Source organism: Ruditapes philippinarum, unplaced genomic scaffold, assembly GCF_026571515.1.
Source record: "Ruditapes philippinarum isolate M1 unplaced genomic scaffold, ASM2657151v2 ctg2259_1_1_1_1, whole genome shotgun sequence".
In the NCBI taxonomy this organism is placed as follows: domain Eukaryota; kingdom Metazoa; phylum Mollusca; class Bivalvia; order Venerida; family Veneridae; genus Ruditapes; species Ruditapes philippinarum.
This window is the reverse complement of record NW_026866331.1, coordinates 1-276,438: the sequence shown is the minus strand read 5'-3', so window position 1 is coordinate 276,438 and position 276,438 is coordinate 1. Positions and strand designations below refer to the sequence as shown.

General features: G+C 32.8%; 9 protein-coding genes across 18 annotated transcripts; 5 read left to right on the top strand and 4 right to left on the bottom strand.

Moving 5' to 3' along the window:
* The first annotated feature begins 1,943 nt into the window (after positions 1-1,943).
* LOC132732176 (cartilage oligomeric matrix protein-like) lies at positions 1,944-15,539 on the top strand. The gene is made up of 17 exons (XM_060718548.1): positions 1,944-1,983; positions 2,187-2,301; positions 3,456-3,537; positions 4,390-4,494; positions 4,763-4,870; positions 5,543-5,702; positions 6,050-6,236; positions 7,134-7,219; positions 7,528-7,851; positions 8,287-8,477; positions 8,789-8,961; positions 9,547-9,771; positions 10,209-10,411; positions 10,550-10,620; positions 10,989-11,069; positions 12,363-12,557; positions 13,486-15,539. Exons 1-17 carry the CDS (start codon positions 1,944-1,946, stop codon positions 13,537-13,539), a joined length of 2,400 nt encoding a protein of 799 aa, XP_060574531.1. The 3' UTR covers positions 13,540-15,539.
* Positions 15,540-55,980: 40,441 nt separating this feature from the next.
* LOC132732179 (uncharacterized) lies at positions 55,981-93,470 on the bottom strand. The gene is made up of 4 exons (XM_060718551.1): positions 92,713-93,470; positions 85,219-85,302; positions 56,425-56,510; positions 55,981-56,172 (listed from the first exon to the last, which is right to left on the bottom strand). The coding sequence occupies exons 1-4, from the start codon at positions 92,808-92,810 to the stop codon at positions 56,051-56,053; spliced, it is 390 nt and encodes a 129-aa protein (XP_060574534.1). The 5' UTR covers positions 92,811-93,470; the 3' UTR covers positions 55,981-56,050.
* Positions 93,471-100,845: 7,375 nt separating this feature from the next.
* Positions 100,846-122,029, bottom strand: LOC132732174 (lysophospholipid acyltransferase 2-like). Of its 2 annotated transcripts, none has more exons than XM_060718546.1 (12): positions 121,885-122,029; positions 121,392-121,537; positions 119,649-119,819; positions 118,784-118,894; positions 118,278-118,422; positions 117,472-117,489; positions 114,383-114,473; positions 113,067-113,168; positions 112,501-112,604; positions 111,840-112,040; positions 108,568-108,719; positions 100,846-104,867 (listed from the first exon to the last, which is right to left on the bottom strand). In XM_060718546.1, exons 1-12 carry the CDS (start codon positions 121,972-121,974, stop codon positions 104,756-104,758), a joined length of 1,443 nt encoding a protein of 480 aa, XP_060574529.1. In that variant the 5' UTR covers positions 121,975-122,029; the 3' UTR covers positions 100,846-104,755. The 2 variants fall into 2 exon arrangements, with proteins under 2 accessions (XP_060574529.1, XP_060574528.1); XM_060718545.1 differs by lacking the exon at positions 108,568-108,719 and adding an exon at positions 106,786-106,937.
* Positions 122,030-127,800: 5,771 nt separating this feature from the next.
* On the top strand, positions 127,801-132,559 carry LOC132732177 (2'-5'-oligoadenylate synthase 1A-like). Its single transcript, XM_060718549.1, has 5 exons — positions 127,801-128,383; positions 129,305-129,566; positions 129,794-129,963; positions 130,259-130,497; positions 130,810-132,559. Exons 1-5 carry the CDS (start codon positions 127,979-127,981, stop codon positions 130,967-130,969), a joined length of 1,236 nt encoding a protein of 411 aa, XP_060574532.1. The 5' UTR covers positions 127,801-127,978; the 3' UTR covers positions 130,970-132,559.
* A 9,200-nt stretch (positions 132,560-141,759) lies between these two features.
* On the bottom strand, positions 141,760-208,162 carry LOC132732182 (uncharacterized). Of its 8 annotated transcripts, none has more exons than XM_060718554.1 (14): positions 208,025-208,162; positions 180,997-181,060; positions 180,355-180,765; positions 175,869-176,051; positions 173,520-173,635; positions 168,506-168,533; positions 164,200-164,430; positions 163,560-163,691; positions 154,686-154,817; positions 154,099-154,271; positions 152,029-152,128; positions 151,315-151,383; positions 148,401-148,457; positions 141,760-146,723 (listed from the first exon to the last, which is right to left on the bottom strand). In XM_060718554.1, the coding sequence occupies exons 2-14, from the start codon at positions 181,052-181,054 to the stop codon at positions 146,521-146,523; spliced, it is 1,893 nt and encodes a 630-aa protein (XP_060574537.1). In that variant the 5' UTR covers positions 181,055-181,060; positions 208,025-208,162; the 3' UTR covers positions 141,760-146,520. The 8 variants fall into 8 exon arrangements, with proteins under 8 accessions (XP_060574537.1, XP_060574540.1, XP_060574542.1 ...); XM_060718557.1 differs by having other exon boundaries at positions 154,686-154,814; XM_060718559.1 differs by having other exon boundaries at positions 163,560-163,664.
* Positions 183,881-186,594, top strand: LOC132732178 (tigger transposable element-derived protein 4-like). The gene is made up of 3 exons (XM_060718550.1): positions 183,881-184,534; positions 184,792-185,070; positions 185,363-186,594. Exons 1-3 carry the CDS (start codon positions 184,162-184,164, stop codon positions 186,223-186,225), a joined length of 1,515 nt encoding a protein of 504 aa, XP_060574533.1. The 5' UTR covers positions 183,881-184,161; the 3' UTR covers positions 186,226-186,594.
* Positions 208,163-218,390: 10,228 nt separating the features above from the next.
* LOC132732181 (uncharacterized) lies at positions 218,391-244,161 on the bottom strand. Of its 2 annotated transcripts, none has more exons than XM_060718552.1 (9): positions 244,026-244,161; positions 238,362-238,566; positions 237,898-238,148; positions 234,485-234,576; positions 227,444-227,557; positions 226,219-226,287; positions 225,661-225,795; positions 224,551-224,607; positions 218,391-218,634 (listed from the first exon to the last, which is right to left on the bottom strand). In XM_060718552.1, the coding sequence occupies exons 2-9, from the start codon at positions 238,433-238,435 to the stop codon at positions 218,578-218,580; spliced, it is 849 nt and encodes a 282-aa protein (XP_060574535.1). In that variant the 5' UTR covers positions 238,436-238,566; positions 244,026-244,161; the 3' UTR covers positions 218,391-218,577. The 2 variants fall into 2 exon arrangements, with proteins under 2 accessions (XP_060574535.1, XP_060574536.1); XM_060718553.1 differs by having other exon boundaries at positions 218,392-218,634; positions 237,922-238,148.
* A 3,586-nt stretch (positions 244,162-247,747) lies between these two features.
* LOC132732175 (NEDD8-conjugating enzyme Ubc12) lies at positions 247,748-258,711 on the top strand. The gene is made up of 5 exons (XM_060718547.1): positions 247,748-247,952; positions 249,502-249,596; positions 251,745-251,887; positions 254,260-254,323; positions 256,978-258,711. Exons 1-5 carry the CDS (start codon positions 247,844-247,846, stop codon positions 257,116-257,118), a joined length of 552 nt encoding a protein of 183 aa, XP_060574530.1. The 5' UTR covers positions 247,748-247,843; the 3' UTR covers positions 257,119-258,711.
* Positions 258,712-261,110: 2,399 nt separating this feature from the next.
* LOC132732173 (protein wntless-like) lies at positions 261,111-274,570 on the top strand (the record flags this gene model as incomplete). The annotated part of the gene is made up of 5 exons (XM_060718543.1): positions 261,111-261,295; positions 266,761-266,930; positions 269,008-269,131; positions 273,943-274,070; positions 274,415-274,570. Coding segments are annotated over exons 1-5 (684 nt in total), but the record flags the coding sequence as incomplete, so codon positions are not given.
* Positions 274,571-276,438: the final 1,868 nt, after the last annotated feature.

Genomic DNA, 276,438 nt, shown 5'->3' with positions numbered 1-276,438 from the left:
CGTTACATTCAATCAAATTTGAGTTCTACAAAACCGTTCAAAAGGCTTTTTTCTCCCCGAAACCCAAGTGCCTATGGTTTTTTTAACTGCAAATTCATATAAGGAACTAAGGCCGTAAGGGAAGTAACTCATCTATCTGAACCCCATCTGCCGAATTATTGTGAAACGTTTGATTTATACGGGGAAGTTCAAAGACCGGGCCCCGCGAAGCGGGTCCCGGGCTTTTTGGCTTAGCCCGGCTCTAGGGACTTACACTGTATATTTAAAAAGAAAATTCAAAAATAAAAAATAATTAAAAAATATAAGAATTTTCTATACCTATCAATGAAATTTTCAGTGTCAGTTTTAGTTAGGCCCGGCCGCCATTTACAATGTAACTCAATGATAAAAGGCGGTGATTTCCCGATAAACGGAACAAATTTCTCAACTTTTTGGAGAATAATAATCGTCGAGTGGTTCCGAAAGTGAAAACGGAATGGGTTACATTATAATACCAATATAACCTTTAAAACGGAAAAAAATGAAAGGATTTTTTACCGACTTCCCCCGTTTAGGTTTAAACAATTTTTATTCCTTTCAATTTTTTTAACAATATGTACAAAAAAATTATCAAATTATAGAAAGAAAAATAATATAAATACATTTTGAAAGAAAAAGGGTTTGGACCACAAAGTTCAAATAACATTAGTAAATCGGTCACGTCCCTTTTCCCCGTTTCATAGGCTTTCTGCCTAATTTCATATTAATTATGAAAGTAAGAGATTCAACAATATTATTTTTACACAAAAGACTGTCTATCATCTAGCGCAAAATTGGGTACCCAAAGATATAAAACTGATAAAGATGTTAGCCTTTAATCCTTGTAAAAATAAACCTTTTAACATAAACAAAAAAACCATGACAACCAAGACTTCTGAAACCCCTTTGGGTCACATATCCCTCGATGATATCTAACACTGTATTCCCCTTTCATACTCTTCTATTTAAAACATCGGCTGGCGGCGCCATTTTCCTGATGTTTTGCTGAAAATCGGTTCTCTGTCAGACGGGTTTACGGCCCGATAAATTTGTAATAGATCAAGGGGCCATGAAAATCTGTATAGACTTTCGCTTTAACGAAAAGAAAAATAACAAACCGAAAGTTAGGAAGCGTGTAAAAAAACGGTGTTAGTATTAAAAAAAAATACACGGTGCGGGGTAAGACAAATGCCCTTGAAATAAAACGAATGCAAAGCGCTTCGGTTAAAGCTATGGGATTAACTATGGGCAGAGACGAAAATAATTATTGATTTGATTTAAAAATCCAAAAAAAAGAGTGCCGTTTGGCATTCTTTTCAATTAAAAGGGAAAAGAGAGACACATGAAATTATCGAAAATACCGCGGTTTTGTACGATGCCGGTGTCTTGTAGCATTCAAATGTGGTGGGGGTACTACAAATTACGAACGCACTTGGGAAAGCATCACCAAAATGATAAAATTATTGCCTGCCTCAAAAGTTCTGTTAACATGTCATCTGCTGTTACAACATCAGCTGGGGAGTCAAACAAACCAAAACTGTTCTGGAACTTTTAATAAAAGGCAACAATACAAAACAAACTGAGAGATCGAGGGTTGATTTCGTTCAAAAATAGCAAATTTTTTATCATAAAAGATCTGAGCCCCTTTTAGCGTTGTAAGCAATTGAAAAGGGTTTTTCGTGACCTTCATAAAATATATTAGAATCCTAATTAGTTATCCCTTTCACAAACTTTGATACCAGAATTATATCAGAGTGTGAAATCCAAAGGTCGTCGATGAGTTTGTCAAAATCACACACAGTAGCTTTGACAAACTGACGGGCTGGACAAAGTCGGGCTACAGAGTCCTACATTACAAATCACATCATTGCCATATAACTAATGACTGGGAACTAATAAGTCAATGTTCTTTCAGACCAGAGCAAATGCCATGCAGATCCATACAGCAAGAAAATGTTGCCACAGGTAATCAGAGAAGCTATAACAGAGTGGAAATTACCACAGAATCCACCACTTGTAAACCGACAAATGCGCAAATATGCTTGGCTGCAGCACGATTACCTTGGCAGTCAACCACACCTGGGTTGTTATGCCCACACACCTTTTAAATTTTTGCAGTACAGAAGGGTCTTGCTTTAAATAGTGGTGTTCTCGTTTACTTTTGGCAGAATCAGGAGGGTTGTCTCTTTACTTCCATAGAAGTACAACAGCAGCTGCCAATATTGGGCGTGACAAGGGATTAAGACTTTTGGGCTTGCGACAAGTTAAAGCTAATACAAGACGGTATGTACCCGAATGGAATTCAGCTGTTTGACATGTGTTGAAAGTTTTCTTGAACTTCAACCAGCCATTTACACACAGGGCCCTTATGAGTAAAATATTCGTGCAAAGGAAAGTTGACATAGCCTACTTTAAGTGAGGTTTTAATATCGGTTCTTGCGGAAAACATAATGTCAGTGCTGATTCCGAATTACGCAACAGCTGTAAACAGCCCTTTTGCTCTGAATCTATGCCAAACAGCTTCTCTGATAACTGCCTCTTCCAGAAAAGCTTATCAAAGGGGCTTTCAGTCAAAGATGATGATATGCAAGCCATCTCACAACTGAAAACTGCAATATCACAGAACCTTTCAACCCCAAGGTATTGTATTAATTTTATTTCATGTTGTTCATATACATGAATGACTTTAAATTAGAGGTTGATGATTTAATAAGTGAGTTTGAAAATTAAGGTTTTTTAACGTTGCAATATTTATTTATCATAAAAGAAATGGAAACAATTATTTGAGATCTTATTACAGTTAACAACATTTTTCCCTGCATTTCTCATTTGTAAAATTTTAACATTGTTTGTAAGTTTGTTTTGTGAAAATGTATTTGATTTTTTCTCTAAATATTCTACAGGTACTCTGATCTTCTACCATACCTTGAATGCACAACACTACTTGAACTCAAGGTTTAAGACATTTCCTGGCTTCTCAGAAGGAAGATGCTTTCCAATAACAAACAGAAGTAATCTCTGAGGCCTGCTTCCACACAGAAGGTTCTAGTTAAACAGGGGAATCTGACACCAGTCCTATATCTGATATGGAGGGAAACAGAGGCCACGGGGTCTGAACCAGGCATTACCCAGTTGAGCTGGTAATTTATAATTGTTTTAAATCATAGACCATTGAAATCATTTTCAAATCCAAATCAAATCATTGGGTTGGAAATATAGCATTTGCCGATTATGGGCCCAAATGCCAAAAAATAACTTACTAATGTCATGTGTTTTCAGTTTTCTTTTCATGTACATAACTCACTAATCTGTTAAATCATGAAACAGTAGTGCGGTATTTTCGTTCGGTAAAGGTTGCTAAGTTCTAGGGACTATATTTCATAATAATCTCTCTATTTTCAGATTTCTTTACCTGTTTTGTTTAATATATTTTTCAGAAGGAGGCTGTTTTATACCAGCAGTCCAGAAAGTAGAAAACCTTCAGCAGGTTCAAAAGGATTAGCATTACTTCTTGAAGATGTAAATCATTGTAAAAATGTTACAGGGAACCAAAACTAAAATGGAATCAAGCAAGGAGCAAAATGGGATGCCTACCTACAAATTGAAACCCTGAGTTTTAGGTGCTAAACCCATTAGTCTGGTGGAAGGACAATGAATGGAAATTGCCTCTTCTCGCTAGTTTAGCAAGAAAGTACTTATGTGTTCCTGCAACAAGTGTCCCTTCAGAAAGGGTGTTTAGTACTGCAGGTGATATCTTGTCTGCACAAAGTGCTTCACTGGATGCTGACAAAGTAGACATGTTAATTTTTTCTTAAGAAAAAACATGAAATTAATTTGCAACTGTCAACACTTAATCCCTTTGATGAAACTGTGTTAAGGAAATCATTACGATATAGTTTTGATTGTCAGTGACTTAATGAAAAGTTTCAAGTTTTATTTTGCTGTTATTTTTTCTCATAGTTGATGCTTAAATAGTTAAAAACAGTTTAAAGTTTTGTTAAAGGAAGTATCACTAATTATGTTTTGCGAGAGATATAGATATATATATAATATTTGTTGAAATAATATAACTCTCTTTTTCTGAATTATTTCCCAGTACCTAACATTAATAACAATACGTATCGCAATATATTGCAATACGGATGTGGCGTATTGCAATATATTGCAATACGCTTTTTACCGTATTGTTACAGCCCTAATAGCTATTATATAATTCTTGTTGCAAAGGGTAGTAACTTTTGGCCCAAATTAGAGAAAATATTATAATATTGACTCTATATTAAGACTTCATATAGCTATCATATAATTCTTGTTGCAAAGGGTAGTAACTTTGTTATTTTTTGTTTAGCATGATATGTTGCTATATTTTAGTGTAAACCCGGATATGCTGGTAACGGAGAAAGATGTGGTTTAGACTCGGATAATGATGGTCATCCAGACAGAGGAGTTTCATGTGTAGACTGGGGATGTTTCAGGGTATGGTTTTAACTTATGATTCTAATTTGATTGGGATTAAAGAGCTTTTTTTCTTTGATGATTAAATATTTAAATCGTACCAACAGAAATGTATATAGTTAGGGTTACTTTATAATAGAGAACTGTTGGCAAATGTATGTCATATAATTTCAAAATCTATTGTTAAACTCGTAGTGTTTGGATGTATCTACATATGGAAAACGGAAAAAAAAATATCAAAGAGCAGTGTGTAGTTTATATAATTAAATTTTAAATGTTTATTTTTCAGGACAATTGTATGTATGTATCTAATAGTAATCAAGAAGACAGTGATGGTGATAACAAAGGTAATAATTGTGATGATGACGACGATAACGATGGCAGATGGGATTATCTGGTTTGTGAATCAATTGAAATTATGAATATTTCTGTTAAATAGAGTTTTTAGAAGTGATATGAAATCCAGAATTGTAATATTAGGCTTAATTTTAAATCTAATGATTTGATACTTTACGATAGATTTATAAATTTTTGAAGATTTAATATTGCATAAATGCTATTTTATATTGAAATCCGCCCTTAGGAATATGACTTTACATCAGTTGACGTTTAGGATATCTTCGTAACAGATAAAGATAATGTATCATTTTCGAAAATTGCAACTTTACACAAATCCCACTTTGTCAGTGATATGAAGAATAAATCTATTGCTTAAAGTGATATTATGCTCATTTTTTTCGTTCACAAGTTGAGCTGAATTTAAATGACTATTTAAATAGCTAATATTTGAATATGACAATGGTAAGAAAAAAATTAAACAATTCAAAATCTGCATATTATACGAAAGATATTTATACTAACTTCCGTTGGTCACGTGACTTATTGATTATTAAAGTGTAACATAATAATGAATTGGAAACAATGTTGACCAATCTTAACAATAATAAGATATTTCGTTCACTCACCATTTACACATGGATTGACATAATGTCACTTTAAATTAATATTCTACATGCATGCAGTCATTAATATTAAACTTAAAATCATATATTTCTTATTAATTAACCAGGATAACTGCCAGTTTGTTTTCAACTGGGATCAGTTGGACACTGACGGCGACGGTGTTGGCGACGTTTGTGATAATTGTCCAAATGATGTTAATGCCGACCAGATCGATACAGATGCCGACGGTGCCGGTGACGTATGTGACTCTGATGATGATGGCGACGGTAAATTTCTTATTTAGCAAAATATCATTATAACTTGCTACAATTTATTTAATGAAATACATTGTATATTTTGTCAGTTTAATTTCTGCACCTATGCTTTTTGCATTCACCCACCTTTGACTTTTTTAAGCAGCTTATAAAGTCAAACACCTGTACATTTATTGATGTTGATAGATTTAAACAATCAAATTATAACACAGAATAACTTTTCACATTATGAGTATGTTTGTTTTAATGTCTTCTTTTTGAATATATCTTAATGGTAAAAGTTGTGGCATTACATGTGACAGTGCTATCATGTTATTGAAGTCTGACATTCACCTGAAACTTTTGTTCTATGAATTCAGGTGTGGTTGATGGTAGTGACAATTGTCCGCTAGTAGCAAACGCCGGACAGGAGAATTCAGGTGACAGTGATACTGTAGGAGACGCATGTGATAATTGTGTCAATGTAAATAATGACAACCAATTAGACACAGATCAGAATGGTGTTGGTGATGCATGTGATACCGTCGGTGGTATCAATAAAGATGAGTAAGTTGAAACCTTATTCCGTAACCTAGAGATTTCATAATTGATATTATGAGTAATAAAGAGTGTCAAATATTAATGATATTTCACTATTTAAAGGGTATCCGTTTAATTAGTGTGATTTCCAACGTCGTACTACAAGATATTACTTTACATAATGCTCGGTTACCATCTTCGTTTTCATGATTTTGTTAAAAAAAAATACACTTTTTACAAACTTTACCTTTTCATGAATTTTAATCATTTTAGCAAGAAGCAAATGAAACATTTTCTTGCAACTTTTATAAATCAATCGAGTATGATTCCACAAACTAGTCAGTATTGGTTTCATGGGAAGAATATTTTTCTGACCTGAGTTAATATCAACTTAAAGTATTCTATTAACGATATCTGAATTTTTTTCTTATTTTTCTTTTTTGTACTTCATTTATGTGGGTAAAATAGTTTTTGCTTTCCTAGATAAATTTTCTGTTTTGTATACTGATTCAAATATTGTGTACAGTTTTAGCGAAAATGTTCTGAGATTAATTCTTATCTGTATGTCATAATTTCTTAAAATTCCAGAATAAATGGAAAACACTTACGCTAATTAAATTTATAAGACTCGCAAGTGTTTAATTAAATACACAAGGAATTAAAACCGATTTCATCTTAGCTAATGTAGGTAATTACCTCTAAGAAATAAAGATGTTATGTATTAAATTAAGACAGACGTATTTATTGATCTTTATAAGTAAGGGTCTCCTTGTAAGTATGTTTGTTCTTGACAATAAGATATATGATATGTTCGTTAGCAAGACGGTTATTTTGTAACTACTAAGATCCATTTTGTCCTATACAAAAATTGAAATGTTGGCAGTTTTTAAAGTGTAATGATAAAAAATGATTTAATTATTTCAGAGATGGAGATAGTATTTTGGACATTGTTGATAACTGTCCGGCCTATCCGAATGCTGACCAGTCGGACATTGACTCAGATGGCACAGGTCAGTCCACAACTTACTAATGTTGCACTTTTTTCTTCTAAAAATAAGTGCACTATTCATATTTGCTGGGCACGATTTTTATGCACTTATAATAAAAAGAAATTTTAAATACTTTATCCCATGCTCAGAAATATGAATAATTATCTGTTTTAGGTTTATCAAGAAACGTACAATTAAAATAATTAAGCTGGAGATACCATTCCAGAATAACAAGTCAGTTAAAAAGTATTAAAACTTGACTCAAAAATTATACGTACATGAGCAATAACTATGTTTGTACTATTTTGACCTTGTATATATTTTTCCAGGGGACCTTTGTGACTCGGATATAGATGGTGATACAGTTATCAATGGTCTAGACAACTGTCCGTATTACAGTAATGTAGGTCAAGATGATATTGATGGTAACGGCGTTGGTGACGATTGTGAGACAGACGCCGACGGAGACACCGTTATAGACAAGAATGACACCTGTCCTCACAATCCGGCAATTAGTGCTACAAGTTTTAGCAATTATTTCACGGTCGACCTTGACCCATCAGTTTCGGCAGGCGAACCATATTGGGAAGTGAAAGATAATGGTGCTGAAGTTCAGCAGACTGTTCATACATGGAAACCTGTGATGCTTATAGGTAAATTACTGTTGGCAAATTGGGAAACAATATTTATTTTATAAAATCAATCTTAACCTGTGAAAAGATGTGTTAATTTCCAAAGCATTCGGTAGGTGCTCTTCTGTTAACATATTATTTTTTATTTTGGATATAGTTTTGTTGTCAATGTAAGCATTATAACATATAGTTGTCGGCTCTTGTAATGATATTTCTCATATCATTCATACTAATCATTCTAACTTTTGATACACTGTTTCTCTACCACTTAATAATATCGCGGTTTATGTTTAAAATATAAATTATAATGAAGCAGTTTTTAACTCGTAAATTCAGTTAAAACCAAGCTTTTGTTTATATTGTATTAGCATTTCTATGGAAATATTCTTTCTTTCTTTCATAAATCTTCATTATGTACATCTTGTATTTATTCCCTGATAAACATTTCTTCATCAGGTGAACAAGCTTATGGAGCGGTTGAATACGCCGGTACATGGTTTACTAAATATTCATCCGCAACGGACTACTTTGCCTGTGTTTTTGGATATACAAGCAACAGAAAATTTTATGTTGTAACATGGAAAGGCGTTCATTACAATTATGGAAATTCAACATATAAAGCAGGCATTAAAGGAATCCAGCTAAAGGTATAATTTTTTATAAGAAAAAAAGCGTTGTTATCGAAATACATATATTTGTACATGATGATAAATACGAGTTTCCATTTTGCTTAACATACCTTTTGATAAATGGGATTATTTATTGTCAAAAGATAGAAGGCGACGATCCAAATTGAATAATTACGTTATCTCAATTCAAAACATATTAGAGATTGCATGATATAATTAGTATTTTATTCGTCTTTGTCAAAATGATAAAAGGAAAATATACAAATAGAGCTATAATCATAGGTTTCATATTAATATATTACAAAGAACCATATCTAATAACTTTAAAGGTGGTTGATTCGAGCACCGGTCCTGGGACTACAATGGCAGAAGCGATATGGCACAGTTACGACACGGTTGGAGAAACAAAACTAATATGGCAGGATCCCGATCTGCAAGGTTGGCTGCCGGAAACGTCATACAGATGGTTTATTACTCATCAACCGTCTGTAGGATATATTAAGTAAGTCATCCAACTTTTATCTATCCCTTCAATATTTTGCCCAACTATTTAGTAATTTTATGCTATCGCAACTTTAGAAAACAAATCTTTACTTAGACTTAAATGAAAATGTACATTCTGGTAGTGATACGGTTGATAATATTAAGTTATTTTAGAATGCATGACGTTGATTCACCTTATGCTTGTAAGAAATTCATTCTCCAAATTTAACCCTTTCTTGTATAAATGTTGAATTCTGCTTAGGCCGGTGCTAGGGGGCGTGGACGGTAACCTATTTCCAGTACCCAATAAACAGGCTCAATCAAACCGACCCTGCAACATTTTTAATGTTGTCGTTTTGGTCGTTATTTAGGGAGTCTGTATTTCTCCATTTAAGAAGAATATTGACCTCAAGATCATTTTGTACAAAAATTATTACATTTAAGAACACTGATATACAAAGTTGATATATCTTTTTTGTGAGGGTTGGGTTCTTGATGTACCATGTAATAATTAAAAGAGAAATGGTTTAGAAAATTTGTATATTAAAAGTTGTAAATAGAATATATATTAATCCATTCTTTGTACTTATCTTTCAAATTCTAGTATCAAAGTATACCGTGGTTACACATTAATGGTTGACTCGGGCTCCATTTATGACTCATCAATATCTGGTGGAAGACTTGGAGTGTTGCAGTTTGGTGACATGTCCGTTATCTGGTCCAACCTCCGAGCTGAATGTTTGGACCATATTAATCAAGCTTTACACTTTGATGGTATCGACGATTTTGTAACACTAGATGATGTGTTCACTCTACAAATCAATCAAAGGTAAAACCAAAGGGTTACTGATTTTATATAATAGTTAATAATCGATGAACTGTATTCATAAACTTAAGATTGTTTTTATTAAATTTTATTGATCAATTTTACATACGGTGTTCACAACTCAGGTGCTATTGTCATTGCGTTACTGTGACTTTATTTACTTAAACATATCACCATTCTGTTATTAATAAGAATAATGGACCAGTGCAAATTCAATGATTAAAGAATTTCGTCGAAAGACATGAAGCATTCCGTTTCTTTATAAGTAACCCTCCTATTACATCAATACTAGGAATGCAATATCCGATGATGTCTTATGTATTTAATAGGAAATATCATTTCCGTTAGACATTTTAAAGAACGAAATGCAAAATGTTATTCACCCTTCAAGCTAACTTGGTTTACGCTACTATTTTAAAGTTTTCTTTCTTTGTCGACAGTTTCACGGTTGAGGCATGGCTTAAGTTGGACAGCGGCTATACGGCAGGACCATATCCCATTTTCTGTACGTCTAACGGAAGCTTATGTTTATGGGTGGAGAATTCATTGATTCATGGACAATATGGCTCAGAATCAGTAGTGTCGACGACCCCACTATCTGCAGATATCTGGTATAATGTCATTTACAGAAGTAGCATAGAAGGTAGGAATCACTTTGCTTTGCCTATTATTTCGTAAATCATTTTCATAAACACTTTTTGGATCGATATATTCTATATTAAACATTTCACATATGTTTTGTACATTTGATAAATGCAAATTATGTTTTTGTTCCCTTTAGATGGCAGCTTGACAATATTTATTGATGGCGTACAAGATGGTTTAACAGGTTCTGCTTTGATGGTTAACTGGGTAAGCTCAACAATTTTAGTATCGCTGAAAATTGAACAAATTTCAATGTTAATTTATGGCCATTTGTTGACTCCGAAATAATTTTGATTGTAAGTCCAAACTGTGAAGTGCCGAACACTGTGGCCATAACATGTCACCTTAACTGAAGTCTTCATATTCAATTGATAAATAATTACAATACATTAGGTTTTAGAAATTGATATTGAACAATTTGTAAATGTATACAATGATGTATTTGTAGTATCTAAGGCTATAGAGTGATTTGCATATCACATCTCAAAAGATCATATAAACCGAGTTGTTATAATGTTATTTAAGAAGCGGAATATGTTCTTCTCATGCTTATACATTATTTTATTCTTATGCAGACTGCTGAAGCGGAAACAAACGACTTAACTTTGTATATTGGTAAACAGAATGACACTTTCTTCAAGGGCTCAATAGACGAGGTAAACAAACTATAACAGTATTATACAATAAATCCTTATCTTGAGTTGCTGGAATCGTGAAGGATATTAAGCGCTTGCAACCATCATTATAGAACCATGCATACTTGCATTAACTAGACTCTGTACTGTTAACTGTTTTCAATCTTTTATCTTGAAATTCTTAAAATTGATAATGGATTGTTTCAAAGAAATAGAAGCTAAATAAGTAAATTAAAGAAATTTTGCTGGTTAAGTGTTAGATCTGTCCTTTTTTCAAATTCAAAAACTAAAAGACTTTTATTGTATGTGTCTTTCAGTTACAAAGGAGTAGCTTCATAATTCAATAAATCACACATGTAACAGCAAGTTAATGGGTTAATTTGTGTCTCTTCTATCCTAACACTGTGTTTTTGTCATGATTAAGAACGATACCTCCTAATATATTACAATGAAACATTTCCCAAAAGAGAAAGAATAGCTGCCTAGGTGTTACTCGCAACACAAGTTTATTTATTGCATAGCTAATATTCATAACAATATCCAAAACCATTAATATCGTCATAGAAAAGTTTTTTTTTCCAAATTTATGTTAGTACCGGTATAAATCACTTTTCTCATTAACTTTAACGGGAAGAAAATAAAACTTTATTAAAGTGATGACTAAGGAACTTCCTACTCTCGACCTACTGATCAATTGTGTATGACGACCTGCATTCATCAGTTAAAGGAATATCATGGGAAATGTCGAAACTTACTCTTAAATGTTACGATTTGATTTAGCAAAATTTAAAGAAAATGTGCTTTTACTTACCCGTATAGATGTATGAAACTTCAACGAAAGTTTACTACATTGTAAATATAAAGTTTTATTTTCCATTGAAAATAGAGCTTTCAGAATGTATTGCCAATGATTCATATGTTTTGATCCTCAATACATCAAAAATATCATAACAAATTCTAAAATTTTGAAAACTCTAGTCCTTGCCTATGATGCATCTTAATTTTCCCAAATCTATCTTTTTTCAATTTATTTTTTTTATTTGACATATCTATATGGATAAATGGGCTAACATCCGGTTTTTTCGAATCAACTTTGTCATTATCGACGTCTTGAAGTGAACACACTAAACTTATGTCAATGTCTCCAGTATTCTTCAGGACTTTCATAATTATATTGATATTCATTTTTTTGCTCATTTCTATTGCCAAATTCAGTAAAAGTCAATAGTATGCTTCAGTGCTAAATAACTACTAACTCTTTAATTGTTTTATTAAAGCTTTAACTTTAATAATTTTCTGTTATTTGTATTTCAGCTTCGGGTTTATTCTGTGGGCGTACCAGATACGGATATTGTTTCACATATTAGCTTGGTAACACTACAAAGGCCTGTGTATAAAGATTACGGGGTATTGCATTTTAAGATGGAGGAATCACCAGGTGTTAGCAATTTAACAAATTCTGGTTTGCTCGCGGCTACTTCAACCCTCTCAGGTGGCAGCTTCGTCTCGGTAAATATCCCTTTAATGTTGATACATTACGTCGAACTTATTTCAAGACTTTTTGTGTTTCCAATTGTATAAAGCCGGTTCAAAACATTGGCAAATGTTGCACTTTTTTCAGTTATTACCACGATCCAGAATTTTTATAATTCAGTAATACATTGAGCGTAATAGGATTCAAGGATACGTATTGGTTCTATTTATACTTCCTTCACACATGCATACCTTTATGACTATGCGAGCATCCCCCTTCAAAATAAACAAGCACAGACAAATAATACAATACAAAATTTAGAATGGAAATAAATACGTAAAAAAGATTAAATCACCGTCAGATGAGTAAAAATAAAAAAGGAATAAATGACCTGTAAGATTTTTTTTAAACATTCACATTTAAGTGGAATCTTGATTCGAATTACTTGGAAAACCTACTGCTTTTATCACCTCATTTCTTCGGTTCTTACATATGTATATATTCGCATGATAAAGCTAAATAATAGTGACAGTAATTACATGAAGTAATATTAAAAATCATTTATTTTATTTATTTTATCAATTTTCATAACATCTGGAGGCTTGCAATAGCACAAACGTGTCACTTTGAAGGCTACTTGATCTGCGGATGTCTCCAAAAAGTTATTTCACCTTTTCATGATTAAAGGGATTTAAGATAGAATTCTGCTTGAACCTGTGAAAGAGGCATGAACAGTGACTTGCACTTCACAGTTTAGCCATGGATTTTTTTCAATCACGCCCAGCTCGCAGCATTGCATTATAACTTTTGCCGTTTTGGATGTTTTACTTTAGGATTTCGTTTTCCTATTGATCTATTTTAACATCCACTGGCTTGCACTTGTGGGTACACTTTCATTACACTTTCTGTACTGTAAGAAACCGTCTATACTGTGTTTTAATATATGTTTCATTTCGTTTCCAGAGTTATCAGCAATATAACCAGTTTAAATTGGCATATCCAAACAACAGACGTTAAATCACTGTGGAACTGTGAACATTTCAAATACTTAGTATCAACCGTAAGCTAATCTTATTTCACACAGTTCCCAGAAGACCAACTCAAGTACTAATTGAATCTTCACAGAAATAGAAAGATTACGAAAATCTTCTGCGGTGTGTCATGATGTATGGATATCGACTAATCTTCAAATTTTATATCATTTTGTGAGCCATGTTTTATGGTTACTCCTTTCATTCATATATTTTTCTTAAGTACACAAACAACTTGATCCGCCTTTTACATAATTTACTTTAACTGTGGCAAAAAACTTCCATAATTTTAAATATAAGTTTATACTAACAAAGGCCCTCCTGAGACTTCTGAAATATGTATATTTTATACAAAACTATTGCCTGGCAGCTCTGAATTATCTTTTTATATACCTGGTATAGTTTGATAATTATTTTGATCGTACATTTTCGGAACTTAACGAAGGCGGGTTTTTACTTTACCTTTCAATGATGTCTCGTTTTGTTTCCGCATGTGATTTTTACGCGAATGGGAAGAGATTGGCCTTTGTACATAAAAACTCTCGATAAACTTTAAGTGTAGTTTAATTTGTTGCACCAACGCTGTGTGTGAAAATCACCTTTTTGATTAAATAATTGATAACAAATTTTCTTTGGTCAATTTGATTTCACTCTCATTGGTAGGGATTTCATTCTTGCCACGGATGCAAGTTAAATGTATGATCATGATGTGCTGGATTTTTTTAAATTATTAATTCGCAATCAGTTCTTAACTGAGGTGTTCATATATGTGTACTTATTCTGTTTCCGCTGATTGCAATATGTTTGTTTTTTATTTGTTGATATTTGATAATTAAAACTTTTTGAATTTTAATTGATTAAATGTACTTGTATTTGGTGTTCTGTTTAATTTATATGTTTGAATATTTAAGGATATGAAGTATATTTCTATCTCCATCTTCAGGCATTTAATTGTTGAAAGGAATTGGGCACACCGACAATTTCATTTCCTTTTGCATTGATTACTTCGTTTCTTATAAGCACATTTTCAAAACATCTGTTTGTTTTTTTTATTTATATTTATCATTTTACATTAAGTATTCGACTGTGATATATACTTAAATATCGACATTTCGTCCTTGTCTAATTTTTCTTCTTTTATTTCTCTTGTTTTTCATATATTTTTTTTCTTTTTTTAACTAATTGCATACATTATTTTTGCGACCGGAGATGGCAAAATCTGAGGCAAGCAATTGAATTATATGTGCAATACAACTGACATTATAAAATACTGGATAAAAGAACACATAATTAGAATATCGGAGGGAAAATAACATTTGGACTAAATATTCAGAAAAAGCACGGGACATATTTCTGTGATGGAGCGATAACATATTTATTGTTACAAAAGTGATTTTATTGATATGTAGATACTCCCTTTTTAGCTCATCTTCTTTTTGAATTTAATGTTTAAATAATACTTATACTTATTCATCGGGTTCATTTGTCATATCAAAGGATATACAGATATACACACATAATGAGCTATCTTTTATCAATAGAATTATGTTTAATTGAAAGAAAATGATGAGTGTGCGTTAACTCGACCAGTGCATATATACAGTAGACATATATCAGATAACAACCGAATGTTTATTTCTTACAATATGTGTGTGCGATAAAAAATAAAGACACTGTTTGTCAAAACATTTGTGATAAATGATCATAGAAGTTTTGAAACACCATAACTATATTGTTTTTAAAAGGGTTATTGTATCTTTTGCCAATTCAGCTTTACAGCCTTGCAGATCATTTCTTTCATTTTAGATTATGCCAAATATATATCAATAACAATTACTGTACCATTGTTTTATCATTGTTTCCTATCTTACATGTTTATATATATTTCTTTTTACTGTTTGATATTTTTGCTGGTCAAAATGTCATTTCATATTTTTACATTCATTTGTTTACTATTTTCCTAAATAAAATGCTAACTACTTACAATTCTATCGTTGTTTTCTTTTAATGAACTATAACAGAATATGCATATACTAGTGACAGTTCCCCAGAAATAATGTACTCGTAAATTGAGAAAAGAATAATATGCATGCGTTATAATGGATGTTTTGCCGGAGAAACGATTCCCTGACTGGTGGTACACCTTTTTTCAGCACATTGTTTCATAATAACTTACATTGGAATTCAAGTAAAATCAAACAACAGAACCAAATTGACAGTTTGTGTTTAAGAATATTAATAAAATTAAAAATAAATACATATTATTAAGCAATTTCAAAATATACAGAAACGGTGTCAATGTTGCGCTTCGCTTCAGAAATTAATCGACCAGTGGTAAGATGCGAGTATTCTTTTTACATGTTTTTCTTAATGTTTATAGAAGAAAACATTCAAACTGAATAATCAATAGCTACATGTTTTGTCTCATCATAGTTCTTTGTTCATCTTTATCTTCACTTCAATTAATATAATAATATTTATGCATAGGAAATTTGTTCTGGTTAAACATGAAGCCGTGAAACTCTCACACGATACAGCGGTTTTCGAAAGGGCGGACTAAATTATTGGAGAAAACTGCTGGTATATTTTTATTATTTTACACACATTAGACATGTGACTACCTATTGCTCTGTGCCAGTATTGCTATTGTTGCTTTTATATTTGTTCATTTAATCCAGTATTTTTTCTGAAATCTTAGAACGTTATGAAGAGATTGATATGGGTATAGTTGAAACAATGGTAGAATAGTATATAATATAATGTAGGAATTTCCAATATTTTGAACTATCTGACAAATGTCATATATCAGGATACATGCGCTTTCAAAGACATGGTTTAATAAAAATTAATTTTGCAATTGCGATTAATCAATTTGTCAATAACTCTTCATCGTATGACAAGCATGCAGTTGATGTATTCTTGTGCATGATCCATTAGTACGTATTTTTAAGAATACACGAAGTTATATCTTTTAATTATTCTAATTCATCAACCTTAAATGTCAAATCTTTCAAGAATTTTTAGTAATATCCTTGTAAATCTATATGAATCCTTACTTAAATAAAAGAAGTTAAATTTTAGAGATTTTTCTTACTTAATAGTTTATCAGGAAATCTTTATAAATACCTCTCTTGTCCATAAAGCAATACATTTTCATACTTTCTTAGATTTCCTTCGCTAAAGATTGGAGTAATATACAGATATTCATCCTTAAAAGGCTTATGTCTGATGATAATATAGTCATTCAAATTTGAAATTAAACAAGTGAAAATAGTTATCATCTACCGGACATTATAGTTACAAAATGGAGGATTTAAAAGACCATAAACATAATATTTACCAAGAAAACATTTTCAATTACTATCGAGCGCATTTAACTCTTTAATTCTTTTTGTCAGATGTAAGCAAATTGGGTATCCATCTTGCAGTTAAGTAGAGGTCTAGAGGTCTAGAGGACTAACTGTTTCCCTTTTGATCGAAGTTATCACAACCTATCTTTTGGTTATTTATGTAGATCATTTTTACTCAAATGCATGCCCATTTTGCCACAGAAATATTTTTATTCTATTTTCCATAAAATGTTTATATTTGGTATCCAGTTATAGTTTCAAGAAAGTCAATTACACGAACTATCTTTTGCTACTGTCTATAATCGATTATCAATGCCATCGATAAGAAAACAGCAAACAAGTATATCTCTATTCACAACTCACAAACTTAATTATTAATGGTCAACACCACACCCTTGTCAATCATTATTTGTTTTCAGATATGTTTCACCTTATACATCCCTAGGGGTATCCTAGTATTTGTCAAGCATAAGCACCTGCTCATCTCATACTAGAAACAATCATTTTTCATATGATAAACGTCCACCGTCTAATACCACAGTAAATATTTTAGGAGAGAGAGCACTATACTTAAATTTTGATACTTGTAAGGCAAACTATTAAAAGAGAAAAAAAACGAAATAACGACAAGGTACATGTAGTTAGCCAATCCAAGTTGTTCCTTACGCTGTTTTAGAATTTAATAATGATTTGAGAATGATTACTAAGACGAGCTGACGTTCATTCTATTGAAATTTTAAGTAATATTATGATTAGTCAAAATAAGCTGACGTATTGAGTAGATTCTGAGCTACTTTTTGGTTAGAATCCCGCTTTGAACATTGCCATATAGTAGATCTAAATATAACTCGATCGCAGACAAATGTGATAGAGCTATGCAATTTTAATCTGTTCGCACTAATTCTTTGTGTAATTCGGTCACGCTCTATTGGTAAGTACATAGATCTATGTCTCTGTTAAGTAGGACCGTCCTTTGGAGACGGAATACTACTACAGTAGCTATTCTCTAATGATAAAACTAATAAAGACAAAAATCAATCATAAAAGAAACTAACTTTTGCGTCTTGAAAACGAATTGAAACGGAACATTTTTGTTTATAATTTTTTTCTTCCTTCTACTTACGCTTTAGACCGATAAATCAAGTAAAAATAGAAATCCTATTTATATTAACAAACTGGGATTACCGAAGTAACGAAAAATAGCTTAGATTTCCGTAATATTACTTCGTCTAATTCTGCAATATGACGGAATTGCCCGAATTGTCAAGATTGCAGCGGAAACATAGACTGGTTTCCCGTTCCATCATGCACTAACAAATGTAAGCAGGAAACCACCTAACCGGAACAACTTTTCCAAAACAAATGGCTTGCGACTGTGGCCACAAGCCAATAACATCATTGTTACTTTTTTCTTACAGTAACTTCTTTGTAACTTTCAGTCTATTTATTATATAACACCTTTGTGAGAGTTACATTCACATATTAAATCACGTTTCAATAATCAGGGTTTTTATTCACAAATGTATTACAGTATAATTAACTGCTTATAACTATCATATATCTATAACATTGCAAAAATCTGCTTGTTAATTTAGCATATTTATTATTACAATTATTTGCGTATAATTTTAACATATTTATTACAGTCATTACAATAATCTGCTTGTAACTTTAACATACATATTGCATTACAATAATAATAATTTCAGGGTTGAGAGGTGACTTAATTTGTTCAACTAACTGGAGTCTATGCATCTTTAGTTTCACCAGATCAATGGTTTTGACCCATGGTGTAGCTTTAATTTTGAGACATCCGAAGATAGACAAACTATCGGCGTGGTATGATTTAAATTGTGTTGGTGCGACGTACAACCCAAACAAAACAAACAAATAAACATTACAATAAATCTTATTGTATCTTTTACATATTTATTACTTAACAATAATCTGCTTGTTACAATCTCTTATTTTAAGAGTTGTTTTCGTCGTAAAAATGGTCATAAAAGTTCATTTTATACCGTATCTTAAGTAAATTTTAATATGGGTATCTTAAATGACGCTATAATCATTCTAGTTAATCATATTTATGATCGTAACATTGTATAGAGTTTCATCCCTCTTCATACATTATCTTTTAAACAAATGCAGATAGGCGTCGTGCATAAATAGTTCCCTAAGTGAAATTTACGATTCGCAGATTTCAAGAAATAGAGATCTTTTAATCATTTCAAGATGAATTAAAATTTAAAAAAAAACATTGAGAACTATTTCAACTACTTTATTAAGCAAATAGTTGTTTAGAATATAAATGACTTATTGATTAAGATATTTTAAAAATACTTTGGGCAATTTTCTATACACTGAAACTATATATAAATTTTATTTTATTGTTGTAATTTTAAACAATACCATGTGTGTTTTCAAAATTTAAATAGAACACATTTATGATTAATAGCAAAATCATAATTCTATCTCAAAAGGGTATCGATGTGACACGTCTGAATGTAATTCTACTGTTTCACTTTTATCTCATTTCAAAATATATTCGATATGTTTACCCAGTACATGTATTACATGTTAGTGCAATAAAAGTATTTATTTTGTGCATCAGGTGTCATATAACAAGTTAGTTATCATTTTGGTGAAAAAAAAACATGACCATGACATAATGAATAAAGCATTTGTTTTAACAATGTTAGTTCGCCTAAATACAATCCTTTACATAAAACCATTTTTAATTTTTATGACGTATATTTTATTTATATTAATATCAAGTTACTTTCAATCATGAAGCGTAAACATGACTATTTTACGCATAAGCTTATATCCATGAATATAATGTTTGAGCAGTTCATTATTATTGATCTTAGAATCATGAAGTAAAACTTGAAACTTCATAATAAATTACAATGTAGCATTTCCCAAAGGAGACATGGAGCACATAGTGTTGTTCAAACAACATTATTAACTTTATTACGAAATTCATTATCTGTATCGGGAAAGCAAGCTGTTTCCAGCCAAGAAATTGTTTTCAAAATGTATTTTACAACTTTCAATATAAACCTTTATTGCTTACATAATGAGTTACGCAATACATATTCTAATTTGTGTTCCATTATCTGTCAATTTTCAAAAAGAAAAAAGAAAAAAAAAGACTTAATTTCTATCAAACATCAATCATAGATTATTCATCAAATTATTATATCATCTGGTCAAAACCAAGTAATATTTTTATTGGATAAACTATATTGCTTTGCATTTTTATGTTGTTTTAAGATATTGGTCAAAGAAAAGCTGTGGTTGGTTTAAAATAGAATAAACTGTTCATATAATTACAACGATTATTATTGAATCGTAAATGTTTGATGAAATGTTCTGGTGGAACAACGTTGTTTGTTGTTAAAACAAAAGCGGTCGTTTAAGAAACGCAAAGATTTTCAGTTGACCATTTAGAATCTTTTTACGTATCAGCATCCAGCTGATATTACTAATTAGATCAGGTCATGTGCGTTCGGAAGATTAAAACAAAACAAAAATTCTCCATTTTAAACCCAAACACTACTCTTTCAATTTTGTACTATTTGCCCTGCCTTCTATTTTTACATCCGTAAATCATTTCGGTAAAAAGGTTTATATTCTGAAAGAAATATCTCTTTTCAATCTTTATGACAGGTGTACAAGTTTTTAGACTTTCTCGACTTAATTAATTTTTTCCTATCAATTTTTCTTTTATTGTCTTTGTCATTTTCTAATGAACTTTTTTCATTTAATTTTAGTAATTGTATTATTTAGTGACGCTGTATTAATAAATATCATTTTTTTGTTACTCTGAATATTGCGTATGTTGTATAAAGATAATATGTTTATGCCGTTTTTCTGGGGGAAAAAAACCCTTCACATTTTCAAATGATTTTATTTTTCTGTTTTATTTATTCATTATTCAATTACATATCACTTTTAATAGAAACAAAAAAAATGCAAATGATATATCTGTTTGCAATGATTTAATTTTGATTACAATCGCACTTTAAGGATTAATTCTGAATTGACATTAGACATATTTCAATCATAATATTAACTTATCACACTTTATCTGTCTTCGTCCAATAAATACATTCGTTACGTTTTATAAACAGATTACACCCCATACGCTTTGTTGTTAAAAAAAACCATAAAAACTGTTGCCTAGATTAGTATGTAATTTGGAGTTGTTCCGAATGCCCTTTGAACTAACTGGTTGATCGTTTAACTGGCCCTGCTACGCTTGCACTTATATTGTTAAGGATCGAGCAATTGGTTTCTTTTAATTGTGGTAACACCGAACCTACTGGCTTTTCCAATCTAGCATTGTAGTGATGTTCTTTTTTTCTTTTTCTTTTTTTTTTCTTTTTTTTTTTTGGGGGGGGGGGGGGGGGGGGGGGGTTACGTCACATCGACACAGTATAGGTCATTGCGTGAGAAGTCCTCATTGGGTTGTTTCAGCATTATCAGTAATCATTTAGATCATTCAATTGTGTGACTAGTGCTATGTGTGAAGTGCTATTTGAGTCATATTCAGTGTGTGTGTAGTTCTCAATGAGCAGTATGGCATTTTTTAGATCATTGAATACTGTGACCTAAGTAAATACTATTCATAGTGTTAGTAGTGCCCTGTGTGACATATTAACAGTGCGAGACGTCCCAAGTAAGTAATGAACACGAGAATGTACACAGAAATAATCACATATGGTCAATTGTCAAAAGATTTGTAACATAGAATTTCCATGTAATTTGATATACATAAAAATTGTACGTTAACAGAAAACATGTTCCGGAACAAAATATCCAGCTGCTAATTAAAGAGTTCATGCCCACTCGCTTTCGTTAAAATATATAGACTTTTACTCTAGGTTTTGTGTAATCATTTTGATAACAACAGAAACAATATTTATAAAATGAATTTATAGCAAATATATAACTTTATATACTTTAATACAATTATAATTTTCACTGTCCTCCATAAATATATATTGATGAAAGAGGAAAGATTGGGGTTATGTACCAACACAACAAAAAGAGAAAAATGACCAATTCAGTCAAAAAGAGTTTTATTCGTTTTAAATTTACACTCCTGAACAAATCGATAAAAATGATTGTCTTTGTTAAATGTAGCTAAGAACACATGAAAATATCATATTAGTAGTATACCGTTTAATTCGAAGAGATTTCTTGCTTTTTCTAAAGTCAGGCACAGATTTAACTGTTCACTTTTTTTTCTTATGATTTCTTCCAGTCTCTCATTACAAGTTAAATCAATAAATAGAATAGATGATTGCTCAACAAATATAATACAATTATTGTTAAAGAAAGAGAACGAGAAAATTAATTAATAACCCCGAACTTATAATCTTAATGTAGACATTTTGATATATTGGAACTTTATTTTTGGAATCAAAAGTATTTCTTAGACAATAACAAATGTACACAATGTATTAAGAATTGATGATTTTATACTGTTTGGCTATATTGACCTGAGACTCATTATTTTTCGGAAGCTTTTTTTGTTAGTTTCTGTAATTCATTACGATTTACTAAATTGATTTTAATGATAGGAAAGTTCTCGATACTATATTTTATACTAACGTCCCGATAATGTAATGGTACGTATGATAGCAACGCAATCGCGAAGATGAAAGATGGAATCCTCGACAAACTTTTTTTCAGATTTCTTTAATTATTTTGTTATTAATTCTTATGTTTTATTAAGATTCGAACCTACTACCTTCGTTTTCAACTTCATGTTTTAACTCCTTATCACTGAGACTATTGTTGTATTGGTAACTTTGATTATACATACATAATACCGTAATGTCATACTTTAAAATTCGTATGATTTCCTTTATGATTCCAAAAAGACCAACCACATGCGTACATTCAATTAAATTTTATTCAAATCGATTTCGAACAAGTATGTTCTTCGTCAGTGAATAAACAGGAAGTGAATAAACAGGAAGGGACGTCACACGAAGTCAACGTTGTTTTTTTGTTGTTTTTTTTTATGATTTCCGTTGGAATCCGACAATAACAGTCCAAAATGTGTCAGGTCAATATTGCCAAACTATAAAACAAATTTTATATTGTCCCTTCATTGTAAATACAACAGTATTCATTATTGCAATTCAATCTTTATATAGACTAAATAGATGATATATCAGCCATGTTTAGAAAGTATTTTGTAAATATTGTAGAAACATCTGTGTATTTATTCCAGTCTTTTCTTGACTAAAGACGTTACGAATACAATACAAAACTAAACTAATTAATGCAATACCAGACGAGTAGTTTATTTAAGTAGCAACCGGGTTACATCATACATTTATACATGTAAAAGTGAAACATTAAGAAACGAGATCTAAAAGTAAAAGATCTATGAATACATTTCTTAATTACAATACAAATATAACTGATAAAATGTCATCTTTATACATGTACATGTATATCTACTTGTTTTGATATTGCAAATGAAAATACCATATACCTGCGAAAAACATTTCAACGTATGTACCTAAACTTCCGTACAATTTATTGAAACTTATATCCAAAATTTAACATAAAGATTGAATGACGAACCGACTCGCCCAGGTAAAAAACAGAGGTAAAAACATTTTTTAAATGAAAATATCTCTGAAAACCCTGTGCCCATTTGTCAATGTCGGATCGTAAGAATGTCGGGCCTCATTCCTTGCAGGTATATGGTAAAGCATCATAAATGTACCATTATATATATACAAATTATATTGTGCGTTACTCTTGCTTTAATATTTTTAACAAGGAAAACGTTTTTTATGAAGCAAAATACAACTTTTCATTTTCTTTTTTAACTAGTGCCTGACTAAAAGCCTGCTAAAATGTATGTATTGTAAGAAAAAGCTTACTGAAAGTATGTGAGAAAAAAAAATCAGGGAAAAATGTACTTTTAATATTACACCACGATTAAAATAATATAAAATTGAAAGTGTACTTTGTTAGAAATCGTCTGGGTAGAAGTGAATAAAAATCTTTACACTCCGTATTTATAACCCTGATATAGATAGCCTACTCGAAAAAACACGATAATCTCGTGCACAACTGACCATTACCTCCAATACCGTAAACTATGTACGTTTCGAGAAGACAAATATTTCACGCTATACTACGAAACGCGTGAAATTAATAGTCTTTTCTTGACTAAAGACGTTACGAATACAAAACTAAACTAATTAATGCAATACCAGACGAGTAGTTTAGAAATACGAAAAGAGCGGGCTGGAAATTGGAAAGTGCTTTACAAATGCAATGATTTTGTGACTAACAATCTTTTTTCTAAATAATCACCAATGTATCCGTCTTTACTATTTTCACCCTTCCATCGACCGTGCCTTTTCCAGCAACGATCATTTATACCAGCGTTTGCGGCTGCAGTAGCACCACCCGCTCGAAGTGAATGAATACCTATGTTTAAATCTTGAACAACTTCTTTTAAACGCAAAATAAGACATTCTTTAGCTCGCGTATAACTAAGTGGCTTATCTTTGAAAATAAGTCTACAAATGTTTTTTGACCGATAACATGGCTTAAATAAAAATGTATCATCTGTAACAGATAAACCTGCAACACGCATATAACGTTGTAACATTGTATATGGACAAGCTACAGACTCGCCTTTAGAAATAATAATACGGTCTTCATGGCGATATTGGTCAGTTTTACTTTTTCTTATACGAATAGAAATATGTGAATCATGAAAAATAACATCATTACACCTAAGCCTACTTAATTCATCAAACCTTAAAAAACTTGCAAACGCTATTAGAATCATAGCTAAATTACGTAACACAAGAATATCGTCTCTTTGAATGTATTTATCACACAACATTATTAAATTGTCTGTTGTCACAATATCCTTCCTTGTCTTAGGTTTTGTCAACAATCTGTTTGAAGCTTCAAGCAAATTTTTCACAAACAAATTATCAGTAGGATCGTGTAAATTTCTCAAAGAATGAGCCCACTTTAAACTATAAACAACATTTGAAACAATAGAACTGGATGATTGTTGCTCAATTAATTCTGTAAGATACAGGGCAACATGAATTGGCTCAGCGGGTATTGCTACCCCGCCCTTAGAAGCAATAAAATCCTCCCACTTTTTAAAATACGAATAATACTTTGATACTGTGCTGTCACTCTTCGACTTAACCAACAGTAAAGACATCTTAGACGACAGTTCATTGAAACTTCCATAACGCAACCCACTTTCATGTACTTCTGTATCTATACACCTCCTCAAATTCAGGCCTGCAAAATATAAAATATCAATATACTACACGAATCTGACAGCAATTAAACCGAATCCTAAATTTCTGCCGTCAAAAGTGCCATTTTTCCCCCGACCTCGCTTTGTCAGCTTTCCTGGAGAAAAAATAAAATGCTCAAAAACACTTCCGTTTGTCACTCCTCTTTCAGGGAAGAGAATAGGCCAAAATGGCACCGACTTCCATATTGGGACTACAAGTGTGCATGTACATTTATCTGAAAATATTTTATCTAAACAATTGACAACTAATCTAGGTGGCGGTACAAGCCAAAAGTTTTCATTGACCCATTTATGTTCTAATGCATTAATGCCGGAAGTCCCTGGGCACCAGTACTTTGAGAAAAACTTATTACATTGTGTGTTGTAATTGCATGCAAACAAATCAAATGTATGAGGACCCCATTTTTTATCTAGTGTCTCAAACACGTGACTTTCAACGGACCAATCGTCACTATCAGTACATCTACTATAAAAATCTGCTTCCTTGTTATCATCTCTTGGAACCCATTTCGGTACTATATTTATACTGTGTTGCGAACATGTATCGTGCACATTAACCGCAATGTCGTGCAAATACTGCTTTTTACTACCATATTTCAAAATTGAAACTAAATTTTTGTTGTCAGCATTTACAATAACATCTTGCCCTTCCAGGCTTTTAAATGAAGTATTTATAACTCTGTGCACAGCCTCTAGCTCTCTCCATGTTGAACTCATACCCGTTTTGGATTCAGACCAACAACCTATCACATGACTAGTTTCATCGCCTGCAATAAAACCTACAAAGCCAGCTCCACTGGCGTCACAAATATGACATTTTCAATATTTTTCACTTTGGCACTTCCAGCCTCTTTTAGAACAAATTTGTTTAATATTTTCAAATTTTCTTTCCAAAATAAAATTTCATCAAATGCTCTTGCACTAATCATAACCGGGGCCTCCCAACTTGCCCGACTTACCACACATTCATATAACGACCTGGTTCGTAATCGTACTTTCTGACCCACAGCAGTCATCATGGAAATCAACTGACCAACTAGCCTGGCTACCATACGTACAGGAAATATTGTCTTCCCTTGACCAATTTCGTCAATGAATTTTTGCAACAAGAGCTCTGTACTAGATATGCGTTCGTCGGTTCCTTTGAAATAACCGTTTAGAGTATCCCAAACATAACCTAACAAAACTAACCTTTGACATGGAATCCAATGGCATTTATCTTCTGCGAGTATGAAACCAAAATTTAATAAATCATCGTGCACATAATCTGACAATTTTATAGCACTTTCATACTTACTATCACCTGCAAAACCATCGTCTAAGAAAAGAATGATTCTGTATCCAAGGGAACGCCATTTAGTAACTAAAACTCTCAATACCTTCGTGAAAATGAAACCTGCAGTCGCAATTCCGAAAGGAAGCACGTTAAAAACGTAAAAATGAAGCACATTATTTACTTCCCATGAAAACCCTAAATAAGTTCTGTGTTCAGGAGAGATCATTATATGATGATATGCACTTCTTATATCAAAGGAAAAAATGTAATCTCCCTTTTCAAACATATATTTTGCCACAGACTGGTCTTCAAAGCAACACTTGTACTTAAAAAGTTCTAAATTAATGTGACGACAATCTAAGACTAAACGTGCCTTACCAGATTTTCCATAAGCTACTGTAAGGGGATTTACAATATAAGGCTGCTCTTTCACCTCAGAAATACAACCTTTTTGTATTAATGGCTTAATTTCTTGACTTACAAATGAAGAATTATCCCTTGCTGATTTGTTGTTTAACAAGAAAACTGAATCTGGAATATTTCTGAAAGGTAATTTATACCCATTTTCTACTATTTGTAATACGTACTCATTTGCTCCAGCATCTTTCCAGTGATTTATACAAGATTTTAACTTGCCAACTGGCGTACTAATTTTTGAACTATTTTCGCATTCAGCGTTTTGCGTAGAAAAATATAACAAAGAGCAACTTATCTTAGAATTTGACTGTACATCCTTGTTCATAAACCCTCCGTCGTTTTGCAAACCAGCCCTGCAGTCGTTCCGCCAATGACCGGGACGTCCACACCGGAAGCACGTGCCAGGTTTACGGCCAGCAGATACGTTTGTCTGGTTCCACGTGGTCGATGAGCCGGCAATATCCGTATTTTCAGGTGTTAACGTTTGTCCTTGGAAATAACGCCCGTAACGTGAAAACGGAGAATAACGGGTATTTCTCGCTTTCCTCTCCTGTCTGAGCTTACGCTCAGCGTCTCTGTGGGACCTGTAAATCTTTTTCTCATCATCTTCGTTTTCGGCCAGAGGATGGGCCTCATATTCCATTACTACACGCCAACCAGCGTCACTTGAATCAGCAAGACGTATTAACTTCTGGCGGTGATTTAAAATGTCAATACCTTGAGAGACTTTTTCCATAGCAGACGACATGGCCTCACTTTGATGAGATCTGGCGGCCTCTTGAAGATGCAAGTCTGCTTCCTTCATTTTGTCGAGAACACGTGCGTTTACTTTATGTTGTTCCTCGTTGCCTTTATTACGAAACGTGAAAGTATCTTGTCTCTGTACACTGTGTTGTAGTCTCGTTATCTGCTCTTGAGTGAAAGCCCTCTGAGACTGTTCAAAATCTTCTAGCTTTTGAGTAATAAGTCTCTCCATACTTGACAATAAATCGTTTTGTTCTTCCATGGCTGCACTGCACACGCTCAAAATTGAAAGTGTACTTTGTTAGAAATCGTCTGGGTAGAAGTGAATAAAAATCTTTACACTCCGTATTTATAACCCTGATATAGATAGCCTACTCGAAAAAACACGATAATCTCGTGCACAACTGACCATTACCTCCAATACCGTAAACTATGTACGTTTCGAGAAGACAAATATTTCACGCTATACTACGAAACGCGTGAAATTAATATTTCTATCACTATCTACAGAGTGACGACGTTTCCGTTTTCCTGGACCTGTTATGCCAAACAGACCATGACGAGCTGAATAAACAGACACAGAATAGTTGCAAAAAAGAAAGTTTGTTAAAAACGCAGAATTATTTTGTTATCGTTCGTAGCTTTACGCTTTCTGTCCACGTACAAAGAAACAAGATTTGAATGTTAGAGGTTTTATGTCACTTATATCATGCTTAATTAGTATTTTAAAAATAGAGTATAACTCAAAGATAAACAATATTATTTTCTTTATGCAAAAACGTCTTGCTTATTCTTAAATTGGACATACACAATTAAAACAAATCTTACCCATAACAGCGATCCTGCTGAAACTCTTGAGCCATAACCCGCATCTGACAGGTGTCCTCAACGTTCTCTCGGCCTTTAAAGAAAATTTGAATACATACATAATATTTGTAACGAATACATAATGCAGTTAATTTGTCATTTAGATTATTGTGTTTTTATCATTAAGATACATTTTCTTTGCAATGCGATTTTCACACGATATTTATACAATATATTTGTACTGTATATCTAAAGAAACAATATTGCCATTTAAGCGTCATGTTTGGAACTGTAATAATGCATTAGGGCAAATTTTATTTGACTTTGTTTAATATGAATCTTTTACTTTATTAAGACAGAATGTTGTGTCATGCCATTTTTTTTGGAAATTAACATAGATGCAAACATGTTGTAATTGTGATTACTTATTGATTGGTAACTTTGATTGAAGTGAAATTGAATTAATCAAACTAATTTGATCAGAGACTTTATTTTAGTACAAAGACTAACATTAGCAAAACCAGGTGATGTTTTTTTAAAAAAACATATACGTAACGTAATTACATTTACAGCCACTTGCTTGGATATCACATGCATTTTACTTTAAAAAGTAACTGTTTTTGCAAGTTTTATGCATGTAAACCATATTAATATTGCATTAGCCTAATTCCACATATAAAATATTAAAACAAACACGATGGTCACTTGTTACGTGTGCAAAATAGTTGAACATACACCTATTTTCGACTAGCCTGTTGGTGCCAGATTGTGAGCCAAATGTTATTTCGTTACTTAAACGAATACCTTGAACTTATACTTAAGGCCATGTGTTCCATTTGTAAGTTAAGTCAAGTCACGAACATTCAAACGATGGGGTGATTTGTGGATGGGCGGAATTAATTATTTCAATAGATTACTTGTATATTTTCATTACCATTTACACAATCTAGAACTTTCACCTCATGTTTCCTGTCTGCCAATATTCCTCTTACTGTTTTTGTATCATATTCATCTATTACAATATTGTTTGTGAAACCCTAGAACGTTTTGAAAACACTAACTTGTATTAACTTGTATATGGAAAGCAGCATTTAGATGGCTTCACCTATTCTATTGTCACCTTGGTTAAACAACTAATAATTTGATAAAATCACACTTTATATGTAAAGGCATGTCATGTCTCCTGGGTACATACAAATTTCAATTGCAAACACTTTATATTGCGCGAAAATCATAAATTATTTTAAACTGAATTTCAGATGCTTATGTTTTGAAATTGCAATTGAATTATGTCTGTTTCATTAAGTTTACATCTTAAAACACAACTCTCAATATTGTATTTATGACATCTTGCTTTTTTTGTAGTTACTTTGAATATGGCATTACACTAAAGTTTAATAAACATGTTATTTTTAGTTTCTGTTATTTTATAAAACTATTAAACTTTTTAATACTATTGGTAGGTATGTTTTGAACATAACACATTAGTACGACCAGGTTTTCACTAATTTCAGTGTTTATTTTGAAATGGCATATGTCCGTTTATAAACAAATTAAAGTAAGTATTAGAAAAAAAAGACAGAAACACAATCAGATCAATTGAAAATGTGTTAACATTTTATCAATAATTCCGCCATTTATCAATTCATTTACAGTAATCATTTTATAAGGTTGCAATTTAATATTTTCTTACAACCTTTGATGAAATGGTTTATAGAAAAAAAGTTAACAATGTTTGCTTTTTCGGAAAAGGATTATCTGAAAAACAACTTCGAATCACTTTTCTGTCGTCCATTAAGATATAAATATTTCATATTTTCTAAGATTTCTGTAGTTAATATAAAGCCGTTTTCACAGAATTATAAATTTAGGTAATAAAACTTAAAAGGAATATGTCTAGCCTATATAGATCTTTTAGCGAAAATGAAATGAAACAAATTTTATATTTGCCATGACTAGCTTTTTTATCGCAATTTATTGTGAGGCTTTAGCAAATCTTGACTATCATTGCATTTTCAAAGATATATTATGCTCAAATTTGATATTTCAAGATATTGATTATTGCCAAAATATCTCTATGCAATTTAAAAATAAACATATTTTAAGTATACTCACACAATACACACTGTTGGTGTGTCATTAAAAAATAAAAAAGGGAGTTTTAGAAGAAAGAGTCACACATTGTTTATAGCAGCTTCTCATGAGTAGTTGCACATTCTCTTATCCAGATAAAACATTTAAGTCAGAATTCCTACATTTCAATACAATTCTGCAATAAATCTATGTTACTAAATGATGATCATAGTATAACTTTAACCTATCTGTATACATACAGGTAAGTGACGTTGTCTTTGAGACTGGTATCGATTTGCGGAAACTATTAAGTATTAATATATATGCATGAAAATGCAGAAAAGATTAAAGGCGGCATTTTCTCAAGATATGACTTTTGTAAATGACGCATAATACCTGCTTTCGACAACCACATTTGAGTTAAATTCAAAAAGGATTTCGGATAGAGTTAAGTTACGGAGCAATTAAGCATATATAATGTAAGTGTATTACAGGAACTCGATGATAATCATGTTTTTTATGTTAGTACATGCACTAGTTTGTCAACACTTTTGTCTGTGACTTACATGTTGATGTTATTTCCACTTTAAGGAATATATAATATAGTAAGCAAAAACAGGATACCCTCATAAGTCCTAAATCAAATTATTTCTTTGTGAATGTAATTCAAAATAACCAGTACCAGTAATGATAATGACTTTATGCTATATTTGCAAAATCTGACTATCTTACATACTATGACCTAGTTTTAATTTTGTTACAACTTTTATTTTGACAATGAAATCCTATAGATACACTGTGTAAAGTTCTGGATAGATAGCATTACACAGATTTATGTCAGTTTGGTTAACATTTACAGCATTGAATTGAAAATAAACTAGTTTTACTTGTTTGGTCAGTGAACATAAACTAAATAATGTTAAAATATGTAACGCAACAAAACGTCTAATTTTGGAAAACTGATATGACTTAACAAAACAAAAACAAACAAAGGTACCGGATTTGATGATAAATCAAATGCATGTGTGCTTCCAATTAAAACATTTAAGTAAATATGCGCAACTATACATGAAAACCATATGGGTTGTAATTGTTAAGTTAAGGCTCATATAGCTGCTGAGAGCATCTGCTTGATGTCAAATTTAGGTCCATGGTCTCTATTTCAGAGGGACCAATACACTTTACGCATTAGAACATGCGACTTTTCTCCATAACATATTTTAATACTCTATTTTGTACCCTGCCTAACCCTTTTTTCTAAAGCGGGCTGTCATCGAATCATTGAAAAATGTTTATTGAAGAAGGGCGATATACAGGAATTATCGTTGGCTAGGGCGATAAAACATTATATTAAATTATACTTTCACCAACTGACAGAAATTATCCATATCTAATGTTTGCTATTGTTAACCCTTTTACTATGTCTTCAAATATTAAATATGTTGATGTGATAGTATAGACAATTTTTTAATTATTTTGTGACAATATCATTTTAAAAGTTTTTTTTTCATTTATTTTTGTGTGTATATTCAATTTTCATTTTCATTAAAAGAACAATCATATATGCAAGAATCCCCCCCCCAATCAATTTATGCAAACACAATATAATTCAAAGCATTTTCGGGGAGCGGTATAATTCTTTTGTTTCCATTTATTTTATGTCTTCCTTTTTATTGTTCAGAAGCCTTAACATACAGATAGAAAAATATTTGATGCTCTTACTGTAAGGTTTTCAAGAAAAAATACTTAAATTACTTGACAGTCGTCCATTAAGAACATACATTTTCATATTTTCTATGTTTTCTTTCGGTAATCAACGATATTAACAGCGATATGAATTTAGATAATAAAAGATTAAAAGCTTTCTGTCTACAGGATGAGTTTCTAACACACAATGAAAGGAAACATATATTTGTGCTAAAATTAGCTTTCTTTATTATAATTAAAAAGAATTGCCAAATCTAGTTTATTTGCGTCCTGTAAATGATGCTGTCTTTTTGACGAATATACATGTATATTGGCAGGAACTGTGCAGCATTAAGATATGATTAAAGGTATAAAATCAAGATATGGATTTTGTCAATGGTGCATGATTCCGGATTTTAAAGAATCAAAACCGATATAAGTCCCAAAAGGTTCTCGGGTTTTAACAAACTTACCTAGCCATTAAGCATAATAAATGTAACTGTCTCTCAGGAAATCGGTGACAATTTTAGACGTCATAAATTATGTATGTACTTACTTGTAAACACTTTTGTTTGTGACTTACATGGTAATTTAGGTTCTAAATTAGAAATATGAATACATAGGATAGTTTACATAAACTTTAAAAAAAATACATGAAAGACACTTCTCCGAATGTGGTAATTTCTAGGTAATTGCATTTTAACCATGTATTGCCAGTTGTGATATTGACTTCTTTTTACTGCCAGTAGAATGTCTTATTTTAGCCTATCTAACTTGTCAAGGATTAAATTTTATTTTAACACTGAAATCCTTCAGACACATAATGAACATTTCCGAATGCCAAATAGGAGAATTACATTACACACAAATTTAAAAGACAAATTTATGATGTAATTTACAATATAATAGCCTTAATGTTCTGGTTTACAATATGAATTAAAAAAACATCTGCTTGCGACAGAATCAAGAATGCCACAACTGTTCCAGCGCCATGTGTAGGAAATCCGATAAGATTTAAATCAAAAGCATCGTCAGAGACATACGAGTAAGTATTAACGACTTAATTAAATATATATACACTTTTACTATCGACAACTGGCAGTAACAGTTTGAATCTGATAAATATTGAATTTTTCTGTCCGGAGTTTCTTACTTATATTCTTACATTATCGAAAATATTTCTATATAAGCAAAGAGGGCGGAATCTTGCGTTATTCTACGACAATGCATTCGCCGTTTTTAGTTCCTCACTCCGTTTTTGCAAACCAACACATTGACGGCGCCAATTTGTTTGAAAAATCTGATAAATATTTTTTTTTTTAATTTTGCTCTTGAATGATAGAAAATGGTCTAAGAAAATAAATCCGAACACCAATATCTTTAATTCAGTCATTAATGCCGACAGACATTTGAAGAGTTGTTAACGTGACGTTACAATGCAGCGCCAAACAGCGTGTGCTTGCCAATATAGGTTGCAAAAACAGTAAAATATCACTTTATTTCACTATGAATAGTCTGTATTTCGTTTGAAAAATATAAAAAGAAATAAAATGAACACTATAAAAACTTTATCAACGTATTTTCAAAATGTCTGTTTAACGACAGTTTCTTACTGTCATTTTTCAACCGACTTGAAATGCCTTTAAAGAACATTGCTATTAGCATTATAAGTAATCATTAAAACGTATGTATTCGTATGTTATTGAAAAATTTGCTTTTAATTGATCAAAAGAAGTTTCTAATTACCTCCATTTATTTACATGAAATGTAAATTTCGTAATATCTTTACAAATAATGATTTTAGGAACGTACAATTTTGATCAATATTCTTTTGAGCATCATATTTGTGATATAAAACCATAAAAAATTTGGTTTTAGGGTCTTTAAGTACTGTAATTTTAATTGTATGTGTGTTTTCAAATGTTAAAAAGAACACATTTATAATCAATATCAAAAACAGAATCGTATCTCAAAAAGTTATCAATGTGACATGTCTAAATGTGATTTTACTTTTTCACATTTTACACATTAAAAGCAATTGCCTTTAAACTTTACTCATTTCAAAATGAATTTGATATTTACTCGTACCCAGTACATAAGACATAATGACATATTGACATTTTTGTACTAAAAGAATTTTTGTGTGCATAGGGGTTATTAATTAAGTTAATTTTCTTTACGATGAAAAACAACAACAAATGAACATCTTTGAACAAAAGGATTTTTTGACAATGTTAATTCGCTTAAATACAACTCTTTACATTGAACCATTACTGACTAAATGACGTGCATTTTTCTTCTATACTAGTGCTAGCTCAAGTCTGTTTTAAACCTTATTTTAATCATGAAACATAAAACATGACTATTTTACGCATAAGCTTATACCCATGAACATAATGTTTGCTCAGTTTATCCTTATTGATTTTAGAACCAAGAAGTAAAACTTGAAACTTCATAATAAATTACAATGAAGCATTTCCCAAAGGAGGCATGTAGCACATAGTGATGTTCAAACAACATTATTAACTTTATTACGAAATTCATTATATGTATCGGGAAAGCAAGCTGTTTCCATCCAAGAAATCATTTTCAAAATGTATTTTATAACTTTCAATATAATGCTTTATTGCATATATAATGAGTTACACAATACACATTCTAATTTATGTTCCATAATTAGTTAATTTTAAAATAGAAAACTATGAAAGACCTTTTTTCGATCAAACACCAATCATAGATTATTCTTCAAATGTTTATATCACCTGGTCATATTCAAATAATATTCTTGTCGGATAAATTATATTGCTTCGCATTTTTAATGATGCTTAAAGACATTGACCCGAGAAAGGCTATGGGCGGTTTGAAAAAGAATAAACTTCTCATTTAATAACAAACGATTATTATTGAAATATTTCATAAATGTTCTGAAAGAAAACCCTTGTTTCCTGTTAAAGATACACAAGCATCATCAGCTGACCAATCGTTCTTGGTATCAGCATCCAACTAAATAGTACAAATATAATCAGGTCGTATCCTGTATGTTGTATAAAGATAGTATGTTTAGGCCATTTTCTAAAAGAAACCCTAACATTTTCATATGATTTTAGTAACGGTATTAACGGAAAAATTATGTTTTATTTATTCATTATTCATTTGCCAATCACTGTTTTTACAAACCAAAAGTACAAATTATATATCTGTTGATGATAATTCGATTTTGATTACAATCCTATTATGAGGAGTATTCTAGGATTGATTCTGAATGCCAGACACATTTTTCAATCATAATATTAACTTATTAAACTTTATCTTCCAACGTCCAATAAATACATTCGTTATCTATTATAAAGATGTTACACCCATACGCTTTGTTCTTGATAAAGCAACTTTTTTTTCTAGTATTTGTAATGTAGTTGTTTCCTAATGCCTATTGAAATTATTGGTTGATCGCTAAGTGGTCCTGCTTTGCTTGCACTTATATTGTTAAGGATTGAGCACATGCTTTTTATATAACTATTAAGTTGCGCCTACCAACTTACCCAGTCGACCATCGTAGTTATAGTCATTCTCTGAGAAGTCCTTAGTGGCTTATGTTTTGTATAATAGTAATAATTGAGATCATACCACGGGGTGAGTAGTGCTATGTGCGAAGTTCTAAGTGAGTTCTGTTCATTGTGTGCGTAGTTCTCAATAGGTTCTTTTTGAGATTAGTCATTACCGTCTATTTTTAGAAAAACATCCAATGATTGCGGCGTGTTATGTAATAATCAATTTCATATGAAATCAGTGGTGAAAGCTCACAAGGAGTAATTGGGTTTTTTTGTTTATATTAATGTTTTTTTAATTTATTTTTATTATAATAGAGAAATACTTATTCTTATTTGCGTCTTCCTTCCCTTTGAAATATCAGTCATAATGGTACAGAGCTATTGCCATTAAGTACTCTGATGTCTGTTGTGGATTCTTATGATTTATGAATGTTTTGGAATATAATTAATTTTGCTATTTTTACCACTGAAGGTAATACTCTTCTATGTCCAAGTCCTGTGATATTTCACAAGGGATACACACTGGATTTTGTGACAATTTCTATTTACTTTTTATCCTGATTTCCTCACCCCATACTTGTGACTACTCATTATGTTCTGTGTTTGAGCTTATATTGCTATTGTTTTGAACACGTGTTTAGCATTTCAAAATAGATAATATGATATAGTTTGATATTTAGTCGCTCTCCGGTGGTATTTAGTTGTGCAATATAGAGTGATCGCGAATAGTACTCCGCATCATTTTACAGCTCTTTGTATTGATCATTTTTAGTTAATTGGAGGAATGTACAATATTCAACCTAATACAAAATATTTTGAACGTTTTTACATTTACAGGATAGCCAACTACGTACGAAATATAGAAAATGTTATTATGAATGATGAATCAATATTAAAAACATTTAACAAGGTGATGGAAGGGGCATATTTCTAATGGGGATCACTTTACTTCAAAAATGTATAAATCAGTCATTTTCATGAGTGAACTAATCTTTTATATCTTTTGTAACTTTAGAAACTTTCTATTATATTATTTCTAGCTTCCAGTTTATTATGTTTTCAAACAAATAGCTTTTTTTTGTTTCAGAAATACCAGGTTATAATTATGAAAAACTATATGCCAAATACAAACAACAAGGAAGTGCATAATGCATGTAACAAATTCTACGTCACTCACTGCTACGTTATCAGATTTTTGAGGTACAAGTACCTTTAAAACGGTAACGAAGCATTTTCAAGAATTACTTTTTAAGAAAATGTGTAAAAAGCTTCCATTGAATGTCTAAAAATCATCATTATGCTTAATGTTCGTTTTGATAGTCGTTCTCTATCAGATATTTCAGCTCCTATATTGTAAGTGTTCTATTCCCAGTTTAACATCTATACAATCAATTTAAGATGACACATCCAAATTGCAGACGTTAAATATCTAGAGCTGCTGTGAACATTTCAAAAAGTTAGTATCAAACTCCCGCTAATTTCATTTTATTGAGTTGAAGACACATGCAGAAGACTGTTTTATCAAATCAAAGTCGTCACTAAGAGAAGCAATGGTTTACAACATTCATTCCTATTCAAATACTCTCTGAATACCACAGTAATATGGCATTCTATGAAAATTGTTAAAAAGCCAGTTATTGTAATATCTTTTGTTTACATGATATGCAAAATACGAATTTCAGATAAAAAAAATCGTGTACTTTGTAAAGTAATAATTTGTGATTTTAAAGTGTATAATGCTATATCTGTTGAAATATTTTATAGAGATGTGGAAACAGTAATGTAATGTTGTTTTCATAATCATATGGTCATTTGTCAAAAGAATTGTTACATAGAATTTCCATGTAATTTGATATACATAAAGATTGTACGTTTACAGAAAACATGTTCCGGAACAAATTATCCAGCTGCTAATTTAAGTAGGTTTGATGAAGAGTTCATGCCCACTAGCTTTTGTTTAAATATATAGACTTTTACATTAGGTTTTGTGTAATCATTTTGATAACAACAGACACAATATTTATAAAATGAATTTATAGCAAATATATAACTTTATACACTTTAATACAATTATAATTTTCACTGTCCTCCATAAATATAATTATATAGATGAAAGAGGAAAGGTTGGGGTTATGTACCAACACAACAAAAAGAGAAAAATGACCAATTCAGTCAAAAAGAGTTTTATTCGTTTTACATTTACACTCCTGAACAAATCGATAAAAACGATTGTCTTTGTTAAAGTAAGCTAAGAACACATGAAAATATCATAGTTAACTGTTTAATTCGAAGGGATTTCTTGCTTTTTCAAAAGTCAGGCACAGATTAAACTTATCACTTTTTTTCTTATGATTTCTTCCAGTCTCTCATTACAAGTGAAATCAACAACAAATAGAATCAATGATTTCTCAACACACACAATACAATTATTTTTAAAGAAAAAGAACGAGAAAATTAATTAATAACCCCGAACTGATAATGTTAATGTAGACATTTTGATTTATTGGAACTTTATTTTTAGAAGTAAAAGTATTTCTTAGACAGTAACAAATGTATACAATGTACATGTATTAAGATTTTATACTGTTTGGCTAAATTGACCTGAGACTCATTATTTTTCGGAAGTTTTTTTTGTTAGTTTCCGTAATTCATTACGATTTACTAAATTTATTTTAATGACAAGAAAATTATCGATACTATATTTTATACTAACGTCCAGATAATGTAGTGGTAAGTATGATAGCAAAGCAATCGCGAAGTTGAAAGATGGAATCCTCGACAAACTTTTTTCAGATTTCTTTAATTATTTTGTTATTAATTCTTATATTTTATTAAGATTCAAACCTAAAACCTTCAGTTTTAAATTTAATGTTTTAACTCCTTATCACTGCGACTTATGTTGTATTGGTAACTTTGATTTAAACATACATAATACCGTTATGCCATACTTTAAAATTCGTATGATTTCCTTTGGAATCCGACAATAACAGTCCAAAATGTGTCAGGTCAATATTGTCAAACAATAAAACAAATTTTATATTGTTCCTTCATTGTAAATACAACAGTATTCATTATTGCGATTCAATCTTTATATAGACTAAATAGATGATTTAGAAAGTATTTTGTGAATATTGTAGAAACATCTGTGTATTTATTCCATTTCTATCACTAACTACAGAGTGACGACGTTTCAGTTTTCCTGGACCTGTTATGCCAAACAGACCGTGACGAGCTGAAAAAAAGAAATAGAAAAGTTGCAAAAAGATAGTTTGTTAAAAACACATAATTATTTTTTTATTATTCATAGATTCCTGTCCACATGAAAGGAAAACTTGTAGGACAAGCTTAAAACATGATTTGAACCTAAGTGGTTTCGTGCAATTATATCATGCTAATTAAGCATTTTAAAACAAAGAGTATTACTCAAAGATGTACTTATCATTTCTTAATGCAAAAAAGTCTTGCATATTCTTAAATTGGCCATACATGGGACAAGGTAATCAAAGCCTACCCATTACAGCGCTTGCAATGTTTGATCCTGCTGAAACTCTTGAGCCATAACCCGCATCTGACAGGTGTCCTCGACGTTCTCTTGCCCTTAAAAGAACATTTGAATACATATTAAATGTTAGTAATGAATACATAATGCAGTTAATTCGTCATTTAGATTATTGTGATTTTATCATTAACATACATTTTCCTTGCAATGAGATTTTCACACGATATTTATACAATATATTTGTACTGTTTATCAAAAGAAACAATACTGCCATTTAAGTGTCATGTTTGGAACTGTTATAATGCATTAGAGCAAATATTATTTTACATTGTACTTTGACCATTATGTAACTTTTACTTTAGTAAGACAGAATGATGTGTCATGTCATTTTTTAGTTAATATAGATTGAGACATGATTGTGATTGTAATTGTGATTACTTATTGCATGGTAGTGTTTGATTGAATTGAAAGTGAATTAATCTAACTAATTTGTTCAGACAATTTATCATAAGTTCAAAGACTAACAAAAGCAAGGCGAGGTTTTACTTTGATAACAAAAGTAAACGTAATGTAACCATATTTACAACGGCTTGACTTTCAATATGCATTTACATAAATTTTAGTAAAAATGAAAACATTTTTGCGAAATTTCATGCATATTTCCTACGGATCTAAAATAATAATACTGCATCAGCGTAATTTCACATATAAAATGTTAAAACAAGCATGATAATCTTTTGTTACTTGTGAAAAATAGTTAAAACAATAAGCTATTTCGTCAAGCCAGTTGGTGCCAGATTGTGTGCCAAATGTTATTTCGTTACTTTAAACCAATACCTTGAACTTATACTAAAGGCCATGTGTTCCATTTATAAGTAAAGTCACGAACTTCATAACATTAAAACGCTGAGAGTGATTCGTGGATGGGTGGAATTAATTATTTCAACAGATTACTTGTATGTTTTCATCACCATTTACACAATCTAGAACTTTCACCTCATGATTCCTGTCTGCCAATATTCCTCTTACTGCTTTTGTAACATTTTCATCTATTTCAATATTTGGTCTGAAACCCTAGAACGTTTTGAAAACATTAACTTGTATTAAGAGGTATATAGAAATCAGCATTTAGATGGTTTCTACTATTCTATTTTCACATTGGTTAAGCAATTAATATTAAAAAAATAATCACACTTTATATGATTCTGTAAAGGCATGTCTTGTCTCCTTGGCTTTTGTCAATGACGCATATATAAAACCTGCTTTCGACAACCACAAATGATTTAAATTCAAAAAGGATTCCGGACAGAATTAAGTTACGGAGCAAGTGAGCATATATAATGTAAGTGTTCTTAGTAACTCGATGATAATTATGTTTTTTATGTTAGTACTAGTCTGTCAACACTTTTGTCTGGTCTGTGACTTACATAGTGATGTTATTTCCTTCTAAAGTATAGTTAGCAAAAACCTCATAAGTCCTAAATCAAATTATTTCTATGTGAATGTAATTCAAAATAACCAGTACCAGTAATGATAATGACTTTATGCTACAATTACAAACTCCCTCCAATCTGACTATCTTACATAATCTGACCTAGTTTTTTGTTACAACTTTTATTATGACAATGAAATCCTTGAGATGCACGGTGTAAAGTTCTGGACAGAAATAATTACTCAAAATTATGTCAGTTTGGTTCACATTTACTGCATTGAAGTGAAAATAAATAAGTTTCACTCGTTTGGTCAGTGACCATAAACTAATTAATGTTAATTAATGTAACGCAACAAATCGTCTAATTATGGAAAATGACTCAAACAAAAACAAACAAAGGTACCTGATTTGATAATAAATGAAATGCATGTGTGCTTCCAATCAAAACATTAAAGTAAATATGCTCAACTATACATGAAAACTGTTTCCGCATGCATAACTTCTTTGATTTATTCAAAAAAAGGCTTATGAGTTTTATAGGCTTGTTTGTTCAAGGTCGATTCACAAATGTTGTTTTCCTACTTGACAGAATACCAGGAACCATGACAAGTATTTTAAACATGTGCTTGTATATTTTAACCACGATTTCCAGATTACAAAATCTTTAAAACCATAAAAAATTGAATACATTATTTTGAACTACACGAATATTTCTCTTATTTTTTCGTTACTAACTTTGACCGACTTAATCTGCAAATTTTGTTGAATAAGAGTTCGTTTGGTAGCTAAAAGCTTTCTCTTAATGATAATGTAAGGCACTATAAAATTGTCAGAAAAGGACCGCACGAATACGTCAGACCATGTTGCTTTTTCTTCGTAACATTTTAGCATACACTATCATACATTCACACACTATCTGCCCCTATGTTTGCAGTGGACTGTCAGCGACTCTGTAAACGGATATCTTTGAACAACAGCACTATAACGGACTTGTCAACGAAAAAACAAGGAATTGTTGTAAAGCTTAGAGAATACCCTTAACAAAAAATAAAGCGTTTGACTCTGACCGAGGAAGCAATGTCGGGATAAACAATTGCGTGATTAGCCCGCACAGATATTTCTATTCACCTTTCCGGTACCTCACTGTGACCTAACATATGGGTTGTTATTGTTAAGTTAAGGCTCATATAGTAGCTGAGACCATCTGCTTAATGTCAACTTTAGGTCCATGGTCTCTACTTCAAAGGGACCAATACACTTTAGGCATCAGAACATCCGGTCTTTCTCAATAACATATTTGAATACTCTTTTTTGTACCCAGCCAACCCTTATTTTCTAAAGCGGGCTGTCATCGACTCATTGAAAAATCTTTATTAAAGAAGGGCGTTTATAAAGGATTATCTTTGGCTCGGGCGAAAAAACAAATATACTTCACCAAATTTGACAAAAACACTATTTTTTAAAATTTTTGTTTTGGGGTTTTAAACAATGCCCTTTTACAAATGCCCTTTAAAAATTTTAAAATTGTTGAGGTGATAGTATAGACAAATTTTTAATTATTCTGTGCCAATATCATTTTAAAAGTTTTTTTTTTATTTTTGTGTGTATATTTAATTTTCATTTTCAGTAAAAGAACAATCATATATGCAAGAATCCCCTCGATCAATTTATGCAAACACAATATAATTCAAAGTATTTTCGGAGAGCGGTATAATTCTTTTGTTTCCATTTATTTTATGTCTTCTTTTTTATTATTCAGAAGCCTTATATAGATAGAAAAATATTTGATGCTTTTACTGTAAGGTTTTCAAGGAAAAATACTTTAAATTACTTTACAGTCGTCCATTAAGAACATACATTGTCGTATTTTCTATGTTTTCTTTCGTTTATATAAAGCGATATTAACAGCGATATGAATTTAGATAATAAAATATTAAAAGCTTTCCGTCTACGGGATATGTTTCTAACAAACAATGAAATGAAACATATATTTGTGCTAAATTAGTTTTCTTTATTATAATTTAAAAAAATTGCTAGTGCTAGCTCAAGTCTGTTTTAAACCTAATTTCAATCATGAAACGTAAACATGGCTATTTAACGCATAAACTTATACCCATGAACATAATGTTTGCTCAGTTTATCGTTATTGATTTTAGAACCAAGAAGTAAAACTTGAAACTTCATAATAAATTACAATGAAACATTTCCCAAAGGTGGCATGTAGCACATAGTGTTGTTCGAACAACATTATTAACTTTATTACGAAATTCATTATCTGTATCGGGAAAGCAAGTTGTTTCCATACAAGAAATCATTTTCAAAATGTATTTTATAACTTTCATTAAAATGCTTTATTGCATATATAATGAGTTACACAATACACATTCTAATTTATGTTCCATAATTAGTTAATTTTAAAATAGAAAACTATCAAAGACCTAATTTCGATCAAACATCAGTCATAGATTATTAGTCAAATGTATTATATCACCTGGTCATATTCAAGTAATTATCTTGTCTGATAAACTATATTACTTTGTATTTTTAATGTTGCTCAAATATATTGACCCGAACAAGGCTGTGCGTGTTTTGAAAAAAAAAGAATAAACTTTTCATGTAATCACAAACGATTATTTCATGAGGTAATCCGGAGGAAAACAACATCATCAGCTGATCAATGAGAACCGTTTATTGTATCAGCATCCAGATAATATTACTAATTAAATCAGGTCAGTTGCGTTCGGTAGTTTTAAACACACACACAAAACTCTCCATTTTAACCCCAAACTCCATTTTTTTTAATTATGACCTGTTTGCCCCTTCCTCATATTTTTTCCTCCTTGAAGAAAAATCTCTTTTCAATTTATATATTAATTGTATTAGTTTTTAAATTTTTGCGACTTCATTACTTTTGCTATCATTTTTTTCTTTTATCATGTACGTTACAAAGCTTTTTCCAATAGGCCAGAACATTTTCTAAGGACATTTTCATAAAAGAGATGTTTTAACGGTAATTTAGTGTCGCTGTGTTCATTAATTTTAAATATCAATTTCTCTGTTGCTCCAAATATTGTGTGTGGTGTATTAAGATACTATGTTTAGGTCATTTTCTTAAAGAAACCTTCACATTTTCATAGTATGATTTTAGAAACGGTATTATTACTAGTAGTTGACAAGTTTTCAACTCATTGTTTTTTTTTTAACCAAAAGTACAAATTTTATATCTGTTTGCGATAATTCAATTTTGATTTCAATCGTTATGTAAGAAGTTTTTAAAGGTTTAAAAATTTCGGGGAAATGAAAAGACATATTTTTCTTTCAAAATATTAATTTATTAAAATTTAACTTTCTATGTCTTTTATCTTAATTAAACCCCCCAAATACGCTTTTGTTTTTTGGGAAAAAAAAATTTTATTCTTGTTTTGGGTAATTTTGATTTTGCCCCAAAATGCCATTGATTTATTGGTTGATTTTTTTAAGTAGCCCCTTTTTGCTTGCACTTTTTATTGTTAAGGATCGAGCACAGGGCTTTTTAAAATAATTTCTTTCGGGTTGGGGCCCCCGGTTCCCCAGTCTACCTTTGGGGTAAAATGTTCATTGTTTTGAGTTTCCCCTTAGTGGTTTAAATGTTCAGTTTTAAAAACCAATCATTGGTAAATCCCATTGTATGTATTTGCATTCGAAGTTCAAAAGTGGTTCTGCTCATTTTTGCGAAGTCCTCAATGAGTGCTTTTGTAGATCATTTAAAACTGTGTCCTAAATTAATATTGTTCCTTATATGAGAATGTACCGAGTAAAGCTCATGGAGTTATGTACACTTTAGTGAAAACGTGTTATGAAACGGTTACGTTCATTAGAGTCGGGGTGGCTTTCATGATCGAGTGGTTAAGATCGTTGTATTCAAACAACTTGCCTGTCACCGCAGTAGGTTCGCTTCCCGCTTTGGGCTTTGTATTCTTATATGTGATAAAAATATTGAGCTAGCTTACGGATCCTCGATGGTTCAGTTCGTGACAAAAATAATAAACGGAGGGGCACATGAAGTCTTCCGTCAGGAATAAAGCTGGATATTCGACATATGAGCTTTACAGTATTCACGCGGCATTGAAATTCAACCTAAAAAATAATGTACATTGTCTGGAAAACACTCAGTGATGTTCCATATATGGGTACTATTAACTTTGTGAAAAGTGCTGTATGAGTCATGCTTACTGTGTGGATAGTGGTCAGTTGGTAATATTCAGATGTAATATTTCATTTTACAGATGTACTTTTCTGTGTGCAACTAATAAATTTCTCAAGGGATTTCTACTAAAGTTTGAAAGTATCATGTTGTGCTCAATGTCGTCCGTCCGATCGTTTCATTTGACCGTTAAGTTATTTCGAATCGCCCTAATAATGCGTCATTATTGTCAATTGTTAGAAAAAATATTAGTGCGTTTTGGTTGTTTAAACCCTACAAGGAGTAATTGTTTGTTTTTTATTTAGTATTTTTCTTTAAACGCTTTTTTATAATAGTGAAAAACTTTGTTTCCCTTTCCTGTCAAATATCAGCCATATCAGTACAGAACTATTGCCATTAAATGATGTCTTATGTAGATTTTTATGATTAAAAACTTTTTGGGATATAATGACCCGTTTATTGGTGCTGTATTAACCACTGTAAGTAATAGCGGAAAAATTCTTCTATGACCAAATCCTGTGATATTTCACAACGGATAAACCTATCATTATTATTGTTTTTTTTTTAAATTGGATTATGTTACAATTTATATTTTCTACTTGACTTTTTCTTTTCCCTTTTTTCTACCCTGAATTTTGTGATTTTTTCATTTATTTTTTGTTTATAAAATTATATTTCTATTTTTTTAAAACTGTTTTTTTAGAAAATTAAAAAAAAAAAATTTTATTGAAAAAAATGAAATATTTATCTTTTTCCCCGGCTGCTATATAGGGTGAATCCGAAGGTGTACTCCAAATTATTTTCCAGTGTTTGATTCTTTGTACAATGTATTTATTATTATCAGTTAATTTGAGGAATGTATAATTTTCAAAATAATTTGAGATATTTTTGAAAGTTTTTACATTTACAGGAAAGCCAACTATGTATTTACAAATTTTAATATAGAAAATGTTATAAGAGATCTATGAATGTTATGAATGTCATTAAATATTTAAAACATTCAACAAAGGCATGGCAGGGGTATATTTCTAATGAGGGTCACTTTACTTCAAAAATGCCTAAATAAGTTTTATTGAGTGCACTTTTTTCTTAAATAAGTTTTGTAACTGTAGACACTTCCTTTTATATTACTTTTAGCTTCAAGTTGATTATGTTTTCAAAACAAAGCTCTGTTTTTCGGTGCAGAAAGACCTTTTTTGATGATGAAAAACTAAATGTCAAATACAAACAACAAGTTTAACAAATTCTGCGTCACTCACTTCTACGTTAACAGATTGTACAGGAACAAGTAGCTTCAAACGGTGATAAAGCATTTGCAAAAATGACATTTTTACGATAAAGTGTTAAAAGCTTACATTGAAAGTTTATAAGCGTTTATTGTTCTTTTTGATAGTCGTTCTCTTCCAGATATTTAAGCCCTTATATTGTTAGTGTTCTTTTCTGTTTCCAGTTAAACAGTTATAGAATCAATTTAAGTTGACACATCCAAACTGCAGACGAGCTGTGAAGATTTCAAAAAGATAGTACCAAACTGCCGCTACCGCTAATTTCATTGTATTGAGTAGACGACTGTTTTATCAAATCAAAGTCGTCACTAAGCAAAGCAATGTCTTGAGAGAAAGGTTTACAATATTCTTTGCCAATTACTCTCTGAATACCACAGTAAAATGACATTCCAAGAAAATAGGTAAAGAGCCGGTTGTATAGATTGTATGCAATGTCTTAATTCTATTTATTTATTTATTATTTTATAAACAATTTTTGAATGTTTTGGGGTTTTTTAAAGTTTTTTAAAGTTTGGGATTTCATAGAAAAAAAAATTAAAAAAGAAAATGTTTTTAAAAATTTTTTATTGAAAATATTTAAAATTACCGTTTTAAAGGGGGTTTTAGTGGATTTGTTAAACTTTTTTTTTAAAGCCAATTTTAAAAATTTTTAATTACTTATTTTATACTGATATTGACATACGGATTAACAGCAAGAATACGTTATTTTGGATCATCCCTCGTAGTTTTGTTCTATTGATATTTAAGAAGAATTTAATTTTATGAATTTATTATTCATATGTACTGTTTGAACAATAAAGTGTCCTTCTTTTATTCTATATCAAAGTAATAATGTGTTGTATTAATGTGTATAAAGCTATGTCTGATGAAATATTTTATAGAAATGTATACACAGTAATTTCATTACTGCATGGTCATTTATCGAAAGATATGTTACATAATTTGATATTTTGAAATACTTGAATATTGTACGTAAAGATAATAAGCCCCGGAACAAAATAGAAATAAATCAACTGTAACTCGCTATTGTTAAACTATACTGACAAAGTTCTTTTATTTTAGATATTTGTAATTGTTTTAATCACAACAGAAATAATCATATTAAAATCCACATGTAGCTGATCTATAACTTTATACACTTTCATACAATTATATTTTTCACTGTTCTTCTCCATTATAAATATGAAGGAGGAAAAGTTGGGGTTATATCAAAATTAAAATCAAAAGAAAAGGACCAAGAAAAGACTTTTCTTCGATTTATTTTTTCAATATATATATTATATTTTAAAAACATATAAAATAATTTTATAAACATTGTTGTTACTTTTCGTGAATTTAAATTCCCTTCCACTGATATGCTATTTTAGGAATTACCATTAGCCATCAGAGAGTACAATGTTATCACATGACTTCTTAACCAATCAAAACCCGGCATCTTCATTCTTAGCCATTATTTTGCAAAGGATAATACGCTTACTCATTTTGCTCAAGATTCTTTCATTTACGCTATAATCAAGTCATATCTTAAACAACATTATACGGTAATAATTGATAAAAGTGTTTTTACATCATATTAGAGGTAAATCCCTGCAGCACGGATATGTTGAAAGTGATAAATTTTTGAACGTTTTTGTTCTCGTTACTCAAGTCAGTGCGTTTCGCAGAGTCAAGATGGCCGCTTCCATCCAAATATTTGACATTCATTCGTGAAACGTCTGAAATACTTTCTACGCGAGCAAGTGCAGCTGCGTTTCAATTTAAACTTATCTTCATCTCCTCTGGTACAATATTCTGGCTATTCCGGAGCAGTGGTCGGCACATTCGGTCAAATTTAACGGACATTGTGGATTTTTCACCTGACATTGTTGTTCTATTGATTGGAAACAAACGATCTCTTTAATCCAGAGGTAACGGCAGTTTCCCTTACGTCATCGATTTTGGATTTTAGTTGACAGTCTGATATTCTTATGTCGAGTCAAGAAAGTAGTGGTCTGTCAAATTCTGCATCGTCAACCGACCTCCAACGGGCAGGTACAGAGTGGACACAGAATGGTTCAACAACCGGGTCGATGAGACGAAATATTTGCTCTCTTCCAGAATTCAAATGCTTCCACATGATCACGTTTCAAAGGGTTTTGGTCACCAGAGGCTACAAAACAGTCCTTTTCCTCGGATGGAGTACATTTATCTGATGTGGGCCAGAAGAAGTTGTATTCAAACATCCGTGCTGCAGTGGTTCATACATTGAACAAATGGCTTCTATAAGAATCAAGATATGTATATGTTTTATATTTCTCACTGTTCGCTGTTTTGCGATGACTTTCAAGTTGAGAACTATATACAGCCTTTTATATTATTTATATCTAATGTATACAGTTTAAGTCACAACTACAATATTTTAAGCTACGTTACTCTTTATTTCAAATACGGATAATGTCTTAGTGGTTCTACTTTATAATGGTTGTGAAATTATGCTTACCATTACACACAATCGTTCACTTGTGTTTAGGGATAAAGAAATGCCAATTTTTTATTATATAGGTATTTCACTTGATGATACTGTACCAGTCAGTTATGTCGGCTCTAAAAATGTCACTGTTTCGTATGGCTATGTTTGGATAAACGTTTTTCCGATTGCTATGAAGTAAATGTTTCTTCAGACAAAGCTTCAACGTATTTGTGTCGGGACTATGTGTTTTTGCAGGCTGTATTTTAAACTTTCCAGACCACGTCTGATGTATTGTTTTTCCAGACTCCGTTCTGATGTATATGTTTTCCAGACTACGTTCTGATGTTAATGTTTTGTTGTTTTTTTTCCAGACTACGTTCTGATGTACATGTTTTCCAGACGATGTTCTGAGGTTAACATGTTTTCCAGGACTATGGGGGCTGATGTTAATGGGCCAGACTAACGCATCTGGATGTATAGTGTTTTTCCAGACGGGGAAAAGCTGGGGGAACATGTTTTCCCCGACAGTGCCTGGTGAAATGTGAAAACGTTCGAATGTTTTATGGGGATATTTTGTCAGTTAATTTTATTTATATTACTTACAATACTGTAGGTAATTCCTATTCCCGGGGGGGCACTCCAATTAATTCAGGTAATTGGGTTAAATTTATAACCCTCCCCCCTTTTTTTCCTAAATTTTTAGGGTGGGGAAAGCCAAAAAGGGGAGGCAACAGTTAAATAAATGTTTTTGGTTTCCAGTTTTTAAAAGGGGGTTCATCAAGCCATAGGGCCGGGGCATGGCATGCAAATCATGGGCAATGGGGACAAAAGGAAAAACCGCAAAAAAACTAAAACTAAAAAAGTTTTCAAAAAAAGCCTAAGGGGAGGGGTTTAACAAGTTTCCAAAAAGGGATATTGCGAAACGAACAAAAAATCTAACAAAACCAAGGGAGACGCAAAAAAATATGAAACAAAATGCAAACAGGGGCCACCGGGCCCCCGTCCGGCCATCTTCAACCCCACCGGGGAACCTAAAACACAGCCATCCCCACCCCCCGTTACCCGGTTTCCTAAGAGTTAGACACCCGCCCCTGATTTTGAAGAAAATTTGATGACCCAGAAACCCGAAAGATGAAATTTTTTTTTTAAAAATTTGACGTTTAGTTTAAAAATCACACCCCTATAACCTTGGAAAGGGAACATTGGCTTGTCCCCCAATTTTAAGAAGCCGTTTCCACGCCATTTTTACTTCTTTTCAAACAAAAAAAATCAGGAAAAAAATTTAAATTTAAACAAATTTGTAGTTTTTCCCCCTCTTTTGCAAAAATGGACTTCAAAAGTCACAAACAGGAAAAATTTTTCATGACTGTTTAAATTTCCCAAGAACCATTTGAGGGCCTTTGGGGCCCCCCTCAAAATATAAAAGGGAAACCATAACCCTTTAAAGGGTTTGGGGGGCTGGGTTCTTGGGGGTTTGGGGGCAGTCTACTTTTGCAACCCACCCCCGGGGTGAAACCCCCCAATTAATGGAAAAATGGGGAAATTGGGGGGATCTAGCTAGCCGGGACCGGGCCTTGCTGGGGCTTATTATGGTTGCCCCTTTTCCCTATGTTTCCCGGGGGCGGCAGGGGTTTTTCCCCTGGGACAGGGAAAAAAAAAACCCAGGTTTTTGGGGGCATGACCAAAAACCACCAACCATTTCCGGGCCAAAATCCTCCATTTTTACGGCAATGGGCCTTTTTTGTTCAATGCCCCCAAAAGGTTTATTAGGTCCAAAACCAAAAACCCCAGGACGGAAAAAGTCCAGTTCCTTTAGAACACCTGTTTTGGGCATACAAAAAGGTGTTTTCAAAACCCCCCAAGATTTCCTACGGCCCCCCATCTTTCGGGGTTCTGTAGAAAGGGCCACACCATTCCCGGGCCCAAGGCCCTTATTCCCGCAAAGAACAAACTCTGTCAGGCTTTTTCAACGCTCCCAAAACCCACAACTAACCACACCCGCCTCAACCGGGCCCCACTCCAAAAAAGTAGGGTTTTTTTACTGCCTCACAACCCCCATAAAAGTTCCCACACTAGCTAAATTCTTGAAAGGTTACCACAATTCTGATTATCTAATCAACGGTTTTACACATGGTTTCAGTTTGGGTTACATTGGTCCCAGGGAATCAACTATGTGTTCTAATTTAAAATCATGCATAGAGCTTCCAGAAATTGTTCTCACTAAAACTTCAAAAAGAACTTTCAGCAAAGCGAATAAAAGGCCCTTTTTCAGAAAAACCTTTCAACAATTTTCATATCAGTCCATTGGCTTAGTTCCAAAGAAAACACAAGGAGAATTCCGATTGATACACCATTTGAGTCATCCTAAGGGCAAGTCCATAAATGACCACATTGACCCACAACTGGCTACAGTTAAATATGCCTCTTTTGACGACGCTGTAACAGCCCTGTTACAATTTGGTCCAGGCTGTTATTTTGCGAAAAACAGATATTAATGATGCTTTTAGGATAATACCTATACAACCGAAAGACCATGATCGGTTAGGTATCTTTTTTCAAGGCAATTATTACTATGACACTTGTTTACCAATGGGAGCGTCCAGTTCATGCGCTATATTTGAAGCTTTTAGCTCTTCCTTACACTGGATTAGCATAAAAAAATTGAACATCCCTACCTTAGTTCACATTTTAGATGACTTTTATTCTTTGGCCACACTTTTAATGAGTGTCAGGGTTATCTTAAAAAATTTCTTACCATATGTAATGTCACCGGGGTTCCTATTAAGGACGAAAAAACTGAAAACGCTCGTCAAGTCATAACTTTCATGGGTTTGGAACTGGACTCCATAACTATGGAAGCAAGGTTACCACAAGATAAACTTTTTAAACTCCAAACATTGCTAGCTTTCCATACAGGCCGAAGAAAAATTACTTTAAAAGATCTACAATCTTTGATAGGGTTATTAAATTTCTGTTGCTCAGTAGTTGTTCCGGGACGATGTTTTTTACGTCGTCTAATTGACCTCACAATAAAAGTTACAAAGCCTAATCACCATATTACATTGTCGGCTGAAAGCAGACGCGATCTTAAAGCATGGAAATTATTTGTGCAACATTTTAATGGCAAAAATTTGATTTTGGACCAACGTTGGTTGTCAACAACTGTGTTAGACCTATATACTGACGCAGCAGGTTCCCTTGGTTACGGAGCAATATTTAAAACTAGTTGGTTCTATGGGGTATGGCCAATACCGATGGCAAAGTTTGAAATAACTTTTAAAGAACTATTCCCAATCATACTTGCCTTGGAAATTTGGGGTTCTAGGTTACGTAACAAATGCATTACATTACATTCAGATAACTATGCGGCAGTTCATATTATAAATAAGCAATCTAGCAAAGATTCAAATGTAATGAAACTTGTTCGCCGTATGGTACTGGCATGCATGCAATTCAATATATTAATTCATGCTAAACACATTCCAGGTAAAACTAACACTTTACCTGATTTACTTTCACGTTTACAGGTCAAACAGTTTCAACGGTTGGCCCCGCATATGGATGCACTACCAACAGAAGTGCCAGACAACCTGCTTCTTCTTCCCTGAACAAGGCTGTTCTCAACATCCTTAACAGTTCTCTAGCCCCTTCTACTCAACTTAGTTATCGTAATGCGGTTAAACAGTATTCCCGTTTTCATAACTCGCATTACTCGCACCACAAGCACAGTTTGTTCCCCATTCCAGTCTACAAGTTAGCCCAATTCATTGGAGTATGCCATGATATGGGTCTCAAACCATCCACAATCACAACCTTGATATCAGCTTTGTCATATTTCCATCGCATCAACAGATGGAAAAATCCTTGCAAATCATATATCATCCAAAAGCTTTTATACAGCATTAGAAAATCAAGAGTGCCAGACAAACGTCAGGGTTTCACTCTCCCTCTCCTGAAATTAATGATTAAAGCCCTGAAGGAAGTAACATCATGTGCATATGTTCGATTATTGAACAAAACTATGTTTTTAACAGCATTCTATGCTCTGCTGCGGCAAGGCGAAAATTTCTGTTGCAAAAACAGGAGCGAACAACATTGTCAAACTTGAAAATGTTGCGTTCCAATATGAAGCCGGTAAACTTACTCAAGCTACCATTACCCTTGACCATTTCAAGCATTTCTCAAGGCAACATAGCAAAAATTATAACTTAGTCAATCAAAGTCACTTTGTCCGGTTAGGACATAATTGAAATATGTTAAAGCTCTCAGCATACGCAAAGGCCCACTTTTTTGTTTCAAAAACGGGGCTCCAGTAAACTCATCCTTTTTCTGACGTATCTTAGGGTCATGTGTCAGGAAATGTCAATTAGACCCACGCAAATACACCACACACTCTTTCCGTATAGGGGGTGCAACCCTAGCCTATGACCGTCATTTTTCCAATGCGCAAATCCAACAATTAGGAAGATGGTCGTCTCAAGCATTCACAAAATATTTAAGGCCAAGTCTTAACCGTAGTGTGGTAACTTAGACTTATCATGCACAAAAAACATATCACCTGGAATACTCAGGCACCTAATTTTCTCCTTGACTGTCTGAGGCAGCAAGGTTTTGTTTCTACTGTCTGAGGCAGAGAATCAGTTACTAATACTGGTAATTGACCGTCTGAGGCGGCAAATTACATAGAGATACTTGACTGCTTTAGACGGCAAGTACTTCATTTGGCTGTAAACCAGCACTGTTATCGCATCCGATACCACAAATATTGGTTAACATTGCTTTTTATTTATATATTCGTTGTTTAAATTTACTGTACATAATCATGTTCATTTACCTTGTCAAAATATTCACCTGCCAGTTTATATGTGTTCATTCAATACAGGAGCTCGTCTGACTGAGGCAGCGAGCTCCAAGTATTAAGGTTATAGAATTTTCCAACATTGCTTTTATTTGTATATTCTGTGTTTAAATTTACTTGTAAATAATCATGTTCATTTACCTAGTCAAAATATTCACATGCCTGTTTATATGTGTTCATTCAATACGGGAGCTCGTCTGACTGAGGCAGCGAGCTCCAAGTATTAAGGTATAAAATTTTCGAAAGGCATGAGATACTATGTCTACTGTTGATTGTTAAATATCAATGTTCCACATTAGGTAACTTCTATTATTTGACATCTAAGCTTGACTGACTGAGGCAGTGAGCTCAACATAGATACTTTTAAACTTTTTCTGTTTATCCTGGTAACATATTGTTGTTCATACTCATAAAAAACCATGTTAACTTGTTATATATAGATGTACATTTTTGTGTTTCTCTAGGATCTATAGTCTAGATATGTGTTTAACCTTACTCTTGTGATTCTTGTACAAGTTTGTTAATTCAGGTTCATAAAGAAATGTAAGATTACATTGTAAGCTAACATGCTTATATTTATTTTAATTCATTAACTTTGAGCATCTCACTTTCGGTCCCTGTGTATCTGGGCGGCAGACCAGGTTTCCTGGTCTTTTGTGGCGGTTTTCGTCGCCCAGATATGGAAAAATATGTTATATGTAGTTATATTTACTTGTTTGTAGTTATATTTACTTGTTTAAACTTTCATGGCAAATTTATATTTACTAGTTTAAACTTTCTAGGCAAATAAATAAATTTGCCCTTTTTCAATCTACAACCTTGTTACTTTTCTATTTTCCCATACATAGTACACAGGGCCGAAGTTTGGTTGTAAAACAGATGAGATAAATATATTTTATAAACATATAAAATAATTTATAACATTGTTGTACTTTTCGTGAATTTAATTCCCTTCCACTGATATGCTATTTTAGGAATTACCATTAGCCAATCAGAGAGTACAATGTTATCACATGACTTTCTTAACCAATCAAAACCCGGCATCTTCATTCTTAGCCATTATTTTGCAAAGGATAATACGCTTACTCATTTTGCTCAACCGCCGCCTCCCTTTTCCTCCACCTCTTATTTCGTTTACTCTCTGTTTGGCTATTGGTTTTTATTATTTCTTATAATATTTACACCATTAAGTCATATATATGAACTTTTTAAATCTTGAGATACAGACAATTATGTTATAAGTACTTATATTTACTTGTTTAAAGGGCGGTTTTCGTCGCCCAGATATGGAAAAATATGTTATATGTAGTTATATTTACTTGTTTGTAGTTATATTTACTTGTTTAAACTTTCATGGCAAATTTATATTTACTAGTTTAAACTTTCTAGGCAAATAAATAAATTTGCCCCTTTTCAATCTACAACCTTGTTACTTTTCTATTTTCCCATACATAGTACACAGGGCCGAAGTTTGGTTGTAAAACAGATGAGATAAAATATTATGTGTGTTTACATTATCTTATAACATTCGTATGTATTTGCTTTTCAAAGAATAATTTATACCTTTGATGAAATTATTTTTAAAGTTCAAGTTTTATTAGTTTTTTTATTCTCACATTCTCACTCCTGAACAGATCAATAAAAACGATTGTCTTTGTTAAAGTAAGCTAAAAAAAAAACATGAAAATATCAAAAAGCATAGTAAACTATTTAATTCAAAGCGATTTCTTGCTATTACAAAATTCAAGCACAGATTTCACTTTTCACTTTTTTTTTCTTATGATTTCTTCCAGTCTCTCATTACAAATGAAATCAACAAATAGCTCGACAAATATAATAAATTATTGTTGAAGAAAGAGCACAAGAAAATTAATTAATAACCGTGAACTGATCATCTCATGTATTCTATTATTAAGCCATTTTGATTTTTGGAATTTATTTCTGGAATTAAAAGTATTTCTTAGACAAAAATAAATGTAAACAATGTATTAAAAATTGATGATTATATATTGTTTGGCAATATTGACCTGAGACTCATTATTTATTGGAAGCTTTTTCGTTAGTTTCCGTAATTCATTACGATTAACTAATTGATTTGAATTATATTAAAGTACTCGATACTATATTTAATACTAACGTCTCACTGACATAGTTGTGAGTATGACAGCATAACAACCGCGAAATTGAAAGACGAAACTTTTTTTCAGCTTTCTTAAATCATTTTGTAATTGATTATATTGTTTCATTAAGATTCGAACCTATAACCTTCAATTTGAAACTTTAAGTCTTAACACCTATTCATTGAGGCTATTTTGTTTCGGTTACTTTTTATAATACATAAACCATGTAAAGCGTTATGCCATACTTTAAAATCGATATGATTTACTTCGGAATCTGACTTATACCGACCAAAGGTCATTGAATATTCAAATGTGTCAGGTCACTATTGCCAAGCAATAAAATGATATTTATATTTTCCCCTCATTGATAATACAACAGTATTTATTATTGCAATTCAATGTTTATATAGACTAAATAGATAATATATCAGCCATGTTTAGAAAGTATTTTGTGAATATTGTAGAAACATCTGTGTATTCATTCCATTTCTATCACTATCTACAGAGTGACGGCGTTTCCGTTTTCCTGGACCTGTTATGCCAAACAGACCGTGACGAGCTGGAAAAATTAGAAACAGAATAGTTGCAAAAAAGGAAGTTTGTTAAAAACGCAGAATTATTTTGTTATCGATCGTAGCTTTACGCTCTCTGCATCTTGAATGTTAGGGGTTTAATGTCACTTATATCATGCTAAATTAGTAGTTTTAAAATAGAGTATAACTCAAAGATAAATAATATCATTTTCTTTATGCAAAAAAGTCTTGCTTATTCTTGAATTGGACATACACGTGGCAATTAAAACAAATTTTACCCATTACAGCGCTTGCAATGTTTGATCCTGCTGAAACTCTTGAGCCATAACCCGCATCTGACAGGTGTCCTCGACGTTCTCTTGCCCTGAAAAAAAAATTTGAATGCATATTTAAAGTAAGTAACAAATAAATAATGCAGATAATTTGTCATTTAGATTATTGGATTTAATCATTAACATGCATTTTTCTTGCTATGAGATTTTCACACGATACATATACAATATATTTGTACTGTATATCTAAAGAAACAATACTGCCATTTGAGCGTCATGTTTGGAACTGTTACAAAGCATTATACATTGTTCATTATTAAACTTTAACTTTAGTAAGACAGAATGGTCTATCATGTCATTTTTTTTAATTAACATAGATGCAGACATGATGTTAATGTGATTACTTATTGAATGGTAACTTTGATTAAAGTGAAATTGAATTAATCTTACTAATTTGTTCAGACACTTTATTTTAGTACAAAGACTAACATAAGCAAAACCAAAACTGAATTTTATAAAATATTCACATACTCATATATTTATGTTTAAACTACCAAATTAGGATATTCTTTCCTTTTTTTGTTAAATTTAAATATTGTAAATGAACTGTGGTTTTAAATAAATTGATTTTTCATGAAAAAGAAGGATAAAATAACGAATTTTTAGCCATTTTATAGTTGAAAAATGTATGAAAAATCGAATCAATTACCAAAAACTAAGTTTAACTTTTACTGGTGCTTCAAATGAGCCATCAAGTATATCAAACAATCATTAGTGAACAAGTTTATGGTATGTTATGTCATTTTACAAAAGTTTGCTACACCTTTAGCTTTTCTTTGTCTTACTGAGGAGACGCGAAAAGTGGGTGGGGTAAACAGTCCCTAATGTAAATAATGGTTATTACACACGCTGCCTCTGTGCAATCCCAACAGAATCAGTTACTATAGTGAAAATAATAATCTAAAATCCTACTGATGTTAGGCGAAATTGCAGATTTATTTATAAAATATAAGTACAATTTCTCATTTTTATGTATTTAACCTTTTACCGCATGAGCATATTGTGAAAAATGGCCGTTTTCATTTCAAACAAGTTCGAGCTACTATGAAACTTTGAAAAATGCTTCAAAACTGATGAAACTTGGCACGAATGTTGACTGGACCATAGCCTCTGTATCTGCATGCTCAATCGTAAATTTCTTGTTACCATGGCAACGGGAGGACGTCTCAAAATTGCGAAAAATCACTATTTTGCATTGTTTCTTCCCCATAAAATCTGCCTTCAAAGTCCTGCAACTTCTTAATTGATTGAGATAGAGTAAAAGGCTTTTCAGCGTTAGTTACACGTTACCTTAAGATCGACCTGAGGTCATTTTAAGCCTGTCACATGTCTAAAATTTTCTTTGTGATGAGGGGGTCTTCCCCTTTCAAACCCCCTTTTTTATACGAAAAATAGTATTTTGGACCTAAATAGGGCAATTTCACTATTTGAGGCCTCTAAAAGGGGGCGAAAAGCCGTCAAAACACGTCTGTATGAGGTAAATGGTCAAATAACGATAAACACAAATAAAAACATATATCCCTTTACATTGGTACCTGTGACATCATTTTCTAAAGTTGATCGAATTCAATCGGAGATTTTATTGATTTATTACTGTAGTCTAAATTTTAAAAAGAAATCAGACCGATTTTGATTTTAATTCTGATAAAATAGTTGTTACCTTTTCTTCAGCATTATTACAGATTGCACACAAGAGTATTCCAGCCACCAAAATAAGTACGCACAATGAATTTTCAAAATTAACAAACGATGGTTCAATGATAAACGTTAGAAAGCCTTAGTCAATAGAAAGTTTACCTTTAAAAATTCGAGCATTGTCCAACATCCAAAAACCTAAAACATCATAAAATATTTAGAGCCAAAGCTAGTAGATCAATTCTAAGCGTTAGTCACGGAATATGATAAACAAGATCAACAAGGAAAAGCAGCGTTCAATGAACGCAACCCTCATACGACCAAGCAACTACGAATGTTTCAGATATAAATGCAAATATCCATATAAAGAAAGCATGGGATGCAGTTAGATAGGTAAGCGGTAAATTAAAAAAAAATATCCCACTACTTAGTCAATTGAAATCTAATAATTGTCAATATGCAAAAACACAAAATGTAATTAAGAAAACATTTGCAAAAAAAGTCTTCTTCAAATAATTATTTTAAATGAGTTTCTACAGCATTAAGTTTCTAAAGTTTTAAGAGAACGAATAAATATTACTTCAGCAATTGACAAAATTCACAATTCACTCTGTTCTATCAAAGATTTAGTTGATTCGATCAAGATAGCAAAAGATACAGCAGCAGGTCCAGATGTCATTTACTATGATTTCTTAAACACCTTCCACATCAATCGCCTGAATTACTGCCATTTTGTGCCCTTCTTAACATATTTAACAAGATTTCGTTATCTGGTGAATTTCCTAAAAGTTCGAAAGGAGCTGTGGTTTTCCCAATTCCTAAACCTGAAAGGGATAGCATTGACCCTGCAAATTACCGTCCAATTTCACTTACAAGCTATTCATGCAAAACATTTGATAGAATGGTCAATAATCCCTTGGTATGGCATTTAGAAGTTAAAGGAATAATTTCTAGCTTTCAGTCATGTTTCCATGAACAACTTTGTATAAACAATCATCATATTCATCCCGAATTTTGTATAAGGAAATCTTTGATAAATAAACAACACTCGGCTTTTTGATTTGACCTTGTAAAACCTTATGATACATAATGGAAACAGGGTGTTCATAAAGATATAAAGGATGCAGGATTAAATAGTAGACTTCCAATCTTTATTTCTACCTTTCTTGTCGATAGAAACTTTAAAGTAAGACTCCAAATTCTGATGAAAAGCTTTCTGTTCAATCTGCAGCAACGGTATCATCAACTGGTCAAAATCCTGCTTAACCAAATTACAGTTACAATATTTTAACAAACTAAAGGAAGCAAGCCCATTCGTTTAAAAGACAGTTTAGAAAAACTTTAAGTAGACACAAAGTAAATTCTTCAAAATGTTGCAGATGTTTCTCTGTGAACTTAAATTTTCCAGTAAATCAAATTAGTCTTTCAAATAAAAAAAAAGTCATCCATTTCTCCTGATGATATTTAAGAACATTTTTCAAACTTCAAAGAACATCTAGATTTTATTAATATGTACACAGACTATTCCAAAGATTGCTGCAAAGAAAGTGCAGTTGTCTATAGAAATCATTTTGCATCGTCAACGAGACTACCTGATAATGTATCTATATTTACTGCTGAAGCAAAAGCTTTTGATTTAGCCTTGTCAAACATTTTACAGCGTTATAATTTGTAACTTTTTTTCAGATTCACTCTCTGTGCTATTTTATATCAATCAAAAATAGAAAATTTGATAATATAATGGTAAAGAAGCTCTTCTTGTGATTTCATAATATATAAAAATCAAGGCAGTAAAATTATGTTGGATTCTAGGCCACGAAGGAGTACAAGGAAATGAAAAGTTTGTCTAAAGAAACCTTAAAAACTCAACCTTTACTGTTACAAAAATTGTGATTTTTAACCTTCATTAAATTTACTTATATCATCTGAATGGAAATCAAATTGGAACATATGCTATAAACCCCTGACTGAACGTATCACAATCTGTATCTCTTAGACTAATATACCATCATGATCAGGTTGGTCTTCTTAGATGTTCAACATGACACAATAGAGTTGCAAATTCTCATCTTTCAACAGGCCATTATGCTGAATGATATGATCTTGCGCAGGTTCATCATAGACATTATCGATTGAATTCACCTTCACATTTTTTGACCCATTTCCTTCCTTAACATTGATCGGCTACTAAAGAGATATAAACCTGTATCATAAAAGTTTTATAAAACTCCCTTTTAACCATTTTTTATGTTTTTTTTAGGTTTAATAATCTTATATGAGCAAATAAATTACAATTTATGTAGTGTTCGGCACGGTATGGCCAGTTGTGTGTCAATGCGCCATTTAACCAAACACACGATCATAAATTAATAAAGTGTCATTATCCAGCTTAACTTAAGTAAGCTTAGGAGCTGCATGCCTCCAAATACATGCTGGTTTTCAGAAAAATGTTAAAAATGTATCAAAAATTAAAATATTGTCAAGTAAAGAAAATTATACTTTCAAACAATACTTAAAATTTAGTAAGAAGGTCAAAATATGCAAATAGCACTTACAAATATGGTGAAAAATACTGTAAAATTACGGTTTACTTGCATATTACATTTAATTTATTTCTGGAATTGCGAATAGTTTAACTTTTCTTAAATCTTTAAAATATTTTTTAAGTTGATTTTCTTGGAAAAATATTTAAGCTCACCTGGAGGCAATCAACTTGAATTTCGTTCAATTTTCAAAAATCCTTTGAAGTTGACCAGTTGTTGAATTTGGCACCAATAACCCTTTGGTTTTGATATAAGCCAATACAAATCTTGGTCAAGACAAAAAAGCTGATCCAATATTTCTATGATAGCTTCTGTGGACAAATTTGTTGCCAGCAAAAAATATCATGTATGTAACAGTTGAAATGTGGCTGTAATTAGGAAAAGGCTACCGGAGGAAGTAAATGTGCTTAAGCCTATCTTCAATGCACAGCGTTATGCAAATCTAACAGCTGCTGTTACAAGCTACAAATTTTCAAACATTGTGTTAAATATTATTCAGTGAACATTAAATATTACATTGTATTCTGTTGAATATACGTTTTAAACTGAGAACCTGGCGTTAAGAGTAGAAATGTGTTATTAAATTGGCGTTTATAGTAGAAATATGTCATTAAATTATCACTTTTTAAAGAAGTTTTCAGTGGTCACTGTATAAAATATTGTTCTTATATTGATAATAAGTTATTAAAATTGAACTTTTAAACTTGATTTTATTGAGAGTTATTAGGTGAAGTCCGAAACGTCTACAAAAGCGTGAAGTATGAGTCAATTAATGCAAAACCATAAAAATCCTATACTGGCGGCCATATTTACCACAATATTTTATGCCAAATATTATGCGCAACTCTTCAAAGATTTGTTTGTTGGTTTAAAACACAAAAGAGTAACATATAACGCTAGATATTGCATTATTTTGCAAATATTGTAAATTGTCGGAAGGGTATCTCAAAATATTGGATTTTTTAGGCCATCTTGGCGGTCATTTTGAATTTCTGCCGCCATTTTGATTTTTCGGCTGGGGTCTCTATCCAAAAGAGCTAGACATACATCAAACTAGTATTATCCAAAGTGGTTTGCTTGTAGAATTAATAGAACGATTATATGTACTTTGACTCTAACTATGATATTGCATCAGCGTTATTTCACATACAAAATGTTAAAACAAGTATGATTATCTTATGTTACTTGTGAAAAATAGCTAAAACAATAAACTATTTTCGACAAGCATGTTAGTGCCAGGTTGTGTGCCAAATGTTATTTCGTTACTTTAAACCAATACCTTGAACTTATACAAAAGGCCATGTGTTCCATTTGTAAGTAAAGTCACGAACTTCATATCATTATAACGATGGGGGTGATCTGTAGATGGGCGGAATTAATTATTTCACTAGATTACTTGTATGTTTTCATCACCATTTACACAATCTAGAACTTTCACCTCATGTTTCCTGTCTGCCAATATTCCTCTTACTGCTTTTGTAACATTTTCATCTATTACAATATTGGGTCTGAAACCCTGGAACGTTTTGAAAACACTTACTTGTATTAACTTGTATACGGAAAACAGCAGTTAGATGGTTTCACATATTCTATTGTCACCTTGGTTAAACAACTAATATTATGAAAAAAAATCACACTTTATATGTAAAGGCATGTCATGTCTTTTGGAGTCATACAAATTTCAATTGCCAACACTTTGTATAGCGTGAAAACCATGAATTATCTTAAACTGAATTTCAGATGCTTATGTTTTGGAACTGCAATTGAAATAAGTCTGTTTAAATTAGTTTACATCTTAAAACACAGCTCTCAATATTGTATTTATGACATCTTGCTTTTTGGTTGTTACTTCGAATATCATACTACACCAAAGTTTAATAAACATGTTATTTCTAGTTTCTATTATTTTATAAAACTATTCAACTTTTTAATACTATTGGTAGGTATGTTTTGAACATAACACATTAGTACGACCAGGTTTTCACTAATTTCAGTGTTTATTTTAAAATGGCATATGTCCGTTTATAAACAAATTAAAGTAGGTATTAGAAAAAAAGACAGAAACACAATCAGATCAATTGAAAATGTGTTAACATTTTATCAATAATTCCGCCATTAATCAATTCATTTACAGTAATCATTTTATAAGGTTGCAATTTAATATTTTCTTACAACCTTTGATAAAATGGTTTATAGAAAAAAAATTAACAATGTTTGCTTTTTCGGAAAAGGATTATCTGAAAAACAACTTCGAACCACTTTTCTGTCGTCCATTAAGATATAAATATTTCATATTTTCTAAGATTTCTGTAGTTAATATAAAGCCGTTTTCACAGAATTATAAATTTAGGTAATAAAACTTAAAAGGAACATGTCTAGCCTATATAGATCTTTTAGCGAAAATGAAATGAAACAAATTTTATATTTGCCATGACTAGCTTTTTTATCGCAATTTATTGTGATGCTTTAGCAAATCTTTACTATCACTGCATTTTCAAAGATATAATTATTATGCTCAAATTTGATATTTCAAGATATTGATTATTGCCAAAATATCTCTATGCAATTTAAAAATAAACATATTTAAAGTACTCAAACAATACACACTGTTGGTGTGTCCTTAAAAAATAAAAAAGGGAGTTTTAGAAGAAAGAGTCACACATTGTTTATAGCAGCTTGTCATGCGTAGTTGCACATTCTCTTATCCAGATTAAACATTTAAGTCAGAATTTCCTACATTTCAATACAATTCTGCAAGAAATCTATGTTCATTGTATAGCTTTAGCCTATCTGTATACATACAGGTAAGTGACGTTGTCTTTGAGACTGGTATTGATTTGCGGAAACTAAAAAGTATTAATATATATGCATGAACATGCAGAAAAGATTAAAGGCGGTATTTTCTCAAGATATGACTTTTGTCAGTGATGCATAAAACCTGCTTTCGACACCCACAATTGATTTAAATTCAAAAAGGATTTCGGGTAGAGTTAAGTTACGGAGCAATTAAGCATATATAATGTAAATGTATCTGTCTGTAACTTATATGGTGATGTAAATTCTACTTTAGGAATATGGTATTTAGTTTTCAAAAATAAGATACCCTCATGAGTCCGATTTTAATAATTTCTATGGGGATGTAATTCAAAATAACCAGTGCCAGTAATGATAATGACTTTATGCTTTATTTACAAAATCTTACCAACCTGTCTATCTTACATAATTTGACAAAGTTTTAAATTTGTCGCAATTTAAATATTGACAATGAAACCCTTCGGATTTACAGCGTACAGTTCTGGATAGAAAGCATTAGTATTTTAGCATACACTATGATACATTCACACACAATCTGCCCTTATGTTCTGCAGTGTACTGACAGCGACTCTGTCAACGGATATCTTTGAACAACGGTAATATAACGCTCTTGTCAACGAGAATAAACAAGGAATCAATGAAGCTTCGAGAATCCTCTTAACGAAAAAATAAAGCGTTTGACTCAAGCCGAAGAAACAATGTCGGGGAAACAAGTGCGTGATTAGCCCGCACAGATATTTCTCTTTGTCTTTCCCGTACCTCACTGTGACCTACCATATGGGTTGTTATTGTTAAGTTAAGGCTCATATAGTAGCTGAGAGCATCTGTTTGATGTCAAATTTAGGTCCATGGTCTCTATTTCAGAGGGATCAATACACTTTAGGCCTCAAAACATGCGACTTTTCCCCATAACATATTTGAATACTCATTTTTGTACCCTGCCGAACCTGTTTTTACTAAAGCGGGCTGTCATGGACTCATTGAAAAATCTTTATTGAAGAAGGGCGATACAAACGACTAATCGTTGGCTAGGGCGATAAAACATTATATTACGTTATACTTTCACCAACTGACAGAAACACTATATTTCTAATGTTTGCTATTGTTATCAACTACTGACCCTTTTACTATGTCTTCAAATATTAAATATGTTGATGTGATAGTATAGACACATTTTTAATTATTCTGTGCCAATATCATTTTAAAAGTTTTGTCTTTTATTTTTGTGTGTATATTTAATTTTTATTTTCAGTTAAAGAACAATCATATATGCAAAGATTCCCCTCCCGATCAATTTATGCAAACACAATATAATTCAAAGTATTTTCGGGGAGCGGTATAATTCTTTTGTTTCCATTTATTTTATGTCTTCTTTTTTATTATTCAGAAGCCTTATATAGATAGAAAAATATTTGATGCTTTTTTACTTTAAGGTTTTCAAGGAAAAAACTTTAAATTACTTTACCGTCGTCCATTAAGAACATACAATTTAATATTTTCTATGTTTTCTTTCGTTTATTAACGATATTTACAGCGATATGAATTTAGATAATTAAATATTAAAAGCTTTCTGTCTATAGGATGAGTTTCTAACAAACAATGAAATGAAACATATATTTGTGGTAAAATTAGCTTTCTTTATTATAATTAAAAAAATTTCAGATCTAGTTTATTGCCGTCCTGTAAATAATGTGTCTTTTTGACTAATATACATGTATATTGGCAGGAACTGTGCAGCATTAAGGTATGATTTAAGGTATAATATCAAGATATGGATTTTGTCAATGGTGCATGATTCCGAATTTCAAAGAATCAAAATCAATATAAATCCCAAAAGGTTCTCGTGTTTAAATTTACTTACCTATCCATTATGCATAATTAATGTAACTGTCTCTCAGGGAATCGGTGACAAGCAAAGACGTCATTAATTATGTATGTACTTACTTGTAAACATTTCTGTTTGTAGCTAACATAGTAATTTAGGTTCTAATTTAGAAATATGAATACATAGGATAGTTTACATAAAGGAATTAAAATTTGAAGAAAAAAACATGACAGACAGACGTTTAAAGAGTTTTTAATGTGACGTTACAATGCAGCGCCAAACAGTGTGTGCCTGTCAAAAAAGGTTGCATATCACTTTATTTCACTATAAATAGTCTGTATTTCGTTTGAAAAATATAAAAAGAAATAAAATGAACACTATAAAAACTTTATCAACGTTTTCAAAATTTGTTATTTTCAAAATGTTTGTTTCACGACAATTGTTGTGGTTGTTTTTTTTTGTGTGTTTTTTTCTTCAACCGACTTGAAATGCCTTTAAAGAACGATGCTATTCGCATTATAAGAAATCATTAAAAGGTATGCATTCATTTCTTATTGGAAAAAATGGCTTAGAGTTTATCGAAATAAATTTATAATTACCTCCCTTTATTTACATGAAATGTAAATTCGGTAAAATATCTTTACAATTAATGATTTTAGAAACTTACAATTTTGATAAATCTTCTTTTGAGCATCATATTTATGATGATATAACCATAAAAAATTGAGTTTTAGGATCTTTAAGTACTGTAATTTTCAATTGTATGTGTGTTTTCAAATGTTTAAAAGAAAACACATTTATAATCAATAGCAAAAACAGAATCGTATCTCAAAAAGTTATCAATGTGACATGTCTGAATGTGACTTAACTTTTTCACATTTTACACATTAAAAGCAATTGTCTTTAAACTTTACTCATTTCAAAATGAATTTGATATTTACTCGTACCCAGTACATAAGACATAAGGACATATTGACATTTTTGTACTAAAAGTATTTTTTGTGTGCATAGGTGTTATTAATTAAGTTAATTTCCTTTACGATGAAAAACAACAACAAATGAACATCAATGAACAAAAGGATTTTTTGACAATGTTAATTCGCTTAAATAAACTCTACATTGAACCATTACTGACTAAATGACGTGCATTTTTCTTCTATACTAGTGCTAGGTCAAAAAAATCCGGAAACAAAGTGATCCCTCGGAAGCATTCATCACAACAAAATTACAAGAGAATTGCAGACTCGGTTTGATTGAGTCTGTCCATGAGAGATTATGAATACGTGCAACATCCCTCACGCCCCCTAGCACCGGCTTGAGCGGTACTCAATTCTCAACACTAAATAGTGCTCGTATCAATGATCCCGAAGGACCAGAAAAATATAACAACACTGAAGTGAAGTACGGGGCAACTTTTTACAGCTGCCACACAGCACTTGACACCTGCTGTTGTGAAGTATAAAAATACGGAAACAAAGTGATCCCTCGGAAGCATTAATCACAACAAAATTACAAGAGAATTGCAGACTCGGTTTGATTGAGTCTGTCCATGAGGGATTATGAATACGTGCAACGTCCCTCACGCCCCCTAGCACCGGCTTGAGCGGTACTCAAGTCTCAACACTAAATAGTGCTGGTACCAATGATCCCGAAGGACCAGAAAAATACAACACTGAAGTCAAGTCTGTTTTAAACCTAATTTCAATCATGAAACGTAAACATGACTATTTTACGCATAAGCTTATAACCATGATCATAATGTTTGCTCAGCTTATCATTATTGATTTTAGAACCAAGAAGTAAAACTTGAAACTTCATAATAAATTACAATGAAGCATTTCCCAAAGGAGACATGTAGCACAAAATGTCGTTCAAACAACATTATTAACTTTATTACGAAATTCATTATCTGTATCGGGAAAGCAAGCTGTTTCCATCCAAGAAATCATTTTCCAAATGTATTTTACAACTTTCAATATAATGCTTTATTGCATATATAATGAGTTACACAATACACATTCTAATTTATGTTCCATAATTAGTTAATTTTAAAATAGAAAACTATCAAAGACCTTATTTCGATCAAGCATCAGTCATAGATTATTCGTCAAATGTATTATATCACCTGGTCATATTCAAGTAATTATCTAGTCGGATAAACTATATAACTTTGTATTTCTAATGTTGCTTAAAGATATTTTGACCCGAACAAGACTGTGTGTGTTTTGAAAAAAAAAAAGAATAAACTTTTCATGTAATCACAAACGATTATTTCATGAGGTATTCCGGAGAAAAACAATGTTTGCTGTTAAAACAAACGCGGTCATAAAAGATACACAAACATCATCAGCTGACCAATGAGAATCGTTTTTCGTATCAGCACCCAGATAATATTACTAATTAAATAAGGTCAATTGCGTTCGGTAGTTTTTAAAACACACACACATACAACTCTCTATTTTAACCCCAAAGACCATTTTTTAATTATGACCTATTTGCCCCTTCCTCATATATTTTCCTCCCTGAAGAATAATCTCTTTTCAATTTTTATATTAATTGTATGAGTTTTTAAATTTTTGCGACTTCATTACTTTTGCTATCATTTTTTTTCTTTTATCATGTACGTGACAAAGCTTTTTCCAATTGGCCAGAACATTTTCTAAGGACATTTTCATAAAAGAGATTTTTTAACGGTTAAATTTTTAGGGGTCGCTTTTGTTCTTTAAATTTTAAATTTTAAATTTTCTCTTTTCCCCTTTAAAAATTGTTGTGTTGTATTTAGATAGTATGTTTAGGCCATTTTTTTTTGAAAAAACCCCTTCACTTTTTTCATAGAAAGGGGTTTTTTTAAAAAAGGGTTTTATTACTAGTGGGTTGACCATTTTTTTTTTTTTCAAACCAAAAATACAAATTTTTTACCCTGTTGCAAAATTTCCCAATTTTTGTTTTAAATTCCTTAATTAAAAGTTTTAAATTTTTTCCGAATTTTCAGACGTATAAAATTCCAATCATTATATCAACACATTACAATTTATCTTTCTATGTCATTATCTATTATACACCAATACGCTTTAGTCTTGGTAAAAACAACTTTTATTCTAGTATTGGTAATTTTGAGTTGCTCCTATTGCCCATTGACTTTATTGGTTGATTGTTTAAGTAGTCCTGCCTTGCTTACACTTCTATTGTTAAGTGTCGAGCGCATGGCTTCTTATACAATCGTTCAGTTTCGCCTACCGGCTTCCCCAGTCGACCATCGTAGCAATGATCACTAAGATGTCCTTAGTAGTTTATGTTCAGTATTATAGCAATCATTGAGATCGTACCACTGTGTGAGTAGCGCTATGTGCGAAGTTCTAAGTGAGTTCTGCTTATTGTGTTCGAAGTTCTCAATTAGTTCTTTTTTTTAGATCATTTAATACTGTGTCCTAAATTAATATTGTTCCTTATATGAGAATGTATCGAGTAAAGCTCATGGAGTAATGTACACTTTAGTGAAAAAGTGCTATGAAACGCTTACGTTCATAAGAGTCAAAAGGGGCTTTCATGATCGATTTGGTTTAAAGATCTTTTTTGAATTTCAAAAAACCCTTCCCTTTTAACCTTTTTAGATTCCTTCCCGTTTTGGGGCTTTGTTTTTCCCTTTTCATTTTGAAAAAAACTTTTGAGCTTGCTTAGGGAAACCCTTTCTTTTTGGTTTCTACACGGGGAACAGCTCTTTGGCTAAAAATAATAAAGGGAGGGGCACTTTAAAAGTCTTCCTTAAAGGAAATTTAAAGCGGGGATTTTTCGCAATAAAATTTTTACTGTATTCCGCGGAAATTTGAATTTTAACCTAAAAAATAATGTACATTGTCTTGGAAATACTCAGTGATGTTCCATATATGGGTAGTATTAACTTCGTGAAAAGTGCTGAATGAGTCATAGTCACTGTGTGGATAGTGGTCAGTTGGTAATATTCAGATGTAATATTTCATTTTACAGATGTACTTTTTTTCTGTGTGCAACTAATTAATTCTCAAGGGATTTCTACTAAAGTTGAAAGTATCATTGTTGTTGCGCTCCAATTTCGTCCGCCGGGTTCGTTCGTTCCGTTCCCCGGTAAGTTAAATTTTCGGAATTTCGCCCTGATAAATGCGTCCCTTATTTCAATTTTGTTAGAAAAAAATTTTTTTATTGGCTTTATATTGGGTTGGTTTTAAACCCTACAAGGGAGTAATTGGGGGTTTTTTAGTATTTTTTCTTTAAACCCGCATTTATTTATAATTTAGTTGAAAAACTTTGTCTCCCTTTTTCCTGTTTGAAATATCAGCCATATTAGTACAGAACTTAATGCCATTTAAATGATATTGGTGTGTTCTTTTTATGTGGATTTTTTATTTGATTAAAAACATTTTGGGTTATAATGACCCGTTGATGGTTGCTGTTTGAACAAATAAAAGTAATAGCGGAAAAATTCTTCTATGCCCAGATCCTGTGATATTTCACGATAAACCTATTTTCTTTTTTAAAAAACTGGATTGTGTGACAATTAAATTTTCCTACTTGACTTTTTCTCTTCCTGATCATATCCTGATATTTGTGACTTTTCATTATTTTCTGTGTTATAGGTTATACTTCTATTGTTTAAACACGTGTTTAGAATTTAAAAAAACAGATTATATGATATAATGTGATATTTAGTCATTCTCTGGTGTGTTATATAGGGTGATCACGAAGTGTACTCCGAATTATTTTCCAATGTTTGATTCTTTGTATTTATTATTATCAGTTAATTTGAGGAATGTACAATATTCAACCTAATTTAAGATATTTTTGAAAGTTTTTACATTTACAGGAGAGCCAATTATGTATTTACAAAATATAGAAAATGTTATTAGAGATCTATGCATGTTATGAATGTAAAATTCAAAAATTTAAAACTTTTTAACCCAAGGGGCAGGGTGGGGGGCATTTTTTTCTTAAAGGGGTATTTTAAAACTTAAAATAAGCCAAAATTTAAAGTCAGTGCACAAATGATTTTAAATTTTTTTTTTGTAACTGGTACACACTTCCTATTATATTACTTTTAGCTTCAAGTTAATTATGTTTTCAAAAAAGCCCTGTTTTTGGTTACCGAAAGACCATTTTATAATGATGAAAAACTATATGCCAAATACAAACAACAAGGTATTGTAAAGTACATGTATCAAATTCTGCGTCAAAAATGGCATTTTTACGATAAAGTGTTAAAAGCTTATAATGTTTATAATCGTTTATTGTTCTTTTTGATAGTCGTTCTCTTCCAGATATATAAGCCTTTATATTGTAAGTATTCTTTTCTATTTGCAGTTTAACAAATAAATTTTATACAATAAATTTAAATTGACACATCCAAACTGCAGACGAGCTGTGAACATTTCAAAAAATTAGTATCAAACTCCCGCTAATTTCATTGTATTGAGTTAAAGATACACATAGACGACTGTTTTATCAAATCAAAGTCGTCACTTAGCAAAGCAATGCCTTGAGAGAAAGGTTGACAATATTCTTTGTCAATTACTCTCTGAATACCACAGTATAATGGCATTCCATGAAATTGGTAAAAAGCCGATTGTATAGATTGTATGCAATGTCTTGAAATACATTAATTCTATCTATGTATTGTTTTGTAAACTATTCTTTAAAAGAATGCATGGTTTTGTTTTGATTTTTTGTATTTCAAAGAAAAAGAATAATGTATTAAGGAATGGTTAAAGTTTTAAAATGATTAAAAATTATTGATATATTTCAATATTTTCGTTTTTACTTCTTTTAATGCCTACACGAATTTTTTTCAATACCATATTTCATACTGATGTTGACGTACGGATATACAGCAAGTCTACGTAATTTTGGATCATCCCTCGTAGTTTTGTTTTATTGATGTTTAAGATTTTTTCTATTTTTATGAATTTATTATTCTTATGTATTGTTTGACAAAGTATCAAAGTAATAATTTGTGATTTTAAAATGTATAAATCTATATCTGACGCAATGTTTCATAGAAATGTAAAAACAGTACAATAATTTTGCTTTACATCAATATATTGTCATGTTACATAATTTGATTATTTGATTTACATGAATATCGCACGTAAAGATAATAAAATGTCAAAGAACAAAAAGTAAATCAGCTGTAACTTACATAGGTCTGGCTGTGATTTCATGCATGCTCACTCGCTTTTGTTAAACTATACTGATAACAAAATTATTTTAGATATTTGAAATTATTTTTATCCCAAGAGAAACAATCATACACTTCACAATCATTTCAAAATCCACATGTAGCTGATCTTTAACTTAATACACTTTAATACAATTATATTTTTTTACTGTTCTACCCATTATAAATATGAAGGAGGAAAGGTTGGGATTATATCAAAATGAAAATCAAAAGAAAAGGACCAAGAAAAGACTTTTCTTCGATTTATTTTTTCAATATTATATTATGCGTGTTTACATTATCTTATAACATTCGTATGTATTTGCTTTTCAAAGAATAATTTAAAGGGTTTAGTTTACCTTTGATGAAATTATTTTTTAAGTTCAAGTTTTATTAGTTTTTAATTTTAATTCTCACTCCTGAACAGATCAATAAAAACGATTGTCTTTGTTAAAGTAAGCAAACAAAACCATGAAAATATCAAAAAGCATAGTAAACTATTTAATTCAAAACGATTCCTTGCTATTTCAAAATTCAAGCACATATTTCACTTTTCACTTTTTTTCTTATGATTGTCTCTCATTTCAAATGAAATCAACCAATAGCTCAACAAACATTATACAATTATTGTTGAAGAAAGAGCACGAGAAAATTAATTAATAACCCTGAACTGATCATTTCATGTATTCTATTATAAAACCATTTTGGTTTATTGGAATTTATTTCTGGAATAAAAAGTATTTCTTAGACAAAAACAAATGTAAACAATGTTTTAAAAATTGATGATTTTATATTGTTTGGCAATATTGACGAGAGACTCATTATTTAATGGAAGCTTTTTCGTTAGTCTCCGGAATTCATTACGATAAACTTATTGATTTTAATGATAAGAAAGTACTCGATGACGTAGTGGTGAGTATGACAGCATAGCAATCACGAAATTGAAATATGAAACTTTTTTTCAGATTTCTTTAATTATTTTGTTATTGGTTATGTTGTTTCATTAAGATTCGAACCTACAACCTTCAATTTGAAACTAAGGCCATTTTGTGTCGGTAACTTATTATTAGCCATAAACCATGTATAGCGTTATGCAATACTTTAAATCGGTATGATTTACTTCAGAATCAGACAATTACCGACCAAAGGTCAAAATTGAATATTCAATGTGTTTAGCGTCAATATTTGCCAAACAATAAAATGATTTTCATAAATTTTCCCTTCATTGATAAATACAAAACAGTATTTATTATTGCAATTCAATCTTTAAAATCGACTAAATAGATGATATATCAGTCATGTTCAGAAAGTATTTTGTGAATATTGTAGAAAACATCTGTGTATTTATTCCATTTCTATCACTAGCTTACAGAGTTACGACGTTTTCCCGTTTTTCCTGGACCTTGTTATGCCAAACAGGACCCATTGACGAAAGCTGAAAAAACCAGAATCCAGAACAGTTTTGCAAAAAAAGGGAAAGTTTTTGTTTAAAAAAACGCCCAGAAATTATTTGTTTATCTTCGTAAGCTTTAAACCTTCTGTTCCACGTACAAAGGAAAAAACAAGATTTTGAATGTTAGAGGTTTTTATGTCACTTATATTCATGCTAAATTAGTATTTTTTAAAAATAGGAGTATAAATCAAAGATTTAAACTAATATCATTTTCTTTATTGGCAAAAAGTCTTTTGCTATTCTTTTAATTGGACATTACACGTGGCAATTAAAACAAAAAATTTTACCCATAACAGCGCTTGCAATGTTTTGATTTTCCTGCTGAAACCTCTTGAGCCATAAACCCGCATCTGACAGGTGTCCTCGACGTTCTCTTGCCCTGAAAAGAAAATTTGAATGCATATTTAAAAGTAAGTTTAACAAATACATAATGCAGATAATTTGTCATTAGATTATTGGGGTTTAATCATTTTAACATGCATTTTTTCTTGCTATGAGATTTTCACACGATTACATATTACAATATATTTGCTACTGATATATCTAAAGAAAAATACTTGCCATTTGGGCGTCATGTTTGGAACTGTTACCAAAGCAGTTATACATTGTTTCATTATTAAACTTTAACCCTTTAGTAAGACCAGAATGGTCTAATCAATGTCATTTTTTTTTTTAATTAAACACTAGATGCAGACATGATGTTATAATGTTGATTACTTATTGAATGGTAACTTTGATTAAGGTGAAATTGAATTTTAATCTTACAAATTTGTTTTCAGAACCACTTTATTTTTTAGTACAAAGACTAACATTTAAGCAAAACCAGGTTATGTTTGAAAAAAACATATACGTAACGTAATTATATTTACAACGACTTGCTTTGATATCTTTTCGTAAGCATTTACATGCATTTTACTTAAAAAGTAACTGTTTGTTTGCAAATTTATGCATATATGCTAAGGATCTAATCATATTAATATTGCATCAGCGTTATTTCACATATAAAATGTTAAAACAAGCATGATTATCTTATGTTACTTGTGAAAAATAGCTAAAACAATAAACCATTTTGACAAGCTTGTTCGTGCCAGGTTGCTGTTCCCAAATGTTATTTCGTTACTTTTAAACCAAATACCTTGAACTTATACAAAAGGCCATGTGTTCCATTTGTAAGTAAAGTCACGAACTTCATATCATTATAACGATGGGGGTGATCTGTGGATGGGCGGAATTAATTATTTTACTAGATTACTTCTATGTTTTCTTCACCATTTACACAATCTAGAACTTTCACCTCATGTTTCCTGTCTGCCAATATTCCTCTTGCTGCTTTTGTAACATTTTCCTCTATTACAATATTGTGCATGAAACACTAGAACGTTTCGAAAACATTAAATAGTATTAAGAGGTATGTGAAAAACAGCAGTTACATGGCTTCACCTCTTCTATTTTCACCTTTGTTAAACAACTTATATTAATCGAGAAATCACACTTTATATGTCTATGTTAAGGCATGTCATGTCTTTTGGGGTCATACAAATTTCAATTGCCAAAAACTTTTGGGATAGCGTTTAAAAAACCATGGGAAATTTTCTTTTTTAAAAGAATTTTTAGATGCTTTTTGTTTTTTGGGAAATTTCAATTTAAATTTAAATCTGTTTAAATTAGTTACATTTAAAAACAACCGCTCTCCCAAAATTGGGATTTTTTGAAAATCTTGCCTTTTTTTGGGTTTTTAAATTTTGAATAAAACAAAACTACACCAAAGTTTAATAAACATGTTATTTCTAGTTTCTATTATTTCTTTAACCATTAAACTTTTGTTAATACTAGGTATGAAATGAACAAATAATATTAGTGCGGTCAGTTTTAAAGAGATTATTACAAAAATTATATGTCCTTTTATAAATGTATATAAACAAATCAAAGAAAATATTAGATAAATAGACAGAAACATAATCAAATCAATTGAAAATGTGTAAACATTTTATCTCTTTTCGCCATTTACCAATTTCTTTACAATAATAACTTTTATAAGGTTGCAATTTAATCTTTTCTTGCAACCTTTGATGAAATGTTTTATAGAAAAAAAAACCGTTAAAAATGGATGCTTTTTCGGAAAGGGATTATCTGAAAAACAACTTCGAATCGCTTTACTGTCGTCCATTAAGATATAAATATTTCATATGTTCTATGTTTTCTTTCGTTAACGCAAAGCCGTTTTCACAGACTTATAAATTTAGGTAATAAAACTTAAAAGGTATGTGTCTAGCCGATATAGATCTATTTTGCGGAAAAAAGGGAAAAGAAAAAAGGTTTTTTTTTTTGCCATGACTAGGGTTTTTTATGGCCCCAATTTTTGTTTTTGCTTTACCCCCGGGGCCTTTTAAATAAACATTTTTTTTATATTATGCCCGAAAAAAAGACATTTCAAAATATTGATTATTGCCACAATATCTCTATGTAATTTAAAAATAAAGATATTTTAAGTACTCACACAATAGATAAAACTCTACACATATACTCAGTATGGATTCTTAGTGTCATTAAAAAATAAAAAAGGAGAGTTTTTAGAAGAGAGTCACACATTGTATACCTGTAAAAGAGAATGCAGCTTCCCATGCGTAGTTTGCACATTCTCTTATCCAGATAAAACATTTAAGTAAGAATGTCCTACATTTCGATAAATTTCTGCAATAAATATATGTTACTCAAAGATGGGCATAGTATAACTTAAACCTATATGTATACATGTCCAGGTAAGTGACGTTGTCTTTTAGACTGGTATCGATTTGTTGCAATAACCGTAACGTATTAATATACGAATAGCAATGCAAAATAGATGACAGGCATTTTCTCAAATTATGGCTTTTATCAATAATGCATAATCCCTGCTTTCGACTATCAAAATGAAATTAAATGAAAAAAGGATTTCGGGTAGAATTAATGTACGAAGCAGTTAAGCATATATAATCTATGTGTCTGTTGATGATAACTCGATGATAATTATGTATTAATATGTTAGTACTGGTCTGTCAAAACTTGTGTCTGTAACTTACATGGTGATGTCAGTTCTACTTTAAGGAATATGGAATTTAGTTTTCAAAAACATAATATCCTCATGAGTCCATAATTAAATCTTTCCTACGGCATTTTATTTAAAATAACCAGTGCCAGTAATGACAACGACTTTATGCTATATTTACAAATCTTACCAACCTGTCTATCTTACATAATCTGACCTAGTTTTAAATTCGTCGCAACTTTTATTTTGACAATATAATCGCTCAGATTTTGAGTGTAAAGTTCTAGATAGAAAGTATTACACTAATTTATGATGACAATTTGGTTAACAGTTACAGCATAGAAATTAGAATACAATTTACTAATTTGGTCATTGATCATAAACTAAATAAGTTTAGAATATGCAACGCAACAAAACGTATAATTATGAAAAATGGATATTACTCGAACAAAAACAATCAAAATTACATGTTTTAATCATAAATGAAATGCATGTGTGTTACTATCAAAGCAACTACAAATGAAAACTTTTACCGCACGCATAACGAAAAAGAAATGTTGTTGAGATTTATAGGCGTGTTTGTTCAAGATCGCTTCTCAATTTTTTTTTTTTTACCAGTTAACAGAATCAATTATAACAAACAAACTCTTGTATATTTTACCACGATTTACAGATTAACACAATATCTAATTTCTAACTTTCTGCTTTAATACAGTTTTATCTATTAGAAATCTTAAAATGCTTTGAAAACATTAGTTTGGACTACACAAATATTTCTCTTCTTTTTTCGCAACTAACTTTGACCGACGTAATCTGCAAATTTTGTTGAATAAGAGTTCGTTTGGTAGCTAAAAGCTTTCCCTTTATGATAATGTAAGGCACTATAGACTTGTCAGGAAAGGACCGCATGGAAATTCGTAAGAACATGCTGCTTTTGTTTCGTAACATTTTAGCATACATTATCATACATTCACACACTATCTACCACTATGTTCTGCAGTGTACTGTCAGCGACTCTATTAACGGATATCTTTGAACAACGGCAATATAACGCACTTGTCAACGAGAAAACAAGGAATCGTTGTAGAGCTTAGAGAATTCCCTTAACGAAAAGATAAAGCGTTTGACTCTGGACGAAGAAATAATATCGGGAATAACAAGTGCGTGCTTAGCCCGCACAGATATTTCTCTACATCTTTCCGGTATCTCACTGTAACCTACCATATGTGTTGCTATTGTTAAGTAAAGGCTCATATAGTAGCTAAGACCATCTGCTTGATGTCGATTTTAGGTACATGGTCTCTGTTTCAGAGGGACCAACACACTTTAGGGCTCAGAACATCCGGCTTTTCTCCATTACGTATTTGAATAGACTTTTTGTACACTGTCTAACCCCTATTTTTAAAGCGACTGAGCGAACCAAATTTATTGAAGAGGGGCAATATAAAGGACTTATAGTTGGCTAGGGCGATAAAACATTATATTATATTATACTTTCACCAACTGACAGAAACACTATATTTTTAATGTTTTCTATTGTTATCAACTACTGACCTTTTACTATGTATTCAAATATTAAATATGTTGATGTGATAGTATAAACATATAGAACTTGTATATTCTATTACAAAATTCAAATTATATGTGCCAATATCATTTATAGTTAATTATTTTAAATCAATTTAAATGTCTTTTGTTTTATTTGTGTTTGTATGATTACTTTTCATTTTTAGTAAAAGATTAATTATATACGCAATAATCCCTCCGTGACCAATTTAAGAAAACACAATATAATTCAAAGTATTTTCGAGGGAGCGGTATAATCCTTTTGTTTCCATTTATTTTATGTCTTCTTTTTATTATTCAGAAGCCTTATATAGATATAAAATATTTGATGCTTTTACTGTAAGGTTTTCAAGAAAAAATGCTTTAAATTACTTTACTGTCGTACATTAAGAACATACATTTTCATATTTTCTATGTTTTCCTTCGTTTATATTAAGCGATATTAACAGCGATATGAATTTAGATAATAAAAAAATAAAAGCTTTCTGTCTACAGGATGAGTTTCTAACAGACAATGAAATGAAACATGTGCTAAGATTAGCTTTCTTTATGATATTTTTTTTTTAAAAATATCAGATATAGTTTATTATTTAAAATTTGAAAGCGTTCTGTAAATGATGCTGTCTTTTCGACGAATATACATGTATATTGACAGGAACTGTTTAGCATTAAGATATGATTAAAGGTATAATATCAAGATATGGATTTTGACAATGATGCATGTTTCCGAATTTCAAAGAATCAAAATCGATATATATCCCAAAAGGGTCTCAAGGTTTGATTTATCTTACGGAGCCATTAAGCATAATTAATGCAATTGTCTCTTAGGAAATCGGCGACAACTATAGACGTCATTTATTATGTATGTTCTAACATTGTTTTCTCGTTTAGGGCACACGCATTTTTTTACTTGGGGACCATATGCCGCTTTTCATGGAATGGCACTTGCGTGTCACATTGAAGGTTCCATGATAACCGCCATATGAACAAATCTGCGGATGTTTCAAAACTCAATATTGTACCGATTCATGTTAAATGCTGAATTCTGCTTAAGCCGGTGCTAGGGGGCGTGGACGGTAGTTTGCACTTGACAGTACCGTCCATGAACAGGCTCAATCAAACCGAGCCTGCAACATTTTCAATTTTGTTGTGTTGGGCTTTCTTTAGGGATTCTTATTTTCTCTATTTTGTAGACACTTTTGTTTGTGACTAACATAGTAATGTAGGTTCTAATTTTAGAAATATGAATACATATGATAGCCTAATAAAGGACTTAAAGTAAAGACACTTGTCCGAATTTGGTAATTTCTAGGTAATTGCATTTAAACCAGGCAGTGCTAGTAGTGATATTGACTTCTCTGTACTGCCAGTCTTACCAGCCTTTCTCACTTGTCAAAGATTAAATCTTATTTTAACATTGAAATCCTTCAGACACAAATGAACAATTCCGAGTGCCAAATTGGAGAATTACATTACACAAATTAATAAAACAAATTTTTGATGCAAATTATTATGCAAAAACCATCATGTTCTGGTTTACAATATGAATTAAAAACATCTGCTTGGGACAGAATCCAGAATGGCACATCTAAAAAAAACATCGTCAGAGACATACGAGTGAGTATAAACGACTTATTTCAATATAAAATACTTTTACCAACCATATTTGGCTGTAACGGTTTGATAAATATTGAATTTTGCCTATCCGGTGTTTCTTACTTATATTTTTACACTATCGGAAATATTTCTATATAAGCAAAGAAGACCGGAAACGTGCGTTATTCTACGACAATGCATTCGCCATTTTTAGTTCCTTCCTCCGTATTTGCAAACCAACACATTGACGGCGCATATTAGTTTGAAAAATCTGATAAATTTTAAAAATAAAAAACTTTTTTTTTAATTTTGCTGTAGAATGATAGAAAATGGACTAAGAAAATAAATCCGAACACCAATATCTTAAATTCAGTCATTAACGGCGACAAACGTTTGAAGTGTTGTTAACGTGACGTTACAATTTAGCGCTAAACACCTTGTGCAAAACTGTCAAAAAAGAACGCTATTTCAAGGTTGCAAAACAGGTAAATATCACTTTATTTCACTATAAATAGTCTGTGTTTCGTTTGAAAAATATAAAAAGAATTAAAATGAACACTATAAAAACTTTATCAACTTTTAAAAAAAATGTTATTTTCAAAGTTTTTGTGCAAACGGTAGATTTAACGACCGACTTGAAATGCCTTTAAAGAACGTTGCTATCCGAAACTATGAGGCGAAAAGAAATTTAACCTTCAAAACTATATATTCTAGACCTCTTAGAATAGTTCTGAGTGTTCTGTGTTATAATTTCACACGGTATTTCGTTCGGATGTTTGTAATTAATGACTCGCGATTATATTACTGCACATCTGAACCCCACACTATATCATAACACAGATCACTCAAAATAAATTAAGATCCATTCCTAATTAAAATACAATCAATGTACATTATTTTTTTAAAACATCAGTACATTTCTTTTGCAAATCTCGACTCGTTTCTTAAGAAAAATGTACATGTAGTCAACATCACTAATTTCGTTTCTTCACTTATTTCTCATTAATGACATATTTTAATGTGACCCAACAGAGGGAAATGATTAAAAAAATGTGACCTTTATTTGTTATACATCTATTACATAATATTATTTCTTTAAATATTCATTTGATAAAAGATCATTATTAATAATTAGTTTGCATTTCATCGCGAGCTTTTGTACATCATTTAAGAATATGTCAATGCTATCTGAAAGATGAGTCTTCTCCGTGTGAGAAATGTCCATTGCATTCCAATCAGAGAGCTGCTTCCGGCGTCTCCCTAATGACGACATTTTGGTTAACAATTTCTATATTACAGTGTGATTTAAGTAAAATTAAATTAGTTTCACAAGTTTGGTCGGATTTTTTGCTAAAGGAACATTTACTAAATAATGATAGAAGATGCGACACTTTCGTTCCACAAAAAGTATAGGCATCATACATTTGTATTGGAAAATGGATATTTATCTAACAAAACAATCAGGTGTTCCTGATTTGATGATATATATTTATGCACGTATGTTTCCAATCACATCCTATCATTTAAAAGCGTCAGTACAAATAAAAAGCTAAAAACTGTAACAGTTATCATATGCATAAAGGCAGCTTGTGTTTAGTCAATCAATAATGAAAAAGCTGTGGTGTTTGCCAGGCGTGTTTGTTCAAGATCGCTTCTTAAATGTTATTTTACGACTTAAACGAATATTGAGGACCATGAGTAACATTTGTAAGTTAGGTGACGAGCATCACAAGTAAACCAGAAACAAGATGGAGGCGATGTGTTCGTGTGCGGAATGAATTGTTTGTATGTTTTATCACAATGTTGAACTTTAACCGCATATTCCCCGTCTTCTCACTTCAATAAAATTATATCTATTTCACCTTCGAATGTTTTGGAAACATTAATTTGGACCACATGAATACTTCTCTTACATTTTTTCTGAAACTAACTGACATACTCAGTCGACTAATTTTGTTGAATAAGGGCTAGTTTAGTAGCTTCAATTTGTGGCTTTGTAAGACACTTAAGAATTGTCAAGAGAGGGCCGCATGAAAAATGCACCAGAACATGCCGCATTTTCTCTATAAATAATTTGCATACTTTCACACATCAGCTCAACCTTTCTGTTCTGCAATATACTGTAAACGACTGTGAACGGTGAACGGATATCTTTGTTAGGTACTTGCCGTTAGCTCAAAAACAAGGTCTGGTGAAACAAGAGATCGTTGTAAAGAATAGAGAGAACCATATAAGGAAATATAAAGCACTTGACGCTGACTGACCTCAGAAGCACTGTCAGGGGTGGCATGTTCATTCTTTACCTTAGTCGCAAGGATATGTCTCTAATTTTACCCAAACTTCACTTTTAATGAAACAAGGTTCATATATTAGCTGAGACCATTTAATTTGCTTGATGTTGATTTTAAGTACATGAACGTTATTTAAAGAAGGTGACTAGGAGAGGCCAACAGTCGTTAGTCCTAAAAATATATTTAATCACATATTTGCAGCCTCAAACCAACTCCTATCTTCTGAAAATGACTTTCAGTGACTCGTTGAACTAATTCTATTGGAGAAGGCCAATGTAAGGCATTTGTCATTTACTGTAGAAACAAGGTCAGGCGCCGTAACAGCATTTTGATGATTTCTACATGTATTTTGCACTGTGGTGCAATGATTGGTATCAATAAAGAATTACTCTTTCAAAGGAACATGAAAATGTCAATATTGCAAACATTTTGAAAACGCAGCCAAGAATACAATGTTTCGAATTCATATTTAAATGGTTTAAAAGGTGCAATTAAATTATGCCTTTTACAATCCGTGTACAGCTTAATATATGAGATTACGTGTTGTTCTTTTTGGAAATATAATTATATCATAATGTTTTCTTTTATAATTTCTTCAACTGGCAGAAACATTTTATTTCTCATGTTTGTATTGTATTGTATTTCTACGTCTTAAATTAATAAATATGTTACTAAAACGGTATTGACAAATGGAACTTGTAACACAAAAATTTAAAGATTCTGCCTCTATATCCGCTTAAATTTATTCTAAAGTACCTTTTTTGTTATATGTATACATGTTAATTTTAAGAGAACAGAAAACAGTAGAAGGAACAATCCTTTGTGCATTACAAATTTATCCAAACACTTTTAAAACAGAATTCACCGTAGTATGGGGGGTGCGGTATAATCCTTTTGCAAACTTAGACTTTGTTACTTCAGCAAGTATTTCCATTTATGTCTTCATCTAATTATTCAGAAACCTTACATTAATATCAATTTTAATATCTGATGCTTTTACTTTAAAGGTTTATCTGGAAAACCATTTCAAATCACTTTACTTTCGCCAATCAAGAAAATACATTTTTATATTTTCTATGTTTTCGTTCATTAATTCCGGCGGTATTAGCAAATTTAGGTTATAAATCTTAAAAGGTTTGTGTCTAAAAGAAATGTTTCAAGCAAAAAAACAAAGAAATAAAATTAAAAAGATTTATTTTTGTTATGATTAGCTTTACAATAATTAAGTAATGTCTATCACAAGTGTTTCATTCAAATTTACAGTCAAATTAAGGTTATACATCTTATCTTTTTGTCTTGTATCAAGCTGTAGGAAATGTTAATCTATGCGCGACAATGCGACATAGATTTAAGGTATAGTCTCAAGATAAGAATTTTGTCAATGATGCATGATTCCAACATTCGAGGATCAAAATCGATATAAATCCCAAAAGGGTCTCAAGGTTGAATTAACTTACGGAGCCATTAAGCATAATTAAAGTAATTGTCTCTCAGGAAAATGGTGACAATTATAGACCGTCATTCATAATATATGTACCAAACTCCTTATTTTTGTTTGTGACTTATATGTTTATGTAATTCTTCCTACTTTTAGTAGTGCGTACCAATATACAGAACCAAACGAGCTGAATATCTATAAGCTCTAGATTTTATTTTGAATTCCCTTAGATACATAATCAAATTTTCCGAACTCAAAGCATGCCCATTACACAAATTTACAAAAAAATGTATTACAGTACTTTATGGAAGTAAAGTCACAAGCCATAAAACATTAAAAGATTTGGGCGATGTGTTGTTGCGCGTCTTTCGATAAGTAAAGACTCGTTGAGTACATAAGACCCCCACTCCAAAACTATTTATGTCAATGTAGGGGACACGGTTTCAGCTCAAGGAACAAGCACAGGAGGAGCCCGCACTTATTGGTGTCTTTCCTCCATAACGTATCTACACTTGGTCCATATCAACGCTTATGTTCTGCAGCTCATTGTCACATTCTCGCAACGATTTCGTTAGACAAGAAAAGTTTGAACCTCCACTACATTGACATATAAAACAATTGACAATGGATCCAGGAACAATGTCGGGACAGGCACTTGCGAATTTTGCCTAAGCCTGCTCTTTGATATTGAGTTCATTTTTCCTCAACGGTCTTTGAACTAATCAATTAGTTTATTTAATTTAACTAGGACTTATTTGCGGCTTTTGCTATTTTACATATTGGCATACACATTTGTACCTATACTCTTTCATGCGTAGCTCAACCTCCTTCTTGCCAGCAAGTCGTTGCACCGATTCCAATAAACAGTGACTCGTTTTAACGCTTGGAGCATTTACTTAACCGCAAAACAATGCACTTGTCGTTGGCTCAAGAATTAAGTTCAGGAGAAAACAGATTTTCCATGATTTCTCCTATTCTAGTTTCACCGTGACGAAAGTGCTAATATTAATAATGGAATCAGTACAATGTCGTTTTACAGTGTTTTAATATAGACATGTCTTCAGAGGGTCATGAAATTACACTTGGGAAGACATTAAAAGTGAGAATTGAGAAAATCATTTATTATTTGAAGCAGATTCTCAAATCTTTAAGATAAAAAAGAAGCATTTGAATTCCGATAACACTAAAATACAAATTTATAATTTTATATCTTAACATACATTTTTAGTTTAACTTTTTAAGAAAAAAAATGATTATTTAATATTGAACGATACAATTGGACGATTACACAGCTGGAGAAACCATAGTAAAAATTTAATAATTTAATAAAATAGATGTTGTTTTTTTTTTTTTTTTTTTTTGTTTTTTTTTTTGTTGTTTTTTTTGGTTTATTTTGCTATAGTGAGCTTAGTTTAATGATAAATTATCAAACTTTTTTCAGGACTAGTTTATTATGAAAATTTACAGGTGCCATAGACCAAGACATGTCAAATGATGTCTTTTGACCAGTATTAATATACATAAACCAATGCAACATTGATTAAAGGCATAGTCTCAAGATAAGGATTTTTGTCAACAAGGCATGACTCCGATTTTCAAAGATTCAAAATCGATATAAATCCCAAAAGGTTCTCGGGTTGGAATTAACTTACGGAACCATTAAGCATAATTAATGTAATTGTCTCCCAGGAAATAGGTGATAATTATACACGTCATTTATTATGTATGTATTAACTTGTCCGCACTCTTAAATGTGACTTATATGTTTACTTTAGTTCCACTTTTAGGAAAATGGAGCTATATACAGCACAAAAGCAGTTGACATAACAACAGAATTATTATTATTGTATCGGAAGTTTGTGTAATTCTAGCAGAATTGTAACTTAACTCACACAAAGTGATAGAATGGTTGATTACTTCACCAGTATAAAGTTTTGACAGGTTACGCAACCGTGCAATAGGCTTTGTTTCTTAAAACAGCTTTGGGATTTTTTATCTGAAATATCTTAGTCTCATTATCAAAAAGCATAATAATGCCATTTTCTAAATGACACAAATAACAAAAATAACACAAAATTACATAAAGAATACAAATTATATAAATTATATAACTAACACAAATTACAAAAATTACACAAATTTCATTAAATACACTAATAATATAAATAGCACAAATTTCATAAAATACACAAATTATATAAGTAACACAAATTACATAAATAACACAAATTCTATAAATTACACAAAATTACATGAATTGCCCAAATCATATAAATTGCACAAATTCAACAAGGTAAAAATACTAGATGACTATTAAATATTTTCACAACATTTTTACAACATATTTGAGTACTTCAACAATTGACTTACTTTGCTAATGAGCGTTGTAGAGCTTTGTTGAAATATTCTCCTGATAACTTCTTCAATGCAAACTGATGTAAAACATTTGGTAATCTGAAATATACAAAAGCATGGTAATTTTGAGACCCATTATGCATAAAAAACAAATAACATTTTAGTTTTTTTAGAAAGGGCAAACATGAATTTTAGAAAAGGTTACGTGAATTTTATGTCTAAATGGTGCTTTAAAGGGAGACACATTCAAAATTTTCATTTCTTCGTTTTTGTATTTTTCATTCATTATTCTGTAAATGTCTTCAAAACAAATACACAAGGCAGTCACACGAACAAACTTTTTCTCCTTTTAAGGGATAAAATGGTGGTTTCCTTACTTGACACACGTGGGTCAGGTTAGAGCGTTAATATTTCACGATAGTTGACAAAGTGAACTCTGTAATCGTTAAAGAACATGTCAAATTAACGACTTAGACTTGTTTCAATCATACAATATCCAAAATATCTGTTATTGTAACTTCCGGGGTTTGTTCCTGCCACATGACTTGTTTTAAAACTGTTCGGTGATTCCCTCGATGTCTAAACTTCGTTCAACATATATAGATATATTTACACTTAAAACCAAACATATATAGAATTTATACAGAACTTCATGTTGGGACTTTAAATCATTTCAGCGTGATTTGAGTACATAAAACCATTTTAATATTTTTGTCATTAATTTGCCTGAGTATCCCTTTAAGAGATGTTAAAAAGAAGTAGCGATAAATGTAAAATAATTTTTCATAAAAGTAACAAAATATAAACAAATTAGTATTTGACTTTCATCCCAAATACAACACTTATGCCAAAAAGCAACAGATGCAAAATATGGTTCCGGTCATTGGCCAATGAGTAACTTTCTGGATACTGTAAAAGTACACCAAAATTAAAAAGGTTTTGAGAAATAAAAATAAAAGAATTTCTGATGCGTACTGGGCCTTTTTAAACTTATCTCATCATTCTTTATTTTCATTTATTTGAATATCCGGATCTTTTGTGAAATAGAACATTGGTCATCCGGACCGTATTGTACAAGCAACCGCCTACAAACATAAAATTTGAAATTTTGACATAGGTCACAAGCGGCACTGACACAAACGATAAGATAGGCATCAGATTAAAGGTGCTAGACGCATTGGTCTGACTTAAACTATGTTTAATCTTGTTATTCATGCTATATAATATCCATATTTTTGGTGTTGTTGTTTTTTTTTTGTCTGTTGTTTGGTTTTTTGCTGTTTATTTTTAAGATTTTTTTTGTTAATCATATTAAATTGTAAATTTGATTTAGTGCTATTGTTAGTCTAATGTTGGTTAAATACACTTTAACGCTTTTCATGCTTGGTCATTTCACACAATTAAGATGATGACTCTGGAAAGAAAAAGTGGGGGAATGATCTGAAATTTTGCACACAAATTATTGGTCCAGACCTTAATTAAATGGTTGATGAATCTCGAGAGAAAAAAATCCAGTTCTTACATGACAAAAAAAACCCTCAATTTTATTTCATAAAATCCATAAAGGCCATATGATTTTGTAAGTAGATTGTGTCTGTGTTTTCGGACATTTGCAGCTATTGCTTACCCATATAAAGGTATCATTTCCTTCCCTGTATTGATTCTTTAATCAATCATTACAAGTTTATAGCATGCCCGTCCGAAAAATCAAAATCGATAATGAAAAGTTCTTTTTTTCAGTTTTACTTTTTACCTTACACTTACAATTTACGATTGGATTGACATAAAATTATTTTAACTTTTAAAAGACATTGTTGACAAGCTTCCCATGCAAATTGATTGTGTACGTTTATTATACCTAAGAACATCTAGTTTCTGTTTTCACATGGTTTCTATTTATAGTTAGATAGAGGTATATCAATAAAAGAAAGTGATTGACTGATCTATATATGTTGTCAAATGCGGGTAATTTTATATTCTTCTCTTTGTTTATGTCGGACCGCTGGTAGCTATCACATATATCACATTTAGTACAATGTAATCTATAACTATCATCAGCGTTGGGAAACTATTTTATCCACGAGGACTACTATTTGTAGTTGTAATTAGTCACACTACAAATTGTCAATAGGCAATCTCATTGAAAGTCGTTGTCCCTAAGTGCATTTTTTTTCTTGAAACAATTGATATATAAATCATATTTCAATTAAATATAAAGTCTCTGAAATGAAAACGATATGTCACTATTTTTTGTTGACAGAATCGCATTTTTTTAAAGGAATCGTTCTCGTCTTTTAGTAGTTCTTCTGGGAGTTTAATGAATTTATTGGATGCAACTCACCTAAACAGTTACTTGTTCATGATATCAAGCGCGATTTAACATCCGCTCAATGTTATATATGTCTCGAGTAAAGAGGAGTTATGACTCTTTTACTAACGGGATATGATATTGGGATTTATGAAATATGATTCTTTATGCTATATAAATTAAGATTACCTTGGTAAGCGATGTTTTCTGAAGAGTAAACTATTAAAATTTCCTTGTCACACATTTAAGCTTTGCAACAAATGAGAAAAGAAAATATCCACTTCAAACTTCAATGATAAAACCGCCGCTTATATTGAATTCAAGGCATTTCATTTTCTTTCTAACGTATTTCTAAGTGTTGTAAGTTTCCTAATTAATACAATAAGCTATGGACAATGCGAACGTGTTACATCGAGCTGTCATATCTTCAGAGTATACAAAGGCTGTTGTTTCTTTGGACACAGTATCTTCAGGATTAAGCCAAATGTTTTTTATGTTGTGAGTGACGTAATATAGAGAAATAATATAGAGAAAAAATCAAATGTTGTGATATTGTTATATTGTAAATAATTTTTATTCTCTACCAAATACTAGTATTGGCTCATTTAACCAATAACACCGTGCCATTTTATAAGTTCACTTTAAAAATACGATCAAATAAATCTGAAAAAGTGTTTTATAATTGTTTTTTTTAAGTTTTGTTTTCTTTGGGCTGTTCTTTTTTTAATTTTTCACTAAATCTATAAAAATAATCTTGTGATAACATATCATCAGAAAAATCAGCGAATTTAAACAGGTATAAATAATTCAAATTTATTCAAGTACCAAAGCTCCAGATTGCAATATTTCTTATTCATCCTCATTAAAGGAAAGAGGTCTTTGTGAAAATGCTGTTGAAGAGGAAAATCATGTATAAATTAGTAGGAAGGATATGAATATTTTATCATATTCACAAACTCTACTCGAAATTCTTAAGGATGTTAAGCCACAAAAATGCATGTTTATAATAGATCGACAAGACAAAGGCAACATATTTCGCAGCTCTGACCAGATTATATACAAAAAAATCTGAATTGGTAAATGAAATAACACTTGCCGGATTCCGAAAGATGACAGTATCAGATGATTAATATTTGTCACGTCCAAATTACAATTGTATTAAGATTGTCAATCAATAAATGTTTAGACTGATGTTTTTCTATTCTTTTTTCATGAACAACGGACATGCACAGTAATTTTAAGCAGGGTCCAATGTCAATATTCTTGAAAATGAAGACTCAGTTTGAATGAGTATTTTCATACGGGTTGCTAAAAAATAAGACACCTTTAATGCCAAGAAGCATCGGTTTAAAAGCAAAATATTCAATGTACAATACTAGTAAGAATTGGACCCATTTTTCCCGAATTACCATAAATAAAATGTAATGAGATTAAGTATGGGGCAACTTTGTACAGCTACAAAACAGCACTTAAACAATTTGCAAATAAGATTGGACATTTCCAATCTTAAAACTGATGCTTTCATTAAATCTTTGTTAGATAAATTCTCAAAATATGGGCATATGATTGCGTAAATACTAAGTCAGAGGTTTTGTAAGGTGAGACAATCTCTAGTTAATGCAAAGGCTTACTTTTCTCCTGAAAATGTAACAGTTTCTGAATAACTTTTCCTGTGTTAATACACATCCAGACAAAATAAATGTCCGCGTGCAAACGAAAAACAAGTTGTGTTTTTGCATGAAAAAGACAATGAAAATAAATAAAATATAAGTGTTGTGTTGTGCCATTACAATTTGAACCCAAAGGGGTTAGTTTATTTATCTATTTAATTTAATGCTTTAAAAAAACAAATCGGTTTTTTACTACTTCACATAACTTATTAGCCATATTGACAAATAAATCTACATGTTATCATCGGACAGTTTTAAATTAACATTACACGTGTATTACAAAAAGTGAAGATACCCCTTTTTTCCCAATTACATTTCTGCTTGATTTTTAGAAAGTTTAGACATATGATCGGAACATCCGGAATATTGGCAACAAACGATATATGGCATGTCTGTGACACAATCATAGCGTTAGGTCAGTCGTCCGTTCTTCAACACACAGAGCTCTGACGGATTACTTAATGAATGTGTCATTCTTATAGTGACTGGAAAACAAATATAAAGTGGCATTGTGGCCGAGTGGTTAAATTTAAGTTGCGTTGCTTGATAACAGCTATAGTAAAACATGTCGATGCAATGAACAATATGAACGGTTATAAAGCGGTCATGCAATATGATTTTGTAGATTTCTTAAATCTATGTTATACCACTTATCAGTATTTTATGTGTCGACATTATTAAATGTACTTGAAGCAGGAAATCAGGAGTGTTTGTATTATTGCGCATGCTTGCGTGCAGGCCTAATTCTAAAGCGCAGAAGCTATTTTAACTATCTGTCATAAATCGCTACTGTCTTAATTCTGTTGACTCTTTTTTATGTTTTCAAACTCATTTCCCATTCATGGCAAGCATTTCCACTTGAAGCGAAAATAGAATTATGTTTAAGATTCATGGAAACAAAATTAACCGTCACGACAGGTGTTGTTTTAATGTTGTTATTTTGCTTCTGCTGTTGTTGTTTTGTTGTTTTTATTTTGGTCTTCTTTGCAGATGAACACCTAAGATGTCCCTGCGTGCCTTATTTAATGGACGAGCTGTCATTTTAGTAGAACCACCGATCGCTTTATTGGTGGAGGAAGACCTTTGGTGCATATTCGTGCATTATTTCAGGCATACCTAATTAGGCATGCACTTGAGAAGAGCCACCGATACCAATTAAGCTGAAGGTGTTCGAACATAAATTGGCAAAGAGCAAGCTGTTTGTAATCATTCGACCAGAGATATATCGATAATATGTTTCCTTTGTCGGGCGTTTACGGATTTACTCTTAAAATATGTAATAAAAATTCAAAGTTTGTACAATCGCGTTATTTTGATATTTTTATACCACGTTTATAGCTTAATACCCATTAACATCTTTTTTTATTTGACTTGATTTATTTATATTCAATTATATTGGTTTAAAGTTTAAATCTTTCATGGTTTGTTGGGCTTTTTACTGCGTAAAATTTGTTTGAAAAATGAATTTCATGACATGCAATGCTGTAATGGCAAGAATATTAACTTCGCACTTAACAGCGGTTTTAAACCTTTACAACATATAGTTCTACCATAACTTGCTTTAGAAAAAAAATCAATCTATTAACTTAAAGGCACATTTTGCCTCAGAAACGAATAAATGTTTCCTTCTTCAGAAAGTAAAAACATTTAAAACGTTAAAATATTGGTTTTAGAGGAATTTAGGTGCTTATCACATAAAGAAAGTAGCGTTGAATGTGAAATTATTGGTCATTAAAGTAGAAATATGTAAACAAAGCAGTATTTTGACTTCCATACCAAATAGTAAATCACTGTAATGGTATTAATTACCAGAAAGCAATGGCAGAAGAAGTTGGTTCAGATAATTGGCCAATGAGTAACTTAATTATTTGGAAAATATAGCATGATATCAAAAGTTGAGAAATGAAAATAATTGCGTTTTTAAGGAATAATGGGCATTTGATAGTGTAATTTTAAAAGAAATGCGCAAAGACAATATTTTACGGTGGTAATGTGGTATTTTGCTGACTGAAAATTTCCTGTATCGTTATCAAAAGATATGTCTAGTAGCATTGCATGGTCATTAAACAGTAACCAAAGATATCATTTAGGTGAGGCATTATTAAATAATCGTAAGTTAATAGTCTCTCAAAAGTATTAGACAGATAAATGCTGATATACAAAATCAATAAAGTATATTTGGGTGATATTTTATTTCAAAGACTTATATTAATCGCTAAAGAATTGACATTTATCAACATGTATCGCTAAAAAAATGTCATAAAATGAATGCGGCATTCACAGCTAAAAATGCCTCATTTATCGCTAAAAAATGCGATATTTATCTTTAAAAACCACTACATTTATCTCCTTTGTCACTAAAAATACAACACCTATCGCTAAAATTACATTAATCTCTAAAGATACATTTGTCGCTAAAAATACATTTATTGCTAAAAATACGATGCTTCACCGCTAAAATACGGCATTTATCGCTACTAAAGTGTTTTCTCTAAAGAAACACAACATTTAATTATCTCCTGTATTACTAAAAGTACAACATCTGTCACTAAATAAAGATACATTTGTCTCTAAAAAATACATTTATTGCTAAAAATACAATGCTTTACGGCTAAAATCCGATATTTATCGCTACTAAAGTGTTTTCTCTCGCATCTATTACTAAAAGTACAACATCTGTCACTAAATAAAGATACATTTGTCGCTAAAAATACATTTATTTTTACAAGAATCTTAGAGTACCGCTTTAAGACATCCACATTAGTAATGAAACGGATAAAATACATTTGAAATGGTCGATAACAACAATTATGAGCTTCTTTATTGTCATTTGAAATTTTCAAACATTAAGGCGTTTGAGCTTAAGACATTTATTTAAACATTAAAACCTTTAATTATTTGTGCAATTTTGTTTCTTCTAAGCAGTTTTGGGCATATTTGATTATCTTTCAAAATAAGAGAAATTTAATCTAATATTTTAGTACAAACCATTCCCTTTTCCAATTATTTATATCGCAGTTTACGTATTAACATGAATTTGTGCTCATTGGGTTATGTAAAGTGATAAAGCTATCATTTTCTAGGTTATTTAAGTGACGATGAGTGTGACATAATCATGTGACTTGATTTAAGTACTGATTTGTCAACTTTATCTTTATAAAAAAGATTATACATGAACACGAATATTAAGCTGTCTTATGTTTTAATCTTGGCATATTATATGAAGACGTTTATTTTTGGGTGTTTTTTATACTTAAAGTTTAAATAAGGTATGTCGTTCTTGTTTTTGTTGTTGTTTTTATATTGTTTAATATCATTTCCATTTTTATCTATTAAAAATTAATTCTATAAAAAGTCTTTTTCAATGTATTTATATAGAAAAAAGCCCTACAATGCTCTTTCTATTAATATTTTTTTAATAATTTAAAGCAAAATTGATTCTTAACAAGGAAGTATTCTGACAAGATTTAGCATATATTTTTTATGATTGTGTAATACAATAGAAAGAAAAAATATAAAGAATGGGCTCACCTTTTGCGCCTATCTAATTGTCCGTCACACAACACAAGTACAACTGCCCCAAAAATAAACATTCTTAGCAGTACTCGAGATGTATTGTTATAACACATGTTTTTCTTTTGTCCCCTTTCTACCTTAGTGTTCCTTCTATTTTTCTTTTCGTTTCTTCCAGTCTCACTTTTCCTCTTTTACTAACTTTTTCACTATGTTTCGGATAAATTCGAGCTATATATCAAGCAATTAATTAAAGTATACCAAAAAGCTTGTCTGCTCACCAAACGACAATAACAGATCACTCTTTTCAAAGATTTGTTCTTATTATGAACTCTTCAAAGGTCTACGCAGACGACATTTCCCGCCTTTTAGTGTTTTATTTTAAATTAACTAATTTTAATCACAGTCGATTGTGTCTGCTTCGCCGAAACTTTTTTTCTGTAAAAAAAACGAACAACTTTGAAACAATGGCTAGTCAAAGTACAGTTTTTAACCAAAATGAAAAACGAAGACAATTTTGATACTGTATATGTTAGTCCTTTCGTAACTCTGAATTGAATACAATTCTAACTTTGTTTGAAGTCAGCCTTTTCTTTTTAAACAAAAATATTGGTCTCCGAGGAAAATTCCGGTTAAAATATTTGCCTAATTTCAAGAATAAACATCGATTCGAGATTGAATTAATTGAACAAATGAATAGGAAGATGAAATCGCGCTGTATTTATCAGATCTTTCCTTGCCTATTTCGAATTAACGGTTGAAAACTAAAATGCGCGTTAGTATTGGCGTTTCTATTTGTTCTCATTCGTGCCGATCCTTTATTTTAGTATGGGACACGAAAGCACTACCACAGATCATCGATAGAGTAGGAGTAAATATTTTTCAGTCAGTTATTCTTTGCAATATTTTGATACTATTTTGTACCGTTTTCGAATTATATATAAATTTAATACGATTTATATAATATTATATACATGTCCATTATTATTGAACCAAAATTAGAAAGAAAATAATTAGTTCAAAAGTTTTTGCAATATATATTCATACTCAGTTTTTTAATTAATATTCTCAAAATGCTGTATTTATCAGAAAATTTATGCTTTTATATAAAGAAAATTCTGCCAATTTTATATCATAAGACAATATTAATTATTTATTACCTTTGATTTTGCTAAGATATGAAGAAATCCTGTAAAGATTATTTTTACACGTGTGTATATAGTTCTTTCTACATTTTATTTTAAAACAACCAAAAAATAACTTAAAAGTTCCATAACAACGAAAAGACAAACACCTATTATTACTAGTTTTAAACTGTTTGTTTCGGAATGTTAACACTTTTTATCTTTTGGTACCAAAATCACAAAAGATGATGCTAAGATATCCCAAAAAGTCTCACACTTTCAATCAGACAAGAAAGGAACCTTTCATAAACGTTCGCAAAATGAGTACAGCTTTCGCAATTCTCGTACGAATGAGATATTGTTCTCTTTTACAATAACTGATAATTCAACAATCAGAAATTAGAGCCGTTTTGATTGGAATAATTTCCGGACTGCTGATAGAGTCACTGTTACTAATATAATTTACCTGGCCAGTTATGATTGGAAACGCTCGGGGATATATTACACAGTGGCGTTCGCTCGTGTCACAGCACGAATGTCAATGTCTCCTAACTAATTAACTATAAATGATTCTATGTGCGAAAACAAAAACTCCTGTGATTGTTTGTATGGTAGAAAACTCTTCGTTGACCTACGTCATGTACCAAGTCAAGGCAGTCGGAATGAAATATTGAATTGAATTTTAGTTTGGCAGTAATGTTGTGGGTATTGTGAACGTTGACCTTATTATGTAATTGGACGAGCAGACTATAATTATGAAACAAGTCTGACAACAAAGGGATAGGTAAGGTGTAGGTCGTATAAAATCACGTGTTGGGAAGTTATTCTTAAAAAATGAATTACGCTATCATTCAGACATATCCCGTAACAAGTGTCCATACTTTTTTGTGAGTCATAATTTTATTAACTATGCTTAAATTACATGAGAACAACGTCAAAATTTAATTTCGTTTCTCTCATTAAAGAAATGAGATTGTAGTTTGTATAGCACAATAATTTATATTGCCTATCAGTCCAGGCAAACTTCGATACAGTTAAATGTTTTATTCCGTCTGCTAAGTAATATTATAATTTGAAATTTATTCAAGCACATGAGCATCATTTAAACAAAAAAATAAGATAGACAAGTCAAATCAATTACTTTATTGGCAAAAAAATGTACATGTAAATCGCGAAGTACTTTTTTAGCGGTACAAAACAAAGTGCCGAAAAGTTAATAAATTATAAATTATACATATACGTATGTTTCAGAGTACAATTATTCAAACAAATGTATTAAGTAGATTTAATACTTAGTTGCATCGCTGAATATACAAATTTTGTTAAGTTAACAATTATACTTTTGTTTGGACATTTCATTATTGATTAAGGGGAAATAGTAATAGACTCATATTGTATAGACAAAACCAACTAACGCAACGGAATAATACTTCGCATATGTGCAGTCTGCGATAGGTGCAAAAATAATGAAAGATTTACAACAGTGCAAGTTGAGTTAACGGTGACATAGAGGCGCACCTGTATTTCTTTATTGATCCCTTAACCACAACATGCAATTTCGTTCCAACACTACAAATGAAGACGTTCACACGTAACCTTTGTTCCAGCATAAATTTCACTATCAAAACGTTTTTGTTTTTTTTTGTTTTGTTTTTTTTCAAAATGCAATCACAACTTTCATTACGTTACCAACATCGATTTCCATTACCATAATATTAGAATGTTGATAAAAAAATTTGAAAATTAAATATAAAATAATATGAGAGATGAGAAAAAAGGTGTGCTTTGATAAATCACGTGATTTCAGACTATTGTAGATAAAAGAAAATATAAAATGTCTCTAACTTGTTGTTGTTTGTTTTGTTTGTTGTTGTTTTGTTGTTTGTTGTTGTTGTGTTTTTTGTTTTTGTTTTTATTTTTTATTTGTTGTTGTTGTTGTTGTTGTTGTTGCTGCTGCTGCTGTTGTTTTGTTTGTTTTTCTTAAACTGTAGTATATGTTGATATTCAAAATTCCATTTCTTCCTTGAAAGATTTATATTTTTTAATTTCAGTTTTCTTCATATCCTTTTCAAAGTAAATTGTACTTTAAATCATGCTTTGTTTGTTTCTGAAATAAACAATTAACTTAATTCAATTATTTTCGCAAGTAATCATTGATTTGGCATAAAAGGTGCTATATTTGATATTTATGTTTCGATTTGGTTTAATGGATTGTAAATATTGCATATTTATACTGTGGAATTTCAGCGCTCGCTCACCTACTGTTCATTTTCCTATATTGTTTCGTACATCATTTTTTGTTTATTACATGACATACTTAGTATATTACAGCAGAAAGCCTATGAATCTCTTAGATTAAAAGAATAGCTAGATATCGTTAATAACTACATATGTACGTTATCACATGTATATATGAATTATATAGATTTATGAATAATAAAATTGAATAACTGTTTCTTACTTTTTCTATATTTCGGATATCAATTTAAATATCTTTGTCACTGATATCACGGACTTTAATTGTAATTTAAGTCCGTTCTTATATTTTATTATGTTTTGTATTATGTGTATTAAATAAAATATTACGGATCTGTATGTTTGTCTTTTTGTTTGTAAAAAAACAAAACAAAAAAACACACACACACACATGCCAAAAATTATTTGTACAATATATTTTAAAAAAATGCATCGTAGAAATTATACGTTATACAAGTTTTATTTTTTACGGGGGGGGGGGGATTAAGGGGACTGTTCACGGAGTGGTTGCTTTAAATACAAATATAATTATAAGTGGCGGCGTGGCCGATTGGTTAACGTGTCGTATCAGTAATCTAAGGATTGCTGACCGCGTAGGTTCAAATCCTGACAGGGGCAAGCAGTTGTTGCCTTGAGCAAGAAACTACAGTTATTGCTTAGTACTTGTTGGTTCCACGAACGGGTTCGAGAGTGTTTCATTAGGCCTATAGCTTCCAACACAATCGAACTAAAAAACCTATATAAACTTAATTTTACTATTTGACTACAGCAAACACAAACAAACTCTCGTGAATGATATTTAGCAAACTATAGCTAGTTTGTGCTATAACCTGCGGTGTTGACGAGATTCACCATTGAACGAATAAATCCTGGTATAAGTCCTCTTCAGTATCTCACAGATGTCAGCACATGTTTGGGTTTTTTTCCTTGTAATTTTTGCCTTGTTTCTTAGTCGCTCTTTCTCTTGAAAAGAACGTAATCTATTATTTAGAAACAAATTGTTTATTGATGATGGGCGGTAACGGGGGTCAGTGACCAATGCTTTTCCCATTTCTAAACCATCTCATTAGTGTTTGTAATGGAAGATAACTTATTTATTTCACAGAATAATTTGATTTTACTTCTTTTTTTCTTTGTAGGTGTTTTGTAACTTTTCTTTACGTAATATCTATGTTAAACATTGTAGTATCCTTGTTAAACATGTTGATGCCTTTGTTAAACCAGGTTGTAACTTCGTTTTACATGGTTTTACCTGATGATGCCTTTGTTAAACCTGCAGTACCTTTGCTTAATCGTGAAGTACCTCTGTCGAACCTGATAATGCCTTCATGAGACCTTGTGCATTTATTAAACCTGTTTGTATAACTTGGTAGCAACTCTGATAAACTTGGTAATACCTTCAATAAATCTAGTGGAAACTTTGATAAGAATGGTAGTAAAACCAGCTAAGTACTACGTATACTTTTCATATTTGATTTACCTGGTAGTACCTTTGAGAAATATGGTATCAAACCATATGGAATTCAATGGTATTGACTATCCTCTATACGATTTTTATATAGAGGATATTGAATGGGTGTCGTTTCAATACTAAATTTATTGAACAAGTTGAATAAAACCATATTATGCGAGCCTCTCTGACACCGCAAAAGTCTATGACAAGGTCTCGTTCTAGACGATTTTTATCTAACTAAAATACAAATTTAGAATTTCATTTTTTTCATAACCATACAAAAATAAAAGTATACAAAAATTCATGATGTAAATGCAGTTTGCTGAAAAAGCTCGATGAAGGCAAAGAGAAGTTCTAATTGGATATCAATAATAGATATTTTAGGAATAACTTTGGATAACATCGACACATATTATACACACTTTGATATCAAAGCAATTTCTAATTTTGGGACCGGTCCCAATAAAGGGCATGGATAAATATTAGCAATAAAATTCAGGCACTGCGTCTCTTTAATTATTAACAAGATCTGATAATGGCGGCGACCTCTTTGATTTTTTAACGGCGTACAAGTTTTCTATATCCATACTGATTCATCTCAGTAATTATAGGAGCTAAATATTTATGAAAATATGCGGTATACGAGTTTGGTGTATTGACAAAGGTCCCTTTTATGTATCCAGCATATTATCTACAATATACAGGTATATAAATGGTCCCCTGACAATTAAACGGTATAATTTATTTAAATATGCCTATATGTACACAATATCTATACATCAGAATACGAATGCTTTCCATCTGAGAATACTTTCATAAACCAAACGTTGAAAATTAATCAATGAGAAATGTATTTGAAGTCTATGACTGCATGTATGCGTCAACTCTATAGCGCTAATAAGAACATAAATGAGCCGCGTCACGACAAAACCAACATAATGGGTTTGCGACCAGCATGGATCCAGACCAGTCTGCGCATCCGCGCAGTCTGATCAGGATCCATGCTGTTCGCTTACCAACTCTATTACAAGTAGAGAAACTGATAGCGAACAGCATGGATCCTGATCACACTGCGCGGATGCGCAGGCTGGTCTGGACCCATGCTGGTCACAAACGCATTGCGTTGGATTTGTCATGACGCGGCTCAAATATTAAACAAGTATAGATTCTTTTTAACAAAAAGTCTTTTATCGAATAAAGAGGCTGAACAGTGAAGTTTTCAAATTTAAACTTTTTTTCAAGCCTGGGCAATGTTTACTCACAGCAAACAAATTGTTCAACTGGCAGTATTATCAGGGTGGTCTCAAAGTTATCCCAACGGCACACTGGAGAAACCGAAAGACACGTCCGAACCGAGGTGACAAGTCATAGAATTATACCTCTAATGCTCCGCGTCAAACGATGAAGTCGCGAGTACGTTATCTGAAAATCTATATCAACCGCTAAGTCCCGCTGATTCCTGTAAATGTTCATCTTAATATGCATTTGAATCTTTTGAGAGAAAAATATATACATATTCTTAACGCTCTTGAAATCGTGTTGGCTAACATTATTAATAAGATGTTAATATGTGTTTCCTGTATAAAAGTTTATGTAAACTTAGTGACTTTGACATCAGGGTCATGATTTGTACAAATTGTGTACGTCTACAGAACTAGAAGCCAAATACCTAAGCTTTAGGCATTTTAGACCGAGTTTCATTTTTAAGTCTATTTAAGATGCTGTGACATACATATGCATTAAGCTAGAAGCTTTATAAATCATGTAAATAATAAATAATGCCATCACAAAAGCTCAACGCTAAGCACTGTGAGCTAAACTGAGATATATGTCAATAAAATTTGAGATATGTGTCAATTAGATGTAGAAAAAAAACAAGACAGGCTATTAAAATTATTTATTTATTAACAAGTTCAATTGATAGGCAGAATTTCAAGCTATTGCTCATCATATTTTAAAAATGGTACAGAATCTTAAAAACTGACTATGGTTCATTTGTTAAATAAGATTTGTTTGCCTTCTAAGCATGCATTTTCAATGAGTTAAAAAGAGTTAAAATCAATTGTTTGGTGGGTTTTAAGTCACACTAGCATTGTAAAAGTCCTATGACAAATTTCCTGCTCTACTGGCGGTGAAAGAACTCAGGTGTCCCTCCATACAAGCAGACAGTAAAACCAATGGAATTCCATTAAGCTAGTTGGATAGCTTCCTCACATGATGACAAAGACCAAAGTACCTTGCAGGATTCCAAACCACAGCAGTGCATAGGGTCATGTGGTTTTAAGTTAATGACTTTAACCACTAATCTGCAGACACAAAATCATACTTATTATTGCTTGTAGATTATGTACGATTCATAAAAATAGTTTACTAAAATCAGACAAATTGGTTTTTACTACAACATGATCATAAGACGTAAATGATATATTGTACATTACACAAAAATGAAATTAAATCAACAAAAGATAAAACCACACTGCAAGCTGTTTTATTTACAAATATATGTTCATAAAAACCATTGCTAATCACTTAATACATAAACGTTCATGAAATCAATTGCGCCTTTGTGCCTTTATAAAAAGCAATTTCATAAAAATACATTGCTTATACAAAACTTTCATGAAATCATGCACCTTGCAAATGCTGGTATAAAATGCATTTTTTTAGAACAAAACATATACAGACATTGATTTTTTTTGTTCAAAATCCCCTACAATGCTCTTTTTGCATTTTTAAGAAACTAAATGCATTTTTGTTGAAAAATAGGGAAAGTAAATAAAAGGATGGTCCGCTAACTTGATGAAAATAGATTGTAATGCATACACTAACAGCACAAACAACCTTTTCATTTTCATACACGTAACTTGAGAATACTGCTTATGCTAAAATTTTAAGTTACCATATAGGTCAACTGTGACAAAAAATATATACATATGATGAAACACTATCAAAAATAAATAAATGAACATGTGTCTAAGAGTTATTATATCTCTTTAAAGGGACTCCACTATCTCTTTAAAGGGACTCCACTGAGGTTTTTTTGACATAACTGGAATGATGTAAAATCATTTGCACCCTCTGTTTTTAAGGAATAATATTTCTATATAGCTATAGTCTGAAATTGACCGAAAAATGAAAAGCATTTAAAGCAGCTGCATGCCTCAATATTCATGCTAATTTTCATGAAAATTTGGAAAACAAATGTATTAAAAAATAAAATATTGTGCTAGCCAAGAAAGTAATTTACACACCGCAAACGGCATTGCAACCCACATTAATAAACAAAAAGATGTAAAAATATTAAAAAATATCCCTTACTGCATTAGTCACGCAGTAGAAATATGCTGATAACTATGGCAAATCACACACAACATGAATATTATTACCTGAATCCTTCAACTTTTCTTAAAAATCATTACATATTTCTTAAGTTAAATTTTATTGAATTTTATTTTGGTTCATCTGGAGGCATGCAGCTTTAAATGCCTTTTTAGTTAAACTGGGCTAAAAATCTCATAAAAATCAATTTTCAATTCAATTCTTTCTTTTATATTCTGTATTATCTTCTGCACATTTTATGTTACAAATGTTCAAGTAATCAATGGAAGAATTAAAATTTTTAAGCTTTTAAACCTCAGTGTAGATTCTTTAAAACTTTTGTTTGGAGAACTATAATTTTAAAGCTATTGTTTGGTGGTACTGACTGTAACACAGGTAGTCAATTGAGGTAATTCACAAGTACAGTACCAATATTTGACAATGATGGCATAAAGAGGGTTAGTAATAGGAAACCTTTTATTTAATATGTGCGCATGCGATAGCTAAAACATTGCCATGTGATATTCTGTGCGTATGCAATAGCTATAGTACTTGTACAGGCATGAATTCTTCCAATTCAATATGAATTGCTCCAAATTTAAAGCTGGGCATGTAAATGACACAAATTCAGCAGGGCAAGAGTTTCATACCTGAATAGTCATTGTAGACGAATAATTATCATTATGTAAATATTAGTATGTGAACAAGTTGTTAGTAGTAAAAAAATGACATAATTTGGAAAACATGATATACATTTGTAATCAAAATAATTCACATATAGACAAAATAAGCTGTTTTAGTTACCTTTCTGCAGAAAGATTCTTTTTTTAAGTGAACACTAACACACTAAACTACAAATCATGGATCAAGAGGAAAGTACCTTAAAGGGTGGATCTAATTAGTAGATTTAATTAATGATAAACAACATAACATGTATATTATGCATTTTGAGAAAAAAATACGAGTGTTAAAATTTATTTAGATCTAACTACTGCAATATATTCTACAACTGATTTTGAAAAAAAAAATGAAATCTATAAATATAAATAGTTGTTCAACTCACGGGGAACAAAAAATTCACCTATTCCTCAGTAAGCTAAAAAATTACTTTCACATTTATTCAAATCTTAAATAAAAGGTAAAACATACACTTTTTAAAGATCTGTCACTCAGTGCTTAATCACATGAAATTTTGTGATCTGCATGGGGCAGAAAACCCAATACAAAAGATGGTTCTGGAAGTATTCTTTTATTCCATATTTTCTTTTTAATAATTCTAATGTTTGTAAAGCATAAATAGAATGTTTTTTTTAACAAAAATAAATGGCTTTATTACACTCCTGTGCCACGGATTATGTGATAAAATATGTAATCATTAAAATATATGCATTTATTTCTTATTGTAAAATTTAACTTAAACTTTATGGAAAATGAATTTTTTTATTACCTCCCTTTATTTACATGAAATGTTAAATTCGGTAATGTCTTTATAAATAATGCTTTTTGGAACCTACAATATTGATAAATCTTAATTTGAGCATCATATTTATGATTTAAAACCATGAGAAAATTGTGAAACAGGATCTTTAAAAAGTTATGGAACCATGAACCATGTATGTATCTTTTTTTTCCTGTACCAAACAGATCACAAAAAGTCACATGGTATAGACAGCATGTATCATATAACAAAACTAAGCATGAAATAACTATCATGTAAAACCTGAGTATTTAATACATAAATGGTTAATTTAAACTTGCATGGGTGTTTCTTTAATGCTTGCTTAATGTAATGTCCTTGCCTTTAACTTTTTCTGCACGAAAATCAACTCTGATGGTATACTAGCATTAATAAATTAATATTTTGTACATGAAATGTTCAAATCTATCACAATTTAATGCCATATAAATAATCCGTCTTTGTAATTTGAGCAAACTTCTTAGGTAACACTAAATAATCTTGATGTAAATAATGTTTCTTAATGTCAAAAATAAAGCCATTGCATTTTTTAAAAATAATTTTACTACAAAAATGTGTCCTAAACAAAGTTGTGAAAGAATGTTAACTTTTAATTTTTTTGAGTATTTTACATTATATCTTCATCATAATTTGCTATATTATAACATATCCACGTAAATTTACTAAAATTTTCATTTACACTAATGTCAGTGAATAAATCATTTCTGAAAAAAAATACCTTAACAATAATTACAATAATAACTTAAATAATGAAATTGATAAGTTTACAAGCTAATGACTGGCAACAAGTATCTTTGCTATTCCATGTTATAAAATAGTGTGAGTGCTTAGAGTGCTTGAGGATATAGGAAAATATAAACGGCTTACTGTTGATAAACAATCTTACATACACATTCCAGAGGTCTTCACAACTTTAAACTTTTAGGTTGATTCATTCTGACACAATACTTCATGACAGTTCTAAATTCCAAACACAACATGCTAATGATTCAAAATAAGCAATATGCTAATTTAATATAAATAGATATGTACTTATAATTACGTACATACTCATACTTCTCATTATTATCTAAACATTTAAAATTTCTGTACTAAATAAGTTAACACAAAAAGAGATATGCAAATGCAAAGTTATTTGATTCTGTCATATTTAACAACATAAATGTGACATGACTGTGTATTTGTATACATGTATGCCACTGAGACTATAACCTTACATATGTGTAGAAAGATATGTTACTGACCATGTAGCAGTTTATTCGAAACTTGTTTATATGTACAAGCAAATATCATTCAAGTAAGCTACTTGAATGACACTGGAAGGATAATCTGCATCAAGATAATAAGTAATAATCCTAACAAAGATTATCAGTTACACTAATTAATGTATTCTCCCTGATGCTGCTTCTTTCATAAGCTAATGATATGGAGGTTTAACATAATTAAAAGTTGGAAGATCTATTTCAGCATCAGTGATATTGACCTACAACAAATGCTTTCTCCCTGACGCTGCTATTTCAACAGCTAAAGACTTCATATTTGGCTTAAAGTAAGTAGAAGTTGGAAGATTTTTTTTTTAGCATCAGTGATATTGACCAAATCAACCTAAAACCCCACACAAGTATAAAGGTGTATGTATTTATCAACGTGAAACCTCGCACAAGTGTAAAGGTCAATGACCCAATCAGCCTCAAACCCCACACAAGTGTAAAGGTCAATGTATTGACTAAATCAACCTAAAACCCCACACAAGTGTAAAGGTCTATGCATTGACCAAATCAACCTAAAACCCCACACAAGTGTAAAGGTCAATGCATTGACCAAATCAACCTAAAACCCCACACAAGTGTAAAGGTCAATGCATTGACCAAATCAACCTAAAACCCCACACAAGTGTAAAGGTCAATGCATTGACCAAATCAACCTAAAACCCCACACAAGTGTAAAGGACAATGTATTGACCAAATCAACCTAAAACCCCACACAAGTGTAAAGGTCAATGCATTGACCAAATCAACCTAAAACCCCACACAAGTGTAAAGGTCAATGCATTGACCAAATCAACCTAAAACCCCACACAAGTGTAAAGGACAATGTATTGACCAAATCAACCTAAAATTCCATGCAATGATAAAGGTCAATCAACCTGAAACCCTACACAAGTGTTAAGGTCAATGTATTTACCCAATCAACCTGAAAAACCCTAAACAAGTGTAGAAGTTTGTCTATAGTACCAACAGACCAAAGACATTAGACAATAAACTGAAATGAGAAAGTGTAAGTCCCAGTAGGTGTGATTAAAGAACAGAATGAAGGACAAATTGGTAACATTATCCTTCAGTGACAAAAAATTTCAAGAGCATTAAAAAACTAACAACAACAACACAACATAATTAAACAGTCAAAATATTTCTAAAACAAAACACTGTCTAATTAACTGCTTTTTGATGCTTTGTCTTTCTTCACAGGAAAGATTATTCTTTGCAGGAAATTGTAGTAGACTATAGCTCCAAATGACAGCAAATGTAACCACCAAAACAATGACCTACAATAAAAAGAAAATGAAACAATATCTTAATTCAGTGCTTCAAAAATCTTTATAATCTAACAATATCCAGCAATAACATCTTATCTTTAAATACAGATTAAAGATCTCCTAGCCCTTAAGCGGCTGGATTTCTTAAAATGGACTTGCCCAGCTTCCATTTTTGAGATTGTCCAGACTGCACTCATATTGAAGGCTTAGTGCAATGGTGTGCCATATGACATAAAGATGGAGTTACAACTCTTTTGCACCAAGCTGTTGATAGATTTATTATGCAGGCTGGCCTTGCTCTACACTGGTGGCTTTAAGGTAAATCATTTAAAGTTTGATTTTCAGTAGGCTTAGGATAAAACATCATTCAAACTTATCAAAAAGACCAATTGTTTTCCGCCAAATTGCAAGAAATTAGATAATCATTCTTTGCCTCCTTTGTTTAAACTTATGTATTACTAGTAATTAATCTATAATTAAATATCTAGAACTTGCATTTATATGTAATTGGTAAGACACAAAAAAGGGTCATTATTTCATCCAAGAAATTTAATTATGTCAAAAGCATAAAGGTAATTAATAGAATGTAAAATGGACTATAAGACTTTTTGTACATGTTTGAGAATCAATCTCGATCATGCCTGCAGAAAAAGCTCTAACTCTTGAAATAAAATTCAGAAAGAAGAAAAACGTTTTTTCCTATATCTTTATTTTTTTTCCTATATCTTTATGTAAGTGCAAGTCAAAACAGTCAGGCAAGAGGATGAAAGCTCTGGATCAAATCATTTAATGTTAGTTTTTGTTCTCATGACTGGCTTGACAGAAATGGAAAATTGTTGAATAATATTACAATTCTAAAGTCCTAAGAAATCTTCTGAGTATCTAAGTACTCTGTCAGAAGCATGACCAAGTACTTGAGTACTGAAATCGGCACTTGTTTCCATCCGTACTATGAATCAATGCTAATTTGTGTAAACTTCAATTAAATTTCATTTTTGTACTAGAATTAATTTAAGTTTTTATTTTACATAAGACAGTTATTGTTCTATATTTCAGACATTTTCCTATATTTCAGATATATTTCCTATCAGTTCAGTAGCAATAGTTCCGTAATACTACCCAGATTCAACATAAATTGCACAAGCAATACCAGGTATATCTCTTTGCTGTTAATAACAAACAGATTTAATTGCTGAAGCTCCAAATTTATGATGAGGAAGAATACTGATAGAGGACTATTACCAAGAATACAGAGACTATACAATTGTATCTCTCCACTGTTGCCAGTGGGTAGTAACACAAGAGCTGTCCATAGGAAAGCATGATCAACTTCTATTATAAATACTTGCCTGGGAGTGGGAATGATGGTCACAAACAAGTATTTAAAGTTTCATAACATTACCTCAAAGAGTATAGGATATAAGTGGGGCAATACAAAAAACTTTACAAAATTTTTAAAACAACATGCTTCCAGATTTATGCTTATTTCAATGAAAATTTTTTATATGAATTTAAAAGGAAAATACTGTTAAGTGAACAAAGAAAGTAGCAATCCATGTAAATTACCAAAGACTCTGGTCAAAATATGCAAAAATATCCCTTGCTGCGATATAGTAACGCAGTAGAAATATAGTGATAGACTTTTTTAAATATTTGAATCATCTGGAGGCATGCAGCTTTATGTCGAAAAAAGGGTATAATTTAGTCAAAATCCTTGACAGATTTATGTACTAACAAGTATTTTAAGTTTCAAGGCAATACCTCAAAAAGGGTATAGATAGTAAATGAGGTCGTTCAAAAAACTTAACCAAAAGTGTGATTGAGATGCCAACACCAACACCCAGGTGAGTATGAAAGCTCTCCTTATCTCCCAATAATATAAAAGTAATAATCAAGCTAATAATTCTGGTAAAGAAACAAAACTTACGTGTACAAAGCTAAGCTAGCTCTCACTTCCAGAAGAGAAAAAGACCCTACCATTATAACGTTAGCAAATCGTGTAAAAGTAAAAGTTACACAATCATAGAAGAACTGGAGGTTTGAAGACTGTATAAAATATGGCCTTATGTTGCGTCGTATCTAGAAAAGAATAACAGTAGAAGCGTGCTGGGTTTGATTTATAGATGAAAATTAAGGTGCATAAAAACCTGTATGATATTGTTATGTTAGATAGAAATAATAAAGGGGAAAATGTGATTCCTTGGCTTATACCTGCAAGACCATAGAAAACATGCAAGCAATATCAAATATTGTTGAAATACGTTAGTCATACATGTAAAGGAGGAAATGGAGAAAAAAGTTGTATCTCTGGCTAATTATGCCTGTAAGAATGAAAACATGCAATATTATTATGTTATATACAGTACATGAATATTGATAATGCCAATGCACCAACCTATTGTAACACTGCCCCACCCATCCACCCCACACACCTCCATCCAACCCCAAATTCATAGGAGTGCTTGAGTAAGCAGGAGTAATGAGCCAATTTTATAACCTCATCAATGTTGTTGTAAAAATTGCCAGCAATATGTATATGAAGTATGGGGCTTTAAAGTCAAGATTTCACAATATTACTGTCACTACAGGGTTGAGCAATTTCTAGGTATTTCAAAAACCATAAGTCAAAATCCCTACAGTGGTGGAGCAGGAGTTAAATATGATTGGTACATTACATTGTGTCATCTGAAGAAAAAGAAAGTTCACATAAAAAAGAGATTATATTCAAGACATAGTCAAGTTGTAAGACCACATATAAGACTTCACCAAGCTGGTTAAAGCTAGGACTGTTGGAACGTTACTTGAGATGCTATTTTGTATTAAATTTTTATAAAAACAAGAGCACAGCATGTGGTATAAATGCTTGTATATTAGGGCAATGACTATCTCAATAACCAAATTTTCATATATATTCTAAGTTAAAAAGGTACATAACTCCTAAAAATATTACTTTCAGAATAATGTCCCTTGTCCAACAACTGTGCCTTGTCATGATAAGCAAGCATTCCAGGTTTCATATTGATAACTTTAAAACTGTATGAGTAATGGGCTACATGACAACAACAACAATGTTGACAACACAGAAGTTCTACTTTTTTTCCAAGCATAAAAGCTTTATGGAAAACTTTCCATAAATTATCAATGAAGGTATTTCTAAATGCACCTTGTATACTTATACTTGGTCTCAACAACAATTTCATTTTATAACTTTGTTATTTTTATTAATTGAGACTAATTGCTGTTTTTGATACTACCCCAATACCCCATCAACTATCAAACTACAAAAAAAATTTCAATGTTCTACACCATTGAATTTATCAATGTTTTTTGCGCAATAAAACTTTTAACTTAGCCAAATGTGTAACAAGCTAAATAGATTTCTTACTGATATTAAAGAATTAAACGCTTACAAAAATCTTGACAATGATAAATTGGCCGCCATATAAAAATTTATAAAGCTATTTGCCTACATAAATTGCAAATAAATAAACAACCTTAAAAAGCTATTTGCCAACATTAATTGCAAATAAATAAACAACCTTAAAAAGCTATTTGCCTATATAAATTGCAAATAAAATAAAAAAAAATTTACTTGATAACAATGAAAGGAACAGTATTTCTAAACTAGTAGTCAACATGATAAAAATCATTGTTAGTACAATATAACCCTATTCAAATTGTGTAATAAACTGTTCCATTTTTTACTTACCCGTACAGAGGGATAGAATATTTGGTTTCAAGAAGAACAAAGGACAATATAAAATAGCTATTTGCAAATCTTGTGAACCAAAATGTAATAAAGTCGTAGAAATTAGTATGCACTGTCGATTGCAAAAAATAGGGTCGTATATTCCGCCGTACCTATGAAAAAGTAAATGTTAATATTAGTAATATTACAAAATTGTATGAAAATACTCAATATAGTTATATACAGTAAACTTCACATATAGCGAACACGGTTATAGCGAACTTCCGGTTATAGGGAACAATTTATTTTGGCTTGAATTTTGACCTTCTTTATTTAATATAAAAATATATGGTTATAGCGAACACAGATATAAGGTATTATCGCTAATAAGGAACTCATTTCTTAGTCCCAATTTAGTTAATAGTACAGAAAATTACACTTTTATAACGAACTCCAAAATATTGGCTATTCGTAAATAGATCCCGCATTTTCAACTTTCGTTTTCATTCGCACGGATTAAAACTCGGGCGAATGTACCGTTTATCGTTGTATGTACTTCAATACATCTATTCAAATGAATTTGTATAGTTTTTTATTTAGGATATTTTTAGCATGAGCTCTTTTCACCAAGATAAAACGGTTATTTATTTATTTTCTTCAATAGTTTTGCTCGAGTAAAATAATTATAATAATTTATAATCGGTTTTCAACATAATCATGCATGCCTGCAAGCATGATCCATTGCAAACTGCAAAGTACGCTTGATTTAAATGAAGAGTAATCTTTATCTGACATTAGTAAAAGTCCCCCTTAAATTATAAAAGAGGATACTGTATTCAAAATAAAAGGAAGGAAAAATCGAAAATCTTGTTTATTCTAAATCATGGAAAGAAAACGAAAAGAGTTTAGAAACAAAATATTATATTTTATGTGAAATTGAGATAGGGGGTAAAACTAAAACTGAAATAGCAATGATTTTCAAATTCCAAAAAGTACACTCTCGATAATTGTGTCTAAAATATAAATAAATGACTAATATTTATATTTCTTAATCAAATGCTCTTCAAAAATGTCGGACAATGGTAAACAATCAGTTCGTTATATGTTAATCTGTTTGCAAAAGAAAAACTCCTGATTAAGGAACTAATTCGCTATATGCTTACAAGGAACTCCAGATATAAGAAACAGGTTTTGAATGTCCCAGTGAGTTTACTGTAGTCAACATCTCTAAATCCTCGTCATCACTAATTTCACGGTTATGACATTTTTCAATGTGGTAGGCATTTTCAACACTCAAAGTTGACCTATTTTAGTTAAACACATGAACAACCAAGTTTTCAGTCAAAACTTTTTAAATCTGTTTTAGCATAATAGACCAAAATTTTACTTGTTTCTGAAAAAAGTCCCGATAGTTAAAATTGTGTGTGTCTAAAAACAACTAAAAGGTCATTTTCCAAATGTTCTTGTATGCAGAAAAAAATAATTTTGTGTTACAAAGGTGAAGATATCTTGACAGCTTTTAAATAAACTTTAACCGTAACATGGAAAATTTAGTGCATATCATATTTACTGTGAGATTAATGATGACCTGGTCTGCATGTACGTCTGACCCATTAAATCTTGTTTTCATTTAATATGTCAGCGCTTCCTTGTGAAATGTAAGGGAAAATAATTAAATGTTACAATTAATAACAATTATTTGTAAGGTCAAATCATTCATTGTTTTCACTTATTGTTAAGAAGCTTTACTTAAGCAAGCTATGAGAACAGTATACATGTATTCTGATTACAATAATTGTATTCAAATATAAATTATTTGTTTACAAAAAACAATTATATATAACAATACTTATAAATACATGTATATGTGTGAAAACAATCAAAATTTATACACAATAATTACAATTTATGAACACAATGTAAAATATTGATACTTATAATGTTAAGTTATGTTTAACAAAACATCTTAATAGTTATTTAATAGCTCTTATTCTAAAATGACATGCTAGTTTTCTTTTAATACACAAAGGAAGAACATATGGGTATATAACTGTCAATGTACACAGCTGTCCTTTTTTAGAAAAGCCCAAAAGATTAAACTGGCATTAGAAGTAACTTTAACTTAAACAACAATAGTGGTCCCTTTTTTGGCATGTTTTAATCAAAACAATTGAGCCCCTTTAAGGTATTGACAGTTTTCAGTTTTCAACATTGTAATGTGCAGGAATATACCACATATAGATTTGTCCTTTGTGGTCAATTATTATGCATTAAAACTTGAAAGCAGCATTCAATAGCCAATCAAAATTGCTAACACATACTTATTCTGAGGTTAGTACATGTAAATAACTGAAAATGAACAATGTACCTTATTCTAAATTTTCATTAATGTGCCAAGATGTGCACAAATCAAATTATTTTAGTAATCATTTTTCTTTCATATAATAAAAGCATTCAAATGCACAAGTAACCCTATGATGATACAAGTAATCAAGCACATTAGTTCAATTATTATCCCCTGCCGCATCATACATATCACTTTGTATTATGTACCAGGCAGCAAATGGCAATAATTCAAATTTATATAAAAAGAGTTAAGATTCTTGAACACTGCCTTTTACTTAAATGTGATCTACCTATCTGTGAATTTCAACCTCATATCTATTACTTTTGAGCTATGCCCCAGACAAAAACAAAATTAAAGCATAAAAAATTACAAAGGGCAAAAACTCCAGATGTAATCATAAATGAAGTTTTTAAATAGGTTTTCTTTTTTATGTACCAAGTTTTAGGTAAAGTGTGACCAACCTACAGATTAACAGATTTTCTAATGAAATGGCTTGTGTGTGGCTACTCTAATGTTCTATTAGCCACATAAAACCATTTTAGCCACATGAAATCAAATAAAATTTACAGTAACTTATCATTCTCACAGTCATTTCAGTATCCATTTTTCCTGTAAGAAGGATCTGAAGGGCTGGACAATCAATGCCAAATGGGAATAACAAGAGTGTTCAGTGAGCACATGAGTCGCCTGATGATAGTCAATTAAGCTATTGTATTGAGGACTGATTGGACAGTTTATTCCCCTTTATGTTGTGATTTCTTGAGGTCTATTAGGTTTTGATGAGTACTCTACAGCAGATGACACAAAAAATCATTTCCTCCTTGTTCAAGTAATTTTACTTACTAAAACTTTGGCTTGAAATACTTATAATAGTTGCCTTTCATGATGCAGAAATTTTTTTATTTGGTCATGTGATCTCAAACAAATACAAATTTATAAAGCTTACCAGTCTTGCAGCTGTTGTAAAGAGAGCTGCAGTGAGGAACGCCATGTAATACCCGGGATAAAATCCGTGCCAAAATGCACTAATTATAAATACTGCCCATGTAGCAATGGAGGCGGGGCATCTCTCGTATACACTATATCTCAACCAATGAGCTGTTGTCACATTCCATGAATCTACATTCACTTTAAGACTTGTACACGTCTGCAAAATGATAAAAGATTGACTTAGTACTAAGCATGATTACTCCTCCTGTTTCTTCAAAATAGGAAATAGTGTGCTGCTGTAAAATGTACAAATATTTGAGAGTACCTGTAAATGATGGATTTCTGACATTATGTTGAAATTATCAAATAATGATACCTATACCTGACAGAATTGATTGAGTAAATCTCACAGTACAAAACCTGTAGCTCATAGATTTAAACATTACGTAGCACTTTTAAGATTGTTTCTTTTTCTCTCTCTTTTTTTTTTGAAGGATTTTACAAAATGTAAGTAACACTAATAGTGCAAAGGTCATATGTTGACTTTCAATCTTCACTGGTGGAAGAAAACCTCTTATGCACCTGTAGTTGGTGGATTTCAACATTATCAAGCAAATAATTCAGTACCTGTAACTGTCACACTTAAACATTATTTAGAAAATCTTTAGTTACTTTACCTCTAGTTGATAGATTTTAACATTATCTAGCAAATCCCACTTAGAATTTCCTTTATCATCATAACCAGAAAATCCTAGTCCACATGAGTTATTCACCAATTCACCTGCAAACAGTGAAGTACATGTTATAGCTATATCATTTTATGATTCATTCATAAGGAATATTGTTAAGTCTTAATAAGTCTTAAGTCTTTCTTCCTGTGGACATATAACATTTACATATTGGAAAGGTACTAAAACAAGGAGTTTTGTTGTTGTTTTACACGTCACACCAACACAGTATAGGTCATATGGCAACTTTCCTGCTTTACTGGTTGAGGTACCTTTTCTTAAATTATTTCAAGCACTTACAGGCTATGCACCTGAGTAGAACCACTGACGTTCCGTAAATTGCTAGATAGCTTCCTCACATGACAGAATCCAAAGTCCCTGCTGGGATTCAAACCCACAGCGGTGAGGAGCAAATGGTTTGAAGTCAACAACCTTAAAACAAGGAGTTAGTAAGTACATGTACACTTTCTCATGCTCAAAAACTGGTGCTTACATAAAAATTATTTTTATCTTACCTAGTTTCCAGGCAAAGTAATACATTGGTCTATGCATGGTCATGGAGCATAGCAAATAAAAATTCCTGTATATCCATGTTGTATTGTACAGAAAGTCATCATCTACAAAATAAACACAACTTCTTAACATCAACATCCCTTTATTTGTATGAACAGCTTGCTCTACTTTGAATTTGGAATGGTTCATTGCTATCTTATCAAGTTTTGATAATAAATAGCATACATTTGTTTGTTTCTTTGTGATACTTTGAGTCACGCCAACTCTGCAAAAGTCACATAGCAACATTCAAGATTACTGATGGAGCAAGATCTTTGGTGCCACTTTGTGCGTTATTTCAGGCACATGCAGGCACCTGACCTTCTATCAACTAGTTGGATAGCTTCCTCACATGAATGTATCCCAAGTCTATTGCAGGGTTAAACCCCTGCAGTGAATGGGCAAGTGATTTATAGTTCAAGGACTTAACCAAGGGGGGGGGGTGTTGCCTGAGAGCCCTTGAGTAGATAAAATTGAGCAAGAAACAGTACAAAGTTTTGGATTGACATCACATAATAAACATAGCACTTATATGATCACAATGAACATTCCAACCTTTAAAACTTAAACAAGCTATACAGAAATAATATTAGCACTAAAATTAAAATGCAAAAAGTCTTAACGCCTGCCCTGAGGTAGGTGCTAATCTTTATAAGAAACTATTTGAAATTGTGAAAATATTGTCTAATTGGAAGAGAAAAAGTGAATAGTTGGTACAGTTAATGCAAAAACCATCCAGATATACTATCAAAATGCAAAAATATCTTCTTCAGTAAGGTGGTGGAAATTTGTTGTTAAAAATAGTAAATTCAGTCTATAAACAATTTTGCATAAAGCATGTACAGAATCATATGTATAGTGGTGAATAATCATTTATTTTTTAGGATCTAGTAAAAATTTGAATTATTGAAACCTTGTTTATTCATCTAGTGACAAACAGCTTAACCCCTTTCATGTAAATACCTTAAACTGCCTCAACCATCTTCCAATCTTGGAAAAATCATTTACGATGTATCGTTTATTGGGAAAATTTTGAAATAAGTAGTGACTGAATAGCAAACAGTGCAGACCATGATCACAGACATTACTAATGTGCTGGTTCATCTTGGTCTGCACTACTTGCACTGGTATATTCTGTTGATGAAACTTAAAGGCCCATCATGCCTCAGAAATGCTATGTTAACATTATTAAACACATGTTTGACATTTTCTGAAGAGTTTTTTTTCAAAACATAGATTTCTGAGGTATGATGTGCCTTTAAGATGTGTTATAAGTTACCTTTCATACGTGACCATGGCGCTATGAATGGTTCCATCATCATCAATGCCCCCAGTATAACTACAGTCACTAGTTTTTGTAGAAATACCTCCTGTCAATTAGAAACTCATAATCATTGCAACTATTTCTTCATGCTCTAAACACTTTACAACTGGTATTAATTCAAAATTTAATCTCAATTGCTTCATCTAAACAAGAGGGACATGATGGCCCTAGATCGCTCACCTGACCCATCAAACTCATCCAAACAATTAACTAGACAAGCATTCTGACCAAGTCTCATGACAGGTGAGTCAAAAATGTGGCCACTACAGTGTTAACAAGGATTATCCATATTTGAGCAGTGTGACCTAGTTTTTTACCCAGGTGACCCATATTCAAACTTGACCTAGAAATCATCAAAACAAACTTTCAGACCAATTTCCAGGATACTTGGATCAAAACAGTAGCAACTAGAGTGTTAACAAGATTTTTCTATTTTTAGCTCCGGTGACCTAGTTTCACATGCCATTTCGAACTCATCCGAGCAATTACCTAGACAAGCATCCTGACCAAGTTTGATGATAATTGAGTCGAAAATGTGACCACTAGAATGTTAACAAGGTTTTTCCTTATTTGGGCCGCGTGACCTAGTTTTTCATCCAAGATGACCCATGTTCGAACTTGACTTAGAAATCATCAAAACAAACGTTCAGACTAATTTACAGGATATTTGGTGTTAACAAGATTTTTCTACTTTTAGCTCCGATGACCTAGTTTTTCATCCGAGATGACCCATGTTCGATTTAATCCCAGCAATGACCTTGACAAATTTCCTGACCAAGTTTGATGACAATTGAGTCAAAATTGTGACCACTAGAGTGTTAACAAGGTTTTTCTATTTTTAGCTCCTGTGACCTAGTTTTTCATCCGAGATGACCCATGTTCGAACTCATCCGAGCAAGTACCTAGACAAGCATCCTGATCAAGTTTGATGACACTTGTGTCAAAAATGTGACCGCTAGAGTGTTAACAAGATTTTTCTATTTTTAGCTCCTGTGACCTAGTTTTTCATCTGAGATGACCCATGTTCAAACTCATCCAAGCTATCACCTAGACAAGCATCCTGACCAAGTTTGATGATGATTGAGGCAAAAATGTGACCGCTAGAGTGTTAACAAGGTTTTTCTATTTTTAGCTCCGGTGACCTACTTTTTCATCCGAGATGACCCATGTTCGAACTCATCCAAGCTATCACCTAGACAAGCATCCTGACCAAGTTTGATGATGATTGAGGCAAAAATGTGACCGCTAGAGTGTTAACAAGGTTTTTCTATTTTTAGCTCCTGTGACCTAGTTTTTCATCCGAGATGACCCATGTTCGAACTCATCCAAGCTATCACCTAGACAAGCATCCTGACCAAGTTTGATGACACTTGTGTCAAAAATGTGACCGCTAGAGTGTTAACAAGATTTTTCTATTTTTAGCTCCTGTGACCTAGTTTTTCATCCGAGATGACCCATGTTCAAACTCATCCAAGCTATCACCTAGACAAGCATCCTGACCAAGTTTGATGATGATTGAGGCAAAAATGTGACCGCTAGAGTGTTAACAAGGTTTTTCTATTTTTAGCTCCGGTGACCTAGTTTTTCATCCGAGATGACCCATGTTCGAACTCATCCAAGCTATCACCTAGACAAGCATCCTGACTAAGTTTGATGATGATTGAGGCAAAAATGTGACCGCTAGAGTGTTAACAAGGTTTTTCTATTTTTAGCTCCTGTGACCTAGTTTTTCATCCGAGATGACCCATGTTCGAACTCATCCAAGCTATCACCTAGACAAGCATCCTGACCAAGTTTGATGATGATTGAGGCAAAAATGTGACCGCTAGAGTGTTAACAAGGTTTTTCTATTTTTAGCTCCGATGACCTAGTTTTTCATCCGAGATGACCCATGTTCAAACTCATCCGAGCTATCACCTAGACAAGCATCCTGACCAAGGTTTTTCTATTTTTAGCTCCGATGACCTACTTTTTCATCCGAGATGAGCCATGTTCGCATGTTCGAACTCATCCGAGCTATCACCTAGACAAACATCCTGACCAAGTTTGATGATGATTGAGGCAAAATTGTGACCTCTAGAGTGTTAACAAGGTTTTTCTATATTTAGCTCTTGTGACCTAGTTTTTCATCAGAGATGACCCATGTTCGAACTCATCCGAGCTATCAACTAGATAAGCATCCTGACCAAGTTTGAAGATGATTGAGGCAAAAATGTGACCGCTGGAGTGTTAACAAGGTTTTTCTATTTTTAGCTCCGGTGACCTAGTTTTCAATCCGAGATGACCCATATCCGAACTCATCTGAGCTATCACCTAGACAAGCATCTTGACCAAGTTTGATGATGATTGATGCAAAAATGTGACCGCTAGAGTGTTAACAAGGTTTTTCTATTTTTAGCTCTTGTTACCTAGTTCTTCATCCGAGATGACCCATGTTCGAACTCATCCGAGCTATCAACTAGATAAGCATCCTGACCAAGTTTGATGATGATTGTGGCAAAAATGCGACCACTAGAGTGTTAACAACTAAATGTGAACGGACGACGGACAACGGACAATCATCGATCCTAAAAGCTCACCCTGAGCATGCTCAGGTGAGCTAAAAACTGATAAAGACTCGATTCATTTCTGAATCACTCCCCAGCCGATTTTTTCTACTAACAGATCTCTGTGATATGAGGAAATTGTAAGGTTAAAAAATTGATATCATAGCTGAATGGCAAATATTTTAACCACCATGTCAAGTCAGTTGACAATATTTCAAGTTCAATAAAAGTTTTTAATGCAGAAATGTTTAGAATGTCAATATGTCAGTTATTTTATTGGGTCCCAGTCACACCGGCACAGCAAAGTCCACTTTTAAGCTTTACTGATTTAAAAAGCCCTCGGGTGCCCCTTCTTGCATTGTTTCAGGCACAAGTTGGGCACCTGAATAGAACCATAGAAATGTAATGTCTTTATTCATAAATGGACTATATTCCTATAAATGTTTACTTTACTATTTACCATGAAGTGTTTTTAGGATAAATTTTTCTCATACATACCTTTGGTGAAGGAATATCCTGAAAAATAGAATAAGCAGCTGGTGATATGACAATAGAAACAATGATTATGAAAATGTATGTTTTAACAACAAGATAAAGGTACTGTATACAGTGTAATCAGGAATGACATTTTAGATTCTGCTAGATATGCCTTAAAATGAAATGTATAAGCAATTGAAAATGAAATGCCTTTGATCCCTTATTGTTTGCATTTTGGGCCAGTGGCCTTTCATTATAAATAAAATGATACGGTATTGTATTGTATTGCCTGAATAGTCTTGCCAAACAGTTATTGGAATTAATTTCTTTAAAGGTGAAAAAATTTCTTTAAAGGTGAATAAATTTAAGTCCCAAGACATTAATTTTGTAATGTTTGCTGTATAGACAGGATTTTGTCTCTGGACATAAACTGAAAATATTTACTTCTTAAAACACACAGCTTTTACTCATAAGCATCTGTAATTATCTTCGACTTTTCTGTGCTTCCATCCGTTGCATACTTTAACAGGGAATTTTACTGTGACCTCTGGCAATTGGCTTAACAGATATGTATTTTATGGAATTCTGAATTCCTCTACAACAAATATGAGTAGAGACTTTAAATAATGTATAACAAAAAAACACTGTCACTGTTGCAGAACCTTCATCTGCAGCTTGTATTTGCCTCTCATGCATTAACTTAGACCAGATCACATGACACATCATGTGATCTAGGCAGAGAGAAAACCACTCCAGCACAATGTATGTTAATGATAAAAGATAATCTTTTAAACAATTCAATTTTATACCATGTAAAAACATATCACCTTATTATTGCTATTTTCCGAGTTAGAAGTATAACAAGAGCCATCTATAAAAGCACAATAATCCTTGTAAAACACTAGGGGGCCACACATCACATTGTGGAAACTGAATATGTAGCTGTAATAGGTCAGTAAATCAGGCATTTCTCTGTGAAAAGAGTAACCAAATATTAATACAACCTACAAATCTATGTCTATGTGTCGGTTTATCTGTCAGAGTAAATTTAAAGTGTATCAAACTATATATGGAAAAAAATGTTTAAAACACTAAGACATTTAAAAAAAATTTATAAACATATAGTGTATTATATTCTTAAATAGTTTTAGTAAGAATGGTATCTACTATTTAACGCACAAGTATAATCTATATCATATAACAGAGTAAAATTAATTACCATTCCTATAAATGCAACTACCATCCAAATTAACTGACAAAAGTATGCTACATGCATAACACTTTGACATTAAATACAAGTACTTGACTATCAATTTAAAGTGAAACAACATACCTTATTGCTTTAGATTTTTGATTTGGGTTGAGATCTTTCTCTTCTCTGTTTTTACCATCATTTAGGCCAAAAGCGACAACTGTTATCTTCTGAACAGAGATCATTAGTGGTCTGAAAGTACCGTTTTCTGTTACTTGTGACATTTTCAATGATAAATACAATACATTGTCAAGTTTCTGTAATCCATAGCTGCAGAATTTGCTATTAGAATACTTATGACAAATCGTACTACATAAAAATACACTTAAAGAGTGCTTTACTGCCGACTGCTTTAAATAAAATCATCACTTACTACTTGAAATTTTATGTAGAAAACTCCCTATGTGTTACATGTACCAAATATTGTTTCAATGTAAATAAAATATTTTTGACTACACTGCAAATATCACACAGAAAGTACTTGACTTTAATGATCAGAAAGAAAAGTATCATTTGCTTGATAGCAAAATATTCTAAACCAGCCTGGTCACATTTTGTGAGTTTAAAACTAAAAGAGGTAAGCTCTAGTTTATACAGGGAAGAATGCAAGCATATGTCTGCCATTGTTAAGGATGAAGAAAATTCTATTTCATGGTTTACAGTGACATCTTATTCAGCCCCATCCCTTTATTTGTTTGTTTGTTTCATTTTACGCCTTTTCCCAACAGTATTTCAGTCATATAGGCAGGTAGTTTCCTAACCATCGTTCCTGGAGAGTTACACCAGTACTAGACTACCTTCCTCCGCGCTAAACTACCAAAGCATCTCCCGGGGATCGAACCCACGCCAGAGAGGTAACTGGATTAGAAGTCATCGACTCTAACCCCTCGACCACGGAGGTGGCAGCCCCATCCTGTGATGATAGAAATTTCAAGTTTAAACATACCCAGTTATATCCAGTGTGTAGCCACCATAATCTAGGATCATTCTATGTATGTGACACCAAGCAAGATAGCCCATTGCTACAACAAACACCGACACAGGCATCCATTTCTGACCAATAAACTGCAGCAGCACATAACCCAAGGATGCTTGTATAAACAAGTGAATAATCTGACTGAAAACATAAAAATATGTGTTTATTAATATGGAATATTACCAATTATTTGTAAAAAGTAACTACTTAAATACTGGACGAAGGTCATAAAGTGACCGAAACTAGTAGACTCCAATAAAATATTGTAAACTTGCCCTGGTCTTGATGTGTATTACTCTTTATTTTGAACTTGCCTTGGTTTATTCAAATATTGGTAAAGAAGGTTTTTGTATTCTTTTTTATATATGTAAATTATAATATTATTATCCTATCTAAAGGGACTATCTAATGCTAAAAGTATAACCCTTTCAGAACAAGTGGAATATGTTATATCTCCCACTAAAACATAAGCACCATATAAGCTGGAAAGGTAAAAACTTGTGTGTTATCCTCCATATTGCCATGTTGGCAGCTGGTCTATAAATGACTGTTATCCAGCTGATAGCACTTTATTTTGGATTGAACACATTCTAATAAAACTTCAAAATAATGTATATGTATGGATTTTTAGAAGGAAGTGGCTAGCCGTACGGGCCCGTACGGTTAGCCAAAAGTTCTAGCCGTACGTGCGTCACGTACGACTAGCCAGGCCACACTGTATTGGCTATCCGTACTGCACTTTTCAAAATTATATGGAAGTCGAAAATGCATATGTTATTTTGTGTCTTTAAACGAGGATTTTAATCAAGTCCCCGCATTTGTCCTAGTGTTGACTTTAATAAAGATGCTCCGCCATTTTGTAAAAAAATGAATACGAACAAACGTTGTCCTTGATTTTCATGCTTATAATTTGTTGTTTTATTTGTATGAAAGATGAATTGTTAAATCATTTTTGTTAATTAAGCACATGTATCGAATAAATAATGATCGGAGGGGATTAAATAAATAAATAAGTAAATAAAAAGAATACTGAAAAAAAAAAACGGTGAAAGCAAAAATAATTTAATAATTTTTAAATACAGTATAGATAATTTTAAATATCGAACATAAAAGCACAATCAATTAATAAGCCTTAATTAAGGCAAACTTTCCTTAATGATGGACAAACTTCTATACCGTCGGTAATTGACGCAATTATCAGAGCCCAACAACAATTATTTTCGGCGTTTTTTTTTTTGTTTTTTTTTTATTTGAAAATTAAACTAAATGAAACAAAAAATATCAACGTTTTGTAAACTATTTCAATTGATGTTATTTAACTGCAACCAAACGCTATTTTTTCTCGACGTCTTGAGATGACAAAAATATATACAAGGCGATTAATCTCTAAAAAGTAAACATACGAAGACAATTGCTGTGTCTTGTACAAATCCTCGCTTAAAGTCATAAAATAACATATGCATTTTCGACTTCCATATAATTTTGAAAAGTGCCGTACGGCTAGCCAATACAGTGTGTCCTGGCTAGTCGTACGTGACTCACGTACGGCTAGAACTTTTGGCTAGCCGTACGGGCCCGTACGGCTAGCCACTTCCTTTTTAGAACATTATTATTGTGGAAAGGCTAAGAGAGATGGGAAACAAATAACATTTTATTGAAAGCCTTTTAATTTAATATTGTATATAGACCATTTATACATGTAGTACAATTTACCTTCCAAAACAAAACAGGACCAATGCTATACCAAGCAGCAGCTCAACAGCATGTCTCACTCTAGGACTTGTGCTCCTGGGATCTAACATATTGCGGAATGGAATTCCAATAGCCATTGCAACCAGCTGACATACTAGAAAATTTATCTGAAATTAAAGACATAATATTTATCAACAAATAAATAAATGAAATATACAAAATTATTATTTATATGGAAATTAGAGATAGGGCCTACATTAATAAATAGGTGACCACCCCAAGGACTGGAGGAGACCGTGAGGAAATTAATGCATGATTGATTGGAAGAAAAAGAAACGTTCCATGTAAAACATGTTCTTAAATACAATCGAAGTCATTCAATAATCGGGTGGTTTTACAATAGTTAAATAAGCTTACAAAATGTTGGAAAGTCACGTGCAATGTAAAAGTATCCAATATATTTCCTATCCGAAAATATATCAACTTCACATTTATATTTGCTAATGAAAGATACCTGATCGATCGATAATCCAAGTATTGGAACTAATGGTGATAATAGACGTGATCCATAGTAAAAGTCACTGCTTTCGCTGACAGGGGCCATTCTGCTTCAACTTTCTCAGTTTGTGTTTTGTTTCGTCCTACAGAAGTTGTCTAGGTACAACACCACTAAATGTTTAAGGTTGTAAGACACTATTGTAAAAATAAATGTTCACTCACTGACCCCAAAATGTATGTACAAAGAATGATCCTAGCTATATATAGCCTAATTAATTCGGCGTGAACGGTTTGACCCATTTTACAAACTTTTTTTTCAAACAATCAAAGGGAAAAAGACATCGCTCGATGTCTATTTGGCAAGTCTAACTAGTTGGACTAAGCTATAATATATAGACTACTACATATGGTTGCTACACCCCAGACATAACAGGGTATTATTTACACTTGAATTTCTATCATCACACCATCGTCGGGGAACTGCTAAGAATAAAATGTCACTTTAAACTGCGAAATAAAACTTTCTGCACCCCTAAAAATGGCAGAACTTATTTCTTTTAAACCTGGGATCAAATTAATGTTTTCGTCCCAGTTTAAACTAACAAACTAGTATATTTTGCCGTCAAGAAAAAGTTATTTTTCTTTCTGATCATTATTTAGTCAAATAAATACTTTCTGAGAGATATTTGCAGTCAAGTAAACAATATTTTGTTTTAGAAGATAACAGTCGTCGCTTTTGGCCTGAATGATGGTAAAACAGAGAAGAAATTTTCTAATATCAAATTTGAGCATAAAATATCTTTAAGTTTGCCAAAATGCTATAATACTGTCCCAGCAGGCACTCAACTTTGTTTCAACGTTGAAACAACGTTGAAATATTGTCGTGACATTGTTAATTTTAGTTTAATCATTATCTAAACTTTTACACCACTTATTCTGTGTAATTTTTTACAAGATGACTCACGATCTTACACCAAATTATCTTTCGATTCTAGTCCCGTCATCCGTAGGCAATACTTTAAGATATAACTTACGTAATGCCGAGGACATCCAAACCGTACGCACATGAACAACGCTTTATGAAAATTCCTTTTTGCCGTCCGTAATACGGGACTTGAATGAACTTTCCTCTGAAATTCGAAATTCTTCATCACTATCATCTTTCAAATACAATTTGGAACATAATCTAAAATGTCCAAATTATTTTTACATTGGGAATAGAGAAAGTTTCATGAACATCTTATCAAACTACTGTACTATAACGCTGCACACACTACTACATGGCGACTGTAACATGAGTGATAATACTAACTGTAATGTTTTTCTTACTGTTCAAGATTACATCAGCAAAAGCAAGAGATTTCTTAAGAATAATATCCTTCTTTTATCAATACCATACTGTTAGTGCCGTCTGGAAATATCTTCTTTTCTCTGCTATCTTATTTCTTCTTTTCCTCTCTTTTTCAGATACAGTAGTTGATTATTTTACAAAACATATTTTTTTAAACCTTCTTCTAACCAACTACGAACTCATATATTTTGTATATAACATAAAATTCATTCTTATTAAACAATTACTCATTGTACTTTCAAGCATATCCATGTACATACATATACACACTGCCAATATTTATAGCAAATAAAAATTAAAATAAGACCTATATAAGCATCAGCTTTCGGTTCTGACCCTTTTTCATTCATTTCATGTGTTGTAAAGTTTTATTTGTAAATTGTAAATGTGTATACTTGTTTGAAATAAACTTTGTTTAAACTAAAATTCTACTTTGATTTACTATATGAAAGAAATGAGAGATGAGTTGATTTGACACGTTTTCGCGACCTAATTGGTAGGCCTTACGCTTACGCTAAGTTATTGATGCCGATGTTACAAGTCTTGCCTTTTTTAAACTTATTTTTCATATTATTAAACTTTATCTTTGGTGCTATATACCAATTAAAATTTAATCAATTATAAGATTGTAACCTATAAAATGAAGTTCGGCCAACATAATTTACGTCCCAATACGATTTGTCTATCTAGCTGTATTTATATTTAAGTGTTAGTATGATACAGTGTTAATTGGTCTGAAAAATACATTGTATACATTGCATTATCAAAAAATATTGATTCAAATTGATTGATTGATGTTAAATGTTAACAAAGTTGAGTGTTATATTTTTAAGTTTAATTGTCGTGAATTTACAGGGAATAATACATCTATTTTACATTCCAGATCCTCCAACTGGCTGAAATTGAGAGTTTTGGAGCTGTAGCCTGTATACCATTTTGCATTCAACACGGAAAGAACTGTCGGGTTTGTTATATTGAAATTCCTATATTTAATATTATATATTTATTTACAAAGTATAAATATTTCAACTACTGGATATTAATCTTGTCTTAATAATATATGTTTTTCAGAATACTTCTGAAACATTAATATTAAATTAACATATAAATTTGTTATTTTCAGGATACTGCATAAAATGGTCTTAGCTAGAGCCTAGAATATTTATTGGACAAATGCTGCCAGTAACTGATGGGGAGCAGTTCTGCTTACCAATCACAGGTGAGACTTTTAAATAGCTTCTTTTTTTTATAAATATTTTGTTGTTTTATGTACATAATTTGCTGTCAATATGAAACTTCAGCTATATCTCATATTCTATGCTGTTTTATTATGTAAATCGTAGAGATAAGCATTTTAAGATAAAAACAAATCACTAGGTTGATTAATTATAGCTATAAATTTAGATTGACAAAGTCACTTTTAACTACTAACTTCTTATTATTTTTATTTGCAGAATCAGTTAGAGACAGCCAAAGAAGTATTCAAACGTCATCATGAAACACTTAAGACATAACCAGAAAGATCTGGAAAAAGAAAAAGATTGGAACAGATTGTTGCTTAATTGTTGAACTAAACTGACTTCTTAAATCGTTTCAATTTAAGCTGCATTTGAACTGTATTTTTGAAATAAAATATCTGAGGTACCTAATATTGTCTTGATTTTTTTTGTTAAACTATTTTACTCTGCTTTATATTTTAAAATTAAAGTATTGTGGGTTTTCAACGTTGAAATGACATTGAAACTTCAACGTTGTACCAACGTTGAAACTGCAAAGTTGTATCAACGTTGAAATTTCAACGTTGTTAAAACTTTCAAATTCGAATATAAATCCAATGTTATTTCAACGTTGAAATCTGACCATAATTCAACGTTGTTTCAACGTTGATGTGCCTGCTGGGGTATACGCGCTTGTGTCGAATGCAGATTTTTTTTCTTGCGTCTGCGGTTGAAAATACAGCAGTTATAAATTACTATAAATCGTTTCAACGGCTATAGAAGCTAGTGCTCAGAATTGATTTTGAAGATGTAACTAACAATTTCACTTTCAAATTGTATACCTTTTAATATTATACCTTCAACTGCAGATGATTCGTCTTTGTAGGTCCAGAAATCTGTAAACTGCTTTGGAAAATTTGCTTTCTGATTTGACTATCTGTCTATGATAACCTATATAACAATTTGGGAGTCATTGTTGGATGCATTTTTAATTTTGTCACTTATGGGTAAATTTGACATAACCTCATGAATAGGAACATTACACATTCGAAAATTTCAGGGAATATTTCTGGCAAATAATTGCGTGACAGTGTATCTGCTAATGGAATATTTATTCTGGGCACAGAGTAAAGATTAATATCATACTTCTGCAACTGTAGTAACATGCGTTGTACACATAGCCGAGGGAGTATTGAGTCCAGGCCTTCCTTAGTTTAGTTTAACTATTGTTTGTTTGTTTGTTTGTTTGGATTTTTACGGCATGTCAACACATAACCGGCCATATCGTATAATAGTCTAAAATGTTATGTTAAACTTTGTAAATGACAATGAAAATGAGCCAATTAAATCCTAGAATACATGTTTATCTCTTTCAAATAATCTATGATGTTTTTTGATGGAATTGTATGTCAGAGTGAATTTACACAATTAAGCCCATATACTGCTATTATCTGTATAGATACTGCGAATTTGTTCGAAATAAATTATAGTTTAAATATAGTTTATTTCGAACAAATTCACAGTATCTATACAGATAATAGCAGTAATAATGGACACGTACACTACAAACATGAATTGATGAAAAAGGATTGGGTCCGAAAGCTGATCTTATAAAGGCCTTCTCCTTATAGATTTACAGTGCATAAAATACGGTAGACCTTCCTTAAACACAGCCAGTAATGGTTTATGATATGTTTGACAGATGATTTGCCACCCATACACATACTGATAATAACGTTTGCAGCCAAATAAAATGACATACGATTCCTTTTCAACTTGATCATAATTAGCTTCTGTTTGAGTTAGCGCCATTAAAGCAAAAGAGGCAGGTTTGTTGTCTTGCATGCCAGGCCTGCCTTCGAGGCATCTACTTGCAATGTGATCTCTTTCTGTAGATCAAAGTTGGCAAGAACCGGTACTGGATATTGCGTTATTGTGTTTCACTTTGTTAAGGGCTTCTTCTTGGGCAGAGTCCAAATGAAATCTACATCCTTAAATAACATCTGTCTTGAAATTTGTAAATATATCTGTTGTAAAAAAGATAGGTCTTAGGTTTGCAAAATTGGTCAAACCTTTCAAAGTATGTTTTAAGTTTTCCCTTTACTTCAATCATAATATTTCTTTTCTTTTCTCACTAATCTAACATGAAATTATTACATTTCGCCTCTTCTTTGGTTTTATCTAAGGATCAATCGAATATAAACTTAATTTGTATGTTCTTTAAAACGTTTGAATGCTGTGGCAAAATCACTGTTTTCCCAATCCATCCTGGGGCTTTGTCTTAAATACTTGCTCAAACAGTTTTAGTACTTTAAATTATCTTATGTTTATTTAATCCATTGCAAATTCATTTCTTTTACTTCTGACTTATTTCTTTATCTTCTGACTTATTTCTTTTACTTCTGACATTAAATGAGATAACAATTAATAAATTGGTTTAGATGTTTATTCCTAGAATAGCATATATAGAATGATCAAAAAGGGCTGCATACAGGTATACATAGTAACTCATATGTAATATACATAAAAGTTAATATGACAGAGTTGTCTCTCTTATATTATAAAACCATGCCACAAAAAGAAATTCATGATATTTATTTGTCTTCTTTTGTACTAATTCATCAGTGAATTTGAAAGTCGGGTAATGTATATATAAACCTCAGTATTAGCTTTCTTCTATCATTGTCATATATATAGACATATAGTCCTTCATATATATGCAAATGATTTTTTTATATTCGTCTCTTGAATGTGTTTATTTCGGTGATGTACTAATGTTCTGGAAAATTTTATCATTTTATAAAATCAACTTGATTTAAACACATGGGAAACTTCTAATAACTTCAATAAGTTACCGAACCTAGATTTAAGTCTGTTGTCCTTAAAAAATCAATCCTCAATATAATTGTGGCATTCTACTTTAAACATATTATGTTTATATAGCTTCAAATTATTCAGTTGTAAAAGAATATATATAGGAAGCATATGTTACCCATGAGTCACGATAACTTGATCGAACAATCAATTTTCAAAGCGCGTGCCGTTGATATAACTTATATTTATAGCTATTGGATAATGTTATGTAAAGTAATGTACGAGTATACAACATGCCAATATGATTACGTAGTACATCATTGTTTATAATGTAATTAATTTTACTAATTTGATATTAAATCGTTATTAAATGGAAATGAAAATCTTGTTTTCATATTTCGAAAAATGAAAGAATATAGATTGTTGATAAGCGTTTTCCCAAAAAGTCTATTTAAAGTGGTGACATAATCTGTAATGAGATATTTTCGTTCTGGTTGGGCACACGAAAATAGCACAATATCTCGTCGCGCAGTACAATTAGTTGGACTATAAACTGATAAGCGGTATTTCGCTTCATTTTAGTATATTACATAGAGTAGCGTGTTGACAAAACTTTAAATAATATTTTAATTATTTTTATATCATTCCAAAACAATTGTGAAGTAGAAAGTAGCTGCTCGCGGATTTAATTAAAAGTTGAAACTCTATATGTGATATATAGCATTACAATGAGAAAGTGTCCAGATTGTTCAATGGTTGGTTTCGAAAGTAAAGCATCGCTAAGACGTCACCGTAGAGCAGTGCATGGTTTTGTTGTATGCGACTGTCGAAGAAAATTTCTTAAAAGCGAATATATGGCGCAGCACAGAGCGATGAGTAGAGTTCATAACGGCTTTTCCAACCAATTTGCTGCTTCAAGTTCCTTGATAAGGTCATTTCAAGGATTAGCTATTGCTTCAACACCTGACCTTTATTCGCTACAAAGAGATGAGGTTGACACTTTTATATCTAACTACATACAAGTGGATTCACCATTTCGTTACTGCTGTGGAGAAGTGATAGACACCCTTGTCAGAAAGCTGCATCAAATTGTAGAATTTGCTGCAAAACTGGAACCAAGGGAGATTATTAAGGTGAGAAAGTTATAACTTCATAAATATAAAAAAGTCACATATTATCACACATTAAAACATTACTACATTAGCATTTTGTGAAAAATGGCTGTTTTCATTGAAAAGTCTCCTGTTACAAGTTCAAATTGCTATAAAACTATAAAAACTGCTTCAATACTAATCAAACTTGGCAAAAATGTTGACTGGACCATTGCCTTTGTAACAACATGCTTAGGCTTAAATTTCCTGTTACCATGACAACTAGGGGACATATCAAAATTGCCAAAAATCACTATTTTGCGTTGATTTTTTCCATCAAAATTGATTTCAATGTGCTGCAACTTCTCAACGATTTGAGATAGAGTCAAATGCTTTTCAGCGTTTGTTACACGTTACCTTATAGTCGATCTGGGATCATTTTTAGCCTCTCACAGGTCAATTTTTTTTTTGGCACATCCCCCTTCTGGCAAACCCCTAATGTATCTTTTGGATGGGGACCGGTGCTGAAAAAGTGCTCACTTTTTTATCACGAAAACATGTGTTTGGGGCCTAAACAGGACATTTTTTTCGCTATTTGAGGCCTAAAAGAGGGGGGGGGGTGGTCGAAAGTGCGTTGTTTCACGTATATATGAGGTAAATGGTTAAGTAAATCAAATCAGTGCTTTTCATTACCGAATTTATCAACGGTGGTCCATAAATTCCATGAATCTCTCAGAAATACCATGCAAATCATTTACCATGTTTCTTTTTCAATCCAGAATATGTTCGATAGATGTTGAAGCTTACACGCTGGCTTAAAGTATGTATAGTACCTCCTCTTTTTTTCCAGATTGTTTTATCGATTATATATTAGTTACTTAATTATTAGCATACCATGTATAATTTCTTAAGGTTGAACTTTAACATAATAATTGATGTACTTGTTGTACTACACTAATTTAGTCAGGATCACTAGGAAAAGGAACTGCAGTTAAGGACAGAGCCGATATAGATCTTGTGGTGATGCTGAACAATTATAGAGATGTTGAACAATTGATGAGAGACATGGAAGGCCTACTGGAACAGCTAGAGCGTTATTTACTGAGGTTTACTCAAGCCAGACATCAACGAAGAACGCGGTATTCCGTACAGGTGGAAATAACGTGCAGTTCTGGACATACGCACGATGTTGACATATTGCCAGCAGTGGACCTTCTTGGATTAGGTTGACATTTATATTTTGCTATAATTCCATTATGCTTTATTATGTCTTTATTATGCACTTAAAACATCGGTACTTCCTAAATGACAAGTTATAAATATTTAACAAAAACATTGAATTATAATACATGCTGAAACGTGGTATTTCATATTGCCATACTTTTGAAATCGTGTTTCATTTCAAAACGAAAGAAAAAAAAGTTTTTAAATAAAACTCATATTAACATTCAGGAAGCTCCCGTAAAGAAATATTTCAAAAGATGAAATACGCTTCAAAAGTAGACATCCACGAGTACTCGGTGTCACTGGCGCCTCTACAGCTTGGAATTATTAAGCCGTTACCGGCAAAAGTAAAGTCTTTGATCAAACTTCTGAAATATTGGAAAGATAAAAAGTTGAAGGTAAACATCTAGTCTGGTATTATTCTGTGATATGTATTTTACGTTAAAATAAACTGTCCTTGTTACACTGAATTTTATATAAAGACGCGCTGATGAGTCGTACAGGCGTTACATTTTTGCGATTTTGATAAATAAGGATTCATAATTGCATGTGACATCACTGTCTCATTTTTTTTATCATATATTCAGCCGTTTTACCGAAATTTACTATTGAATTATTGATTTTCGTATGGCGTAGTAATAAAGATATAGAACTTGGAACTCTATTCGAGTGTATGTTTTGTTATGCAATTAGGAGCGTAACGAGGCTGAAATGCCAAGCTTCGCTGAGAGGAAAACCAGTAGCCCAAACTGGCCTAGTTCATATGCTCTCGAACTTGTGGTTATAAACGCATGGAATGACGCAGGGAATCCGGAAGACTTTGAGATGACCAAGATTCTTCATGCTGTGCTGACATCCCTTGTTAACCACAAGAACTTTAGGATTGTCTTAAAAAGACAAATGGAATATAGTATGGACATTGTCCAGATCAGGTAAGGTTTTAAGAAATTTGACATAATGTAATACACTTTGTCGTTTATGTATATTTATTTAAAAGCTGCAAGATAAGATAAATTGTTTAATCATAGTATTCTAAACAATGTGAAAATATACTGGGGCGGGTATCTAGCCAAACAATTTACATATTTATTTTATTCTTTATCTTTTTATAGATCTTTAAGAAAATCAATTTAAGTGGTTTGAAAAGTGAATTACGTACGAAGGTTCATTTTTAAAGCTGTCAGTTAAGTCATTTTCCGAAACACAATTCCAGATTCAACATTTATCAAACATTTTCATTACAGTAAAACGCCGTATATCATGGACCCTGCCAATCCATTTAACGACATGTATCACGGCCTTGTTGGCGGTAAAGCTTTTAATTGGGAACAAGTAGTACCTGAAGCCAAGGTTTGGCTAAGTAAACCTTTATTCTTTGGTGATAACTCATCAAAGTTATGGTAAAACTGAAATATGATGGCATGAGTTATGCGCAAAAAAGGAAATAAAACTGGTGAATATACTCTGATCATGGCATAATATGGCACTCGATACTGTGTTTGTACTTTACAGTTAACCAAATTTATATCTTCAAAAACAAATCAATTATTTCTTTGTTTGTTGGAAATACAAGGATGTTTATTAAATTATATTTAATCTTTTGTTTGTTTTGGGTTGTACGTCACATCGACACGGTATAGGTCATATCGCGACGTTCCAGCTTTACTGGTGGAGGAAGACCTCAGGTGCTCTTCCGTGCATTATTTCAGGCACGAACGGGCACCTGAGTAGAATAACCGACGTACCGTAAGCTAGCAGGATAGCTTCCTCACATGAAAGAATCCAAAGTCCCTGTCGGGATTCGAACCCACAGCGGTGAGGGGCAAGTGATTATATCTAATCTAATGAGCATTTTTAATAGTTTGGTTTATTCAGCATTTTTGATAGTGATAATACACATAAGACAGGTTATTCAAATTTTAAATCAATATAAAAAGGCGCTTTTATGTAAATATTTTCTGCAATGCTAGAATTCTTATGCCATATGTATGATTTGAATTCTGATTAGTTTCTTTTCTTTCCAGAAGTTTTATCATATATTATTTAATATATATGTGCCATATGTGTCATATATAAATGAATCATACAGGTGTATTATCGTTTAAATTTTAACTTTGATAACGATCCCTTAATTAGTTTAAATTGATTTTATTTACTTTACTTGATTTAGAGCAAATGTACTTTGCATTTCGTTTTCGGAAAATATTTTAAAGCAAATCTTGGTAACTTTTGAGTTTATGCACTTTAATGATTCAGTGTTACATATGCTATTTAATTGGAAAGAAAATTGTTTTTATAGTAGAATGTTAATGCATGGAAGACATGTTTGTATGTCATTGTGTATTTCGTTACACATATCTTAGTTACATTATTACTAATCTTTTTCATTTTTTATCTTTTTTTATTTTAAGCTTTTTTTTGTATTTTTTATGATTGACTAAAGTAATGTATATGTACATTGTTGATAGTGTTTTTGGCGTCTCGATGAATGCAAAACAAGTTCTGCGCGGCTAATACTCATAAAAGTAATCTTTGAAAACATCTATTTCATCAATGTCTTGTCTTTTAGCCGTTTCATTCATTTTTCGTTAGTTTAACTATGAATATTTGATTTTTGAATCCGCATATAATACCAATTATGATTTGATGGGTTTAGTAAGCCTAGAATATTTATCATCTAATTTGAACAGTTCGTACACAAAAAAGATGAAAATGAAAAATTGGATGTTGAATAAAACGCTCGAGTGTTACAACAATATTTTTTGGAAACCAAAGTCGTTTAGACAATTGGCATTTATTTTGTTAAATGGGAAACGATTTTGTTGATCGTTTACTTCCTATAGGATATAGGATATTTTGCTGTTGCTTCTTGTTGTTTTTTATTCTGCACCATCAACAGAAAAGATAACTGTATATAGTATCAAAAATATGTTTGATTATTTCTCCAATTTAAAACTGCCGAAGAATCAACTGTTGAATAAATAAATGAAAGTATTATGTTGTTATTATTATTATTATTATAATTATCTATTATCAGGCAGTATGCAAAAATTATTCAGTACCATTTTGGATTCGAGGGATATATATGAATGTAGGTTTTGGAGACATCATTTTCCAAACAAAGAAGTTTCTGACAGTTTTTCTTTATTTTTTTAGTTCATCCACATGAAAATATTTATCTCTGACTTGTTATAATTTCTCAGAATGTCTAATAAATACCGTTTCCTACATTAAAGGGTGGAATAATAATTTGTCCTAAGACAAAAACTCGGCATAAAGTAGTTTTTATTCAGGAATGTCTTGCTAACAAATAATTACTGCACTCATTTTAGCAGTGTTACAGATAGACCTTTTTTAGAAACGTTGATATAAATATAGTGTATGAATTAAATGATTTTTTTTTAAGTTTTATTTTCATTATATGTCATGTAACATCAATATTGTTTACGTCATATTTAAGCATTTTTATATTGTTTTCTGTCTTACAGTTTGATTTTTAACCGTCTCTGATTTGTCTGGGATGGCGTGTGTTAGGGTTACATAAATCAATATGTTCTTGGTAAGCCATATGGCGACTTTCCAGCTTTACTGGTGGATGAGAACCTTAGGTGCCTCTGTGCACTATTTTAGGTACGAACGGGCACCTGAATAGAACCACCGACGATCCATAAGCTAGCTTCGTGTGTTAAAGTAACCGAACTCGGTCGCGGACGTCCCAAATCCTTTCACATAATAGATTTTATTCAAATTTTACATGATTAAGAGAAATAGTTTTAAAAGCAAATAGCTAGAAATGTGTCCATAGGACACGGATCCCCCCACACGCCACTGTTCTGTCAATCTTATGACTCTAGGTCAAATAATTTTTTGGACTACATGTGCCACAAGTTGAAAACTAAAAATCAACAAAGGGTCATAATTCTGTTAAATTTGGTCGTCCTTTACTACCATCTACACATTAATGTTGTTTATCCCTGGAAGTTTTAGCAAAATCTGCCATCCGGTTTAAGAGGAGTTGCGTTCACAAAATTTCTACATAGTATATAGTGAAAAAATCAACAAAGGGCCATAATTCTGTTAAATTTGGTCGCAGCGAAAATTCCTTCCTTTACTACCATCTACACATTAAGGTTGTTCAAGCAAAATCTGCCATCCGGTTTAAGAGGAGTTGCTTTCACAAGATTTCGGGACGTACGGAAGGACGGACAAGTGCAACGCTATATGCTTCCACTTTGTGGGGCATAAAAATGTGGGGCCATCGGTCTCGTTTTCGAGATACCTGTCCTTGAAATGAATGAGTGTGTTTATTTCAAGGGCAGAAATTTTCTTAATCAAGGGAAGCAATGCTTATTTGCTTCTGACTTCCACTTAAGTGATTGTATATACATGTAGGCCTATTGGTAACGAATGTAGTTTGTTCCATTTTTTTCTTTGCTAATTTTCTTCGTTCTAAAAAAGTTTCATTCCCCGTATTTAAATTGAGCTAGAAAATTGGCTGTGTGTGGTTTTGCATAAAGCTGGCGACCCTATGGCGGGGTCTCGGTATCTGACCAGTATATGGTCTACCGGAACGAATAAGTATGTGGGATTGCATAAGGCGATTTCGGATAGTTCGGGCATTGACACGTAGCTGTCGAGCAGTAACTGTAGCGCGCAAAAACCGGTTGCGAAGGTGATTCAGTGTAATGACGTGTCGTCCCCTAGTGGTCACATGAGGTGCACCAGATCTCGGACGATCATGAACGGAACCAGTATTACAAAACCGTGTACTAAGATTATGAATTGTTGTCTAGAGCAGCCAAAATGTTGTGCAACGTCCATAGCCTTTGCAACCGCTTGCAGCATCTCAATAGCCTGCTTAATTGCGTTGATTTTCAGAAAACCGTGGAATGGCTGCTGAAAGTCTTAAGATTTAACAATATTTTTTGTCGAAGTTTTGAATAAGAGTAAACTTTTCTGTGTAAGAAGTTTTACTCAATATGAACGTTATACTGTTAGGGCCATTGTGGTAATACTTTATATACAATGCGATAACGCAATTACAACAGTAAGATAAAAAGACAATGCGATAGTGTGATGGCGACAATTCGATAATGCGACGGCGACAGTGCGATAACACGATGACGACAATACAATCGTGCGATAATATCGCACTATCGTATTGTCGTCATCGCATTGTCGCACTGTCTCCATCGCAATATCGTATTGTCGTCATCGTACTGTCGCCCTATGGATTATAAATTATAACCACGATGGCCTTAACGGTATTCCGTATATATGACATGGAATTATTTGAGGCGTGCTCTGAGTAAAAAAACGGAAGTCGCCCGTGCATAATACAACTGCACGAGATTATTTGTGCAATGTTTCGACAGGTAAATTAAATGAGGAAGATTTGCTTATCACACATTATGAGTACGCACTGAAAAAAGTTTCTATTTTTGCTTAGTGTAGTTATGCCCCTTTTTGTGAAATTATTAAGGACTTCAATGATGTGTTTTGCTTGGTGTGTAAGTATCAAATCACTTGGTAAGCAATTAACAGAGTAATTAACAGAATTAAAGAGTTTTATGCCCCTTGTAAAGCAAATTCTAACCCATTCTATCGAAGTCTTTAATCAATTGTGACGCCTTGTTACTTTGAACAGTATGAAATAAATCTTAATGTTAATACAGCTTTAAATAACGCTAATAGATTTTATATATACAAACATATGATCGTCTAAATGCTATTCGTATCAATCATCTTTATAATCAAATTAACACACCTTGGCCTTATGCATAAAGACATTATGTAAGTATGCAATACCGTAGTAACATGGTAAAGTGATTCCCAAAGAATAAAGACCACTGGTCTATATCTTTCTAAAAAATTACTTGTCAAGTTAAATCATGACTAAATTTCAATGCGGCAGCTGCACAAGTGCTTCGTTGAATTGACCAGAAAAGCACCAAAACAGATTTTCTTCTTGTCGTTAATTTGAACTTATTTTATTGCAACAATAGCAACAAAAACAAGTAAACGTTATACTTTTTGTATAATAAATTGAAAATAGGGTTACATATTGTACAAGAGATAAGACTTTTTATATATCGTATTTAAAATTTTAAAATTGAAAATCTGGTTCACAAAAAGTAACTCAGTTTCTGTAAAAATTGTTTGCATATAAATTTGAACCTAGGATTAGGTCAGTCACAAAAAGTAAAAAGAGAATGTACCCAACAATAGCAGCTTCAAGTAGTAAATTATCTGTTTGAGGTCGATTAAATATGGAGTCAATATTCTGCAAGTTTTTTGAGGATGGTTGGGGATGGGGGAGGTCATTTTTCTTAGAGGGATTCAATTTTCAGGATTGTATATCACCTGTCACTGGGTCATTGTCATCAAACTTTGCTATGGTGTAAATACGGATGTAATAGCTCATTCAAATTGTAGGTCACTAAATCGGGGACATTGCAATCAAGATCAAAAGGTAATTTTCGCATACAAAAATGTATCTTCAGTCAAAATTTGATACAGGACCCAAATATATCTCCTTATTTTCAAGTCTTATTAGTGATTTAAAAATATTTCATATAAAAGTTTTTTTAACAATGGTTACCAAAAGGGGAATTATTATTATAACAAACTTTGTTCTTCCTGTATCCACCATCTTAAAGTACTTGGCCCCCAGGGTAGGGCCAAAAATCAAAGAGGCATATACTTTACATACATTTTTGTAAAGGACCACAAGGCAATGCATCGCTTTTTAGCAATGTTGGCTGTAGAGGGCGGAGTTAGGTTTTCACCGTAACCTTACGGTTTGTACCGAAACCGCTCTTCACTGGTGTCTCCGTACTGTACTACCACTAACGATGGGCCAATAGCGATTACCTATATATAAACCACCTTAGCACAGGGCATTGCAGAAGAGCAGTTTTTTTAGTTTTCATCATCTAAAACTTATGTGACTGACCTTTAATTGCATCTAACTAATACAATCTATCCAACTTTTGTAAAGGGCCTAAGAAGAACCATCCTTGCTGCTGAAGTCAAACAAATATACGGGACGGTATACTTTGCAGACGACTTTGCAGACAAGTTAAACATAGAGGGATTTTGCAGACAAGTTAAATAAAGAAGGAATTTAGATTTTGCAGACAATATAGATTATATAGGGGGTGTTTAATCCCTTGTCAAAAGGTGTTAATGGGCAATTATATTGATTTAATACCATCTAGAAAGATCTATAATTATTTGCAAAACTTTATTTATTATTTGAAAAATAGTTTTAATGATGATTTTTTTTAACAATAATTTATGCTTTTATAAAAAAAATATAAGAATATAATTAAAAAAAAGCACTAAGTAATTGCATGAGACAGAATATAATTATTATAACAAACAAACAATATTAAATAACTTTTTTTAAGTTAATACATAAAGTATAGACAGAATAGAGGTTGAATTTTGCAGACAAGTTAAACTAAGAAGGTTTTGCAGACAAGTTAAAATAAGAAGGACTTTGCAGACAAGTTAGATATAGAACAGAATATGAAATGAAAGGGAATTATTTGAAAAATCAGTATTTCGCAGACAGAAATAATGTTGAATTTTGCAGACAAGTTAAAATAAGAAGGATTTTGCAGACAAGTTAGATATAGAACAGAATATAAAATGATGGGGGGCGGGGGGATATTAGAAAAATCTGTATTTTGCAGAAAGAATTTATGTTGAATTTTGCAGACAAGTTAAAATAAGAAGGATTTTGCAGACAAGTTAGATGTAGAACAGAATATAAATTGAAAGGGGAAACATAAAGAAAATCAGTATTTCATAGACAGAAATAATCTTGAATTTGACAGACAAGTTAAAGTAAGAAGGATTTTGCAGACAAGTTAGATATAGAACAAAATATAAAATGAAAGGTGAACATAAGGAAAATCTGTATTTCGAAGACAGAATTAATGTTGAATTTTGCAGACAAGTTAGAATAAGAAGGATTATGCAGACAAGTTAGATATAGAACAGAATAAAAAATAATAGGGGAATATTAGAAAAATCTGTATTTTGCAGACAGATTATTAATGTAAATTTTGTAGACAAGTTAAAATAAGAAGGATTGTGCAGACAAGTTAGATATAGAACAGAATATAAAATGATGGGGGAATATTAGAAAAATCTGTATTTCGCAGACAGAATTAATGTTGAATTTGCAGACAAGTTAAAATAAGAAGGATTTTGCAGACAAGTTAGATATAGAACAGAATATAAAATGAAAGGGGAAAATAAGAAAAATCAGTATTTCGCAGACAGAAATAATGTTGAATTTTGCAGACAAGTTAAAATAAGAAGGATTTTGCAGACAAGTTAGATATAGAACAGAATATAAAATGAAAGGGAATTATTTGGAAAATCAGTATTTCGCAGACAGAAATAATGTTGAATTTTGCAGACAAGTTAAACTAAGAAGGATTTTGCAGACAAGTTAAAATAAGAAGGACTTTGCAGACAAGTTAGAATATTAGAAAAATCTGTATTTTGCAGACAGAATTAATGTTGAATTTATTATTATTCAATAATTATTTTCTTTACTTTAAATTAATTGTTGGTTCTGTATATCTACTATTAATATTCTTTATCCATTTATAGCCTTTTCAGTTCTTTGTATGACCTTTTGTCCTGTGTATTGTTAATGACATTCAATGATTAAAAGGTGTGAACCAATTAGTAATAAATGATCTGTACCAGTGTTTATTGTTATTTCAAAGTGTCAATACATGTTGTATATTCAATTTGTTTATCTATGTGATATTTTGGTTAAAAAAACTTGAATGTCAATGATATTTGAAGTAATATTACCCAGTATTATTCATTTATTACTTATGTTATGTTCTTATACATCTCAGACTATGTTAGATTTTTTTTATGTTTTTAATAATTATGTGAAAAACTATTGCTAATAAATAAAGTTAAGATTGAAAAAAAAAGCTTTGAAAAAATTAAGGTAAAGAAAATAATTTTATTGATTAATAATAAATTCAACATTTTTTTTCTGTCTGCAAAATACAGATTTTTCTAAAAGTCACCTCATATTTCATATTTTGTTCTATATCTAACTTGTCTGCAAATCCTTCTTATTTTAACTTGTCAGCAAAATTCAACATTAATTCTGTCTGCAAAATACAGATTTTACCTTATAATCCCCTATCATTTCATATTTTGTTCTATATCTAACTTGTCTGCAAATCCTTCTTATTTTAACTTGTCTGCAAAAATCAACCTTAATTCTGTCTGCAAAATACAGATTTTTCCAATAGTCACCTCAAATTTCATATTTTGTTCTATATCTAACTTGTCTGCAAAATCCTTCTTATTTTAACTTGTCTGCAAAATTCAACATTAATTCTGTCTGCAAAATACAGATTTTACCTTATAATCCTCTATCATTTTATATTTTGTTCTATATCTAACTTGTCTGCAAAATTCAACATTAATTGTGTCTGCAAAATACAGATTTTACCTTATAATCCCCTATCATTTCATGTTTTGTTCTATATCTAACTTGTCTGCAAAATCCTTCTTATTTTAACTTGTCTGCAAAAATCAACCTTAATTCTGTCTGCAAAATACAGATTTTACCTTATAATCCCCTATCATTTTAATATATTTTGTTCTATATCTAACTTGTCTGCAAAATTCAACATTAATTCTGTCTGCAAAATACAGATTTTACCTTATAATCCCCTATCATTTCATATTTTGTTCTATATCTAACTTGTCTGCAAAATCCTTCTTATTTTAACTTGTCTGCAAAAATCAACCTTAATTCTGTTTGCAAAATACAGATTTTTCCAATAGTCACCTCAAATTTCATATTTTGTTCTATATCTAACTTGTCTGCAAAATCCTTCTTATTTTAACTTGTCTGCAAAATTCAACATTAATTCTGTCTGCAAAATACAGATTTTACCTTATAATCCTCTATCATTTTATATTTTGTTCTATATCTTACTTGTCTGCAAAATTCAACATTAATTGTGTCTGCAAAATACAGATTTTACCTTATAATCCCCTATCATTTCATGTTTTGTTCTATATCTAACTTGTCTGCAAAATCCTTCTTATTTTAACTTGTCTGCAAAATTCAACATTAATTCTGTCTGCAAAATACAGATTTTACCTTATAATCCTCTATCATTTTATATTTTATTCTATATCTAACTTGTCTGCAAAATTCAACATTAATTCTGTCTGCAAAATACAGATTTTACCTTATAATCCCCTATCATTTCATGTTTTGTTCTATATCTAACTTGTCTGCAAAATCCTTCTTATTTTAACTTGTCTGCAAAAATCAACCTTAATTCTGTCTGCAAAATACAGATTTTACCTTATAATCCCCTATCATTTTATATTTTGTTCTATATCTAACTTGTCTGCAAAATTCAACATTAATTGTGTCTGCAAAATACAGATTTTTCCAATAGTCACCTCAAATTTCATATTTTGTTCTATATCTAACTTGTCTGCAAAATCCTTCTTATTTTAACTTGTCTGCAAAATTCAACATTAATTCTGTCTGCAAAATACAGATTTTACCTTATAATCCCCTATCACTTCATATTTTGTTCTATATCTAACTTGTCTGCAAAATCCTTCTTATTTTAACTTGTCTGCAAAATTCAACATTAATTCTGTCTGCAAAATACAGATTTTACCTTATAATCCCCTATCACTTCATATTTTGTTCTATATCTAACTTGTCTGCAAAATCCTTCTTATTTTAACTTGTCTGCAAAATTCAACCTTAATTCTGTCTGCAAAATACAGATTTTACCTTATAATCCTCTATCATTTTATATTTGTTCTATATCTAACTTGTCTGCAAATTCAACATTATTACAAATTGTGTCTGCAAAATACAGATTTTACCTTATAATCCCCTATCATTTCATATTTTGTTCTATATCTAACTTGTCTGCAAAATCCTTCTTATTTTAACTTTTCTGCAAAATTCAACCTTAATTTTGTCTGCAAAATACAGATTTTACCTTATAATCCCCTATCATTTTATATTTTGTTCTATATCTAACTTGTCTGCAAAATTCAACATTAATTGTGTCTGCACAATACAGATTTTTCCAATAGTCACCTCAAATTTATATTGTTTGTTTGTTATAAGCATTATATACTGTCTCATGCAATTATTATGTTTTTATTTATATTCTTATTTTTTTATGAAAGCATAAATTAAAAAAAAAAAACATCAAATTAAAACTATATTTTTTTAATTAAATAAAGTTTTGCAAATTAATTATACTTTCTAAATGGCATTACTTCAATGTAATTGCCCATTCACACCTTTTGACCAGTTGACAAGGGATTAAACATCCCCTATATAATCTATATTGTCTGCAAAGTCTAAAATCCTTCTTTATTTAACTTGTCTGCAAAATCCCTCTATGTTTAACTTGTCTGCAAAGTCGTCTGCAAAGTATACCATCCCCAAATATACAAATGTAGATCCTGTGATCATATATTGGAGATTTTATTCTTAACATTTTGGACAATAAAATTCACTGCAGCTGATTAATATCACCACCAACAACTTTGACTTTTTGAAAAATAAGTAGTCTGACTCAATCTATAGTAAATGAAGTATCAACTTTGTACAAAGAATTATTTTAATTAATTGAAACCCCAACTGAGGTCTTCATATAAGTTTGCTATACACCAAGTTTGATAACAATATCTCATTCCTAACTCTAGTTTTTGTCAGGAAACCATTTTTCTATTTAAGTTACATTAACTTTACCTTGACCCAAGGGGGTCCAAATGCAATACCAGCCGGGGTCTTCATATAAGCTTGCTATACACCAAGTTTGACTAAAATATCTCATTCCTAACTCGAGTTATTGTCTGGAAACTATATTTCTATTTTAAGTAATAATGACCTTGACCCCCAGGGGGTCCAAATGCAATACCAACCGAGGTCTCCACATAAGGTTGCTATATATCACGTTTGATTACAATACCTCCTTCTAAACTCTACTTATCGTCCAAATACCATGATGTGGACCGACCAACGAAGTACCGACAAGCTGACTTCGTGTGTGGGGGGTTTAAATATCAGGTGATCCCCATTTAGCGGTATTTACTCAGTAAAAACCAATAAAGTAGTGTTTCCAGTGGATAGAATAACAATAACACAATTTAAGTAAGAATTTTTTTATGTTTATGAAAACAATCATGGAGTCAAAGAAATAGGGAAGAAAGAAAACAGTTGAACTTATCACAGATGTTAAACACTCTTTTCTACAAAAAACACAAATGGTATTAGCACCATTTTCAATACTCTAAAACAATATTACTCCTAGAGGATGAACAACAACCATAAAAACATTTTAAAAATGTTAAACATTAATATGCAGCATATCATTTATAATTAAGAATATTGGATCAATATTGTTCTGAATACCACTCACACTGCTTTAATTGTATAATGAAACTGCCAAAGCTGCCTTACTTTAATTTTGGTCCTGTAGAAGTTTCATGAATTTCATTACATGTACATGTAAATTCTTAAAACTATGCAGCTTTAATTGTAGCTACAAATGTACATAAATAATGGTGGCAAAGGCTTGGTTTCCAGCATTGTGAGGGCTAATATAAACATGTATCTTGTCTATCCATCTATACAAAATAATAGCACTTTATATACATCTAAAATATGTACAATTGTTTAAGGATTACAAACCCTTATGAGCATGTATGGAAAGCACTAAATTGGTATTTTCTCAAATAATGATGTCTCATTCAAAAACACCCACTATCAGGACAATCTTAATTTACTAAAATAGGTATAACAAAAGCAATCAACAGGAAGCAAGAAAACAATTGGGTTATTTTAAAAAAAATATTTTCAGACAGGAGTTAATATATACATGTATTCATTTGGGAATGTAATCCTTAGTTTGCATAATAGATAAACCACTATACACTTAAGCAGCCAATAGTAAAGAGCCTAGTCACACTAAGCCTGACTTTTTACTAGTGGCATTGCCGAGTGGTTAAGGTCACCTTCTTTAAAATCACTTATCCCTCAACACTGTGGGTTTGAATCCCTTCAGGAACTTTGGATTCTTCTACATGAGGAAGGTATTAAGCTGGCTTTGGTAAAGTAGTGGTTATACCAAACCTTGAGAAGTGGCACCTAGCTGAGGACTTCCTTCACCACTCAAGCTGGTGAACTTTACAGTTTCGATGTGACTTAACATCCAAAGAAGCTAAAAAGTGATTATTGCTTATATTATTAGGCTGCATGCTTTGATTATTGCTGAATTCATTCATCTCTAAATCATGTAAAGCCAATAACTCTTGGTCACTGGAGACATTTGATCATTCATTAAATCCAACTTTAAAACGCCTTTCAGACACCTCATACACATATATCCTTCTCTTCTTTTGTATATTAGGTCTTTGGCGGCTGTTTGTAATTTCAGATATAATATTCACAAAATACCAGGCTTCTTAGGCTTCACATGTAACAGATTTGACCGTTTCACTAAATATTTTCATTAAAACATTTCTTTCAATATTATTTTTTTTCTCTCCATGAATTATTCTATATTGAGTATACAATGTCCTGACTCTATTCAGGTGGCAAAAGATTGAATCAAACAGATTAAAGGTTAAACAAAATCATACATTTAAAGAAGTACCTAAATGAAAACAAAAAATATTGGTCAGTCATTTTTCTTTTTGCATAAAATTTACCACAATTCTGATTCCAAGATGTTTTAAGACAAAAAAACATTTTTAGATTTAAAACACACAATGGCTTTAATTAAATAACCATTTATTTTAAAGTACAAAATGTATGATCATCTGAAAAAGTGAATAATTTCAGGACTACCTTATTTTTTCCAATTTTCCTGTTTTTAACATGATTATTTTTTTCCAGATTATGAAAAAGGCATGGGTTAGTGCAAAAATATAATAAAATAAAAATCATCAACAGGTTTAGAAATCAACTGGGCCCGTTTTAATCAATTAAAGAAAGATACTTTAATATTTGTCTTCTTTGCTCTCTGCGCAAATTGCACATAAATAGCCAGAAATAAGCATGACAAATACAGAGAAGTCAGACAAGTTTCAATAGGATACCTTATTATATCTAATGCACAAGAAACATCACAAGTGAGCTGTGCTCTTGGCTTTTTATGTTTTATTGTGTGAGGGTCAGTCTAGGGCTTGATTATTGAACATAAACTTTCCATCATAAGAGTTGTTTTGTCCAAGTATGTATTAAATCCATTCATAAATAACAAAATTATGGCAATTTAAGCAAAATTCAATTATCAGACCTTGATGGAATAAGTTCTTTAAAGGTTAAGGTAACACCAGAACTACTAGTATTTAACATGTCTGTTGAGTTTTTTTGTTTGAAGTGTTGTTTTGCCTAACAATAAGTCAAATATAACAATTTTTTTTTCTAATTTAGCATTTTTTTTCTATCTTAGTGACTTTGACCAAAGGGGGCAAAAATGCAATTTCAAGCTATCTTCCTACATGCCAAGTGTGCTCACAATATCTCACACGTTACTCTAGTTGTCTATCAGAAACAATTTTCTATTTAAAAGATTACCGACATCAACATTGACCCTAGGGTTGCCAAAAGTAATCCCAATTGAGGTCTCCACAAAAGCTTCCTACAGACCCTTTCATTTAAACGATAACAGTCAGGGAAGAGTTACTTCCCTTACCGGATGTGACATAAATGGGGGATTAAACTATACAGGCCGCATAGAATGTCTAAGCTTATTGAAAAGTTAAATGTCTAAATACTGATTGTTCAATTATGATTATGATATGTAAAAATTTACTCATGCATACATAATTCAATATCAAGACTATAAAAAAATACAAAAAGATTGAGATTAATTCTCACTTCCAGTGAAACAGCAAAATTTCAAAGTGACTATATTTATAAAAATTTTCTAATTCCAGGATAAAAAGCTATAGTAACTAAATCAAATGATAATATTTTATAAACACCCATACACACTGAAATTTCCCATCATATAAATTGAAATGGTCATTTTCTAGTTTTCTGTGTTACAGTTTCTGTCATTTAGAAAATTCGGGCGTATTTGTGATAAACATAAAAATAAGATTGCCAATGTTTTTTTTAATGATTGTTATTCAAGCTTTAATAGAACAACAGCAGAAAGCATTCTGCCAACACTTACCGATTCTTTTTCATTATGCCATATCAAAAATCTTTCAAAGAACCAGTGAAGGATATAATCTTATAAATATTCCGGAAAGAACAATTACTTTTATAACTTTAGATTCATATATCACCAGGGTGCATTTTTTAGAGTTATAACATTACATCAGATTACGTCACTTTTGTTAGTTGTCAAAATATTTATGGTCCGAATTTGGTTATGGATCATCCTGGGGACTTAATTGGTCATACCTTACTAATTTGATACTCCAAAATGACTACTAACTAGCACAGTCAAAAATACGTAAAATTATAATTCATTTAATACATGTAACGAATTTCTGTGTACGTATTTCACAACTTGTTTTTTGAAGTGATTTTTTTTAAATATTTGATAAGCAGAGTATGAATTAAAAAAAGTATCAAGTTGAAAATATAACTTTACCAGCTTAAATATATTGGTGTGATGTACGATTTTTTGAGAGTGCCTTTTTTGCCGACACAAATAGTATACAGTCATGTACATTCAAAAGAATTTTTACTTTTTATGCCTAAACATTTTTTTTAGAAATTACATAAATTTATATTGTTGTTTTTCCTTGACTTAGTAATGCTTAAATCAAAATAATTTTTAAATCAACCAGTATCTTGCAATTAATTATTACTCAGCCGTTTTTTGAAACTACAGAATACTTACATTTTTGAAACTCAAAATATCTTTTGGGGTATTGTATATTAGCAGCGACATATAGATACATTATCTACATCTTTGGTATTAGCAAGTTAATACGATTTAACTGCCAGGTAAAATTTTCATTATTAAGAATCTAACGAAAATGGTAATCATGATCAGTTACCCAGCCATATGGTCTACTATTAAAACAAATCGTTAACCTTTATTAAAGTAAACATTTTTATTCATTTGATCATCCTTTTTAAGTAATATCTTATTAAATTATACAAATTTTGGCAATTTCAATCTGCCAATCTTACAAGAGAAAGGAGTTATCCCTCTATTAATATACTTAATCGTATCGGCAATGTCCACCGTATCCCCCAATGACATCATTCAAGGGCGACAACTTGAATACGGTTTTAAATGAAAGGGTCTATATATCATGTTTTTTGACTACATATTTTATCCCTTACACTAGTATTAAATCGACCAGAAACCATTTTCTTTTTAACATTGACTCTGTGGGGGGATCCAAAAACCACAAAGGTTCCTATTACAAAACCTCATTCGTAGCTCTAAACATCTGAAAACCATTTAAAATTTTAGGTCACCTTGACATTAAGGGGCCATAAAAATTCCCTGGTATGGTCACTTCATAAGCTTCCATTATATAATGTACCAAGTTTGACAACAATTATCACATTCCTAACCACTTTAGTGACCTTAACCTTTCTTCTTAAGAAAGCCAAATAGCAACCCTAGGCAAGGTGACAAAATAAGCTTCATGTACACCAAGTTTGATTACAAAATGTCATTCCTACCTCTAGTTATAAACCAGAATCCACCAATTTGATACCTGCCCCACAACAGCATGCCTACCATTCACTAATCTAATAATCAGGATTTTCAAAATTGAAACAATATTTTTTTCATAATTACAACACTGTTTTACAGGTCAAAGCCATAATCAGAACAGGCCCAGTTAATTTCTTCATATATAAATCAAAATTTAGTCACAATATGTAAATTTACATAAAAAAAAGAAAAGAAAATGATATCCAATTACTAGTCACATTTATCTTTTAAAATGTTCACATCATATTCATATAAGACCCTTTTCACAACTGGTTTGTCACAAAATTTGCAGCGTTCTCCAGGATGAACAGCACATTCAATACAAACAATATGCCCACAAGTAGATTGGCTGACTCTAACTTTCCTTATACCACACACACCACATATAGATAGATCCTTCCCATGCTGACTTTCTGTAAAAAGAAAGGCAATAAAAAATACTAAAACAAATATCAATATATGGTTTAGTTTGCATTTTAAAGGTTAAAGTATCATTTCATGTATTTATAGAATTTATAACAAGAACTGTTAGGACAGCGACGCTCAACTATACGAAAAAGTTGTCACAAGGGTTTTTCATCAAGTATAATAATGCTTACCTATATGAACACATAAAATTGTCAGAAAATGTACAAAGGCTTGTTATTTAGATGCTTTATCGAGTAAATCACTACTTTATTATTACGAATGCATAAAATTGTCCCAAAAAAGGCACAAACCCTTCAGTAGTTATTGAGATACCAGCCTACAAGCAAAAACTTTACCAAGAATTTCTAAGCCGAAAAAGGGGCATAATTATGCAAAAAGAGAAATAAGAGTTATGGGACTTGTGCCAATCATGTTAGATAATCACAGAAAACAAGTGTGTGAAGTTTCAATCCATTTCCCTTCAGGAAATACAAGCTTACACGCAAAAGCTTAACCAAGAATTTCTAAGTCGAATAAGGGGCATAAATATGCAAAAATGCAAATCAGAGTTATGGGACTTGTGACAATCATGTGAGATAAGCACAGAATACAAGTGTGTGAAGTTTCAATCCATTCCCTTCAGAAGTTATGGAAATACTTGCTTACACACAAAAACTTAACCAAGAATTTTTAAGTCAAAAAGGGGCATAATTATTCAAAAAAGCAAATCAGAGTTATGGGACTTGTACTAATCATGTAAGATAATCATAGAGAACAAGTGTGTGAAGTTTCAATCCATTCCCTTCAAAAGTTATGGAGATACCAGCTTACATGCAAAAACTTAACCACAGGAACGCCGACGCCGAAAAATGGGTGACTGCTTGAGCTGGATTATTCTGCAAATAGTCTAGCTAAAAATGGAGTTATGAAATATTTTGGTATAATTTTGCTCTTATCCACAACACACACACATCTAAACATATGCTTATACAGTGCAGAGTTCTTCTCTTGGGGTTTTTTTTTTGCATTTAAAGTATCCTACAAATATAACAAATAAAACTTGCATATTTATAAGTCATGCTGCAAGTCATGCTGCATTTCATAGTATTGATGCAAATAGGTAGATACATTACACAAATCAGGCGAAATGATGTTAAAATAATGGAATCACATGACCTTTATCCTACTGAATCATTTTGATGATTAAATGGGAGATTTTTCTTCAAAAAGGGAGTTTTTAGAATTTGCAATAAACAAAGAAGAAAATTCTGATATCAAGAAGAGGGAAATTTCTTTAATTTGTGAAAATACACCTTATTTTAAGAAAATCCTTTGATAATATAGCTGCAGAAAGTGGGAGTCTCCCACTAAAAGTGGGAGTTTCACATGTATGGGTTAGCCAAAAGTATAAAGCCTGGAACAATACAAAGCCAGGTCAAACTGCATAGGCGTGCAGGTTAATTGGGCTTGTGATTAAAAAAAAGGGTTGCCTATTTTCAGTTCAAGAATTCTAAGGATAAAAATATCGACTTAGTCTGACATAAATGCTGAACAATGGCCATGTGAATATACTTGTTTTACTTTACTCTCCTTCTTTGTTACACAAATAGCCCAGGTTTTAAGCAAGATTCATTTACTATGACATGTATTTTAAACATTTAAACATTTCGTAAATAAATTACCGTCAGAAATTATTATTTCTATAAGGTGTTCTGTGGTGTGTTCCTTACTGCCATTAACTGTAACAAAACAATAAGAAAATATTTTTTACATGTACTTGATTTCAAAAATCTTACTTCATGCAACATGATGAACAAGCAATTATCATAGTATTGCAAGCAATCCATAAGTCCCCTACCGGTAAGAGCCCAAGCAACATTCTGAAGGGCCATTGGCCATTCACTTATGTTCCTATTTTAAGTAAATTTGTTAAAAAAGTTATTTAAAAGTAATCACAGGAAACAGTTTTTATGTACAGACAGACAGACTGAAGGACACTCTAAAGTTATTTTTTAAACATCCCTGTTATCAAAATATAACATTTTTAAAATCCTATCATGATTGAAGAAGTTGGACTAAAAATAACCAATTTCTCAAAAAAAAGTCTAAGTTCAAAAGGGGCATAATTCTGGAAATAGTCTTGCTAGAGTATTGAACACTCACAAATGTTGAGTGATAATAAGAAACCTTTATATGAAGTTTGAAGAAGATACTTTAAAAAAAAGAAGTTATTAAAAAAAAAACAATGTTTTTTTCATGAAAATTTTAAGTTCAAGGGAGGTAATTCTGATAAATTTTGTGCTAGAGTTGTAAACCTTGTCACATATGATGTGGTTGATGACAAGCAATTTATATTTAAAGTTTGAAGAAAATACCTTAAGAAATAAAGAACTTATAGTGAAAAAACTTAAAAACTAGAATCAGAAATCTTGAAATTCAGTCTATTTGTTGCCATAGCAACCAGAATTTTCAACATAGGAAGATAAGAAAAGGATGTGCATAATTTCCATACTGCCATCTACCCATATGTCAAGTTTCATAAACATATTTTCAGTACTTTTTGTGTTATCACTGGATCCAGGTTATGTGTAAAATTTGCCATATTTTCAGTCTATTTGTTGCCATAGCAACCAGAATTTTCAACATAGGAAGAAAAGAAAAAGATGTGCATAATCTCCATACTACCATCTATCCATATATCAAGTTTCATAAAAATATTTTCAGTACTTTTTGCGTTATCGCGGGATCCAGGTTATGTGTAAAATTTGCCATATTTTCAGTCTATTTGTTGCCATAGCAACCACACTTTTCAACATAGGAAGAAAAGAAAAAGACGTGCATAATCTCCATACTGCCATCTATCCATATATCAAGTTTCATAAAAATATTTTCAGTACTTTTTGCGTTATCGCGGGATCCAGTTTTGTGGACGGACGGACTGACGGACGGACAGACTGACAGACGGACAGACGGACGGAGGGTAAACCTAAAGTCCCCTCCGGTAAACCGGTAGGGGACTAATAAGGTTTACGGAAAATTATACAGATATAGGTTGTTTGTTGGTTGTGTTTTCTTTTTAGTTTGTATTGTCCAACAACATTGATCTGGCTCTCTTGCATTTGACCCTGTAGTTGGTATATTCCGTAAATGTTATAGTAAAACATTTCAAATTAATTCTTGAAAGTAAATTTTAAAAAAAATCATAACATGGTGCTGGTAAGGAATCGAACCAGAGACCTTCAGATCAGTAGTCTAACTTCTAAACCAATACACCTCACATCACTGACGAATGAAGTTAGCAAATATATTGATATATTCGATAGATACTGGTCAGTGTTTATTCAAATGGCATTTACGAAAGTTAATGAAGTGCCAATTGTCTTTTGTAACCATGGTTATATGCTCACATTGAAAATCTGAACTTGATGACCTCTATAGTTTCAATCTAGATTAAAACACACAAGCAAGAGGGTTGATATTGTCCTATAATTCATTGCTAAGTGTACAAGCTACTGGTTCAAATTAAAACTAATTATTTAAACAATTTTAGCTTCAGGCCCTGTCATCAGACTCAAATACATTTTTTTTATCATTTTTGAAGGGGCCCTCCTTAGAATCACTCCAGAGAAATATGATTCAATAAAATGAGTTGTTTTAGACTACAGAAACGTCAGATCATCTTTTCAAAAAAGTTCCTTTTGAGAACTTTAGAGCTTAAACGTGTTAAAAAAAACATTATATAATATAAAATGGGTCAAAGACAGAAAAGGCCGGGTTGCATTTGTATACCAAATATCATGAGGCTGTGATGTTACAAAAAATGTTTACCACTGACCATTAATGTCAAAAATTTAACTAAGTCGGTAAATAGGAAATGAATGATCGACAGATCTGAAAATGGATCCAACAGTATGGGACCACTAGTTAATGTTGTATGCAAAATATCAAAAGGCTGTGATAAGTAGTTGCTGAGAAAATAGTATTACTAACATGAATTACCTATCATTTACCATTAATGTCACAAATTTAACTAAGTCGGTAAACAGGAAGTGGATGAGCGACAGACCTGACCTAAAATGAGATCCCTATGCCAAATATCAAGAGGCTGTGATAAGTACTTACTGAGAAAACTGTTACGCAAATTTCCTACCATCGACAATTCATGTCGAAAATTTAACTTAGTCGAAAAACAGGAAGTAGATGAGCGACAGAACTGATATCAAATCCCACGGTATGGGACCATGTGTCAATGCTGTATGCCAAATATCAAGAGGCTGTGATTAGTACTTGCTGAGAAAACTGTTACCAAAATTTCCTACCATTGACCATTAATGTTGAAAATTTAACTAAGTTGGCAAACAGGAAGTGGATGAGCGACAGACCTGAAATCGAATCCCACAGTATTGGACCATGTGTTGATGTTGTATACCAAATATTAAAAGGCTGTGATAAGTAGTTGCTGTGAAAACTGTTATGAAAGTTTTTCCCCGCCCTCCGCCCACCGCCAGACATTCACCATACTATAACCCGGGTTTGCACCAGTGCAACCCGGTAAAAAATGCTGTAATTAAAAAAAAAACTCAGAAAACTATCTACCTTTTCTGAATCTGTTAATGGCAACTTGTATCTGTTCTTTAGTGAACCCCATTTCCAACAAACTACAATCTGAATTTTACAAAGAAAGTTTTGTAACAAAAGGGCAATTCAATACTTGTTTCTTAGCTATCATGGTCCCAAATTGTTGACGAGGTAACCTGGAATAAAAAGTTAATATGACATATGGGGAAAATTCTACAATCCTTAGATAGGATCAAACAAGTGATTTCAATACAAGTGATTTCAATACATGTTTTACAATGTATATTATCATAAAATGATATTGTAAGAATAAGCCTTGCTGCCTTCCACAAGACAGATTATTGTTAACATGTATTTTGTACTGCATAAAATTATAAATTTAAGTCACTCCACTAAGGTACATTCACATGACATTAGACTGGAAATATTTTTCCAAGATTTATGTTCTAGTTGATGCAGGTATGAGCTAGTGACTTGTGCACACATTTTCAGATCATTTTTGCAGCATTGCAACACTTTTCACTTAAACTGGGCAAGGAATTGCACTATCCATGTTAAATTTATTTCTGATTTTTCCTTTTTTAAGTGGTTCAATTATTGATCTATGTTAAAACTACACATTTTATGTTTTTAGGCTTTTTGATCTCTGAGTGGAGTTAATTCCTAATCAATTAATAAGAAGATTTTTTTTTCATTTATGAGAGAAATTATACTACTTGTACATATACACACCTAGAGAGTTATCTTCTGCGATCATAGCTTGATAGCTTCTTTGTGGGTTGGCTTCACTTCTCCCTGTATTTGTTCTAAAGATGGTTGGAGGGGTCCTTATCTGTTAAGAAAAAAAACCAACAAATCTTCTAGTTTTTAAACAATTCCTTAATCTGCTGAATTTCTAAAATTGATGTGCCAGTTCCTATATATAGGACTGTTATCAAATATCAGGGACATCTTGATGAAATATAAGATTATAGTTGATAAGTGAACATTTATAGAGCCTGATCAGACTACACTGATGTGCAGGCTTGCCTCAATCTTTACTAGTGACATAGGCAACCCCGTGACTGTTGTTTCCAGAAAGGCTTCAAAATGATTGCTGTTTTTTGGTTGGCACAAATTATAACAAAAACATGGTTACTTTGAAGAGTGTTATAAGAGAAAAGAAATATTTACAAACACTTTCTTAAATTCTCAGTATTTATTTCAATAAGAGCCATTAAGTCAGGCGGTTAACAAATACACAGTAAAAACAAATCTTTAAATAGTAAATTAAAGAAAAACAAAATCAAGAAATGTGTCCATAGGACACGGGTGCCCCCACACTCTAATGTTTTGTCAATTTACTGACTCTTGATCTACAATGCAAGACAAGTTGCAAATCTTTTACTAAGTCAAGGGCAAAACTTTACAAATACTAGTACTGAATAAATCCACAAGCAAACCCCCAGGCCCATAACTAAGCATGCTGACAACTTTGTTGTAAACTTTCAGGGCTCAAGGTCAAAGAAGTTATTAATAAATGACAAAGATATGACCAGACATAACCATCAGATGTACTTTTTTGACATTCAAGTAAAATTTCACTTTTTAAACTGTCAAAACGTGATAACTTTTCTTTATGTTCCACAGAAGTATGCCTAGTTATTTCAAATTCATGGATGACAGAATTGATGACTTTATATATTCATCAATGTTCTTTTATGAAATTGCAAATCTTAGAAATCCTAGCATGACCTTGATTTCTAAGCTACAAACTCATCACAAATTGTTTTAAAGAACCATATATTTAAGCAAAGTTATTAGAAAATCGGTCACTGAATGACAAAAAAACACAGACTGGACAAGACTAGCAATGCACTATCACATCATGATTTTGAAATTAAAGTATGAACTTGACCTTTGAGCTGCTGAGCTAAATTTTGTTCATTACATATCATAATATCACATACCTTAATAAGCAGCACATTAAAGATTTATTTTTTTCAAAGTATATCCATGAATAACAAAACAATGCACAAAAGAAGACAATTAATCTAATTTCAATCATCATGTTTGACATGCAAGTGTGACCTTGACCTTTGAACTGGAGACATCCTCATCATGTCTTACACATGCCAAATTATTTTAAAATCCATCCATGAAATGACAACATTGTTGACCAAATACAATCATCAATGCATATTTATGAAAAAAAGTCATGACTTTGGAATACAAGTAAGACATTAACCTTGCAGGTAGGGACCCGATTCATGTGCATGACACATCAATGCTATATTCAACACACTTATGCATAATAATTTTTAAATCTATTCAGGAATAACAATAGTTGACCTGACATGAACATCAGTGGACTTTTATCATGACTTTTGATCTACAAGTGTAACCTTGACATTTGAGCTAGGGATCTAATTGTTGTCCACCACACATTGTCATTATGTCTAACATATTTTTGCATAATAATTTTTAAATCCATCCAGCAATGACAGAATTGTTGATCAGACACCAAGATCAATGCATTTTATAAAAAATTTCCTTTGAAGTCAGAGTGTGACCTTGAGTGTGACCTTGAACTTTGAGCTTTATATCTAGATGTTGCACATGACACATTGCTCGAATATAGGCCACATTTATACAAAATTATTTAAAAATCCAAACATAAATGTCAAAGTTATAGAGCAGAAAAAGTTCAGATGGAAGGACAGACGATACAAAACCTATATGCCTCCCAATTTTTTAGGAGCATAATAACAAAACAATCATCTTTCAACATGGAAGGTTAAAAAACATTAACTTATGTTGTACCTCCTTTTTAGCAGTATTCTTCCTCACTTCATTCACAAATGCTTGCCCTTTCTCTCTCTTCACAAAAGGACAATCCGGGGAATGTCGTGCATGTTCACTCCATGGATTATCACATGCGCTCCATTCTTTTAAAACTTGTCCACATTCGAAACATTGGCATTCGTCGTCGATCTCTACAGTAATGAAATACATAAAAACACGATAGTATTAGTAACAAATGATTGAAGCGACAAAAAAGCAAAGGCCTAGGAGCGTTATTCTCAGATTAGCATTAAATATTAAATAGAACTTTGTGGTCAGGTGAGCTAACACTGCGCTCAACTTTTATAAGTACTTGCCTAGAAATAAGGATAATGTAACTTAACAAGTATTAAAAGTTTCAAAGAATTACCTGAAATGATATAGGAAATATGTGGGGTGGGGGGAGGGTAATCAAAAGCTTGACCAAAAGACACCAACACCCGAGTGAGTAGAATAGCTCTACGTATAATATAAATATAATAAACGAGCTATAAATTAAACATAATATGCTTGTGTAAATAATCATTAAGTATACAAAAGTCATTGAATAAAGAAATTCAATTAACCTCTATAAAAGAAGCCAGCATCTGTTAAAGCTTTTGGGCACTGAACATGGTTATGCTGCCAGTTGTTGAAAGTCCTAAGTCTCCTATCATGTCTTTGATACATAGGAAATCTAGCAGAGGACTCTGAAACTGCTGAAGAAGAAAAGAAATTGTAAAACCAAGCCTAATTAATCGCAGGAGTATCATCAATTCAAGCAATTAACTATTCTTATGCGTTTAACTTTATTTAATTTTTTTTTTTCATTTTACATTAATAGTAAATGAGAAAATAAAATACAATTAACAACTAGATTACATAACTAGAAGGGTTTTAGTCACAAAAACATGTCTCCCCAAACTATGTTGGTCACTTCTGTACTGGTTGGGGATCACCAAAACCGGACAACCACCAAACCCGGACGGCCCCGAAAATGCTTAATTTAGTATTTTCTTTGTTCAGTGGTTGTCAGTCACTTTTTTATCAACAATAAGTGCATGTTTCTTTTAAAATTAAGTAAATGAATTTATTTCAACCTCCGTAAATGGTAATATTTTAATGTCTATTTCAAGAATGTTAACGTTGAAATTCGGGGGTCAAGAAAGCAATGCCTGACCTCATATACCAGCTATAATCACTTGCAGAGTGAATAATAGAATATCCAAAACTTCAGCATTTGTTGCTGACATATTGTATATCATGTTACAAATCAAAAATCAAAACACCCAGGCTTTTATCGGAATTAAATCACATCATGTACATATCTGTCCGGACACATGGTGCTGTAGTGTAGACAATTTAGGTAATTTTGTTACCCTCCTTGTCGAGCCTCAGATATAAGTGTCAATACAATCAGAAATAAACAAACTAGTTTATTAGTTAGGAGAAGAACCTAGCTGAACTGTGTCAAATTTTTTGGTCTTTATGTTAAAAATTATGAAATCTCTACGGAAAAATGTTCCAAAAGTGTCCGGTTGATGGTCTCCGACCAATAAAGTTTGATTGAAATCCCATAGAAGTTTGGCCTGTGAAGGCTGGATAAGATTTTCTATTTTAAGCTCTGGCTACCGTTTTGTGTAGCGCAGCAGAAAATGCCTGCAATGTGCACCACAAGGGATAGTACTGATCACTCCTGTAAAGCAAAGTTGAAATCCAACCAGGAGTTTCACCTGTAAAAGCTGGAAAAGATTTTTCTACTTTTAGCTCTGGCCACCATTTTGGAAGAAAAGCAGAATGTGCCAGTAATGTGCACAACAAGGGATGGTACTGATCACTCCTGCAAAGTTTAGTTGACATCCCACCAGTAGTTGGACCTGTGAAAGTTGCACACAATTTTTCAATTTGAGCTCTGGAGGCCATTTTGTGCAGCAAAGCAGAACGTGCTGATGATGTGCACAATAAGGAATGGTACTGATCACTCCTGTAAAGTTTGGTTGGTTAAAATCCCACCAGTAGTTGACATGTGAAGGCCCAACAAGATTTTTCTATTTCTAGCTCTGGCGGGCTTTTTTGTGCAGCGAAGCAGAACGTGTAGGTGATGTGCACAACAAGGAATGGTACTGATCACTCCTGTAAAGTTTGATTGAAATCCAACCAATAGATTGACCTGAGAAGGCCAGACGAAGATTAATGCAGATGGCAGGACAACCAGACAGACATACTTACGAAATGGTACTTAAATGACTTTTCTGTTGATCTAGCCTTTATAGTCACACATGGACTAACAACTTGAAAACAAGAGAGAACTTTATCTTAACCTTTCTTGTACACTGTCACCATGGAAATGTTTGCGTAAAATTATTTCAAAACTGAACCACTGGTTCAGATGTTTAAATGTGTTATTTTTTCTTTTAATTTTAGACCTTACATACCACATTTCAAAGTTCTAGGTCTTGAGATTTTTGAGAAGAAGTTTTAAGATTTTCATTACTCTACATAAAACTAGTTAGGCGCCTGGTGGGCCCCTTTTGAACCCAGGGGAATAATTTGAACAATCTTCACAAAGGACCACTCATTATATACCAAATATCGAAGCTCTATGCCTATATAACTCAAAGTAAAATTGATGACTCCCTAGAGGGGCCACTTTTAACCCTAGGGGCATTATTTGAACAATCTTTGTGAAGGACCACTAGATGATGTTACATTCCACATATCAAGATATAGGACTTGTACATTTTGACAAGTAGATTTTTTAAGATTTTCCTATCTAACTTTTATAAAATCGATAAGCCCCCTGGCCGGGCCCCTTCAGACCCTAGGGGCTTAATATCAACAATCTTTGTAGAGGACCACTAGATCATGCTACATGTACATACCAAATATCAAGGCTCTAGGCCTTGTGGATTTTGACAAGAAGTGATTTAAAGTTTTTTATATCAATATTAAGACCCCTGGCGGGGCCCTTTTTCATCCTTTGGGCATAATTTGGACAATCTTTGTAGAAGATCACTAAATCATGTTACATACCATATATCAAGGCTTTGTGCCTTGTGGATTTAGACAGGAAGTTTTTTAAGATTCCCTTCATGTATTTAACTTTTTATAAAACTATTGAGCCCCCTGGAAGAGCCCCTAGGGGCAGTATTTGAAGAATCTTTGTAGGGGACCACAAGATGATGTTACATACCAAATATCAAAGCTATAGGCCTTTTAAAGATTTATTTTTAAAAAAAAGGGATCAAAGACAGAAAAGGCCGGGTTGCATTTGTATACCAAATATCATGAGGCCGTTTGTTTGTTTGTGTTGGGTTTTACTTCACATCAACACAGTATAGGTCATATCGCCACGTTCCAGCTTTACTGGTGGAGGAAGACCTCAGGTGCCCTTCTGTGCATTTTTTTCAGGCACGAACGGGCACCCGAGTAGAACCACCGATGTTCCGTAAGCTAGCTGGATGGCTTCCTCACATGAAGAATCCAAAGTCCCTGTCGGGGATTCAAACCCACAGCGGTGAAGGGCAAGTGGTTTGAAGTCAACGACTTTTTTAAAGATTTTAAAACAAGAGGGCCATGATGGCCCTGAGGTCGCTCACCTGTATATAGGCCCCCCCAACCCCCACCCCCCAACGTTGCAGGGCCAATTTAACCCAAGGGCTTTTATTTGCACAAACTTGGTAGACACCCATAAGAAGATGTTTCATGCTAAACATCTAAGCTCTAGCTCATTGGGCTTTTTAAAAGAAGATTTTTTTTAAGTTTTTACTATACACATATAGTTAAAAACAATGACACCCCTGGGGCCGGGCCAGTTTTGACCCCAGGGCTTTTATTTGAACAAACTTGGTAGACACTCACTAGAAGATGTTTCATGCCAAATATCTAAGCTCTAGCTCTTATGGTTTTTTAAAAGAAGATATTTAAAGTTTTTTCTTTCGGTTGCCATGGCAACCAGAGTTCTGCATGGAATTAAATTCTTTGAACAATTTTTAAAGGTGACCACCAAAGGAACATTCCTGTGAAGTTTGGATGAAATTGGCTTAGTGGTTTATGAGGAGATGTCATTTAAAGTAAAAGTTTACGGCCGGACGACGGACGGACGCCGGACGGCCGGACGCCGGACGAAAAGCGATCACAAAAGCTCACCCTGTCACTTTGTGACAGGTGAGCTAAAAAGGGATCAAAGACAGAAAAGGCCAGGTTGCATTTGTATACCATATATCATGAGGCTGTAATGTTACGAAAAATGTTTACCATTGACCATTAATATAAAAACTTTAACTAAGTTGGTAAAAAGGATGTGGATGAGCGACAGACCTGATCTCGAATCCCAAAATATGGGACCACAGGTTAATGCTGTATGCCAAATATCATGAGGCTGTGATGAGTAGTTGCCGAGAAAACTGTTACAAAACTTTCCTACGATTGACCATTAATGTCAAAAATTTAACTAAGACAGTTAACAGGAAGTAGATGATACCTATGTTGCTGAGAAAACTGTAATGGAAATTTTTCCCTGCCCACCCGCTGCCTGCCTGCCCGCCGCCCCACATTCACCATACTATAACCCAAACTAGAACTCCGCGAGTCGGATGTGTCGCCTTGTGAACAATGTAGTTTAGGAGAAATGGCCAGGACAAAAATGAAATAGGAAAAATAACAAAGGGCAATAACTAAAAAATTAATAAGTGCAGTGCACTGCACTTCTTATCAATAAGATCTATCATTCTATGATGTTTCAAGTCCATAGCTTTCATACTTGAGGAGAAATGACCAGGACAAAAATAAAGTAAGAAAATCAACAAAGGGCAATAACTAAAAAAATAAGAAATGTAGAGTATCAGTTCTTATGCACTGCACTTTTTCTTAATCAGATCTATCATCCTATGAAGTTTCAAGTCCATAACTTTTATACTTTCGGAGAAATGGCCTGTACAAAAATTAAGAATGAAAATTAACAAAGGGCCATAACTCAAAAATTAAGAAATGCAGAGTACCGATTATTGTGCACTGCACTTCTTCTTAATGAGATCTATCATCCTATGAAGTTTCAAGTCCATAGCTTTTATACTTAAGGAGAAATGGCCCGGACAAATTAAAGTATGAAAAATAAACAAAGGGCAATAACTCAAAAAATAAGAAATGCAGGGTACCTGTTTTTGTGCACTGCACTTCTTCTTAATGAGACCTATCATCCTATGAAGTTTCAAGTCCATGGCTTTTATACATTAGGAGAAATGGCCCGGACAAAAATAAAGAATGAAAATTAACAAAGGGCAATAACTCAAAATTAGGAAGTGCAGAGTACCGGTTCTTGTGCACTGCACTTCTTCTTAATGAGATCTATCCTCCTATGAAGTTTCAAGTCCACAGCTTTTTATAGTTGAAGAGAAATGGCCCGGACAAAATTAAAGTATGAAAATTAACAAAGGGCAATAACTCAAAAAATAAGAACTGCAGAGTACCAGTCCCTGTGCACTGCACTTCGGGTTATTGAAAGAAGCATGCATACCAAGTTTGAAGTCAATCAGACTTATAGTGACTGAGTTATGCTCCGAACAAGCTTTAGGGGACGCCGACAACGACGCCGCCGCCGACGCCGCCGACAAAAGTAACCCCTATATGTCACCTTTTCAAGGCGACACAAAAACTATGACCAAAAATCCAGGAACCCCAATGGACAAGCCAATTTTGACCCTAGGGGCATAATTTGAACAAGAAGCGCCGCAATGCCACGAAAACCAAGTTTTCAATGACCAAGTTTTGATGTGACAGCAATCAATAGGTCAAAGTGCACTAAAGTTATTGAGTAGAAGCTGAAAATTCAATTGTAAGCAAATGACCTTGACCTTGCTGCCATGTATTTAAGTGGCAATCCAAAGCTGCCAGACAGCAAGTTTGGTGTCAAAGCAAACTCAAGTTATTACATGTAAACTAAATACATAAACCTTGATCACAGACACCTGGGTAGCAATCCAAAGCTGCCTCTTGATATAAGCTACCCATTCATCAAGTTTGGTGTCAATAGGCCAAAGCAAACACAAGTTATTAAGCAGAAACTGAATTTCTATTTTTAATATCAGTAACCTTGACCTTGACCACTGACATCTGGGTAGCAATCCCAAGCTGCCTTTTGATATTACCTACCCATACACCAAGTTTGGTGTCAATAGGCCAAAGCAAACTCAAGTTATTGAGCTGAAACTGAATTTCTCTTTTAGTAACAGTGACCTTGATCACAGACACCTGGGTAGCAATCCCAAGCTGCCTCTTGATATAAGCTACGTACACACCAAGTTTGGTGTCAATAGGCCAAAACAAACTCAAACAAGATATGTTTGTAAAACATGTATGCCCCCTATCAGCAGCCAATTAGTCATGTGATAAGGTTATTATGCATGACTTCTGACCCAGTGATCAAACAATTAATAAGGGTTATCATGTATCTACTGGTCATGACCTTAACCTTTGACCCCTTGACCCAAAACTCAATAGGGGTCATCTGCTGGTCACGACCAATCATCATACAAAGTTTGAAGTTCCTAGGCCTAAGCGTTTTTAGTTAATTGATCAGAAACCGTTTTTACCTACAAGGTCAATGTGACCTTGACCTTTGACCCCTTGACCCTAAAATCAATAGGTCATCTGCTGGTCATGACCAATCACCATACCAAGTTTGAAGTTCCTAGGCCTAAGGGTTCTTTAGTTATTGATCGGAAACCATTTTAACATACAAGGTCAATGTGACCTTGACCTTTGACCCCAAAATCAATAGGCGTCATCTGCTGCTCATGACCAATCACCATGCCAAGTTTGAAGTTCCTAGGCCGAAGCGTTCTTTAGTTATTGATCAGAAACCGTTTTTACTTACAATGTCAATGTGACCTTGACCTTTGACCCCTTGATCCCAAAATCAATAGGGGTAATCTGCTGGTCATGAAAAATCACCATACCAAGTTTGAAGTTCCTAGGCCCAAGCGTTCTTAAGTTATTGATCAGAAACCGTTTTTACTTACAAGGTCAATGTGACCTTGACCTTTGACCCCTTGACCCAAAACTCAATAGGGGTCATCTGCTGGTCACGACCAATCATCATACAAAGTTTGAAGTTCCTAGGCCTAAGCGTTTTTAGTTAATTGATCGGAAACCGTTTTTACCTACAAGGTCAATGTGACCTTGACCTTTGACCCCTTGACCCCAAAATCAATAGGTCATCTGCTGGTCATGACCAATCACCATACCAAGTTTGAAGTTCCTAGGCCTAAGGGTTCTTAAGTTATTGATTGGAAAGTATTTTTACCTACAAGGTCAATGTGACCTTGCCCTTTGACCCCTTAACCCCAATATCAATAGGGCTCATCTGCTGGTCATGACCAATCACCATACCAAGTTTGAAGTTCCTAGGCCTAAGGGTTCTTTAGTTATTGATCAGAAACCATTTTTACCTAAGAGGTCAATGTGACCTTGACCTTTGACCCCTTGACCCCAAAATCAATAGGGGTCATCTACTGATTATGACCAATCACCATATCAAGTTTGAAGTCCCTAGGCCTAAGGGTTCTTTCGCTATTGATCGGAAACCATTTTTACCTTTTTCTGACAGAGCTTTTAGCACGATAGGACCAAAATTGTGGAATGAACTACCTATTAATATGAGAAAATGTGAATCTGTTGAAATTTTCAAAAGACAACTGAAATCATTTTACTTCAAGGACTTTTTTGCACTTTTTTAAGTGACGCTGAAGGCATTGTCTGTTCCTAATTGTTTTGTGCATGTTTGTATATTTCTAGTGTTTTTATTATTTTCATTGTATAATAATATAATAAAGTCTAGCCCATGTGTTATCATGTGCAGGGGTGCAGGGGTGTAGATTGTTACATGTTGGTGGGGATTGACCCAATCACTGAGACCGTCGCACTGCTGGGAGTATTGTGTATGGTAGCACTGGGAGTAGCACATATAAGGTATATAGCTGTACAACGCCATTGAATATGTATTTTATATGTAGAAATAGGCGTTAAATCAAGTTTTCAAGTTTCAAGTTTCAAGTTTACCTACAAGGTCAATGTGACCTTGACCTTTGACCCCTTAACCCCAAAATCAATAGGGGTCATCTACTGATCATGACCAATCACCATACCAAGTTTGAAGTTCCTAGGCCTTAAGGTTCTTTAGTTATTGATCGGAAACCGTTTTTGCTTACAAGGTCAATGTGACCTTGACCTTTGACCCCTTGACCCCAAAATCAATAGGGGTCATCTACTGGTCATGACCAATCACCATACCAAGTTTGAAGTTCCTAGGCCCAAGGGTTCTTTAATTATCACTCGGAAACCATTTGGTCTACGGACCGACGGACCGACAAGTGCAAAGCAATATACCCCCTTTTCTTCGAAATGGGGGCATAATTATTGAGCGGAACCTAAAGTTGAAGCCTGAACGCCCACCCGCCCGCCGGCTTCGGCATAACAATAACCCGGTTTTTGTTGAAAACCTGGTTATCAATCTTTATGGAGGACTACTAGATCATGTTACATGCCAAATATCAAGGCTGTATGACCTTGTGTATTTAGACAAGACGATTTCCCTATATAACTTTATATAAAACTGATGAAGCCCCTGGGGGGGCCCTTTGAATGGGACCAATTTTAACCCAAGGGCTTTTATTTGCACAAACTTGGTAGACACCCATTAGAAGATGTTTCATGCTATATATCTTAGCTCTAGTTCTTTGGTTTTTTTAAAAAGATTTTTTAAGTTTTTACTGTAGTGGGGCCAATTTTAACCCTAGGGCTTTTATTTGAACAAACTTGATAGACACCCACTAGAAGATCCTTGATGCACAATATCTAAGCTCTAGCTTTTTGGGTTTTTTAAAAGAAGATTTTTTTTAAGTTTTTACTATATACAAATAAGGAAAATCAATAACCCCCTGGGGTGGGCCAATTTTGACCCCAGGGCATTTATTTGAACCAATTTGGTAGACATTGACTAGACGATGTTTCATGTTAAATATTTAACCTCTAGTTCTTTCGGTTTTCTATAAGAAGATTTTTTAAATTTTTCTTTCAGTTGCAATGGCAACCAGAGTTCTGCATGGAATTTAATTCTTTGAACAATTTTTAAGGTTGACTACCAAAGGACCATTCCTGTGAAGTTTGGATGAAATTGGCTTAGTGGTTTATGAGGAGATGTCGTTTAAAGTAAAAGTTTACGGACGGACGGCGGTCAGACCCAAGACGAAAAGCGATCACAATAGCTCACCATGTCACTTTGTGACAGGGGAGCTAAAAGCGAAATAATTAGGATCAAAGAGAATTTACTGTTTTCCAGGTAACACAAGTACCTCTGGGTTTGTACGGATGGATGGACAGACAGATCGCGAAGGCAAAAACAATATCCGAATAAATTTGGGAGACATCATTATATAACTATATGTTTCTCTCTAACTTAGTACCTGGTGGAAGGTGTACATTCTGAGCTGTCTGATTTGGGGGAGGGCCAGGTGCTGTGGCATAACCTCGCGTGAAAGAGCTGCTGTCATTGCATGTCTGGTAGCTGCCTACAATACCAATGTCACCAATATTCACTGTAATCAAAGGCAAAGGTAAAAAGCACATTATCAAGGTTTATAGACTAAAAAATTTACTGAAAGTTCAGACAGAAGTCAAAATATGTTATTTTTTTTTCTTAATCTGGGATCATGCTAATCTGATACTAATTTGTGAAAAGATATCAAAGAGTGTAAATTTACATAATGACAGATATTCTTAGCAAGTACCATGCATAGCTCAAGTGTTACACATTTGGAGTTACATGTGACAAAAATCTAAAAATGCAATTATTGCTTAATCAGGGAGTAACCCCACTAAACTTCCATAAATTTGCATCAAAACCACCACATGCATTAGTAAAAATGCTGGTAAACTGTTCCTAGAAAGTTTCATAACTTTAGCATACTTTTAGAGTTTCAATTAGCAACATTATCCGGTCTATGGAAGAACAGCATGACAAAGTTATGGATTGACAAAGGGAAATGTATATGCATCCATCTATAATATAGGGGAAATAAAGATACAATAGAAATAAATGCATACTAGGTGGCAAATAAGCAGCTTTGTACAATGTTTCTTCTGCTCCAGCTTGTGAAACTCCTCCAGTAGCCCCATCATTTATTCCTCTAGCCACTCGTTCTTCTTGTTGTCCAAGTTCCATTCTTTCCAAAGGGAGCATTGACTCCATTGTAATACTATCTCCTCCAATGCTGTATGGTGATGGAACACTTGGTCTTTGATCAGAAATTTGGTCCCGATCATTTGTAATGGCCCCTAAAAAAACAATCGAAAAGGTGTTAATAATATCCTCCCTGATAACCATTCATAGCTTCAAGCAGGGCAGTCAAAAATTAAGGGCCAGACAACAACTAGAACTATCACTAATGTTGATTCATACTCCCACCTGCCACCTTTACTATTTGAAAAAAAAGTTGTTTGAAGCTAAATTTGAACTTGACCTATATTTTATGATATTTCATCTTGTACCAATTATTGAAATTAATTGTCTTGCTAAAAAAAAGTGTCATCATCGCCTAACCATTATTTAAGTAAGAAAAAATACCGTTACCCATTGTTCTCCTAGTCACACAAGTACCTCTCAATTTGAACAGACAGACAGATGGAGCCTATTTCTATATTTTTTTTTCATTTTTTTTTAAAAGGCGGGGGGACAATTTTTATAGACATGAAGCCTTTCACCATTAAAATTCGAATGATAAATTAAGTGATACCATTATCTAATACATATTGGCTAATGAGTTATTCTAAAAAATAATGGAAAAAAAAAACAATTTTAAGTTCAATCAGATGAGGAAATCATCATTTGGCATCATTGAATCATGAATTTTCATTTAAGGAAAAATATGGGACAAAAGTAAAAAGAAACCAAGTTTAAAAAATCAATGACCCCCTGGGGCGGGGCCAATTTTGATCCCGGGGCTTTTATTTGAACAAACTTGGTAGACACCCATTAGAAGATGTTTCATGCTAAATATTTTAGCTCTAGCTCTTTGGGTTCTTTAAAAGAAGATTTTTTAAATTTTTACTATATGCATATAGGGAAAATCAATGACCCCCTGGGGCGGGGCCAATTTTGACCCCAGGGCTATAATTTGAACAATCTTGCTAGACATTCACTACACAATGTTTCATGCAAAATATTTAACCTCTAGCCTTTGTCAATTAAAGAAGATGATTTTTTAAAGTTTTTACTATATACATGTAAGAAAAACCTATGACCCCTGGGGCGGGGCTAATTTTGACACTAGAGGCAAAATTTGAACAACTTTGGTAGAGTACCTATAGATGATATCATATACCAAATATCAAAGCTCAAAGGCTTGTACCTTCAGGCAATAAGATTTTTAAATTTTTTACTCTATGTACATAGTGAAAATCAATGACCACCGGGGCAGGGCCAATTTTGACCCCAGGGCTATAATTTGAACAATCTTGGCAGAGGTTCACTACAAAATGTTTCATGCAAAATATCTAACCTCCTAAGCCTTTGTCAATTTCGAGAAGATGATTTTTAAGGTTTTACTATATACATATAAGGAAAAATTATAACCCCCGTGGCGCTAATTTTGAAGCTAGAGGTAAAATTTGAACAACATTGGCAGAGTACCTATAGATGATATCATATACCAGATATCAAAGCTCTAAGCCTTGTACCTTCAGACAAGAAGGTATTTAAGTTTTTACTATATGTACATATAGTGAAAATGAATGACCCCAGGGGTGGGGCCAATTTTGACCCCAGGTCTATAATTTGAACAATCTTGGTAGAGGTCTACCAGACTATGCCTTATGCAAAATATCTATGCTATAGGCCATGCGGGTCTTTACAAGAAATTTTTTTTTAAATTTATTCTTATAATTTCTTTTGGTTGCCATGGCAAACAGGTTGTTGCATGGAATGAAATTCTTTGAACAACTATGGAAGCCCTTCACCCAAGGATCAATCCTACCAAGTTTGGTTGAAATTGGACTAGTGGTTTTTCACAAAAAGATTTTTAAGTTCACTATATAATCTATATAACACACATACAAACACACACAGGTAAATTGCTATATGCCATCGCATCACAGATGCTGCGGTGGCATTAAACAAGCGAACCCCAAGATGCATAACTACACAGTCATGCTGACCAACATTCTTGAATACTTTCCATTTTCAGTACTACTGGTCAAATACTTTTTAAGCTATGCATGAACAAGTCTTTAATTTATTTTGTCAAGGGCAATAACTAACAAAACAGAAAAAAAAATTGACTTGCAAAACCCAAGGTGCACATCTTCAATGATGTTGATCATATTTCCTGTTGGTTGATTCTAACTCAAGCATACAAGGTACACACAGCACATTATTTTGGAATGGTTTTTACTATGTCAAGGGCAATTACTCTACAAATACTCAATAAATCCAAAATCAAACCCCCAGGTGTACAACTTCATATGCGAACAACATTTCTGTAAAGTTTTATGACTTTAGATCAAATACTTTTGAGATATACATGCTCAAGTTGAAAATTGCTAATTTTTACTATTTATAGGGCAATTACTCTAAATAAATCCACAACCAAACCCCTGGTGCACAATAACACATGCTAATCAACATTCCTGTAAAGTTTCATGACTACAGGTCAAACACTTTTTGAGCTACTTGCAACACAAGTTGAAAAATTCTAATTTTTACTAAGTCAGGGGCAATAACTCTACAAATACTGAATAAATCCACACGCAAACACCCAGGTATACAACTACATATGCTGACCAATATTTCTGTAAAGTTTCATGACACTAGGTCAAATACTTTTTGAGCTACATGCGACACGGGAACAGACAGACGTACTTACGAAACAGTACCTTCCATGTCAACAGGCTCAATCAAACCTAGCCTGCAACATTTTCAATTATGCCGTTTTGGACTTTCTTTAGGGCCTCTTATTTTCTCTACTTTATGTGACTTCCTTCTATCTTTCTAGCCATTTTTAGTCACACAATGTCTAAAAAAAAGACACACAAGTAAAAACGGAATGTATAGGATCAAAGAAAATGTACAGTTACCCATTGTTCTCCAAGTCACACCTCTGGTTTTGTACAGAGGGAAGCATGAACAAAGGAAAATCTAAATGCCCCCCCCCCCCTATAGTGTGGGCATAAAACCCCTATGAGCTCTGAACAAGGGTTTTTCAATCAGCTCTTAGTGTGACCTTGACTTTGTCCTAGAGAACTGGTTCATGCATGGAGCAATTCCTTTCACCCAAATCTGAATATTTCATCATCTTTAGTAACCTTGACCAATCATATATTGACCTAAATTATATGTTTGACAGCCAAGGTCACGATAATGACAATTTGTGTTACAATCTCTCAATAAATGATGACTAAATGGTCTCTATTTATGTCCTGAACTTCGACCTCTATTTGTGACCTTGACCTTGGCCACAGGGACATGAATTTAGAGCTTGACACTCCAACTCACAGGTTATCTTGAATTCCCTCAATGCGTGTAGAAATTTTGCTCCACACAAGCATTTTTAATGACCTCTCAGTATGACCTTGACCTTTGACTTAAAGACCGGCTTTATATGTGTGTCAGGGCTTCTCATTGTCATTAACATTTCTATGAAGTTTCATTAAATTCCTCCATGCATGTAGGAGATATGCTCCAAACAAAGTCGTCCAAACCCCTGCCACAGGCATTTCAATAATACATCCTATTTTTCAAACAAGAGTATAAAAAAAGGTTTGTTTGTTTGATTGGGTAAATTGATATCACAAGACACATTTTAGGTCATATGGCGATGCGTCATCATAACTAGTGAAGAAAGACATCAGGTGCTGCTCTGTGCACCTCCGTTATTCCATAAGGTAGCTGGATAGCTTCCTCACATGAAAGAATCCAAAGTTCCTGTCGGGATCCATACCATTAACTGTGAGAGGGCAAGTGGTTTAAAGTCAACGACCTTAATCATTCAGCCACGGACGCCCCACATATAAAGGTCATCGGCTGCTAATTTTCAGACCAGTTGGGACAATGACTTGGAAATTTCAAATCACAGAATATCAAACCCGCAGAAATAAGTACTTATATGGGTTTCTTGGGGAAAGGTAGGAAGTTTTACAATAGGTTACAGTGAAAAAAATTCTGATTATTAATTCAGTGATGTTTTTATGTGGTTAAAATATCTTTTTGCTTTAAAAGCAAGGGGTCAGAGGATGGGGTAATAAGATAACCACAGTTTGAGTTATGTATCTGTTCATCCTATCCACAGACAAACTGACATGGGACTGCTATATTTGTGCTTGTTTGGGAACATAATTTTAGTAACAGTATACATACCATTTGACTGTCTTGTATCTTGATTTCCCTGGAATAAAATACAAGAGCGATCAGTAATCACATGTGTCGCCTCATGATGGCCAATTTCATGTTGGGACAAATTTTGTGACAGACGGACAGACAGACGGACAGTGCACAACTAGACTAACCACTTTGTACTGATCATTCCTGTAAAATTTGGATAAAATTGCACCAGTAGTTTATGAGGAGTAGTCCGGACAAGCTTTTGCGTATCTGGCAACACAAAGAAAAAAACACCTTTTTATCAAAGGGCCATAACTCGGCCAAAAATCATTCAACCGGAAAACCCGTGCAATATGCGCAAGGACTTGAGCTACAGATCAATCCTGTAAAGTTTCATTGAAATTGCATAAGTGGTATAAGAGAAGTAGTCTGGACAAACTTTAAAAATAAAAATTATTAAAGGGCCATAACTCAAACAAAAATCATTGAACCGGAAAATGCTGACAATGTGCACAACTAGACTTGGTACTGATCATTCCTGTAAAGTTTGGATGAAATTGCACCAGTAGTTTATGATGAGTAGTCCGGACAAGCTTTTGTGTATCTGGCAACACACAGAAAAAGAAACCTTTTAATCAAAGGGCCATAACTCGGCCAAAAATCATTCAACCGGAAAACCCGTGCAATATGCGCAAGGACTTGAGCTACAGATCAATCCTGTAAAGTTTCATTGAAATTGCATTAGTGGTATAAGAGAAGTAGTCCGGACAAACTTTAAAATTAAAAATTATTAAAGGGCCATAACCAGACCTGGGGTAATCATTAACTGTAATCACTGATTTTTTAATTGATTACATGATTACACTGTAATCATCATGTAATTGATTACCTTGCTCAAAACTGATTACATTAATTGTAATTAATCAATTACAGCTTAAATTCAGTCAGTAATTATGATTACATTTTGATTGACTTTGATTACTTCCAGATTTAACAGGAAACTATTTAAGTTCAAAGGATGCCTTTATTTTACATTATACAGTTTAACTTTTGTTTTTTAGTTATACAGTAAAAATCCTCAATTAGACTAAAAAAGGTTTATATTCTTATCATTGCTTACATACAGTGTACTTTAAGACCATGGTCTACTTTAGTCATTTTGTATGAATAAACAATATATTTATTTGTACCTACAAATACAATATAAAAGAAACTAACAAATAATGCTTTGATATTAAATCTGATAAAAGGAAAACATATTTCTGGAGAAATTTAATGTCAAATTTACAGTATCACTTATTATATGATGTACATAAATCAAATGAAAATTTAAATTTTCAAAAAATAAATGTGCTGAAAGCAACAATGTACCACTCTAAAATTGACCTTCTCACCTTATTTCATACAATAACCCAATAATTACAGTTTTTCACACCTTGTGAAATCAAGTGTCGTGCTAAAGAGCATTCAAGCAGATCATAACAACAAATTAAGAGGAAGATAGGTGTTGACTTTAATATCATTGGTCTCAATAGTCACATTAAAATTAAAACAAAAATTTGGACTGACTAATTATGGTGGTCTTAAAAGTGAATAAGCAGATGGTTAAATATGGATCATGAAACCATTGACTTAAAGAATCTTTTTTAAAAATGGTCTTACTAACAGGTTGGTCTAATAATTCTGGGGTGGTCTAATGTACATTCAATGTAATCAATTATCAATCAATTACTCTCTTAAAGTAATTGTAATTCAATTGATTACAGAGGCAAGTGTGAGTAATCAATCTTAATCAATTACAATAAAATCTGAAAGTAATTGTAATTTAATCAATTACTGATCAATGTAATCATCCCCAGGTCTGGCCATAACTCTGACAAAAATCATTGAACCGGAAAATCCTGACAATATGCACAACTAGACTTGGTACTGATCATTCCTGTAAAGTTTGGATGAAATTGCACCAGTAGTTTATGAGGAGTAGTCCAGACAAGTTTTGTGACGGACGGATGGACAGACGTACGGATGGACGGACAGACAGACGGACAGACAGACGACGGAGAAGTGATCCCTAAATGTCGCCACTACTCCGTAGAGGCGACACAAAAATGACAATATCATAATATTTAAATAAACAAGAGAGCCATGAAGATTCTTTAATCAAGTGAAAAAATCATTACTTATCCTAAGGTCATTACAAACATACAGTCATGTAACTCAAACAAAATAAACAATGTATGACACTCACTGACTCCATGTCTCAAACACTTAGACAATTCTAAAGGATCATATTGCAACATGAAATAGTTAAAAGCAAAGGAGATAGATGACTTAGCAGAAAAGTTGATAAATCTATTTTTAGCCTTTAGAGATTTTGACTTTAAAGACTGAAAGCCTTAACCATACCATATGACATATCAAATTACCTATAATGCAGTACATATTTTACCTTACTTTAATACCTATCTTTTTTAAAGATGAGCTAAAAAGGCAAATATTCTCAAAATAAAAAAACAAGAACATGTTTGTTAAATGTGAATGCTCCCTGTGCAGATACTTGTTAACAATTTTTCATATCAAAGCTCTGGAAACAAGAAGATTTCTTTTATTTGCAATTTTGAAACTCATTTTCTGGCCAAGTGACCTACTTAGGCAACAGACCAGAACCATTTGAACAGCTTTGAAAGGTAACCGTGAACCAAAGATCATTCCTGTACAGTTTGCCTATTGTGCAGTCATTGGTTTCAGAGGTTGTTTAAAGTGATGTTGACAACACACATTATGGGGTATCACAAAAGTTACCTCACCTGTAACACTTAGTGGTCAGGTAAAGACTAAGGGCAAAACGTATATAATATTTTAAAGCAAAAATCTAAGTTCAAGTAGGAAAGAACTATAGAAATAAAGATACCAGAGTTATGAACCTTGTCATACATAATGTGACTGATGACAAAGAACAATTATCTCTAGCCTTAAGTAGATACCTTATATGGTCAAAATGAAGAAAATTGTTTTTTTTAAGTTCTTGACTTAAAAATCTATCACATTATGATGTAGGTGTTGATATCATACATTATATTTGAAGTAGATACCTTGAGAAATAAAGAAGTTACACAATCATGCATTATCATTATTATCAGGTGTGGTTGATGATAAGGAACTTGATCTAGAAATCATCAAAACAAACTTTCAGACCATTTTCCAGGATATTTGGATCAAAACAGTAGCCAATAGAGTGTTAACAAGATTTTTCTATTTTTAGCTCCTGTGACCTAATTTTCATCTGAGATGACCCATGTTCGAACTCATCCGAACAATTATCTAGGCAAGCATCCTGACAAGGTTTGATGACAATTGAGTCTTAAAATGTGACCACTAGAGTGTTTACAAGGTTTTTCCCTATTTGGGGGGTGTGACCTAGTTTTTTGACCCCAGGTGACCCATATTCAAACTTGACATAGAAATCGTCAAATCAAACTTTCAGACCAATTTCCAGGATATTTGGATCAAAACAGTAGCCACTAATGTGATTACAAGATTTTTCTATTTCTAGCTCCTGTGACCTACATTTTCATCCGAGATGACCCATGTTCGAAATCATCCGAGCAATTTCCTTGACAAGCATCCTGACAAAGTTTGATAATGATTGAGGCAAAAATGTGACTGCTACAGAGTTAACTAACACTAACAAATGTGGACATATAATGGACGACAGACATTCAATGATCCTAAAAGCTCACCCTGAGCAAGCTCAGGTGAGCTTAAAAGTTATAGTAAAAAATACTTTACTGCACCAAAACTTTAATCTTGAATTTGGACGCTGACGCCACCCATGGGTGAGTAGGACAGCTCTCCCTATACTTCATATACAGTACATGCGAAACCCGCAAAAGTCGTGTTATGGCGCGAGTGTAGTCTATGACGTGACGTGACATTACGCGGTAAGACATTGCCATGTGCAAGTTTGCCAAATTTCATGGCGGTTCACGAAAAATCGTCGCGATGTATCGCCGTAATTTACGGCGAATCTACAGCAATATTTGTATTAGAAAGTACTACTTGGTCCTGCCCGGAGGTCTTTAATTTTCACTATATATATATAGTAAAAACTTGGAAAAAAATCTTGAAAATGTCATGTATATTTATTTATATTTAGCAATTGAACATGTACAGTGTACAGTGTATACATTTTGTATTCGAAAACAAAGTAATCAGGTGCTGGATGAAAATTAGTTAACAACAAAACGAGATTAAAATTACAAAATGTAATTGGAACTACATCAAAAAACGCACGATATTAAATTGTCCAATTGTTACTTTGATATCAATAATCCGTTGTTTACTTTCGCACATACATGTATTCTATTTTTAGAACAATACAGTGCAACATTTATTACCGATTAACAGGTTCACAGCCAATACGCGAATTGTGCGGGTTGCGGTGTCCAGTACTGTATTCGAGATAATAATTATCTAGCCACCCTTAACCTTCAAACTTAACCTGCTTATTTCTATGATGTATCTATATGTCAAATTTGAGTTGAATGTGAACGACTGTTGGGAAGATAATCAACGGAAACTGAAAATTTCTTCTTTTTTTTCAAAGTTCAAGAATGATAAATATGTCAAAAATCATCGAACCATGACCAAATTCGAACTTGATCTGTGTATTTCTATGACATATCCATATCTCAAATTTGAGTTGAATCAGTACATCTGTTGTGGAGAAAATGAACGGAACTTGAAAATTTCTTCTTTTTTTTCAAAGTAAGAGGGGCATTACTCTGCCAAAAATCATCAAACCGTGACTTGATCTGAGCATTCCTTTATTGTATCCTTAGGGCAATTTAAATTAAATGAATTGAATGTGTACAACTATTGAGAAGATAATGAACAGAAACTGAAAATTTCTTCAAGGGTCATGACTCTTGTCAAAAGTCATGGGACCATGATCAAATTCAAACTTGACCTGCATTTTCCGATGATGTATTGATATGTAAAATGTGAGTAAAACAAAATATTCACATTAAACACCGTATTAAATACTTACAACAGCATTCAGGATTTCTTGGAAGCAGATGTGAACACTGCAGCTTTCTTTATGCCTAAACACCGTCCCAATATTGTGTATTTCTTTGCAGTCCAAACACTTCAAACCACTTTCACCTACAAAATGAATAGTGATCTGTAAATTTTACATAAAAGAATTTCATGAATATTCCACAATATACAGTTGGAATGATAATCATATAAGGTAAACCTTGTAAAACAAGAATTTGTAACTGAGTTACCAATGTCCCCTTCCTTAGGGAAGGATTATATGAAGCATAAAATTGTGTTATTTCAAAAGATTGAGGAATGGATCAGGACTTTTAGTCCAAAATTTTGATCAATGCTAGATCTGCAAATGCAACAATAAATTTATTTAATAATGAAATAAAATGAAATAACTCCTATGTAACATATGTGTCAATAGAAATACATTGATGTGGTTATCAATATCTCAAAAATCTTTGCCTTGACCTTAGTTTAGGCAACTGGTTATTGAACATGACACAATGTGTCATTATTGTGAACACAAGAGCGATCAGTGATCACATGTGTCCCCTCATGATGGCCAATTTCATGTTGGGACAAGTTTTGTGACAGACGGACAGTGCACAACTAGACTTGGTACTGATCATTCCTGTAAAGTTTGGATGAAATTGCACCAGTAGTTTATGAGGAGTAGTCCGGACAAGTTTTGTGACGGACGGACAGACGGACGGACAGACAGACAGATGACAGATACAAGGCGACACAATAATTATGTGCCAAGTATTTACAAAATCCCTTGATCTATGAAGAAGTTATAGATCGGACACAAAATATCTTTGACCTCTAGGTGTGAGCTTGACCTTAGAGGTAGAGGTGCAGGTGTTGTGTATGACACATCATCTTATTATTGTGACTATTTGTACCAAATATTTTCAAAATCCTTTAACCTATGAAAAAGTTATGGACCGGACATAAAATATACCCTACAACAGACTATGTTAATCTTTGACCACCAAGTGTGACCTTGACTTTAGAGGTGGGTGACCGGTTGTTGGACATGACACATCGTCTCATTATTACGAACAACTGTAGCAAATATTTACAAAATCCCTTCAAAGATAAGAAAGTTATGGACCCGACACGACATATACCCTCAAATAGACAATGTTGATCTTGAATGAGCAAGTGTGACCTTGACCCTGGAGGGAGGGGTCTGGTTGTTGCACATGACACATCATCTTATTATAACAAACATTTGTGCCAAATTATTTCAAATTCCAAGTGTGACATACAGACCGACAGACAGACCGACAGATGGACAGAGCCTATTTCTATATACCCCTTTTTTCTTCGAAAAGGCGGGAGACAATAAAACAGAAACTAGAAGGGGTTTTTGTCACAAAATCATATGTCTTCCAAAACAAGGTATGGTACTGATCACTACTGTGAATTTTGGGCATAATCCTGCCAGCAGTTTGACCTTTGAAAGTCGGACAAGATTTTTTTATTTCTGCTCTGGCGGCCATTTTGTGCAGCGAAACATGCCGTAAATATGCACAACTGGGGATGGTACTGATCACTCTTGTAATGTTTGGTTGAAATCCAGCCAGCAGTTTGACCTGTGATCTTGACCTTTGACCTAATGAGCATATGATTGATAGGAATCATCAACTTGTCATGAGCAATATCAATACCAAGTTTAGGCAACAAATTTAGGCTAATTCCTTCTCAATAAAAAAAAAGTTGCAGATTAGACAAGAATTTCACACTTAGTATCAACGTGACCATAACAAATTGTTCTTATGACCTCAAAACCCACAAGGGTCATCTACAGGCCATGTGCATTGTCAGTACAAAGTTACATAACCTACATGTCCATTTTATTCCTTTTAAAGGTTTAATCAGATAAGAGTTTTCACTAAGTAGCACTGTGACCTTACCCTTTGGCCTAATTATTCAGAATTTACAGAGGTCATCAACTGACCATAACAGTCCTTTCTTCTGAGCATATCTATAAAGACAACACACCTAATATTTATCATGTTATTTATGGGACATCAACTGACTAAGGGACGGACAAATCTTGATTTCTAATGTGAATTTTCTTTTGTTCTCCTAATTGTTCTTTTCAATCTCACAAGATCAAAACAGTCAAACAAGTCAAAGCATAATGAATATGATTAAAGCAAATGTTAATGTTATCTAGTGTCCTCCTTGTCACACAAGTATCTCTGTACTTCTAAGGACAGACAGATAGATAAGAGACATACCCTTATACGACTGAAGTTACCCTCAGGCCTGTAAAAAATGTAATAGATGAAAATAAAATGTATAACAGACACATTGTAAGTTAATATATTACCCAAATAGTATAGCAGTTGTATGGCATACTGTGAGGCATCAGCTTCACTAAATAAAGCCTGTTGAAATGACCTCATACAATTTTGTATATCCTTTTGATACTTAGATTCACCATGTCGCTGTTTTAACATTCCTCTTAATCTTTGTAGGTCCACAACTACACCTGGTTCTGCAATACAAGATTCTGAAAAATTATAGCAAAACATGCACATACAGTTCTATGTGGAATATTCTACATCGCCCTAATTTTTTGCTATTGAAAATAGCAGAAAAGAAAGTGTGTGCAAATATGCAATAGAAATACTGTTGACGATCTATATTTAGAAATGTCACGTAATTATTTACAGGAGCCACGGCCGGACGGGGGCAATGCTCAACTTTTTTTTATTTTTTTTTAAAAGCAAGTAAATAAAAGGTTTACACAAATCTTTAAAAAGAAAATTAAACGAAAAACAATAGTTTTTTCTTGTTTCAATTTCAATTGGTAGGTCTAGTAACACTTGTTGTTTTGTTTAGGTATGAATCATTACCATTATGTTCAATGATTCATCTTATATTTGAAACTGTGCACATGGTCCAAATTTCATAGCTGTACATAAAAGGACAAGAAAGTAGGTTACTTCATTTAATTATATAGGTCTGCTCATATCAAAGTTCAATTTTACATCTACAATTGTGCACTTGGTCTAAATTTCATAGCTGTACATCTAAGGACAATAAAGTAGGTCACTTCATAAAAATTATCTAGGTCTGCTGATATCAAAGTTCAAAAGTAGGACACTTCATCAAAATCCAGGTCAGCTGTTATCAAAGTTCAATCTTACATCTAAAACTGCGCACATGGTCCAAATCTCAAAGCTTTAGGAAGAAATAAGAAAATTTCATTAATCTGACCTTTCAATTAAAGGTAAAGGTCAAATCTAATATATTCAATATGTTTGTTTGGCTACAAGTCTGGTTTTGACTAAGTATAAATCTAATCTGTACATTAATAACAAAATCAAGTCAAAGTAACAAAAATGCAATAATTTGACTTTGTCAGTCAAGGTCATTTAAAGCTCAAGATCAAGGTTAGTTCAAACTTTTAGAAGATTTTGTCCACAAGGTTGTTTTGTCCAAGTATGAAAATTACCCATTGATTAATTACCAAGTTACCGTCAATTATAGCAAAAGTCAGTGAAAATTCAATCATTCAACCTTCAAGGTCAAGGTCATGAATGAGCCAAGGTCAATTTGAGTTTGTCATACATGAAGGTCTTATCCCAAAGAATAGTGTGTCTAAATATGAAGTTAACTCATTCCTTAACAACAAAGTTATAGTTAGTTACAGCAAAAAAAAATCAATAATTTGACCTTCAAGGTTCAGGTCATTTACGAGTGAAGGTCAAGGTGTGTCTGGTTAACATAAGGACTATCCTAAACGATGTTGTTTTCAAGTTTGAAGACAATCCATTCAAAAACTAGAACTATCGCTGAATGCTATTCATACCCCCACCAATGTCCTTGACAGAAGATGACTTGGAAAGGTGGTTAATGGAATAACTCTAATGGCACAAATACTTATACATAAAAAGAAATTCAAGAATACTTTCTAAGTTAATTTTTTACGTTCAAGAGTGACCTTGACCTTAAGCCGGCAAAAGGCTAACATGGGTTCTGCACATGACCTTGTTGAGGTGAACATTTGAGCCAAGATTGAAGAAAATCTTTCAATAAGTGTAGGACTTACAGAGCGGAAAAGACATACTGTCATATATTTGATTGTTTCATATTTGACCTTCAATTGTGACCTTAACCTTGAGCTGACACATGGACAACATGGGTTCTGCACATTCCCCTTGTTGAGGTAAACATTTGAGCCAAGTTTGAAGAAAATCCTTCAATTGGTATAGGATTTATAGAGCGGACACAATAATTGAGACAACAGACTGATGCGACAAAGCCAATCCATTATAGCCCCCCCCCCCCCAACATTTTGTGGTGGGGTTATAATAAAGTTATAGCCACTTATAGCTAGAAACAAGCAAAATTTGGACATTTGACCATGGTCATTAATGAATAAAAGTCAAGGTTAGTCTGGTCTACTGAAAAGTCTTGTCCTATGATATGAGTTGTTGTAGCCAAGTATGAAGACAATACACCAACAACTTAAAAAAGTAATGATCAAGGTACAAGTTTGCGGAAAGCAACGACAACAGCAACGCCGACAGGACATAATAAATTGTACTGATCTAGAAAAGAAAGATGGTGTTATAATTTTTTTAGATCAAACTAAGGCTTTTGATAGGGTAGAATGGAGATATTTGCTTAAAAGGTAATGGTTTAGGAGACAAATTCAGGAAATGGGTTCAAATGTGTTCAGTCAGCTTGGAAATAGCTATACAAACAAACAGGTTTATTTCTGAATATTTTTCAAATTTCCTGCCCTATTAAACAGGGTTGTCCAATAGTGCCATTTCTTTATATTGTAATAGGAGGTCACATAGATGTACATAGGGCAATAACGTTAACCTATCGAGTACAACACACTCATAACCTTCAACCACTTTCTATTGATGACGCTTTTGATTTTCTTTGGCTCAAACCTGGAAATCCAAAACAATTCAACTTTTATATGAAAATAATCGGTGATTACCAAATCGTCCGAGTCAGTAATAGAGGAAATAATATTTACATGAAGCAAAACGATAAAATATATCCAGATATCTTCATTGCATGTAATTGCAGGCCAAATTATTATAATTATTATAAACGTTCGAGCCAGACAAACTTTTTTCCTGTGCGGCTCACGAAAATGGCTACAACATGAAAGTTACAATTTGGAATGACAATTGTCTGAAACCAAGGTTACACAACACTAATTCATCATGACTTAGGGGCTCTTATCAAGTTGTCGATGAAAATATGATTTTTTATCGCCAACATGTGGGTCTATTTTCTTTGGAGAACAACAACATGTTTCCCTGTGTGCCTTGGCTACCAGGCTCTTGTAACAGTACATGCGGTTGGCCAAAGAAAAAGAATAACAAAAGTACATGCAACAGAGACCAGCAGCCTTTCTCTTTTGGACACTCGAAAACTAACATCAGAAATTCCTTTTAATTTCTTTAGACATTTTTGGCATTGATAACTAAGTAAATTAATAAACTTTTAAACACATATAATATATATAGATACTTCATAAGAAGACAATGGAAAGCAACAAGGAATTGTAATTATATACGTACTTTATTTAATAATAGAAGAACAAAAGTTTTGAACTTATAAACATTTCAAGAAGTCAACAAACTTTTACTTTACGTAACTTCTAGTGATTCGTAAATACTGTAAAATCCCGATTTAACGCAGTTATCATCAAAAAAAAACTTACAAGTTTGTAATTATTTTCAGTGTGAAAAAGCAAATATGCTCAGTTAGATTTGGGAAAAAAGTTCACTGTCGAACCATCAAACGGAAAACGTGCAGACATGTATACAATATTCCACTAACAAAATGGTTGTCAAGTAGATGGATTTTATTTTTCAAAAACAAAATAAATTAGCATTTTTTTCCTGTAGGACTTTAAATGTTTTGAGGGGGAATTTTTACCTCTGTTAGGAGAAAAAAACGTACTATTTTGATGGGGGACTGCGGCCGATCATCGGCTGTAGATTTGGTTGATTAGGATTTTCACTATTTGGGCAGTGGGACCTAGTTTTTTACCCCAGTTGACCCTTATTCGAACTTGACCTAGAAATCATCAAAACAAGCATTCAGACCAATTTCCAGGATATCTGGATCAAAACAGTAGCCACTAGTGTTAACAAGATTTTCCTATTTTTAGCTTCTGTAACCTAGTTTTTCTTCCGAGATGACCCATGTTCCAACTCATTCGAGCAATTACCTAGAAAGCATCCTGACCAAGTTTGATGATGATTGAGGCAAAAATGTGACCACTAGAGTGTTAACCAACAAATGTGAACGGACAACAGAAGTCAGATGACGGACATTCACTGATCCTATTAGCGCTCAGGTGAGCTTAAAAAAGAGATAAATCCTACTTGCCAGAATAGGCCCTATTTTTAAAGTGATAAAAAGGGAAATAACTTAGAAAACTGGATGGCACATATTTAACTTGGCAATATTATATACATTGTATTGATAAGTAAGTGTGGTAATTATAAAGCTATTTCTATAGATTGAACTTAAGATATATCCAACTTGCTGATTTAGGTTATCCAATTATTCATTTTGTAAGTGCTGAAAGGGCTATAACTTAGTAAAAATGGAAGCCATAGATATTTCACTTTGTGTTGATTTGTAAGTATGTATAATTATGAAGCTCTTTGTATAGGTAAAACTTAAGAAAAATCCAACTTGCAGTTTGAGGTTAACCTCGTATGGACAGACAGATAGAAGACTGACAGACATACAGAAGGAGAGACGGTTCAATCACTATGATATGCCTGGGGGCATCAAAAAATATAAATCTGACTTGCCAGCTATACCTTGTAACTGTACATTATCTACTATGAGATGTCCCCCTGGAGGCCGGTTTATAGATGAAGTTGATAATCCTGATGCAGACTGACAAGGTGTAGTTGAAGGCAATCTGCTTCCACTTCTAACATCTACACCTAAGAATGAAGGACTTTCTCTGCTAATATCACTAGATGGCTGTGCAACAACAGTATCATTCTCAATCTGTGTTGGTAAGAAATTTCTTTGGACATCAGATGACGGCTGATGAAGAGCTTGGGATGGTTGAATTCCATTGTTATACAGCATAGAACTGTCCCCATCATTCTCAGTATCAGTAAAATAAGCCTGACCAAAAACAGAGCCTGCCTGTATTGGTGTAGAATCTCTTACACGCCTAGTATAAGGATGATTTTGGTCATACAGGACCAAAAATTGTACTGAAATGCAACAGAAATATTAAATGTCCTTGAATTGTTCAGGAGCACTTTTAACATTATAATAATTACACTATTAAATAGTCAACAGTTATATCAATTAAATGAAATAATATCATTGATTTTAACACTATTTCCAAAAATAATACTAAATTTGAATCACTTTCCCTCTCAGACAAAAAAAGAAAACAATACTTGTGTTATTTTTAAACAATGCTGCATTAAATAACTTACTGTTTCGGGCCTGGTTCTGTTGACCCTGTCCCGGTCTACCATCTGAATCTTCCTGCATCTTTAACTGAAAAGATTAATATCATGATTAAAAAAGATGTAACATTGTCATTGATGTTAAAATGATCAGAAGGCCATGATGGCCCTCTATCTTGCTGACTGATTATCAAGCTCTGAATTAATATTGTTAGCAATGAATGAAGAGCAGATATAATGCCATACACTTAAACTGATATCCTAATATTCATATCTGCACCTCAACTAATGCAAAATTTTAAAGTTAACAAGGTTGTTCAATATGTGCCTTTTTATGTGCTGTCACCGAGGTTTTTACTCAAGACGACCCATTCAAACTAAAGCTTGAAATAATTGAAACAACCTTTCAAGGATATTTGGGTTGAAAACATTGCTTATATAGTGTTTACATCATTATCCTATATTTGGGCTGGGTGAACTAGTTTTTGACCCAGATGACCCATATTTGAACCTGACCTAGAAATAATTTGGACAACCATTCTGACCAATTTCTAGGGCAATCAGACCGAAAACAATTTAGCTTCTAGAGTGTAAACAAGGTTTCTCATAATTGGACTGTGTCAGACCTGACCTTTTTTATCACAGATGACAAATATTCAAACTTGAGCTAGAAATCATTAAAATAACCTTTCTGACAAATTTTCTGTTCAACAATGGGCTAAAAATATTACCTAAGGAATGTAATCAAGGTTTTTCAATATTTGGGTTGTGTGCCCTAGTTTTTGACCCCAGAAGACCCATATTTGATCTTGAGGTGGAAACCATCTGAACAATCTTTCTGACCAATTTCCAGGAATTTGGACAAAAACAGTAGTCTCTCGAGTGACAACTAGGTTTTTCCATACTTGGGCTGTGTGACCTAATTTTTTTTACCCCAGATACCCATATTTGTACTTGAGCTAGAAATCATCTAACCAATCTTTCTTACCAATTTTAAGGATATTTTGACCAAAATAGTAGCCTGTAGAGTGTGAACAAGGATTTTTCATATTTGGGTTGTGTGACCTAGTTTTTTACCCAAGATGACCCATAATATAACTTGACCTGGAAATCATCTAAAAAAACTAGAAATGTGTCATCATGCCAGGGATACCCCCGCATGCAGCCAAAATTTCAGATGTTATAATATTTAGTTCCAAATTTGTTGCACAAATTATTTTTTTCATTTTAAGTTCAAAGCCCTTAAAACTTTTCAATGTTAACACAAACCATTTTTATACAAAGTTCAAGTCACTTACAGAAACTATTCAGTGTTAACCTTTTGTAAATTGCATATTGCATATTTGTAGCCAAAATTATGAATACATACATTTCCACAAAAGTATGAGTGCTGAAACTGAAAATTAAATTTTTTTTCCAATATTCAAGAAAGATAACTTTGTCCAAATTCATTGAACCACGAACAAATTCAAACTTGAACTGCTTATTCCTAAGATGTATCTATATGTCAAATTTGAGTTGAATGTGTACAACCATTGGGGAGATAATGAACAGAAACTTAAAATTTCTGATTTTTTTACCAAATTCGAACTTGGTCAATGCATTTTTATGACATATCCATATCTTTAATTTGTTGTTGAATATGTACAACTGTTGGGGAGATAATGAATGTGAACTTAAAATTTCCTTTTTTTCAAAGTTAAAGGGGCAAAACTCTGCCAAAAATCATCGAACCATGACCAAATTCAAACTTAACCTGTGTATTCCTTTGACAAATCCATATGTAAAATTTGAGTTGAATATGTAACACTGTTGGGGAGATAATCAGAACAGAAATTGTAAATTTCATATTATTTTCAAACTAAAAGGGGCATAACTCTGCTAAAATTCATCGAACCATGACCAAATTCGATCTTGACCTGTTTTTTCTCATGACATATCCATATGTCAAGTTTGAGTTGAATCCGTTGATCTGTTGGGGAGATAATGAACAGAAACTGAAAATATCATAATTTTATCATTTTCAAAGTAAAAGGGGAATAACTCTGCCAATAATCATCGAACCATGACCAAATTCAAACTTGACCTGTATTTTCTCATGACATATCTATATGTCAAATTTGAGTTGAATGTGTGCAACCGTTACTAAGATAATGAACGGAAACTGATGATGACGGAATGACAGAATGAAGGAACAGGGTAACACTATATGCCCCGGCCATTCTATGGCGGGGGCATAATAATCTAACTTGACCGCAGCAATTAAAATTTTAATCAGTTCGTTTGAGAGATGTTATATATAATATACATATATTAATCAAAATAAAATAATGTTTGAAGTGTTGTTATTTATATTATCATTTAACTCATGCTTATTTAATATGCCGATCAGTGTTCAATCTAGAGCGCGCCATTGATTCCCTGAAAAGACCGCCGGCGCAAAACAAATTAACTGTGGGCCGACGGGCGCACTCATAGAAAATGCCATTAATGACATTAGAATGCTTTCTTAAACCTGATTAAGTACATAAAAAGTTTCTTGTGAATAATATTAATAAATACTGAATTCAAAACAGAAGTTTGTATAGAAAAACAAGAGCATGTGGTAAGATAGTTACCGCACTCGGTAACCCTTTTAAAACCTTGAGCGCTACGCTCTCTCGGTCGGGGTCTGTAAATACTATGCAGACCTGTTCTTCGTACTGTAATTATTACTTACTTTTGAGTCACATTTTTTATAAACAAAACAAATCATCACATATAATGCAATACGTGCGTGTAGTTATAGTTTTTTAACGGTCAAAACAATTTAATATGCAATAACTTTCCGGAGGAAAAAAAACTATATATTTGTGAAAAAGTGCGAGTTAATTATAGAGGTGTGTATAAATTATTACGAACATGCTTTCAACTACAGTCGGCATCGTACTTGCGGCCACCTTTATTAAGCGACTTTTTTATTAAGCGGCCGCATAAAATCCCTCCCGATGATTTTTACTATATAATTTAATTCCATTAAACGACGATTTTATATCGCGGCCAGCGGCCACTAAATGTCGGCCCAAATGTACGAAATTACGTGTTAAAGTATCTATTAAACGGCCGTGACAAACAATCGGCCCTACGGGCATTCTCACCTGTTTAATCAGCGAGAAGGTTTGGTGTGTACAAGCAAACAAACAAATATTTTTCATGGTCATTGGTTTTAGAAAAGTGTTCACCAAAATCGCCAATTACTTTATCAATATATGTATTTGTCACAGTAAATGTCAAGCCATCATCATGGCGACACCATCAAAAAGAAAAGTTTTAACGTTAGACGAACGAATATTAGTGATTGAGCGGTCAAAAACAAAAAGTACAAGAAAAATTGCAGAGGAATTTAAAATAGGAAAGACTCGGGTCCAAAATATTTTAAAAAGGAAAGCCGAACTAATGACTGACTATGAAAACAATGCCCCTGGTGAGAGGAAGCGAGTGCGCAGACAAACGGGAAATGAAGATATAAACGATTTAACATTAGCTTGGTTTAAAGATGCTGTATCTAGGAGACTGCCAGTGTCTGGTAAGCGAATTTAAATATTAAATTCTAATTATTCCGATAATTTTCAAAAACAATGTTTTATATAAGCATGTTATTACTGTATACTAAAAATAATGCCGATAGCGACAGATATTTAGTCGTGATTAATTTAGTGTTGCCAAACATTAAAATGTATTTCCGGTTTATTTCCTGGTTTTGATTTTTTACGGATAAAATGTAAGGATACGGAGAATGTTGTGGTTCAGGTAGGTCTAACTTTTATTGATTGTTTGTTTTAGGACCCCTAATTATTGAACGGGCCATGGCGTTCGCTTCTGAGGTGGGAAATACGCAGTTCAAAGGTTCTCAGGGATGGCTTCAGTCTTTCGTTAAACGGAACAATATCGTTTTTGGAACTATGTCAGGGGAAAGAGGGGATGTAAGCACCAAAACTGTTGATGAGTGGAAAGAAAAACTACCAACCATTTGCTCTGATTATCTGCCACACAACATATTTAACATGGACGAGACGGGCTTATTTTTCAGAGACACCACGAAAAAATCTTTCCATTTCAAAGGTAAATTTCATTCTGAATTTTTATATTTATTTCCTAAAGTATCTGTATTTATTTTTAATGTCAATTAAAAAAAAGAAAATGTAGTCTTGCTCTAATGTAGATTGTTGCACTTCAGCATACAATGCAGACGATTTAATCTGAAAATAATTAAATGGAGATTCAAAGATAAAGTCCGAGTAAATCATATTTATATTACATCTCACATGTGTGCCATTTAACAATTTCTCAAATTTGCCATACGTCAAAAATAAACTTAATAAACTGTATCACAAAATAATGTAATGCTTTTCAGGTGATGACTGCAGTGCTGGTAAACGCTCTAAGGAACGCATAACTGTGGCTCTTGCAGCTAGTATGGCAGGGGAAAAGTTGAAACCTTTGGTTATTGCTAAGTCAAGTAATCCAAGATGTTTCAAAAATATCAAAGTAGAAAAGTTGCCAGTTCATTACAGGAACAACAAAAAAGCATGGATGACAACTGAGCTCATGAGTAACTGGCTTCGCATCGTGGACAAAGACATGAGAAAAGCAGGTCGGAAAATTCTTCTATTTTTAGACAACGCCCCTAGTCATCCAATGTTGAAGTTGTCAAATGTTAACTTGGCCTTTTTTCCACCTAATACTACTTCCAGACTTCAACCTATGGATCAGGGGATTATACAGACACTCAAGTTGAAATATCGTAAGAAGCAGTTGCAACATATTCTTGTTAAAGTTGATAGCAACAACAAGGTTGGTTCACAGCTATTGAAAGAAATCTCGGTCCTAGATGCAATTTACTGGATTGATGCAGCCTGGAAAGACATAGAAGCAAAGACTATTGTTAAATGTTTTGAACATTCTGGGTTTATCTTCCCTTCTGAATCAGTTAAATCTGTAAACACGGATGAAAATCATGACAGTGATGATGATGATGAAGTCCCATTAAATGTCCTGAAACTCTCTCACGATTTATTTGGGTGTGAATTCAAGGACTTGATTAACTTAGATGTAACCTTAAGAACTTGTGATGATTCTAATAAAACAGACTGGGAGAGAACACCAGCTTTAGACATTCTGAAGGAACTGAGAGATGATAATACTGATGATCTTTGTGATGGTGCTTGTGATGATGATGATGATGATGATGATGATGATGATGTGCTGATGATTTGAAAGTATGCTCAGCAGGAGATGTGCATGAACATATTAACAATATAAGACAATATGCTTTGTTTCATAGTCACAATGACCTGTTAGATAGTATTATGTGTGTAGATCACATTTTCACACACATTTCTACTACAAAACAAAAACAAACGCGTATTGATGACTTTTTTAAAAGGCATAATTGTGATTATGAAAGTGTAATACATACATGATATAGTATACTGTTTCTGTTGTTATAAAACATGTTGTTATATCAATGACTTGTAGTATTTATATGGAACCCTGTATTTAATCTCGAAATTTTCCTGAATTCTATTGAGAGGCCACTTTATTAAGAGGCCACTTTTTGGCAGTCCCTTGAGTGGTCTCTTAATACAATTTCGACTGTAATTAAAAAAGTCTTAAAGATGGAGTGTCTAGGGAGTGTCTGACAATTGAGTAAATAAACTTTGATTGGTCTTTGGCTGGTCGGCGCTAAAGCATTGTGCATATCATTAATCAATACAGACATCTTAAGCGTGACGTAAGAACTGCTGCCCTGACAAAAGATCAAAGGTACCGGTATGTCAATATACATGTACATTGTCTTAGCACCTGGTGACACTTTGTTTTTAGCTTGGATATATTAAGAAGGGTAAATGTTTTTAGCAACTATTGTAAGTTTATAAGCTAATTGCAAAATATGATTTTAATTTATATATTGGGCGCTGATTAAATAACTGAACATTGTTATCAAATATCCCTGGTAACATTTAAATAAGATTCATATGTTTCTTTGAACATTATGTCATTATTTCTTTACCAATCAGTTCTTAAAATTGAGCCTGCATCAATGCTAACAGAACTCTAGACTAGAACTCCGCGAGTCGGATGTGTCGCCTTGTGAACAATGTAGTTTAGGGGAAATGGCCAGGACAAAAATGAAATATGAAAAATAAACAAGAGGGCCATGATGGCCCTGAGGTCGCTCACCTGTATATAGGCCCCCCAAACGTTGCAGGGCCAATTTAACCAAAGGGCTTTTATTTGCACAAACTTGGTAGACACCCATAAGAAGATGTTTCATGCTAAACATCTAAGTTCTAGCTCATTGGGCTATTTAAAAGAAGATTTTTTTTAAAAGTTTTTACTATACACATATAGTTAAAAAAAACAATGACACCCTGGGGCCGGGCTAGTTATGACCCCCAGGGTTTTTATTTGAACAAACTTTGTAGACACTTACTAGAATATGTTTCATGCTTAATATCTAAACTCTAGCTATTTGGGTTTTTTTCAAAGAAGATTTTTAAGTTTTTGCTATACACATATAAGGAAAATCAATGACCCCGGGGCGGGGCCAATTTTTTTGACCCCAGGTCTTTTTATTTGAACAAACTTTGTAGACACTCACTAAAAGATGTTTCATGCTTAATATCTTAACTCTAGCTATTTGGGGTTTTTTTCAAAAAAGATTTTTTAAGTTTTTGCTATACACATATAAGGAAAATCAATGAACCCCGGGGTGGGCCAATTTTGACCCAGGGCTTTTATTTGAACAAACTTGGTAGACACCTATTAGAACATGTTTGATGCTAAATATCTTAACCATTGCTCTTTGAGTTCTTTTAAAAGAAGATTTTTTAAGTTTTTACTATATGCATATAATAGGAAAATCAATGACCCCCCGGGGCGGGGTCAATTTTGATCCCAGGGCTTTTATTTGAACAAACTTGGTAGACACTTATTAGAACATGTTTCATGCTAAATATCTTAGCTCTAACTCTTTTGGTTCTTTAAAAGAAGATTTTTTAAGTTTTTACTATATGCATATAGGGAAAATCAATGACCCTGGGGCGGGGCCAATTTTGACCCAGGGCTTTTTTTTTGAACAAACTTGGTTAGACACCTATTAGAACATGTTTGATGCTCAATATCTTAGCCCATAGCTCTTTGAGTTCTTTAAAAGAAGATTTTTAAGTTTTTACTATATGGCATATAGGGAAAATCAATGACCCCCCGGGGCGGGGCCAAATTTTGACCCCAGGGCTTTTATTTGAACAAACTTGGTAGACACTGCACTAGAAGATGTTTCATGCCAAATATCTAAGCTCTAGCTCTTATGGTTTTTTAAAAGAAGATATTTAAAGTTTTTTCTTTCGGTTGCCATGGCAACCAGAGTTCTGCATGGAATTAAATTCTTTGAACAATTTTTAAAGGTGACCACCAAAGGAACATTCCTGTGAAGTTTGGATGAAATTGGCCTAGTGGTTTATGAGGAGATGTCATTTAAAGTAAAAGTTTACGGACGACGGACGGACGGACGACGGACGGACGCCGGACGAAAAGCGATCACAAAAGCTCACCCTGTCACTTTGTGACAGGTGAGCTAAAAATAACTAATAAGTGCAGAGCAGCAGTTTCTGTGCACTGCACTTCTTATCAATAAGATCTATCATTCTATGATGTTTCAAGTCCATAGCTTTCATACTTGAGGAGAAATGACCAGGACAAAAATAAAGTAAGAAAATCAACAAAGGGCAATAACTCAAAAAATAAGAAATGCAGAGTATCAGTTCTTATGCACTGCACTTTTTCTTAATGAGATCTATCATCCTATGAAGTTTCAAGTCCATAACTTTTATACTTTCGGAGAAATGGCCTGGACAAAAATTAAGTATGAAAATTAACAAAGGGCCATAACTCAAAAATTAAGAAATGCAGAGTACCGATTCTTGTGCACTGCACTTCTTAATAATGAGATCTATCATCCTATGAAGTTTCAAGTCAATAGCTTTTATACTTAAGGAGAAATGGCCCGGACAAAATTAAAGTATGAAAATAAACAAAGGGCAATAACTCAAAAAAATAAGAAATGCAGAGTACCAGTTCTTGTACACTGCACTTTTTCTTAATGAGACCTATCATCCTATGAAGTTTCAAGTCCATGGCTTTTATACATTAGGAGAAATGGCCCGGACAAAAATAAAGTATGAAAATTAACAAAGGGCAATAACTCAAAAATTAGGAAGAGCAGAGTACTGGTTATTGTGCACTGCACTTCTTAATAATGAGATCTATCATCCTATGAAGTTTCAAGTACATAGCTTTTTTAGTTGAAGAACAATGGCCCGGACAAAATTAAAGTATGAAAATTAACAAAGGGCAATAACTCAAAAAATAAGAACTGCAGAGTACCGGTCCTTGTGCACTGCACTTCGGGTTATTGAAAGAAGCATGCATACCAAGTTTGAAGTCATTCAGACTTATAGTGACTGAGTTATGCTCCGGACAAGCTTTAGGGGACGCCGACGCCGACACAGACGCCGCCGACACCGCCGACAAAAGTAACCCCTATATGTCACCTTTTCAAGGCGACACAAAAAAGGTCCAAATAATGCCATTTTTTTAGTTGAGTTGATTGTTATGGAATTTTGCAACCGTTTTTGGTCTATAGTCTATATAATTATGGTACTTGAACAAGTAACTTAAAAAGATACAAAGATACCTTATTTGAATTTTATGTTCATTTTAAGTGTGGGCTTCCTTTTTCTCAAATGACACCCTTTTGAAAAGTTTATGGGCCCGAAGGGCCCCCTGGGAATTTGTTCTAGATTGAACACTGGCTGATTTTATATACATTAAATTAAATGATTTAACAGACCAAGTATGACATGAAAAGTAAAAGAAGAGCACCACTAGGCGGCGCATTATATGCCCGAAAGTGTTTTTTTTTTTAGTAAGGATGCAGCATTTGTAAGACATTATATAAATTTAATAAAGTATATATTACCTCCTTCAAATAGCAATCCTCCTTTAAAGTTTAAATATTGTGGGCCAAATGGAACTTAAGTTATGCTCTGGAAACTGTTTTCAGTTTTGAGGTAATAGCGACCTTGAACTTTGACCTTGTGACCCCAATATCAATAGGGGTGTTCTACCCAATATGGTCAATCATCCTATGAAGTTTGAACACTATGGGCCAAATAGAATTAAGTTATGTTCTGGAAACTGTTTTCAGTTTTAAAGTAATAGTGACCTTGACCTTTGACCTTGTGACAACAACATGAATAGGGGTCTTCTACCCAATATGGACAATGACCTTTGACCTTGTGATCCCAAAATCAATAGGGTTTTTCTAACCAATATGGACAATCATCCTATGAAGTTTGAACACTGTGGGCCAAATGGAACTTAGGTTATGCTCCGGAAACTGTTTTCAGTTTTAAGGTGATAGTGACCTTGGCCTTTGACATTGTGACCCCAAAATCAATAGGATTCTTGTACCCAATATGGACAATCATCCTACGAAGTTTGAATATATTGGGCCACATGGAACTTAAGTTATGCTCTGTAAACTGCTTTCAGTTTTAAAGCAATAATGACCTTGATCTTTGACATTGTGACCCCAAAATCAATAGGGTTCTTCTAACCAATATGGACAATCATCTTATAACGTTTGAACACTGTGGGCCAAACGAAACTTTAGTTATGCTCTGTAAACTGCTTTCAGTTTTAAAGCAATAATGACCTTGATCTTTGACATTGTGACCCCAAAATCAATAGGGTTCTTCTAACCAATATGGACAATCATCCTATAACGTTTGAACACTGTGGGCCAAACGGAACTTAAGTTATGCTCCGGAAACTGTTCTCAGTTTCAAGGCGATAGTGACCTTGACCTTTGACCTTGTGACCCCAAAATTAATAGGTGTCTTCTACCCAAAATGGATAATCATCCTATGAAGTTTGAATATTGTGGGCCAAATGGAACCTTAGTTATGCTCCGGAAACCAAATTGCTAACGAATAGACGGACAGACAGACAGACAGACAGACGTTCTCACAGGACAGTAATTAAGTGGCTACTCTATTGTTCTCTCTATTGTTCCTTTTAGCTACACAAAAGAAAATAGCCACATAAAAGCATTACAGAATGAATGACATCAAAGAGAAAGAACAGTTACCTATTGCATCTCTCTAGCCACATAATTACTGTCTTGTGAGTGCGGATAGACAGACGGACGGACGGACGCCAGGGGGTATAACACAATATGCCCAAAATTTTTTCGGGCATATAAAAAAGAGAAGATTATAATTATAGTTTAAAATGGATGTGTCTTAATTATGTTCCCACAACTTCCATCTTCATGCACCTACAAATTTAAAAATTGTATCATTAAAAGGAAAATTTGAATCTGCAAAAAAACTTATATTTACACTATTTGTGTAAAATTAATAGTCAGTAGAGAATTATGAGGCCAAATATATAAGGTGTCAAAATAGTAATAAATACCAAATATCTATATGAAAATGGACTGTACACTGTTATCAGGTAATGTAGTGGTTTAAACTGATAAGATCAATAATCCATATATGGGTTTGATAAGCCTATCTGGTCAATTGCCTATGAAGTAAAGGGTTAAAAAGTTTCTTCCATATTTAGACAGTGTGACCTAGTTTTTGACCCCAGTTGACCCTTCTTCAAACTTGACCTAGAAATCATCAAAACAAACTTTCAGACCAATTTCCAGGATATTTGGATCAAAACAGTAACCACTAGAGTGTTAACAAGATTTTTCTATATTTAGCTTTTGTGACCTAGTTTTTCTTCCGAGATGACCCCATGTTCGAACGCATTCAGTAATTACTTACACAAGCAGGTGTACGGACATAATCCTCTTCGGACAAAATCCCCTTCGCATACCCGAACAAAATCCCCACCATGGGTGGACATAATCCCCTTCATGTTTTTGCAAGGCTTGACAAAATCCCCTTAGCTACCCGGACAAAATCCCCTTGTTTCATAGGTTTCTAATGTGTTATTATGCTCCATAAAAATTGATGAATAATGTATTATTATGCTCCATAAAAATAAATGAATAATGAACTTTTTTTTTATTTATAATTATGTATCAAATTAACCTTTATAATTATATAAGCTTGATAAGACATATTTTTATATGTTCAGTTCAAGTATCAACCAAATTATCATATAGAACAATTTAATTAGTTTAGCAGTGTTCATTATAATTGTGGTAAATTATCAACTGCATAAGTGGAATAATAAGACAATGTGTGTTTTTCATTATTGTTGAAGTTCTAAAAGTCAAATCATCAATGCTATTATTTTATTTATTTAAAACAATTCTTATAATTTAAACAAGAGGGCCATGATGGCCCTGGGGTCGCTCACCTGTACATAGGCCCCCAGGGCGGGGCCAGTTTAAACCAAAGGGCTTTTATTTGAACAAACTTGGAAGACACCCATTAGAAGATGTTTCATGATGCTAAGTTTTTACTATACACAAATAATGAAAAACAATGACTTTTGCCCCCCCTCCCCCTCCCCCTGGCAGGGCCAATTTTAACCCAAAGGCTTTTATTTGAACAATCTTGGTAGACACCATCATGCTTTCTTTTGCCTTTTTAGAACATTTTCCATGCTAAATATCTTAGCTCTAGCTCTTTGGGTTCTTTAAAAGAAGATTTTAAGTTTTTAATTACTATATGCAATATAGGGAAAATCAATGGACCCCCTAGGGCGGGGCCAATTTTTGACCCAAGGGCTTTTATTTGAACAAACTTGGTAAACATCCATTAGAACATGTTTCATGCTAAAGTATCTTAGCTCTAGCTCTTTGGGTTCTTTAACAGAAGATTTTTAAGTTTTTACTCTATATATATAGGGAAATCAATGACCCCTGGGGTGGGGCCAATTTTGACCCCCAGGGCTTTTATTTGACACAAATTGGTAGACACCCATTAGAAGATGTGTCATGCTAAAATATCTTAGCTCTAGCTCTTTCAGGGTCCTTAAAAGAAGATTTTTAAGTTTTTACTACATGTATATAGGATAATATAAATTGACCCTGGGCTGGCCAATTTGACCCCAGGGCTTTTATTTGAACAATCTTGGTAGACACTCATTAGAAACATGTTTCATGCCAAATATCTAAGCTCTAGCTCTTTGGATTTTTTAGAAGAAGATTTTTTAAGTGTTTTTACTATATATGCAATATACGGGAAAATCAAATGACCCCCTGGGCCGGGGCCAATTTTGACCCCAGGGCTTTTATTTGAAAATCTTGGTAGACACTCATTAGAAGATGTTTCATGGCTTAATATTCTTAGGTCTAGCTCTTTGGTTCTTTAAAAAGAAGATTTTTTTTTAAGTGTTTTACTATATGCATATAGGAAAATCAATGACCCCCCTGGGGCTGGGCCAATTTTGACCCCAGGGCTTTTATTTTAACAATCTTGGTAGACATCCATTTAGAACATGTTGCATGCCAAATCTCTAAGCTCTAGCTCTTTAGGTTTTTTAGAAGAAGATTTTTTTAAAGTTTTTACTATATGCATATAGGGAAAATCAATGACCCCCTGGGCCCCGCCAATTTTGACCCCAGGGCTTTTGATTTGAACAATCTTTGGTAGACACTCATTAGAAGATGTTTCATGCTTAATATTCTTAGTCTAGCTCTTTGGGTTCTTTAAAAGAAAGATTTTTTTAAGTTTTTACTATATGCATATAGGGAAATCCCAATGACCCCCCTGGGGTGGGGCCAATTTTGACCCAGGGCTTTTATTTTGAAACAATCTTTGGTAGACACTCACTAGAAATGTTTCATGCCAAATATCTAAGCTCTAGCTCTTTGGGTTTTCTAGAAAGAAGAATGTTTAAAGTTTTCTTTTGGTTGCCATGGCAACCAAGAGTTTCTGTATGGAATGGAATTCTTTAAACAACTTTGTTAAAGGCTTCACACAAAGAACAACCCTGTGAAGTTTCATTATGATCCTGCCTTATGGTTTCAGAGGAGATGTCGTTTGAAAAGTGTGAACGGACAACGGACGACGTACGACGTAGGACAGATGACGGACGAAGAGTGATCCTAATAGCTCACCCTGAGCATATGCTCAGGTGAGCTAAAAGCACTATTACAACTCGTCTATAAATTCTGAAAGATGGTTAGGAAGAAATGAATTGTGCAGCACTGTCCATCTAGCATAGCCCTTAGCAACGGTATGTTACGATATGTTCGGTAATTTTACCGAAATCAACTTTTCATTACCGAAATCAACTTATTAAATTACAATTAAACAATTTATTTGAATTATTTTTTAATTCTTAAGTAATATCGCTTGGAATGACTTACATGCAAAAATCATTGAAAAATTATTGATATTGATGACGTTAGGGACGAAAATATATTTTCTTGATTACTTTCCCTATTCATTACAAACCGAAATCTACATAACTTTACAGAAATCGATGTGTAAAAGCAAAATTAAATAATTTTTGTGAATCCTGTTGTGATATTTAATGTTAATGAAGATTTAATTTGACATAAAATAGTGTAAAACAGAATCCCTAAAGAAAGCCAAACAAAAGCAAAAAATTTTAAAAAGTTTTTCAGGGTCGGTTTGAAAAGAGCCTGTTCATGGGGCGGGAATGGGGAAAATTTCAAGGGTTTCCTTTCCCCCCCCCTCTTAAACACCGGGTTAAAACTGAATTCAATATTTTTAAAAACTTTAAAAAAAGGTTTTAAATTTTTTAAAATTTTAAAAACATCCGCAAAGTGTTTTATACTAGTAAAGGCGGGTTTTTTCATGGAACCTTAATGTGAAAAACAGTATGGGCATTCCCGAAAAAAACTGCATATGGGCCCCCGTAAAAAAAATGCGTGTCCCCTAAACGAGGAAAAAAAAAATGGGGGGAAAAATAAATAAAATGAAATTTTTAAAAAAGGGGGTCGAGGTTATGAAAAACCCGCATAGCACAGATAAGAAAGTCAAAAGGAAAAAATTTAAAAAAACAGGCAGAATCCCAAGGGTGATTATACAGTATTCAGTAAAAACTAAGAAAAATTAACAAAAAATTGATTTTGATGATCTTATCGATATTGACACAAGAATAATTTTGGAAAAGCTACAGTATTGTATAAATATATAATATGCCTCATTGAAATTTATCTTCATATTTAAGTAGACTTTTTTATTATCTTTTTAATGATAAATTCATGTGATAATTAATTGATATATACGGTAATTGAAAAGATCGAAGAAAAATATTTAAATAGTTTTTTAATTTGTATTCGCTAAAACTCATGATTTTATATTTAAGTAAAATCAAATGACTGTGTATACAGTATATCATAATTAGTGTTCTAAAAGTAACTGTGTGGCCATTACAATGACAATAGATTTCACTTGCATTAAACATTGTACAAATGTTTATAGTATCAAAATGATTTGCTAAAAATCCAATACACATCCCATATATACAGATATGAATACTAAGTTTTCATCTAATTTTATTAACGAAATGTTAAGTTCTCTTCTGTTCTGTATTAAATCAAGACTAGTGTGAAATAGTTTATACTGGATAAAAACACTTGTGACAGTAATGCAATTAGACAGTCAATTATCACCTTTTATTTATGATAAACATTGGTGTTAATTGTAGATGATCTGGTCATTCTTACGGTAGCACCGTTTCCGGCAAAATGTAAATAAAAATTGCCAAAAGAAATCACAGCCAAAACGTGAAAAAGGCACATATATAACACGAGAAAAGCTATATAGACACTTTTATATATTGTTCTATAACTGGCAGCAAAGCACACAACACCTAGTCTTTCATTGAAAGACATCGCATTTTCTTTTTTTTACAGTTTGACGTTTATCGGAAAATGCGATGTCTTTCCATAACTGGCTAATTTCCCATAGCACAAATCGACATGCTTCTCGAGTCGATTTGAATTTACCGGTAAATCACAACTTAAATGCTATTTATCTTAAAAAGCAATTGATTGCACAAAAGACGGAAGCATATATTCCCAAAAACTGTAAAATAATGCAAAAATGACACACGATAAGTAGTTTATTTATCAATTTATTAAAGAAGACACATGAAAGACATTTTGTGTTGACCCCCATATTGGAAATTCCCGGTCATGCTGTGACGTCATTCAAAAAACAATAGTACGAATTTAGTGTGAACGAAAAAAATTTCTGTTGTGATTTGAGACGGTGACAGGTGCTCACAGTAAAAATTTTGTCTAAAAAATTTGGTTCCAGTAATCACAGCATTGCGTAGTAGACACCAATATGGAGGCTGTTTACACGATTTTTACACGGGATTTGTTTAAAATTGTAAGTTCTTTTTGAGAAGGATCGAAAATACACATTTTTGGCAGGATTATGAAAACCAAGCATTATTTGTAACATTTTACATAGGGAGTTTAAATGATTGTGTATGTTTATTGTTTTTATTTTGCTATGGACTTTTAAATAGATATGTTTAGACGTTAAAGCGGATTTGACCCATGTAAAAAATAGCTTCAAATCCGCAGTTACATCTAAAAATTTAGACTAGTTTTTGCAGTGATCTATTAAGACCTAACGTAACATGGAAAATGAAAAATGTAAAATATCAGATTAATAAATGATAAATATGAGATAAGATTATAGGTTACGTATAGGTCTTATAATTAGGACTATTCAAAGATAAGAAAGTTATGGACCGGACACAACATATAATCTCAAATAGACAGTGTTGACCTTGAATGAGCAAGTGCGTCCTTGACCCTGGAGGTAGGGGTCTGGTTGTTGCGCATGACACATCGTCTTATAATAACAAATATTTTTTCCAAGTTATTTCAAATTCTTTATATGGACCGGACACGAAAATGTGACGAACGGACAGACGGAGCCTATTTCTATGGACAACAATGTCCTCTGGCAATGTGTTCCAGTCATCTATGCATCTATAGGGGAATGACGATGACAGTAGACGCAAAGTCTCGTTACAGTGAATTTTTTACTTTACTTTTACTTTATCCAGCATAGGGTCGCGAGATCAGAAATCTCTTATAACCCCCCTCAAGGTCTGACACCCAATAATTATTTTCCGGTACGACAGTATATAATTTGTTTAACATAACTTTATCGAGTCTGTTTTTTAACGAATTCAGCGTTGGTGAACATACCACAGTATCTGGTAATCTATTCCATTCTGGTACTACTCTTAAAGAGAAAAACTGCTTTCTTATTTTCTTTTTACATGATTTTATTTTCAACCTCATAGAATTTCCTATGATGTGATGATTATCAAGTTGTGCTTTTTCAAAAAATACATTTTATTTTATGCTTTTCAGTGGATTACTGATTTATCCGTGAAAATTATATTTGATAATTTTACAGTGGAAATTATCAAAATATAATTTCACACTTTTCAATGACGAAACTACTTTTTTAAGATTTTCCCAATGTGGTACCTCAATTTTATTTTTGGTGACTATTCCGACAATGTCAGGCTGTTTAAAGAAAAGCAATGCTGAAATTGATAAATAACTTGTATGTCAAAAGTAATAAAAAGAAGAAAACTTACAGTAGAGAAGAGAGGTGCGCGCGCAGCCGGAACAGTCGTAAAATTTCGTGCTCCATTTTCCAAAAGGAAAATAATAAATTTCTTCGTAATTACAGTGTTTTGAAAGTGGTAAACTTGTGTAAATGGTCACTATGAATTATTTTAGGTATACCACCCCTGTCAGTATGGTTTTCTAAAGGCACAAGTAGCTGGTAACCGCCCTCAGTCACCAACCAGGAGTCCTTGCAGAGTTGTCTCCCCTAATCCAAGATGGCGGCCCCCATAAACAAGAAACCCGTATTTCTACAGTTTCTACTGGCCTGCACAGTTATTGGTTGTATCCTACTATAATATGGAAATGAAAAGAACCCCTCCACATTGACTTCCATCATATTTAACTGTACTGACATCTGAGAGGTTTCACCTATGCTAGTAAATTTAATATTTATACAAACAAGGCTGTGAATCAATGATTGAAAGCCAAACCATGGATCTTTTTGCTGCTCATTCTACTGTCTGGTGACATCCAAATGAACCCAGGTCCTAGGAATGCATCTATTTTTTCCCTGTGGAACATGTGAAGCCCCTGTTACTTGGTCTACCGACAGAGTATGCTGCAGTAATTGTAGTATTTGGTACCATAAAAGCTGTGAAGACATCTCTAAAAACCTGTCCTACTTGAACAGACCCAGTGTTGTATGGCACTGCTGTAAATGTGATAGCATAAATGTCGATGATTTCACATTCAACAGTTATGAACTAACTACATCCAACTTTTTCACACCAATTGCAAACCTTGATTCAACTCTAGACTCAGTTACATCCTCGTGCTTCAGTCCGATACACACCAGCAGCCCACGTAACTCATCAATTAACAGCAGCCGGCACAACAAACATCCATCGGTAAGCCAAGCTTCCCAAACCCATGGCCCAGAACATTACCCTGCAAAGTCTGCAAACCTACGTCTTCTTACAGTTAACTGCTGTGGCCTGCGTACAAACAGAGCAGAGTTCCACTCAGCCACAGAATACATCAAACCAGATATTATATGCGGTACTTAGTCCTGGCTCAAAGGTGTCCAACCTGGGAAAGACCCTGAAAAGAATGCAATTAAATCAAGCGAAGTCTTTCCGGAGAACCTGATGGTAAACAGAAACGACCGGGCAAACAGTGTGGGAGGGGGTGTATTCATAGCCACAACCAACAGCATCTCCTCAGACCCACAGCGACAGCTAGTTACAGACTGCGAAATTGTATGGTTCAAGATAAAGATGACAAACCATAATAACTTATATATATGTTCATTCTACATGCCACACCGAAACATGAAATCCATTTCTGAACTATATAACTCAGTTAACAAGCTACGTGAATCAGCTAAGGATAGCCATGTAATAATTGCTGGCGACTTCAATTGCCCAAACATCAACTGGAACAACACGACAGTGGACAAGGGTGCCCCGGAACGGGATGTACAACAGGCATTAATAGATCTAGCTGTGGAATTTGGCCTTACCCAAGTACACGAACAGCCCACATGAGACAACAACCTCCTAGATCTCATACTTAACAACACATCACTTGTCAAGTCCTCCACATCTGTTCCAGGCATCAGCGACTATGCCATGATTGTTACAGATATTGACATCTTACCTCATTACATCAAACAGAAACCACGTAAATTCTTTCAATATAATAAAGCAAATTGGGACACGTTGAACAAAGACTTTACTAAGCTAGAAAGGGAGATCAACTCAAGCAATGAAAATGACATAGAAAATATATGGTTACTCTTCAAATTAAGGATTCTCAAAAGTATAGAAGAAAATGTTCCATCTAAGATGAGCAAGAAAAGAAAGTCTCTACCATGGTTCAATCATAAACTTAAACGTATGGTCAAAAGGAAATCCCGCTTATACAATAATGCTAAGAAGACTGGAAACTGGACTCACTGTAAAACCTTTCAACGTGAATGTAAAAAAGAATTCAAGAAGGCTGAAATCGGACACATAAACAGTACTATCATCAAAGGATTAGAAGAAAAAAACAGTTAACCTTTCTGGCGGCTAATTAAATCAAGAAGACATGACAATATTGGCGTACAACCACTAAAGAAACTAGAACTGCCACTATCATGGCTTGAATACCCCCGCATACCACTTTGTCAGAATCAACAGTGGCCATTTAGAGCTCAAGGACAACCTCCCTGCAAAATCTGAGGTTATGCCAGTGCATTGCTAAGTTATGTATTCTACATGCTTCAAATGTGAAAATGTCAAAATCAATAAATTGCGGACAGGACATTCTTTAGCAATTGAGAAGAAAAGCTTTTTTTTGTCAAGGTCCCTGTGACCTTGACCTTTGACCCAGTGACCTCAAAATCAATAGGGGTCACCTTATAGTCATGATCAACATCCATGCCAAATATGAAGACTGTGGGTCAAAGGAATCTTAAGGAGTGGACAAACTTTTTGAAGTCAAAGTCCCTATGACCTTGACCTTTGATCCAGTGACCTCAAAATCAAAAGGGTCATCTACTAATCATGATCAACATCCATGCCAAATATGAAGACTGTGGGTCAAAGTAATCTAAAGTTATTGGCCAGACAAACTTTTTAAAGTCAAAGTCCCTGTGACCTTGACCTTTTACCTGGTGACCTCAAAATCAATAGGGGTCATCTACTAATCATGACTAACCTCCATGCCAAATATGAAGACTGTGGGTCAAAGGAATCTTAAGTTATTGGACGGACAAGCTTTTTGAAGTCAAGGCCCCTGTGACCTTGACCTTTGACCTGGTGACCTCAAAATCAATAGGGGTCATCTACTAATCATGACGTACCTCCATGCCAAATATGAAGACTGTGGGTCAAAGGAATCTTAAGTTATTGGGCGGTCAAGCTTTCTGAAGTGAAGGCCCCTGTGACCTTGACCTTTGACCTGGTGACCTCAAAATCAATAGGGGTCATGTACTAATCATGACTTACCTCCATGCCAAATATGAAGACTGTGGGTCAAAGGAATCTTAAGTTATTGGGCGGGCAAGCTTTTTGAAGTCAAGGCCCCTGTGACCTTGACCTTTGACCTAGTGACCTCAAAAATCAATAGGGATCATCTACTAATCATGACTAACCTCCATGCCAAATATGACGACTGTAGGTCAAAGGAATCTTAAGTTATTGGGCGGACAAGCTTTTTAAAGTCAAGGCCCCTGTGACCTTGACCTTTGACCTGGTGACCTCAAAATCAATAGGGGTCATCTACTAATCATGACTAACTACCATGCCAAATATGAAGACTGTGGGTCAAAGGAATCTTAAGTTATAGGGCGGAAATGAAAAAACCGACGGCCGGACGGACAGCCGGACGGACGGACAAGCTGATTCCAGTATACCCCCCTTACAACTTTGTTGTGCAGGGGTATAAAAAGGACAACTATTCAATAGCAGCAGAGAAAAAGCAGAAATACCTATAGAACAATTCAGATCCGTCTTTACCAAAGGAAACAACAATAAACCATCGACAAGATTAAGAGCTAAAGCACCAATACCTCCACTGAAAATAACTACTAAAGGCATAGAGAAACTACTTAACAATATAGAAACCAGCAAAGCCATAGGTCCAGATGGAATCCCAAACATTGTCCTTTAAAACCTGTGCCAAGACCCTTGCACCAACTTTACGACATATTTTCCAAACATCAATTGACAAGTGGTAAACTACCCTCAGATTGGCGAAGCGCAAACATATCCCCTGTCTTCAAGAAGGGCGACTCACACCTTGCCCGAAAAATTATCGTCCTGTTTTCACTCACATCAGTCTCCTGTAAACTACTAGAACATATTATCTGCAAGCACATCCTTGACCACCTTGAACACAAAAACAACATCCTCACCTCACTAAACCACGGCTTCAGATCAGGCTACTCATGTGAAACCCAGCTCCTCACCACAGTTCATGATTTACTACAACATCATGACAATAAATCTCAGATAGATATCATGATATTGGACTTTCTCTAAAGCCTTCGATTACCGTCCCTCATGAAAGCTTACTTCACAAGATGTCATTATATGGTAATTGACGGAAACATTAACCGGTGGCTTTCGAGACTTTTCTCACCAAACAGAACTATGAGAGTAGTGGTAGACGGTGAAACGCATCCGAACCAGTCACAGTAGACTCAGGAGTTCCGCAAGGTACTGTCCTCGGACCACTAGCCTTCCTCTGCCATATAAATGACTTACCAGACTGCGTTAAATCAACTGTCCGTCTCTTCGCCGATGACTGTCTCCTATACCGGCAAATTAAAACCAGAAAAGACCATCTCCAACTACAAACAGACCTGAAATCACTGGAAACTTGGGCATCTACTTGGGGTATGAAATTCAATGCCAAAAAATGTTATTTTTATGAGTATCAACAACAGATCCACTAACTTTTACCAAAACTAGACAATCATATCCTACAACAAGTTGATGAAAATCCATACCTTGGTGTCAACTTTTAAACAGACAATCTAAAATTTTTGGGAACCCACATCACGAAGATTACCAACAAAGCCAGCTCTACACTCGGATTCCTCAAGAGAAACCTTAAACACTGCCCACTACTCTGCAGGAAAACAGCTTACTTATCCCTTGTTAGATCCACTCTTGAATACAGCTCAATTGTATGGGACCCATTCCTACAGAAAGATATAGACAAGCTTGAGTCGATCCAAACGGAAGGCTGCTAGATTTATTTCTGGGGATTACAAATCAAGAGATCAAGGCTGCGTTACCAGGATGTTGAAGCAACTTGATCTACTTCCATTACAAGACAGAAGGAAAATGGCAACGATTGACATTCTTCTTCAAGGTGGCTGAGGGGCTGGTGCCAGCTATGCCACCGATACCTATCTGACCCCTATTCGTGGTAAACGCCTAATTAAACCTAAGAAACTAGACAATTACATAACTAAAAACATTGTAGAAAACCAAGCTATAAACCATCATAAGTGCTATAAACCTATTATCTCAAAAAGTGACCAATTTGAACATTCATTCTTTCCTAAGACTATTAGTGATTGGAATAACTTAGACAGTGCCGTTGTGTGCGCAGAGACAGTACAGAGCTTTAAAACAGCTCTCCAACAGTGCTACTAAATTACTTAGCTCCTCTCTCCCGCTGCGTACATGCCGGAAGGTTCTGCAGTGTATTCAGTAAGTTACTTCTATTCATTCAAATTACCAATCACCAAATATCGTCTCTTTAATTTTTTGTTTCATTTTTACAGTCTGAAAAATACATTACTTCCCCTAGTCCAACTAATTAGACTTGTCAAAGAGACACCAAGATAATTTTGGACGGGCGCTGTCTTTTTCCAAGTCCAACCACGAACTGCATTTTTATGCACGGACGCTTCCCAATTAGAAGTTGTTGGGAGCGAAAACTAGAAAAGTTTCAAAGAAATGGTCTACATTACCTGAAAGAGAACCGTTTTTTATGCAAGGTTCCAAGTTATCATACTTCAAAGTCGAACAGAAGTCTAAATATTCCACTTTAATTTTTTAATCGTTGAAAATTATTGAAAGCGGCCATATTGGAAAGCGGTGTCATGGTAAAATTGTAAATTCCATGGTGTAACACAGGTATCGGCGTCAATCGATTGTATTTGCAAAGCTTTATTATACAATTTGTTTATGTTATTTATATGAATTATTGCAGGAATAACTCTTTTATTCACACACAGATATTTCAGCATTAAAAAGAGAATGTGAAAAGGAAATTCTGATAACCTTACTTAGAAATTAAATAGTTTATGATGTCCGATGTCAGATCATACTGCATTTAAGTCCGTTTAAATTGTCAAATTAGATATTATTAAGTTGTATTTTTTAACATCTATGATCATTAGGTGAAATTTCTGAACTACCTGCCATGATTTCCTACATACGAAAATACAATGTAATTGTAGGTACATCTTAATGAATTATAATTATACTATACTTGATAAAGCAAAGAAGAATTTCAATTTATATTACACTCCATATCAATTTCTAGTTGTTTTATCTTTAAAAGAAATTGAGGACGGTTGTGTAGGGGAAGAAGTTCAAAAACAACCAAAAATAACCTTAAAATTCTGAAAGAAAAAAATCTTAAAATTTTCAAACTATAAAATGGAATTTCAGACAGTCCTCAGTAAAATACAATTGTCGCACAGATATGACGGGGTTTATGATAAAAACGCAGCAAGCGGAAAATTAGTGACCGTTATTTAGACGTTGAATAGCATAACAATGTAAGACAGATGGGAGAAATGTTAGAACGACTGTCGCAAAAGGACACCAAAACCTCTGATAAATTTAAAATGCCCTGTTATCTAGTTCCCGCTTTTCATTGAACGGCACCTCGAATGTGTCACATTGAAAGTTCCATGATTACCGCCGTATTATGTACACATCATTCTGTGGATGTTGATTAAAAATTTCAACATTATTATGTTTAAGTGATCAATTCTGTTTAAACCGGCGAAAGGGAGCACTTGCACCTACCAGAGCCGTCTTTGGCACTCATGTGTATTTATGTTTTGATTTTGCAGTTTCAGGCGTTTTTGGTGTGTTTTTTTTTTTGGAGGGTGGATACATGTATGTGGATAAGTTTTTTTCTGTTTAATTTACATTTCTTTGCTTGCTTGTCGAACCTTGTATTGATAATCATTATCTGTTTGTTACGGTTCGGTATACATGTATACAATATGATAAACAAGATGAACAAGGAAAGGCGACGTTCAATGAACGCAACCCCCACACGACCCAGGAACAAGAACCATTGGCAAGGAACCCAGGAGGCTCCTAAATTAAAACGGGACAAGGCGCAAGGGAGAGCACGGTCAGGCTTATCACTAAAATGCAAATGAGAAGGAAATCAAAGAAAATAAATAAATGAATGATTAATGGGACCACTAAGTTATCGGGCACAGGGGAAGGGGATAGGAAATTCGGGGAAGGGGGCGAAATAAAGAAATAAAACTAGGGGCAATGGGAAGATACTTACCAAAGACGAGAAAACAACAAGGGACACAAACAAAAGTGTCACCAAAACAGTATGAAACAGGACCACTAAGTTAACGGGCACAGGGGAAGGGGATAGGAAATTCGGGGGGGGGAGGGACGAAATAAAGAAATAAAAACTAGGGGCAAAGGGAAGATACTTACCATAGACGATAAAACAACAAGGGACACAAACAAAAGTGTCACCAAAACAGTATGAACAACAAGACATACATTTATAAGTCTCTTAATCTGTTCATTTGAAAATTCTGATCTTCTCAATGACTTTTTTTTTAATATCCTCTACTTAAAATTTATTTCAATTAAAACATGTGACCCTTCCTTTATAGTTACACAGCATATGGCTGGATCACAATAAAGTTCCTTTTTAGTAAATTAATAAAGTATGTCAAGAAGACATTTAACTTTATCAATAGGTTTAATATGGTATTAAATATCGGCAATCGGTGAAAAAGAGCTCTTGAAATAATATTTGTACAAATACTGAATAATTTGAAGTGTATTTCAAATAGTTTCCTTCAATATTTCTTTTACGTGCTTAATTGTCATATAAATATGCATGTATAAATGCAGTCAGTATTTTATCCGAGAGTGTCAGACATTTGGCAGTCATTAGCAGTAAACAAGAAGGCAAACCACCAATTGATAAATGTTGAGTACATGTATTAAAATATTTAAAAAATATTAAACAAGTTCAGTACTTGTACGGAGCCTATTTGCGACCATTGCATTTTAGGTTAAATACAATGATACTTTTCAATAGTATTTAATAATGCACACATTTATTAAAAAATAATGAATAGATTTATTTCCCCCAATATTTTGTTTAATTTAATCTTCATGCGTAACCCACACTTACCTGCTAGACACACTGGTGGCTACTACCAGCTTTCACGGAATCGATTTTTTACGATGACGTCATAACATGTCCGCCGAAGATAGAGTAGACAGTACAAATTTGAAATAAATCGCATGTATGCGTTAAGACAGGTACAATCTAATATTTTTTCTACTAAAATTTATATTCTATTGATCTTTAGAGGTAATTGAAGTTACTTTCAGGTTTAAGCAGTAAAAATCAGTCCAAACTATCGATAGTGCACAGGAACCTGAAATTCTATCAAAAACAAAAAAATAACGATTTAAAAAAAATCCCATACATATACTATTTTTTTATAGTATATGTATGGGATTTTTTTTAAATCGTTATTTTTTTGTTTTTTGATAGAATTTCAGGTTCCTGTGGATAGTGTTACCGGTAGATTTTCCGTTCGTAAAAATGACAGTTAAAATAAGGCGTAACGGTTTGACAGTAAGAAAAAAGTCTGTAAAATGGGTCAAACCGTTCACGCCGAATTAATTAGGCTATCCTTCCCCATGCAAAACTGCTCTTAATGACATTTGGGAATATTTAAGTATCCTACGAGCAATAACTGCCGTATGCTTTATGAAAACTTGAAAAGCAATGGCAGCTTTCAGTCGAAGAATATGTAAAACAACCCACAGACGCTTGGGGGTCAGATCCTGCCCCCCAACGTGATATGTCCCTGTAAACACTCTACCAAAACTATTTTAATATTTAAACCACGAATGGTACATCTGTTACAACGATTAATATGGTTTTCAAACAATTTTTACGTATATGAAAAAATACTGTATACCATCAAGTCTCAATAAAGTAAAGATTGCAGACTCCAAAATGTAAACACGATCACCCTTGTATAATAAAACCTTTATAAATCATTATTAAATGAACCTTACCGTGACTTTTCCGGTGTAAATCAATAGAAAATAGAATTATCTCCTAGATGCAATCAGAATAAACATTTATACATCTCATTGAAATATGAAAATCAACATTTAATTAAAACCGAAAGTAAATTTTACGTTCTGTCGACCTGATCCCGGCTCTGCGTGGAGCGCTTGTCAAGCCGGTATCCAAACGGTGTACATGCTTTCGACTAGATATCTACTCGAGCATTCTATCCTCATGTCCAAATTCAAATATTTAAATTGTACATTATATAGAATAAAAAAAAACTTGGGAAACAACACACTGTGCATCTTGGTAATAGTTTTATTACAAATAAATGTCTTTTAAACGAGCGTTTGCAGACAGCTAATACGCGGGACATGTATCTCTGTACTGATAAGGGGAGATCACTGCGTCATTCGGAACCCTCGGCTATTATCTATTATCCGAAGACTGACGGAAAGGGCCGAGTAGTTGCGATTGCAAAACGGGCCTACGGTATAAATTCCGTTACACCCGGTCGATAAAATTATCGGATTTTTTTTCAGTCGGGTTACCTAAAATAAACTTCTTTAAGGCCTAATTAAAGGTTCAATTTTTGACTCTCCGCCAATATTTTATAAAAGGCCTTCTCTTCATTTTCGAGAATATGACTTCATTTTCGAGGAATCCCATATACTATAAATATATCTATAATAATATCTATTTTAAGAAGATGGAAATCCATTAATTTCTTAAAATAGATTAATGCAGTTTCGATTTTATTTGATACTTCTGAAAAAGTGTTTAATCAAATTCATTAACAAAAATAGCTGAATTAAATTTAATTTGACCAAATAAAAATAACATATGGTTTAAAAATTATTTGACAGCTAAAAATAAACCTCTATTTTTTTAATGTCCAAGCTTAAAATAGACTGCAAAAACTAGACTGTGATATATTTTTGTTCTGGGTCTAATTCTCGCTTCTCGAGGGGATATATTGCCCATACACAAATTAGCAGAATGTCTCATCCACAGGTGCTCGTCCAGGCATATAAAAAAATTGAAATTGAAAAAAAAAGTTGAGTTTTTTTTTTCACCCAACCCAGAATAGTTGTTTTTTGTGTGTTTTTTTTCTCTCTTTTTTCAATTTTTTATATACGCACCAAGACTGGACGAGCACCAGTACCTAAATACAGATGGACTTTAAATAGACATAGTTACTATTTTTAGAAAAAGGAAAATCATTTTCATTACTAAGAAAAGAAAATTTTAGGATTCCATGTCAACTTAAAGAAGAAAATAATCTTTACATGCATCCAGACTAGGCGCCTAACAGAGCAAATATTAATTTGACTACGTACGGTACAATTAAATAAAAAGTATATTCTACTTACGGTTGATAAATCCCTGCTGACACTTTATTTGAATAACAATAGATTTAACCACACATATTTACATATGCTTTTTGTTAACAAAATGTTCTGCGTATCCACTAATCTGATAATTAAAATAAGACAGGCCATGGATCCAGGCGTTGAATGATCAAATAAACTTTCTATTTTAAAGCATTTTAAAGACAGATCAAATATTATAATGAAATAAAAATGCTACCGTTTTCAAATATTACTTTTGATCTTAATTTAATTAAAATAATATACCTACCGTAGCGTACTCTACGATGGCTGTATTACAAATATTAATTTGGTATTTAGTTTCGGTTATAATGGGATATCGGAGCACTTTGGGATATCAATACCGGAAAACGGTATTTAGTGGTGTAGTCTGGTTCCCGCCGCAAGAAAAGGGCAGGTAATCCAGATTGCTACCTTGTGATGATCTACCGAAATCACCTTTTTATATTACCGAAATACACCATTAAAAGGCTTGTTTCTCGGACGGAAGTAATTTAATTTGACTTTCAACAGAAAGAGTAGATAATTTTATTTGATGATACAAATAGTTAGGTAGGTAAGTAGGCAGCTTCTGTACATGAAGGTTGGTAGTTTAAAAGACTTATATAATTAGCAGAACTATATATTATGTTGTTATCTATCAAGTTAAGTTTGTGAAGGCTTTATCAAAATTTCTGAGTTTTTGCAGTCAGAATTGGAAGGTTAATTAATATTCAGAAATTTCGCCTGCAGATGCTCAAGTTGAAATAAACACACGCGCGCACACACACACACACACACACACCCACACACACACACACACACACACACACACACACATGGCCACTCACAAGGAACAGTATGTCCATCGGTTCTTCTCTAGGAAGAAATCAAATTTGCATATTAATTTTAGGTGTTCTTTTAAAATACACTTTTCTTCCCTTTCCCTGAAAATTTCAGACTCCCGAGGGTTTAATATCATTATATAAGTTTTTCTTTGAAAAAAATCTTGTAAAACATGGATGTGTTTGGTGCATTTTAGGTGCACATTTAAAAATGCATTTTTTCTTCATTTTTCCAGAAAATTGCAGACTTTACCACATGCACGCTTTGTTAAGTACTTTCACTTAACAGAAATAAGAACGATGCTGTATAATTTATGTTTTAAGCTCCTAAAAGCTCTGTTGGTTTAAATGATTGTCGATTAAAATTTTATATCTTTATCAATTAAATAAATTGTTGCAAAGTAATGTAAAGGCACTCTGTAACGCTGGACAGTGAAAGGCTTGGTATACAGTAAACTAAGATAATATGTCTACACATATATATATCACATCATTAATTGCACTGAAGTTCCTATTCATAATTTTACAATAAATCCACTGAAGGCTCATTTCCTTTCCAACTTTATTAAGTAACAAACAAACGAATTTTAACATGTCTGAAATATAACAGTGCATTGTATCTCACGAATCTTATCGTAACGGCATTGTTGTTAAACTGTATCTAATTTTCATTATGCCAAGTAAAAGAAAAATAAATACAATACTGCAAATTGCTTCAATGCATACAGTGTTGGCGGCAGATTGAGTTGTATGACAAAACTATTGAGTTTTATGACAAAACTATGAAAACAAAGATTAAAATGGTGGGTCAGAATTCAAGGAACGCATCCACAAGAGAACCTAGCAACAGAGTATCACCGACAAGGAGCCCAGTAGGACATATAACCAAAATGAAAGAGAGTGCTCAAAGGCAAAACACGGACGGAGCGCTACCAGAAACAATTCAAAACAGGAAAACACAGAACAAACATGGACACCAAAGGAAACAATCAATCAAAATACCAACAAATGGATCAGGGTGCTGGAAAAGCGGCCAGAGGAAGATGGGAGGGAGTGCAAAATCTTTTTAAAAAAAGTGAAAAGGGACATGTGATTTTTTTATGTTTTGTTTGTTGTTTTTTTTAGAAAGATGGGAACCATGGTCTTACTCTATCGTCGTCATCATAAATATGTATAGACACGAGTTTACATCAAGTGGTCTCTTTTTGTTGCTACTGAACATTATTCATTGATACTTTCAGAACCATTAGATATCGCATCTTTTAAAGGGGTCTAGTAAATTTATTAAAAATCATAGCAGAGAATCAGTTTATTTAATATCAGTTTTGATGCTTTCATATGTATGTGCTTTCCTTTCTCTACTACTGTATTTAGGTAAAAGTCTTATATAAGCACTAGCTTTATGAAAACATGATCAAAATAGCACATGTTTTGTTATTGTTTGTATTTAATTAAACCCAAAATTTCATGTTTATCTATCTTTCAAACTATCAAAACCCACGTTGGGACGTAGACATGTTTCTATGTAAAGAAAATGATCAATCTATTACAACCTTGTAGCAATTAGATTTAAATCTTTCTTAGAGTAACTATACACTATATCGATAAACCGGTGATACAGAACTTTATTTGAAAAGATCCATTGGCTGGATCAAAATATATTGGTTGAGTCTGATTTAAATTCGGGAAAGGGTACAGGCACTGGTTTTATGTAATTCTTTGGAGAATATAGTTCTGTGTTGTTTCTGCACTCTAAAATATGTGTGTACTCTTCATGACCCCATTTCTGGGCGGAAGAACTATGACAATGATAACATTTATTTGCTTTTTGGCCTCCAGACTAAATATGTGCTACGCGCCAGCAGACATGATTGTTTGGCTGGACACTTTCAGGGGTTGTCCAACAAATTGAAGTTTTCTAAAGCATCTCGATAATATATTTATTTTTAAACATTATATATTTTGGTCTCGTTTTACTAGGATATTACGGCAGTATACTTATAAACAAAATCGATAATTCTGCCTCAAATTTGACTTATTTATGTTAAAATAAAGTGGGCGAGAACTGAGTGGACTGCTCACCAAATAGGCAAAAGTGGATTCTTGGATGCCAAAATGGAGGTAAAACAAACTGTTTCATTATCTCATTTACTCGTATAAGAATGTTTGTCCTTTCAGCATACCTTTACAATGAATTTTTACACAGAAGTGGAGTTATTTTTTCGACATATCTAGTAGATTGCTTCCTGCGTCCTGTGCCTCATTTAAAAATAACATTGTAGGCATGATGAACGACATTTTTTGAAAATTTCTTACAATATGAATTCCCATCTTTTCATCGACTAATTTGATTGAAATATATACATTTTACAAAATCGAAATATGCAACTGAAAATGAAAAATACTACTAGTCTCGTTAGAAATATTCCATTTATTCTTTTTCAGAAAACATTTATTTTTCTTTAGATTTTTACATCAGTAAATATCACCGATTTTCATAAATAACCTGGTGTCAATTGGCAGAACTTTTCCTTTTTCTGCTGCTTATTCCTGGCCCAGTAACAATGTGAATTTCCATTCTAGAACAATTCACAGCAGATAGGTTCTTTCAATACATTCTTATCTTTAAAATTAACTTTGCAGTGAAATTTTGTGAATACCTGAACAGCGATTGAGTCATATGGTGCGTTGTTTAAGAAATAATACATCCCGAACTGTGATTTTATTGCTCAATAACATCACTGTTTTGAGTTCGGATGCGGGGAAGTATATCACGAGGGCGTAGCCCGAGTGATATAATGATGCGCATCCGAACGACAAACAGTGATTTTATCAAGCAATAAAATCACCGATTTGGATATTTTTTTTCGATTCTAACACGACATCAACAAATAAATGCTGCTGTAGATCTACCTGATATTAAGCTAAATTGCGCCTGATTTGTTTCCGTACTTATTGTCAACGCGTCACATTTTTAGTGGTTACGTCACGTGTATAATGATTACGTCACATGTCTAAATATAGAACGTCAAACAGTGACTTTATAGCATAATAATACACACTTTCGGTTCTTCTATGTTCAATAGGGAAAAAAATGCGGATCGTGTTAGAATATGTGAGCTACTAAATACTAATTTATTAGTAAACGTTTTAAAATCTGAAAGGCTAAATTCGACGATACTTCTCGATGGATACATTTGTTGACATCTTTTTATCCAGTCGTATTCTTTGAGTTTAATGGGTGTTTTATTTCTCTAGTTGGATTTGTTCTGATTTTGTTTACCTTTTTAATTTATTTCTGCTCTTGTTTTCCCCAATTGAAAGAATGGATAATTGCTCCAACTATTATTTGTTCAAATCCAACCAGGTTGTTAATTCTTTAATGTGGTAACTTATCCTTTTATCAAGCACAATGTCTACTTGATGTAATTCCTTTAGGTGTAAGAAAAAAAGCAACATTAAATGCCGTCCAACACTGTAAAATTGAAATTGTTGCAGGCTCTATTTAATTGAGGCTGTTCATGAACGACATGATACTTTTCATCTACCCCGTACAGGTTTTAAGTAGAATCAAACATTAAAGCATGACCATTTAGTGTAATGTAGAATAAAACACCCGCAAATGTGTTCAAACGGCGGTAACCATGGAATCTTTTATATGATACTAAGATGTGCTATAACTAAGAAAACAAAACGCAGCATTAAATGAAACTTTGAAATGGAATCAAGTGAAAATCCGTCATTGTGAACTCGCAAATTCGCAAACCAAAATTGACAGGTAAACACCAGTAGGTCTATAAAATTAGTCCTTTTGGAAATACTTGCAAATGCGTATGCTTACATGGTTGATCTCAGGTTTATGGAATACTGCCTTTGTAACGACGGGAAACAGAGAAAATATGGTGGCAATAAAAGGATTTGGAATTGAGCAATCCATACATCATATCAATCCTGCACTTTGACATTTGATATTGCCATTATCTACATATAACTTGATTGAACATTAAATATTAAATATAATGAAATATACATCTATATTACAAAAATTTATCAAGTTATTGAGCAAGACTAGTAGAGAAATTCATTAAGGCAATACTTGAGAACGAACCCACACTGTAATACAGTATTGGTAAAATTAATAACTATAATTCAAATGCGTTTTGACGAACAGTTGAGAAATATCAATCATAAATGGTCAATTAAACGTCGAGTGGCTAATAAAATCGATCCTACCATGATACCATCGAGGGTGAAGGGGTCGGTGGGGGGACTCTATACAATGGATGTGTCATTCCTTGACGTTTAGCTTTGATGATTAGTCCTAACGAAAGCTAATATATTCTTCTTTGTTTGTGTAAATGGCGTTTCGATAATCTATTAGGAATTTAGAAATTAAAGAATACTTACAGTCAGGACTATCCGCAACAAAAGTAAACAATTCCGTCAATTTTGATAGCCGCCACATGAAATCGATCGCCAAAGGTAGCCTCAACATGATATTAAATGTATTCCCCAGTAATTGATCAATGGAAGAAGGTCACTAATTCGAAATTTCAGTAATTTTTTACAATTGTTTTAAATTTACGTAGAAAATTTTCTTAAACTTTGCATTATAAAAGAGAATCTTTGACAACAAATTGGTGGAAAAATTGGGGGTCGCCATGTTACCTTTGGAGCTATTTGACCCTAAATTGAAATTGTTTTTTTTTTTATTCTTTAAGGTCACTTTCAAGAGCAGATAACTCAAACTCAAGCTTACTGATACATTATTAATTTAAAATTATTTTTTTTTTGTCATTAAATTTTCAGTTATCATGGGAATTAAAAATACATGGAATTCTAACTAAAATGTTTTTTGCTTTGCTTCAACGAGTAAACATAATAAATGGCACAACTCAAAAAAGGATTTTTTTATTATTTCGCCAATCTAATCTCCTCGGCTTTTATGTCTCTTATCTAAGGTAATGGACAAGAGCCTATGTTTTCGATTGTGATTTCGCATAAGCAATTATAGAATGAAATCTGTCGCATAAAATTTCAGCATATTTTGCGCCATGACAGAGAATAAACTATCAAACAGACATTTTATATCACAGAAGGTGTTGCTTTGCACATTTTGGAGTAATTTACCCTTGAAAGTGTCCTAAAAGATAAAAAAAACTTTTAGGTGCAGATATTTCATAAATAGGATCCCATTATAACTTTCATTCAAAGACGAAAACCCATTAATATGTTACTTCACTCTGAATAAAATGTAGCCGATGAATTATCAGTATATTTGCACCTTGTGATTCCAAAATATAAATCACTTTTGGTTGCAATGTTATCAATTTAGCCACGTTTGCATTTCCGAGAGTCCACAAAATTCCAAAGAAATCACTTATGAACTCCATCTGGCCTCATATTAATTTCAAAAGTAAAAAAAAAACATATTACATCACTGTTGTACTTCGTTTAGGCTCTTTTTTATTTCTAGAGTCCAAAAATCTACACAAAATCACTATTGTAGTACAAGTAACAAAGTTCTGTCAAAATGAGAAAAAGTGATGCGAAATAAATAGGTCATTATACATTGTTAAATACAAACACTGGTTCTTTTTAGACTCTACACAGCTGCAAAACTATATTAGAGTCGACAAGCGCCTTGTCTACTTAAGAGAGTATAAAATGGATTTGATATGGATCTTTTGGACTCGGAAATTGAAAAAACCAGTCAAGATGGATTACGTGATATATATTATAAAGTCTTTAAATAAAACATGGCCAAATCGATAGAATTGGGTCAAAGAATGATTCACATTGGAGGATCACGTGTTGCAAACCAAGGAAGTTTATTGGTTACATTTCATATTACAGGTGTGGAAAATTAACTGCTATGACACTTCTCAATAATGATTTTTATTTAATTTTCTTTCTTTTTTGAAGTTATTTCAGTTAAAAACATTATTTGCAAGTCTTGTACAAGTTTATGTACCTCCGAACCGAATAATAAAAAATGGGCCGATTTAAGCGATAAAATTACATGTCACACCAAATCACCATTCTGCATTGCTTCAGAACCGAGGTGAGCAAATGAAGTGAATATATAACGTGGAGAGAAACTGTGCGCTTGTACTGCTTTAATTCGACTTTAACAAGAGAACTACCTTGGAAATATGAATTGGTATCGGTTTGTTTATATTGCCGCCATTCAACTCTATAAGTGTTTTAGTTTGAAAACATTTTATTGTATAAATACATGTTTACACACAATTTACAATTTTATTACAATTTGCATTCCATATTGGTGAAGTATGAAGACAAAAGATTGGGCAAAGAGTTAACAACACTACCATAGACTCCCTAAAGGCGGAATTAAATTAATTTGATAAATCTGAAAATAGTGCTTTGATTTTAAAATTTTCTATTGATAATTTATATTTTAGAATTAATTAAAGGTTCGAAATTTAAAAGATATCAAAGGAAATGGGTAAAATCACATAAAAATGAAAGAATGATTAAAAAATATAAAAATGTACTAAATAACCATAAGCTATCTGAATGTCCTGTGATTATGAAAAGTCAATCATGCTCGATTTTAGGTGCGTGTACAAATTATATTTATGCCTCAGTATCTAATTAGTATCCAATTAAAAGTTCTAAATGAAACAAAATGTTCAAAGGCGTATTCTGCAGTAACATATAAACAAACAACAGATTGAGTACAACGCTCTCAATTTAATAGAATTTAAATAAACTTTGCATGTTCTAAGAATATGGTCACAGAAACATTGAAAACGAAATAATATTGGGGTCAGCGACCGCGTTTTCGAAATATATGTCCCTTGATTATTTTTTTTTATTTATTTATTTATTTGGATATCTCATGTCCTTTCAAGGGAAGGGAAGAAATTTATACATTGCAATAATACAAACTATCACAGAACTCAGGTTTTTGTGTCCCCTTTGTTCACTGAGCCAGAAAATTATTTTAAAAAAGGCCATTTTTTTAAAAAAAATGGCGTAGGTTTAAGTAAAAAGAAATTCATTAAAAGTATTCTCAGATCATGCTTATTAAATAAATTCTATTACCCAGTAGTCATTCAGGCTATATTATCATTTTGGTATAATGATATATAATAGGTTATATGGCTCTGAATAATTGTTAGCTAATATATATATATATAATCTTTATTAATTTCTGATTTATACAAAACAACATGTGCAGCATTTCAATCACAAATCTTAAAACATAAAATCATAAAGTTGCTTGTACGGTCATTCTGATGAAAATTATAAGAGACTACAATCATAATGACAAGGGAGACAACTCCTCGGCCCATACTGCAAAGTACTTACAATATGAACGGAAGATTTTGCAAAGAACATCCTGGCAAAGTTCTTAATGTTTAACTAAATATCATACAATTTCTTGAACTGATTATCACATTTAACACACATATATTTATTTTTTAACAAAATCATATTAAAGTATATACCTGACATACAAAGATTAATGTACATAAAAAGCTGTGCATTGACAATCTGAATAAATCCAAATATATATATATACGAGACTTACATTAAAAATATAACATTTTGTAACATACATTATCTATATCTCAACAGCTAAAAATTAAAACACTCTTGTTATCTGTCAATAAAATATACATGAACAGGTCTTATATAAAACACTGACCACTCAATACTATGATAAAATGTCATGTTATCTGATTTAAAAAAAAAATAGTTTAAAATATGGATCTAACTTAAGACTGATTAAATTAAAGTTAAATTAACAGAGTTTTTTAGACTGTCATAAAAATTAGTTAATTGAAAAATAAATATGTTATTGTAATAATATGCGAGCCTCTTTGCGAGTGTTATATTTCAAATAACCGTTTATACACAGTCATATTAATTATAAGCTGTCAGACATCTTTATTACGAATTTATAAAACAACATAATTACATTTATTATAAGAAAAGAGGTGCCGGCCACTTAGCTTAATAGATAAAGCGTTTGACTGTGAATTCCCAGACAGAATCAATGTGGCTTACTGCCGTGATCCGGAGTGAAAACTCCAACCCCACGACAGCACCACCACATTATAAGAAAAAACGATTTTTTTCGTAAAACGACAGTACATGTATATAGATCATAATTATAAGCGTTACAACTACCGTATGAAAAATGACGATCAAAACGTACAGTATTATAAGTCAACATGCGTATAATCTCACATTCTGATATACGTGCGTATTTTATTATGTTACATAGTTGAAACAGTACAACAACAGCGCTACGAAAATAAAATATTAGTTTATTTCGATGGAATCATACAAATGGTAACAACTTTAGGCCAGACTATGATGCTGGTTTTCCCTATAGACTTATATTATAATGAGAAATGGCCCCTATTCCTACCTTAAACTTGAGTTTTCGTGCTAAAGAGGTGAGTTTTCAAGGATAATGAAATGTCTGACACATAAAAATGATCTTGTTATATATAGGGGTAGCCAATCAAATTCTTGCGAATTGACTTCAAAGAGAATTACCCCGCTTTTTATTGAAATTTTCAGCTGAATATACTTTTATAAATACAAATATCAAAGTCAAAATTATCCTAGAGACTTATGAAATATTTCTTTTTCTTAAGAAAATAATGTAATTTAGTTTCTAAATTAGTTTTTATACATAATTTTATCCCATCTTTTTTCAATTACCTTATGTCCCATTGAATCTTACGGATTTCTCTGCACTTGTATGTTACAATACGATAGTCTGACCTTTACAACAAAAAGTACACTGTGAGATGACACTGACAGACTAGTACTGTAATTCTTAACTATTGCATAATGCATTCGTTTAAATCATTATTGTAATAATAACAATACAAAAGTTTTAGAAGCATAATATTTTGCACCGGAAATACCCAGGCCCCCGTTCATCTGATGTATTACAGAGATGCAATGCTGAACACTTATTTGAAATATTTAAAAGACTCCAAAATGCAAAGACTACAGAAGTCGTATACTGAGTTTGACGGAACCGTAAAAATGGGGTCACAATTTGAAATATATACATGTAGTAATAATCGTAATAAAAAATTGCATTATCGGACATCAACAAATGTAGATGCTTAGTATTAACATATTGATTAAGCAATATTTTAGCATTGTGTAATGTTCATTTACAAAGTTCTTCTAACTAATGTCCCTTAAAAGTTTGTCTCTCCAAGATATCATTTGGTATAGCTGTATGTATATAGTAATAAAAATAACAATGTCTACAAAAACACTGCCTATGGCTTTTTTAAATTTGGTAGCATCATCTTAATCATCCTCTACAAAGGTTATTCAAATCAAGGACGCAAAATAATTGGTTTTTAATTCGCCAGGTACAGTGAGCAAATTATTTCAATTATATATAACAAAGCTCAAACATTATATATGAATAAGAAATGGTTAGTTTAAAGCTGCATCAATTGAATTTGGACATCAAGTTAAATTGTTTCCGTCAAGTGACCTGCAGCATGTGGTATGGAAATTTAGATGTGTTAGATTAAAATTTGATCCTTAGATGTCCATGAACTTTGTTCAGTTCTAGCAAAAGTCATTTTCTATATCCTCTTTTGGTAGTGTTTTTATATAACATATATTGTTTATATATATATATATATATATACAAAGTAGCTGGTAATTTGCGTTTTGTGTGTGTGTGTGTGTGTGTGTGTGTGTGTGTGTGTGTGTGTGTGTGTTGCGTGCGTGCGTGCGTGCGTGCGTGCGTGTGTGTGTGTGTTGTTTTGTTGTTTTTTTTGTTGTTGGTGTTTTTTTTTTGTCGGTTTCTTTTTTTTGTGTTTTTGGGGGGAGGGGGGTATTAGGGGCTTTTGAGGGAGGGGGTTCAAACTAAACAAAATAACATTTTGAATTTATGTCGGATGCCGTTTATACATTAAGAAACTCCAGACATCGAATGTGCGTGCCTTCGTTAATAATTTCATTTACCGGTATATTTCTTTGTCTGTGTCATTAACCTCTTCCAATCTTTGTACATCTAAAATATATGAAAAATTACTAATTTTTTTGTGTTTTTATATCATAAATATAATGTTTAAATAAAGATTTATCAATATTGTAAGTTCCAAAGAAGCATTATTTGTAAATAATTTCGATATCACCGAATTTACATTTCATGTTAACAAGAATTTATAACAGAGTTACCAACGTCCCCCGCCTCAGGGAAGGTTTATATGATTGAGGTATGGATCTCAGGACTTTCAGGCCAAAATTATGATCAATGCTAGATTTTCAAATGCAACAATACATTTATTAAAGAAATAAAATGAAACACAGAATTTAAAAATCATGTTAAGCTCTGATCTCTTAGTGTGACCTTGACCTTGGAGGTAGGGGTGCAGTGTTGTGCATGACATATCGTCTTATAATTGTAACTATTAATGCTAAGTATTTTCAAAATCCCTTGATCTATGAAGAAGTTATAACTCAGACACAATACATGTATATATCCTATAACGGATTATGTTAATCTTTGACCTCTAAGTGTGACCTTGACCTTGGAGGTAGGGGTGCATGTGTTGTGCATGACATATCCTCTTATTATTGTGACTATTTTTGCAAAGTTATTTTAAGATCCCTTGAACTATGAAGATCGGACACAAAATATACCCTTTAACAGACTTGTGTGGCGGCGTGGCCGAGTGGGTTAACGCGTCGGACTAGTAATCTAAGGATTGCTGACCGCGTGGGGTCAAACCGTCATGGGCAAGCCGTTGTTTCCTTGAGCAAGAAACTTACATTCATTGCTTAGTACTGGTTGGTTCCAGGAACGGATTTGAGAGTGTTTCAATAAGCTTATAGCTTCCAACACAATCGAACTAAAATTTTGTATAAACCAACAGACTATGTTTATTTTTGACCTCTAAGTGTGACATTGGCCTTGGAGCTAGGGAGGCAGATGTTGCGCATGACACATCGTCTTCTTATAGTGACTATTTGTGCCAAGTATTTTCAAAATCCTTTGATCTATGAAAAGGTTATGGATCGGACACAGAATGTACCCTATAACAGACTATGTTAATCTTTGACCTCAAAGTGTGACCTTGACCTTGGAAGTAAGTGACCGGTTGTTGCGCATGACACATCATCTTATTATTGTGAACAATTGTGGCAAGTATTTACAGATTCCTTTCAAAGATAAGAAAGTTCTGGACCGGACACGACTTATACCATCAAATAGATAATGTTGACCTTGAATGAGCAACTGCAAGCGACCTTGACCCTGGAGGTAGGGGTCTGGTTGTTGCGCATGACACATCGTGTTATTATAACAAACATTTGTGCCAAGTTTTTTCAAATTCCTTTGATAAATGACAAAGTTATGGACCGGACACGAAAGTGTGACGAACGGATGGACGGCCGGACAGACGGATGGACAGACAGACGGACGGAGCCTATTTCTATATCGCTCCTTTTTCTTCGAAAAGGCGGGGGACAATAAAGGGGGTTATTAGAAATTTATTGTTTGTAAAGTCTAAGTCAAATTTTTCAAACAGAAGTGAATGCATATATTTTAATGATTACATATCATGCGGACAAATATTTGCAGTACATATTTTACATATTCTTCGGTGTTTGAAAATTGTTTTAGAAGCATAATTATATACATATATAAAAATTCACTTAACCCTTTACTCTTTACCCCATATATACGCGACCCCCCCCCCCCTCTTTTAGGCCTCAAATAGTGAAAATATGTCATGTTTGTGCCCAAAACACATGTTAATAAAGTTATCACTTTTTCGGCGCCGCTACCAAACAAAAAGGTACATCAGGGGGTTGCCAGAAGAGGGATGTGCCCCCTTGTGTTTGGGGGTTTGAAGGGGGCGGCAGTCCCCTTCATCGCCAAGAAAATTTTGGACTTGTGAGAGGCTAAACATGACCCAAGGTCGATTATAAGGTAACGTGTAACCAACGCTGAAAAGCCTCGGACTCTATCTGAATCCATTGAGAAGTTGCAGCACTTTGAAATCGGTTTTGATGGAAAAAAATCAACGAAAAATAGTGATTTTTAGCAATTTTGAGATATCCCCTCGTTGCCATGGTAACAGGAAATTAAAGACTGAGCATGTTGTTACAACGGCAATGGTCCAGTCAACATTTGTGCCAAGTTTGATTAGTATTGAAGCAGTTTTTATAGTTTTATAGCAATTTGAACTTGTAACGGGAGACTTTTCAATGAAAACAGCCATTTTTCACAAAAAGCTCATGCAGTAATGGGTTAAGTGTGCATACAGGACCTTTAAGTATCTCGTGACCACGACTGAGTAACACGTGGCCACGACATAGTATCTCGTGTGCACCACTTAAGTATCTCGTGGCTACGACTTAGTAACTCGTGGTCACGACTTAGTATCACGTGGGCACCACTTACTTATCTTGTGACCACGACTAAATTACTCGTGGCCACTACATAGTATTTCGTGCGCACGACTAAGTTATATCGTGGCCGCGACTTAGTAACTCCTGGCCACGACATAGTATCTCGTGCGCACGAGATAAATAAAAACGCACAAATGTCACCTTTGTGCCATCGTGGAAAATAGATTTCATGGTATCTTAAATAAAATTTAAAATCCAAACACTATGCAAGGTGTATAATGTCAAGTTTGCTAAATGCATAAACACCGGGTATATCCTGTAACCCCGGAATGTGAAATTAACGCACGATTCTTGCAATAAGTAACGCAAAATTGTGCAATAAATGGCGGCTACCTGACAGCATTTTTCAACGCGGTAAGTAAACTGGCCAATATATTTTTTTATTTAACCGAGCTGTCAACAATAAAAAGCTGCATACCACTGCAAAGACATAACTCTTTATCCCCCATCAAGATTATTTCAACGAAATTGTTTACTTTTCAAGATCTTTCGTGAAAATGGTGGCTTGACCACCGTTTTGTGCGAGATGTCGACTCTTATAAGTAAAACAATGCATATTATTCCGTATAATTTAGATTTTCAGTAGGCAAGTGACATAAACTTAACTTATTGTGATATAAAACATTGAAAATAAACTGATAAAATGTGATTCAAGCCGTTTATATGAGGTAACGCTGATGTACGTGAATTGTGCTTTGCGGTAACGCCGGAAAATGTGGGGTTTTTTTTTCTTATTTGGTGCAGAATTATTACACAGGTGTAACACCTTTTATCGGCGAATATTATCAATTATTTGCGGCCTATAATCAAGGTATTTTCTTCGTAACTTATTAAGAAATATATGATAATTAGAGCTTGACAAACTTTCAATATTTTGATTGCATATTGTAATTAGTACAATTTGACAACTGTTTCCTGAAATAAAATTATTATTTGTGAACATGCTGCCAACGTCTGATCTTGTTAGAAATTAAGAACAATAAACTTAGCTTGCAAATAAATTGAATATAAAAATAGTAGAAACAATCAAGAGAATAAGTGTCTGTATATTTTTTACCTGAAATAATGCACCAGTAAAGCTTGAAAGTCTCCATATATTGTGTTGGCGTGATGTGTAACCCAACCAAAACAAATATTTGGCTGTAGCAATTTGCCTGGTGAACTTCTGTGAAAATGGATTATTTATTTAATTTATTTTTTCTCTTATATTAGGAAGTAATTTGTATTCAAAAGATATTTTACTTAGAAACTATAATGCCCAAAGCTTGTAAAAGCAAAACCTTATTGTCCTCTGCTAAAGTTAAATAAATTATAACCCATGGGGTAAAGATTCACCCTACTCTTATGGTTTCTTATTATATGTTATAACTTGTATGGGAAAATCATATGAATCTACCGTAAGAGTTTATGCTAGGCATTACTATAGACGTTTACAAAACTAACAGGACTAATGACCCTAAAAAGGCCACCAGTACAGAGCCAGGTCACATCCATACAGAGTGACCATTTGCTCACTCAGGTAGTTCATTTCTACAAATACATTAAATATCTAATACCAATCTCTCAGACTTTGAATGAACTGTTCCAAGTTCACAGCTGAGCAAATCCATTTCGTAAATTTACCAGGTAAAAGGTCACATAGACTAAAGATAAGTTGAATATATTTTGGTTTTTGGTTTCTTAACTCAATGTACATGTATATGGACAGCTACTAGAGATGTGTTTGTTGAAAATTTCATCGTAATCTAATAGAGGATATGCCAAGAAGTTCTGTCTAAAAGTGGACTTCTCCATGTCAAATAATCAATAAAGAGTGAGAACAATGAAAAATTCTATAATTTAACAAAGTCCATTTTCATAACTTCCATCTCAATAGGTATTGAGAAATTGCTACCCCGTTGTTTCTTTGAGTAAGAATTTTTTTTTCGCATTGCTTCGTACTCACTTCAACAAAGACTTATATAACGACACTTATAGCTCTGTTATTTCAGGGACTGATTCGAGAATGTGTCTTTTTTCCATGCAATCAAACTAAAATAAATTCTGTATAAAGTGATTTAAAAATTCCCCCAGAAAAATATATTTAAAAGTTTTGATACTCGGCGATTAATGGCGTAAAACCTGTGTAAAAGTTCAGTACCATATATGAAAAAATCACGTTTTCCGGCGTTACCGCACTATTCACGTACATCGGCGTTACCTAAAAAAAACGACTTGAATCCTATTTTATCAGCTTATTTCAATTTTTTATATCACCAGAAGTTTAGTAACTGTCACGTGTCTACCTAAAATCGAAATTATACCGTATAATATGCATTGTTGTACCTATAAGAGTCGACAAAAAGCCAAAATATCGCACAAAACGGTAGTCAAGTCATCATTTTCACGAATGATCTTGAAAAGTAAACAATTTCGTGGAAATAATCTTGATGAGGGTAGAAAAGTAATGCCTTTGCAGCCGTATGCAGCTATTGATTTTTTTTCAGTTCGGTTAAATGAAAAATATATTGGCCAGTTTTCTTGCCGTGTTGGAAATCCTGTTTGGTATACGCCATTTATTGCACATTTCTGCGTTACTTATTGCACGAATCGTGCGTTGTTTTCACATTCGGCGTTACCGGATATATATTGTGCTAAAAATAACTTAGTTTTGAGCTATATTAAAATATAAATGACATAAAACTATAAATACATGTAAAGTAAAATAAAATTAAAACTAATTTTAATATTGACAAGATAAGTTCAACAAAAGCGTTCTTGGTTATTTCACTTTAAATGTTGAAAACAAGAGGGCTATGATGGCATTAAATTGCTCACCTTAGTATATGGTACACGTGAACAAGACATGTAAAGGACACGTTTAGTTTCATAAAAAATTACCCAATAGTCAAAGAGGAGATATCTTTTGAAGGTTTTTCCTTTTTTTCATCTCTGACTATGGGGACTATCCGAGAATCATTCCTATATAGATTCATCAAAGTCCACTTCACAGTTAAGGAGGCGTTGAGTCTATTCTTAGCTATTCTAGTGATCATTTTCAGCAAAGTTTCATCAAAATCTATTGACTAATTGATGTCATTTAACAATGTTTTCTATTTATTTATTTTGTATCATTTATTTATTTACTTATTTAATTTATTATTACTTATTTATTTATTTAAATGTATGCATATATTTATATATAGATCAGATCAGCAGATCAGAACACGATGAGCAAATTTTGAACAGGTCTAACCGAGGATCATTTCTGTTTATCACTATTGGTGCAGTAGGAGATATTACTTAAGTAGAACACAGGGGTATCACAATAGCTCATCTTGAGCATGTTGTGTCGAATGTCTATATCTAAAAGAGGATAAGCGGGAGTTTAATTGCATGGGTGCAGTTGCCTATAAACAAGTAAATCCGGCTGTGAGTATATAATAATTTCCTATGAGGTATGTTTCTGCGAAGAATAAGCTAGGTACATTTCGGACGAGAGTAGTTCGTATATTAAATAATCCACTATTACCTCAACAAACAAGCCTTTAGTCACTTTTTCAATTTTGTTCCCATCCACGTCCTTCATCTAAAATATCAAGAAACAAATATCAACACTTGACATTATGATGTAATTCATATATGCGTATTACTTACGTCATTAATATTGTTAAGATAATGCCTTATATATCGTAATATATATTTTAGTTCCGGGGCTACATTATGAATAGGTAGTATAAAATTTCAAAGTTTTCTATGGTAATTTTTATTTTAATGGGGTAGCAAATTTAAGTAAGCACTGTAAATCTCACGTAGCGACTGAACAGATAGGATACTAAGAGACGGGCTGATGGGTCATCAAAGTTTTATTTTGTTTGCCAAAACCACTTGAATAAGAAGCTGTGAAAGTAGAATCATGTCCTTATTTTAGAAGAATATAAATTCCCCGATCATGATAATATGATCACCCGATCAAATAATTATGATCTTTCAATGCAAAGTAAAATGACATGCGAAGAACAAATAATGACACAAATAGGCAGGTAAAAATGCACATATGGCCTCGACTAAGATGTGTAATAAAAAGATTGTTAATTAATTAGTGTAAGATTCTTAACACAATTTTTTATGGTTTTATATCATAAATATGATGCTCAAATTAAGACTTATCAATTTTGTAAGTTTTGTAAATTTTCTATAAAGTCCAAGTCAAAATTTTCAATAAGAAATTAATGCAAATATTTTAATGATTACATATAATATGTACAAATATTTGCAGTACATATTTTACATATTCTTCGATGTTTGAAAATTGTTTATAAGCATAAGTATATACATATATATAATTTCACTTAAGTGTGGTATACAACCTCAATTACAACATACAGGATCTTTAAACATTTTACCTTAAACAACTACATGTACTTCAATACACGATAATTATTATAATTAATATAGGTTTTTTTTTGTAAAACAATATCCACATGTTTATTTCTAAAATATGGCATTGCCATCATTTAAAAAAAGTGTTATATAGTAAAAGATCATAATCAAAAATTAATAAGCATTTTCTAGGTATGTCTTGATTCCAACTTCACTCAAAATAGAAAAATCTGTATGTCGCACAATTCAATTGTTTTACCTTTTTAATGCATTTATGATGAAGTGCATAGTCAAAGTGGAAGATATCATGATATAGCTCGGATCTTTCATGACATCTGCTTCCAATGTAATACACGACGGGGTTTACATCTGGGCTTCCTTTTTTCCTACTTCTCTGAGAATGAAAAGAAAATATCAAAAACCTGTAACATGACATAAATTACACAAATTCCTGGTTTATCAATAATAGGTACGTACACCATGTCAGATACATGATATGAATGAAATAAGTGATACAAATATAATAATTCGTCATTTCTATACTATTTTCAATAGGTTGTTTGCTGTTGGGTAAACATTTCACGCCAAATTCTTGACTCAAGGAGAACTGAAGCAAGTTTATCAACCATAATATATGAGCAACAAAGGCTGAATTGTAAACAAAGATTTAGACTGGATAGTGAACCGTGATTTAATGTCATCTCTGAATATATGATGTTACTTGGCTTACTTACCATCGACATAAATTTGACATGAATTTTTTCAAGCATCTTCAACGTTTTATTTTCTTGAAAATATAAGAAAAACGATTACCAACCCTATATGTTTCTTTGTCATACGGTTCTCCATCTAGTGTAACTTTTACTGACCACGGACGAATGCAGGCCTATATAATTAAGGAAAAAAGATGTTTCTACAAATGAATAAAATCACAATTCTATTAGATCTTCATGCTTCCATGTGAAATGTGATAAGGACACAAATAGAAAGATTGTTCAAATATATGGAATAAGCATACTAAAATAGAAACTTAAAGGTTGACCAAAAATGTGAAAATGGTGTGTTTAACACTGTTCATCAACGGATAGTGATAACTACAAGGTACCGTCCACGCCTTCTGCAGACTTTTATATATCAAACTAGTCTATAAATGGGAGGTCTGTAATACAATAAATAATAAGTTGATAGAATTAAGTATCAGATATTACACCAACTATAAAAAATGTTTATGGATATTATTGGCAAGTATGACATAAATGATCCGATATTACATATACATGTATTTATATAGCAGATGATAAACTGTTCTAGAACAAAAAAAAATAATTCATCATTTAAATTTTCATACTAAATAACTTTACTCTTTTAACATTTTTTCAAGCAATATATTTAACAATATAAAAATGACACAATTATATTGTTTTTTATCAATATTTGAAATTCTGATGGAAAATGTACGCTTTGTAGATCAATCAACTTTCATAGCATCAATAAATGTGTTCGTATGACGGCGATCGTAGGGCTTGCAACTGTTTTGATGCAATGCAACATGAAGTATTGTGTTAAGAGGGTTTAGTTTTTCAGAATTTGGGATGAAGACAAGTTTTCTGAGACATCAGTAAAGATACTCCTTTAAAAAGTATATCTGCCGAAAGAGTCTCTCAATTCGGCACAATTTTGCCATTTGCTTGTCTAAAATAGTTGGAAAATGTTTAAAAGTTGATAACATTTGTTAGTTTGCTGACAGCCAAATCTATCGTAAAGAGAAATCAAAGTACAGCTGCGTCCATTATTTCAGGATGAATTAAACGGACGCCTGAAATAAACCTGCTAGCTGGATGGCTTCCTCACATGAAAGCATCAAAAGTTCCTAGTTGTGTTTGAACCTGGGACGGTAAGTTGCAAGCGATTCGAAGTGAGCGACTGTTACTTTTCGTTTATGGAAGCCACATATTGTTTGAGTGTTTATTTAATATAAGTATTTGTCTACAAAAAGATTTCCTACCATCCTGCGATGGACGTTAAACCTGATTTATTATTACCTGACAATTGCCGCATTCCGGTGATGTGTTACTAGTACGTGAACATCGCCCTCCTCTCTTCTGCAAGTTCTGTTCATCTTTAGCTTTATAATTTGGATATTTTTCTAGGTCCTCCTAAATAAGAAAGGAAATTCATTTCCAATTATGAACCGGTACATGATATACAGGTGGCTACTGTTGTGAAAATAATCAAAGCACTGAAAGTGCTGTATGCGGCAAGCCCGAAAATTGTAAAGCATAGGTAGTCAGACTATTATCCCCCTTACCAGGTCCTTTCTTGACATTCCTATTTTGGGGCCAGATTGTTCCTGTTTGTGTTTTACACAAAACTTTCTTTGATTGTTTATTATAAATTGAGGCATTTCTTGTGGTTCAAAGAACACGTGGTCTTTCATCAGATGAGAAGTTAGCAATTCACAATACAGCAAACTGCCAGCACTGAGTATATTGTTTAAGTCTGGTGTTGATAGTGTTTCGACAGACGAACAACTCATTACCAAAAGAAAAACTAAACAACAAGGCACACATTGCTTTCCACATGCCTGTTCTGGCAAGCATGCAGCACCCTGGTGCCTAACCCTTCAATTTGAAAACCATATTTCTAATGAGAATGAGCAATTATAGAAATAATATTATAAAAGTACTTAAGTATGGATATCTCCAAACATGAACATGTCAAACGAATTTAATATTGAACTAGCACAATTTATATTCAATGTGAAATTCAGTAAGTACAATACATCCATCACGGGGGAGGAAGTGTTAGACTTGTCAAGGAGTTCTTGTGATAACTGTCACGGAGTTCGTCGGAAAACTATTGTATATACTGCAAAACACTCGTCAAAAATGGTAATTTTCATCTTTAAAAAGTGAGTTTTTGGGCTAAATTAATCTTTTATGATTAAGCTTGCCTTACATTATGTGTCAAAAACTAATTCATAGTCCATTTTCATCGCCTCTTGCTTAAAATCTGGTAGTTTTTAGTAAAATTTCCAAATTATTTGCCATTTCGCAAGTATTGGCCTGTTTATTTCAAGTCTTCATCCTTGCAATACATAATTACCTAATTATACTGCAAAATTGCAAACATGAAGCCCCGCCTAACAAATTTATACCCGATTTTTCATATGTCTCGGAGTTCTTGTGATAACTCAAAGTATGTCCTGGAGTCCTTATGATAACTTTTGTTACTGCCAATGTGTTTCTTGCGCTAACATCAAGTTCGACACTCAACATTAAATGTCGGTGATATTATTCATTTTATTAAAAAATATGAATGATCGCTTGTTGTCCCCCGCCTTTTCGAAGAAAAAAGGGGGATATAGTAATAGGCTCCGTCCGTTTGTCCGTCCGTCCGTCACACTTTCGTGTCCGGTCCATAACTTTGTCATTTACCAAAGGAATCTGAAATAACTTGGCACAAATGTTTGTTATAATAAGACGATGTGTCATGCGCAACAATCAGACCCCTAACTCCAAGGTCAAGGTCGCACTTGCTCATTCAAGGTCAACATTGTCTATTTGATGATATATGTCGTGTCCGGTCCATAACTTTCTTATCTTTGAAGGGATTTTGTAAAAACTTGCCACAATTGTTCACAATAATGAGACGATGTGTCATGCGCAACAACCGGTCACCTACCTCCAAGGACAAGGTCACACTTGGAGGTCAAATATTAACATAGTCTATTAAAGGGTATATTTTGTGTCCGTTCCATAACTTTTTCATTTATCAAAGGAATCTAAAATAACTTGGCACAAATGTTTGTTATAATAAGATGATGTGCCATGCGCAACAACCACACCCTACCTGCAGGGTCAAGGTCGCACTTGCTCATTCAAGGTCAACATTGTCTATTTGATGATATATGTCGTGCCCGGTCCATAACTTTCTTATCTTTGAAGGGATTTTGTAAATAATACTTGCCACAATTGTTCACAATAATGAGACGATGTGTCATGCGCAACAACAGGTCACCTACCTCCAAGGTCAAGGTTACATTTGGAGGTCAAATATTAACATAGTCTATTAAAGGGTATATTTTGTGTCCGGTCCATAACTTTTTCATTTATCAAAGGAATCTAAAATAACTTGGCACAAATGTTTGTTATAATAAGATGATGTGTCATGCGCAACAACCACACGCCTACCTCCAGGGTCAAGGTCGCACTTGCTCATTCAAGGTCAACATTGTCTATTTGAAATTATATTTTGATAATGTTAACTGTGAAATTTTCAAATATAATTTTCACAGATAAATCAGTAATCCACTGAAAAGCATAAAATAAAATATAGTAATATTACATGCATTTTTTTCATGTCAAATTAAAAAAATGGATTCTTTCAATACTGAAAGTAGAACACACTCTGGAATGAATAAAGGGATGAATTTCAAAAAGACCAAATTCAGGATTTTTTGTTTGTTATACACGCGTTACATGGTGATACAGTATTTATGTAATAGAAAGAGCATCGAAACACGAGGCTATCTAATTTGTACGAGGGGGCGTTTATCGTTCATTTATCAAAGGAATCTAAAATAACTTGGCACAAATGTTTGTTATAATAAGATGATGTGTCATGCGCAACAACCACACGCCTACCTCCAGGGTCAAGGTCGCACTTGCTCATTCAAGGTCAACATTGTCTATTTGATGATATATGTCGTGTCCGGTCCATAACTTTCTTATCTTTGAAGGGATTTTGTAAATACTTGCCACAGTTGTTCACAATAATGAGTCGATGTGTCATGCGCAACAACCGGTCACCTACCTCCAAGGTCAAGGTCCCACTTAGAGGTCAAAGATTAACATAGTCTATTACAGGGTATATTTTGTGTCCGGTCCATATCTTTTTTATTGATGAAAGGATTTTGTAAATACTTGCCACAAATAGTCACTATGATAAGACAATGTGTCATGCACAACACCTGCATCCCTACCTCCAGGTTCAAGGTCACACTTAGAGGTCAAAAGTTAACATAGTCTGTTTTAGGGTATATTTTGTACTTCTTCAGGATTTTGAAATAACTAGGCACAAATAGTCACAATAATAAGACAATATGTCAGGTACAACACCTGCACCCCTACCTCCAAGGTCAAGGTCACACTTAAAGGTCAAAGTTTAACAGAGTTTGTTATATGGTTTATTTTGTGTCCTGTCTATAACTTCTTCATAGATCAAGGGATTTTGAAAATACTTGGCACAAATAGTCACAATGATAAGATGATATGTCATGCGTAACACATGTGTCCCTACCTCCAAGGTCAAGGTCACACGTAGAGGTCAAAGATTTACATAGTCTGTTATAGGGTATATTTTGTGTCCAGTCCATAACCTGGGATTTAAAAAATACTTTGCACAAATAATCACAATAATAAGATGATATGTCAGGCGCAAAACATGGGTCCCTACCTCCACGGTCACACTTAGAGGTCAAATATTGACATAGTGTGTTATATGGTATATTTTGTGTTCGATCTATAACTTCTACATAGTTCAAGGGATTTTGAAAATACTTGGCACAAATAGTAATATTAATAAGACGATATGTCATGCACAACACCTGCACCCCTACCTCCAAGGTCAAGGTCACACTTAGAGGTCAAAGGTTAACATGATAGAATTTTAAATTCCGCGTTTCATTTTACTAGTATTTCTTTAATAAATTTATTGTTGCATTTGCAGATCTAGCATTGATCATAATTTTGGACTGAAAGTCCTGAAATCCATAACTAAATCGTTTGAAATAGCACAATTTTATGCTTCATATAAAACTTCCCCGAGGCGGGGGACGTTGGTAACTCTGTTACAAATTCTTGTTTTAATAATAAAAACAAACAATTCTAGTAGGAGAAAAAGTCCAACCATCCATCCAAATTTCTGTTACTTACTGCGAATTTATATGAGACCTGGCTTTGTTAAATGTAAGCGGCCGCCATTTTTAAAAGTTGTGTATTTCACTGGAGGAAAATAATTGTGTTTGATTCAGAGGGATATCATTTGGATTTGTTAGTCATACACATATTTAAAAGAAAGACAACTTATTCGAGGATTGTAACATACAATGAATAAGTGTTGACAGATGTGTAAACATTTAAAAAAAGCAGCTAGGAAAATGGAAAACTTGGAAGCTGGCTGAGGAACGCTGGGTTGTTTACTTATTCTTCGGGCTGATGGCTGTCATTGCTTTTCAAATTTTCATAAAGCATACGGCAGTTATTGCTCGTAGGATACTTAAATATGCCCAAATGTCATCAAGAACAGTTTTGCGTGTGGAAGTAAAAATGAAACAAAAAAATTAAAGAGACGATATTTTGTGATTGGTTATTTGAATGAATAGAAGTAAGTTTTCTTCTTTTCATTACTTTTGGCATTTTAGTTATTTATCAATTTCAGCCTTACTTTTCTTTAAGCAGCCTGACATTGTCAGAATTGTCAGCAAAAATAAAATTGAGGTACCACATGGGGAAAATCTTAAAAAAGTAGTTTCGTCATTGAAAAGTGTGAAATTATATTTTGATAATGTTAACTGTGAAATTTTCAAATATAATTTTCACAGATAAATCAGTAATCCACTGAAAAGCATAAAATAAAATATAGTAATATTACATGCATTTTTTTCATGTCAAATTAAAAAAATGGATTCTTTCAATACTGAAAGTAGAACACACTCTGGAATGAATAAAGGGATGAATTTCAAAAAGACCAAATTCAGGGTTTTTTGTTTGTTATACACGCGTTACATGGTGATACAGTATTTATGTAATAGAAAGAGCATCGAAACACGAGGCTATCTAATTTGTACGAGGGGGCGTAGCCCCCGAGTATTAATCAGATTGCCGAGTGTTTTGATGTTCTTTCTCTTTTGTATCATAGTCAAACATAAAAACACGTTCCCTGTTGTCACAATATGAAACCCCGGATAAAAAGGAACCAATGAACGAGCATCGGAATGTGATTTTTCTGTCGCTTTCCCTTTCTCTGTCGTCACAATAAGTAAACCCCAGCAAAAATGAGCCAATCAATAGGCGTGCTCTGGAGTACGGGTAAATAATACCTGCACTCCAGTTAACGCACTGTGCATGTGTATATGTATACGATTTAACTCTGACACATTTTCAACAGAAAGGTCCCCAAACCATGATCCAACAATATAATAGAAGACTGTTACCTGAATTTTAGGCAGGTATGAGGAAATTCACTTACATCATGTTCGTGCGAGTCAAAGATATAAAAGCTACTTGACATTGGTGATATATAAAAAGCTATAATTGTTAATTGATTTATTGGGAGATCAATATACTATTTTAAAACTCTCTGTCTTTACAATTATAAAAAAACATTACACTTCATGTTCAAACTGCAGAACAAAGTTTCCGTTGTTAAAATGTCACAGTATTCGGCACAAAACCGAATGCATTCAAACAAAATAGAGTCAACATCTTAAAGAAAAAATTCGAGAAATCCAGATCGATTTAAATATTCACGGTAAAAAATGTCAGAAGTGCAATCAGCTGTCAGGGCGGTAAAAAAAGGAGCTATACTGGAAAGAACCTACGGAAAAGACAATTTCAAAATGATAACACTATAATATCACATTTCTAAAAAATGGCCTACTTAAATTTTTTCGATAAGTTCGTTATTTATTACAATAGCGCGACACGAATGACCATTTCGTTTAGACTAAAACTACTTCTATAAATAGATTTTCGGACTTTCACAATGTTTAGGTCATCTAGCTATTTATAGCTTTCGAATTCATGTACCAATCGCAACTTTTCAGCCCTTTCCAATACAATAGTATGAATACACAGAACGGATGCGGTATTTCGGTCTAACCTACGCTAAGAAACTAAACATGTAAACAATTAGTAATTTAACGCTGGGAGTTGTTGACAAGTTTATTTCCAATATATGTAGTAAAAGTCCACCTAAAATAAGTGAATTCATAGATACAGAAACAAACAATAAATTATTAATATATTTATTATTATGGTTTTAGAAACCGAAAGTACAAAAAACCAACCTGTTCACATTTAGTCGGATTTGTACATCAGCGGACATGTTTAAATTACATATTGTTGTCAGACATATTTTCAATCATGACATGCATTACTTTTCTTTTGGATGTCAAATATATGCATTTCTTTTACATAATCTCTGTTTCTGTTTACATCTGAAACCACGTGGTAGAACCGTATTGTTACCGCGGTTATTATAGATAATAGCCGAGGACGTTCCGATTGTTAATGTACAGCAGTACTGCTTTCCGTTCTCATCCATTAATATGACATGCTGCGAATCACCGAAGGGAAAACCAATATAATAGAAATCGGAAGGAGTTCTTGAATGCGAATTTATTTTTAGCTGTAAATCGAAGGGATTAAGTGATAAAATCCGGGCCCATGGACAGAAAAAATAGTAAACACAAATGGTACCAGTATATACTTCAAAATATCTTTTGACACCGAAGGTACTTAAATTTACTGTTATTAGTCAGATATTTTCAAAGTTGAATAAATTAAAAACAGGACAGTTAAAGTATTTTATATTTCGCATGATCAATCAATATACTTTTAAGAAAATTTAAGCAAACTTTGGAAAAAGCCACTCATTGTGGTAAATTTTAGGGATATTTTAAATAGGGTTTTTTATATAGAGAAATGGTCAAATAAGTGTTTAAAGTGGGTGGGGTAGGGTAACATTTTTATACATATGAAAAACATTTTGTTAAGAAACAAGCATTTTGCTTGTGTAATTTGTTACCTGAATGTTATTATTTGTTTCTTAACAATGAGCAATATGAAAACATTGTTCATAATGATGATATTATTAGAGTTCAGAAATATATCCATAACTCATAAACCACACGGTAAATTTTATTTAAATTTTGCAAACAGGTGAGCTTTAAGACACATTACTGTCCTATGGTGTCAATTTTACAGTTCCTTATGGTGCCCATTACCAATAGTCTACCTTAAGGTGTCACATTTTAACTTACCTGAGACAGGATTTTCAACACAAGGAAAGAAACTTACCCTAAATTTAGGTGTCCATGCTCGACTTTGGCAGATGCGTATTAAACAATACAGGTAATTGTCTAGATTTTCTGGCTCATTCAACTTTTTATCTGAAAAAGAAACACTTATTTTTGATTTAATTCGACAATTCATCGATCCTCCAATATTAATTGTAAAAAGGTGCTAATACGTTTTTTTTATTTATGAGAAAGTAAAATTAGTTAATGAATACCTGATGTCAACAGGTAGAACAAACACTCCATCAACAAACACCCACACCCGTAACTTAACAAGGGGCCAAAAGTCCCAAAGCGCTCACCTGAGGACAGACTATTATTTGTATACTATATTTTATTGTTGTAGAAATTCAAAGAACAAAATGTCTACCTGTTGACATTATTCGGATTTGTTTATAATTATACATCAGTGGCCATTTCTAATTGATTATGATTGTCAGACATATTTTCAACAATACATTTACCGAAAATACTTTATTTTCTTTTGAATGTCAAAATATACATTCGTTATAATTTATCAAAAATGAAACCGTATTTTCTGTTTATCTCTTTAACCGTATTAATCCGATGTTATTATGAATAAAAGCCGAGGTGTGCCGATTGGAAATTTCGCCGCCAATCTGACCTCCTCAGCTAGTATGCTTCTTATCCAAGTATACGGGAAGAGCCCGATTGTTATTTCGCATAAGCAAATTCGGAATAAAATCTGTCGCATAGAATTTCATCAAATTTTGCCCCATAACAGGGAATAAACTATCAAACACAACTTTTAAATCATTGAGGTGTTGCTTGGCACTGTTTTGAATTATTTACCCTTGAAAATGACCTCAAATATTTTTAAGACTCTTATTTTGAAGGGCAGATAACTCAAAAAGTAGGATTTTGATCCCAACTTAGTTTTACCGATTATTGTAGTCATAATTTTTGTCATCCATGATAAGTTTGAAATCAAGATTAAATTCCCATGCAGCGCTTGATTAAATTTTCCTTCTTTGCATTTATAAAAAATACTACATTCCCAATTAGGGGGCCTTCTAAATGTACCTTTAAATTAACGAGAGTCATTGATTGCCAAAACTTACTATATTTCACTTTGTTGTTTACTCTAGCACTCTGTTACCAAACTGTCTTTTAGCATAAATAGTTTGCCTTTTGATCGGGAGTTCAGTTTCAATAATACAAGGGTTTGGCCCATTAAATGCTCAAACCATTAAGTAAATCATATTTTATTATCCAAAGGGTCTATCTTCATTATTATAATATAACTATTGCAAATGACAGAACGAGTTGCAGTGAGATTATCTGGTATGATCTCGTGCCCTTGCAAGACCAGCAAATCATGCATTTCAGTTAATTTTACAAAGATGATAACCCATATATTCACGTATGTTTATTTCAAATGTAACCAGTCATGAACATTCAGCATTGCACCTTGTGATCGCAAAATATAATTCCCTGTTTCTTTCAATCTTATAAATTAAACCTCTTTTTCGAATCAAAACAAATCGCTATTGTACTCTATCTGGCCTTATTGTAATTTCAAAAGTAATATAAACAATATCAAATCACTATTCTACTTAATTTAGCCTCTTTTTCAATTCCAGACTACAAAAATCCAAAGTTCTGTCAAAATGTCAAAAATAGTGAAAAACATACAGGTACTCTACATTGGAGAATACATATACTGATTCTTCAATACTCGTTCACAGCTACATAAACCTGTATTATAGTCGGCAAGCACCTTGTCTGATTGAAGGGTTTGCCAAATCCTCAAATAGAAGTCTGTTTTGTAATATAATATATGTAATAATACTTTGGTTTATGTAACATAATTTGAGGTTATCATACATTTTTTGTACATAATTATATTGGACGAGTACGCAGCTATTAAACTGTTATTGGCCGAGGCACTAGCCGAGTCTAATATAGGTTTTGCAGCGATAATTTATTACGGCCACCAACCATTCGTTATTTGAACAAAATACGTCTTTTTTAGATTTAACTATGGTACCGTGGAAAGAGAAAATTGTACGATTTGCACTCCTTCAATTAGTTTTCAAATTGGGTTTGTAAATGAGGGAACTAATTTGAAAATATGAATTGTTATCGATTTGTTTATGTGTGCCGCCATTTAACATCATACCATTTCTGATGTCACAAGTCACTTGGAATAGCAACCTCGTACATCAAGGGACAAAAAAGTATGTCACTTGGTCAAAATTAAGGCCAGCTCATATCAAAGTTCAATAATTATTGTTAATCTGAAACTGTGAAACAGGGCCCAAATTTCATGAATATCAAATACCAAAACAGTAGGTCACTGTGTCCCCTGGGGAAGGGCCAATTTTGACCACAATTTGTTAAATATGAATAATCTTGATACAGGTTCACAAGACAACATTTCATGTAAAATATCTAAACTCTAGCTTTCTCCGTTTCAGAAAACATTTGTTTTAGTTTTTGTTTAATGTATATAAAGAAAACTTATGAACTAAAAGTGTGGTGCTTATTTTAACCCTAGTGTCATGATATGAACAATCTGTAGAGGTCCACAATGTTTCATTCCAGATATCTTAGTTCTAGTTTTTTTGGTTCAGAGGATAAAATCTCCTTATAAGATTGTACTATATGTATATAATGAAAAGGCCAGAGGCATAATTTGAACAATTTTGATAGAGGTCAACTAGACAATATTTCATGCCAAATATTTTAGTTTTAGCCTTTGTCATTTCAGAGGAGGATGGTCTTTTATCAAGTATTTTATATAAACATATATTAAAGTAAAACCCATGATTGATCAATTTTGACTACGGCATAATTTAAACAGCTGTATAGATGATATTAACCGAATATCAAAGCTCTGAGCCCCGTGATTTCAGACAAAGAGATTATTTAAATTTGCATTTTCATACTTCTTTTCAAGCCCCTTGACCTACTTATGCAACAGACCGGTACGATTTGAACAATTTTCAGGGAGCTACCTATCGATAATTCCTATTAAGTTAAATCAATGTGCAGTAATTGGTTTCAGAAGAGATGTTGTTTAACGAAATTGCTGACGACGCACAACGCACCACAACGGGGCTCACAAAAATAAAATTTTTCGAAAGCATAGTTTATATATCTTGCAATATTGGATATAATGTACTAGTATTTAAGTAAAGAGCTTTTATTAAAATTGTCAAATGGGGAAGTTGTAAATTCCTAAAAAAAACACTCCGTAAATGAAATTTATGGTTAATCAATAATCATGATATTTTTTTCTTTAGTTTCACAGCAAGCAACTGCGTAGAACCGATAGCTATCTGTGTAATGTCTGAAGATAAAAAGTGTGAGTCTGACAACAAAACACAAAGCACATTTTATACGTATTAGCATAATTAACTTAAAAGACAAACGATATAACATATGTACCTTGGCGTTCATTTAATGTTTTACCTCTCGCTTTCTTGACATGCCAGGAAATGTAATCGGCAAGCCACTTTTTGGTTCCTTTTTCATCATCCAGCATCTTCTGCAACTTCTGACTATCATGATCATTTCTGTCATCTACTTGATCATCATTCTGATTATCCTCCTCTTCCTCAGCATCATCATTATTTTCCTCCTCATTTTCATCACTATCTTCCAACGCTTCACTATCTTCCTTCTCCGGTGAGTGCCTTCTGTTTTCAAAGTTTGACAATTATATTAATTAAACTGAGCAACTATTAATAGTTATCGAGTATGCCTTAATTAAGAAAATGTAAGATAAGAATAAATATACATGCAGTATTCACACACTATTGCCACATATTACAGCCACCTAAAATGTGCGTTTAAAATGATTCTACAACTCTTCGAGAAGAAGGCATTAGTTAAGATAAGAGATGTATTACCTGTATTTATATGTGTAATTATCATCATCATCTGATAGTGTACTATTTCTCTTCCTCTTCCCTTGTGTAGACATACTTTAAAAACACCTGTCCGAACGCCGTCTTATCCTCAGTTCTAAACGATCTCCAGCGTCGTTTTACTTGATGTTGGTACTCTCCAAACGATGACGACTTAAGTTCCTTTTTTGTGCAATTCAGTTATAACCTGAAAATTGTTTTATTTCCAAAAAATCGGCAAGCGTCAAATAATTGTTGATCATGATGATTTCCTTATATTTTTTATGAATTTTCACCCATTCAAAGCATTAATTAGGTTGCATCTGCAACTGTCAAATACAATATTGCCTTTCATTAAATAACATTATGACGTATAAACTTCATTTCCGAAAATGGGTGTTATTCAGTTTTAGTTTTAATTACAATAATCACAGAGTAAATGGTTGTACATGTATATAACTTTTGGACCTAGAGGAATGTCCAGAATCTGCTGACTCAAGACGAAATATACTTTTAAATGGCTTTTTTTCATTGAAAAAACTGTAAAAGCGATTGATTAAAGTATAGTATGCAAATACACTACATGTTAGGTGCATATAATAATCATCTGTTAAGCATATTGCTTTGCGTACTTGTGTCCATCTACTTACCCCACCTTTGTGGGTTCGAATTCCGCAATCGACTTAATATTTTATATGAGGAAAATACTCCTGCTAGTTTACGTAACGTCGCGAGTTTTATTCTGGTTTCCGTTCGTGCCAGAAATAATGCACGAGAGGCACCCGAGTTCTTTCTTCATCAGTAAGGCTGCAAAGTCACTATATGTCCTTGCATGGTACAATGTAAAATCCAACAAAAATTCATTTTATATCAGATTGCTTTTTTGTATATATTGCTGTAAGTACTAGCATATTCTACAATCTGAATATCAACTTGATTATTTATTAGTTTATACGAATTTATTTAATTCTATTTTGTTGGAAGCTCTAAGCGTATTAAAATACTGGAATTGGAACCAACCAGTGTGTAAAGTTTTCTGCTTACGGTAAAAAACGTCTTACCCCTGACTCGGCCTCTTACTTGATTTTTAAACAGAAGTCTTAGCCTAGGATTCAGGCGTTGATTTTTTTTTTTTTGCTTATTCATAACTTACGCGCTATTTCATACTCGATCGTCATAGATAACACAACATCTCTGGTTTTGATAGTGTCGATTTGCCGAACAGAAGCACATAAAAAAAATCGACAGAATGAAACCCAGGCTACATAAGTCTCTTTAATAAACTTATTACACACATTCAGAGTGTTCGATGAGTTCAAAACACAATAAAACAATTTATCATCAATAATAATTCGGTCATTACGTTACACGTATGCTTGTGTGTGCGTGAGTGTGCGTATGTGTATAATTGTGTTTTGGCTTTTGTCAACAGCAAAAACATGAGATTACTTCCTTTTTATTTCTGATGCAACGGCTAGCCGCTATTTCGTTAGGATTTCATACTGAATAACGCAATAGCATATTACATAAAATTTTGAGACCATCTACATTTTTGCCCATGCTTGAACCTTATAACAAAATGGCTCAAAAATGATATTTATGTCAGTCATTAGGGATTTGTGATTTATGGACTTAAATGATTCATATATTAAAATATTTGATTAAGGTTTGCTACGTAACATACACTAGTTAACCTACGTCTGGCATAGATAAGTAACCTATCATTTAACTAACACTCGAGAAATGCAGGCGATACATTGAGCTTTTTTCACCCTTTGAGACTGCATATCGGCAAAGTCTTTCATTTATTTCAACGGCATCAAACTGTCAGAAATAGAATACATGATATAACCGCTATCTACTGTAGAACCTTAAAAAAACAGGGTTTTCCACATTGATCTGCTACTGGAATCCGTAGTTTCTAGTTGGGTGGTTCCAAAATTCCTACTTGAATAATGTTGACTCACCCATAGGATATGTTGCCTGCTTTTCTTTGTCTTTTGACATCTTATCTGTGATATATACAGGCTTCATAACCTCTGATCCCCTTTCAAAATTCCATTTTGTTTAGTTCGCCTATTGCTTTCGTTTAGAGCACACCCTTTTTATTTCTGGGGCGAATGTTAAAAAAAATCGAAAATTTTTCCTTTTTTTGTTTAAATTTTAATTCGTTAAGCCGGTGCAGGGGGTGGACGGTAGTTGCATGATTTGGGGCAGGCCGTCCATAATGGGCACAGTAAAACCGAGCCTGAAACATTTTAAAATTTTTCCCTTTTCTTTGATGACGGGGGCCAAGATGAAATATACTTTTTGTTGCCGTAATTTTGACCACTCGTTGTGTTGTATGACTCGACAGATACGACATTATCTCTTCATTCCGGTGCCCCATACGCTTCCGCAGAACAATGTTCGCTCGTATCAATTCATGGCTTACATATATCGAATGGTTGCGAAGTAGTGATAGAAGTAGTTAGAGTAGTGTGCTTTTGTTTGTTTACTTCATTATTGACTCAGTGTGTGATGTTTTTTCGGAGGTGACATTGTTCTATTTAATTAAGTAAGGGTTGTAGAAGAGTGTCCTTTATTTACACGGCGATCTTTTTTTTGAAGTGGTGTGTCTGTATTGATTCGATAACTATAATTGCCAGGTCCATGAAACATTATAAAATACTGCAAGGTTTAACATTAACAATTTAATACGATAAGATTAGGCAAGACATGTTAGTACATTGTACACTTAAGTGCATGCTTATTGTTTAATTAAACTAATTTATTTGTAACTATTTAATTATCTTATTTATCTGTAAATTTTTTATCTTTTTTATAAGGTATTTCTCTGCTTTTATCTATCATAGTTATTTAAAGTCGGAGAGATAACGTACGTCGACGATAAATAACAGATTGTTTTGCAAATAACGTGATGAGTTTTTGTGTAAAAACATTTGAATCCTGAAATAATTAAGGGACACATCAGGCTGTTATTGCCAAAACAACATTTTTGACACTCGGTTAGTTAAAAATATTAACCACATTTCATGCAAAAAAATTATAAAAGCACCATGCTTATTCGACTTTATTAAATAAAAATTACTTTAGCCGGGCAAATTATAGCCAACTCCTTTATTTTCTCCTTTAGCATGAGCTTCAAACTAACGCAATGAATTGAATTCAATTTTGAATACACACTGGCTAAAATAAATTGTTCCGGGCGGTCGCCCAACTTAATTAAACTGTAAAAAGTTTTTCATCAATTTGAAATATTTGACCCTAAAATCAAAGTTTGATCTCATTTTTTTGTTTCTGAACATTTACACGCGTAAAGAATATTTTAAATGAAAATAAACGTTTAAAAAATAAAAGTCGTTTGCATTTAACGTCGTTGTCTATGAGCCGTCTCAAACAAACTTGCAATATTTCAAATTTTGTCATGTGAGGTGACATTTAAAGACTTTTTCAGATGGTTAAAGAATAGATTTTACCAACATAACAAAATATATTTTGATTGGTTCTCTCAATATTTCTCGTAGAAACAAGTATCAAAGTTAAAAACAATCACCGATATTAATATCACAGATTCAAGAGCCAAAAACTGATTGTTCAAATTGTCAGAAAACAAATAGGTTTCAGTGGATAATGGTCACCTATACCTGAAAAAGCCTTCATTTAAAAAAATTACAAAATTTCAATTATTCCACATTCGAGTTTTTTTTAATAGTTTTGAATTCAGTCAAACAAAAAATACCACGAAATAAGTTGAGTCTCGTAGATTTTGTAATATACGAAAAGAATTAAGAGTATGCAACTTGTGCAATACTAGCTCACTTGGAGATTAATATCATTACTTATTTTACTACTGATAGAAGAAAATATATTACTACAGAGTATAGTATTATTATCAATTCAATCAAATTTTCTATGCTAATAATAACACAGATATGATTATATTGTTTAACTTGCAGTATTCTGTAAAAACTTATATTAGCACTTAAAAAACTGATAGCTTAGCTTATTTTCACAATGTAACAATTTCGTTTTGAGTTATATACTAGTATGCCAAATGGTACATTAGTATATTTTGTGGAACTCTTTGTGATATTCCATGTTCTACCTATGCCTATTTATTGTATACGTGATTGATGCCTCTAGCCTCTAAGAGACCCAGCATTTTCAATAAACTGTTCAAACTGTTCATGTATCTACTGGTCGCGAACTTGTTACAGAAGCAAAGGGAGACATGTGGAAATACTTTAGCTATACCGTGGCAACAATGTAATAAAAACGAAAAATGTTGATATGGGCCCCTATATAGAAAGTATCCTGTGGAAATTGTGTGTTATAATTATTTAATTATGTTAATATATGAAAATGTTAACATAAGATAACAAAGTATTGATATGAGAACTATAATGGTAAAGGTCCAATTGTGAATTAAAAAAAAAAGATAATACTTGTCAGCACAATGTACACGTGAACGCGCGTTCCAATTTTATTTTAACAAATTTATCTATCTTTATCTGTACATGTTTTATTTAATAAGGTATTTGTTCTGCTTGTATCTATCATAGTTATATAAAGGTCGGATAGATGACCTTGACAATAAATAACAGATTGTTTTGCAATCACTTATGTGGTGTTTAAAACATTCGAATCGCGAAATAATCAAGGAACACAAAATTTGACAATCAGGAGGCTATCATAGCCTTATATCACCGGTTTAACCTTTTGCATTAACCCAATGTTAACAGTAGACATAGCTACTTCGGTAAAATTGAACTGAAACAGAAGAAGCAAATAATCAAAATCTATGCACAAAATACCATTTTTGAAACCCGGTTAGTTTAAAATATAAACCATCACATTTCATACACAAAAATAGAAAAAAACACTATGCTTCGTCTGACTTTATTTATTCAATAAAAATAGTTCATTTTATAGAACGATTATTATCGCATGCATAGGGCAAGTACATTATTTGTTCACGCCCACTTAGTGAAAACATCCGCTCGACAAATTTTCAGAAAACGGATTGACCTATATTGAATTTTTTGTCACAATTTCAGAAGTTCGGAATGACTTCCAGGTGTTAACAATCATTTACAACCAATTAAAACATGGGCAACCAATTATAATTTGGGACGGAAAATTATGGAAAAATCGTAAAATTTCATCCTTTCAGCAGGAGTTTCAAACACACAATAAGTATAATACATGAATAGGATTAACTCTTTAAAGTACACACTTGCCACAATAAATTATTCCGACATACTTTATTAAATTTTATAGTTCGTTTGAATTTTAATTGTACGCCAATCATAGCATAATAGTAAACTGTAGAAAGCCATGTGTTATAGAGTCTGCATTGATTTGCAAAGGCTATTGTCAATTACCGTCTACGTGCAGCCCTGGTTGAAATAGAATTCCGTTCATAAAATTAAATAACGTACATGATGGTATACTGAAAATTTTGAAACATCTACAGATGTGTTCAAACGGAGTTTATATGCACAAATATATTACAAACTTTCTGCTGCTATGAAAATAATAGTATGTGCTCTAACTTTGAACAGATATCAACAACACTGTATATTGAATAAAAAGAAAAACGCAAATAATTATATCAATTGTAGAAAAGAAATATCAAGTACAATAAAAAATACGAAAATTTACCTGATCGAATTAGATACAACCTTCTGTTTCAATCTGAGTAAAGATATTGAAATGCGATGTACATAGAGTACGTGGCTTTATCAGCTTGGTGACATGCCAAATTTTATCAATTTGCCATATCATTGCCTGTTTCACTTTTTTATCATAATTATCATAGTTTATAATTTCCCCTCGATCGTATTGAGCAGCGTAATTAATTAACGTAGTTCTGGTCGCTTTAAAATTTAAATGTTCGACCCTAAAATCAGTTAAATTGGCCCTTTTTTGTTGTAACAGTTGTTTTTTAAGATTAACAACTCCAACAGAAAACATGTATAGCATGTATAGTATTTCTAGGTGAAAATGTTCATAAAATGCACATTATCATATTCATATCTGAATTTTAAAATTCAAGCAGTGATAGGAATACATTGACGGTTGTTCCAATCCAACCTTTGTCCATGACCAGTCTCAAACAAACAGGGCAACCGTGCTATATTTCCATCTTTGCCACGTTGGGAGACATTTAGCGACCTTTCCAGAGGGTTGAAGTATAATTTTTTGCAAATATTCTGGAAAAAATATCTCTTTGTTTTCTCTTGGAAATAACAACCTAAGTTTATACAAGCATCTATTGGTTGTTGTTACACTGGTTATTGATCCAAATACAGATTGATTTATATTGTCAGACAACAGGTAAGTTTAATAACATCTGACCCCACTGAGAATTCCGATTTCAATTCGATCCATGAAATGGTACATAAGTGTTTTAGGATCACTTGTTTTAGAATCACATCCCAAGATGTTACAACATTTTAATAAATTCTTCTTTTCAAGTGCTGAATTCAGTCGGGCTTAATTTGTGCGGACAGTCGACTGAAGTAAGCATTGACGTGCATGAACTGACTCAGTCAAAGGCTCTTGAAAGTGAACTGCAAATATTTAAATTTGCCGTTTTGCCGTTTTGGACGACATATGATGTCTAAACCATTGCTTTATAAATACAAGTTACTAACAAAGTTTTAATCATGTTTTAAAATCTTAAATCGATGATGGTGCAAAGACCGATATATCGGAATTTTATGTTCAGTGATTTAGAAAAAGCTCAAATACCGTAGATTATAATTACATTTTTAAAAAACGTTGTACCTTTTCAATGGTGGGACCAAAGGTCAAGGGATATTCTAAACTTATTTACAGGAGACCAGTCAGTTTCATGCTTTACAGTGGAATTTAGTCTGATTCATTAAGTGTCAAAAATGTGAACTTTTTGGAAAAGGAGGAGGGTCGCCAAAGAGCAATGAAAACAAAGAAAAATAAGTGAATATCAAATGTTATTGAATATGTTCAAGAAAGATAACGGAAAGTGAAACACCTCCTAGGAGAGCAGATTGAAAAACATATGGCAGACATACTACATTTTTATAAGAAATAATATTGAACACAGACTGTAAATATCTGTGGATTAAAATTCAACTAGTAGGATCAAAACACCTCCTCCTTGTCTGCACCTACTATAAACCCAAAGAATATGATCCCCGAAGCGTTGAAGAATTCACCAAATCACTCTTCATGGCATCAAAAACAATGCAACTATCTAGGTAGGGGTCTAAATATAGGTCTAAATATGCGAAAAATGGACTGATCAAACAAAGCCTCAACCAAACACTGTAAACACCATTCATACTACAGTGAATTTAAAAGCATTCTCTATGATTCAAATCTCGCCCAAGTAGTACAAGAGCTAACCGGCAAAAATAACATTCTACATTTTTTTATGACAAACAACCCGTCAATTGTAACATGTTCAAGCGTAATTCCATGTATCAGCGATCATGATGCTGTACTGATACAGCCAAATATCTCTGCCAAAAGTAAGCCCCAACAACAAAATGTTCTTTGAATTGCAGCATGGTTTCCGAGAAAAGAGGTCCTGTCAAATCCAACTCCTTTTGTAAGTCGATGATGTCCTACAATCTGTTAATCAGAAAAGTCAAGTCAACCTCATACTCCTTGACTTTTCAAAAGCATTTGGCATGGTCAACCATGAAAAACTTCATATAAGCTGCATTCGATGGTATAAGGGGGGGGGGGGTAACTCTCAAATGGATTTAGTCTTTCTTAGACAATAGGTCACAATCAGTAGTAGTAATTGGCTCCATGTCTACTACTATCCTAGTCTACTCAGTTGTCCCCAGGGTTCAGTCCTTGGACCTCTCTCATTTCTTATTTACATAAATTTATGACCTTCCTGACTGTTAAACACTCGAAAGTTCGACAGCAGTATATCTCTCTCTATCCGTAGCTTCTCAATCCTACAATATACAACAAGACTTACATCAACTTGAAACATGGGAATCAAAATGGAACATGAAACTTATTCCTTCAAAAAGCCAGGTTATCCAACTAACAAAAGCTAGGAAATACACAAATACATACACAGTACACCATGCTAAACACCATCCTGGAATCAGTACCATCAGCAAAATACCTGGGTGTCACAATCTCAGAAAACTTAATCTGGAACACACACCTTGACAACATTGTAAAAATGCAAACCAAACACTAGACTTCCTGACACTAGATGGTTCATCAAGGTTCGCTCGGAACCCTTCAAAAGTACAGCCTACAACACACTTGTCAGCCTATTGTGTCTGGTCCCCATACCCTGGAGCTCTCATTGACCAGATTAAGTATGTGTAGTGTCGGGCTGGGTCAAAAAGAACTACACTAGAACATCACTGGAACATCTGCTATGTTTGTATCCCTAGAGTGGAGAAGCCTAAAACTGACTATAATAAAAAAAAAAAGAAAAAAAAAAGAAAAATAAAAAAAAAAAAAAAAAAAAAAAAAAAAAAAAAAAAAAAATAAAAAAAAATAATAATAAATATAAAAAAAAAAATAATAAAAAAAATAAAAAATAGAAAAAAATAAAATAAAAATAATAAAATAAAGAAAAAAATAAAAAAAAAAAAAAAAAAAATAAATAACAAAAAAAATCAAAAAAAATAAAAAGAAAAATTAAAAAAAGAAAAAAATTAACATATTTTCCTATGACATTTATTCCACTGGAATGCTTTACCCACAGTCCTTGTCACCATGTCTGGTCCCAAATGTTCAGTAAGACAGTAAGCCAGATTGAACATGTCTCACCCTAGACACACTTGCCCTGTTTTTATCTTTTAAAACTTTTATTCTGCTTTTATACATGTTTTATTCGTCTTACTATGGTGACACGCAAAGTCTAGGTTTGACTCAAAGGAAGATAGATGATATTTTTTCTACTGATTTTCTAATAATACAGTTTTTGGTTTATAAGTAACAAGGGAGATAACCCTCACAATGTGTATCTTTTTGTCTATTTAGTGATCTTTTATCATTTAATTATTTTTCAATTTGCAGATTTAATAATGTAATATCAATTTTTACATGCTTTTACAAGTTAATTTCGGCCTCAGTGATAGTAAACATGTCAGTTCAATTCAACCCAATTTACATGTATTATAAAAAAAACTTTGAATGTTGATTTCGGTAAATTTACCAAAAATATGATTTCGGTAAATGAACAAAAAATTATTTAGCGGCGTTCAAATAAGAGATTTAGATTCGTATCTTATTTAATAAAAATTTTTCTAAATAAATGTAAATAATAATTGTTAAATTAATTAATAATCTCACATGTACATTCAATATGCTAATCAAAATGATTTGGTAAAAAACAAAACTTTTATTAAAAAAAAAATTCGAAGACATCAATTGATAACTCTGTATGTAAAGTGAAAGTTCATCGAATTTGGTAAACAGGACAGGAAAATTGTTTTAATCTTCATTTTCCCGTCATGATTAAGTTATTTTCACTCAAACAACAAAAGAAGGACGGTACAGATCCCTCTGATAGATCTGGAAGTCATAAAAAGTCATCAGCTGCCCAACTTAGAATACAAAAAGGTTAAAAAAATCGACGATTTGATTTTTTTTGTGTGTGTCACTTGCTCATCATCAGTTACCATGATTTATTTTTAGAAACATCATCATTCATCCTAATTAACTCTCGATTATTTCTTTTTAAATTCGAATGTGTTTTAATTGTTTCCCTTTTATTATCTAAAACCTTCACCTTGATGAGAAGACATGCACTTTTAAAAAGGAAGTGGCTAGCCATACAGCTGCCATACAGCTAGCCAAAAGTTTTAATAGCCATACCAGAGTCACATACGATTAGCCTATTGCACTGTTGGGGATAGCCGTATGGAATTTTTAAACTATATAACCTAAAATAATACGCAACCTAGTTTCTAAAAGAAGATTTTATTGAATATCATGAAAACTTTTATCAATACACCCATAAAGTTTAAACACTTTCAGTATGATCTACGTAAATAACGGAGGTAAATCGTGTGAAAAATACGAGTTGCTTCCCTTATCTTCGAGTAAAATCGATACCGCTTATGCTAAAACAATACAAAATAAGCAGTTTTTAAACTGCTAGTTGTGATTAAATGGCCTATTTTAAAATGTATTACACCAATAGAAAGCTTTGGATATTAGCTTCATCACAGTATAAACTTCAACACATCTTTTGACTCCAAAGTATTTAAATTAACTGTTAAACCTACTATATGTCAGACCATATGATTTATACAGTGAGATACACAACCTGGCGCTATCTTTACTTAAAATACTACTAATAAGAATAGCCTGTCGTCTGCTAGTTCTGAAAGTGTTTATTGGTGTATTACAATAGGCTGGTACTGTACAGTTCAAGGGATTTTTGCACTTTCCGTTTTGTTACCACGGACATTTTAAACAGTGAGTGGAAAATCGCAGGGGACAAACAATGGTCAGTCATGGTGGCAAATCACCGAGGACGGGTTAAAAAAATCCCTGCAATCCCCTGTGGAAAATCACAGAGATGTGCCATGATAAATATTGTATATAAATGTTCACGTGCATGTACAATGTAGTCTTGTTAGAAAAAAATTAATAACACTTATCTATTGCTTTAATAACAGCTGTAACATAATCTGTATATGTATAAAAATCTGTAATTTTGAAGGTCCATTTGCATAAAAAAATGTTTAACAAAAATCAAAATGCACTTACAATAAAAAGAAATGTTTACCAGGGTTCCCTCTGTCGCTCGCCAATGGCGCCAAATGCGACAAAATATTTATTCTGGCGCATAAAATCTTTATGGCGAATTTTACTGGTGCCAACGTAAGATAAAAGCATCCTACAACTATTACACTCAAATATCATAAGCGGTCGTGTCAATTACATAAGCGGCCCAAAGGTGAAAGGTCACGCATGATTAGTTTGTTTATCAAACTGTATCATCAATTATGTTATCAACTGTGTGACACTTCTGATTGGCGAATTTGGTGGCGCAAACTAATTATGACCCAGAGGGAAGTCCCGATCCCTAGTTACTGGTATAAAGTATATATAAAATGTACTTGTATGAAATATAAAAACTGTTGTGTTTTTTTTATTCCAGATATAAATGAATTGAATTTACCCAAAACATGTCAAGTAGATTTCCCAGACCCTGATGATCTTCTAAATTTCAAGCTTGTGATAAGCCCAGATGAGGTAGGTACAAGTACAGTTGGTATAAAAATTGATACGGTACAATTCAGTGATTTTTCTCACTTCATTGGGAAGAGGCCTTTGCCTCTTGATTTTGGGAAAAATCATCGCTAAAATTGTTGATTTGGGAAGTAAAAAAGCTGGTTTAAGTTCAGATTTTTGGGAAAACTGCATGATTTTAAAGAAAATTTCAATTGGGAAGAGGCCTTTTTTCGGAGTCTGTTATATCACAGACAATGTAAGTCAAACTGGTCTAATAAGACACAAATCAAACACATACCCGTTGCAAAATGTAGGCTAGGCTAGTACAATCTGAAAAGGTTTAATTCTATTGGCTGCACAGTGTTATTATTCTGATAATTGATTAATCCTTAACCTGCAGAATTTCTTAATTAGAATTGTCCCATTTCAAGACACACAGTTAGTTCATTATTTTCTCATTCTTGTGTCACAAGATATACACATTGTTATCAGTTATTGCCAAAATATAAAGATGAATTTTAGTTTTATAGAACTTTTAAAATTTTGAAAGCAATTTGCATAAATAAAGTGATATCATTGGCTACTGGGCAAACCATTTAAGAGAAGTATTTTAGGTGTTTTAAAGTACCTAGACTGTGTCTACTGAAACCATTTGGAACATACATTTTGACAGGGTCTATATAATAGAAAATGTAGCTATCATCTAAGAGACTGATGTAACTCTCCAGGAACGATGGTTAGGAAACTACCCGCCTATATGACTGAAATACTGTTGGAAACAGGCGTAAAATGAAACAAACAATCAAAACAAACAAACTTTTCTAAGAGATTTACACACATTGATTATTTGTATATTAGAAAAAATGTGGCTATAAATTAGTGATGAAAATTCCCTTCCGATATTGACATTTGACCAAGCAGTTGGTAACTTACTCCAGGAATAAGGGAATTGGTTCTGGGGAACCATAAAACTATATTTCTATGAGTCTGAACACATTTATTGCTCAAACTGTCAAAGGATAGAATTATTTTACTTACATGTGCAGTCCTGTTTGCAATACAGTGGTATTCAGTTTACTGTTGAAGCTGCTATGGGAATGTAGGAGTAATGATGACTATTCCAAAGATTTTGTATGATTTTTAAAAGAATGGGTAGATAAAGGGAAGGCCTTGCTATCAAATTTCACAACTGATAGGTTTTCTGGTGCCAAGATTGTTGTTTTGCTTCCACTAATTTTGCGGTGCCTAGATGATGTTTTGTTTCTAGAAAACTTTGATCCTTATGAAAAACATAGCCAATTTAGAGATTAATTGTGATGTATGCAGTGTCAGGAGAAGGATGCAAACATACTGTTTTTACCCTGCGGACATTTGAGTATAAGTTGTTAAGTAAAAGGTGTGCACAAAACATTCAAAGTTGTCTTATTTGTGGGAGAAGAATAAGATAATGAATCACCGAAGGAAACAAAACTTACCTATCCTAAAAACAAGAAAAGAAAAGTAATCATAAAATCAATTATAAAAGAATATTTGTAGACTAAAGAAAGAATCCTAAATTCCAGTATCAGTCAGTATAATGAATCAAGGTTTGAACCAAAAAGCGCTGTACCCATGAATCATGGGCCAAGAGGCAGTCTTTTTGACCACTGCACCTTAATGTGAATGTTCCATGGGTGATCCTTAAATAAGGTCTGTCAAAGTTGTGAAAATCCTTTCCATGATGAATTTAAGTTGCCATGGCAACCAAAATATTTATTGAAACATGATAGTGATACGGCTGAGACATTTTCCTAATATAACAAAATTCAATGAAAATGATTGTTCATCTTTATTAAGATATTGATATAGCTAATTTGAAATGATTCTTAATTGACTGTTTACCAAAATAGTTGAAATTATTGGGATTCATCAAAACAAGGCGTTTCATGATAGGATTGTGTTTACCAGTATGTATATAGAGAAATTTTCAAATCTTCCTAATGTACATGTAAACACAGGTGAGCAATACAGGATCATTGCTTGCTTGTTAATATGATACAAGATTACAAATTTTTATCGTCGAATTGTAATACATGGTAAACCCTAAATCCCAGTGACCTTCAGATGAAATGTCAAGGGTCAGACAAATTTAGGCTTATAGAAATTTGTATGAATTTTGTCTTATTTCAGGGGTTCTATAGAGGCGGAAGATTTGTTTTTAACTTCAAAGTTGGTCAAGGGTATCCACATGATGCTCCGAAGGTGAAATGTGAGACAATGGTGTACCATCCCAACATAGATTTGGAAGGAAATGTTTGCCTCAATATTTTAAGGTACCATGACAACGCAAACTCCCCGCAACGGTTACTTCCCCTGATCAGTACAGTAACCACTGCCACCACAAGTAAATTCGGCTTCAGAGAGCCGGATATATTTTTTTTCACTTTTTATTTATAATAGAATTCTTTATATCATTTTAGTTTTCTTTAATTAAATTGTTATGATTAATGTACAAGAATGTAATAAAATATACTTATAAAATTTTGTAAAAATAACGAAAGATATTTTCACTGTGACACCGTATGTATAGTTAACAATGACTGACTGAAAGATTGCGCAAAAGATTTTGATCCGGCACTTGTTTTAAAGTGTAAACAAATTGAGTGTTTTGAACATATTTTATCTCGCAAGGATGTAATTATAAATCTGCCAGTTGGATATGGGATTCTTGGCGTTCTGAAACTGGCCGCCATGTTTTTGTCACATGACACAACTATCGTCACCTGATTTCAGTGGTGGCAGTGGTTAAAGTAGCAAAGCGTGACATAACCGCTGTGAGGAGTTTAATGACGAGGAATTACATGTACAGCTACATATGCCCCTACATTGTTTAGGTCTATCAACTTTAGCTGGAATTTATTCCTTCTACAAAATGATGGTCATTTACTTAAAGCCTGTCTACTTTTTAGCTCGACTATTCGATAAGAATAAGTAGAGCTATTGCAGTCACCCGAGCGTCGGCGTCGGCGTAACCACTTATGTTAAAGTTTTTGTAATAGTTCAAATATTTTCAAAGTCCATAGACATATGGCTTTTGAAACTTTTGCACACTTGTTCACCATCATGACCCAACCTGTAGACAGGAGGAGGTAATCTATTCAAGCATTTTGACAGAATTATGCCCCTTTTTCGACTTAGAATTTACGTTAAAGTTTTTGTAATAGTTCAAATATTTTCAAAGTCCATTGACATATGGCTTTGAAACTTTGCACACTTGTTCAACATCATGACCCCAACCTGTAAACAGGAGAAGGTAACTCTATCAAGCATTTTGACAGAATTATGCCTCTTTTTCGACTTAGAATTATGTTAAAGTTTTTGTAATAGTTCAAATATTTTCAAAGTCCATAGACATATGGCTTTGAAACTTTGCACACTTGTTCACCATCATGACCCCAACCTGTAGACAGGAGGAGGTAACTCTATCAAGCATTTTGACAGAATTATGCCCCTTTTTCGACTTAGAATTTACGTTAAAGTTTTTGTAATAGTTCAAATATTTTCAAAGTCCATTGACATATGGCTTTGAAACTTTGCACACTTGTTCAACATCATGACCCCAACCTGTAAACAGGAGAAGGTAACTCTATCAAGCATTTTGACAGAATTATGCCTCTTTTTCGACTTAGAATTATGTTAAAGTTTTTGTAATAGTTCAAATATTTTCAAAGTCCATTGACATATGGCTTTGAAACTTTACACACTTGTTCACCATCATGACCCCAACCTGGAAACAGGAGGAGGTAACTCTATCAAGCATTTTGACAGAATTATGCCCCTTTTTTGACTTAGAATTTACGTTAAAGTTTTTGTAATAGTTCAAATATTTTCAAAGTCCATTGACATATGGCTTTGAAACTTTGCACACTTGTTCACCATCATGACCCCAACCTGTAAACAGGAGGAGGTAACTCTATCAAGCATTTTGACAGAATTATGCCCCTTTTTCGACTTAGAATTTACGTTAAAGTTTTTGTAATAGTTCAAATATTTTCAAAGTCCATTGACATATGGCTTTGAAACTTTGCACACTTGTTCACCACCATGACCCCAACCTGTAAACAGGAGGAGGTAACTCTATCAAGCATTTTTTTACTATCAAGCACTAAGAATAGTCGAGCGTTGCTGTCCTACCGACAGCTCTTGTTGTTGATTTTAGTGATACTTGCTGAGAAAATAGTTTTTTGTGTGCTTTTTTAGCTCACCAGAGCACAACATGCTCAAGCTGAGCTATTTTCATCTCCATCTTAGATACAAGTTTTCTTCAAAATGTATAGCTGGGAAGTCGCCATATGACCTTTATACTATTGATGTTACTTAAAACTTAACTGGAAAAAAACCAAAAAGAAACATCAATTAAAGAAATAGTTAATATATAAACTGCTAAAATCATATTCAAAGAGTAGTGATCTGCATGAAATATTAAAAGCACAATATTCATGTTAAATGTATATTTTAATAGTTGTTCAAAGTACATTGTAATACTGAGTTATTCGACTTATTTATTTTTGAACATTTGTTCATTTGTTTCATATGGAACAAATTGATGAAAAATTGAGCCTCCGCAGTTTCTTTGTTAATCTAATGCTCGCTAAAGTGGATAGTGAATTGTAATATATTGCATTTATTTCAATGATCATTTCAGAGAAGACTGGAAACCGGTTTTGACAGTAAATTCAATAGTGTACGGATTGCAGTATTTATTTCTGGTAAGTGAAAGCTGTTCAATTGATTTCTAAGCATTCTGGCAACAGAATGACTTACCTATGCCAACAGTATAGAGCCAGGCCAGCTGGTACATTTTGTACGGGAAACCCTCTCAGACAAAAGCTCTCTCGTCCCAAAATGACAAAAGCCCTCCTGTGAAAATGACTTGGCAAACAAAAGCCCTCTCTTGAAATTAACAAGGCCTTGTCATTTTTGGACCGGAGGGCTTTTGTCCAGGAGGGCTTTTGTCCTACACTCCTTTTGTACAGTCTGACTAACTCTTAACTGTCGTCTACTAAGATTTTACATGTTTCAGTTCAGTTAAATCCCCTTAACTAACTGTGGACCATTCCAAATTCAAAGCAGGACAAGTCCATTATACAAATCTTGCATTGTAAATGTTTAAAACACTTGAATTGTTAAAGTGAAATTGTAAGATAGGTGTGGCCAATTTTTAGCTCGACTTTTCTATGAAAAGGGGAGCTATCCTACTCGCCCCGGCGTCGGCGTTAGCGTTAGCGTTGGCGTCACACCTTGGTTAAGTTTTTCGTACCACCCCACTTTATTTCAGAAGTATTACAAGTATGGCTTTGAAACTTACCATACTTGTTCACCATCATAACCTCCATCTACAGACAAGAGTACATAACTCTGTCAAGGTTTTTGACAGAATTATGGCCCTTTTTTGACTTAGAAAGTGTATTGAGCTTGGTTAAGTTTTTTGTACCACCTCACTTTATTTCAAAACCATTGGAGGTATTGCTTTGAAACTGACCATACTTGTTTACCATCACGACCTTCATCAACAGACAAGAGGACATAACTCTGTCAAGGTTTTTGACAGAATTATGCCCCTTTTTGACTTAGAAAATACATTGAATATGGGTAAAATCCACTTATTGCCTTAACCCTTTGAGATATTGCTTTGAAATTTTAATGCTATTTCACATCATTACCCCCATCTGTACGCAAGAGAAGGTAACTCTGTCAAGGATTTGTTTTAAAAATAAAGGCCTTTTATCGACTTAGAATCTTGGTTAAGTTTTTAGTACCAGTCCACTTTTTGACTGAACTGTTTGAGATATTAATTTGAAAGTTGGAATACTTGTTTACCATCATGGTCCCAAACATGGGCAGGAGAAGGTAAGGATTTTATTTGAATTATGGCTGAAACTCAAAGATTTTCATTCTTGTCCACTTGTTGACTTAACCATTTGAGATATTACTTTGGAAGTTGGAGTTCTTATGTGCCATCATGAGACCTATCTGTAAGCAAGAGAAGATAACTCTGTGAAAATGTTTCTTGATTTTTACTTAGAAATTCCTAGTTAAAGTCTTGTGTGCCCTTAACTGTCAAAGTTTTGTTTTATAGGCAAGCACTAAAAAAGTCGAGCGCGCTGTCCTTCTGACAGCTCTTGTTACTAGGTACAGTTGTATTTGGGTGCTTAATTTTTTAAGTCAAGAATACAATATATACTGGAGATAGATTGTATATGAAGCTATGGTCAGACACCTGCATATGATTTTATTGATGGAAATTTTCTTATTGTGGTACTTTATTTTGTCATCCATTTTAACTCTTATCCCACTAAATATCTTAAATGAACTTGTTCATATTTCAATCATCATTTATGGGGACAATTTTTAAAATAAGTACTGACTGAATAGCGAATATTGCAGACCATGTTCAGTCGGCACAGAGGTGCCGGCTGATTTTGGTCTGCAGAGGTTGCATGGATAAAGTTAGTAGCTTCCAGCAGACTGAAGGTATATACATGTAACATATTGATATTATAATGATACATCAAAACTTTATCATAAATTCAGTCACCGTCGTATATCCTTGGCCGAACCATTAACATTTATTAGCCGTGTAATTTTAGGGCAATATCCAGTGAATTGGAGGTGTGCCATTTTCAAAGACAGCTATTTCATTGGTTGCCTTGAGATTTCATGAGGCAAATTCATGAGGCTATTCAAACCGATCAAATTGTTCTATTGGACATTCAGTATGACAGACAAAATTGAGGCAACCAATTAAATTCAGTTGTGTAAAATTCACAATAAAAGAGGTGAAATATTTCAAGCAAAAAGCGTAGAAAATTTACTGTTACTGATAGTTTTTACCCTCGGCATTGAAATATATGACATTTGTTAAACGCAATTGCATTGGTCGATATTTTACGCACCTGTTGCCGTTTATCGATCCAAATAGCTTCATTTTACCCACAACTTGATTTTTTGTTAATTATTCATGGGTATCCCATGATGAAAACTAGTTAACTAAATTACAGTTTTGCAATAAAGTTTACAATATTTGTAAGTTGGTTAAGATATTGAACAGAATTAAAACATTGTTAGGTGCATCATTTATAAAAACAACATATGAGCCGCATCATGACAAAACCAGCATAGTGCGTTTGCAACCAGCATGGATCCAGACCAGCCTGCGCATCCGCGCAGTCTGATCAGGATCCATGCTGTTCGCTATCAGTTTCTATACTTGCTATAGGGTTTGTAAGCGAACAGCATGGATCCTGATCAGATTGCGCCGATGCGCAGGCTGGTCTGGATCCATGCTGGTCGCTAACTCACTATGTTGGTTTTGTCATGACGCGGCTCATATGAGTAATTATTTGGTATTGGTGTTTTACAGGAGCCAAATCCAGAGGATCCATTGAATAAAGAGGCAGCAGAGGTTCTTCAAAACAATAGACGATTATTTGAACAAAATGTTGCAAAATCTATGCGCGGGGGCTATATAGGATCTGTTTACTTTGACCGATGTTTAAAATGAAACATTTAGATTTTTTGCACACTGATTGATCTTTTTTTTCTGAATAGTTTTGAGTGAAAGAGTCCTGAAAGAAGTGCTTGACAGTTTAAGGTACACAAGTGCAAACGTAATGATAATTCAGGTGTCTGTAAACAGTGCTTGATAGCAACAACGTATTGTCATTGTTTAATATTTTTGAATTGGTGTTTAAAAGCCCCATATCTCTTGTGTTTGATGTACAGTTCTATTATTTAATGCTTACTTTGTGTTTAAAATATGCCAGTGCTAGATTGATGTCATGTCATTAGTGATGATGTCATATTACAGCTGATGATGTCATTTCACTAGTGATGATGTCATATTTGTATTACAGCTGATGTTGTCATGTCACTAGTGATGATGTCAAACTCATATTACAGTTGATGATGTCATATAACAGTTGATGATGTCATGACACTAGTGATGATGTCATACTCGTATTACAGCTGATGATGTAATGTCACTAGTGATGATGTCATATTACAGCCTATGATGTCAAGTCAATTTCAGGATTTTATTTTCATCTATAAAATAAAATGTTAATAATTTAATCATTTTTTGAGTTAACTTGAAAGAACTTAGTATGATATTTTATTTAAAGCTAAAATGAAATCAAGTTTATATTAGATCTCTATTTCTTAAATATTTTGGACAAATGTATTAATACAACTTTTAAGTTATATGGCAATTCCTATCTTTTATAATTTTATGTCAGTTGTGTTGTCATGGCATTAGTGATGATGTCATTTTGTTTGAATTTTCAATTCTTCTTCTTGTTCAGACACCTGTTATAAAGTAGGTGTTTAAATATAAAATGTTGATTACGTTGTCAATTACATGTCAATTTGAAAGACCTTATATCTAGTGTTAATTAAATAAATTTGGGGTCTTTTTTATGTCAGTTACATGTCAAGTTGGAGGACTCTATATTGTTACAGCTTAGATTGAATTTAATAATTTTGTGGTATTTATGTCAGTTACATGTCAATTAAATAATTTTTTGAAGGACTCTATATTGTAACAACCTAGATTTGGGGATCTTGAGTATATTTGTTGTTTTAAATTTATTGTGTCTTGTTTCGGATAACATCTGTAAGTTTTGCATTTGGATAAGAGCATAGCTTGTCTCCTAGAGGAGCATTGTTGTGCATATTGAGAGTGTTTTGTATTATTTATAAGTCAGGAAAATGAGAATAGATATATTCTACACCTTGATAATTATTAATTAGTTTAGACAAAACAAGGAAATAAAGTTCATGTAGCAATATTTGTAAATTTAATGGACTATTAATGAAAACAGTTGTTTTTTTTTTCTCACAATTTTCTTCATGCAATTTAATCATTTTCAGGACAGGGTTGTCTGTAAACCAAAGGTGGCCTTTTATCAGGACTACTGCTATGAAATAATTAAAGCATACCTTTTTTTCGTGTTGGAAAATTTTGACTTACCGTACATAACAATTTTGTAATTTTTTTCTTTTTTCGAATTACTGATTGAAAACTCAATTATTTAGATTGTTAATAAGTATAACATTGATACCTGTACTGAAATAAACATATTATATAAATATCTTGTATGTTGTTACACAATGAACTCTTATACCACCCGAAATATATTAAATGGACTTGTCCCATCTTTCATTCTGGACAAAACCATTCATCATATTTAGGGAAAATTTTCAATATACATGTATGTAGTGACTGAATAGTGAACAGTGCTGACATTGATCAGCCAGGACAGATGTGCCAGCTGATTTTGGTATTCACTGGTCACATTTGTAGAATCTGTTGTGATAATCCTAAATAAATTTTCATATTTATGCTCTTCCACCATGATAATGGCAAGGAACATTTAGTGTTACCCCTGTTTGTCAGTCCTTGAGCGTGAGTGTCCAAAACCCTTGTCCAGCCCATAACTCTGTCATGCATCAAGGGATTTTGAAACTTATTGGCACAAATGTTGAGCATGATTAGATTGTGTATCATGCACAAGAACTAGGCCCTTAGCTCCAAGGTCAACATCACAGAGGTCAAAAGACAGCAGTTAGAAAATATTGTTCCACCATAACTTGGTCATGCACGAAGGGATTTTTAATTAGCTACATGTAGGTACAAATGTTAAACATGACAAGACAGTGTGTCATGCCCAGTGTCTAGACCCATTGCTCTTATAGTCACACTTGGAGGTCAAAGGTCAGGAGTTAGAAAAACATGTCGGGGTCCATAACTCTTGTTATGCATCAAGGGATTTTGAAGTCATTTGCAAAATTTTGAAGTGTGTAGCATATTGAAATGATGTGTCACAAACAAGACCTAGACCCCTAGCTCCAAGATTGATGTCAAAGCTCAGCAATTAAAAATCTGTGTCAGGACTTAAAGGTCAGCAGAAAATCTTGTCAGATCCATGACTGTCATGCATCAAAGGATTTTGAAGTTAGTTGACAAAGTGTTTGGCATAATGAGTCCTTGGTATCCTAGCAATCGTGATAATCAATGCTTTACTTTTACAATAAAAATAATTGTTACATATGTTAAAGCCTATTAAACCTTTTTCCCAGGTTATACCCCAGGACAGACTTAAGTGAGGAATTTGTGCTCTCTCGGAGAATTAGGCCATGTGAATATTTAAAAAAAAAATGTTTTTAACAAAAGCGATCATTCTTACTTTCAAACATCTTTTAATGCAAAACAAAAAGAATATGAAATACCAACTATGCTGACCTGTCATGATGTCTATTCATATTATTTGGTGTTCTTATTCATATTATTTGGTGTTCTTATTCATATTATTTGGTGTTCTTATTCATATTATTTGGTGTTCTTATTCATATTATTTGGTGTTCTTACATATACTGCAGGGCATCTGTGTCTCTCGGACACATTTCTGGTTCAACTGTTATTGCAGATTGAAGGATTGGTGCTATTTTGAATCTGTACTGCATTATGATGTTATTTTCCATTAGCAATGAAGGAAATTAAGATCTGTCGGTTCAAGTCTGAGACTCCAAGAATGTTTGAAGCCATTTGTGTGGGGGGAAAAACTAGCCAGTAAGCTTGTGGAAGGTTGTGGGTTGATCTACCCCAGTAATTTACTCCTGCATCATACGATTTTGATGGGTTCTAGTACCTTTGACCATTCTCTTCATGAAAACTGCCATTTGACCTTGCCATTTATGGTGTGGCTTGAAATCTTACATGTGGATTTATGTGAAAACTTTTCTATCTCCTCTTTGGAATTTCAATAGTAAGTCATTAAAATATGAAAACACAGATCTACAAGGAAGTGTGGTGTACTGTTCTAAATAGCACCAGACCGTTAAACGGATTGTTTGATAACACAGATCCAAAGGATATAAGTTTCCATTTTCTACACTGATGGTCATTAATGACTCATAAGTCCCACATACTGATATAACTGCTGGGTATACGTGTGTCTGATAAGGCCAGACGTTTAGCTCAATAGATAAAGCATTTGACTGTGAATCGTGCAACTCGGGTTTGATTCCCAGATGGTACAGTTCACTTTCATTGTAACTGATCATGAAATCATTTCTATGGTCATTCGCACTGTATAGATCTCTGCTCTGGGATGATATACAGAAGTACCGGTAAACTGCTTGACGGCCTGCCCAGGAATGATGCAATGGCTGAACTGCGCTCTGCCCTGAGCGGAAACTACCAGTACCACCACAACATTTGGTAACAAGTAAGTCACAGATATTCAGATAACTCCTGACAAGCATGATACATTTATATTCGATAATTGTATAACATAGTTTGACCTGTACGTACATAAATGCTTATCATTATCTTTTATTGATTATTCTCAGTTTTTTGTTTTTCTGACCACCTTAAGCGCGATATATGTACGTATTGGTCTCATAACGCAATCCGAAAACTAGAACAATTGAACGAATATGCCCAATGACAAATAGTGTTGGTTCCCGGTAATTTGCGGCAAAATTGATACCTTTGAATGATTTGTATTAAGCCAGGAACCATCCCATTAATTTTCTGACAATAAAAGTTAATTTGTTAAAGTTTTTCGGGAAAATGGCTGGTGTAGTTTTAGAGACGTTGAGCTGGAAAAAGTTGATTATTTTAGGATTACTTTTGTTATTCCTGCTGATATCGTTTTTCCTGATTGGTGGATTAATAGGTACGTGCACTTTATTTAAGTAAATTACCCCGTTTGGCTCCGAGTATAAACGTACCCAATGCACTTGGTGTTATGCTTTATAATAAAACAATGAATCATCTGTTAATTGTCATTTAAAATTGAATTTTTAAAGGGTAAAAGTACGATTAGTCAATCAATTTATTAAAATGACACTATTGACAAAATAGATTTTGACAGCTGAATATAGTTGAATAACTCATATCAACACTGCTGAAATTATTTAATGAGTTACATACTTGCTGTTGAGTCAATATTTAGGATAGGCACATTTTAAAAACATTTGTCAAAAAAGACTCGTTAGAAAGTGTCACGGTTCAGAACTGTTCACTATTTAGGGGAGATAATGTGTAAGCGGCCGGATAGCTCAGTCGGTAGAGCCGCGGTACGGTATTCCAAGGGTCCCGGGTTCGAGTCCCAGTCAGGCTGCACATTTTTCTCACCCTGTGACATTTGGCGCCCAACAGGGGACCGTGACTGAATACAGCTCAGAGTTTAATTCACATTGCTCTGTAACTCTGTGAAATGCGAGGACGAATTTCAATATAGCAGGAGAATATGATAGTATGTCACGGTTCAGAACTGTTCACTACTTAGGAGAGAAGATGTGTAAGCCGCCGGATAGCTCAGTCGGTAGAGCCGCGGAACGGTATTCCGAAGGTCCCGGGTTTGAGTCCCGGTCAGGCTGCACATTTTTCTCACCCTGTGACAAAAGAATTATTCAAAATATAATTATTGAGGTGCCAAAGCTAGATTCTGAGATATAGATTTTGCAGATTTGTTCTGGGTCAGAAGAGGGGAGATATTTTGCCCATACTCAAATTGCACAATATAGATCTCGTCACATAGTACAATTTATTAGTTGGACTAAAGAAAGTATATTAATTTGTGTCTGATTTAGGCAGAACATAAAAAAGCAATTTAAAAAGTAATTTTAGTTTAAAGCCTGAAATTGAACACTTAAATGATTAATGAAGTGAATAGTTTTAAGTAGTAACTAACAAACTAACAGATAATATGGAATAATTTATGATTTAATAATTTTTTTCTTTTCCAAAAATCCCTGACCACCGGTAATATTCCCATTGACTGGACACGTGCAAACGTATGCCCTGTCTACAAAAAAGGTGATACAAGTGATCCAGCAAACTATCGCCCAATTTCCCTTACATGCATCCTCTGTAAAACACTCGAACACATAGTTGCCTCTCAACTATCCTCTCACTTTACCACCCACAACATACTCTTCGATCTTCAGCCTGGATTCAGAGAAAGACGATCATGTGAGACACAACTCATTGAACTTACTGATTACCTTGTGAACAACCTTTCAAATGGCAAACAAACAGATCTCATACTTCTTGACTTCTCCAAAGCTTTCGATAAAGTAAACCATCTTAAACTCTTAGATACCCTTCAAGAACATGGTGTTTGTCCTCAAATTCTAAACTGGATACAGTCATTCCTTATTGGCCGTAGACAGACTGTAGTTGTGGATAGTGACTGCTCATCTAAAGTCCCGGTTACCTCTAGAGTGCCCCAAGGCTCTGTCCTAGGGCCCCTCTGTTTCCTTCTATATATCAACAAGTTACCATCTTCTGTCCTCAAATCCCAAGTCAGATTATTTGCAGACGACACTGCTGTATACCTAACCATCAATTCCTCCTCAGACCCCCCAACTCTCCAACAGGTGTAGACAATATGACAACTAGACAATATGGTTCTGTGGGAGACGCAGTGGGACATGGAGTTTAACCCTTCAAAATGCCAAGTCATCCATATCACCAAAAATAAAACCATAATTAAACACAAATATATGCTCCATGGCCAAGTCCTAGAGTCTGTTACAAATGCTTTAATATCTTGGACTAGATCTATCTGCTGACCTTGAATTTAATACTCATATATATATATATATAACTTCCAATGCAAACAGATCCCTTGGCTTTATTAAAAGAAATTAATGTCATTACTAAAAATGAGAAAGTGAAAGAACTAGCATACAAGTCCCTGGTCCGCCCAAAGGTTGAATATGCCTCAACTATTTGGTCTCCTTACACTAAAACCAATATTGACAAAGTTGAGATGATCCAGAGACGTGCAATAAGATGGGTTAAAAGGGATTACTCCCCTCACTCTAGTGTCACAGCCATGCAGGAAGAAATGGGCTGGCGATCCCTTGAACATCGCAGATTGGACTGTAGACTGATAATGTTTTATAAGATATACCATAACCTAGTTGCAATTAATCTCCCAACTTATGTTCAAACCCCACATAGATTAACCAGACATATGCATCCCTTATCCCTAGGCCAAATACAGGTATCCTCCGACTACCATAAGTACTCTTTCTTCCCTCATAGCATTATACTATGGAATAAACTTCCTAGTAAAATTGCCACCCTGCCCAACCTGAGTCAGTTCAAACAGGCAGTGGTGGGTTTGCAGTACTAGTCTTACTCCCAGTGTTTTTAAACTATTTTATCTCTTATCATCTTGTTTAACTATTAACATGTTAACCATGACTAGAATATATTTTCAGTCTCACCTTCCAAGCATGTCAATGTTTGGACTTTTCTTTTTTAGCTTTTCTTTTCACCTTTTACTCACAATCCGACGTGCACTAAATTCCCAATCAACAGGAAAGAATTCCCAATTGAAAAGTTACAAAATGAAAATATTGAATAAGAAATTCTTAAATAAAAATTCTTAAATCTTTAAAAATAAATGCTTCTCCACTGTTATGGTGTTAACCTGTTTGACTATGCCAGCCAAGACAGTTATTCTTTGTATTCATTTAATCTGACTGCAAAATTTAAGTGATGCAATTTTTCCCAATTTTTAACAAAACATCGCTGAAATTCCCATTTCCGTGGGTAACGGTCATGTTCCCAAAATCTTGGGAAAAAAAACCTTGAAACCTATAGACTTGTTATTAGCTATTGGACAAGCAACTTTTGGCTAGATATTGTGGGAAGGGCCAATTAAGTTAATTGGTAAAACTTAAGTGGTCTTTTTATGAACAACTATAGCATCCATGTAAATACTGTAAATTTATTCGTTAATGTTTTGTCTAGTGTTTGCATACATCATGTACATGTGACATTGTTTCAGTGTTTTGTATAGAAAGAAAAAAAATAAAACAATAAAATATGATTAAATTAACTAAACTAAGTCAGATACGCGGATTTATGATGGCTCCTATTTAACAGTCAATCAAAATATTAAGCATGGTGTTTAAATCATATATAAAATGTCATTATTATTAAAATTTTCACTGTCAAACTATCATAACATCATATGTTAAGACAATTTTTTTTTTTTTTTTTTTTTTTTTCAATTTCAGGCCCCGAAGGTGACCCCATTTATTGCCTCCGTTGCATGACTATTTAAGGGTCAGAGGTCCAACCCTTAACAGTCTTACAATAATGTGTTAAAACATGAAAAGTTAACATAGTATTAACATAGATTAAATTAAGTCAAACATTTATTTGAAAAATTAAATATGTAAAGGAGGTTATAAATTCAAGACATAGAAAAATATTACTACATCTACATTATGCCTCAAACAATAACATAATTACTTTTTTCTATATTTATGAGTAATACACAAACTAATGATACTAATGGCGTTAGCTACGAGGCTTGACGATAGAATAAATAGTCAGACGAAAAAGATGATTATTTTCAAAAGAAACCAACAATATAACACAACAAAAACATCAAAGACAGATACTTTGCGGCCAGGGCACGTTCAAAAATACTACAAACATGAATTTATTCTTCCATGTATGCTCAAACACAGCTCGGTATGAAAACTGAAAAGACAAAGGTCGCTCCTAACATCAACATAGGAAAAAGTATTTTGATGATTCACATCTATCATTATCAGATTGGAACAAAACATTTGGATAGGTCTCTATTATATTATGATTAATTAATGACATATACATTTTGTATTTAAAATAGTACGTATGCCAGTCTTTTTTAAATTGGTGAAGATTTCCACATTGGATAGCTTTTTCTTCATTTACCTTTAGAACATATGAAATATACTTTATAGCACCAGAAAAAGATAGCATTGTTTTATTAGTTTTACATTTAAAAATATACATTTTGACATATATAAAAGAACTAAATTGTTTACAATATTTATTGTATTGCTTCCTTTAGTATAACCAAAAAGCATAGTTTCTTTATTTAAGTTTGGCATGTTTAGTTTATCTATACAAATTTCGCGTATTAGTTTATTGCTGTGAATGCATTCCCAAAAGATATGTTCTATAGTTTCATCATGAAGATTACAAAGGCTACATAAGGGACTGTTAATATATATTTCATTTTTAACAAAAGATTATTTGTACCCAAAATCCTATGGATAAGTCTTACTTGGAACCATCGTACATGTATATAAGTATCTTTTGTCAATTTGAATGGTAAATTATATATATTCTTCCAGTATTCATCATCATTTGAGAGGCATAGTTTTTGTGACCATTTGACCTGACAAACAGGGTTGCTGGAATTGACTTTAAGCGATTCATACATAAATTTTGAGACTTTTTGGTCTTTAATTATCCATTTAAGATGTTTTGGAATTGTTGGGAATTTTCCTCTCTTAAAAGTTTAAGGGTTGAAGCAGACATTTTGAAAAAAGGTTGTAACTGCTTTTTTAATTCCTAAATATAAAAGATGATTGATATTTATATTGTAGATCTTGTCTAATTTTCCTGGTGTATAAAACTGGCCATTGTCTTGTAAGATATCATAAATACAACAAATTCCCTTATCATACCAAGATTTCCAAAAAATACTTTTATTACCAATATTAATGTTGTGATTGTAAAATAAAGGTAAGTTACAAATGTCTTCTTTATCAAACTTCTGATGCTCAATAAACAATGAAAATGCATTTAAAGTGTGTTTCCAGAATTCATTTCTAATAGATTTTGACATTTTCTTGACATAATTCTTTCCACACGTGACTAATTTATGTACATCAATACCCTGTGTTAAAATATTTATCCAACAACCATCACTTGAAATAATTCTTCTTATCCATGTAAGTTTGAACGCATTTATAAAAGCATTTATATTTACCATTTTTAAACCCCCTTCCATGTTTAGACAATTTTAAATGAAAAAAAAACAACACAAAACAAATGTGTAAATTTTAAGCCAGTTGGCTTCTATTTCTGTTATTTACAATGATTACTATGGACAAAAACAAACAACAACATTTCACAAAGCCCATCATGACAAAAATATAATCTTAGCCTGGTTGGATGAAAAGTTAACATGGTGCTAATCTCTACATGTCTTCTTAAACAGACTGTTCCAAACTGGGCAAATCAATTGCTCAAATTTAGAAGGTTAAACATTAAAACCAATACTGTATTATATTATTTGTAACCTCCGTCATTAGCATAATTTTCTAATTTTTTCAGCACCCAATCCTTCAAATGTAATCAATGTTCTTGGTACGATTTGTAAGAACGAGGGAGGTATAGGAAACAAAGAGTGGGTTTATACCCTAGAGGTGGTCACGAGAAAATGTATACAGTATGATAATCTAGACGTTCCCGGGATCGAGGACGACAGAACTTCAGCTAACCAGGTAAATAACGAAGCTTCTTTTACATTGTCTTTATATCTTAAACCTCTTTGGTTTATACAGAAATAATTTTAGTTCAATTGTGTAAGAAGTTAAAGGCTTATAGACACTAGTGATGTTCCGATTGTCGCAAGTCGCCGATAATCACTTACTGTTATGTAAAACGACAATAATCGATTCACAAAAATTTGTTCCGCGACGTCGTCAAAAATGTTTAAAGTATCAAAGGGAATAAATTAATTCTGACGGTAATTTTCCTTTAGGAACACCTCGCCGATCGCAAACAAAACACTCAGAGACAATTGTGAGTTAAACAGGATCAATAAGTGATGTAAACAATAGTAATATAATGTGATTTGAATGGTATTATTTGACATCCATTGAACAATTTAATTTATTTTGTAAAATTATGACTATATAAGGTTAAAACTGTGTTGAAAAGTGCAAAATGAAGTTCATGTTACTAAATATAATCAAGTGCCTTGGTAAGAAATGTTACTTCCATATTTCTTTTTAACGCGACTTTATTCGAAAGTTATCGATTATGTCCCATCCGACTGAACCGATGATCGATTGGGACAAATTTCATCCGATTTCCATCACTAATAGACACACTTTCAAATCAGTTCCTAGCTGGAACCAACCAGTACTGAGCAATGAGTGTAAAGTTTCTTGCTCAAGGAAACAACGACTTGCCCCTGATGGGGTTTATAAACCTGTGCCGCTAGTGATCAATAGATTACTAGTCTGACGTGTTAACCACTAGGCCATGCCACCACTTAAACTTGGAGAAATATATCATTTACTAATGTCATGGTATTGAGCTGTTCACTAATTAGGGAAGATACAGTGTAGTGTGTAAGTGGCTTGGTCAGCAGTGCCAAGGTCGGTATCAGAGCCATACCCGGGTTTGAGTTCTGGTCAGGCAGCACATCTGTCTCATCCTATGACTTTTGGACGGTAATGATATAATACTGTCCCAACTTCATATTGTTCTTTGTACCCGTTAGAAATTCTAGGACAAATTTCAAAGTAGTTTAAGGAGTTTGCCACAGTATTGAACTGTAAAACTAATTAGGGGAGATAGATTAGTGTGTAAGCAGCTGGATAGCTCAGTCTGTAGAGCTGTGGTACATATTATTTCAAGGGTCCCATGTTCAAGTCCTGGCCAGGCTGCACATTTTTCTCACCCTATGAAGTTTATAATACTTTATGAATATATAGAACATGCTGTACCAGTAGGTTGAGTTTTACATGTGTGGTCAGGGATGATGTAGACATTTTAAATGACATCTTCAGTAAATCAGTAATGGCTGAATATATTGATTAATTAATTACAATAAATGTACCAGTATGAGAAGGTCTATGATAAAAGGGTTACATGTATATGAAAATCTTGATCTAACCTTGCATTTGGCTATCTTATATTTTGAGACTGGATAACATTCAGCCCTTTGCACCTTATACAAATTGTAAAATAAGCCAAATGCATAATCCATAGCAATACCAGTACATGTATTATGAAAAAAAGTATGAGGGAGTATTATATGAGCCGTGTCACGACAAAACCAACATAGTGTGTTTGCAAACCAGCATGAATCCTGACCAGCCTGCGCATCCGCCCAGTCTGATCAGGATCCATGCTGTTCGCTTACCAACCCTATTACAAGTAGAGAAACTGATAGCAAACAGCATGGATCCTGATCCGACTGTGCAGATGCGCAGGCTGGTCTGGATCCATGCTGATCGCAAACGCACTATGTTGGTTTTGTCATGACACGGCTCATTTATATTATAAACATGTAATAAAAGGGTCTTGATCTGGACTTTCTAAGGCATACATGGAATATTGGGAAACCAAATGTGTAAGCCCCACTTACGTTACATTACTTACTTTCTTACTTATATTTTGCCCTCTTGGATTATACAAGACTGGTTTATGCTCAGTGCTTTGCACTATAATTAAGACAAAACAAGTCTGCTGAAGCCAAATACAAGGTCCATATCAAGATACTCATATAATAATACAGTTATACATAATAATACAGTTAAACGTATACAACATTCTTTATTTGACTAGATCGTGTTTGCGTTTTGGATGCCACATGTGAGAGAGGGAAAGCAGCTGGACTTTAGTCGCTGGCAACAGACAATGATAGGCGTGTTACAACTTGATATTATATATGATGAAAAGGTTGAAGTTGGTTAGTATGATATTAGAACATTTTCAAGCTGTTTTTGGAAAAAGACCCTGACTTAAATAGGGATTTTTTTCTTTTTGGCATTACAGGAGTTTTAAGAAATTTTAAAGTACTTGATAAACTATGTTATGCATGACCGTAAAATGTCATACGATTTTAAACTCAAAAGTTATAACAGTTCACTATTTCTCAAAATGTAAAATGTTTCTTAGTGGTTATATCTAATTGTGCATATGGCCTGTACGTTCCGCTCTGCTGCACAAAAAGGCCACCAGAGCTTTTAAAAAAGATACTCTGCCGAAGTAAAACTGCTTTTACTTGCATAGGTTATTTCAGAGTTGTGTATACATATACATGATGAAATGATAGTAGCAATTGATTAAAATCAACAGTTATTATTTGTGCAAATTTTCAGTTGATTAAGGGCTATTTTAGATTGAAAAATAAATTGTAAAACATCTTCTTAATAAATCTTCTTTCCTGTTTTACTGTATTTTTAGTTATGTATTTTTAAGGTCAAGGTCACAATTGAAGGTCAAATATCAAATATTAGACAGTATGTCATGTCCGCTTTGTAAGTCCTACACTAATTGAAAGATTTTTTATTCAAACTTGGCTCAAATGTTCACCTCAACAAGGGGATGTGCAGAACCCATGTTGCCCATGTGTCAGCTCAAGGTCAAGGTCACAATTGAAGGTCAAAAATTGACTTAGAAAATGTTCTTAAATCTTAACATATATCTGAATATTTCTGAATCTAGGAAAGGTATTTGCTTGAAAATATATATGAAGTATCACAATTAAGATATGCTGGTCAAGTTTCATAACTCTGTATTGCATTTTAACAAAGTTATGCCCCTTTTTAGCTTGACTATTCGTAGAATAATCGAGCTAATGCAGTCACCCATTTGTCGGTGTTGGCGTCGGCGTCGGCGTCCCTGTGGTTAAGTTTTTGTATGTAAGCTGGTATCTCCATAACTACTGAAGGGAATGGATTGAAACTTCACACACTTGTTCTCTGTGATTATCTAAGATGATTGGCACAAGTCCCATAACTCTTATTTGCTTTTTTACATAATTATGCCCCTTTTTCGACTTAGAAATTCTTGGTTAAGTTTTTGTATGTAAGCTGGTATCTCCATAACTACTGAAGGGAATGGATTGAAACTTCAAACACTTGTTCTCTGTGATTATCTAAGATGATTGGCACAAGTCCCATAACTCTGATTTGCTTTTTTACAAAATTATGCCCCTTTTTCGACTTAGAAATTTGTGGTTAAGTTTTTGTAAGTAAGCTGGTATCTCCATAACTACTGAAGGGAATGGATTGAAACTTCACACACTTGTTCTCTGTGATTATCTAAGATGATTGGCACAAGTCCCATAACTCTTATTTGCTTTTTTACATAAAAATGCCCCTTTTTCGACTTAGAAATTCTTGGTAAAGTTTTTGTATGTAATCTGGTATCTCCATAACTACTGAAGGGAATGGATTGAAACTTCACACACTTGTTCTCTGTGATTATCTAAGATGATTGGCACAAGTCCCATAACTCTGATTTGCTTTTTTACATAATTATGCCCCTTGTTCGACTTAGAAATTCTTGGTTAAGTTTTTGCGTGTAAGCAGGTATCTCCATAACTACTGAAGGGAATGGATTGAAACTTCACACACTTGGTCTCTGTGATTATCTAAGATGATTGGCACAAGTCCCATAACTCTGATTTGCTTTTTTGCATAATTATGCCACTTTTTTATTTTAGAAATTCTTGGTTAAGTTTTTGCGTGTAAGCTGGTATCTCCATAACTAGTGAAGGGAATGGATTGAAACTTCACACACTTGGTCTCTGTGATTATTTAAGATGATTGGCACAAGTGCCATAACTCTGATATACATTTTCGCATAATTATTCCCCTTTTTCGATTCATAAATTCGTGGTTAAGTTTTTGTGTGTAAGCTTGTATCTCCATAACTACTGAAGGGAATGGATTGAAACTTCACAGACTTGTTCTCTGTGATTATCTAAGATGATTGGCACAAGTCCCATAACTCTGATTTGCTTTTTAGCTCGACTTTTCTATGAAAAGGGGAGCTATCCTACTCGCCCCGGCGTCGGCGTCGGCGTTGGCGTCACACCTTGGTTAAGTTTTTCGTACCACCCCACTTTATTTCAGAAGTATTACAAGTATGGCTTTGAAACTTACCATACTTGTTCACCATCATAACCTCCATCTACAGACAAGAGTACATAACTCTGTCAAGGTTTTTGACAGAATTATGGCCCTTTTTTGACTTAGAAAGTGTATTGAGCTTGGTTAAGTTTTTTGTACCACCTCACTTTATTTCAAAACCATTGGAGGTATTGCTTTGAAACTGACCATACTTGTTTACCATCACGACCTTCATCAACAGACAAAAGGACATAACTCTGTCAAGGTTTTTGACAGAATTATGCCCCTTTTTGACTTAGAAAATACATTGAATATGGGTAAAATCCACTTATTGCCTTAACCCTTTGAGATATTGCTTTGAAACTTTTAATGCTATTTCACATCATTACCCCCATCTGTACGCAAGAGAAGGTAACTCTGTCAAGGATTTGTTTTAAAAATTAAGGCCTTAATACAACGCATTATCTACATAGTGGACCCACGAAAAGTAACCAGTCACCCACAGCCTGTGTGAAAGAGATCCACTTGTGACCAACTGACAACATCTAAAAAAGCTTGATAAAATTTATCTATTACTTGTATTATAAGGTAACTATAATACTTTCACATACAAAGTCAAATCTATATATTATGCTGATTGTACAAAAATATACTGCTTCCTTGGCATAGATTTCTTGAAAAATTATGTTATTATGTCATTTACCAAGGTGTTCTGAGTGACGTAAAAATACCTTATTCTCTCAAAGTGGGTTTAATACTATTAAATTTATTTAAGGCTCAACTCAGTTTTTTTTTTCTTTCTTACCAGCCCTCTTTTGACTTAAACATTTCAAACTTTGCTGCAGTTTTCAAGGGTATCACACAATTCAGTAAAATAATTCTTCACTAAATATCTTAATGCTCATGGCCATTGTTCACTTTAAAAATACAGAGATTCTTGTATTGCCTTTTACTGCAAAAACTTTTTTTATTGGCAAGCAATAAAAAAGTCGAGCGCGCTGTCTTACGGACAGCTCTTGTTTGCATAATTATGCCCCTTTTTATCTTAGAAATTCTTGGTTAAGTTTTTGTGTGTAAGCTGGTATCTCCATAACTACTGAAGGGAATGGATTGAAACTTCACACACTTGTTCTCTGTGATTGTATTGAAACTTGAAGGGTTTGTACCTTTTCGTACAATTTTATGTATTCATATAGGTAAGCATTATTATACTCAATGAAACACCCTTGTGACAAATTTTCGAATAGTCGAGCGTTACTGTCCTCCGACAGTTCTTTTTAATCTTAAAATTTACATACAATCACATATTAGACAATATGTCGTGTCCGCTCTATAAATCCTATACTAATGGAAGAATTTTCTTCAAACTTTACTCAAATGTTCACCTAGAAGAATCCATGTCACCTTTGTGCAGGCTAAAGGTCAAGGTCACACTTGAGGGTCAAAAATTGACTTAGAAAATGTTCTTAAATTTTAACATGTACTTGAATATTTCTAAAAAAAACTAGCACAGGTATTTGCTTGAAACTTAAAAGATATATGAGGTGTCACAATTACGATATGCAGGTCAAGTTTCATAACTCTGTATTGCATTTTGACAAAGTTATGCCCCTTTTTAAGTCTTTAAATTTACATACAATCAATACTAGACAATAATTTATGTTGTGTCCGCTCTATAAATTCTGTACTAATGGAAGGATTTTCTTCAAACTTTACTCAAATGTTCACCCCAATTGGGCGATGTGCAGAACCCATTTTACCCTTATGCCAGCTTAAGGTCAAGGCCACACTTGAAGGTCAAAAATTGACTTATAAAAAGTTTAGTATATTGGTAAAATGAAAGGTTATTTGTAACTGTTTCGAACATGATTTGATAATAGATATTTAAACTATTACCTGTACAATTAGTCTTTTTTTCACCAGAGATAATTTCTTTTTATGTATTTATGCCACTTAAGTTATTCCCTTAACCACCTTTCCAAGTCGTCCTCTGTCAAGGACATTTGTTGGGGTATGAATTGCATTCAGCGATAGTATTAGTTTCTACAAGGTTAACCACTCTGTCGCAGACACCCCTGTTTGTTTATCAATAATTCCATGCAATTTATTAATAATAAAAAAAAATTATTATGTGGCAAAGATCGAAGATGCTTTCATTTACAAAACAGAATCGGAATTGTACATAACATTTTAGTTTAATTTATTTTTACCCTCATGTAAATCATTTTGATGTTATGAATGTCATTTTAGATGAAAGCTGAATTAAATAAGCATAGAAAATTACTCATACTTCAATTGACATAGCATAGTGCTAGTAAGTAGAAATTTCCCCATGACAGTGGATCTCAGACATTGAGTCTGATGGTCATATGTTTCGCAGCATTGATTCAGGGATACGTAGTCGGTAAATTGTGCAAATATTGTTAATAATTGGTAAGTTATCAAGCGTATCAGGTTAGGTGGACCAACTGCCTAGAAATGACTATAATACTATATTATGTGTGAAAACAGGTGTAAATACTTATTACATTGTACCAGAATAAAATAAACAATTTCTAAAGTACTGATCAGTCAGGATTATTAATTTTTAAATTTTTCTTTCGTTAATGTTTGTGCCTCATTTTGAACTTTTATCTTACAGAAGAGGATGCTACCATTCAACTTGACGCCAGGATAGGCTACAGAAACAAAGACGATGATGTTAACGACTGGAAGGAACTAGCGAAATCCCTCGAGGAACGTAATCTGAACTGTAAAATGGAGGGAAAGGTATAATAGTTTGAGTGTATTGACATGTAAGCTCAAACCCATGACCAGTTGTTTAGAGGCCGGCACTTAAACCACTTAAACCCCGTAATTGTAAATTATAGGTTTTAAGTGTCATAGATCCTATACAGAATGATGAAAGATATCAATGACAATAACACATTTTAAATGTATATTTCGTTTAAAAAAAATAGAATAAAAGGTGTTATTTGTATTGGCCTTGTTATTGGAGTGATCCAGTAAAATTTAATAAAAGTGATATTTGTATTGGCCTTGTTATTGGAGTGATACAGTAAAATTTATGTTATAATTCCAGCCGTTGGCTTTTGTTTTTTTCCCCATTTTAGAAGGAAAATGGCTATGCATACGATTGTGACCCACTGTCATTCTTTGAGCTTGGCAGTGTCCATCATGACTACTATCTTGTAAATATTAAAGTCCCAGTGGAGCCATATAAAGGGATCAACATGGGAATTGGAAAACTAAGGGACATCACTCTTGTTGTAAGTATACTAAGGGATACAACTCTTGTTGTCAGTATAATGCAGTATAATGCATTTTCACTGCTAAGTATTGGCAGGTTACTTAGAGAGTTAATTAAGTTACAGGATCAGAAAAAAGGAGGGCATAAAATTTTGTAAAAAGATGATGTTGTTTTTATTATGCCCCCACTTCGAAGAAGAGGGGGTATATTGCTTTGCACTTGTCGGTCTGTCGGTCCGTAGACCAAATGGTTTCCGAGTGATAACTAAAGAGCCCTTAGGCCTAGGAACTTCAAAAATTGGTATGGTGTTGGTCATGACCATAGATACCCCTATTGATTTGGGGGTCGAAAGGTCAAAGGGTCACATTGACCCTTATTAAGCAAAAAAAACGGTTTCCGATCAATAACTAAAGAAACCCTTAGGCCTGGAACTTCAAACTTTGGTATTGGTGATTTGGTTATGATCAGTAAATGACCCCTATTGATTTTGGGGTCAAGGGTCAAAAGGGTCAAGGTCACATTGACCTTGTAGTAAAAAAACGGCTTCCCGATCAATAACTAAAGAACCCTTAGGGCTAGGGACTTCAAACTTGATATGGTGATTGGTCATGATCAGTAGATGACCCCTATTGATTTTGGGGTCAAGGGGGTTAAAAGGTCAAGGTCATATTGACCTCTTAGGTAAAAACGGTTTCCGATCAATTAACTGAAAAGGCTTAGGCCTAGGAACTTCAAACTTTGTATGATTATTGGTCATGACCAGCAGATGACCCCTATTTAATTTTGGGTGAATGGGTCGAAGGTCAAGGTCACATTGACCTTGTAAGTAAAAACAGTTTCTGATCAATAACTAAAGAAGGCTTAGGCCTAGGAACTTCAAACTTGATATGGTGATTGGTCATGACCAGCAGATGACCCCTATTGATTTTAGGATCAAGGGGTCAAAGGTCAAGGTCACATTGACTTTGTAAGTAAAAACGGTTTCCGATCAATAACTAAAGAACGCTTCGGCCTAGGAAACTTCAAACTTGGCATGGTGATTGGTTCATGACCAGAGATGACCCCTATTGATTTTTGGGGTCAAGGGTCCCGAAGGTCAAGGTCACATTTGACCCTTGTAGGTTAAAAATGGTTTCTTGATCAATAACTAAATGAATGCTTAGCCTAGAAACTTCAAACTTGGTATGATGATTGGTCATGACCAGTATGATGACCCCTATTGATTTTGGGGTCAAGGGGTCAATGTCATATTGACCTTGTACTTTAATGACGGTTTCTGACCAATAACTCAACAACTTTAAGTTAGCCTTGGTTGATATTTTTTATTTAAACTAAAAAATGTTTTTTGGTATACACATTTGAAGGTCTTATGTAATATAACCAACTTGTGCTGTCTTTAAATAGCCTAATGATTCAAAAATTTATGATAATTTTTTGGAAGATTTTTTATAATTAAAAATTGGCTCACACAATAGGGGTCACAATTATATTCCCTTGTGACTAGTATGCCAAGTAAGAAAACGTAACCCTTTTAATTGGTTATTTGGTCAGAAGTCATGCATAATAACCTGATCACATACAAATTGGCTGCCGATGGGGGGCATACATGTTTTCAAACATATTTTTTGTTTAATACTTTCTACCCTTGTTCTCTTTTTTCCCTTGTGAAGAACCTGTTGGGGGGGCTTTTTCAATGTGTTTTCCCTTTAAGGGAATTGTGGGAAAAAATTTTTTAGAAAAAATCAATTATAAAAATCTACCATATGATTAATAAAACAATTTTGTTTGCAAAAAGAAATTTTGACTTTTTAAAACAAAAATTTTTTTTTTAGGGATTTTTTTTAAGTTGAAAAAAAAAGATATTTAATTTTTTTTGGTTTTTAAATT

Bases quoted from the DNA above. Each gene is read 5' to 3' on its own strand.
- LOC132732176 (XM_060718548.1), top strand. From the start codon at position 1,944: ATGCCATGCAGATCCATACAGCAAGAAAATGTTGCCACAG. The intron at 4,495-4,762 runs GTATGGTTTTAA...TTTATTTTTCAG, and splicing joins TAGACTGGGGATGTTTCAGG to GACAATTGTATGTATGTATC. The intron at 10,621-10,988 runs GTAAGCTCAACA...ATTCTTATGCAG, and splicing joins CTGCTTTGATGGTTAACTGG to ACTGCTGAAGCGGAAACAAA.
- LOC132732179 (XM_060718551.1), bottom strand. From the start codon at position 92,810: ATGTGTTATAACAATACATCTCGAGTACTGCTAAGAATGTTTATTTTT. The intron at 85,303-92,712 runs GTGAGCCCATTC...TGTATATTTCAG, and splicing joins CAATTAGATAGGCGCAAAAG to ATTACCAAATGTTTTACATC. The intron at 56,173-56,424 runs GTAAAATTTGTT...TAATTTTTCCAG, and splicing joins CATTGCAAGCGCTGTAATGG to CTCGTCACGGTCTGTTTGGC.
- LOC132732174 (XM_060718546.1), bottom strand. From the start codon at position 121,974: ATGGCCCCTGTCAGCGAAAGCAGTGACTTTTACTATGGATCACGTCTA. The intron at 112,041-112,500 runs GTAAAGTAACTA...ATCATTTTGCAG, and splicing joins TTAAAATCTATCAACTAGAG to ACGTGTACAAGTCTTAAAGT. The intron at 104,868-108,567 runs GTAAGTAAAAAA...TTTTTATTGTAG, and splicing joins TATTCTATCCCTCTGTACGG to GTCATTGTTTTGGTGGTTAC.
- LOC132732177 (XM_060718549.1), top strand. From the start codon at position 127,979: ATGAGAAAGTGTCCAGATTGTTCAATGGTTGGTTTCGAAAGTAAAGCA. The intron at 128,384-129,304 runs GTGAGAAAGTTA...ACACTAATTTAG, and splicing joins AACCAAGGGAGATTATTAAG to TCAGGATCACTAGGAAAAGG. The intron at 130,498-130,809 runs GTAAGGTTTTAA...TTTTCATTACAG, and splicing joins ATGGACATTGTCCAGATCAG to TAAAACGCCGTATATCATGG.
- LOC132732182 (XM_060718554.1), bottom strand. From the start codon at position 181,054: ATGCAGGAAGATTCAGATGGTAGACCGGGACAGGGTCAACAGAACCAG. The intron at 168,534-173,519 runs GTAAGTATTTAA...ATTTTATTCCAG, and splicing joins AAGAAATCCTGAATGCTGTT to GGAAATCAAGATACAAGACA. The intron at 163,692-164,199 runs GTATGCATTTAT...CTTTGATTACAG, and splicing joins AGCTGCTTATTTGCCACCTA to TGAATATTGGTGACATTGGT.
- LOC132732178 (XM_060718550.1), top strand. From the start codon at position 184,162: ATGGTCATTGGTTTTAGAAAAGTGTTCACCAAAATCGCCAATTACTTT. The intron at 184,535-184,791 runs GTAAGCGAATTT...TGTTTGTTTTAG, and splicing joins TAGGAGACTGCCAGTGTCTG to GACCCCTAATTATTGAACGG. The intron at 185,071-185,362 runs GTAAATTTCATT...AATGCTTTTCAG, and splicing joins AAAATCTTTCCATTTCAAAG to GTGATGACTGCAGTGCTGGT.
- LOC132732181 (XM_060718552.1), bottom strand. From the start codon at position 238,435: ATGTCTACACAAGGGAAGAGGAAGAGAAATAGTACACTATCAGATGAT. The intron at 226,288-227,443 runs GTAATAATAAAT...TTAATTATATAG, and splicing joins CGGAATGCGGCAATTGTCAG to GCCTGCATTCGTCCGTGGTC. The intron at 224,608-225,660 runs GTAAAACAATTG...TTGATATTTTAG, and splicing joins ATCATAAATGCATTAAAAAG to ATGAAGGACGTGGATGGGAA.
- LOC132732175 (XM_060718547.1), top strand. From the start codon at position 247,844: ATGATTAAGTTATTTTCACTCAAACAACAAAAGAAGGACGGTACAGAT. The intron at 249,597-251,744 runs GTAGGTACAAGT...GTCTTATTTCAG, and splicing joins TTGTGATAAGCCCAGATGAG to GGGTTCTATAGAGGCGGAAG. The intron at 254,324-256,977 runs GTAAGTGAAAGC...GGTGTTTTACAG, and splicing joins GATTGCAGTATTTATTTCTG to GAGCCAAATCCAGAGGATCC.